This window comes from Rana temporaria, chromosome 1 (genome assembly GCF_905171775.1).
Source record: "Rana temporaria chromosome 1, aRanTem1.1, whole genome shotgun sequence".
In the NCBI taxonomy this organism is placed as follows: Eukaryota; Metazoa; Chordata; class Amphibia; order Anura; family Ranidae; genus Rana; species Rana temporaria.
In genome coordinates this window covers 349,297,118-349,585,475 of record NC_053489.1, presented here as the reverse complement: position 1 = coordinate 349,585,475, position 288,358 = coordinate 349,297,118, and the positions used below count along the sequence as shown (strand labels likewise).

General features: G+C 43.8%; 3 protein-coding genes across 7 annotated transcripts in view; all 3 read left to right on the top strand.

Moving 5' to 3' along the window:
* GATAD2A (GATA zinc finger domain containing 2A) overlaps positions 1-8,587 on the top strand; it is a 111,795-nt gene extending 103,208 nt beyond the window's left edge. For 4 of the 5 annotated variants that reach the window (XM_040320586.1, XM_040320614.1, XM_040320594.1 and 1 more), the window contains 4 exons: positions 2,150-2,439; positions 2,928-3,111; positions 3,683-3,751; positions 6,253-6,394. In XM_040320586.1, the coding sequence (XP_040176520.1) occupies positions 2,150-2,439; positions 2,928-3,111; positions 3,683-3,751; positions 6,253-6,380 (671 nt within the window). In that variant the 3' untranslated portion in view covers positions 6,381-6,394. Of the gene's footprint in view, positions 1-2,149; positions 2,440-2,927; positions 3,112-3,682; positions 3,752-6,252 lie in introns of all 5 variants that reach the window. The other variant, XM_040320581.1, reaches the window with a different exon arrangement.
* Positions 8,588-48,496: 39,909 nt separating this feature from the next.
* Positions 48,497-74,960, top strand: NDUFA13 (NADH:ubiquinone oxidoreductase subunit A13). Its single transcript, XM_040320573.1, has 5 exons — positions 48,497-48,655; positions 53,754-53,832; positions 68,203-68,274; positions 73,877-73,946; positions 74,786-74,960. Exons 1-5 carry the CDS (start codon positions 48,562-48,564, stop codon positions 74,903-74,905), a joined length of 435 nt encoding a protein of 144 aa, XP_040176507.1. The 5' UTR covers positions 48,497-48,561; the 3' UTR covers positions 74,906-74,960.
* Positions 74,961-103,224: 28,264 nt separating this feature from the next.
* On the top strand, positions 103,225-284,755 carry YJEFN3 (YjeF N-terminal domain containing 3). Its single transcript, XM_040320561.1, has 6 exons — positions 103,225-103,418; positions 231,312-231,420; positions 232,497-232,607; positions 239,067-239,180; positions 254,049-254,202; positions 284,506-284,755. Exons 1-6 carry the CDS (start codon positions 103,363-103,365, stop codon positions 284,703-284,705), a joined length of 744 nt encoding a protein of 247 aa, XP_040176495.1. The 5' UTR covers positions 103,225-103,362; the 3' UTR covers positions 284,706-284,755.
* Positions 284,756-288,358: the final 3,603 nt, after the last annotated feature.

Here is a 288,358-nt window from a genome sequence, read left to right as displayed (position 1 = left end):
TAATATTGAGCTTTGAGAACTTGTCACTCACTGCTTGTTGGAGAGGTACATTTTGCCTTAAAGCGGTTGTAAACCCGGATGAAATTTTTTTATTTATTTTTTCTCCTGTAAGGCAAAAGTCATAATGAGCTAATATGCACCGCATATTGGCTCATTATGAAATACCTACATCGGAACGAGGTGTGTAGCACTTACCTGGTCCATGCCCAGCGAGATTTCATCTTGCCTCGGCGTGTCTTCCGGGTATCGCCGCTCCAGTGATGTGATTGGCTGGAGCGGCGATGAAGTCACTCCCGTGCGCGGGAGATTTAAAACTCGGCAAGGTCCGGCGGCTGCCGGTCCTTTCGCCATAGATCCCCCCTGCGCATGCGCCGCGGCGCATTGCGAGGGGAATATCTCCTAAACCGTGCAGGTTTAGGAGATATTCTCCTTACCTACAGGTAAGCCTTGTTATAGGAACTTTAGTCAGAAAATGAAGTCCTGCTAGAGTACTTCAAGCTGGCCCCTTTTACAGGTAAAGCTATATAAAACATTAAAGTACCTATACTATTTAAAATCCGGTAATACACTGTCTTGCTCTGCACATGCTCAGTTGCTCTCCATTTTTAGGCACTGCCAAGTTTGTATAGGCCGATCTGCCGACAACTTTAAAGCAAAATTAAACTCTCCTATCCTTAAAGCCTCTTTCACACTTTGGCGGGAGCAGTGTCAGCGGTAAAGCGCCGCTATTTTTAGCAGCGCTTTACTGCCAATTTCGCGGTGCTATTCGGCCGCTACCATGTATACTGAAGCTCAAATGGCTGTTTTGGGAGTATTTGTGTTTTATTTTTTTACAGCCCATAAACTCCCCTCTGTTATCCTATGTGTCCATGCACACATGGCGGTTTATCAAGAGTTTCGTTTATGGGCTGGTTAAACGCCCTAAGTTTGCATTCAGGAGCAGTTTTTATGACCATAAAAAAACGATAAATGTCGCTAAACGCTCAAAAACATTGCTCACCAGCATGTTTTTAATGTTTTTGATCCATAGGAAAAAAATAAAAATCTGACGCGGAAAATGCTTTTGCTAAACGACACTGCAAAGCTACTAGCGTGATTATAATGTTATTTTAACGTCCAGTGTGGAGTATAAGAATTTGACAATGTTTGTTTTTTCTCTGCGCCTTTCTGTCCTGATAATTCCATTACCCCTCTATTTCTTGTGGAGGCACAGAGGGGATCAAAGACGGTTAAAACAACTTTGCACGAACTTTAACACGCTTGCGTCAATCCAAAACTTCAATTTGGCCTTAAAGGGGGAAGTTAAGCTAAAGTTTGTTCTGCACTCCTGTGACCCATTTTTAGCAGATAGCGGGCTGAAGCCTGCTGTCGGCCTATGTCACAGAGCCCGGTCCAGGCTCAGGCAAGATTGCGATAATGAAGTCTGGATCCGACCACATGCCTCGACCGTCACCCAGGTTGGCCCCTCAGTGAGCTGCTAAAAGCCTGAGCCCCACCCCCTTCACAGCTCCAGTGAGCGAGGAGGTGACAGAGCTGACAATGGTGACTCTACTCTGAGCCATGAGAAAAGAGCAATCCGTCAGTGTGTTTGGTTCTCAGTCTTGGAGCTGGCAAGGGGAGATGCTGCATCCACCTAAATAAGTATGATTCTGAGAGAAAACAACCCACACTACTTTTTAAAATAACCTAACATTCCTTCACTTTGGAGAGATTTCCTCTCGCTTCATTTTGGGGCTATGGGACAGGAAGTGACAGGAAATTTTCCCCAATGGGACACAAATAATAGAGCGAAAACCGACAGGAGTTCTAGCCCTTGCTTACTCTATATCCTTTAGTTACACTGTAAGAAAATCAGATTTCCGACCTCCTCTCTTCTCCCCTCTTTTTTTCCTTTTTATACAGGATAACTGTTTCTTCCCTCTATTCTTATACTGTTTGCTAACAGAGGCATGCTAAGAGTGGGAGTTGTTATACTCTGTCCTCCCCCCTATATTGCTAGTGTCCAATCAACTCAATGTACCTGAATACTCATCCTGTGTTCTGTAATGTTCTCCAAGGAAAGGGATTTTACAGCAAGTCAAATATTCTATTTTTTTTTTTAAAACTGCCTGTGCAACTCATAAAGTTTTTCTACTCTTACCCTATCCAGGTAAGACTGTTCCACAGCCCCCCTCTCATGAGCCTTATAGTTGTGCCCAATGCAAGACTGACTTCACCAGCCGCTGGAGGCAGGAGAAGAATGGGACCATCATGTGTGACGTGTGCATGACCTCTAACCAAAAGAAGTCACTGAAAGCTGAGCATACCAACCGACTGAAAGCTGCCTTTGTTAAAGCTCTGCAACAGGAGCAAGAGATTGAACAAAGGATACTGCAGCAGAGCTCTTCCCCTGCACAGATCAAGACGGAGCATTCTATGCAGCATCACACTCTGAAACAAGTAAGAGTATGCATTTGTAACGATGTTGTGAAATGTATTCAGTATTTATAAATACATCTTTTTAATGGCCCATACACATGATCTGAAAATTATCGTACGATCGCATTGAAAGCGGTATTTTTCGTACAATCATCGGATTATTAATACAAAGCCATCGAGAGGTGATCACGACAGTTCATCCGATCGGACATGCATGAAAATTATTCTCGTACGATTTTCGTTTTAATCTGTACAAGTTGTCGTCCAAAAAAACAAATAAACTACAACACATCACATCCCATTTTTGTTATTCTGTCGTACGAGAATTTTCGTAACTTTGGTAAGCTCTTCATGTTCGATATGCGACTAGCATGCAAAAAAAACGATCTGTTGTCCAATTTTTCGGATCGTGTGTGTACATGGCATAAGTAAGTAGATAATTGAAAATATTTGGTTTGCATAACATTGAGTGATGTATATTTTTTTTCTAACTCCTTCTTTTTTTAAAGAGCCCTACACCAATATCCCGTGGATTGTCGGGGACCACACGAGGTGTCCTGCATACGTTCCCATCTTCGACCAAGCTGCCCAATGCAGCCACCATTGCCAACAGACTGATTAAACCCGGAGAGCGTCCTCTGAACAAAACCAATCTGGCACCTGGAAACTGGAAAAAGACCTCAATGAATGCAGGTGAGAATCCTGTATGACAAGTTTATGCTTAGTACTGACCGTTCTGTAGAAGTGTAGTGAACATATTTGGTAATTCACATGACAGGTTCATGCTTTTTTAAATTAGGATTGTAGCATTTTCTTTTTCTACTAGCCACCTTTAAACTTTTCTCTCTTCATATTGCTTGTCTCCTATTCCTTGGTGAAACACATTTAAAACCTAAACTTTCTCTCTCCCAATACATCTAACCGTTTGGGAGAAATTCTAGAACTCTTGGTCTCCTGTATAATTGTCTGACCAAAGAACATTTTTGTGCATAGTCTGGTCATTATTGACCAGAACAGTTCTAGATTCGGACATCGCTATTCATGAGGTCTGAAATGCATATAAATGTTTTTATAAAGTTTCTCGCATTGTCCTGTGGACAGATTTATTTTCCTGGAAAGGAACAGCAGTGGGAGACACAAGCGAGTCAACTTGTTCTGTCATATTTCAGCAAAATAAGTGATTTTTTTTATTTGTATATCTTTATTCCTCATTTTTTAGTTTTTTTTAATAACTGCATCAAATGGGTATAATTGTCTTCTATAGGGCAAACTACTGGTCAGCGAGTCATAGCGACACAACAATCAAAGAAACAATCAGTGGAGATGCACAGGGGTAAGCAAACAAGCAGCTTTGTTGCTGCAACAAAGTTGCCTAAACATGTCATGCAGCGTTTTGTGTTTTTTTCATAGTTTTTTTTTTCCTTCAAATTTTATTGCTAAAAACAGACCTTCCCAGGGATCTGTTTGCAATATGGGACAGGTAGGTGATATTTATGAGGTTTTCTGGACACGCATAAGGACTTCTGATTATGGTAATGAGACGGTGGGCGTTTAAGTTAAAGGGGTTGTAAAGGTTTGTTTTATTTTCTAAATAGGTTCCTTTTAAGCTAGTGCATTGTTGGTTCACTTACCTTTTCCTTCAATTTCCCTTCTAAATGTTATTTTTTTTTATCTGAATTTCTCCCTTCCTGTTCCTCCTCAGTAAGCTGTTCTGGCTGAGAAACCCCCAGCCAGATGATGGGGGCAAGCTTACTGAGGAGGAACAGGAAGTGAGAAATTCAGACAAAGGGAAAAAAAAAAAAAATAAGTGCACCAACAATGCACTAGCTTAAAGGAACCCATTTAGGAAATAAAAAAAAACTAACCTTTACAACCCATTTAAGATTTGATAAACTTGAATAAAGATGTGAATGTTATGACCTTTCCAGTGACCTCTGTATAAATATAAAGCGCTTTTTCAATTCCTGTTTTAAACAAAACCCCGAAATTACTCTTTAGATAGGCAATACATTTGTAGATCCCTCATGTAACTAAGGTTACCCTTCTTTCTTCTTCTCCCTTACACTGGAACACCCCCCCCCCCCGTCCCGCTGTAAGAGATAGAGTTGCTGCTTTACCAGTCTGATTTGTAGGCGACGACCAATTGGAATACCTCCTATACGTAACTTTTACGGGGTACGTTTAGGAGATTAAGCCGTGGAGATTTCATATCCCTGGACCGGTGAAGCGGCGACCTAATGTCATAGCGGGGTATCGTGGGGACTCGGGTACAGCAAGATGGGGGGGGGGGGGGGTTGAAGGGGGTCTAGTAAACCTTATAGATTTTCTGTAAAGCTGAGCTTGCCCTATAAGGGGGATATAAATAGTTTTGCCGGTGACAAGTTTGGGGTCGCACAAACTTGCCCTCTAACATAAAATGTAAACGCAGATTAATTTCATACAAGGAACATGGCAGTTTGGAATAAGCTGAATTTCACGATTTTGATTTTAACTTGTGGGTACCCAAGGTACTTAAAGTAGAACTTTACCCATAGGAACTTAATAATGTTCTTTAGCAAGGAACATACATTCCACAATTTTCAGTGTGTGTGTGTGTGTTTTCAATTTTATTTCTGGTCACTAGAGGCTGCCATTTTGCTGAAGCCCATAGCTTCTGAACAGCAGTAAATCTTAAGGCTGTCAGCAGATTAGCCTGCACATATTCAGCACAGTGCCTGAAAATGGGGAGCAACTGAGCATGTGCAGAACAGGGTGTGAGTGTATTCCTGGATTTATATGTTTTATATAGGTATGCCTGCAAAAAGGGCCATCCTGAAGTCATCTGGCATGACTTAATTTTTCTGACTAAAGTTCCACTTTAAGTTTTAAGAACCATTTCAGGTTGATGCATATACTAGGAGCTTGTTTCTATAATATGTATTTATCATGAGTTTTATCTATAATGAAACTAGACCTCACTTGTGTCTTATTCTAAAACATTGTGATAAACCTACGCAAACAGAAGGCTGTAGCAGTATTCAGCCAGTCAATAAAATGGCCCACTAGACTCTTGAGATTCAGTATTTCCAGTATTTGGAACCTGAGTGTTTTTTACATGCTTGCATATACAATATAAATGTTTTCAAAAGACATTTGGCAAGTATGTTTCTGTATTGTTGGAAGAAAATGTAGCAACTGAAATGAAAATGGAGAGTGCGTAGCCTTGCAGCGGGATTTGTGCCAAATGACAAGGGCTAAATCTGACAATACTGTAGGTTTGCGTTCCAATATGTGTTACATTATCACAATATAAAGTGGCTTTCTACGATGAACTACAGACAAGGCAATTTTTTTTATCAGACCGACCATAATATACGCGCACACACTCACACACACTCTATATATCTCTCTTGCAGACATCTGAAAATGTTTAGCCATGTGTGGTTAGATTGTATGTAGCTCATCGCTGATGGGGATATTTCTTTGCCCAAACTTCTTTAGGGAAAAAGTCGATTTGACCAGGATGGATTATTCTCAGCCATTTTCCCCCTTGTGGGTGTTTGTAAAACACTCTTCCTCCCCTCTCTATGTAAGCAATCTGTGCGGGCTTGTGGAATGACCTTTGATGGAAGACCTAGTGTATGGATGGCAAGCCACTATTGAATATCATTATGAATCTAGACTCCTCTTCAATTCATCTTACACAAATCTATTCCTTAATGTTGCAGTGCAGGTTGTTTTTGAAAAAATGTTTACCATAGCTAAGAAGTGTTAACCAGCTCACGTGGGGCGTAACTGTAAATATGGAGTTTTTGTTTTGTTTTTTTACTAAGTTTCTGCTCTGTTACATTTTAGGAGGAACGTTGGCCTTTGTTAACCCTGGCCTTGCTGTGCATAAGTCTGCAGCTGTGGATCGCCAACGGGAATACCTCCTAGATATGATTCCTTCCCGCTCTATCACCCAGTCCTCTACGTGGAAATAATAAATCCATCCTCCAGGAGTGGGAAAAATAAAGACGAACATAAATTTAGTGAACATGAGACAAGAAAGGACTGTTTACCTATACTGTCCTTTCCCTCCATCCCACGCACAGAAGGATGAACTTGTTTCAACGCCTTTCCTTTACATTTTTACTACAGACATTGATAGCAACCTGCAAGTAAGGTGTTGGGTGTGCTTTGGTCTAGAATGGGGAGTTCACAGGAAAAAGAAAAGCCACTTTTGTTTTTGTTAATTTTTAGGCTGGCTGGCAAGTGTCGTGGATTTTCATAACCTCCAACATGCTCCCAATGTTTTTTTTGTTTTTTTTTTCATAAAAAAAGAAAACTACTCTGTCTGACATAAAAGAAGGCATCCGAGTTCTCCACAATGCAGTTGGAAGATAACTGGATTTTTTTTCCCCCCCTATAAATTTAAGGAGGCATTTTTTTTTCTTCGCATGGCTGAATTGATCAGGTTCACTTCTGATTCTGGAGCAGAACAGGTCCAGTCAGACCAAAAGCATTTGTTAAATGCATTAAATAAAGTTCTATTTAAATAGCTCTATGGAAAAAAAATGTATGCCTCAGAGTGTGTTGCTGTGGATAGCCCATTTGTATGACATTCATTATCTGAAGAAGGATATTTGAATACAACTCTTTCTGCTCTAATCCAGTTTGCTTCGTTTTCACTGGACTTAAGCTTGTGAAGGGTTAGAGGACATTTTGTGGGGTTTATTCAGGCCTCTGTTTTAGGTAAACTGCTGCATTATTCTAGAATTGATTTTCAGGCTGTTTCGATGGCTGTCCTTTATTCCTGTCTACTGACTTTGCAAAAAAAAATAAAAAAAATAGAAAAAAAAAAAGTTGCAACAATAAAATGGAAAGCTGAATGGGACAGTCTTACGTTTTCCCTGTGTTCAGTTTCAATGTAATCAGGAAATTACCCCAGTTTTTTGCTGGTAAACCAGGTTTAATTTAAGGCCATTGGAAGTGTCGGATTGGCAAAAAAGTAGTTTGTCAAATGCTAAATCCTCTTCCCTTTATAATGTTTATTTTAATCCTCTTTCTGTTGTGTGGATATCTGTTTAGATACTTTTTTGATATATGCAGTTTAAGGACTTTAGTAAAAAATTTTGTTTTTTGTTTTTTTGGGAGGGAATGGAAACTTATGTTTTTCCTTTTTATTTGTATAAATGATAAACCATAGAATTTAAACTTGACTTTTTGTGTGTATGATGGATTAGTATGAGAGACTGCTATATATATATATTTTTTTCATTCCACAATGTAGGACTGTTTTCAGGGCAACTTCTCATTTTATCATGCTTCCCCCTCCCCTCCATGTTTTGCCCCCACATAAAATCTAAGTAAAGAATAAGACACTCTGGTGTATTTGGGCAAACAAACCAACTCCTGGTTTTTTTTTATAAAAAAAAATGGTGGAGGGGAGGAGGGCACTTATTTAAATGCAAATGCACAAACCTTGGAAATATTGCTTTTGTAAACCCGTTCACTTGTCCTTTAAAATGTTTCATGTTTAACTGTTGGATAAATGGCCTAAAAAGGGTAGAATCTTTTACACCACTTAGAGATCATCTGTTGTCCAAGCTTTGACTCCTAAATTTGAGGAGTACAAATGGTTTAGCAAACAATTTCTTGAATCCGTCAAATTAACTACCCCTCTTCTTTTGCAATTTATTTTTATTATATATATATATATATATTAATTCTAACCAAAACTATTTAAATTTGGGTGTTGTGTAATGAAGACTGTTAATGTATGAACGTATACTTGCAATTGCAGGCCCATTATGAATTTTCAAGTCAGCAAGGTTTTCAGGTGATTAATTTTGCTGCCTGCCAACTGTCCCCGTTGGCAGTCATGTGCCACCAGAAGAGGCAGCAGCTTTTGTGTACTTGATGTTCACATAGGGCTACAAAGTATAACTTTACATACAGGAAGCCTGCATCACCCCCCACCCAAGAAAGGGATAGTTTTGGATGGAGGTTTTTTGGTTAAAATAACACTGTTCTCCTAATATTAGGAGTGCAGGTTTTTTGACTTGTCGGAGAAGCATAGTGTGTGTGTGCCTGCTAGAGTGTGGGATTTGAGGATGCCCCATCACTGATAGAACTAGCCGTTTCTATTTAATCACACTGGCCAGAGCCGAATTTCTGAATAATATTAATAAATAACTAAGCCAACTCATTTTCTTTCTGTGTGTTTTTTTTTTTTGTTTTTTTTGTTTTTTTACATCATTATAAGGTCTCCATAGTTGGTCCCACAAAAGTTACTTTATTTTTAGGAAATTATGGTGATTTTATAGCCACAAGAGAAAATCAGGATTTTCTTAATTGTACCTCTCCGGACTCTGCGTTCATTTGTAGATCATTGTGTTATGCTCCACCTCCAGATGAAGCACACTGGTAAATGGCAAAACTTAACCTACCCCTGCATGTGTGCACCCATGGCTGTATGTGTGACTTAGTGATATATACTGCGTTTAAGCTTAATGTGGGACTCGCATGCGCCTGAAATTTTCCCCACTGTGCCTGTGAGCCATGGTGTCCAGGTCTGTTGGCGCAACTGGTTTTCATTGCAGGCCAAGTGAGATAGCGCTAGATGCTCCGATTCAGTGTGCAGACACAATTTGTTGCTCCTGTACACATGTGCTTTAGCCACAATGCTGTGAGCGATCTTGGGTTCTGCCCTTTTTGCAACTGATCAAGGAGGAGCGTATATTCCACAAATTCACTGTTCTTGGCACAAGCCGCAGAGTCCAGGGACATCAGGCCACCAAGTGATGCAACACTAGAAGGCCTCCCCTTTTGATCTGGAACCATCAGTAGTTCACCCTTTTCGGCATGGTAGTTTTGTCAACTCAAAACTGCATTCTAGTTGGAGACGGTCTTCCCACAAACTAATTTTTGAAGCAATGGACCAGCTGTGGCTCTGAATGAGCACCCTGTTTTTCATTCACCCCTTCAACGGTACCTTTGCATCCTAAAAGGAATTTTAATCTTTTCCACTGTACTTGAAGAATTGAATATCCTATCTATCTATCTATCTATCTATCTATCTATCTATCTATCTATCTATCTATCTATCTATCTATCTATCTATCTATGTGTGTGTGTATATGTATGTATATATGTATGTGTGTATATGTGTATATATGTATGTGTATATATGTATATGTATATGTATATATATATATATGTATGTATATATGTATATGTGTGTGTGTGTGTGTGTGTGTGTGTGTGTGTGTCCAAGGAAACAGACTAACCCTCCATAGCATATGAATCCTCTAAGGAAATATTTGAGGCTGAAGATTTCTCCATAAAGGACCATGGTGAGTTTACTTAGAGGTGGTCTGTAAGAATCCTGAAGCAGAAATTAACAGCCCAAGGTGACAGATTTGAGGTCTTGGAAAGCGCTTAACCCAGCATGCTCTTGCTGCCGAGGATCTGAACAAGGATTGGTTCCATCTAGACGAGATGACTTCTCTCAATAACATCCTTATAGTTCCGGTGGCCTGTTTAACGTGACATTAAGCCTTTGGGTTTTTTTTTTAAACTAAAATAACATGCATGGTTATGCTTGCCTGCTCTTTGCAATGGTTTTGCACAGAGCGGCTCCGGTCCTCTTCCTTTTTTGGGGTCCTCCGGTTGCACTCCAGGCCCCTCTTTAGAGAGTGCCCACATGGGGGGAAGCCATGCATGCTCGCTCCTGAGCCGCCCAGTTTGCGTCTGTTGACACAGGCCAAGTAACTCGGGCCCGCTCCCTCGTCACAGATTTGATTGGCAGGAGCCAATGGCGGCTACTGCTCCTATCAAACTGCCCAATGAGGGAAACGTTGTTGAGAACCGCTGCTCTCATGGACATCACTGGATCGGAGCGAGCTTGGGTAAGAACAGGGGGGGGTTACCATTTTTAATGCATAGAATGCGTTCAAGTGATACTAAAGTGTTTTTATTTTTTTAGTTACAAATAAACATGTTATACTTTACCACCTCCTGTGCAGTGGTTTTGCAGAGAGCAGCCCTGATCCCCTTCTCGGGTGCCATGCTGGCTATCTTGAACCCTTCCTGTCGAGTGCCCCCCCCACAGCAAGGAGATTGCTATGGGGGCAGCCGAGCCACAACTCAGGAGGGACCCCAGGTAAGTATGAGGGGGAATCCGTATGGTCGGAAATCTTCTTGCTCTATCAGGGAGACTTGCTGGTCTCTGGACATCAAGGATCTCCACATCCCTGTTTTCCTGCCTCATCACAATTATCTGCGTTTTGTAGTTGGGGAACATTTTCAGTTTTGGTGCTTTACTCTTTGCTCTATCAATGGCGCCATGAGTATTTATGAAGATGCTGGCCCAGGGCATCTCCATTTTGGGGTACCTGGTTCTGAGGCAGTATAATCGGAGGACACCAAGTCCAATGTGCAAAACGGTGCAAGTCCTTTGGGACCAAGCTGGGTCTTCAATCATCAAAATTCAACACATGCGTGCATTGTGTTGCCCTTTTCTTCCTGAAAGGTTGGTTTTGCTTCTCAGTTCTCATACAGCCTCATGTTGGTATTCATTCTTTGCAGGCCTGGTCTAACAGTAAGCTGTCAAAGATGGACACTGACATTCTGGTAAAGTTTTTATATTCATTGAGCGGTTGTGATTTCCTTATACATCAGGACAACGTATCCTCTTGTTAGATGCTAGGATGTTCCCAACTTCACTTCATTTTGCTTGGGGTCAGTTCATATCAGAACATTCCATGTGCTCTTTCCACACTGCTCATGTGTATGCTAATTGTTAAAGGCTCTAGAAATGCAGATCGCAACACAGTGAATTTGCGAGCGCCAAATAACTTGGTACAACAGTACCATGAAGTTTGGTGTGTGTATGTCTGTATGTCTCAAAATTTCAAGTCCTGAGTTACTAGCCAAGCCTCAAGGGTTACTTGCCAACAGTTGCCCCACCCAACCCCTACCATGCCCCACTCTAAACACGCCCTCATAAGATTACACTTAAATGTTTTTATGCAGAATTAAGTTCTAAAAATAAATATTATCTGTGCCCAACAATGCAAGCCTGCCCGTATCTGCCGATTCAGCCTGTGCCCATCATGCTGCCAGATGTGTCCTCCATGCAGGGAACAGAGAAGAGGAAGTTGATTACCGGGTGGATAATGAGCGCACAGAGGAACACCACAGCTTTAATTTCAAATGCTGTGTGTTCTTGCCGTCACATACAGCCCCGCCCCCTGGCCTGAGGGAACTTTGATACACGTCACTCTTGATTGGATCACACGGCAATTGAAATGAAAGCGGCGAGTGATGTTCCCTGCGCTCTGATGATCCGGCCGAGTGATCTCCTCTCTTCCCCTCCACCACGCACACTGGGAGAAGGACTCCCATACAACCCTGCATGCCGGCGATGCTCGCCCCCCAGCTTCCCAGGCAGCCCTTCCTCGCCAGCCCTCAAAATCCAAAATGCGAGCAGGCAAGTGGAATTTGAGGGCTGCTGTAAAGAGCTTGCAATCCAAGGACAGGACACTGTAAAATTTGCACTATTCCCCCATCATCATTCAGTGCGGACTGGGGAATCAGCAATCGTCTTCTCTTGGCGGGGGATTGATTAACTTGGTACATTCCGCCTGCCCATAAATGGTAAAATCGCGAGACCGGTCACTGCTGCATCCCCTCTGATTGTGCAGGATGACTGGTCTGGTCACCATTTGTGACCTTTCCATGAGGCCAAGTTCACACTATTGTATGTTCGGGGACGCTGGGACAATCACGTGCCATGTGCAACAAGCAAGAGAAACGTGTCGCTGCTTAACAGATGCATGGGGGCGCCATCAATTTTTAACAGGGCCCGACGCATCAGCAAAAAGCCTGCATTTGTGCGCATACACGCGATTCCCTGCAGCATTATTTTTTAAAAAGGGTCCCTCTTTTTTTGGGTGACCCCATTAAAATACATGGACTGTCCTACCCGCAGAACACAGCCGCACAAGTGTGAGCTCAAACCTAATATTCTGTGAGCGTCATGGGTTCAGCACGGCTGTTCTTTATAGCAACACGCTAAGCTGTAGCGCATACAGGTGACACTGTCATGTCGGAATAGATGGAAATTCTACCAGAAGTCATCTCTTCATACAGGACAGCCTCCTAAATATACAGCAGCCATTGCCATCCAATATGTGTGGCCCCAGTCTTCTCTCTTCTCATCTGATCAATCACACTCTCCAATCCACTCATCCTTCCTGCTTCCTCCATGCTCTGCCCACAGCCTGCCAGCAAAGGGGTGGGGTCTGCCCAAACCTAACACATGCTTGAGCAAAGATAGGCTGGCTGTCGGCTAATGAGCGTCTGTTGTGCTAACATTCTGCGGGCAGATCGGGCGCTCATTGTTGCTGCACCTAGACGTGAGGATACGGGGCGGGAGCACAGCTACAGACTCCTCCCCAGGGTCAGCGTGTGTATTGCTCGTTCTCACACACAGCCCCGCCTCCTCCTAACCCCCGCGCCTGTATGCTGGTCCAATGCTGGGATGCATTCTGTCTATTACAGGTGCAGGGTTAGGAGGAGGCAAAACTGTGTGTGAGAACGAGCAAAGTTAAATGTTATGCTATACCGCTCGGTGATACCGCGGTCCTCCTCTGCCATAGGCGATCACTGGGAGAACAGCTCCCGATCAATAACGGTCGCCGGCGGTGCTGGCCCCCCTTCTGCCAGGCAGCCCAGCTCCTCGCCAGACCTCATTTTCCACTTGCAAAATGTGAGTAGGCAAGTGGAAAATTTGAGGTATGTATGTGTGTGTGTGTGTGTGTGTGTGTGTGTATATATATATATATATATATGTATATATATATGTATGTATATATATATATATATGTATGTATATATATGTATATATATATGTATATGTATATATATATATATATATAATGTGTGTGTGTGTATATATATGTGTGTGTATATATATATATATATTTTATTATTATATGAAAAGTAGTGCTGTGTATATGAACCACCTCTCAAGCAGGCACACAGTAATGAGCACCAGCTTTGCTCTGCATTGCATTTTGGCACAGCTCTTGCATACCTTGCTCAGAAAACTACCCACAAAGTGGAAGAGTAGGTGCCTGCGGTATTGGGGAAAACTCACCTGAAAATACTGAGGCATCTAAACACAGCTAAACTCGTTTACAAAACGCAACTATCTGTAGGAAATATTTCAGATTTATGTGGCATAAAATCCTCAGAGGAGTTTAGGTTGAGACACTACACTAATTGGCATATTATAGCCCAATTTGAGTTGGTGATTAAATTAAACGAGGGAGGATGCAGCTTTTCTTTTTGGACAATGGTGATTCGGATATTTTAGGGCAGGGTTGACAACCTTTTGACAAGTGGAGATCCACCTAAGTAACATGCAAGAGATCAAAGATCCCCGGGGTGCAACGTCCTTTTAATTAATTTTTGTTTTAAAGATAACCATCAACGACCCAATAAAAAGAATGGCATAAAGAAACATTATAAAAATTTAGGGCTGTGCAAATTAACTTTTAATTAATCGATTAATCTTTTTGATCGATTAAAATTATTTTGATTGGTACTCACCTCTCCGCCGGCTTCTGGGCCTTCAGTCGGAAATCCAGTAACGTCACGGACACCGGCGGGGCTTGCCGCGTCTATCTGAAGGGCTCCTTTGCTGTGCCTTCATATCTGCATGCCGGTGGGACCTTACTATCTGCCACACGCAAGTGCTGTTACACTTCCCTCTATCAACCTGGGATTCTACAACCATCCACTGGGAGTTGTGATAGTTCCCTTCATGGGACATCTACATGCCGACGGACTGATGTTAACCTCTCCTCATCTGGATTCAGCAGTGGTATCTTTGTACACATTTTTATACCAGTATCATACTTGGCTACATGTTTTTATGACTGCTTTTGGTACCGTTTGGCATTACTCGCACCATTTTTACAGTTTATGTAGCTACATCGATTTTATCTCCAGTGCAATATTTATTTGGTTACCTACTTGAAGACTATAAAGGTTTTAATGCTATTCCCATCGAGCGCTGCCTTTGTGTGTTTTTTGTATCCTGCTATTCATTTTTCCAGTGGTTGGTAGCTGCACTGGGAATCGGCCTGCAAGGAGATCAGCTAAAAGTAGTTGGATCTGTATGTGCATTATAATTAATCGAAATTAGTCGATTAATCGATAAAAAAAAAAAAAAATGATTTTTATATATATATAATCTAGTTTCAGCCCAGTCCGGTCAAGAGATCTTTCCTACGTCAGCCAGCAGTGGCTGCAGAGGAGATGGCGCCTGACAACGGCTGGTAACCTGGAGCAGTGATGTCACCCATAGGTTCCTATGTCCCAGCTGTTATTGGTGTGGCCTCCTCTCCCCTGCATACACCACTGACTCAAACAGGTGAGATAACTTGACCAGATTGGAGTGGCCTAAAAATAGGTTAAAAAGCTGGGTGCCGAGTGCACGTTGGCACTAGTGTGGACAGGAATACATTCTGTCAGGCGGAGTGTTAGGAGGGCAAGGGGCATTTTTAAGGCTAGTTTAAGCTGGAATTCTGCTTTTAAAAAAGCACTTTAAGGCTGGCCATCATACATTTAGTTTGCAGGTTTAAAGTGGTATACCCTATCTACAGGCTGCCCTTTCAGGCAGGCAACTGCTGTTTTTTGTAAAGGCAATCCTAGTGGCTTGCTGGCCGCTGGATTGCTTTTACAGGTTTCGGTAGGGGGTCCCTCTCGCTGCAGTGCCTCCCTGCTGGTCAGTAGTGTTATTTTAAACTATTCTCCCTATTATTGGGCGGTGGCAGTAATTAACCCCTTTGTGATGCATTGGTGGAACTAGTGTTGGTGTTTAATAACCCCTTCATGCTGCACCATAAAGGGGTTAAGTAACACACTGGTGCCACTAATGCAGCATGAAGAGGTTAATATGCTGTTACCAGTCAGTTAATTCATCAGCTGCATTAGTGGCACCTGTGTCGGTGTTAATTAACCCCTTTGTGCTGCAGCATGAAGGTGTTTATTAAAGAAACTCTGCCACTGACCACTAATCCAGAATAAAGGGGGGAAATTAACACTGACACATGCTGCCATTAACCCCTTCACTGCCCCCCCCTCATTGTAACCAGTCAGAGGCCGGGACTAGAAATCATCTGTCGGGTGGAGATCACTCCACCTGACAGAATGTATTCTTGTCCACGCTAGTGTCAACGTGCACTCGGCACCCAGCTGCAGCTCTGCATGTGTGCTGTGGGATGTGATCTGGGCAGCTGCTAGGCTGTTCTATCTGCATTCGGCCATAGAAGCCTTCTGCTAATTTTGTGTTTTTTAGTGAGCATTTGATTCCGAGCATGCGTGTTTGTACTTTCGACTTTTGTGCGACGGATTTGTGTACTGACCATACGAAAATCAGACGTGCAGCCGTTGTCCACCGAAAATGTTACTAGCCTGTTGCCCAACATTTCTTGGCTGAAAGTTGGACAACAATTTTAAAAAGGAGCCTACCAACGGTAAGATTTTGGGACAACAGTCTGTCAATGCACAATCCCCTGCCAATAATTGTACTGTGTGTACGAGGCTTCAGAGTAAGAGGGAGGTGAAGCTGCCGCCTCCAATCAAAATGTAATATCCCACGTCTATTATGTTGTCATCGATAAATATACTCCTCCATGGAGAGGTGGAGCCATGACTAGGGGGGTCTCCCGCCTAGAGACATTCTGGATATACGAACTTCAGACATATACCCCGTTCGGAATGAACGTCGAATGGGATATAAATTATTTTATTAATATGTCATGAGCTATTCATATTATTTGTTCTATTTTCTGGGTCTTTGGAAATTCAATATATACGCGCAATAATCATATACGCGCTTAATGTTTTATTCTGGATTCTGTTATATTTACAATCATTTATGCTATGAGAGTCAATGTATATGGTGATCTGACTCACACTAAACATGAGGCATTTTTTTGATCACATGAGGTAGTAGGGATATATTTTGTGTTTTTTTTATATATGCGATTCTAACACATTTGTTTTTAGCGATAATCTATATATACATTTATTTATTCAAGATCGCAATTTTAACATATTAAATACATGTTCTAAATAAACTCTTTTTTTTAACACTAATTGTTTCTGATCTGGAGTGGATGTCAATTTCCATCTCCAGCGCAGAATCGATATTTTTATAAGTTTTTATTTTTATTTAATTTTTATGACTGGCCCTTATAGTTGATGTGCCGCTGATGGGAGTATTAACACTACCCATTTATACTGCGCTTTGCAATAGACATTATTTTTGTGATTCTCCGTTTATTTTTGTGCCCCATTTTTTCATTTGTTTGATTGGACATGCGACTCCTCTCTACGGGCGCCGCTCTGACCAATCACGGATGACCTCTCTCATAATGAGGCTTTTCGCGCACGCATGCGCACTTTAGCTACCAGACATCCGGGTTCCTCAGAGCGAGGCCTGGTCTGCAGGTGCGCTCTCACTGGACACTACACGGCAGCCTCTATCCAGAGTGAGGCTTGGCTATCGCGCACGCGCGGTAGCATAGTGTAATCCACGACACACAAACAATACATGGTTACTATGCTCTGCCGTGCTTGTTAGCACATGCAAACGAGGCTTGGCTCTGGCGCACGCGCGGTCGCATCTGTCGTCCGTGGCATGGTAAATTTTCACAGTTTGCCTCAACTATTATTTATTTTATACATTTCAAGTATTTTAATGGCCAGTGCATTTCATTTTGTTTCATTTTACTCAGTATGTCCATGTCACACTCCTAATGACTACATTCCAAATGTAACAGCCACGTTAAAGACACTATACCCATATTCTCTGTGAGGTTCCTGTTTCATATAGAGGCTTGGAGTGCAAACTGCAGGTTCCTGTTTCATATAGAGGCTTGGAGTGCAAACTACAGGTTCCTGTTTCATATAGAGGCTTGGAGTGCAAACTGCAGCGCCATCTTGGATAGGTGATGTGCTGTCTGTGATTGCTGATTGTTTGGGGTGAGTCAGATCTTCATTTGATTGGATGTGATTACATGGACTACACATATATTGGAGTGGGCTGCAGTGGAGAGACACCCCAGACGATGTGCTTTTGTCCACGAAACGCGTCGGGAGGACTCCACTGTCGCCCCATTTACATGCAAGAGCTCTTTTACTTCCAGCCAAATGTAAGTTTGTTAGCTGTGAATAAACACGTATTTTTTCTTTTATACGGAGTTACGCTATGTGGCCACTTCTCTTTATTTTTCTCTATGCACCACTAACACACTGAGCCAATTGGTTTTGGGATACCAACATCAGTATAGCTTCCGGCTGACTCCTGGGGACATATTCCATATAAAGACCTACCCACCAGTTGGACCTACGCTTCCTGCCAAGGATTGCTGTTTGACAACCGTCATATAAAGCCTTGACTGACCTCTTTTGGCATATGCCACCAGTGGTCAACAAGTTCCGGTAAGCCTGCATTTTTTCCGGTGATGGGATTGTCACGTTAAAGGAGTCACGCTTTTTCTATTTATTCACCTTTTCACTTGAATGACTTGTGGATGTTGATGAACTTTGCTACATACCTCGGATCATCACACTTAGGAGTTTTTGTTGGACTTTGTTTTTATGTTTGATACCACCTTAGGTGCATCAGTTCACGTGCCAGTTGGCACTGTTGTCACCCCTCGCTACAGAGGAATCTCACATGTTTCACAATTTGTGTCTAACATTTATTAATGTTATATGTGTTTTATTTTTTACTATACACATTTTTTGGTATTTTGATATTCATTTATTAATTTTAGCGCTACACATACGTATTTTTTTGGTTGTTTTGCTTTTTTGAATAAGCAGTGTCAGCAGCTACCATTTACGCACACCTGGCAGCGCAGGGTATCCACTCTCTTAGCTGGTTAGTGGGCATGGAGGAGGGGGCAGGCTGTCATTTACCACTGTGTATATACCCACGTGTGACTTGATAGTCACATGGACTGCTCAGATGTAATGCAGAGGAAATGCTCAGCCAACACTGCTCTGCAAAATCACTAGCTGAATTGGGGACTTGGACAGAAGAGGGGAAAGGAGAACAGCAGGCTCAACCAGGGTTTTTGCAGAATATAGAAAACGAATCTCCGTGACTGCATGAGTATGAATAGCATGTAATACAGCATTTGATGTGGGTCTAGTGACACTTGAAAGTCCAGCGTATGCAAGTCGTGGTGGCAGAACTCGGAGGAAGTAAACCCTGATGGGTTTTACTTCCTTTGTTTCCCTGCAAAGGTAAAGCATAATGGGCTACTATGTAGCATAGTAGCCCATTATGTGTCACTTACCTGAAACTGAAGCCTGCAATGTCCCTGATTTCCTCGTTGACTGGAAGCGTCCATTCTTCACCCCTCTTCCTTCCAGGGCCGTGGACTCTGTGACTGGCTGGAGTCAGGTGACGTTACTCCCACGCATGCGAGTGGAACCGCTCGGCATGACCCCATCTAAAAACGGTACAGCGTGCCCTTTCTAAAATGCGTATGTGCTGAATACATCGGCGCATGCACAGTAGAAATTATCGTACGGGGAATTGGAAATATCTCCTAAACGGTGTAGGTTTGGGTGATATTTCCAGCACCTACAGGTAAGCCTTAATTTACCTGTAGGTGAAAGTGGTTGCACAGGGTGTACAACCACCTTCAACATCTCGGATGCTTGGGCGTAGGAGGTGGTTTCCAGGGTTTCAAAGCTAGACTTTTATACAATGCCCCCCCCCCCCCCAATTGGTTTACTTCCAACCTTCCTGTGTCATCTCTTCTGAAGCCGGGTGTTGTCCTCTGTGGAGGAACAGTTCCGGGGATTCTACTCCAACCAGTTCACAATTCCCAAACCCATAGGGGGCATCCACCTTACCTTGAATCGCCAGGCCTTAAAGGAGAAGAACAGCCAAAGCCAGTTCGACTGTACTTCTGTGGATCACAGTAGTGCAGTGACCTGTTTACAGAAAACAGCAGACTGAAGCGCACTGTCAGCTGACATCACAGAAAACCGATCCAGGCTCAGGATAAATCATGACTTTAAAGTCTGAATACACCCACATGCCTGGACTGGCACCTGGCTCAGGCTCTCTGCAAGCTGCTGAGAGCTTGAGCCCGGCTGCTCCTGCCCCCTTCACAGCCCAGTGCTCCAGTGAGCGTGGGGGGTGCAGAGAGCCAGTGACTGACAGTCACCAGCTCTCTGCTCAGGGAGCACTGAGAACCAAGAGATCGTCAGTGTAGCTGCTGACTTTTTTAATACTTGCCTGTCTACGAATCTAGCAGCGTCTTCACCCGAGCTAATTTTTCTGCAGCAAAGTCGGCCCCAGAAGTGGGAGCTGGTATTTGTCAAAACCAGGTATAAATCCGCTCCTCCCTCCCAACATCTAGCAGGGGAGGCAAACTACCAGAGCTTCCCATTTTGGGTGGATCTCTGCTTTAATGGTTGTAGTAAAAAATTTGCCAACGGTGGATATGTTTTTCCACAATTCAGTCCTCGCACATGGATGCAACCACCACACTTGACAGTCTTCATCAAATGCCATATATATTCTTGAGGAATTAAACTGTGCCAAGTAGAGGCGCCATTTATAGGTTGTATGCTGTGCTGTATTTCAGTTGTCATGAAGTTCATGTATAGCAAACCGAGTCATTTAGGGGACTTTATCGGTGCTTTAAGACAGATGTATGAAGACATTTTTCGCCTATTGTTGGATTACATAATAAAATATTTAATAAAAACAATGTAATGATATAACATAGTCTGCTTGTCCTCATTTTTAAGACAGCAAGATTGTGGGTGCTCTCAGGGAAGAGGATGGCAAGCTGTATTGTGCAGTATAGTATAGACTGATTGTTCCCAATGCTGGTAATCAGATGGTTCTCACTCGTGGAATATATGCAGGACCAATACGCCCAATAGGTCTGACCTATGGTTGCTTACATTGCTGCCGGCTCAGTTGGAAACCGGCAGTATGTATTGGTTAAATAGTTGGGAACAGCACTTGCATGCTTGCAAGGGCTTATGGCTGTCTGACTGTTCCCGACATGTGGCTTTTAGTGGTGAAGCTGAGCACCTGTGTAAAGGCGCATGCAGCGACTTGCCAGTTTCTGCCGCTGCACTCACTATTCATGTCACTGATGCCATTATGTATGCTTTAAAATGGCATGCATCTGTAAAATGGCAATAAACTTCAATACCCTGTATTTAAGTGCTTGAGTGGAACATACATTTATTTTTTTAATTATGGAATAAAGTCCGCTATGTGATTTATTTTTTTTTATTTTTTTTGGGGACACGTTCTCTTTAATGAGACACCTGAGGTCTAAAAGACCCCTAATGTGTCGCCTGTCTTCAAATGAAGCTGATGGAATGCAGAGCACATTTCAGCAGTTTCTTTTTCCAACCAAGTGAAACGGGAACCTGGAGGTGTCTTGTACACAGGGCTGGTGCAAGGATCTTTGACACCCTAGGCAAATCCTAATTTTGACGCCCCCTCCCACTGCGCCCCTGACTTCACTTTATTCTGCCCTGGCAACACATGTGACCTATCTGACCCCTACACTGACCCCATGACACATATACTGACCTACCTGTCCCCTACACATACACTGACCCCCCCCCCCCCCCCTACCTGACATACTGACCCCCCCCCCCCATCTGACACATACACTGACCCCCCCCTCACCTGACACACTGACCCCCCCATTGACACATACACTGACCCCCCCCACTGACACACTGACCCCCCCCACTGACACTTAAACTGACCCACCTGACTCTCACACACACCACCCCCACCCCACATACAGCTTAATGTAGTTCGGGGAAGATCGGTCCTCCTCCTTTACCACTGCTGTTTGTGGCTTCATCTACCATCATCAGGGTTCTGCTCAGGGGCTAGGCTAGTGTCCTATGATGGCCTCTGGGAGCCATGGGGTCAAAAAGACCTCAGATCTCATATTTACACAAAAATGCAATAAAAAAAATTAAATGTAATTTTTGAAAAAAATATAGTCTCTTTAAAAGCTATGGGCAGAAGTGATGTTTTTTTTTTTTTACACATTGCTTCGCCCTGCAATGGTCTAGAGATGGGTGGAGACCATCTTCCCCTTCGTCTCCATATCACAGACTGAAGAGGATCCGTTTGCCTCCGCCGCCGATAAAAGTCAGTCCCCGTGAGACCACGTTTATCTGAAAGCGGACCGCCTGCTACATAGTAACTATGTAGCTACATAGTTAGTCAGGTTGAAAAAAGACACAAGTCCAACCACAAAAAAATAAACAAACAAAATAAAAAACACAATACAGTCACATACACCCAACTCCATACCCACAGTTGATCCAGAGGAAGGCAAAAAAAAAAAGCCAGCAGAGCATGATCCAATTTGCTACAGCAGGGGAAAAAAATTCCCTCCTGATCCCCCGAGAGGCAATCGGATTTACCCCGGATCAACTTTACCTACAAATCTTAGTACTCAGTTATTTTATGTACATTTAGGAAAGAATCCAGGCCTTTCTTAAAGCAATCTACTGAGCTGGCCAGAACCACCTCTGGAGGGAGTCTGTTCCACATTTTCACAGCTCTTACTGTGAAAAAACCTTTCCGTATTTGGAGGTGAAATCTCTTTTCCTCTAGACGTAAAGAGTGCCCCCTTGTCCTCAGTGTTGACCGTAACACCGTGCTGAAGAAGAGAACACCGGGGTTATGGTAGCTAGCTGCTGCCGTAACAACAGTACTCCTCTTCAAAGTACCAACATATAAGGATGGCGGGTGGTTAAAAAGTTGCAGTACAGTACCTTCACTCATACAGCCGGGTACTGCACTGTAGGTGGAGACAGGACACAGCACACACTCCCTTTGCTGAGTGTATGCGACCGAGCTCCCTCGCAGCCAAAGTACAGTTCTGCTGGGGATCAGGATTTTCGATCTCATCTGACCGCTTTTCTCTACCAGGATCCTGCGGCACCTCAGTCCCTGCTCTAAGGCTGCATTCACACCTAGGCGATTTGCGGCGTTTTTTGCCGCGACAAATAGCATCGTTTTTACCGCGATTTTCGCTGGAGGGGTGATTACACATTGTGTAATATGGCCGAACGTGGAAGACGCCTGAAAAAAAGGGTCAGGGACTTGTTTTGAGCTTCAGGCGTTCGGCGTGGAGATGTGAACCATCTCCATAGACGACAATGTTAAATCACCCCTCCAGCGTATTGCAGGCTGCAATAGCGTCGGGTGTGAAAACGCCTAGGTGTGAATGGAGCCTGAATCGCCACTACGCACACCATATATAGATGAATTATAGCTCCATAGCTAGTAGATATTTTGTATACAGTACTGTGCAAACCTTTTAGGCAAGTGTGAATAAATTGGTAAGAATGATTTCTAATTGTTTGCATTTTGGAAATTTGATAAATATAAAGTTAGTGAAGACAAGTCATCAATTCATGCACAAACTCAGGGTTTTTGGAGAATTAGCCAAGCCATACTAGGTCCAAATGTCTTTCCTGCAACCATGAGAAGGAGGCGTCTGAAATTTTAAAGAAATAAGATCAAAAAGAGAAGAATAATAGTTATAGAAAGCCTCATGCCGCGTACACATGATCATTTTGCGCTATGAAAAAAAAAACGTTTTGCGGCATGTAGGAGAAAAAATAGGATTTTTTTGTACTCACCGTAAAATCCTTTTTGTTGTCGTCCATGGACGGACACAGCCTCTTCATTCATGACAAGTGGGTTATGTTCCCTGTTTACAGGACAGGACTAGGCAGAACATGTTAGATACATATACATGTCCTTTTAAAACAGAGCTGAACAGCACCGCCCAGGGGGCGGTCCCTCCGGAAATAACCCTCCTCCCAGCAGCATGCAGCCTCAGTTCGTAACAAGCAGTACAAACCTAAAAAAGAGGGGTGGGTGCTGTGTCCGTCCATGGACGACAAAGAAAAGGATTTTACGGTGAGTACAAAAAAAAATCCTATTCTGTTTTCGTCCATTCACGGACACAGCCTCTTCATTCATGACAAGTGGGACGTCCCCAAGCAGTGTCAAAAAAATGAGGGGTGGGAACAGTATCGGTCAAAAAAAACACACACAAGTTCACTCCAAACAGGCAGAGCTCCTCAACGGAGGAGATGCAACTTTAGACAGCCGCCTGCAAAACCTTGCGGCCGAGAAAGTGTTAACAGACGACTAAGTCGCCGCTGAGACAGACGCTAGATGTCGGAAAGCCCAGGAAGCACCAATTGCCCTGGTCGAATGTGCCGTGACCGGAAATGGGGGCGCCCACCCCCTAAGAGCATTAGCCTGTATGACAATCTGTCTTATCCACCGAGAAATGGTGGCTGACGAGACCGCCGGGCTCCTTTTGTGGACCAGATACCGACACAAAAAGTGAGTCAGACCTCCGAAACGGAGCCGTAGCTGACAGGTACACCCACAGAGCGCGTACCACGTCCAAGGAATGAAGTGCAACCTCCTTAGCATGCACTGGCTTAGGACACAAGGACAGAAGTACAATGTCCTTGTTAAAGCGGGGGTTCACCCTTAGAGGGCACTTTTCCCCCTTAGATTCCTGCTCGTTTTTACTAGGGGAATCGGCTATTTATTTTAAAATATGTGCAGTACTTACCCGTTTACGAGATGCATCCTCTCCGTCGCTTCCGGGTATGGGCTTCGGGAATGGGCGTTCCTTCTTGATTGACAGGCTTCCGAGAGGCTTCCGACGGTCGCATCCATCGCGTCACGATTTTCCGAAAGAAGCCGAACGTCGGTGCGCAGGCGCAGTATAGAGCCGCACCGACGTTCGGCTTCTTTCGGCTACGAGTGACGCGATGGATGTGACCGTCGGAAGCCTCTCGGAAGGCTGTCAATCAAGAAGGAACGCCCGCTCCCGAAGACCCATACCCGGAAGCGACGGAAGAAGATGCAGCTCGAAAACGGGTAAGTACTGCTCATATTTTAATACAAATAGCCGATTCCCCTAGACCGAACGAGCAGGAAGCTAAGGGGAGAAATTTTTTTTTTTTACAAATGGGTGAACTCCCGCTTTAAGGGCAAAAGATGAAACCACCTTCGGAAGAAAGGAAGGTCACGGACGTAACACCGCCTTGTCCCTATGGAGGACTAAGTATGGTGACTTGCAGGACAAGGCCGCCAGCTCAGAAACCCTTCTGACAGACGTGATGGCCACCAAGAAGGCCACCTTCTGAGAAAGCGTCAAGAGCGGAATCTCTCCGATGTCCTCGAAGGGAGATTTCTGAAGAACCGAGAGCACCAGATTCAAATCCCATGGGGAAAGAGGTGGTCTCAAAGGGGGAAGTATATGACGTACCCCCTGCACAAAGGTACCCACCAGCGAATGGGCCGCCAAAGGCCGCTGAAAGAACACAGTCTAAACTGAAATCTGACCCTCAATGGTGCTTAAGGCAAGCTTTTGATCCACTCCACGCTGTAAAAACAGCAGGATTCTGGATACTAAATACGCCTGTGGACGCCAACCCATCTCTTCGCACATAGAGATGTAGGCCTTCCAAGTGCGATGGTAAATCTTCCTAGAGGAAGACTTCCTAGCCCGCAGCATAGTTGGAATGACAGAGTCGGAAAGACCTCGGCCCCTTAGAACCTGGCTTTTAATAGCCATGCCGTTAAAGCCAGCTACTGTAAAGCAGGATGGAGTATAGGACCTTGGGACAGAAGGTCCTCCAGGCACTGGCAGCCCCCAGGGCGTATCCGCCACTAGGCGCACAAGATTGGCGTACCAAGGACGCCGGGGCCAATCCGGGGCGATTAGGATCATCGGAATCCCCTCGGCCTCCACTCTGCGGAGCAGTCGAGGCAGCAACGTCAGTGGGGGAAAGGCATAGATCAATCGATACTGACCCCATGGGGCTACCAACGCGTCTGCCCAGGGATCCCTGGACCTGGCCACGAACCTCGACACCTTGCGGTTGAGACGAGAGATCAGGAGATCCACATCCGGTGTTCACAGCGCAGCTACCACCGAGCAAATCGATTCCATGCGGAACTTTCTTACTTTCACAAAGACGTTCAAAGCCTTGAGGTCCAGGATCGGACAGACCCCGTCCTCCTTCGGGACCACAAACGGATTAGAGTAAAAACCCTGAAACCTCTCGTCCTGCGGAACAGGTAAAATTACTCCTCAACCTAGCAGGTCCCTTACTGCCCCCAACAGGGCAGCCCGACGAGCTGGTAGGAGAGGGAGACTTGAGGGAAAGAATCTGTTCGGGGGAATAGGAAAGAAACTCGCAGACCCATCGGTCGGAGAGCAGAGAGGTCCACCGAGCTGTGAACCTGCGAAGCCGTCCCCCCACCCATGAGTCGGGCGGGGGCAGGCCTTCATGCAGTTGCGTGCTTGGGTGCCGGCTTGTTTGGCTTACACACCCAGGGACGTTTCTGTCCCCCAGCCGAGCTCCTGTTGGGCTAAGGAGGGTTTACCTGTGGGCCCTGACTGACGAAAAAAATGCTTCTGTGTGGGAAAAGAAGGACCCGGCTTGCGGCGGGGTTCCTTCCCCTTGGAGGACTGAGGGAGGAGAGTGCTCTTCCCTCCTGTGACATCTTTGATAACGTCGTCCAGTGAAGACCCAAAAAGCCTCTCACCTTTGAAGGGTAAATCCGCCAGGGCCTTCTTAGAGGCCTGGTCCGCAGACCAGCATTTTAGCCAAAGGAGACGGCGTAAAACCACCGCCGAAACAGAAGCCCTGGATATCAAGGGTGCTGCATCTAGTGAAGCATCACAAACATAGACAAGGCCCTGGACCAGTTGGTCAGCCAGTCTAATTACCTCGGATGGGAGCTGGTGCTCCTCCGCAGCCTGGCGTAAAATCTTTGCCCACTCAGTAAGTGTCTGAGACACAGGGGTAGTGGCCACAATAGGCCGCAAGGCAGACCCCAGCATAGTAAACATGGAGCTGGTCAGTGCTTCGGATCTTCTATCAGTCTGATCCTTAAAAGCAGGAACTCCCTCTACAGGGAGAGTGGTCACCTTTTTTAGCCGGGCAACCGGAGGGTCCACCACCGGAGGAGAAGTCCACTTCTTTAAGAGGTTCTCCTCAAAGGGGTACCGAACCGCCAGGCGGTGAGGGACTACAAAAGCCTTCTGGGGCTTTTCCCATTTCGCATCAATGAATTTATCAAAGAAGGGCACATAAGGAAAAACCTTAACAGAGCGGTCTGATTTGTGTGAACCAAAAGAGACCGAGCCCTCAGCGGATACCTCAGCTGTACTATCTAGCTTAAGGGAGTCCCTTACAGCATTGATAAGCTCCCTGACAAGTGCCTTATCATGCCCAGACCGAGTTAGTGTCTTCCTCAGGAAGGTCCTGGTCCACGTCTTCAGATAAAACGGAACCAGGCACCTGAATCTGAACATTCCCCTGGGGATAGCGGAGGGAGGGTGCGCTTTTTACCCCCCCTTACTGCCACACGCCGCTTCCACCCTGGCCACAAATGTCTCCAGGACTGCCGACAAAAAGTCTATAGTGAGTGCAGAAGCAGAAGTACCAGCTGCCTCTGCCATGCTGGGGGAAGGAGGACTAGATACTGACTCCATATCCTGAGGAAAAAACTCCCAGGGCCCAGTTCAGAATGAACAGAAGAAATACCCACCACTCCTGCTGCGCTGACCGGGGGGGGGGGGTTGTACAGGGGAAGTGCTCAGCGCCGCTGCCAGTGTCCCGCACACCACTGTGTGTGTGTGTGGAGAAGTCGTGAGGTAAGGTGTGGAATGCTGTGAGGAGAACGGCGCTGGTGCGGCTACAGCAAAATGGCCGCCAATGGGATTTTCAATGCAAACTGAAAATCCACTAAAAAATAGCGCCACTTGTCATGAATGAAGAGGCTGTGTCCGTCCATGGACGACAAGAGAAACAAAGTTTTTCCAACTTCATCAATAAAACGACGTTGCCCACACACCATCGTTTAAAAAAAATGCTCTAGCAAAGCGCGGTGACTTACAACACGTACGATGGCACTATAAAGGGGAAGTTCCATGTGGATGACACCACCCTTTGAGCTGCTTTAGCTGATTCTGTGTGTTAGTAAAAGACGATTCGCGATTTTCTGTATGTTACAGCGTGATGAATGTGCTTACTCCATTATGACCGGTAGTTTTACCAGAACGAGCGCTCCCGTCTCATAACTTACTTCTGAGCATGCGCAGATGTTTAACGTTGTTTTAGCCCACACACCATTTTTTACAACCCGAAAAACGACATCGTTTAAAACGTTGTTAAAAAATGCAGCATGTTCAAAAAAAAAATGTTGTCGTTTTTCAGAAACTTTTTAAATGACATTTTTTTAAAACAACATTTTTTTCATGCCGAAAAATTATCATGTGTACGCGGCATCAGATATATGCCCCCCTCTTATGTATAGAACAGACTAACATTTTACTAGATTGTTTTCAAATTAATGCATACAATGTTAGGCTAGCTCATGATGGCGCATATAAGACAGTTGAAAGAGTTTACCCACGCCACACATTTTAGGACTTCCCACTTTATTGGGAGGAATAGCGGGTTTGGTAAGATGATCCATGTCAAAGTCTCTAATAGTCAAGCAAGGTGATTCTAATGTACACACTGACTTTGTACTGCCGGGAAAGCAGAGAACCGATTCTGCAGCTTTTTCCCCACCTTCACACGGCAGTTTTTCTTGGCAGGAAAACTGCCATGAGAGCTTTGTCTGGGAAACGCAGCTGTGTGTATGCTCCACCGCAGTGTTTCCCATAGGAAAACTGCCAAGAAAAAGACCGCCGGGAATCGCGTCAGGAAAAAAGAGAACATGTTCTCATTTTTCCTGACTGTTTTCCTGTCGGGGAAACCGCCATGGAGCATACACACGGACAGTTTTCCCAGCCAAAAGCTGTCATGGCAGTTTTCCAGACAAGATAACTGGTCGTTTGTACGAGGCATAATACCGTTTTATCACCAAATAGAGATTCATTTCATCTCTAAACCCACGATCGGATTTTCCGCACATAAAGTGTCAGACTTTTGGCCGAAGGGCGTTGGCTGAACTTGTCTTGCATACAAACGGCACACAATTGTCAGACAACAAACACGAATGTAGTGATGTACTACAAAAAATTTCAGCTCTTGAGTGCCACCCTTTGGGCACCTTCTGCTAATTTCATGCTTGAGCATTGATTCCGAGCATGCGTGTTTTGTACTTTGGGCTTTTGTCTGACGGACTTGTGTACAGACGATTGGAAAATCTGACAACAGACAGTTGTCTGTGGAAAATTTATAAGACTGCCATCCAACATCTGTCATCACACAATTCCCGTCAGAGGAAAATCAGACTGTGTGTACCAGGCTTAAGACTAATTTGATTTCAAAGTATTCAGTATTTGTAACGTTAAAAAACAGAGGATTGTGATCTGGTTTAAACGGATGTGCAGATTAAAAAGGTATAGCCCTTTTCAGTGGGATGCAGGACCTGACAAATATTGACTAATTATTGCATGAAAACATTTCCACACTAGATTAATCGAAGGTAACAAAACACATGTCTTGTCTGAGGAGAAGTCCAATTTGGATCCATGACCAAGTTTTTGTCACAATTCTTTGAAACTCCAGTTACTGGCCTTGGTTAGGTAAATATAAATGAGTAGGTAAAAAAACTGTATTATGATATAATATGTATTATGAATGTAACAAAACATATACTGACTATCGGAGTTGCAAAATTCCTGAATAATAAAAATGGTAAAAGGGTGTATGGAAACCAATCGCTACTCCTTTTGGACTTTTTCTGAATGTCGTCACTTGAATAATATTCATTATACTATCTAGTTTTGGAGCAGTTTTTGGACCAGTTTCAGCAGACATATTCGGTCGTTTGTAGGCCCGAGCGGACAATTGTTCCGGCGGATCGGACAGTTTCCAGCGGACAAAAATTTCTTAGCATGCTAAGAAATGTGTCCGCTGGAAACCTGTCCGTCGGACGTGTTCGGTCGTCTGTACAGACTCACCGGACACGTCCGATCGGCCGCCATCCCTCGCATGCGTCGTACTGATTCGATGCATGCGTGGAAGCCTTGAACTTCCAGGGCCGGCCGCATCATCGTCGCGGCGACGGCGCGGCCACGTCCCCGCGTATTGTTTACACGCGGATTTCTGTCTGATGGTGTGTACAACCATCAGACAGAAATCTTCGGGCGGACATGTCCGCTGAAAACGGTTCGGCGGACCGTTTTCAGCGGACTGTCCGTCCGTGTGTACGAGGCCTAAGAAGAAGGAAAATACGGGGGGGGGGGGGGGGGGGGGGGGGAAGACAATCTTGTGCAGCAAAATAGGAAAAATTACAACTACAATCCTTAAAGAGACAGGGGACCAAGCTCATTTGGCAGTCCCCTTGTTCCCCAGCTGGAATTATAGCAGTCCTCTTGTGCCCAGCTGGCATCATGGGAAGCGAAGACAGTAATGTCTCAGTATGGACCAAGATAGTTTAGGTATATATAAGGACGACAACATTAAAGGGGTTGTAAAGCTTTATAAAAATAAAAAAAACTTGTCGTACCTCCTCTGTGCAGTTGGTTTTGCACAGAGTGGTGCCGACCCTCCTCTTCTGGGGTCCCTCAGCAGCGCTAGTAGATCCTCCTCGACTGACTCGTCTGAGAAGCGCTCTCATTTGGGACATCGGAAAGCAGGACACGGGCCCGCCCCCCGTGTCAATGTATTTGATCGACAGCAGCGGGAGCCAATGGCTGCGCTGCTATCATTCCATCCATTTAGGACCCGAGACACCGGATTATGCTGGTGTGCTCATCCCCGGTGCGAGAATAAGAGGGTAAAGTAAGTAAATCGGGGGGGGGGGGGGGAGAGGGCTTCAGCATTACAGGAGGTGATTGAGGTGAAAAACTTTGAGGGTTTACAACCCCTTTAAACAGGAAAATTCAGTTAGATTTAAATGTACAGAGGTAGGCACATATTGCCTAAAATAAGAAAAAAAAAAAAAAAACACTATAGCCTTGTTCTTTTTGTATTTCACAGGGCTCTCTTATGCTTCACTGTTGGTGGCGGTGTTGCTACAAGACAAGTGCAATAATTACATTGATGAGAAATTCTTATAGAAACTTAACTGATACAAGTAAACCTTGATACTGAAAACAAGAATAATAACAATGCTAAAGTAAAATTGCATGTCTTCTGTGCTTCTCTGTTTTCTAATACTCCTCTCCACCTGTCTATCCAACTATATTTCCTGCATAAATCCTAAATTATTTACCTTTTTATTTAATTTAGGAGCAGACACTGAAAGATGCCTTCTGTTACCTTTATGGGCAACTATCTTATGTGTGTCTTGGTTATACTTGCCTTACTTTGTTACTAATGGCTCAACTAAGGACTAATTTTGTTTGGGTGCAATGTCGCACGACCGCGTAATTGTCAGTTAAAGTGACCCAGTGCCGTATCGCAAAAAAGTGCTCTGGGCAGGAAGGGGGTAAATTCTTCTGGGGCTGAAGTGGTTAAAGAACCTTAATACGCAAACAGCATCATGAAGGCCAAGGAACACACCAGACAGGTCAGGGATAAAGTTGAGAAGTTTAAAGCAGGGTTATGTTATAAATAATGTCCCACGCTTTGAACATTACATGGAGCACTGTTCAATCCATAATCCGAACATTAAATGAGTAAGGCACAACTGCAAACCTACCAAGCCATGGCCATCCACCTAAACCAGGGGTAGGCAAACTTAAAGAGGTGGAGATCTACCTGAACAACATGGGAGAAGTCAGATCCCCAGGCACAGTGCCTCCTCCACACATCTGATTTTAAACCTCTAATTGCCATACTACCATTTCGCAATCACATGCATTGCACGCAATTGGGTTTAAATCGGGTGGTGATGGGGCAATATGTCACCTCCCCACTACCTATCAAACCCACTCTGATGACTTTTTAGGGGAGCAGCATTACCTGCTGCACTTGTGAATGAGCCCCTAGTTGCATTTGGCAGCGGCACCCTTGGGCTCATTCACACTAAGTTGGGGGGTGGTAAAACCCTGTGGTGAATTGCGGTTTACCACCTTTAATCCCTACCCCCTTTAGCTGCTGAAGTAAAGGTGCACACATGTCGCAGCAGGAAATCCTCCGTTGCTTCTGCTGCGTGCTGCCGCCTGCCAATCATGACCCATTCAAGTAAATGGGGCCACTCTGCAAGTGCCCTGAAACTGCTTGATTATGCAGGGTCCAAGGGGTAAAAAAGCAGGTGTGGAGAAAGCAAAATAATGCCTGCTTTAACCCCTTGTTTGCTGTACTGTACAAGGTTGCAGGGCATTTGCAGAGATACCTCATTCACTTGAATAGATCATGCTTGGCAGGTGTATGTCAGCCGCAGCACATCAGTGTGAAAGCAGCCCTATACTATTATGGCTAATGGATTGCTTCACACTGACCTGAGGATCTCTTCTTTCCTGCTACTGGCACCACTCTGGAGAACGCTAGCCAGGATAAGAGGTGGAATGCAGTTGTTATCACTCCAGGTGGGACAGGAGCCAGCGCTAGAGAGGAGGCATCAACTTATGCAGCTCTTTCGCCCTACTATGGATCCAACTTTACAAGTAGTCCCTCTGCAGCCATTGCATTCTGTGTGATGCTCTGAGATGGCGGGTCCGCAAGCCCCAACTGCGATCTACTGGTTGCTGATCCCCGACCTAAACTGCCAGGCCAGGATGAGCATTAATCAGAGAAGCAGCCAAGAGGCCCATGGTAACTGGAGGAGCTGCAGAGATCCACAGCTCAGGTGGGAGAATCTATCCACAGGACAACTTAGTCATTCACTCCACAAATCTGGCCTTTATAGAAGAGTGTTAAGAAAAAAGCCATTGTTGAAAGAGCCATAAGAAGTTTTGTTTGCAGGTTGTGAGAAGTCATGTGGGGGACACAGCAAACATGTGGAAGAAGGTGCTCTGATCAGATGAGACCAAAATTTAACTTTTTGGCCAAAAAGCTAAACGCTATGAGTGGCAGAAAACTAAGACTTCACATCACCCTGAACACCCTATCCCCACCAAGAAACATGGTGGTGGCAGTATCATATTATGGGGATGCTTTTCTTAAGCAGGGACAGGGAAGCTGGACAGAGTTGATGGTAAGATAGATGGAGCCAAAAAAAAGGGCAATCTTAGAAGAAAACCTATTAGCGTCTGCAAAAGACTTGAAACTTGGGCGAAGGTTCACTTTCTAGCAGGACAATGACCCTAAGGCTCTTTCACAAGCCCTCGAGTGCTTTCAAACTGGGGCAGTGTGCTTGCAGGATGGGAAAAAAAGTCCTGCAAGAAGCATCTTTGGGGAAGTGCTGTATCGATGTACACACTGCTCCCAAAACACGATGCCCATTGAAATGAATGGGTATTGCTGCTGAAGAGGGCACTTTTAACCCTTTCTTCGGCCACTAGCAGGGTTAAAAAAGCGGCTATAACATCGGTAAAGCGCTTCTAAAACTAGCAACGCTTTACCGCTACCGCCCCCCTGCCCCAGCAAGAAAGGGGTCTAAACATACAGCCAGAGCTACAATGGAATGGTTTAGATCAAAGCATATTGATGTGTTAGAATGGCCCAGTCAAAGTCCTGAACCAAATCCAATTGAGAATCTGTGGCAAGACTTGAAAATTGCTGTTCACAGACGCTCTCCATCCAATCTGACAGAGCTTGAGCTATTTTGCAAAGAAGAATGAACAAAAATGTAGATGTGCAAAGCTGGTAGAGACATACCCAAAAAGACTTGCAGCTGTAATTGCAGGGAAAGGTGGTTCTACAAAGTAGGGGCTGAATACAAATGCATGCCACAATTTTCACATATTTATTTGTAAAAAATTTGGAAAATCATTTATCATTTTCCTTCATCTTCACAATTATGTGCCACTTTGTGTTGGTCTATCACATAAAATCCCAATAAACTGCATTTACGGTTTTGGTTGTAACATGAAAAAATATGGAAAATTTCAAGGGGTAGGGATTCTTTTCCAAGGCTGTGTATGTGTGTGTAATATATATAATTTGTGTAGGGTAATTATTCAGGTCCATAAATATTGGAACATCGACACAATTCTAATCTTTTTGGCTCTATACACCACCACAATGGATATGAAATGAAACAAACAAGATGAGCTTTAACTACAGACTTCCAGCTTTAATTTGGGGGTATTTACATCCAAATCAGGTGAACGGTGTTGGAATTACAACTGTTTGTATATGTGCCTCCCACTTTTTAAAGGATCAAAAGTAATGGGACAAATTAACAATCATAAATCAAACTTTCACTTTTTAATACTTGGTTGCAAATCCTTTGCAGTCAATTACAGCCTGAAGTGTGGAACGCATAGACATCACCAGACGTTGGGTTTCATCCCTGGTGATGCTCTGCCAGGCCTCTACTGCAACTGTCTTCAGTTCCTGCTTGTTCTTGGGGCATTTTCCCTTCAGTTTTGTCTTCAGCAAGTGGCACACAGAGGAGAGATCTCCTCTGAGAACTCAGCAGCAGATATTTTCACCAAAGAAATGCATCATTGATCTGTGTATTCTAGCATGGAGGAAGTCTCCCCACTGTCAGAAAACGATTGCACAGCAAGGGAGGATTCCCCCCCATCCACCTTGATTGTGTGGATGGGGCAGTCGGTTCATTTTCTTTTTTTTTTTTTTTCAGCCAGATATATGGCCAGCTTAACACATTCACACTGGCAGAAGTGTTTACTGCCCCATGAAAAGCTGTTTGTGTTTGATCCCTTTTCCGAGGACAGTGAAAAGAAGTGGAACCATGTCTGTTTGTAGGTGGGCTGTAAAAACATTGATCCACCCACTGTTTCTACCACCCTCCTGGTCTCCCATGTGAAGGGAGCCAAACTGATGCCACTGGTACACGTCTGTAATCCAATAATAATTAAAATTATGCAATACAGCAACTTATGCAGCACCTTTAAGTGACCATTAGCACCTGAGAATTTGTAGCTCAAAGCTCCAAAAATGCTCAATATACAAAATCCTATGTCATTGAGTTGTGCATGTTCACTCCTGAGCATAGTCTTGCTTGAAACAAAACGGTACGTGAGCTTCTTTTGAGCGACAAGCAGTTTTTGACCCCTATAGACTTTAACAGGAGTGCCTAGAAAATGTATGAATGTGTGGAAAAATACACAAGAATGCATGTTTTTTTCCCAAGTAACGACTTTCCATTTGCTAAAAATAATAAGACGGCCGCATTCACATCTGGGTGTTCTTAAAAAAATTAAAGGGACAGTGTAAAAAAAAAAGAAGTTCCCCCATCCCTCTCTGCTTGCGTACAGAGGCGAATGCATACCCTAAGAGCCCATTCACACCTCCGCGACAAAACGCCCGACGCCGGACGCTCGTGCCGCTGGAGGGGAGAATTCCCATTGCTGTCTATGGAGATGGTTCACATCTCATAGATGCCGTACGCCTGTCGCCTGAAAAAAAGTCCCGGACCCTTTTTTTCAGGCGGCATTGGCGTTCGGCCATACAAAGCAATGGGAAGGCTTTGTTAAAAAAAAAAAAAAAAAGTTACACACTCGCGGCAAAATACGCCGCGTACGCGGCGTATCTTGTCGCGGAGGTGTGAATGCAGCCATAATCACGCATGCATATATAAACGGTGTTCACACCACACATGTGAGATATGGCTGCAAGCTTTAGAGGTTGAGCAATAATCCTAGTACTAGACCTCTGTAACTCCAAACCTGTCACCTGTAAAGGCATTTAAAGCATCATCTATGGAGATTTTTAATTGCTATAGTTTGTCGCCATTACACACTTATCGTAACATCATCTTTCACATTTTACAAAAAATTGGGGTAAATATTGTTTTTTTTATTATTCATTAAAGTTTGCAAAGCCACTGCGCAAATACTGTCAAACATAAAAAAAATTACAATAATTAGAAATACCCACGCTATGGAAACAAAATCTGTAATACAAACAAGTATAACTCTAAGGTTTGCTGCTGTAGTGTAAGGTAAAAAAAAAAAAAAAAACCCAAGTGAATAAAGTGCAAAATGTTATACTCAGCGCTGCTCCAACAAAATCAAACAATGAAAAGTACCTGTTCCAATATATAGTGTAACCAATAATAAAGGCTATGCAACAATATAAAGTGCTTAGTGCAAATACACTTGTAGCGCCTGGTTACTTCAAAGTACCGGTGCTATTTAAATTTAGAGTGAGATCAGAGTGTAGTTAACCACTTAAGACCCGGACCATTACGCAGGTAAAGGACCTGGCCAGTTTTTGCGATTCGGCACTGCGTCACTTTAACTGACAGTTGCGCGGTCATGCTAAGTGGCTCCCAAACAAAATTGGCGTCCTTTTTTTCCCCACAAATAGAGCTTTCTTTTGGTGGTATTTGATTACCTCTGCGGTTTTTATTTTTTGCGCTATAAACAAAAATAGAGCAACAATTTTGAAAAAAATCAATATTTTTTACTTTTTTTCTATAATAAATACCCCCAAAAAAAGATATAAACATTTTTTTTTCTCAGTTTAGGCCAATACGTATTCTTGTACATATTTTTGGTACAAAAAAATCGCAATAAGCGTTTAACGATTGGTTTGCGCAAAATTTATAGCATTTACAAAATAGGGGATAGTTTTATGGCATTTTTATTATTTATTTTTTTACTACTAATGGCGGCAATCAGTGATTTTTTTCATGACTGCGGCATTATGGCGGACACATCGGACAATTTTGACACATTTTTGGGACCATTGTCATTTTCACAGCAAAAACTGCTATAAAAATGCATTGTTTACTGTGAAAATGACAGTTGCAGTTTAGGAGTTAACCACTAGGGGGCGCTGTAGGGGTTATGTGTGACCTCATATGTGTTTCTAACTGTAGGGGGGCGGGGCTGTTTGCCTTTCCCTATATCAGGGAACAGACGATCAGTGACATTGCCACTGTGAAGAACAGGGAAGGTGTGTTAACACACACCTCTCCCCGTTCTTCAGCTCCTGTGACCGATCGCGGGACACCGGCGACGATCGGGTCCTGCGGTCACAGAGCTTCGGACCGGGTCGCGGGCACGCGCCCGCGACCCACGGCTAGGCACTTAAAGGGGACGTACAGGTACGTGCCTGTGCCCAGCTGTGCCATTCTGCCGACGTAAATATGCAGGATGCGGTCCTTAAGTGGTTAAACTCTGATCTGGTTAAAATGTTCAAATTGGGTCTCTGTCTCAGCTTTCCTGTGCTGTGGGCTCATTCTGTTGTGCTGGTGTGTTTCTCCCACCCCAGTGCAGTAGATGGCAGCAGTGGATTCAAGGTTTGGGTGCTCTTCCCCAGCAGCCAATCAGGAGGGTTGAGCCTCGCTGTGCATGCTGGGGGAGGGTATTTATGGGGCAGACGCCATTAGTTCTGGGTCTTCTTCAAGTGCGGCATCCACCTTTAGGGTGTCTGCACCACTGCGCCCCCGGCGTTATGGCCTACCTGGCCGGGGTGTGCGTGCCACGTTGAGTTCCTGGACCATATGGGTCCGGAACATTTGATTCGTGGCAGGGAGCCCAGTGGTCGACTGGGTTCCCAATCCTGAAGATCCCAAGCGGTATAGCTGTTCGGTGGGGAGTCTATCTGAGGAGAGCCAATGAGAGGCTGGCGATCCAATAGGGTCTCGACAATCCACCGCGGATCGAGGTATCCGGACACTGGGAGACTGGTCACCTGTCAGTCGGTACCTGAAAGAAATTAGAAGGAGATCCAAGCGTAATTCCACTAAGGAGGTACATTTCCGTAACTACAATCAGGAGGGCCTGTGGCAGAGGTTTTTCACTGAGTCCATCCTAGGAGGGTCTGTGGCAGAGACTTCTTCTCAAAGGTTCGAGCGATACTCTGGCTGCCAGGTCAGTGAGAGAGGCCTGTCCAGGTACGCTATTCCACTCAGGCAGGAGTGGCGCGAAGAAGTGTTACACGTGGGAGCAGGACTGTTTCCATATTACTACGCCTGAATTTGCTATTCTTCTTCTTCTTCCTTCAACTTTACCTTCTTCACCACAAGTTTATTGTTTTTACCCGGCTGGGTAATAAAGAGCACAGCAAAAGACACCTGTTGCAGGCATTCCTTTACTCCTGCTACAAAATCCATACACCCCTATAAATTTTGAGAGCCACGAGGTAAATGTGCCACCCAAAACAAACCAGCAGCTCCTCCGGGGTAGTGCTACACACTGAAAAATTAAAGGAACACTTTTGAATCAGAACCCCTGGGATATTGATCTGGTCAGTTAAGTAGCAGAGGGGGAGGGGTGTATACAGAGGGGGTTGTTAATCAGTTTCAGCTGTTTTGCTGTTAATTGAAATTAACAACAGGTGCACTAGATGGGCAACAATGAGACGACCTCCAAAACAGGAATGGTTTTTCAGGTGGAGGTGTCTGACATTTTTTTCCCTACTCGTCTTTTCTGACTGTTTTTCACTAGTTTTGCATTTGGCTAGGGTCAGTGCCACTACTGGTAGCACAAGGCGATACCCTATAAAGGTTGCACAGGCAGTCCAACTCCTCCAGGATGGCACATCAATACGTGTCATTGCCAGAAGGTTTGCAGTGTCTCCCAGCACAGTATCAAGAGCATGGAGGAGATTCCAGGAGACAGGCAGTTACTCTAGGAGAGCTGGACAGAGCCGTAGAAGGTCCTTTACCCATCAGCAGGACCGGTATCTGCTCCTTTGTGCAAGGAGGAACAGGAAGAACACTGCCAGAGCATTGCAAAATGACCTCCAGCAGGCCACTGGTGTGAATGTCTCTGACCAAACAATTAGAAACCCCATGGGGGTGGCCTGAGGGCCCGACGTCCCCTAGTGTGCTCTGTGCTCACTGCCGGACACTGTGGAGCTCGATTGACATTTTCCATTGAACACCAGAATTGGCAGATTCGCCACTGGTGCCCCATGCTTTTCACAGATGAGAGCAGGTTCACCCTGAGCATATGTGACAGACGTGAAAGGGTCTGAAGAAGCTAAGGAGAACTTTATGATGCCTGTAATATCGTTCAGCATGACCGGTTTGGTGGTGGGTCAGTAATGGTCTGGAGAGGCATATCCATGGAGGGACGCACAGACCTCTACAGGCTACACAATGGCACCCTGACTGCCATTAGGTATCGGGATGAAATCCTTGGACCCATTGTCAGACCCTACGCTGGTGCAGTGGGTCCTGGGTTCCTCCTGGTGCATGCCAATGCTCGGCCTTATGTGGCGAGAGCATGCAGCCAGTTCCTGGAGGATGAAGAAATTGATACCATTAAATGGCCCCCACGCTCACCTGACCTAAATCCAAAAAGAACACCTCTGGGACATTATGCTTCGGTCCATCCGGTGCCGCCAGGTTGCACCTCAGTCTGTTCGGGAGCTCAGTGATGCTCTGGTCCAGATCTGGGAGGAAATACCCCAGGACACCATTCGTCGTCTCATTAGGAGCATGCCCTGATGTTGTCATGCATGCATACAAGCACTTGGGGGCCATACAAACTACTGAGGACCATTTTGAGTTGTTGCAATGAAATTTCAGCAAAATGGACTAGCTTGCTGCATAACGTTTTCACTTTGATTTTCAGGGTGTCTTTGAATTCAGCCCTCTGTAGGTGGATAATTGTAATTGCCATCAAATGATGTGCCATCCTTTCATTCCTAACACATTACCCAGTCCATATCAGTATAGATATCAAGCGTGAGATTTTTGCCCGTTGAGATCTGATATGTTTTCAAAGTGTTCCTTTAATTTTTTTTGAGCAGTGTACAGGGAGTGCAGAATTATTAGGCAAATGAGTATTTTGACCACATCATCCTCTTTATGCATGTTGTCTTACTCCAAGCTGTATAGGCTCGAAAGCCTACTACCAATTAAGCATATTAGGTGATGTGCATCTCTGTAATGAGAAGGTGTGTGGTCTAATGACATCAACACCCTATATCAGGTGTGCATAATTATTAGTCAACTTCCTTTCCTTTGGCAAAATGGGTCAAAAGAAGGACTTGACAGGCTCGGAAAAGTCAAAAATAGTGAGATATCTTGCAGAGGGATGCAGCACTCTTAAAATTGCAAAGCTTCTGAAGCGTGATCATCGAACAATCAAGCGTTTCATTCAAAATAGTCAACAGGATCGCAAGAAGCGTGTGGAAAAACCAAGGCACAAAATAACTGCCCATGAACTGAGAAAAGTCAAGCGTGCAGCTGCCAAGATGCCACTTGCCACCAGTTTGGCCATATTTCAGAGCTGCAACATCACTGGAGTGCCCAAAAGCACAAGGTGTGCAATACTCAGAGACTTGGCCAAGGTAAGAAAGGCTGAAAAACGACGACCACTGAACAAGACACACAAGCTGAAACGTCAAGACTGTGCCAAGAAATATCTCAAGAATGATTTTTCTAAGGTTTTATGGACTGATGAAATGAGAGTGAGTTGTGATGGGCAAGATGGATGGGTCCGTGGCTGGATTGGTAAAGGGCAGAGAGCTCCAGTCCGACTCAGACGCCAGCAAGGTGGAGGTGGAGTACTGGTTTGGGCTGGTATCATCAAAGATGAGCTTGTGGGGCCTTTTCGGGTTGAGGATGGAGTCAAGCTCAACTCCCAGTCCTACTGCCAGTTTCTGGAAGACACCTTCTTCAAGCAGTGGTACAGGAAGAAGTCTGCATCCTTCAAGAAAAACATGATTTTCATGCAGGACAATGCTCCATCACACGCGTCCAAGTACTCCACAGCGTGGCTGGCAAGAAAGGGTATAAAAGAAGAAAAACTAATGACATGGCCTCCTTGTTCACCTGATCTGAACCCCATTGAGAACCTGTGGTCCATCATCAAATGTGAGATTTACAAGGAGGGAAAACAGTACACCTCTCTGAACAGTGTCTGGGAGGCTGTGGTTGCTGCTGCACGCAATGTTGATGGTGAACAGATCAAAACACTGACAGAATCCATGGATGGCAGGCTTTTGAGTGTCCCTGCAAGAAAGGTGGCTATATTGGTCACTGATTTGTTTTTGTTTTGTTTTTGAATGTCATAAATGTATATTTGTGAATGTTGAGATGTTATATTTATTTATTTATTTTTTTTCACTGGTAAAAATAAATAATTGAAATGGGTATATATTTTTTTTTGTTAAGTTGCCTAATAATTATGCACAGTAATAGTAGTCACCTGCACACACAGATATCCCCCTAAAATAGCTAAAACTAAAAACAAACTAAAAACTACTTCCAAAAATATTCAGCTTTGATATTAATGAGTTTTTTGGGTTCATTGAGAACATGGTTGTTGTTCAATAATAAAATGAATCCTCAAAAATACAACTTGCCTAATAATTCTGCACTCCCTGTATATAGTACAATCATATAAAGTCCATCCATATATATGGTGTGCTGAACATGTGCAACTTCTACTGTGCAGATCTTGGTGACGATCTGTGCTCCCCTCCTGCGTCCCCACTGACCAACAATAATCTTTCAAATCGCCAGGTATGTGGGTTGAAGTATCGCCTTCTACCAGTAAACTTTAGATTGCCAGGTGTATCCAGTATGTAGGTTTCACCTTCCTTCCACCAATGATCTATGAAACGCAGTGGCGGCTGGTGCTCAAAATTTTTGGGGGGGCGCAAACGGAAAAAAAAATTGTAGCCTCACTGTGCCCATCAAATGCAGCCACTGTGCCATCAATTGTCACCACTGTGCCATGCCATCAAACGCAGCCACTGTGCCATCAATTGTCACCACTGTTCCATGCCATCAAACGCAGCCACTGTGCCATCAATTCGCACCACTGTGCCAGTCCATCAATATGCCATGCCATCAAACGCAGCCACTGTGCCATGAATTGTCACCACTGCTCCATGCCATCAAATGCAGTCACTATGCCATGCCATCAAACGCAGCCACTGTGCCATCAATTCGCACAACTGTTCCATGCCATCAAATGCAGTCACTATACCAAGCCATCAAACGCAGCCACAGTGCCATCAATTCGCACCACTGTGCCATTCCATCAATATGCCATGCCATCAAACGCAGCCACTGTGCCATGAATTGTCACCACTGTTCCATGCCATCAAATGCAGTCACTATGCCATGCCATCAATCGCAGCCACTGTGCAATCAATTCGCACCACTGTTCCATGCCATCAAATGCAGTCACTATACCATGCCATCAAACGCAGCCACTGTGCCATCAATTCGCACCACTGTGCCATGCCATTAAATGCAGCCACTGTGCCATGCCATCAAACGCAGCCACTGTGCCATCAATTGTCACCACTGTGCCATGCCATCAAATGCAGCCACTGTGTCATGCCATCAAACGCAGCCACTGTGCCATCAATTGTCACCACTGTGCCCTTTAATTGTCGCCACTGTGCCTATTGTCATCACTGTGCCCATTGATGTCACTGTGCCCTTTAATTGTCGCCACTGTTCCCATTCATGCCGCTGTGCCAATTGTCCCCACTGTGCCCATTGTCCCCACTGTGCCCATTGATGTCACTGTGCCCTTTAATTGTCGCCACTGTGCCCATTCATGCCGCTGTGCCAATTGTCCCCACTGTGCCTATTGTCGCCACTGTGCCCATTGATGTCACTGTGCCCTTTGTCGCCGCTGTGCCCTGTAAAATGCCCCTTTACCCCCCCCCCCCGCTCGGCACTTACCTTTACTGGAGTCAGCCATCCACGTCCTCGGCCCTCGATGTCTTCTCCCGCCCTCGATGACGCTTCAGCCAATCAGGTTACCGGTAGCCAGAACCGGCCAACCTGATTGGCTGAGACGTCTGTCAGTCTTATCCAAGGAACGCACCCCCCGTGCGTTCCGAGGATAAGCTTCCGCGGACCCGAGGGCTGTACTCGGAAAGCCTATCAGAGCCGCTGGCTCTGATAGGCACTTCCGTACAGCCAACCAGCTGTCGTTATTCAGATGGTCCGCGCCTCATGTCCGGCCATCTGAATAGAACAGCGGCATCGGCGACAATAACATAGATTCGTGCAATGCATGAATCTATGTTATCAGACTCAGTGGCGGTGAGAGCCAGAGGGGGCGGTGCTCCAGCGCCCTCAATGGACGAACCGCCACTGATGAAACGCCAGGTATATCCTATGTATACATGTAGATGTCACCTTTCAGCTCTTCCAGTGATCAGATATCCATGGTGTGGACGTATAGCAATGAAGAGAAAAAGGTGTATAGTGTATTACTGCTAGGTTTATTGTTAAAATCAACTATCAATACACTTACATCAAATATTTAAAAACTTTCAAAAATTGATGCCTTGGCGTACAAACAACTGTCAATAGGTCTCCTCTGTGTATCACCGCTTGATGCGTTTTGCCCCTCCCACTGGGCGTCTTCAGAAGCTGGGGGCACCTGTGTAAGGTTCTTTTATGTGTTAAGTCCTGCCCACTACACCCAACGACTCCCACTACTTCCACTATGTGTGCAGTGTAAATTCAATTGTCGCCATCTTAGTACTCCTTGAGGTTCTCATTAAGTGCGTGTGGTGTACTTTTGGACTTCCTGCCTCCTCCCACTACACCCACTACAGGGAGTACTAAGATGGCAACAACAACGCTTCCGGTGGAAGCATTTGGGGTCTTTTTGTCCCCAGATCTTTCCATAAAGAGGTCCTGTCATCCTTATTTTTATTACAAGGAATGTTTACATTCCTTGTAATATGAATAAACAAATGAATACAAATTAAAGGGACGGTGTAAAAATAAAAAGAGAAATAAATAATAATAATAATGATAAAAAAATAGTAAGCACCCCCATCCCTCTGTGCTTGCGTACAGAGGTGAATGCATACATAAATCACGCATGCACATGTAAATGGTGTTCGCACCACACATGTGAGGTATGGCTGCGAACGTTAGAGTTTGAGCAATAATTATAGTACTAGACCTCTGTAACTCCAAACCTGTCACCTGTAAAGGCGTTTAAAGCATCGCCTATGGATATATTTAATTGCCGTAGTTTGTCGCAATTACATAAGCGTGCGCAATTTTAAAGTGTGACATGTTAGCTATCTGTTTTCTCAGCGTAACATCATCTTTCACATTTTACAAAAAATTGGGGTAAATATTGTGTGTTTTTTTTTATTGTTAATTAAAGTTTGCAAAAAAATGTGTTCATAAACCACTGTGTAAATACTGTGTAGCATTTTTTTCCTAGGGCAGGGGTGCCCAACCCTCTGATGGGGCTCGCCACCTCCTGCTCTGGGATGGCGGGTCAGCAAACCCAGATCGCTGGTTCCTGACCCGCCATCCCCAAGCATCAGTGCGAATAATGGAGCTGGCACTAGAGGAAGCAGCTCTGATGTTTCCTGTATAGTTCCGGCTCCTGACAGGAGCGATACAGAAAGCATTGGCTCTGCTGTCTACTGCAGCCACATTCTTTTCTCCAGCGCCGGCTCCGGGGACACTGATGATTGGGGAGGACCAATAGTACCCAGCAGCAGTACCAGACAGCAGTCCTCTGCCAGCAGTACCAGCTCTGGAGGACAGCCAGTAGCAGCCACCAGCCTGGGGGGGCAGCCAGCGATACCTGCAGGAATCCTGGGGAAGAAGAAGTGAAGATTGAGGTGCAGGTAAACCGCAGTACATGACTGTGAAAGCAGCCTTAGACCCCTTTCACATGATCGGGTCCCCCTTTCTGCTTTTCAGGTGGACCCAATTAGATCCTCCATTCACCTCTACAGAGCAGCAGATGTAAATGAGTTTGTGTCCTTTTTCACCTGCCTATCTCCAATCCGATCCACTTAAAAAAAAACAGAAGGGGATCTGTACCCTTATGTCTGGGTGGATTGGATTGCCAAGTCGCTAAAGTGGCCCTCGCGCCTCAAAAGGTTGGTCACCCCTGCCCTAGGGTCTCTGCTTTAAAAAAAAAAAAAAGTATAATTTTTGGGGGTTCCAAATAATATTCTAGCAAAAAAAAAATGTAACCTGTTGCGGACTGTCCACTGTAGATTTAATACGGCAGGGCAGCTATTCGGGAGATCGTTCAGGATAAAGGCAGAACATGGATCTTCACATCCCCCATAGTTAGCAATCACTCCTGGGGAACACAGTTAAAGTGGTTGTAAAAATTAAAAAAAAAAAAAAAAACACCTGAAAGACAAAGGCATAATGAGCTAGTATGCATAGAATACTAGCTCATTATGTATCACTTACCTCAGATCGAAGGCCCTGCAGTGGTCCTCGTCTCCCCCTCCGGCTGCCGACATCTCTCCCAGAGTGACTTCCGGGTACCGCGGTTCCATAGGTGCCATTGCTTCAGTTTGCCCCAGTGCGTATGTGCCAATGACATTGGCACATACAGGGGATATCTCCTAAACCATGCAGGTTTAGGAGATATCCTTGGTAGCTACAGGTAAGCCTTAATATATAGGCTTACCTCTAGCATAAAGTGGTTGTAAAGGGTTTACAACCACTTTACCCCCTTTGATCTCCCCCTGATGTTAGCCCCTTCCTGTGTCATTAGTACAGTGGCAGTGTATATTTTTTAGCACTGATCACTGTATTCGTGTCACTGGTCCCCAAAAAGTGTCAATAAAGCCTTGTACACATGATCGACGGGAATTGTGTGTTGACAGACTGTTGACCGAAAATCCGACCGTTTGTAGGGCACCATCGGACAATTGTCGGATTTTCTGCGGACAAATGTTGGAGAGCAGGCTTTAAAATTTTCCGCAGACATCAGTCTGTTGTCAGATTTTCTGATCGTTGTGTACAAAAGTACAAACACGCATACTCGGAATCAATGCTCACCAAACACGACATTAGCAGAAGGTGCACAAATGGTGGCGCTCAAGAGCTGAAAAACCACGTAGTACGTCACTTTGTTTGTGTTTGTTGGCCGACGATTGTGTGTCGTTTGTATGCAAGACAAAATCCAGGCACATGTCCTTCGGACAAAAGTTAGATTAAAATCCGATCGTGTGTACGAGGCTTTAGTGTCCGGATTGTCCGTTGCAGTATCGCAGTCCCGCTATAAGGCCCCTTTCACATTGGGACGTTTTTCATGCGGTACAGCGCTAAAAATAGCGCTGCTATACCGCATGAAAAATCATGCCCTGTACTCTTCAATGTGAAAGCCCGAACGCTAGCAGGAGCGCTCCAAAAGTCCTGCTAGCCGCATCTTTACCGCGGTATAGGAGCGGTGTGTTCACCGCTCCTATACCGCGCCTTCCCATTGAAATCAATGGGAAAGCGCGGTAATACCGCTGCAACGCGGGCGGTATTAACCCTTTTTCGGCCGCTAGCGGGGGTTAAAACCTCACCGCTAGCGCCCGAATATCACGGTAAACACGATGGTATAGCCGCGCTACAAGTAGCACGGCTATACCTTCACCGCGGGTCCGCGCCTCAGTGTGAAACCGGCCTTAGTCACCAATGACCGCCATTACTAATAAAAAATAAATACAAATATACCATAGTTTATAGCCACTATAACTTTTGTGCAAACCAATCAATATACACCTTTTTTTTTTTACCAAAAATATGTAGCAGAATACATATTGACCTAAATTTATGAACATGTTTGATTCTTTTCATTTTTTATTAGGAATGTTTTATAGCAGAAAATAAAAAAATATTGTTTTTTTTTTCTTAAATTGACGGTCTTTTTTTGTATATAGCACACACAAAAAAAAAACATTATGGTGACCAAATACCACCAAAAGAAAACTATCTGTGGGAAAAAAGGTACACATTTTTATTTGTGTACAGCGTCGCACTTGCACGACCGCGCAATTGTCAGTTAGGCCCCGTACACACGACCGAACATGTCTGCTGAAACTGGTCTGCGGACCAGTTTCAGCAGACATGTTCGGTCGTGTGTACAGCCGACCGGACAGGTTTCCAGCGCACATTTGTCCAGCCGACCGTTTTGCAGCGGACAAATGTTTCTTAGCATGCTAAGAAACATGTCCTCTGGAAGCCTGTCCGTCGGACATGTTCGGTCGTCTGTACAGACTCACCGGACATGTCCGATCGGCCGCCATCCCTCGCATGCGTCGAAGTGATTCGACGCATGCGTGGAAGCATTGAACTTCCAGGGCCGCGCACGTCGCCTCGTCATCGCGGCCACGTCAGTGCGTATCGTGTACGCGCGGATTTCTGTCTGATGGTGTGTACAACCATCAGACAGAAAGCTCCGAGGGGACATGCCCGCTTAAAACGGTTCAGCGGACTGTCCCCTCGTCTGTACGAGGCCTTAACCACTTCAGACCCGCGCTATAGACAAAAGACGTCAACAGCGCGGCTCTCAGGTGCCAACTGGACGTCTTTGGACGTCATTTGAAAGCATTACCCGCGCGCCTCTGGGGGGCACGCAGCGGGTAAACACTGTCCCGGCGCATCGCTGGGGACCCGATGCGTGTACCTGGTGGCCGCGATGTCCGCCGGGTACACGCGATCGTCGGTAACAAAGCAGGGACGTGGAGCTCTGTGTGTAAACACAGAGCTCCACGTGCTGTCAGAGGAGAGGAGACCGATCTGTGTCTCTTGTACATAGAGACACAGCATCGGTCACCTCCCCCAGTCAGACCCCTCCCCCCACACAGTTAGAACACACCCAGGCTACACATTTAACCCCTTCCTCACCCCCTAGTGTTAACCCCTTCACTGCCAGTCACATTTATACAGTAATTAGTGCATTTTTATAGCACTGATCGCTGTATTAATGTGAATGGTGCCAAATTTGTGTCAAAAGTGTCCGATACGTTCGTCGCAATATCGCAGTCCCAATAAAAATCGCAGATCGCCGCCATTACTAGTAAAAAAAAAAAATAATACAAAAAAATCATAATTCTGTCCCCTATTTTGTAGGCGCTATAACTTTTGCGCAAACCAGTCGCTTATTGCGATTTCTTTTTTTTTTTTTACAAAAATACGTCGAAAAATGTGTATCGACCTTTAGGCCCCTTTCAGACTGGGGCGGGAGCTGCGGTGGCGGTATAACGCCGCTAAAAATAGTGGCGCTATACCGCCGGAATTGCCGCGGGTATCAGCCGCTAGCGGTGCGGTATTAACCCCCGCTAGCGGCCGATAAAGAGTTAATATCGCCCGCAATGCGCCTCTATAGAGGCGCATTGCGGGCGGTATTGCCGCGGTTCCCATTGTTTTCAATGGGAAGGAGCGGTGAAGGAGCGGTATACATGCCGCTCCTCTCACCGCTCCAAAGATGCTGCTGACAGGAGATTTTTTTGTCTCCCGCCAGCGCATCGCCTCAGTGTGAAAGCCCTCGGGCTTTCACATTGAGTCTGCAGTGCAGGAGTTTTTCAGGCGGGATAGCAGCGCTATTTTTAGCGCTTTACCGCCTGAAAAACTCCTCAATGTGAAAGGGGCCTAACTGAGAAAAAAAATATTTTTTTTTAAAAAAAAATTGGGATATTTATTATAGCAACAAGTAAAAAAAAAATATATATTTTTTAAATTGTCGCTCTTTTTTTGTTTATAGCGCAAAAAATAAAAACCGCAGAGGTGATCAAATATAACCAAAATAAAGCTCTATTTGTGGGGAAAAAAGGACGTCAATTTTGTTAGGGAGCCACTTCGCACGACCGCGCAAATGTCAGTTAAAGCGACGCAGTGCCGTAAGCTAAAATTTCGCTTGGGAACGAAGGGGGTTTATGTGCCCAGTAAGCAAGTGGTTAAAGTAACACAGAGCTGTATCGCAAAAAATGGCCTGGTCGTGTAAATCTTCTGGAGCTGAAGTGGTTAACAAAAAGTACCAGAAAAGCCTGGTCTTCAAGTGGTTAAATGGAAAAGCCAAGAAACTTTTTGGTCTTTGTACATCTTCAAGATAATGTTATAAATGTATACTTTCACATAAAATGATGCTCTAACTAACACTATAGGGAAAATGGTCGTCGGATAAAGCGAGCACTATGCAATTACGTGCTTCCACGCATAGCTTGGCGGTGTTTCATCACTGTCAGATATGAGTGTGGGGTGTAGCAAGATGGCGGCGACGAAATGTCACTTCCGTTACCAATTCGGACGGAACATCGGAAGTCTGACACAACAAATATGACGTCGGACGCCGACGTGACGTGACAGCGTCAGGTTCCCGATAGGTCAGCCCTCGGTGCTGTGCGGCGAGGAAGATGGCTGCGTCCAAGGTGAAGCAGGACATGCCCCCTTCAGGGGGATACGGCTCGGTGGATTATAAAAGGAACCTGCCTCGCCGGGGCTTTAGCGGTGGGTGTTCTTGCATGGCCCAGGCCCTCTCAGCTATTAGACTCGGGCTAGTTATTAAGTACAGGGGACATGTTTCTGTTATTAGCTGTGGTTTTCTGTGCTGTATTTTGGTAAATGGTGACTGGAATGTGCCATGGTCAGCACAGACATTTGTATGTTTTTTTATTATGCTGCTTCCACACCTGAGTGTAACTGAAATGCCTGTTTGCAAATATCTGACACAAAATTCCAGTTCCATTATTACTTAATGGCACCCCCCAAACGCAGCAGTTCTGTGAAAAATGCTTTTGGCTCAGTGCAAAAAATGTGGTACGTGGGCATGTTTGCTGCGCAACAGGCAGACCATCGAAAGTCATTCGCCTGGCTGGCAAACGCTTTACGCAAAATGGGGCGCTTTGCTGTAATCAGATGTGAACGTAGCCTTACAGCTGTCACATTCACACTGGAGTGGTGTGCTGACAGGATGGTAAAAAAAAATGCTGCTACCCGCATCTTTGGAGCGCTGTTTACTGCTCCTTCACCGCTGCTGCCCATTGAAATCAATGGGACAGCGTGGCTTTACCACTGGCAATACGCTGCTGCAGCAGCGTATTGGTGGGTGGTTTTACCCCCTGCTAGCAGTCGAGAAAGGGTTAAAACCACCCACCAATACGCTGCTGCTGCACCGCATATCCGCCCATAGCGTCGGCAAGAAAAATAGCGTAGTTTTACCACCGACGTTATGAGCGGCTCAGTGTGAAAGGGGTCTTAAAAGTAAAATAGTAACACCTTAGCTTACTAAAGTGTAATTTATGCGCCCCCCCCCCCCCCCCCCTGTACAGTCAAGCCGAATGTTGGTCGTTTCAATAGAACCCTGCCGACATTCGGTCCATGTGTATGGCAGCCAGTCCAACCGACTCCTGTCATAGGCTCCTGACTGAAAAAGGTCTGCTGCCTGGCTCCCAATCGGCGCTCTTAGCCAATGGCAGAGAGCACTGACCGGAGTGTTCTGCCAGGATCGGATAAAAAACGAACAGTCGGTCCGTCTTCATCCGATTTCCCCCATAGAGGAGAGCTGAGCTCTGACTGGTCTGTTCCTGCACAGTGAGCAGAGACCGACCTGTCATCCACCGACTCAGCGGGGATCAACAGAGCGATCCCTTCTAAGCAAGCGGAGTGGACATATGTGTGAAAGGGGCCTTGGAGACTTTTTCTTCTTGCAGATTGCGTTGCGTGTAATAGACTTCAATTGACCTACACTATATATATATATATATATATATATATATATATATATATATATATATATATATATATATATATATATATATATATATATATATATATATATATATATATATATATATATATATATATATATATATATATATATATATATATATATATATATATATATATATATATATATATATATATATATATATATATATAATTTTTTTTTTTTTTTTTTTTTTTTTTTTTTTTTTTTTTTTTTTGCTAATAAGAAATTATGACCGTTCTGTTCATGGAGTACAACTTTGATGCGACTTGGCACTCAAGTAGCATCAAAGTACTGCAGGAACCTTTGTATCCAAAGTCACATGTTAGGTTAAAGAACTGCATCTTTGCCATTCTGAAGCTTCCCTCCAACCACTTTGCATATTTTATATATAAAGTTGCATCAAAGTAGTGCAGGAACGTTTCAAAGTCACCGCAACTTTAAGTCGCATAAGTGAAAATCGATGGGCTGTGACTTGTCATGCAACCTTATATCCAAAGTCGCATGACAAGTTACACTAGTGGAAACAGAGTCTTAAAGGAGTTGTGCGAGAGCTGATTGGGGAGAGAACCCCCCCCAGCAGAGAAAATGTTGTGAATAGACAAGCTGCGTGCTAAGCTCCCTCCCCTAAACAAATGTATCTCATATGTTTGGAAAATTTCTCAGAAGTGACTCATGCTGATAAGAGGAACAAAGCACCAGAGAAACACCTAGAGCTTTGGAGAGAGATAAGTAAACACTACGGATATACAGTATGTGCTTTGCTTAGATTCCATTACTGAGGTTTACAACCGCTTTAACTTATTCACAAGTCAAAACTATGTCACATCCTCTGTCAGGTCTAATTTCTTGTAGCATTTACTGATTCTAGCAACTTGAAGGCGTTTAGATCCAGTGTACAAACTGGGCGTAGGATTGAAGAAACTCAATGTAGGTTAATTTTAAGATCAACATACTGTACTTTTTTTATTTAGCGATTATTGTTTGCTCTTAAAGTGGAAGTTCAGCCATAACCTAACTAACTCGAAAGCTACTCGCAGCCACATCATCTAACCCTGTGAAGTAGAGCTGCACGATTCTGGGGAAAAATGAGAATCGCGATTCTTTTGCATAAAATGAAGATTACGATTCTCTCACGATTCTTGAGATTGCGATCTTTTCGCGATTAATCGTGCAGCTCTAATGTGAAGAAGAAATCGCTATACATGCCTGTCTGAATCCGGTCCGGTCTCCAGCAGTGGATAGGGTGTGCAAGAGAGAATGGACAATGACTGGGATATTACGTCACAGGGTTACTATGGGGCTTCTGTTGTCAGCTGCCTCTCCTGCACACACCTACACACTGAAGCCACCGCTGACAGCTTAGCGTGGGACCAAACCGTAGCAGCTGCAGAACAGGTAGGTATAGGGATTTCCTTTTTACAGGGTTAGATAGATTAGGTTTAGAATGTGACTGAGTAGTTTTATAGCTAGATTCAGGTAGAGTTAGGTCGGCGTATCAGTAGATACGCCGACCTAACTCTGAATTTGCGCCGACCTAGGTTTAAGTGTATTCTCAAAGAGATACACTTAAACCTATCTAAGGTACGACGGCTTGCGCCGTCCTATCATGGGGTGCAATATTTTGGGTGGCCGCTAGGTGGCGCTTCCATTGCGGTCGGCGTAGAATAAGTAAATCACTAGTTACGCCTATTCACAAACGTACACCCGGCCGACGCAGTACAGATACACGCCGTTTCCGTAACGCATTATCAGGCCTATAGTTATTCCATCTATTAGATGGAATAGTAATGTTAAAGTATGGCCGCCGTTCCCGCTTTGAAATTCGAAAATTTTACGTTGTTTGCATAAGTCGTCCGTGAATAGGGATTTACGTCCACGTCGAAATCAATAGGCCCGTGCGGCGGACTTAGCCGCAATGCACACTGGGAAATGTAGGCGCCCGGCGCATGCGCAGTTAAAAAAAAAAAAAGTCAATCACGTCAGGTCAAGCCTCAATATCATAAAACACGCCCCCTCAGACAAATTTGAATTGGGCGCCCTTAACGCCCGCCCGCTTTAGGCTACGCCACCGTAACTTAGCAGGCAAGTACTTTGAGAATCAAGTACTTGCCTCGCTAACTTACGGCGGCGTAGCCTAAACACGCTAAGCTACGCCGCCGCAAAGTTGCGGCCATCTCTCTGAATCTAGCTATTGGAGTTAGTTTTTGGCGGAACTTCTACTTTAAGCCTAAATGACCATCATGGAATATATCCAGCAGATGGTTAGAGGTTTTTCCACTTCAAGGGGTTGTAAAGGTAAAAAAAAATGTTTTCCTAAATGGCTTCCTTTACCTTAGTGCAGTCCTCCTTCACTTACCTCATCCTTCCATTTTGCTTTTAAATGTCCTTATTTCTTCTGAGAAATCCTCACTTCCTGTTCTTCTGTCTGTAACTCCACACAGTAATGCAAGGATTTCTCTGGTGTGCAGTGTCATGCTCGCCCCCTCCCTTGGTCTACAGGAGAGTCCAGACGCCCACGAACGCAGCTCCTTTCTCTATCTGCAATGTAGAGTGTCCTGACTCTCCCGTAGTCCAAGGGAGGGGGCGAGCACGACACTCCACACCAGGGAGAAAGCCTTGCATTACTGTGGGGAGTTACAGACAGAAGAACAAGAAGTGAGGATTTCTCAGAAGAAATTAGGACATTTAACCACTTGACGACCGCCGCATGTACATATACCTCCACAGAATGGCACGTACAGGCAGATGGGCGTACCCGTACGTCCCTGCCTAGACGTGGGTCCTATCAGGACCCCCCCCCCCCGGTACATGCGGCGGTCATCATCGTCTGGGAGCGATCCGGGATGAGGGGGCGGCTATTCGTTTCTAAAAACCCCCCCGCCACCCCCCCCCACCCCCGTGATCGCTCGCCGGAGCTGAAGAACGGGGAGAGCCGTATGTAAACACGGCTTCCCCGTGCTTCACTATGGCGGCGCATCGATCGTGTCATCCCCTTTATAGGGAGACGCAATCGATGACGTCATTCCTACAGCCACACCCCCCTACAGTTGTAAACACACACTAGGTGCACCCTAACTCCTACAGCGCCACCTGTGGTTAACTCCCAAACTGCAACTGTCATTTTCACAATAAACAATGCAATTTAAATGCATTTTTTGCTGTGAAAATGACAATGGTCCCAAAAATGTGTCAAAATTGTCCGAAGTGTCCGCCATAATGTCGCAGTCACGAAAAAAAACGCTCATCGCTGCCATTAGTAGTAAAAAATTTTTTTTTATAAAAATGCAATAAAACTATCCCCTATTTTGTAAACGCTATACATTTTGCGCAAACCAACCGATAAACGCTTATTGCGATTTTTTTTTTTTTTTTTTTGCATTTTTGCATTTTTGCATTTTTTTTTCAAAATTGTCGCTCTATTTTTGTTTATTGCGCAAAAAATAAAAACCGCAGAGGTGATCAAATACCACCAAAAGAAAGCTCTATTTGTGGGAAAAAAAATACGTCAATTTTGTTTGGGAGCCATGTCGCACGACCGCGCAATTGTCTGTTAAAGCGATGCAGTGCCGAATTGCAAAACCTGGCCTGGGCCTTTTAGCTGCCTAAAGGTCCGGGGCTTAAGTGGTTAAAATCATTCGAAGGATGAGGTAAAGGAAGCTATTTAGGAAAATAAAATGACCTTTACAACTCCTTTAAGGATCTCAATAAGGTGTCCATTTTGGGCATTGTTTATAGAATGCAAGTATATGCTTTCATCAGAAAAAATTCTTGCCCATCTGTGTATTTTTTGTCTAAAAGAGTTTTATAATATTGTAAATAATGTCTCTATTTTTGCAGGTTATACTATGTTTGCTATGGGTATAGGAGTCATGGTGTATGGACTTTGGCAAGTTGGCAAGTGCAATAGAGAAAGGAGGTATCTGAAATTCTGTGTACTGCTGAATCGTTAATCTAATATGTATGCTTTATTATATGCATGCTCGGTTTCCTATTTACAGTCCGAAAACTAAAACAATTAAACCAGCAGACATGACACATAAAGGGGGTAAAAAACACAATACAATTATTTAATAAATGCGATATGGGAAGAAAACACAAACCAAGAGGGTGTCCATAGAGCTAAAATGTGGATATGGGATAGCTGAATGCAGGGCTCAACAAATCCCGGTCGCCATGGCGACTAGAAATAGCCTCCAGGCGACTTGGCTTGGAAGGTGACTTTTTTTTTTTTTATGAAGTCCCCAGCTCTTCCTTGTGTGAGCTGGCGCCATCTGGTGGTGGCCGTTGGTATTACAAGTTAAGCATTACAAGTTAAACAGCAATTCTAATGTCGTTTTTCACTATTTTCACTGCCATCTTCTTCCCTCTAATTGGAACCCCCAAACATTATATATATTTTTTATCCTAACACCCTAGAGAATAAAATGGCGATTGTTGCAATACTTTCTGTCACGCCGTATTTGCACAGCAGTCTTACAAGCACACTTTTTTGGGAAAAAATTCCTTTTTTTTTTTTTCTAATTAAAAAAAAATAAGACAACAGTAAAGTTATCCCCATTTTTTTTAATATAATGAAAGATAATGTTACGCCAAGTAAATTCATATCCAACATGTCACGCTTCAAAATTGCGTCCGCTCGTGGAATGCGGACAAACTTTTACCCTTTAAAATCTTCATAGGCGACGTTTAAAAAAAAATCTACTGGTTGCATGTTTTGAGTTAGAGGAGGTCTGGGGCTAGAATTATTGCTCTCGCTCTACCAATCGCGGTGATACCTCACATGTGTGGTTTGAACATCGTTTACATATGCGGGCGCTGCTCGCGTATGTGTTCGCTTCTGCGCACAAGCTCGTCGGGACGGGGTGCGTTTTCTGGCTCCTAACTTTTTTAGCTGGCTCTGGCTCCTAACTTTTTTAGCTGGCTCCTAGATTATAAAGCAAATTTGTCAAACCCTGGCTGAATTAATTTGGAAGAGTCTAAACACCATGCAGTAATGTCATGCTTTTTTACGGCTGACTCAGTCACTGGATGTCATCTTATTTTCCGTTTCCCTAATTCTCTTTCAGGACAGCAAACGTAGAGATGATTGGTTCCTCCCTCTACAGGAAATGAGCAGAAAGTGTAAAAAAAATAAACTAAAAGACCATAATACTGCTGCGGCATATCTCAAAAGTTAGATTTCTTTTTTTAGTCCTATTTGCAGTTGTGATGCAAATGGGTGCATATGCCCCATTCTGAATCTTAACGCACGCTGTCTGCATCTGTGTACAGTAGGTTTGCATGGAATCTACAAGGTCATTCATTGTGTCTTCCTTTTTTGTTTTTTAATTGTCCATCTGGGAGACACTTGGGTCTCTGGACATGAGCATGTCCCCTTCTTTTCATTGGATCTGCACTAGTGACACTACTAGGTGCTTCCTTTTGATATGTTCACTGCACTTTCGATATTGGCTCCTGTGCCCACGGTGCATCCACATAATGGCATATCTGGATGATCTTCTAGGGCAGTGGTTCTCAACTCCTGTCCTCAGGGCCCACTAACAGGCCAGGTTTTATGTATTACCTTGGGGAGACGCAGACTAGAATACTGAATTCACTGAGCAGCAAGTGATATCACCTGTGATGTATTTCAGTTATCTTGGAAACCTGACCTGTTAGTTGGTCCTGAGGACAGGAGCTGAGAACCACTGTTCTAGGGGAACAATCAGAAAAGTTTGTCACTTTATATCCAACAGACTGTTCAGACTCAACAAAGCATTGTTGGATCCTGACCCTTCAGAGGTTGCGTTGGAAGGAAGTTACTCACTGCTTTGAGTTTCTGGATCTCAATTTACATACTGCTCAGTCTGGAGATTTTCTTCCACGGGATAAGCTCCTGACTCTTCTTCCATATTCGAACTGTGCAGTCCAAGAGCTGTTCACTCGCCACTGCATAAGGGTTCGGGGGACTTATTTGAGGCAGTTGTGCATCCCTAATTCCACTTCAGACTGTCACAATTCAACATTCTTGCTGCATGGGACAAGAAGCCACAATCTGGACCTACAGATGCACCTGACACCCAGGACCAGGTTGTCTTTGTCCCGATGGCTGGGGAATCTTCCTTTAGGTCTGCAAGATTCAAACAAATTATGTCAGTCTGACTGGCTGGGGAAAAGTCATTGCATACCCCTTTGGTGCCTGGGTCTTTGTCTCAAGAAGAAGCTTGTCTCCAGATCAACATACTGGAGCTTGGGGTCATTTGGTTATCTTACACTTAACCTCTCAACTGCAAACTCATCCAATCACGATTTAGTGCCACAGCTCCTCATCTGCTTTACTAGGTTGAAGATCAAGGGCATTCTGGACTGACCCAGGAGGGCATGGTACTTGAACATACTCGGCCTCCTGGCGAACACTCTGTGGGCCCTTCTGGATCCTAAAGAATTCCTGGCATTAAACCCAAAGACAAATGTTGTATATTGCGGCTTGGCAATCATTTAGATGTGGTGGCTGCATTTGTTTTGTGTGTGTGTGTGTGTGTGTGTTTGTAACCTGGTGATCTGGCCAGCAACACGCCTCCTGTATTGGAGTGTCCTCACTCTGGATGAATTGACACAAAAGACAGCAGCATTTCCAGTCATGGGGGGGAGGTAGTGTTTCACGCCGAGCGTATGCATATATGCGTCCTCGGCTTTCGGGGGTTATACCGGGATGATGCCTGCAGAGTACCTGTCACCACCTATTACTGTCACAAGGGATGTTTACATTCCTTGTGACAGCAATAAAAGTGATCAAAATGTAAAAAGAGAAAAACACACAATTTAATATTATAAAAGAGAAAAAAATTTAAGCGCCCCCCCTCCCTGCGAGCTTGCGCAACAAAGAAAACGCATACGGAAGTTGCGCCCACATATGAAAGTGGTGTTCAAATCACACCTGTGAGGTATTGCCGCGATCGTCAGAGCGAGAGCAATAATTCTAGCACTAGACCTCCTCTGTAACTCTAACCTGGTAACCATAAAAAAAAAGTTTAAAGCGTCGCCTATGGAGATTTTTAGGTACCATAGTTTGTCGCCATTCCACGAGTGCTTACAATTATAAAGCGTGACATGCTTGGTATCTATTTACTTGGCGCAACATCATCTTTCACATTATGCAAAAAAATTGGGCAAACTTTTTCATTTTTTTTTTTTTTAATTCATGAAAGTACATTTTTCCCAAAAAGATGCGTTTAAAACACCGCCGCACAAATACCGTGTGACATAAAATATTGCAACAACTGCCATTTTATTCTCTGCTAAAAAAAATATATATAATGTTTAGGGGTTCCAAGTAATTTTCTAGCATAAAATACGGATTTTAACTTGTCTACACCAAATTAAATGTCATAAATGGGCTTAGGCATGAAAGGGTTAAATATACTAGCAGATTTGTATACATTTTGTAGAACCTTTTGTATAAATAAAGCTATAATATTAGGGCTCTTTCATATGGGCAGTCCAGACTCCGCTTTGCTCAGTGGGGGATCGATCCGCTCTGAGCAGGCGGATGACAGGCCCGTCTCTGCTTACTGTGCAGAAACTGATCTGTCAGTCTCTCTCTATATCTCTATCTCTCTATATCGATCTCTATCTCTCTATCTCGAATGGCCGCCTGAAAAACTGACAAATTGGCCTAAAGAACTCCTGCCAGTGTTATGGTTTGTCTCATCCCTGTAACTGATGCATCTTGGAGAGCTTGTGCTTTTGAAAAATAGATTTTCTGGCTTGATCACCAGCTGAAAATGAAGGGGGTGGGGGAGATGAATGAATCCAGCCATAACATCTAAGACAGGGCTCGACAAATCCCGGGCGCCAGGTCGCCATGGCGACTAGAAATAGGGTCCTGGCGACTTGGCTTGGAAGGGGCTGGCGCCATCTGGTGGTGAGCCGTTGGTATTACAAGTTAAGCATTACAAGTTAAACAGCAATTCTAATGTTATTTTTCACTGCCATCTTCTTCCCTCTAATTAGAACCCCCCAAACATTATATATATTTTTTATCCTAACACCCTAGAGAATAAAATGGCGATCGTTGCAATACTTTCTGTCACGCCGTATTTGCGCAGCGGTCTTACAAGCGCACTTTTTTTGTGAAAAAATTACACCTTTTTTTAATTAAAATAAGACAACAGTAAAGTTATCCCCATTTTTTTTTATTTTTTTTTATTTTTTTATATTATGAAAGATATTACACCGAGTAAATTCATACCCAACATGTAACGCTTCAAAATTGCATCCGCTCGTGGAATGCCGACAAACTTTTACCCTTTAAAATCTTCATAGGCGACGTTTAAAAAAATCTACAGGTTGCATGAGGGCTAGAATTATTGCTCTCGCTCTACCAATCGCGGCGATACCTCACATGTGTGGTTTGAACACCGTTTACATATGCGGGCGCTGCTCACGTATGTGTTCGCTTCTGCGCGCAAGCTCGTCGGGACGGGGCGCGTTTTCTGGCTCCTAACTTTTTTTACCTGGCTCCTAGATTCCAAGCAAATTTGTCAACCCCTGATCTAAGAATTGGTAAGCTGCAATAAAATGTTTGCTTTTAAGGTTATTACTGCTTAACTACATAACGCAGTTCTATGGCAGCAGGTTGGCTCTCCTGCGCGAGAGCACGTAGGCTCTTGAAGCGGCCACTAGGGGGCCCGGCGGTCGCGTTCACCGCCGGGCACCCGCGATTGCTCGTTACAGAGCGGGGACTGGGAGCTGTGTGTGTGAACACACAGCTCCCGGTCCTGTCAGGGGAGAAATGCTTGATCGTCTGTTCATACAATGTATGAACAGTGATCGGTCATTTCCCCTAGTGAGTCCACACCCCCCCCCTACAGTTAGAACACACCCAGGGAACATACTTAACCCCTTCCCCGCCCCCTAGTGTTAACCCCTTCCCTGCCAGTGGCATTTTTATAGTAAGCAATGCATTTTTATAGCACTGATCGCTAAAAAAATGCCAATGGTCCCAAAAATGTTTCAAAAGTGTCAAGTGTCCGCCATAATGTCGCAGTACCGGGAAAAAAAACGCTGATCGCCGCCATTACTAGTAAAAAAAAAAAAAAAATGTATAAAAATGCTATAAAACGACCCCCTATTTTGTAAACGCTATAACTTTTGCGCAAATCAATCTTTTTTTTTTTTTTTTTTTTTTAGGAAAAATATGTAGAATACGTATCGGCCTAACCTGAGGGGGAAAAAACTTTTTTATATATTTTTGGGGGATATTTATTATGGTAAAAAGTGAAAAAATATTCTTTTTTTTTTTTTTTTCAAAATTGATGCTCTATTTTTGTTCATAGCGCAAAAACTAAAAACCGCAGAGGTGATCAAATGCCACCAAAATAAAGCTCTATTTGTGGGGGAAAAAAGGGCGCTAATTTTGTTTGGGAGCCACGTCGCACGACCGCGCAATTGTCAGTTAAAGCGACGCAGTGCCGAATCGCAAAAAGTGCTCTGGTCTTTGACCAGCAATATGGTCGGGGCTTAAGTGGTTAAACAGCATGGCTGTTGAAACCTGAGTCCCTTGAGTTAGCAGACTGTCCAGTTCTGTCATTCCTAAGCTAAGCTATCCTAGCACAAGGTGTGGGGCAATGAAATTGTACCCAAGATACCTAGGATCTCAGCCTGTTTCTATAGGCTCTTCTAAAACTGACCTTTGATTCTTTTGAGAGATACTCCTCTGTCAACACTCATCCACAAGGTTGCTTCTGCATTGCCATTACTTCTGCAGGGCGAGTTGGGGTCCCCTTTCTTGTTCTACATGGAAACAAGTTTGTATTGAGCCCTAGGTCTCCTTTTTGGCTACGGTGGTTTCCTCCTTTCACATTAAACAGGATGTTGTTGTACTTTCTTCCCTCTGTCCTGCTCCATTGGATTTTCTCCATTGTACTGGATGTTGTATGAGCCGTTCTAGTCTTTCTCGGGAATGACTTCACTTTCTTTTCATCATATCTGAAGGTCCCTGTGAGTGACTGCCTAACTCTTGTTACATCATTTCTAGATGGCCTAGGCAGTTATTTATTCAAACCTATAAGGTGAGGATAAGATTTTTTCCATTTGCTATCAAGGCACACATCATTAGATCAGTTGGCGCCTCCTTTTTTTTTTTTTTGGCATTGGGCATCTATTTCCTAGAGATACTGAAGCCAGGCCCTATATCTTCAAAAGGTGACTACTTTAGTTCTTGGGACCCAGGGAGTTATTATACCTGCCTTATGCAATAGCCCTGTAGACCCAAAGAAAAAGTTTCAATTCTTCAGATCACATGTGTCATACATGTCAAGGGACTCCATTTCATGTGGCACTCGCATTCAAGGCCTTTCTTTTTTTTTTAATAGCCAGAAAGTGGCTCTCGCTCCCTGCTCACCACTGCCACTTGTAAACACAGAAGCCTTCTGTGTTTGAAAAGACAGCTTTCCTCTTGGCTCTCACAGATCCCTGCCTGCCCAAGGACAATGGAGGTGCAGGGTGGGATGGGGTATCGCAAAGTAAACTGCACTGATATACCCCCCCCCCCATCTGTACCCAAATGCAGATGCCAACCAATAATCTCCCGGCAAGTGAGAGAGAGGCTGTGGTAGAGTCAGGCTGGGTTCGTTGAGATGCGAGGAAGCTTCTTTTTTGGGGTCAGGGAGAGATGAGGGCTGTGAAGGGAGATGTGTACAGAGGTAGAGTAAGAGGGAGAGTGGTGTAGAGGCCATGGGCACACCCCCAAACCCTGCACTCAGTGTAAAGCGTACCCCAGAAAACGTCACTTTGTACACAGCGCATTCCTGAATGCACTCCTAGTATTTCAATAACATCCTACTGTACAATTTTGCCACACCCATTGTTCAATGGGGGGGGGGGGGGGGGTAGTTACCTTCCTGCAGCTATTCTCTGAGGGGAAAAAAGCCCTTGATAAATTGATATAGTTTTACAGATGCAACCGGGCCTTTGGGGGCAACCACAATGGTGATATGGCCAGCAATACAATTGAGTTTGACACCCCTGCTTTAGATATTCAAAGATGTCTAGTCTGCTATCTAGAAGCAACTCAATCTTAAGTATCTAGTAATCTTCTTATTGGTTTCAGTGGTACAAGTAAGAGCTTACAAACCTCCCAAGGCCATTGCTGCCAGACAGATTAAACAAGCTATAGCCTTTGTTTTCCAACAAGTATTTCAAGTGCCTCCTTAAAGTGAATTCTGGGGGCGTGGCCTGGCCGTGATCGGAGATGGCAGCTTGAACGGAGAGCTCCCACCACCGCAGAATTAAAGCGGAATATATTTGCTCCGGTAAGAGGATTGACCGTGCCGACTCATATAGCTAAAATCCCTGATCCCCGGGGATCAGAATAATACCAATCCCGACTTTCAATTCAGGATTTTTGGCGGTGATTTTGGAATCTGAACTTTGGTACCCAGACCCGCAATGGCTAACCCTCAAAGCATCCCTATGGGGATCATTGGAACACAATCTACCGGTATTATCCCGGTCCCCGTACATGATGGAAATGGGGCAAATACAGCCATTCTTCTATCACAATCCCCCAGCCTTAATGATCTTCTCTCAGTGTCTGCAGATATTAAATCTACCCTCACAGCTGCCATTGCGGACTTAACCCTGGAAATACGCGCAGTTACAGCGCGAGTACAGGAGGTGGAGAAAGTTACTGCGCAACAGGGAAAGGCACTGCGTCATGTTAATAACAAAACAGATGCCAATACAATGCGCCTAAGAGATATGAATCGCCATTTAGAGGATTTGGAAAACAGAAGCAGGAGGCATAATGTGAGAATAAGGGGTCTGCCCGAGACAGTGGATATAGACCAGCTTTCCCCTGTGGTTACGGAAATGTTTAACAATTTACTGGGTCGCCCTCCACTCACTTCTGTTCACATGGAACGTATACATAGAGCGCTTCGTCCAAGGGGCAGAACAACAGATCCGCCTAGAGATGTAATTTGCCATGTAGACGACTTCCAGCTTAAGGAAGGCATTCTTAGAAATGCGAAGCTCAGGTCAAACTTTGCTTTTGAGGGTCACCCTATCTCCTTTTATCAAGACTTATCCCCCATAACACTGCAAAACAGGAGAGATGTGCGACCCCTGTTAGAGAAGCTGCGTGACAAGGGGATTACATACAAATGGAAATTTCCATTCGGTTTGCAGGCTAGTAATCAGGGGCACACGGCAATACTAAGAGTTCCTGAAGAACTCCAAGCTTTCTGCAAATCGATGGGCATAAAACTATTGGATCTGCCAGATTGGTACGCCGATTTCCGTATAGGGAGCCCCACCAAGGAAGTTGCTAAGGAGGAATCCATGGAGACGACTCATTCAAGATTCCGGAGACGTCGATCCCAGTCAAACGATGGCAGAGCTTCATCATCAGCTGATGCGAACACTACTCCACGATCTGCGACGTCACCGAAAGCAAGAAGATCAAGAAAGGAATATTGATTTAATGTCATGATTTTCTTGGTCTCCCCCTGTCATATTTAATGCTCTCACCCCCTCTCTCTTTGTTCATCTTTTTTCTGAAATATCTTCAAATATGGAGTGGTGTGTAGGGACCTTCTTTCTGACTATATTTCTATTCTGTTTATCTGGGATTCTTAGATCTTATAGTCATAATTTATATGATACATTTTTGATCATTTCTGAATTTTGAGTTTAACTGATGTACCTATTTATTATTTACTAGAACACGGTTAAGGTATTGGATTTTGCATTCCTTGCTGGGATCTCATAAATTATTTCCAGATCGACATAAAAATTGGATTGTCGGTGTGTGAAAGGATTTCCTAAGCAATGATTTAATATACTAGTTATGAATTCTTACTGTTGATTTAAGTTCAAGGTTAGTATTTACTCCGCCTTATGCGCACACATTTTACATTAAACACTTCTGTGGCGGTGGATGGCTGTGGAGTTTTGGTTGCTAGTTTTGTGATTGGCCTTATTCCACCCCCGGATAGCAATTGTCTGTCTACTTCTCCCTGTGAGAAAAGGGCAAGAGATTATTGCTACACTTCATTTTCTATCAATTCCTCCTGTAGGAAGGTTTTTGATAGTACTGTTCTTCTTTTTTTTATTAGATACCCCCTCTATAGATCCCTCTTCTTTTTTTTTTTTTTTTTTTTTTTTTTTTTCAGGGGAGTGAGATCTGTTTGCTCACTTCCCATTCCATCCTTCCCCTTGGTCCTTTGACTGACCCCCTTACGTTTGGTCTTTCCTGCCGCATATCCCTTTGACGAGAGATATGTCTTCTACTACTGGCAATAAGGTTGTTCCGGCACGAAAAATCAGAATATATTCTATTAACATAAAAGGCCTTAATGTACCGGAAAAGAGGTCGAAACTATTATTACTACTCAAAAAAACTAGATCCGATATAATATTTGTACAAGAAACACATTTTAAGACTGACAACTTCCCAGCATTTACAGACAAAAGATTCCCCCATATGTTTCATGCAACTAACCCGAATTCCAAGAGCAGAGGTGTTTCCATTTTAATATCAAAATACTGTCCATTCCAAGTTTTGGATACTAAATTGGATACAGAAGGCAGATACATATTTATAAAGGGCACACTATATAACAAACAAATAACTTTAGGTAATATTTACGCCCCTAATAGACTTCACGCCCCATTTTTTTAAAGATGTATTAGAATCCCTTGAATCTTTTGCTGATGGCATGGTTATACTGGGTGGGGATTTCAATATAGCTCTCAATCCCCTTCTAGACACGTCATCAGGCTCTTCCAAAACACCATATAAAACACTGAATCTAGTCAAAAAATTGATGCACCGTCTATCATTGCATGACTCATGGCGCACTTTAAATCCTTCTACAAAAGACTATACTTACTATTCCCCGCCGCACAACTGCTATTCAAGGTTGGACTACTTTTTTATTTCCCAGGGAGACCTGGAATCCCTAATCGACACATCTATAGAGCCCATGGTTTTATCGGATCACAATCCCATCTCTATAAGTTTGACGATGGAGGACAAACCTGCTCCACGAAAAACTTGGAGACTGGATACTTCATTACTCACTGACAAAGGAGTGGTTCAAAAAATAAATTCTTTGCTTTCATTGTACTTTAAGGAAAATTCTACACCTGATGTGCATCACTCGACTACTTGGCTGGCCCATAAATGTGTAATTAGAGGGGAGTTTATTTCATTAATGGCAAAACGTAATAAAGACAGGAGGGTACATATTAAAAACCTCACCGATAGAATTGAGACTTTGGAAAGAAGTCATAAACAGTCCCTTAATTCGGATATACTCGAGGAACTGACTAACACCAGGAAGGAATTGCTTGAGATATTGGAAAAAAAAATAAAAAGAAATAATATATATTCACAGAAATTCTTCTATGAATATGGCAATAAGACCGGTAGGCTCTTAGCCAACTCACTGAATACATCAAAAAGGAAATTTGATAATATTCACTCTATAATGGATAAAAAGGGTAAGAAACTCACGAGTACCTCTGATATCACCAAGCAATTCCAGATTTACTACTCGGATCTGTATAATCTAAATTCTATGGATCCAGCTAACAAATTAAAATCGAGAACTGAAATGATTGCGGAATTTCTTGCATCCTATTGCCCTAATCCTATTTGTCCGGAAGTAGCCAAGGATTTGGATAAACCATTGGAAGTATCCGAAGCCCTTGTTGCTCTTGATCAACTTAACGTAGGTAAAAGTCCGGGTCCTGACGGGTTTCCTGTCAACTATTACAAAACCTTTAGTGACGTCATAATTCCTAATTTTGTATTGGCGTTCAATTCTCCCCCTGCTCAATGGTCGACCTTTCAAGACCTACTAGAAGCTCATATAGTGCTCATTCCCAAACCTAATAAAGATAGTAACCTAGTATCCAATTACAGGCCAATTTCACTCCTAAATGTGGATATCAAGTTATACGCAAAAATTTTAGCGAACCGCATCTTACCCCTTTTAAAAGATTTGATTTCATTGGATCAAGTGGGCTTTACTCCGGGGAGGGAGGCTAGGGACAATACTACCAAAGCCCTATGTATTCAAAACTGGCTTTTAGAAACGCAGCTTCCTGGGTTCATGCTCTCCCTTGACGCAGAGAAAGCCTTCGACAGGATTGCTTGGGATTACATGCACGCAACTTTGGGGTTTTTAGGCTTTGGAGATCGCATGTTGCAGTTCATAAAACTTCTTTATTCATCCCCAAGGGCAAGGATCAAGGTTAATGGATGTCTGTCGGAGGCTTTCTCTGTTTCAAATGGGACACGTCAGGGATGCCCATTATCGCCAATTATTTTTATTTTAATACTAGAACCTTTTCTTTGTAGAATTCGATCCAACAAGGATATAGTGGGTATAAGTATTAAAGATAAACAATACAAACTAGCTGCATTTGCCGACGATGTGCTGCTTTTTCTGTCAAAACCCATAATTGCTCTCCCCAACCTACTAAAAGATTTTTCAATGTTTACTTTTATATCTAACTTTAAAATCAATTTGGCTAAATCAAGAGCACTTAATATCTCACTGCCCAATGACGAGATGGCACTGTGTAAACAGAACTTCCCTTTTATTTGGGTGGACGAGGAACTATCTTACTTGGGCATTAATATTTCTCCGGATATTAATAACTTATACAAGGCTAACTTCTTACCATTATTGAATACAGTCAGATCAGATTTATTGAAATGGGACAAAGGTATGTTTTCATGGTTCGGTCGTGCGAACATACTGAAAATGAATATTTTACCTAGGTTTCTATATCTATTCCAGACTCTCCCCATAACCGTTCCAGGTTCTTTTTTCAAGTCATTTAGACGGATTTGCCTAAACTTTATTTGGGGGGGGAAACAGCCACGAATTAAATGGGATAAATTAACCACGCCAAAACTAATGGGAGGCATTGGAGTCCCGGACTTACGCAAATATTATTGGGCCAGTCACTTGTCCAGGATAGTAGATTGGCATGTGCATGTTAATTTGAAGGATTGGATTTACTTAGAAGAAATTTCTTGCCTTTCAAATGTACCTATAAGCCACTTACCATGGACCATTCCTAAAAAAATCCCTAGGTGCATCAAGTCACATCCTGTAACGGGAACTTCCCTGAAAATCTTTAGACATCTGTGCAAAGCTATGGATTTGTCCTCAATATATGGACCAATCACTCCTATAACCCATAGCCTCGAAATTCCTTTTCCTAACACTGGCTCGACTCCTTCTGACACCTCTTCCACAATGAAATACAGGGCGGCGGACTTCTTCAAAGACCGTGCTCCCATTTGTTATGAATCCTTTAAATCCACCAATCCTGGATGCAATATATCCGATTTATACTTTAACAGAATTTCTGATTTTCTCAAGAAATTAGATCCTGTGACTGGATGGTTTAGACCCAAAACGCTGTTTGAATCCGTCTGTTTGAGTGGTTTCCCTCAGAAACACCTAATATCTCTTTTACACACCCTTCTTAATTCATCCATTGACCTCCAAGCAGATTTCACAAACCTCAAATGGGAAGAGGATCTTCAGATATCAATAACATCTGAAGACTGGTCAACTATTTTCAGACGTATACACAAGGGCACGTTAAACGTTTTGACTCAGGAAAATGGGTATAAAATTTACTCGAGATGGTATAGAACCCCGTCAATTATTCATAAATTCAGTCCAGAAACATCCCCGCTGTGTTGGAGATGCAATAGTGCACCTGGTACTTTGTTACACATTTGGTGGAAATGCTCCGCTTTAACCCATTTCTGGAAAGAAATCCATAGATTAATAACACAAATTACTACTTATGAACCGGATTTTACTCCAGAACAATTTTTGTTACACCTTTCTAGCCTCTCACATTCCACCTATAAGAATACCATAGTTTTGCACCTAATTAACGCGGCGAGATTATGTATCCCAATTAAATGGAAACAAACTACACCACCTACAATTCCCGACTGGATCCACAGGGTTAATCACATTGCCAGCATGGAAGAACTGATACACCAGTCAAGAGATTCTTCTAGTGTTTACATAGATAAATGGTCATGTTGGATACATTTTGCGGAATCTACCGAATATGGTATTTTGTTGAAGTCATGAACATTAAAAACAAAATATTCTGTCTTTTCAATGTTGAGGAGAAAGAGTTTTCTCTCACCTTTTATAGGAAAATAGACCAGTTATAGATATTCTGTATTTAAAAGTCTAGACCGAATATACACCCTTCTCTAACTTACTCTCTCACTTTTCCCTATGTAGTCCTTGTTATTATTTTTTTGTTTTGAATGACAATTCATTTGATGTACTGTTTAATGCATTTTTTTTTTCAACATTTAGGTATGCTACTGCTGAAAAGTCTTATCTGGCATTTGCATAATATATGTTGTTTCAATAAGAAATGTTTGTAAACTTATATTCTGAAAATCTAATAAACAGAATTCAAAAAAATAAATAAAGTGAATTCTACCACATCTTTCAAACTTCATAGGCAAGAAAGGTAGGAGCAAGTCTGCAGGGGGCAGTGTGGTCTAGCTAAGATACCTTTAGTCAAACTCTTTAGAGGTTCTTTTGCAATGGGACAGGCAAAATTCTAAGGCAGTTTTGGCAGAATTCTACAGGTAGTGGTCCCACCTTGAGGTAGGATTTATTACTTTCTTCTCCTCTCGTTGCTTTCCTGGAAGATGATTGGGGAAATTCCCAGTTGGCCTTACCAGTAATGGCATTTCTAGTGGTTTTTCAGGACAAGTCTATTTCCCACTTTTTTCTTATGGTTATTTTATACTTTTTTTTTTTTTTCCCCTTTTACACTGATGGAGGCTACTTTTATCTCATCTGAGGAATGAGGGGGTGGGAGGATTTGGTGGTTTCTGCTTGCATTTCCTGTAGAGGGAGGATCCAATCATCTCTTGGGTTGTTGTCCTGGTCCACTCTGACTCAAAATGCAACAAATTACATGCTGTCAACTACATTATAGTCCCCCCTACTGAGTGATGGCATCTGTTAGCTGAAAGTCCTGGTTTCTCAAACTATATTAATCTATTTCCCACAGAGAACGATTTCATTGATATTCGATTAAATGTGCATCCGATACTCTATACTTCTAGAACCCCTTGCTAAACTATATACCCAAAAACTCTTTTTTAATAAACTAGTAGTGTTCACTTTAATTTGTAATATTCATGGTAAGGCTGTTCACTGTTATATTTCCCTTTTCTGTAATGACGATCATCTTACCTCTCTTTTTTTTTTTTTTTTCCATCCAGGCGACTATACATTGAAGAGCTAGAGAGTCGAATAGCACTGATGCCTTTAATCCAGGCAGAAAATGATAGGAGGTAATTCCTTTTTATCTGTACTCTTTCCCAGTTAAGACATTCTGTCCTTATTGGTGTACTACTTTAAATAAAATGTTATATCATTTTCACCTATGTCGACAACCATTTTAGCCTCTAAACTATTATAAGTGGATCAAAGGGTAGGTGTGCATAGGTTTTTGTACTGTCTGAGCCCTTCCTGCCTCCGGCTGCAATTGTTGCAGCTCAAATTAAAGTTGGAATCGCCTTTTTATAAGCTTGTGATATGTTACAAATAAGACTGCAACTAACGATTATTTTCATAATCGATTAGTTGGCCGATTATTGTTTCGATTAATCGGATAATAGCCTTAAAAAAAAAAATTGCATTTTTTTTTTTTTTTTGGGCCAATTTGTTGTTGGGCAGAATAAAAAACACAAATTGCCGCAAAAACACATTACATGCTTTTCTGCAGCTTCTCAATTGAAGTGTATTAAACAAAATGGCACCGTTTTGCGTTAAAGTCCTTGCCCTTTCCAAATACCGTACGCAGCAGCTAAAAAAAAAAAAATCATGGATGTGAACGTGTCCCATAGGAAAACATGTAAAAGAACTGTATTGTGTTTCTGCAAAAAGCACCAAAAAACAGAGGTGTGAACCCAGCCTGAGATGTTTAGTAACATAATGGGGTTAAAAAACAAAAATAAGTACAAAGAGCAAATCGCTATTGTAAGGGGTTAATTTTTTTTTACTGTGAGACAGTGACTGTAATATTTACAGTAGCCATTTGCTTTTTTTGTACTATAAAGGGCTAATTTTAGTTTTTTAACCCCATTATGTTACTGGCCGATTAATAGATTATGAAAATTGTAATCGATTCATTTCATAATCCATTAGTTGTTTCGGCCCTAGTTGCAAAACACCTTTGTGACACTGTGGTCATGTGCCTTATACTAGACCTAGGAAATGATTTGGTGAATAGCTTTGGAGGCACTGCCCCCGAACTAGGATACAGTGCATAGGCAGGGAATGGTGGCTTCCATCAGTGCTTTTATCATTTGGAAGTTTTGCTTTGCAACAGTCTTATAGTAAAACATATCACTTAAAATCTGTGGCTACATACTGCTAAATAGATGTTCAAAAGTGAGTGTCGCGTACATGGGATTCAGGTTGTGTAAGAGCAGTTTGTAAAGCAAGCTAGTAAAAGGCATTTGAAAAGCTTACAATGAGCTACTTGTGGCTTTCAGTTTGGGAATGTTAAAGGGGTTGTAAAGGAGATTATATATATATATATATTTTTTCCCCCTAAATAGCTTCCTTTACCTTAGTGCAGTCCTCCTTCACTTACCTCATCCTTCGATTTTGCTTTTTAAATGTCCTTATTTCTTCTGAGAAATCCTCACTTCCTGTTCTTCTGTCTGTGACTCCACCCAGTAATGCAAGGCTTTCTCCCTGGTGTTGAGAAAGCCTCTTGAGGGGGTGAGCAGGAGTGTCAGGACGCTCTCTACTTTGCAGATAGAGAAAGGAGCTGTGTGTTAGTGGGTGTTCTGACACTCCTGCTTGCCCCCCTCAAGAGACTTTCTCCACACCAGGGAGAAAGCCTCACATTACTGTGTGTAGTTGCAGACAGAAGAACAGGAAGTGAGGATTGCTCAGAAGAAATAAGGACATTTAAAAGAAAAATGGAAGGATGAGGTAAGTGAAGGAGGACTGCACTAAGGTAAAGGAAGCTATTTAGGTGGATTTTTTTCTTTTACCTTTTTTACAACCCCTCAGATAATTGGAGTGCTGTCACTTTAGGCCGCTAACAAGAAGTGCTGAAATGCACTAAAAGCCTGTTGAAAACCATCTAATGGCACTACCATTGAAATCTGTGCTTACTTTATCCAAACTGGAGCTAAAGATTTCTTTAAAGGTTTCAGGAAGGCTGGTTGATGCATACAAGCTTTGTAAATGACTGCTGTACAAGCTGAAGCTAATCTGTATGAGTTCATTGGTGTGTGAATCTTTTGCACAGTATACATAAAAGCCAGCCTGGACAAATCCTGGTCACCATAAATGGGGGGGGGGGGGGGGGGGGGGGGGAACATTTTCAGGCAACCAGAGGTTTGAAGGGATTTAAATTTTGTTGACTGCAGTTACATAAGCAGCCACTAGATGGCACCTAATAGAAATGGTGTTTCATCAATCGCTGAACATTCCCTATATGGAAATGCCTGTCTTGCAGACTACCATAGACAAAAGTCCAATCTACACACGTCAAACAGTGCAGAAAATTATAAATGCTGGAAAATAGAGCCGCATCCTCAAAGTTTGTGTACCCAATCCTTTATAATACTGCGGTAATCTAAAATAAAACATTTTTAATATTAGACAAAGATAACTGTGTCCCATACACCACAAGACTTCTCCTGTAGTTTAAAAATAAAATAACTTACAGAATGTTAAATTATGTTTTAGTTTCAAGTTGAAATTCAGATTTAATGGCCAGAACATTTACCTATGACATGCATTAGGTTAGTTATTTAGAGGTAAATGTATGTTTTAATAGTTAAATAATGGGGCATATTTTTGAAGAATAATGCTGGACTTCAAGGCTGACATCTGGGTTTCATCTGGTTTAGTTATCAGTATGGTGGATGGGTTGGTGTTCAGGCATCATAAAGTGTGAATTCTCCCACACACACGCGCACACACATATGCACACACGCCATTATTTTACCTCCGATCTATAGATGCACTGATGCATCCATCGTATTTGTGGCAGCAAGATCCTGCGCACTTGTGGTAGTGACTGGTCTGTAGTCTCGCTCCCGGGCATTTGTGGGATTTTGCCGCCATATTGGTTGCATCCCAGCACATGCGTGGTAGTTTAAGGCTCCAACCTCTGCGGCCAATGTCCCATCATCTTAAATCCTCACCCTCATCACCAACCTTGCCTTTCTGTAAAGGGCACACTTTAGCTTGTATGTACAGTGCCTTGCGAAAGTATTCGGCCCCCTTGAACTTTGCGACCTTTTGCCACATTTCAGGCTTCAAACATAAAGATATAAAACTGTAATTTTTTTTTGAAGAATCAACAAGTGGGACACAATCATGAAGTGGAACGAAATTTATTGGATATTTCAAACTTTTTTTACCAAATAAAAATCTGAAAAATTGGGCGTGCAAAATTATTCAGCCCCTTTACTTTCAGTGCAGCAAACTCTCTCCAGAAGTTCAGTGAGGATCTCTGAATGATCCAATGTTGACCTAAATGACTAATGATGATAAATAGAATCCACCTGTGTGTAATCAAGTCTCCATATAAATATTAAGGGGATTAGTCCAGTACGGGGAGGGTTTTTTTTTTTTTTTCTTCTTTCCCTCCCTCTCTTTCTCTCTCATCTCTACTTGTCTCTTTCTCTCTTTCTCCGTCCTCTCCTCGCTCCTCTGTCTCTCTCTTTCCCTGTTCATCCTATGGGCATTTACATTAGGGAGTAAGCCGTGTTAAACTGTGTACGCTCCAGGGAGGGTATCCCTATGTTACTAGGTTAAGTGGGAGACGGAGATAGGGAAGGGTTTAAGGGAGCGAAAGAAGGGGTACTATATATATTGACCAAAATAGGGGACTATAAGGAGACCATGTATGTGTTGTTATTTGTATGTTAAGTTATAATGTGTAAGAATGTTATGTCGATGCTTGATGTATGTCAAAAATATATTTAATAAAAATTTTAAAAGGAAAAGTCTCCATATAAATGCACCTGCACTGTGATAGTCTCAGAGGTCCGTTTAAAGCGCAGAGAGCATCATGAAGAACAAGGAACACACCAGGCAGGTCCGAGATACTGTTGTGGAGAAGTTTAAAGTCGGATTTGGATACAAAAAGATTTCCCAAGCTTTAAACATCCCAAGGAGCACTGTGCAAGCAATAATATTGAAATATAAGGTGTATCAGACTACTGCAAATCTACGAAGACCTGGCCGTCCCTCTAAACTTTCAGCTCATACAAGGAGAAGACTGATCAGAGATGCAGCCAAGAGGCCCATGATCACTCTGGATGAACTGCAGAGATTTACAGCTGAGGTGGGAGACTCTGTCCATAGGACAACAATCAGTCCCTGTATACTGCACAAATCTGGCCTTTATGGAAGAGTGGCAAGAAGAAAGACATTTCTTAAAGATATCCATAAAAAATGTCGTTTAAAGTTTGCCACAAGCCACCTGGGAGACACACCAAACATGTGGAAGAAGGTGCTCTGGTCAGATAAAACCAAAATCGAACATTTTGGCAACAATGCAAAACATTATGTTTGGTGTAAAAGCAACACAGCTCATCACCCTGAACACACCATCCCCACTGTCAAACATGGAGGTGGCAGCATCATGGTTTGGGCCTGCTTTTCTTCAGCAGGGATAGGGAAGATGGTTAAAATTGATGGGAAGATGGATGGAGCCAAAAACAGGACCATTCTGGAAGAAAACCTGATGGAGTCTGCAAAAGACCTGAGACTGGGACGGAGATTTGTCTTCCAACAAGACAATGATCCAAAACATAAAGCAAAATCTACAATGGAATGGTTCACAAATAAACATATCCAGGTGTTAGAATGGCCAAGTCAAAGTCCAGACCTGAATCCAATCGAGAATCTGTGGAAAGAACTGAAAACTGCTGTTCACAAACGCTCTCCATCCAACCTCACTGAGCTTGAGCTGTTTTGCAAGGAGAAATGGGCAAAAATGTCAGTCTCTCGACGTGCAAAACTGAGAGACATACCCCAAGCGACTTACAGCTGTAATCGCAGCAAAAGGTGGCGCTACAAAGTATTAACTTAAGGGGGCTGAATAATTTTGCACGCCCAATTTTTCAGTTTATTTGGTAAAGTTTGAAATATCCAATAAATTTCGTTCCACTTCATGATTGTGTGCCACTTGTTGATTCTTAAAGATATAAAACTGTATTTTTTTTATTTTTATGTTTGAAGCCTGAAATGTGGCAAAAGGTCGCAAAGTTCAAGGGGGCCAAATACTTTCACAAGGCACTGTATGTATTCATTCACTGCTTGTCTGGTGGCAACTCCCTTTGGTATTGAGCAAGGATCTCTATATTGTGAATTTCCATTTTATGGTATCCTAGTTCTTACAACATCAAGGTATTTTAAACACTTGTGTACAAATGAACAATTTTCCCGTGTGTGTGTGTGTTTTCTTTGTGAGAGCATATGGGTCAGTACTGTGAGTGAGCACGTGGCTCAGTAATATGAGGCTGAGAGAATATATCGGTCAGTACTGTGTGTGTGTGTGAGAACATGGGTATATGAATCGGTACAGTCTTTGTGGGATTGTTTAAAAAAAATGATGGTTGGGATAAGACTATGAGGTAAAGGGGAAATGCTGTGAGATTGAAATGGTAAACACATTTAATGTACAGGTGTTTCTGAAGATATCTCCCCTAGATTTGTGACCTTCATTGTCCTAATTCTAACAGCCCATACTAGCCAGTGTAGGCAAATTATAATATCAGAAGTAAACTTTATTTTTTCTTGTCTAGATTGCTGGGTTTAGTTTATGGATAGTATTTGTGAAAAATTATTATGGTGAATATGATTGTTTTTGTCTGCGCAAAGTTTCGACCTCAGTAACTGCTTTTCTTTTAAAAGGGTGATACGGACTTTACGAAAAAATTTGGAAGAGGAGGCCATTATTATGAAAGATGTCCCAGGCTGGAAGGTAGGAAATTCAGTTTGAGTTTCTTTTTTTTTTTTATTAAAGGGGTTGTAAAGGCAGAATCAATCAAACTTGGTTAACAAATCAGGATGAGAGAGTAGTGGGGGCCAAACCACAGCTTGGTGTCTGAATGGACACACCAAGCTGCAGCTCGACTCAGGTGCTCCCTTAGCAAGCTGCTTGTTGTGGGGGCACTCAACAGGAGGGAGGGGCAAGGAGCTCCAGCCAGGGACCTGAGAAGAGGATCCAGTCTGCCCTATGCAAAATCACTGCACAGAGGAGGCAAGTATAACATGTTGTATTTAAAAAAAAAAAAACGAGACTTTACAATCCACTTTAAGGACGGGGCCAGGCCAATGGGTAAGCAGAAGTGGAGGCCGCCTTGGGTGCTTCAGCAGAAGATGGGCATGAAATGTCAGATCATGCAACTTATGTTGCTAATGTAGCTCACAGTTCATGATGTGGGGGGAACACACGCTGGCTTTTTTGCCTTGGGTGCTAAAGGATCCAGTCCCAGCATTGAGAATATGGGTTTGACTTGAGTGAAATGTGAATGGGTAGTGTTTTCTTTAATGGCAATGTGTTTCTCACTCATAAGTTGCTACAAGGCACAGTGATATGGGGGGGGGGGGGGGGGGAAAAAAGGCTTCTATTTGGAGTACAAGGTCACATTAGGCAGTGTAATACTTTGTATTTTATAGTGTTGCTGTTAATGATAGAAAAACTTGGTACAATACATTTTAGTTGACTTAAACCATTTTCAGTACAGTGCTAAATGGTTATTTTTGTTTTATTTTTGTTGTCACAAGGTCTGTTTTTTACATGTGATGTTTCTCTGACAGGTTGGAGAATCTGTTTTTCATACAACCCGCTGGGTGCCCCCTATTTTAGATGAGCTGTACAACCTACGTTCCAAGGAAGATTTTGATAATGAACAACATGGTTTCAGGTGGTATGTTTGAACCCCCTCCATCTTGACTGCAGTTATAACATAAAAAAATAAAACTTTAATTCAAATACTTGGCTCTCAGATCTCTCATTTGCATATTTAAACATACGTTTTGGTTATTTCTGGGGGCTAATCATTTTTTGGTTCTCCAGAGTACAGCGCTATTATATGCCAATATACTTAGACTTACAGAAGACATTCGTGAAACACCAACAAGCACCCCCTTCCACGTGTTACTTTTTCTACATGAAATTAAACCATTTAAAATTCACTTTATGCATCGTAGTATCCCCACAATCTGCCCTATCAACCATTTCATTTCAAATGCATTCTTTCCTCAAAACACGGAGGTTAATCTGTAAATTTTCTGATGACCAAACTTTAACATTTTGCTAAAAGCCAGCAGCTAAGCTCTAATTTTATTCTCTAACCACCCCCCCATTCATACTCTGACATATGCAAGGAACTTTGACATGACTTTCACAGGTAAAGCTGTGTGGGGTGTTTTCATTGATCTGACAATTCTTTGCCGTTTCTATACAATACAATTTCCTGGCCAACGCCCTTCGGACAGAAGTCCTATGCTTTGTGCTCAGAAAATCTGATCGTGTGTACCAGGCTTTAGACTGGGATGCCATTAACCACTTCAGCCCTGGAAGAATTGGCTGCTTAATCACCAGAGCATTTTTTTCGGCATTGCGTCACTTTAACTGACATGGTGCAACGTTGTACCCCCAAAAATTGACTTCCCCTTTTTTCTTTTTGTTTTTTTTTTTTCACAAATGGAGCTTTCTTTTGGTGGTATTTGATCACCTCGGCGGTTTTTATTTTTAGAGATATAAACAAGAAAAGAGCGACCAATTTTTGAAAAACTCTATTTTGTACTTTTTGCTGTAAATGGCCCAATTTGTCCCCCAGTTTAGGCCGCTATGTATTCTACATATTTTTGGTAAGAAAAATTGCAAAAGTGTATATTGACACACATCCTTGTTCTGTAATGAGCAATCGCGGGTGCCCAGCGGTCATCAGCTCCGGGGACACGCTTCAGGCGTGCGCCCTTAGAGGCGTCTTAAAGAGCAGCTACGACGGCGTGCACAGGGGGGGCGGGGCAGCCTTCTGCAGTATAACTGCGACGGCTGGTCTGGAAGCGGTTTTAAGTTCACGTGCGTGTAAAGGCAGGTGTCCCAATACTTTTGAAAAATAAAGTGTATTCGGGAGCCAGATGCCTCTAGACCGGTGGTGAGGAGCAAGTTCCAGGCACAAGAGAAAATGATCCAGCTGAACCTGTGTGGGTGGATGAGGTCTGACAAAAGCTATGCATCCTTGGGTGTGCTTGAGGTTGTAAGTCTCTAAATAACCAGCGCTATTTGATACATGGATGGTCAGTATATTTTGGTAAGAGACTTTGCCCACTAGTTGTGGCTGGTGGGAGGATAACACTGAAGTCGGTTTTCTCTGGACACATCAGAAGTGACCATGATATCTGGACTGGAAATGCGAAAAACAGTGCGCTTACCTAAAAAAAACAAATAAAAGCAGCAAACTCAAAAATGTTATACCAACATAAATAGCAATAATAAAAAGGTGGAGTTGCGCTAAACCATGATAGATATGCCTTGGTAGGTCATATAGACACAAGAAAAAATGTACAAAATAAATTGAATAAAAAGTCCAAAAATTCTGACAAAATTAAGTAAAAAGAAATTGGAAGTCCAACAATCAGAAAAGTAGTGTAGTAGCGCGAATTGGAGCAAATTCTGGAGACGTAACTATCTGATAATGCTGACCTTTACCGAGATGTAGGATCCTAATGGATCAAAACGAGCAAGAGGCCAAACACCTGGGCCACACAGGGGATCGGAATCTTGATATAATCCTCCCGGGAGCTCATCGGCAAAACGACCAGAAAAAACAAAAGAACTGAAATAGTGTGATACTGTGGGATGATGAGTAGGACACAGGACATCCCCCAGTGATGGGCAACAGACAGTGTGACATAAACCTCCACCAATGGACACACTGACCCTTACCAGAGCCCTGGATCCCTGCAGGGATCGGAAATAGCAGAGGAGATATGAATAACACAAAGCAGTAGATCCTCTCACGGACGTGATCCTCTTAAGCACCAAACGGCCAGACAATCCTCATATGCACCAAGCAGTCAGATGTGGCGACTTCATTTGTTTCCTTTTGTCGGGTTAAGAACATTTTTAGCAATTACAGAAAATACCTGTTGATGGCAGGATTGCACGTTCGGTGTCACTTCCCTCAGTTCCTATGAAACCTAATCCCACTTCATAGCTGCTTTCTCTTTGAAGACTTTACCGTTTGTTTCTCCTTTCTTCTCACACTGATTTCTCAATGGGAAGGTACTTGCCGAGTACAAACCTTCCCATTGAGAAATCAGTGTGAGATACTAGTAGTAGTAGTGAGTAGCTCAGTAGTCAGCCGATCTCACCATCTGCTGCGCCTGCTAGGTAGACTCACCCCCTTCATCCCAAAAGAAGACATAGCAGTCGTAGTAGGAACAATAATCAACTCCAGACTCAACTATGCCAATGCCCTTTACCTCGGACTCCCAAAATACCAAATTGCTCGGCTATAAGTCATCCAGACTACGGCGGCACGACTAGTAACGGGGAAAAAACCCTTGTAATCAATCTCCCCCTCCCTGAGATCCCTTCACTGGTTGCCCGTAAAAGACCGAATTACGTTTTAAGGCACTATGCCCGACGCACAAATGTGTTCAAAGAGATGCCCTCCAATATCTATGTGAAAAAATAAAGTCACAACCCCAATCGCGTTCTCCGTTCTACTAACCAAAACCGACTCCAGATACCGAAGGCCAGATATAAGTACAAAGGAGAACAAAGATTTGCAGTTCAAGGACCTAGACTGTGGAACGCTCTACCGACCAGCATCCGAACGGAAGTGAATCACCAGGCCTTCAGGAAAAAACTCAAAACCCATCTATTCTGAAGGCATAATATAGTAGGAAATGAATACCAAGCGCCCTGGGGCTGTTCAGGTCGCATGTCTCGCGCTATACAAGTTTTTCACTCACTAACAAAAGTTTGCATTAAACTGCCTAGGAAGGAAATATAGGATCACAGACTCCATGATAGCCACTAGTATACCTCCATCCCTAATCATATGAAACAAAAAAACATGACATAGCAATATGAGTACATGCATAACAATCACATATTATTGACCAGATATTCAAAAAAACAATCATAGCAACTTGGAGATGGCGTATTGAGGTATCGGACATTGGTGCACTCGCCCCTGATGATGTGGTAGGAAACCACGAAACAGGCCAATTTTGATACACCATTTTTTTTAGATGGTTTTATTTCATCTACTCTCAAGCTACCCCACCATGTTGCTTTTCAAGCAATTCTTTATTATGGACAATTGTCCGATACCTCAATATGCCATTTCCAAGTTGCTATGATTGTTTTTATGAATATCTGGTCAATAATATGTGGTTGTTATGTTTATTTACTATGCATGTACTCGTATTGCTATGTCATGTTTTTTTTTATATGAATAAAACATGTCTTCTTACATTGACTCTTTTTCTTGCATATAGATAGGTGTGTGGGATCACATAGCTCCATCCCTAATTTAAAGCCCCAAATCCTCCCTTTGTTTTTGTTAAATGATATGTCCATAAAATTGCCCTGGCCCCGGAATCTCACATAGCGGGGCAAGGAATTTCACAGCCCTCAGTGGCAAGTTTGATAGGGATGTGCGCGGTCCTGCGACACTGTACACAAATTGAATTTATAAAAAAAATTCACACAAATAGAGCTTTCTTTTGGTGGTATTGGATCATCACTGTATTTTCTTATAATATAAATGAAATAAAACTGGAAATTTGGAAAGAAATGTACTTTTCACTTTCTGCTACGGTATCAAACATATCCAATAAAAAGATTTAAAATCTAATTTCTTCATAAATTTTAGCCAAAATGTATTCTGCTGCATGTCTTTGGTAGAAAAAAAATCCCAATAAGTGTATATTGATTGCGTTGCGTAAAAGTTATAGCGTCTACAAACTATGTTATATATACTGGAATAAATTATTATTTTTTTAATACTACTTATGGCGATAATTAGTGACTTATATTGGGCAATCTGACACTAACGCTGGCTGGAAGGTACACTAATTGACACTGACATCACCATTGATACTAATACAGTGATCAGTCCTAATACTATACACTCCCTGTACTAATGACACTGGCTGGGAAGTGGTTAACATCTAGGGCTGACAAGGAGTTAAATGTGTGACTAAAAATGTGTAATGTGTGCAATATGTGCTGCTTTTTACTAAAGATCGCTTTATTTCTGGTCACACCTTTCCTCCCCCTTCATTTCCCCTACGTTCCTGGGTCTTGGGGCTGGTTGCACTGGGAGCCACGTTGGGTCACATGGGGGCGGTGGCAGGAGCCACGAAGATCCTTGGATCCGGCAATGGAGGCCTCTCTCCCCCCCCCACCTCCACCCCACCCCATCCTTCTTTCCCCCTGAATACATACCTCATGGTACAGTGGTGGAGGTCTTCCTCCTTTTGCCCTGTTAGGGAAACTTATATCCGTATCAAGTGTAGAATGAGTGCTATTGCTATGGCCCCCAACATGTGTGTTTCGGTATGGGGGGGGGTCCTGGGGGTTACTTGGGGTATACAAATGTTGTCGTATTTATTGAAATCTGAGATCTGCACTCCGTCTCCCTCCTTCTAAAAAACTTTTTCTTTATCTCCAGCTATGTACCATTTTCTTTCCTTGTCAATCTGGACACAGGGAGTACGCGCTCACGCATGGACGTTCACCTTATGTGTTGTTTTAACTTGCTTTCAGGTTTATAAATTGCATTTACTGCTGATCTATGTATAACCAATGTCTGGCAACTGCATACATACTCTGTTTATACATCAATAAAAATCTTTTTGTTAAAAAAAGATCGCTTTATTTCTTATCCCTGCTTTGTAGGGATAAGAAACAGAGAGATTGTTCCCTTTGTACAGAGCCCTGTGTTGATTGTCAAAATAGGGCTCTGGCCTGTGATTGGACACAGCCGATCAGCAGGTCCCAGCCATGAATCATTGGTCACAATCACAGTGCGCCCTAAACCAAGAAACAGGTAGCAATGTAACAGTATGTCACTTTTCCTGTACGGGCTGCCCGTCCGCAGTACATTGCAGGCAGTCCGCAAGTGGTTAACGTCAATGATGGGACTGATGTTATTCTCATTGACACCAATGATTGGGCTTATTTTATAAGCATTTGAGAATTCGACACGATAGACCATCAAATCTTTCTTTTGAGACTACAGGAGGTGGCGAGGGTAAGCGATCCAGCCTTGGCTTGGTTTGCTTCGTTTTTGGAGGATAGGGAGTTTAGGGTGAAAATGGGGGATCACTACTCCGACCCTAAAAAGGTGACATATGGTGTCCCCCAAGGTTCTCCCCTCTCCCCCCTCCTTTTTTAACATCTACCTTCGCCCTCGCCTTGATAGCGGTGATGGTACTCCCTTTTCAGACGTATGCTGACGACACCCAACTCTTTTCCAGAATTTCGTCCGACTCTCCTGCGGCTGAGGCTAGGTTGATTGAGGGATTGGACGCCATCAAAAGATGGATGGGGCTCAATTTCCTTCAGCTCAACCAGGCCAAAACGGAGGTGCTACGGTCCGGAAACATTATGCGAGAGGTTTGGGTGTTATCATGGCCTGACGAAGGTGGGGAGTTTCCTAAATCTGTATCTATGGTGAGGACACTGAGTGTCCACATTGATGAGGGCCTAACCCTGGGACCACGCGTGGACCAGGTGGTCAAAACTTGCCACTTTAAAATGCGGCTGCTTCACCACTTTATGCCCTATCTGACTGATCAGGCCAGGATCGCTGTGGTGCGTGCTCTCATCCTTCCGCATTTGGACTACTGTAATGGGCTGCTGGCTGGTTTACCTCTCTCCCAGATCAAACACCTACAGAAAGTCCAGAATCAAGCGGTAAGGTTAGCCCTCAATCTGAGAGGCCACTGCCCGACCTCTGGGCACCAGGCAGCCCTTCATTGGATGCCTGTGGGGCAGCAGATCAGGTTCAAGGTTTTAACCTTAGTTTTTAAGGCGTTCAATAAATTAGGTCCTACTTACCTCCAGGCGAAATTGACAAGACATCTCACTGGCCGTTCATTGAGAGCGGCCACTCAATTCCGCCTGGAGAGCATTCTCGGGGTTGGGACCTAGAGAGTGGAACCTCCTGCCGTTGGCTCTTAGGCAGACCTCAAACCTGCTCCAGTTCAGGAGGGGACTGTAAACCCTTCTGTGGACTGAGGCTGGGTAGATGGCTGTGCAACAGGGGGTGGAAAGTGATGGGCTGATAGTTTTTTTTTTTTTTTTCTTCTCTGGGCTTTTTTATTCTTTTACTGTTTTTTTTTTTCTAAATGTATTTGATTTATGTTATTGTTTTTTAATGTTTTAACGGTTTTGATGTTTGTTATTTTATTGTTTTTATTGTATGTACGGCGAATGGCACCTGGTCCCGTCGCCGGGTAACGTTTTGATACCCGGGTGATTTAACGCTTAACAAAAATATTCAATAAACAATATTCAATAAATAATCTCATTGACACCAGTGATTTCATTTATTTCAGTCGCAATGACAGTAATAATGGGACTTTTTTTTTATTCTCATTGACACCAGTGATGGGACTGATTTTATTCTCATTGACACCAACGATAGGACATTTTTCATTTCCATTGACACCAAAGATGGTACTTATTTTATTCCTACTTTCTCTTCAGTGTACGCCCAGGCCTTTTGACATCATGCTTTGCACACGTAATTGTTCTTCTCAAACCCTTTAAGGTATCCCTCATAATTATTTTTAAATGTTTGAATCTATGTTAAAGGATATATTTTTAAGGAGAACCTGTCAATAACTCTGAATAAAATGGCATTGCTCCAATGAAACAATGTGGCCAAAATAAATAACGATCACTTCTTCATCTCTTCTGCCACACGCTTGATCCATCTTGTTCCACAATTGTTTCCAACAGAACGTACACTGTACCACAACAAGTGGCTTTGCTTTGAGGTGCGCTGTGTTGAAAACATTTATATAAACCTTCTGCACATTGTTTTATATACAAAAAAACAGGGATTTTGGTTCACATTGCAATCTGAATATCAAATATCTGAATGACAGCTACAGTGCAGCCATCCAGTTCTGGGTGGGCATCTATTGACATTCTCCCAGAACTGTGCCCGCTACGACACGAATCTGGCATGCTCACTGATCACAATGTAAACACACTTGCTGGTTATCTGCATTCCTTTCCTCACACACTGTCACAGCATTAGGAGAGGAGAGTCGGTAACTGGCAATCCTGACAGTGGACATCTACACTGATAATTAGGGCACTAATCATCAGTGTCCTGATGATCAGTGCAGCTCCAACAGTGCCAATCAGTGCTGCCTATCAGTGTAGCCTCAGAAGTGCCCATCAGTGCAGCCTCATCAGCGCACACAAGTGAAGATGAATTGCTTATTTTTGCAAAATGTTGAACTGAAACTAAGAAAATCTTTATTTTTTTTCTAAATTTGATGCCTTTTTTTGTTTGTTTAGCAAAAAATAAAAAACCCAGAGGTGATTAAATACAGTGCCTTGAAAAAGTATTCATACCCCTTGAAATTTTCCATATTTTGTCATGTTACAACCAAAAACGTAAATGTATTTCTTTATCGTACATCACGGGACACAGAGCCGCATAGCCATTACATGTGGGTTATAGAGTCTACCTTCAGGTGATGGACACTGGTGTAATCAATTAAACAGGAAGTTCCCTCCCTATATAACCCCTCCCCTACTGGGAGTTCCTCAGTTTTTTCATCAGTGTCTAAGGTGTTGGTCACGAGTTAACATGTGCTCTTAGGAGCTCCACTGGAGGGATCCATGCTGGATGTAAAAAGCCTCCATAAATCCGGATCCGTCCAAGGTGCTTCATAGCCAAAGTGGACGGTACCCGGGCCTCGGTACGAAGAACGAGGTTTAGCCTATAATGCCTCTCTGCGGAGGGCTGGATCCTGGGTTCCAGAACTTTGTGCCTTCTAAGGACCAAATGTTTTTTCTGCTGCCAGGGTGCTATATAGGTCCAGGGGTGTGGTGTTCCTGCTATGGACCCCGGTCCCTGAAGGTCTAGGACTATACCCACGGTGAAGGGGGAAGATTGGGCCTCTTGCTTGGCAATACCCTGCAGCATGGAAAGGTAAGAGAGGGACCTACGGGACTTAGTTCGACAGTAGGTCTTCTGTAGGGGACTATGGGTCTCGCCTATATTATGTTTCTATGCATGGGCAATGTAAACCACAATGTCTTCTGAGACGGGATGGCTCAGGGCACCCATATACCTCCCCTAGCCGGCATGTAGCCTGGGCCACTATGTCTGTTCAGACAGGATGGCTGTAGTACCCATATATCTCCCCTTGAAGGGGCTGGTACATAAAAAAAAAAAAAAAAAATGCCCTTAATCCTATGCAAAGGATTGTCTTCCATGAGTAGCTGCAAGTCTTATCTGTTTTTCCACTACTATGGGCAGTAAGACATGCCTGATGTTTTCGCTTACCATGCTTTCCAAAAACGGAAGCTTAAGTGTTAGCTGGTCTATTGTGCGTCCCACTTCCTCAGCTTCAGGCTCTACCATGTCGCACGTGCTCACCGGCTCAGTGCAGTCGCAGAGAGGGCTCTTCAAAAAGGCCCAGACGTCAGAGCTCTGTAAAGCTAGGGGGACACAAATGTAAGCACCTTGTGTGAGTTGGATACAGATTCATCTAAGACGTCTACTCCGCATCTAGCTGTGCAGATTAGCAGGCATTGTTGCTGCCAGACTAAGTTCAGCTGTTGATGCATCTGGGTTAAGCTCCTCTGCTTTTAGCTTAGGATTTTTGTCTCCCCATTGAATAAGGTCAGGGGTAGGAATATAAAAAGGAATCGCCACCTGAACCTGGTGGCCCCTTATTCTCCCCTGTAGAGACTTAAACAGCTCACAGATTGAGCCATCAGACCTGTCAGGCAATCAATGCAGCCTCCCCCAACATTGCAGCCACTCTGCATGTGTTTTGTTTTTTGCATCACATTTGTTGTTCTACAAGAGGTTAACTGCTATGTTCGCAGCATCCTCACAAGAAGCAAAAAAAAAAAAAAAAAAGCAGGGTGTGTCCCTTTTCCTGCTTTAATCCTTAAACAAAGGGATTAGAAGAGCTGGGGATGAAGGTTCACTGTCAGAGGACAGGAGACAGGAGGTGCAGCCTAACGAGGAGAAGCTATCAATAGCTCTACAGGTTCTGATTGCACCTGCAGTCTTTTCAGAGATTCATGCTGCATATAATTTCCCTCTGCCTACTCGGCCAAAGCCTCTATCTTCTCCTTGGAGTGTAAAGAGAGGTTTTTCCTATAGGTGGCTAGTAAGACCTCCATATGGTCTTCAGCCTGGTGTCGGCTTCAGGCTAACCAAATGCACATCTGAGGGATGCACAGTTGCTGGTACACATTACTAACGTCTCTTAATTGAGGAAACGCACATCTACAGAGGATAACTTCCTCTTTACCAGTCCGCATGTTGCATAAGATACATGAGTTTGGAATGCATGTGGGATAAAAACAAGTAACAGAGCATGTTTTATTGTGGATCGCATAAGGATACATGTTTCTGTCTGTATGGTGTTGCATGTTTGTTAGAGTTGCATAGAAATGCTTGAGTGCATAAAGATGCTAGTTACCTGATCACTCAAGTCCTGGATTACCCAAGGATATTTGGTCACACAGAGAGACTTGTTTCCACAGAAGGGCTTAAAATCGCATAAAGACGTTTGTATGCATAAAAATGCTGGATCACACATGGTTACCTGATCACCCAAATCCTTGATTACCCAAGGATGTTTGGTCACACAGAGGAGGTTTGTTTCCACAGAAATGCCTAAAATCGCATAAAGTTGCTTGGATGCAAAAAAAGATGCTGGATCACACATGGTTACCTGATCATCCGCGTCCTGGATTACCCAAGGATATTTGGTCACACAGAGAGGCTTGTTTCCACAGAAGTGCCTAAGTTTGCATAAAGATGCTTGTATGCATAAAAATGCTGGAATCACACATGATTACCTGATTACCCAAGTCCTTGATTCCCCAAGGATATTTGGTCACACAAACAGGCTTGTTTCCACAGAAATGCCTAGAATCGCATAAAGAGGCTTGAAGGCATAAAAATGCTGGAATCATACATGATTACCTGATCACCCAAGTCGTTGATTCCCCAAGGATATTTGGTCACATAAAGAGGCTTGTTTCCACAGAAATGCCTAGAATCGCATAAAGAGGCTCGAAGGCATAAAAATGCTGAATCACACATGATTACCTGATTACCCAAGTCCTTGATTCCCCAAGGATATTTGGTCACACAAACAGGCTTGTTTCCACAGAAATGCCTAGAATCGCATAAAGAGGCTTGAAGGCATAAAAATGCTGGAATCATACATGATTACCCGATCACCCAAGTCCTTAATTACTCAAGGATATTTTGGTCGCACAGAGAGGCTTGTTTCTACAAGAATGCCTAAAGATCGCTTAAAGATGCTTGAATGCAAAAAGAAGCTGGATCACACATGGTTGTCGGATCAACAGCGTCCTGGATTACCCAAGGATACTTGATCACATAGAGAGGCTTGTTTCACAGAAATGCCTAAAGTCGCATTAAGATGCTTGAGTGCATAAGGATGCTGGATCACACAGGGGTGCCTGGTCACACAAGAGTCCTTGGTCACACAAGGGTTCTTGTCCGCACAATAGTGCTTGAAATGCATAAGATGATGATCGCATGGAAGATGCTGAATCGCATAAGGATGCATGATTACTTTAAAGTTGCACATGGCGGCCTAATTAAGCAATACAGGATTCCTTGTGTTTGCATAGAAATACGTGTCTGCATGGGTTCATGTTGCACATTGTTGCATAACACGTTTATAGCGCATGCTTGCTTGCAAGATGCTTGTTCCAGAGCACACATGCTATATGCATGTTTTGCTTAAAACATATTTATATGAATTCATGCTTCCAGGAACACACGCTGCCATGTACACACACTTCCATTGAGGCATATGGCTTTAACACTTGCCACATACACATATGGGGAGCCAGTTGCATATGTGTTTATTTACTTGGGTCTGCAGAGGTTGTCTGCGTTTCGCAGGGGAACAGCACTATCTCCAGTTGGTGGTCTTGCCCTTTTGGGTTAGCCTCCGTGCCTGGGTTGTCAGGGTGCAAGGCCCCGCCTCTAGCAGGTCTGTAGGCCCAGGGTATAGCAGTAATGGCATACCGAAGCAAACTCCTGCTGATGGGTCAGTCAGTAGCATGGCTGGACCTAAGGGTGTCCAGCATGGTCAAGTATCTGGAACTCCTGGGTTGGGATTTCAGTCTAAAGATACATTCTTTCATTTGACAAGAAGCTGGGTATGTTTGGCACAGTCCAAAAAGGAGAGTTTTTTTTTTGGCCTCAGACAAGACCATCGCTATAAGAAAACTGGTCTATGTGGTCACAGCAAGGAACAGTTCCTTACTTTTGGCCTTTTGATTAAGGCACTAGGGAAGATGCTGGCTTCATTCAAGACAATTCCCTATACTAACTTTTATTCAGGGCTGTTATAAACAGTATTTTGTCGGCCTAGAAAGAGTGGATCTTGACCTAGCATTATCTAAAGAACCCGGTCTCAGAGATATGCTGGAATTCCTCTTGGTGATTCTTAACTAAAAGGGTTTGCCAGGTCAGTAAGAGACCATGGCCCAGGGGAAGTAGTCAAGCTCCAAGGGAGCCTTATCTGTCAGCTAGAGCTACCGATGGAGCATCTGGCTTAGGGGCCTGAACGTTCAGGTGGCAGGTTGGTTCTGTCAGAGTACAATCAGACTATGCCATACTAGTGATTTACTTAATTTACCAAGGAGGAGCTTGTGCCTTGCCTATTGACATTCGTCATTTCATGAAATGCAGAGTTGGCAGGCGATTCGTGGAGCCGTCAACAAGTGTCTCCGGGAGAATGACCTCTACACCCCGACGGTTTTCCTGACCAAATGTCACAGAAATAGTACCCTGTACATAAGATGTATTGGCGTCCAGGGTCATCAAGGAATTGAACAGCTTGGGGTCAAGGATAAAGGATCCACCCGCATGCGGGGCAGATGTGTTTGTAATCCGGGGGGACCAGTTGTCACTGGTTGTGTCTCTCCCCCCAGTGCCGCGACTTTTGTGGCTTCTATGCAACATTAGAGGAGAACGGAAGCTGGCCTGATTACTCCGGCATAACCCTGACGACCTCTCGGTGCAGGAACAGTAAGGGTGGTAGTAGAGGACCCACGGTCCCTTACATCTTGTCCAGGCCTACTTTGCAGGGGGTATTACATCCTGCCTTGCAACAGGTGAATTAATGGTCTGGCTATTATAGCCCACATTCTCGAGGATCGGGGCTTTCAAAATTAGCGGCAATTCCCTTGTTTCATACAAGAGAGCTGGCCTCCAGGACCAGATATCCTACGGTCTGGAAGGCCCATGTTCCTGGTGTGAAACCAGATGGTGGCATCCGTGGAAGTTTGTCATTCCTGCCTTCCTACATTTGGAAAGGAGACGGAGCTAGCCTTAAGTTATATCAAGGATCCGATCTCGGCCTTGCTTCCAAAGGTCGCTTGCTTCACACTCTTTGGTCCGGGCTGTTATACAAGGGGTGACGTGCATAAGTCCACCAGTTGGGTCGCCCTTGTGCTCGGAGGATTGGCTCTAGTTTTGTCGGCTTACAGGGTCAGCTCCTTGGGCCGATGCACCATATTTCCCTTCATCCTTTAACAAGGGAATTGGTGTTCTTGGTTGTGGTAGCCTCCAAGAGAGTTTCAGTATTGGCAACTTTCTTGGTATAGACTAGAGCCATACTCAATTATTCTTACAAGTAGAGTGATGTTCATCCTCACCCAACCTTATTTACTAGAAGGATCTAATATTCATTTGAATCTAGATATTCTTACCTTCCCTTTTTTCAAAACCTTGTTTCACGGAAGGAAAAGTTATTGCTTTTCTCTCAATTGAGATGAGAGCAGTTAAATACCTATCTGAAGGTTTTCAGATATAGAAAGCTGATGTTTTTATTGGGCTGCCAGAAGACCCTAGATGGGCAGGCAGTGTTCAGGTCAGCTATTAAAATGGTTACACTCTCTCTCTCGTTGGAGTAAGAAGGGTCTAGGCCTATCTGAAGTGGCTGCTCGGATACGGAAAACTGATGTTGTGGCGCTACCAGGTGGCCCCAGGAAAGGGCAGGCAGCGTCTAAAATCAACTGTTTTTAAGGTTGATTCATCAGGTTATTATTCAGGCTTGTGGTTTAGAGTAGGATTCCCCCTGTTTTTTTGTGGGGGTGCTCCCTACCAGGATGGTAAGCGCTTTATGCGCAATGCATTTCCAAGCCTTTATGACGCAGATTTTCAAGGCCACAACTTGGTCATCTGTGCTTACGTTCACTAATTCCTATCAGGTGAACATAAGACGGCTAGAGGATGCAGCTTTTTGGCGCAGTATGCTGCAGGCAGCATTATAGGTCCTCACGTCTGATGGCGGTCTGCGTTGTTGGTGTCTCCCTCCCCTCAGTAAGCATTGCTTTGGGACATCCCACATGTAATGGCTATGCGGCTCTGTGTCCCGTGATGTACGATAAAGAAAATAGGATTTTTATAACAGCTTACCTGTAAAATCCTTTTCTTGGAGTACATCACGGGACACAGAGCTCCCACCCCTCTTGTTTGGGGATATTGGGACACTTATTGCTTTTCTACAAAAACTGAGGAACTCCCAGTAGGGGAGGGGTTATATAGGGAGGGAACTTCCTGTTTAATTGATTACACCAGTGTCCATCACCTGAAGGTAGACTCTATAACCCACATGTAATAGCTATGCGGCTCTGTGTCCCGTGATGTACTCCAAGAAAAGGATTTTACAGGTAAGCTGTTATAAAAATCCTATTTTTATTGTGATTGTATGTGATAGACCGACACAAAGTGACACATGATTGTGAAGTGAAAAGAAAATGATAAATGATTTTCAATTTTTTTTACAAAGAAATATGTGAGAAGTGTGGGGTGCATTTGTATTCAGCCCCCCTGAGTACTTTGTAATACCACCTTTCGCTGCAATTACAGCTGGAAGTCTTTTTGGGTATGACTCTACCAGCTTTGCACATCTAGAGAGTGACATTTTTGCCCATTCTTCTTTGCAAAATAGCTCAAGCTCTGTCAGATTGAATCACAATTTTCAAGTCCTGCCACAGATTCTGAATTGGATTTAGATCTGGACTTTGACTGGGCCATTCTAACACATGAATATGCTTTTATCCAGACCATTCCATTGTAGCACTGGCTGTATGTTTGGGGTCGTTGTCCTGCTGGAAAGTGAACCTCTGCCCCGGTCTCAAGTCTTTTGCAGACTCTAACAAGTTTTCTTCTAAAAGATTGCCCTGTATTTGGTTCCATCCATCTTCCCATCAACTCTGACCAGCTTCCCTGTCCCTGCTGAAGAAAAACATCCCCACAACATGATGCTGCCACCACCATGTTTCAAGGTGGGGATGGTGTGTTCAGGGTGATGTGCAGTGTTAGTTTTCTGCCACACAGAGTTTTTTTTCTTTTAGGCCAAAAAGTTAATTCATTTGTCTCATGTGACCAGAGAACTTTCTCCAACATGTTTGCTGTGTCCCCCACATGACTTCTCGTAAACTACAAACAGGACTTCTTATAGCTTTCTTCTTGCCACTTCTTCCATAAAGGCCAGATTTGTGGAGTGCACGTCATAGTATAACCCTTGAGGTAAAGACTATCTGGGACTTTTTATGGCTTTCTTTCAACAATGGCTTTCTTCTTGCCACTCTTCCATAAAGGCCAGATTTGTGGAGTGCACTACTAATAGTTGTCCTGTGGACACATGCTTCCACCTGAGCTGTGGATCTCCGCAGCCCCTCCAGAGTTACCATGGGCCTCTTGGCTACTTCTTATTTAAAGCTCTCCTTGCCCAGCCTGTGAGTTTAGGTGGACAGTCATGTCTTAGTAGGTTTACAGTTGTGCCATACTCTTTCCATTTTCAGGTGATGGATTGAACAGTGCTCCATGAGATGTTCAAAGCTTAGGATATTTTCTTATAACCTAACCCTGCTTTAAACTTCTCCAAAAGTTATCTCTGACCTGTCTGGTGTGTTCCTTGGCCTTCATGATGCTGTTGGTTCACTAAGGTTCTCTAACAAACCTCTGAGGGCTTCATAGAACAGCTGTATTTATACTGAGATTAAATCACACACACAGGTGACATCTGAAGCCAATTTCATTAGATTTTAGTTCGGGGTATGAGAGTAAAGGGGGCTGAATACAAATGCACGCCACACTTTTCACATATTTATTTGTAAAAAAAATTAAATACCAATTATTTATCAAGTTCAAGGGGTATGAACACTTTTTCAAGGCACTGTACTTATTTGCTTATAGCATTCTTCAGTGGATATAGTGCCAATATATGACCCAGATCAGAGTCTAGTGGTCTGGCTTGGGATGAGTTCAAAAACTCTGTATCAACCCTTTGCACAATTCTATACACCCTTACACATTTCTAACAAACTTTGCATAAAAAAATTCTGTCGGAAAAACCATCCAAGGTTTTCCCGACGGAAAATCCAATCGTGTGTACGGGGCATTATGCACATTTCTAATGCTTATACTGATATTTTACAGGCAAGAAAGGACATTCTGGGGGTTATTTACGAAAGGCAAATCCACTTTGCACTACAAGTGCGAACTATAAGTGCAAAGAGCCCTTGAAATTGCATTGAAAGTACACTTGAAAGTGCAGTCTCTGTAGATCCGAGAGGGACATGCAAGGAAAATAAAAAACAGCATTTTAGCTTGCACATGATTGGATAATAAAATCAGCAGAGCTTCCCCTAATTTCAGATCTACCCCTCAAACTGACGCCACCCCACCCCCCATCGGGAGACGGTCAGGACGGCAGCGATCCACCCCCTCACGGCAGAAGAATTGAAAGGCGGCGGTTACCCTCCTACTATCCATGTGTAAAATGCCAGCAGTGTACAGCAGTATACATGAATTTGAGTATGCATCGGCCTATTTCAGTCCCTGTACAGCAGAACTAAAAGAGGTGGAGGGAGAAGCATTGCAAGGAGCACACTGGTAGGAGGAAAGGGCTGAGAGCCAAAGATAGGATCTCATCAGCATGCTTCTTCTCTTTTCACTCTCCAGTCATAGGGCGGGAGTGGGGACGAGACCTGTAAGTTAAAGAGGAAGTAAAACCGGCATATTTTTTTTTTTTAAAACACCTGCAAGAGAAAGACATAATGAGCTAGTATGCACAGCATACTAGCTCATTATGTGGCACTTACCTGAGATCGAAGCCCGCCTCGGTCCCGTCCACTGCTGCCACCATGTCCCCTGGAGCTTCTTCCTGTTGTAATTGGCCGGAGCGGGGATGACGTCACTCCCGCGCGTGTGCGGGACTGGCAGATCCCCGTGCATGTGCGAAAACGCGGCATTAACCTCGATAATGCCATTCACAAAAACGGCACGCTCAGTGCACCTGCGCCGTTGTCTACGGGGGGGCATGCGCCGTAGACAGCTGGTCCTGTTTCAGTGAAAACATCTCCTTAACCGTGTAGGTTAAGGAGATATTTCTTGCACCTACAGGTAAGCCTTAATCTAGGCTTACCTGTAGGTGGAAGTTCTGTGGTTGAGTTATCCTGGATTCCAGTTTCAGCCTCTCGTTCACATCAGCGCGATTTGCCACGGCATGAACCCTCAAAGATGTTTTCCAAATCGCCGTCCAACTTGCACTGAAACGCGGGTCTGGAATTATGCGAGTTCAGCTGAACTTGCACGATTTCAAACCCGCATTCAGTGTGAACGAGGACTGAAAGCTTTGTGAATTGGGCTTACAATTGACATCACCTGAACAGTGCTGAAAGTACCATCTACCTAATCATCCATATCATTTTTCTATTGGGTCAGCGAGACCCATTAGGCTTCTATGAACATTGACTGTCATGGACTTCTGAAAGAATGCAAAGCATTGACTACAGACAGGTCATGGGTAAGGTAGATAAACACACCCTTAACAAAAAAATGACTTGTTATTGGGAGAAGACGTACCGTATATATATGGAAGGAGCGCAAGACCAAAAGATAAGAGTCCAAATTAATTTATTGATGTTGCATTAAAAGATATCCAACACGTTTCAGGGGTCAAAGAAGTTCCCCCTTCATCAGGGCTGTGCAGGGAAGTGTGGGCACTCCATCAGTGCAGATTGCAGACATGGACAGATCCATGTACTTGTGTAAACTAGGGTTGCACCGATACTGGTATTGGTGCTGATAAAGAGTATTTGCATGCATACTCGTACGCGTGAAAATGCTCCAATAGCCAAAACTGATACCTTGCTGTGTAATCTGAGCCCATACAAAATGAATCGGCTCAAATCGCACTGCAAAGAATTGCATGTGATTTAAAGAAGAATGCGGTGTGAGTCCTGTCCGAATTGCATGTGGTTTCCCGCACCACTCCTGTGTGAATCCAGGCTTGTCATATTGATTTCAGCTCGGGTTCACACATAAGCAGTGGGGAAAACGCATGTGATTCAGACAGAATCGCACCACATTTCTGTTCAAATTGCATGCGATTCTTTGTGGTGCGATTTGTGCCTATTCCTTTTGTATGGGCTCAAATCGCACAGCAAAGGTATCGGTACTCGGTATCAGCGAGTACTTCACCAAAAGTATCAGAACTCGCTCTCGCAGATAAAAATCTTGTTTTGGTGCAACCCTAGTGTAAACATCCAAAAGCCTTGAGACTGCTCATGGGAAGCACCATCTTGGATGTGATGTCAGCAGCCCCATCAGAATCAGAGCTGCCTCTCAACTGACACTATATAGCATTCCCCTTCCGAACCGATCGTGTATACGCGGCATTACTCTCCTGGCTGTGCTGTCTGGCAGAGGTGTATAAATTACCAGCTGGACAGTTAACACATATGTAGTTCTACTGTGAGTTTAGTTTTCTACTAAGCATCCCAGATAGCAAGCAATTGTGCTGCAAGTTTGAAAATGACTTCCTAAGCTATTGCTAGACTTGCCAGGCTTCACCAGTTTGTTGCACAATTGCAGCAAGTCCGCATTGCATGACTCCAGATCAACTTTCTTTGCAAACATTCTGCAAGTCTGCTGCAAGTTTTGGTTCAGTTATGTTGTGCAATAATCATCCCACCACAGGGGCCGCTGTGGCCGAATTTTCATGCTGTAGACTTGCAGAGCTCTTGTTGTAGACTCACCACTGCAACTTTGCTCTAGATAGAGCCTTGCCACGCAAATTTGCTACAAAAGTGTCAACTAGAACTTGTGTTTCAAATGCTCTGCAAGCAGTGGCAGCTGCTCCATTAGGGGCGCAGGGGCGCCACCCTCAAAATCTATGCGCCCGGTCCCTAATCTACATGCAGCATTCCAGACGCATGGATTTCAATTTTTTTTTTTTGTTTTTTTTTAAGCCTGAGGCTCTACTTGGCTTCAAAAAGGGTGGGCACCGTGCTCCAAGCCCACCCACTTGTGTGACAAATAGCCAATTAATTTTCGCTATTGTCTTTCTGCTTCTCCTCCCGGCCAATCGGGAAGCGGGTCTTTAGACCCGATTGGCTGAGAGGAGAAGCGATCGTAGTGGCTGGCCGGGAGCAGAAGCAGGGGGGAATCTGCTGGCGACCTGAATGGGGTAAGTGCAGGGCTGGTTGGCGGACGGGCAAGAGGCGAGGGGGTTGTTCGCTGAACAACGTGGGGGGGTTGGGTGAGGGGTTTGATCGATAGACTGTCCGAACGGGGGGTTGGGTGGTTTGTTTGCCTCCCCCCCTCAAAAAATGGCGCACCGTTCACCTCTGTTTGCACTTGCCAGTAAAAATGTGCAGCAAGTTAAAGGGGTTTTCCAGCCTTTTTTTAAGTTTATTAAAAGTTAGCAGCTACAAAAAGTGTAGCTGCTGGCTTTTAATAAACAGACACTTACCTGCTCCACGGTTCCAGCGACGTGCCGGCTCGGGGCTCGGCTCCTCGCCCCCCCTCGCCGGCCGGCGTCTTCATTCCTTGTGTGGGCACCCGGCAGTGACAGCTTTTGGCTTCACGGCCGGGCACCCACTGCGCATGCGCGAGATTGGACAGGCGCTTGCCTACAGGGAGGGGCTGCGATAAGGCGATAAAGCTATTCGCCTTACCAGCCCCTCGGTGGAAGGAGGAAGTGGGACAGAAGTCCCACTCCTCCTGACCCCCCCACTCCCCCCCAAAAAAAAATGACATGCCAAATGTGGCATGTAAGGGGGGAAGGAGTGGATGAAGCGGAAGTTCCATTTTTAGGTGGAACTCCGCTTTAACAGATTTACAGTTCAACACGGTCACAAATTTGTGGCAAGCTATCCTTGTGATAGATTTAGAAAGCATGAAACTGATTACCCCCTCCATCTATACTTAAAGGGGTTGTAAAGGTTATTTTTTAATTTTTTAAATAGGTTCCTTTAACCACTTAACCCCCGGACCATATTGCTGGTCAAAGACCAGAGCACTTTTTGAGATTCGGGACTGCGTCACTTTAACTGACAATTGCGCGGTCGTGCGATGTGGCTCCCAAACAAAATTGGCGTCCTTTTTTTCCCACAAATAGAGCTTTCTTTTGGTGGTATTTGATCACCTCTGCGGTTTTTATTTTTTGCGCTATAAACAAAAATAGAGCGACAATTTTGAAAAAAAATAATATTTTTAACTTTTTGCTATAATAAATATCCCCCAAAAATATCTAAAAAAACATTTTTTTTCCTCAGTTTAGGCCGATACGTATTCTTCTACATATTTTTCTAAAAAAAAATCGCAATAAGCGTTTATTGATTGGTTTGCGCAAAAGTTATAGCGTTTACAATATAGGGGGTATTTACTAGTAATGACGGCAAACAGCGATTTTTTTCCGGTACTGCGACATTATGGCGGACACTTCGGACACTTTTGACACATTTTTGGGACCATTGGCATTTTTATAGCGATCAGTGCTATAAAAATGCATTGGATTACTATAAAAATGCCACTGGCAGTAAAGGGGTTAACACTAGGGGGAGGGGAAGGGGTTAAGTATGTCCCTGTGTGTTATCTTACTGTGGGGGGGGGGGGTGGCCTCACTAGGGGAAACACTGATCCTCTGTTCATACATTGTATGAACAGAAGATCAGCATTTCCCCAGTTGACAGGACCGGGAGCTGTGTGTTTACACACACAGCTCCTGGTCCCCGCTCTGTAACGAGCAATCGCGGGTGCCCGGCGGCGATCGTGCCCGCCGGGCACCCACACGGGAGTCATGGACGAGCGGGGGGCGCGCGCCTCTGGCAGCGTGCACGCGCCCCTAGTGGCCGCAAAGAGAGCTGACGTAATATGACGGGCTCTCGCCCATGAGAGCCGACCTGCCATCGTAGAATGACGGCGGCTGGTCGGCTAGTAGTTAAGCTAGTGCATTGTTGGTTCACTTACCCTTTTCCTTCGATTTCCCTTCTAAATGTTTTTTTTCTTTGTTTTCTTTCTCTGAATTTCTCACTTCCTGTTCCTCCTCAGTAAGCTGTTCTGACTGACTTTCTGAGGAGAAACAGGAAGTGAGAAATTCAGATAAAGAAAAAAAACATTTAGAAGGGAAATTGAAAGAAAAGGTAAGTGAACCAACAATGCAATGCTTAACCACTTGACAACTGGGCACTTAAACACCCTTAATAACCAGACCAATTTTCAGCTTTTGGTGCTCTCACGTTTTGAATGACAATAACTCAGTCATACAACACTGTAACCAAATGAAATTTTTGTCCTTTTTTTCCCACAAATAGAGCTTTCTTTTGGTGGTATTTGATCACCTCTGCGTTTTTTTTTTTCCCGCTATTAATGAAAAAAGAACGAAAATTTTGTAAAAAAATGAATTTTTCTTCATTTCTATCATATCATTTTGTAAAAAAGTAATTTTCCTCATACATTTGGCCTAAAATGCATACTGCTACATATTTTTGGTAAAAAAAAAAAAAAATTTGGATATTATTTAGTCTGGGTGAAAGTTATAGGGTCTACAAGCTTTGGTACCAATTTCTGAAAATTGAACAATTTGATCACACCTGAAGTACTGACAGCTTCTCTCATTTCTTGAGACCCTAACAAGCCAATAAAGTACAAATACCCCCCAAATGACCCCTTTTTGGAAAGTAGACATTCCAAGGTAGTTAGTAAGAGTCATAGTTAGTTTTTTGAAGTTGCCATTTTTTCCCACAATTCTTTGCAAAATTAAGATTTTTTTTTTTTTTTTTTTCCATACCAATATTGTCATTATAACAGGTTATTTCTCTCACATGGCATGTATATTCCACAAATGACACCCCAAAATATATTCTGCTGCTCCTCCTGAGTATGGCGATACCACATGTGTGAGACTTTTACACAGCGTGGCCACATACAGAGGCCCAACACCGAAGTAGCAACTTCAAGCATTCTAGGAGCATAAATTACACATCTAATCTCTCAACCACCTATTACACTTTTGAAGGCCCTGGAGCACCAGGACAATGGAAACGCCCACAAAGTGACCCCATTTTGGAAAGCTAACACCCCAACGTATAATCTATGAGGCATAATGAGTCTTTTGAACAGTTCATTTTTTTGCAGATGTTTTTGGAAAATGTGGAAAAAAAATGAAAACGCATTTTTTTTACACAAAGTTGTCCATTTATAGGATATTTCCAACACATAGCATGTACATAGCAAAAATTACACCCCAAAATATATTCTGCTGCTCCTCCTGAGTATGGCGATACCACATGTGTGAGACTTTTACACAGCGTGGCCACATACAGAGGCCCAACACCGAAGTAGCAACTTCAAGCATTCTAGGAGCATAAATTACACATCTAATCTCTCAACCACCTATTACACTTTTGAAGGCCCTGGAGCACCAGGACAATGGAAACGCCCACAAAGTGACCCCATTTTGGAAAGCTAACACTCCAACGTATAATCTATGAGGCATAATGAGTCTTTTGAACAGTTCATTTTTTTGCAGATGTTTTTGGAAAATTTGGAAAAAAAATGAAAACGCATTTTTTTTACACAAAGTTGTCCATTTATAGGATATTTCCAACACATAGCATGTACATAGCAAAAATTACACCCCAAAATATATTCTGCTGCTCCTCCTGAGTATGGCGATACCACATGTGTGAGACTTTTACACAGCGTGGCCACATACAGAGGCCCAACACCGAAGTAGCAACTTCAAGCATTCTAGGAGCATAAATTACACATCTAATCTCTCAACCACCTATTACACTTTTGAAGGCCCTGGAGCACCAGGACAATGGAAACGCCCACAAAGTGACCCCATTTTGGAAAGCTAACACCCCAACGTATAATCTATGAGGCATAATGAGTCTTTTGAACAGTTCATTTTTTTGCAGATGTTTTTGGAAAATGTGGAAAAAAAATGAAAACGCATTTTTTTTACACAAAGTTGTCCATTTATAGGATATTTCCAACACATAGCATGTACATAGCAAAAATTACACCCCAAAATATATTCTGCTGCTCCTCCTGAGTATGGCGATACCACATGTGTGAGACTTTTACACAGCGTGGCCACATACAGAGGCCCAACACCGAAGTAGCAACTTCAAGCATTCTAGGAGCATAAATTACACATCTAATCTCTCAACCACCTATTACACTTTTGAAGGCCCTGGAGCACCAGGACAATGGAAACGCCCACAAAGTGACCCCATTTTGGAAAGCTAACACCCCAACGTATAATCTATGAGGCATAATGAGTCTTTTGAACAGTTTATTTTTTTGCAGATGTTTTTGGAAAATGTGGAAAAAAAATTAAAACGCATTTTTTTTACACAAAGTTGTCCATTTATAGGATATTTCCAACACATAGCATGTACATAGCAAAAATTACACCCCAAAATGTATTCTGCTGCTCCTCCTGAGTATGGCGATACCACATGTGTGAGACTTTTACACAGCGTGGCCACATACAGAGGCCCAACACCGAAGTAGCAACTTCAAGCATTCTAGGAGCATAAATTACACATCTAATCTCTCAACCACCTATTACACTTTTGAAGGCCCTGGAGCATCAGGACAATGGAAACGCCCACAAAGTGACCCCATTTTGGAAAGCTAACACCCCAACGTATAATCTATGAGGCATAATGAGTCTTTTGAACAGTTCATTTTTTTGCAGATGTTTTTGGAAAATGTGGAAAAAAAATGAAAACGCATTTTTTTTTACACAAAGTTGTCCATTTATAGGATATTTCCAACACATAGCATGTACATAGCAAAAATTACACCCCAAAATATATTCTGCTGCTCCTCCTGAGTATGGCGATACCACATGTGTGAGACTTTTACACAGCCTGGCCACATAGAGACCCAACATCCAAGAAGCACCATCAGGTGTTGTAGGGACACAAATTACACATCCAATTTCCTTACAATCTATCACATTTTTGAAGGCCCTTCATATTTCTAACACAGCATGTTCATACCAAGAATTACACCCTAAAATACATTCTGCTGAGTAATGGGTACAAAAAAAAAGGATTACCTGTGTTTTTAGTAGTGCAATTGTCCACAGGAGGAGAGCCCTGATCCAGGCAGCAGGCAGGGACGTGGTCAGCGACAATGAATGGAATTGTCCAGGCAGCAATATTGTTCATAGTCGGTACATAGCCAGCAGTGCCAAAATATTGGTCCTGGTAGTAAGGCCAGGAAAGAATGGGGACAGGGGTAGAGGCTTCTCCCACCCAAATCTCTTTGAAGCCTCCGGGCAACCAGACCCTAATCTGGGAATGAGAAAACTAAAAAATTAGTTTTTTCATCCAGAAAAACAATTCTGGAGCCCCTCACATGTGTGAGACTCCTGTGTTCCCACTAGCATAGCAGGGTAAAAGATCAATCCAAGGGGCAGGCAAAAAACGTGGTCAAACAGTCCAGGGTCAATTCCAGAGCAGGCAGATGTAGGTACAGTTTAGGGTTAGGCAAAAGAGTGGTCGTATAACAAGCCAGGGTCAGTTCCAGAGAAAGCAGAGGTATTTTTAGCATTAGGCAAAATCGTGGTCGTATAAAACAGTCCAGGGTCGGTAACGGAGAAGGCAGAGGTAGGTACAGTGCAGTGGCATAAGGGGTGTGGAGGAAAATGACAGGGAATTTGAATTTTGTTTACCTAATAATTTTCAATAGTGTGGTAACGGCGGAAACATGCACCTAAACAGAGGCCTGGTTGGGAGGGACAATCGGGACAATAAACTGTTGTGTCTCTTCTGACTCCTCCTCTGGCGCACACCCGACATTTCTTCTGACGGGCTGCACCTGTTCGACGGGGGGGGATTTTGTCAGGAAAGTGCCGTTCGTGAAGTCTGCTCACGCAATCAGTGCGAAGAATGTCTGGTGGCATTTCAGGGAACAAAAGGGCGGTGATAACGTCTTCTTGGTAGAGTAGATATGGAACGGGATTCTGTGTTGCTTTTTTGTAGATAACATAAGAGTTATAGAAGGCCAAACTGAAAAAGTAAATGGACACTTTTTTATACCAGTGACGGGATTTTCGGGAGGGAAGATAGGGTTCAATCATCTGGTCATTGAAGTCTACGCCACCCATAAATAAATTGTAGTCGTAGACACAAGATGGTTTCTGCACTGGGCCGCTTCTTTTGGGGACTTCCACGTAGGTGTCATTGTGGATGGTGGTGAGCATGTGGACATCTCGTCTGTCCCTCCACTTGACAGCCAATAGCTCCTGGTTCCGTAAAGACGTCGTCTCTCCTCGTCTCAGCTTCTGATTCACCAATTTTTGGGGGAAGCCCTTTCTGTTTATTCTCACTGTGCCACATGCTGGGGTGTCTCTCCGGTAAAGATTTCTAAACAGGGGCAAGCTAGTATAAAAATTGTCCACGTAAAGGTGGTATCCTTTTCCAAGTAGTGGATAGATGAGCTCCCAGACGACTTTTCCACTTGTTCCGATGTATTCGGGGCATTCGGGGGGATGTAGTTGGGAGTCCTTCCCTTCGTAAACAATGAAGGAGTAGATGTACCCCGTGTCTCGGTCACACAGTTTGTACATCTTCACCCCATATCGGGCCCTTTTGCTTGGGATGAATTGTTTAAAGCCCAGCCTGCCGTGGAATTTTACAAGGGACTCATCTACTGATATATTTTGTTGAGGGGTATATAACTGGGGGAATTTTTCAGAAAAAAAATTTAGAAGTGGCCGAATTTTAAATAATTTGTCAAAAGCAGGGTCATTTCGGGGAGGGCACTGGGTGTTGTCATTATAGTGGAGGAACCGTAGAATCATGAAGTATCGGGATCTGGGCATACGGGATGAGAAGACGGGCATGTGGTGGATGGCTTTGGTAGACCAATAGGCGTACCCTTTGTTTTTTTTTGAGAGACCCATATTGAAAGTCAGGCCTAAGAATATTTTAAACTCCTCTACGGTCAGGTCTCTCCAATGAAAGGGGCGGGCATAGCTGGAATCGGGGTTGCTTAGAATAAATTGCTGAGCGTAGAGATTGCACTGGGCCACAATAGATGACAATAATTCGTCTGTAAAAACTAAATGAAAAAAATCAATCGTGTCAAAATTATCGGTGTTCACCTGTACACCTGGTTGGGCGGTGAAAGGGGGGATACTTGATGCTCCAGAATTCGAAGGCAGCCACAGGGGGTTTTGAAGGCCATAGGGAAGGCTGGCATGGCCCCTATCCCTTTGGGGCAGAGAGGACACCCTACTGGTGCCTGACCTTTGTTGCACTGCTTGCGGGGTGGACGGCACTGCTTGCGGGGTGGACGGCACTGCTTGCGGGGTGGACGGCACTGCTTGCGGGGTGGACGGCACTGCTTGCGAGGTGGACGGCACTGCTCGCGAGGTGGACGGCACTGCTTGCGAGGTGGACGGCACTGCACTAGTAGTAGGCTGCTCCACGCCAGAACGCCTTCTTTTAACGGGCACAGGTTCCTCCTCTGAATCAGTATCAGACCCGCTTCCTGTTACGGGCTCATAGGCCGAATCGGAATCGGACAGAGACTCCTCACAGCTGTCATCAGACGCCCATAGTTTCTGGAAGGCCTGCTCGGTGGTAAAAAATTTTTTTGCCATACTGGTGGCTAGTGAGGCTGGACTGCAGAACACTGGTGGGCACTAGTGGCACTGCAGTGGCGCAGGTGTAACTGATGGGCAAATGTGGCACTGGTGTGGCTCTGGTTGCACTGCTGTGGCTCTGGGGTCACTGATTAGCAGGCGGCACTGGTGGGCACAGGCGTCACTGCAGTGGTGCAGGTGGAACTGGTGTGGCACTGGTGGGGCACAGATGGCACTGGTGGGGCACAGATGGCACTGGTGGGGCGCAGATGGCACTGGTGGGGCGCAGATGAGCACTGGTGGGGTGCAGATGAGCACTGGTGGGGCGCAGATGAGCACTGGTGGGGCGCAGATGAGCACTGGTGGGGTGCAGATGAGCACTGGTGGGCACAGGTGGCACTGATGGGCACAGGTGGCACTGATGGGCACAGGCGGCACTGATGTGGCTCAGATGACACTGGTGTGGCACTGGTGTGGCTCAGATGACACTGGTGCGGCACTGGTTTGGTACAGGCGGCACTGGTTTGGTACAGGCGGCACTGGTGTGGCACAGGTGGCACTGATGGGCACAGGCGGCACTGATGGGCACAGGTGGCACTGATGGGAACAGGCGGCACTGATGTGGCAAAGATGACACTGGTGTGGCACTGGTGTGGCTCAGATGACACTGGTGCGGCACTGGTTTGGTACAGGCGGCACTGGTTTGGTACAGGCGGCACTGGTGTGGCACAGGTGGCACTGATGGGCACAGGCGGCACTGATGGGCACAGGCGGCACTGATGTGGTTCAGATGACACTGGTGTGGCTCAGATGACACTGGTGCGGCACTGGTTTGGTACAGGCGGCACTGGTGTGGCACAGGCGGCACTGGTGTGGCACAGGCGGCACTGGTGTGGCACAGGCGGCACTGGTGTGGCACAGGCGGCACTCGTGGGCACAGGCGGCACTCGTGGGCACAGGCGGCACTTGTGGGCACAGGTGGCACTTGTGGGCACAGGTGGCACTTATGGGCACAGGTGGCAGTGTTGTGGCACTGATGTGGCAGTGTTTTTACTTTTACTTTTTACTTTTGTGGCACTGGTGTTCACTGGTGTAGGACAGGTGGCACTGTTGGGGCACTTGTGGGGCACAGGTGGCACAGATGGCACTAGTGGGGCACAGATGGCACTAGTGGGGCACAGATGGCACTGCCTGGGGCACAGATGGCACTTCCTGGGGGACAGATGGCACTTCCTAGGGGACAGATGGCACTGCTGGGGTAAAGATGGGGCACTGCTGGGCACTGCTGGGCACTGCTGGGGACTGCTGGGGATTGCTGGGCACTGCTGGCACTTACTACTGATTTGAAAAATCTCTCTCCTCTCCTCTCACGCTGCAACGGTGTGAGGAGAGGAGAGAGATGACCTGCATCTGACCCAGCCGCAGGGTTTGTTTACAAATGTGATCGCGCCGTCATTGGACGGCGCGATCACGTGGTAAGGAGCCGCGTCCATTGGCTCCTTACCGCGAGTGCTGTTGCTGCGGGTCCCGTAGACCCGGCGAGCACCGGCGATCGCGTGTGCGCGCCCGCTCGGGCGCGCACAACGCAGTCTCTGGGAGGACGTACATTGACGCCCTCCTAGAGTACAGTAACCGCTCTGTAGCCGTATTTTGGCTATAGGGCGGTTACCAACTGGTTAAAGGAACAAATTTAGAAAATAAAAAACAAACCTTTAATTGACAAAGAAAGCAAACATTCTTGAGGTTGTATGTAGTCTTCAGCAGGGTTCCCATTTACATTATCAGATGTCTGCATGTCCACTACAGTTCTGAATATTAAAGAGAACCCAGTATGTTGCCATTACTCTGTATAGTGCCAAACAACGTATTCCAGCTCCAAAAGTTAATGATCCATCTGTCAGCGTTTGTGGCATTCGTTATTCCATTGTGTCCATGACCGGTTGTAGCATATCTCATATTCGTATTAAACGGCTAAAGGCTTACTGCAGAAGGCACGGAAGAGTCGTTTTTTTTTCCCTGAAGGGTTAACAAATGATGAAGACTGGGTACCTGCAAAGAAGATCCAATCCGATGGAATTCATACACTGCCGCTGGCTGCTGACTGGCTGGTTTGTCTCCCCACTCACAGGCACACAGAGACACTCAGCTGTGTACAGCTAGAGCCAGAGAGACACTGAGGGCAGCCACAAAGCAGGAAAATGAGCAACTCAGGGTTTGAAAACAAGGATGGACAAGAGCCTTTAAGATATATCAGGTAAGGCAATCGTCAGCTGCAATCTTAATATTTTATCATGCTGAAATCTAGGGAAGGTTGGCTGCCGGAAGCTAAGAAATAGGGTGTGGGTATGGAATACATTCGAGACTTTCCATTATGTAATATATTTACCAATCAACGTACGATTCTTTTGCATCTGAAACCCACGTAGATCCCATCGATTTTATTCTGGCCAATCGATTGGTTGTATATAATAATGTTTATTTCCAAAAGCATTAAGTATCATCGTCACGCTGAGCTGTGGCGGCGGAGGGAACAATACCACAATTACTATACAAGTGCCATGGAAATAACGGATTGTGCCGTGCACTCGGGAAGTTCACACTGAGATGATCTGGGAAATGATTGCACAGCTTTTGTGCCAACTCAGCCCTGACTCTTTCGGGCTTTAGCATAATCATTAACTTTTCTTTAGCTGAAACGAATTCATTTTACGCCTACCGCTTGTCACAGCTCTCAACAAAACATGATAACGTTACCCAACTTGTGCCAGGTACTCTTGTGGGGGAATGTGGGAATCTTACAGGTGACGTCCTTAAATATATAGAAGAAACTAGATGAAGATACGTCCCATGAGGATCTGTTGATAACTCAAAAACATTTTCTTGGAACAACTTATCCTTTTGTACTAGAATGGAAGTTAAAGGGGTTGTAAAGGTACAATTTGTTTTTCCCCCTAAATAGCTTCCTTTACCTTAGTGCAGTCCTCCTTCACTTACCTCATCTTCCATTTTTGCTTTTAAATGTCCTCATTTGTTCTGAGAAATCCTCACTTCCTGTTCTTCTGTCTGTAACTACACACAGTAATGCAAGGCTTTCTCCCTGGTGTGGAGTGTCGTGCTCACCCCCTCCCTTGGACAACAGGAGAGTCAGGACTCCCTCCTACACACAGCTCCTTTCTCTATCTGCAACGTAGAGAGCGTCCTGACTCTCCCGTAGTCCAAGGGAAGGGGCGAGCACGACACTCCACACCAGGGAGAAAGCCTTGCATTACTGTGTGGAGTTACAGACAGAAGAACAGGAAGTGAGGATTTCTCAGAAGAAATAAGGACATTTAAAAGCAAAAGTGAAGGATGAGGTAAGTGAAGGAGGACTGCACTAAGGTAAAGGAAGCTATTTAGGAAAAAAAAAATTGTACCTTTTACAACCCCCTTTAATTGTTAAGTACAGTAAAACCTTGGTTTGAGAGTAACTTGGTTTGAGAGTGTTTTGCAAGATGAGCAAAATGTTTCAATACATTTTGCCTTGATATACAAGCGTCATGTCACAACTGAGTATAAAAAAGAAGAGAGGGGCCACTAAGTGTAGTAATATGGTTACATTTAACCACTTAAGCCCCGGACCTTTAGGCAGCTAAATGCCCAGGCCAGGTTTTGCGATTCGGCACTGCGTCGCTTTAACAGACAATTGCGCGGTCGTGCGACGTGGCTCCCAAACAAAATTGGCGTCCTTTTTTCCCCACAAATAGAGCTTTCTTTTGGTGGTATTTGATCACCTCTGCGGTTTTTATTTTTTGCGCTATAAACAAAAATAGAGCAACAATTTTGAAAAAAATGTAATATTTTTTACTTTTTGCTATAATAAATATCCCCCAAAAACATATATAACATTTTTTTTCCCTCAGTTTAGGCTGATACATATTCTTCTACCTATTTTTGGTAAAAAAATTGCAATAAGCGTTTATCGATTGGTTTGCGCAAAATTTATAGCGTTTACAAAATAGGGGATATTTTTATTGCATTTTTATAATTTTTTTTTTTTTTACTACTAATGGCGGCGATCAGCGATTTTTTTTGTGACTGCGACATTATGGAGGACCCTTCGGACAATTTTGACACATTTTTGGGACCATTGTCATTTTCACAGCAAAAAATGCATTTAAATTGCATTCTTTATTGTGAAAATGACAGTTGCAGTTTGGGAGTTAACCACAGGTGTGGTTACCTAGTGTTCACCTAGTGTTAGTGTTCACCTAGTGTGTGTTTACAACAGTAGGGGGGTGTGGCTGTAGGACTGACATCATCGATTGTGTCTCCCCTATAAAGGGGATCACTCGTTCGATACGCCGCCACAGTGAAGCACGGGGAAGCCGTGTTTACATACGGCTCTCCCCGTTCTTCAGCTCCGGGGAGCGATCGCGACGGAGCGGCTATAAACGAATAGCCGCACCGTCGTCCCGGATCGCTCCCCGAGGGAATCCGCCCGCCGCACGCAGCGGAGGGGGTCCCGATCGGACCCCCGACCCGCGCAAAGGCAAGGACGTATATATACACCCATCTGCCTGTACGTGCCATTTTGCGGACGTAAATAGTCGTGCGGCGGGCGTTAAGTGGTTAATGAAGGTACATTTGGCAACTTATTGCTACACTTAGAGGCTCCTCTCTTCTCTTTTACACCCTGTAAAAAAAATGCTTTGATATACAAGTGCTTTGGATTACAAGCATGTTTCTGGAATGAATTATGCTCGCAAACCAAGGTTTTACTGTATCTGATATGGTTGGTTTTTCCTTGTCAATTTTGTTTATTGAATATTAAATAATAAAGACAGTTCCAATTAGTAATAAATAGTTATAACAAATGGTAATATTAATTGAGTATATAATAATAAATTGGATGGAGATGTGGTTGGTTTTTATGTGCTGAGATGATAATTGGACAACACAGCATAACCCCTAATTAGCACCAAAGAATGATAAAAAAAGCCTACCAGTAGTTCATTTTACAAGGTAGCGTCTTTGATTGGCTGTCACCTGTCACAGCCGAGAAGAGGAGGATGCCATCGATAGAGATCTGGGAGAGGCGCTAGTTTTGAGGAAATGTCCCTGTTGTGCGTAATTCTGTAGGGATCTGCTCCACCACAAGACTGTGACAGGTTTCCAATAATTGGGATTGGAAATATCTGTCAGCTCCTTGGTGAAAGATCTTTTGGAGGACTTCTGTAGAATGATCAATGTTCAGAATGTCATTTGTGGGACAATATAGTGTAATTAGAAGAGATTTTTTTACACTCTTTTAAACATGGTTTAAAAATGTCTCATCAAATGCAGCCTCACCAGCACCAGGCCCGTCGCAACAGGACAGGCAAGGCAAGCAATTGCTTGGGGCCCCGAGCTAGAGGGGGGCCCCCAAGCTGGCTCGCCTGTCTGCCTGCTGCTATGTTCACAGGCTCCCCGCGAGCCCCCCTCCTCCCGCACGGAGAGCCGCACAGCTGAATCCTGGAGTTCAGTGCTGAAGCGTGCAGTTGCACTGAACTCCAGGATTCAGCTGTGCGGCTCTCCGTGCGGGAGGAGGGGGGCTCGCGGGGGGGGGGCGTTTCTCCGCCCCCCGCAAAGTGGCGCGGTCACCGGGGACAGTGCAGCCGTCCCTCTCTCTCCACTGACTGCAATACATTACACAGTCACACTTCGGCTCCTCCCCCCCCTCATGGCTCAATGTGTACACAGCCAGGAGGAGGAGCCGAGGAGAGACACGAGTGCTGCACAGTGCACAGTAAGCAGGAGGTAAGGGGCCCCCCTTAAGCAGATTCGAGGTGAACTATTGAAGTGATGGGAGAGGAGAGGGTGGTATGGTGATATGTGCTGGGGAGTGATTTGAGAGGGAAGATGATATGTGCTAGTGTGTGTGTGGGGGGGTCCGATTTCCCCCCCCCCCACTAGCACATATCATCTTCCCTCTCAAATCACTCCCCAGCACATATCCCCATACCACCCTCTACCCCCCCCCCAAATTAAGATGCTCTGTTCCCCTGTGCCCATCCCACCCTGTGCTCACCCCACCCTGTCCCCGTCCCACCCTGTCCCCATCCCACCCTGTCCCCATCCCACCCTGTCCTCATCCCAACCTGTCCTCATCCCACCCTGTCCCCATCCCACCCTGTGCTCATCCCACCCTGTCCCCATCCCACCCTGTGCTCATCCCACCCTGTCCCCATCCCACCCTGTGCTCATCCCACCCTGTCCCCATCCCACCCTGTGCCCATCCCACCCTGTGCTCATCCCACCCTGTCCCCATCCCACCCTGTCCCCATCCCACCCTGTCCTCATCCCAACCTGTGCCCATCCCACCCTGTGCTCATCCCACCCTGTCCCCATCCCACCCTGTCCCCATCCCACCCTGTCCTCATCCCAACCTGTCCTCATCCCACCCTGTCCCCATCCCACCCTGTGCTCATCCCACCCTGTCCCCATCCCACCCTGTGCTCATCCCACCCTGTGCTCATCCCACCCTGTCCCCATCCCACCCTGTGCTCATCCCACCCTGTCCCCATCCCACCCTGTGCTCATCCCACCCTGTCCCCATCCCACCCTGTCCCCATCCCACCCTGTGCTCATCCCACCCTGTCCCCGTCCCACCCTGTCCCCATCCCACCCTGTCCCCATCCCACCCTGTCCTCATCCCAACCTGTCCTCATCCCACCCTGTCCCCATCCCACCCTGTGCACATCCCACCCTGTCCCCATCCCACCCTGTGCTCATCCCACCCTGTCCCCATCCCACCCTGTGCTCACCCCACCCTGTCCCCCTGTGCTCATCCCACCCTGTGCCCATCCCACCCTGTGCCCATCCCACCCTGTGCTCATCCCACCCTGTCCCCATCCCACCCTGTGCTCACCCCACCCTGTCCCCCTGTGCTCATCCCACCCTGTGCCCATCCCACCCTGTGCCCATCCCACCCTGTGCTCACCCCACCCTGTCCCCCTGTGCTCACCCCACCCTGTCCCCATCCCACCCTGTCCCCATCCCACCCTGTGCTCATCCCACCCTGTGCTCATCCCAACCTGTCCCCATCCCACCCTGTGCTCATCCCACCCTGTTCTCATCCCACCCTGTGCTCATCCCACCCTGTCCCCATCCCACCCTGTGCTCATCCCACCCTGTCCCCATCCCACCCTGTGCTCACCCCACCCCGTCCCCCTATGCTCACCCCACCCTGTCCCACCTTGTCCCCCTCCCACCCTGTCCCTCTGTCCTCATCCCATGAAAATGACAGGACGAGTCTTAAAAAGGAAGGGGTGCGCGAGTTTCACCAGGCCTAGGGCAGCACAAAACCTAAATACACGAGTGTGTCCTGCCTGGCTCCCTCTCCCCTCCTCCTCCCTCTCCCCTCCTCCTCCCTCCCTCACAGTCCAGAGCCGCCAGTAGGAGGCCACCCACCGGTTCCTGTAGGCTTTGTGTGCGTGCAGGGGGGGTTGGGGGGCCTCTATGTCCATTTTGCTTGGGGCCCCCAAATTCCTTCAAACGGCCCTGACCAGCACCCATCAAATGCAGCCTCACCAGCGCCCATCAATGATTGTTTGCTTGCTTCCATTCATTCGGGAGTCGGGACACAAATACAGTTCTCCGCCACCACCACCACCGCCTCTGACACTATGTGCGAATGGAGCAGTGGTTGTCTGCTGATGCTGAGACCTAGTAGCTTGCTGCAGAGAGAAGAGAGTAGGAACACCAGTGGTCGGGCGCCCCCGGGGCGGCTGCCTAGTTTGCCTAGTGGTAGCACCGGCCCTGGTCCATACAGCAGAGTCTGATTAGCTCATAGGATTGCCCCTCCCTTTTCCAATCTTGGCGTTGCTGTTTAAAAAGTTAAGCTACATTTACACTGGCAATTATGCCGCGTACACACGATTATTGTTCAGCATGTAAAAAACGACGTTTAAAAAAATGTCATTTAAAATGATCGTGTGTGGGCTTCACATCATTTTTCGGGTTCTGAAAAACGACAAAAAAAAAAATTCGAACATGCTGCATTTTTTAACGACGTTTTAACCAATTAAAGCGGAGGTTCACCCGCACATGACCCTTTTTCCCCTTAGATGGATGCTCGTTTTGTCTAGGGGAATAGGCTAGTTGTTTTAAAATATGAGCCGTACTTACCGTTTACGAGATGCATCTTCTCCGCCGCTTCCGGGTATGGGCTACGCGACTGGGCGTTCCTATTTTGATTGACAGTCTTCCGAGAGGCTTCCGACGGTCGCATCCATCGCGTCACGATTTTCCGAAAGAAGACGAACGTCGGTGCGCAGGCGCAGTATAGAGCCGCACCGACGTTCGGCTTCTTTCGGCTACTAGTGACGCGATGGATGCGACCGTCGGAAGCCTCTCGGAAGACTGTCAATCAAGAAGGAACGCCCGCTCCCGAAGACCCATACCCGGAAGCGACGGAGAAGATGCATCTCGAAAACGGTAAGTACGGCTCATATTTTAAAACAACTAGCCGATTCCCCTAGACAAAACGAGCATCCATCTAAGGGGAAAAGAGAAAAAAATATATAATTGGGTGAACTCCCGATTTAAGATCCAGGCCTTTAGGCAGCTAAAGGACCCGGACAGTTTTTGCGATTCGGCACTGCGTCGCTTTAACTGACAATTGCGCGTTCGTGCGACATGGCTCCCAAACAAAATTGGCGTCCTTTTTTCCCACAAATAGAGCTTTCTTTTGGTGGTATTTGATCACCTCTGCGGTTTTTATTTTTTTGCGCTATAAACAAAAATAGAGCGACAATTTTGAAAAAAAATCAATATTTTTTACTTTTTGCTATAATAAATATCCCCCAAAAATATATAAAAACAGTTTTCCTTAGTTTAGGCCCATACGTATTCTTCTACTTATTTTTGGTAAAAAAATCGCAATATGCGTTTATCGATTGGTTTGCGCGACATTTATAGCGTTTACAAAATAGGGGATAGTTTTATTGCATTCTTATAAAAAAAATTTTTTTACTACTAATGTTTCGTGACTGCGACATTATGGCGGACACATCGGACAATTTTGACACATTTTTGGGACCATTGTCATTTTCACAGCAAAAAGAGCTATAAAAATGCATTGATTACTGTGAAAATGACAGTTGCAGTTTGGGAGTTAACCACTAGGGGGCGCTGAAGGGGTTAAGTGTGACCTCATTTGTGTTTCTAACTGTAGGGGGCTGTGGCTGTTGGTGTGACGTCATTGATTGTGTTCCCCTATAAAAGGTAAAAGGGAACACACGATCAATGACGGCGCCACAGTGAAGAACGGGAAAGGGGGAAAGGGGGGATGATAGGGGGGTTGATAGAAATGATGTGTGAAATATTTGGTAGCCGGTAGCCGGAAATAATGCCCAGATATTAAAATGGTCTCTGCCTGTCTGTTTTTATATGGGAAGAGAAAGGGGAGAGAGGAAGGAGGAAGGAAGGGGAACGGAGGGGAAGGATAAGGAAATCCTTTCCCTCTATATGATCTCCTTGTGTCTCTTTTTTTTTGTTTTCTTTCCTTTTTCTCTTTATTTTTTGTGATGTTTTTTATGGGGGGGAAAAGGAATAAGATTACAAGGGTCAATTAACGGGGTGCACCCGGACCGATAGGAAGGCGTGACTCTCCTCGGTGTTCATACATCTATCCCCATTAGAGCGCTTCTCCTCCGTGTGGAGGGAAGTCGGAGACGCTAATAAATTTTTTTTTTTGGTCTTGTCTGGGATCCTAGGGGATTAACCAGATTTGAAGACAAGTAGAGAAGAGGGGGCAAAAGCTTCCGCCCACTTCTTGCTCTTCCTTTTTTTTTTCCTTTCTCTCCTCCACACTCCACACTCGGCCCCTCCCGCACCCCCAGAGGGGCTGCTGGGGAAAATCTTAGTAAAACACTAAAATGGCAAAGATATCGGTAATGTCCTACAACGTAAAAGGGTTAAATAACCGGAGAAAAGATCTAAATTGATGGCAGAATTATGGAGATCAAAAGCGCATGTAGTATTCCTCCAGGAGACACACTTTAAAAAAAATAAAACTCCAAAGTTAGGAAATCACAGATTCCCAACTGTGTACCATAGTTCCTCATTGACAACAAAGACAAAGGGGGTATCAATTATGTTTTCAAAAACGATCTCATGGAAAGAGTCAAGTGTAATTCAGGATGAGGAAGGACGCCTTCTCATTGTGAAAGGACACATAAATGATCAGAAGGTCACTCTGGTAAACGTATACTTGCCTAACGAGGGACAGATTGCAGCGTTGGAGAAGTATACAGACAGGGTGCATCAGAATATGGAAGGTATCGTAATAATGGCAGGAGATTTAAACATTGCTTTAGACCCTATATTAAATACATCTAAGGGAACCTCGCACATAGCATACAGCAAACTAAGCAAAGCAAACAGATTTTTACAAGAGATACAGGTGGTAGATTGCTGGAGGACTACCCATCCACACGAGCGAGATTACACTTTCTTTTCAGCTAAATATAAAACCTATTCCAGAATAGATTATATATTTATATCTCGAAATTTCGTACAAGGTATAGTAGAGGCTTCTATTGGGTCTCTCTCAATATCGGATCACTCACCGATAAATTGCATATTGGAATTGGGGGAACCTGTAGCACGTGAGTGGCACTGGAAAATCAACGAGTCCCTTTTAAGAGACCCAGAGTATGAGGGAAAGATAACACAGTTGGAGTTGGAGATGTTTTTTTCTAATAATGAGGTGGGGGAGGTGACCCCAACCTGCATTTGGGAAACACATAAGTGTTATATCAGAGGAATACTAATATCACTGGGAGCACATAGGAAACGCCAGATAGGAGCACAGATTGAAGGGTTGATGGGAGAAATCCGTAGACTGGAAAAAATACACAAAAAGTCATTGGCAATACAGGCAGAGGAGAAGCTGAAGAAGGTCCGAGATGATTTGAACTTGTTATTAACAGACAAAGCAAAAGCTGCATTAAGAAGAAATAAACAAGCTTTTTACGAATATGGCAATAAGCCAAGCAGGATGCTAGCGAGAGCATTAGGAGAAGCAAGGGCCCAAAATCACATAGAGGGAATTAAAACAACAGGAGACAGGATAGCTAAGTCCTCACAAGAAATTGCGAAAATATTTAGAAACTATTATGTGAGTTTGTACCAATTAAAAGAGGAGCAGAATATAGCAAAGATTCAGGGGAAGGAGGAAAGGTTGAAAAAGTACATAGAGGAGTCAGGAATGCCGAAACTATCTGAGGAAATAGGGAGAAGTTTAGAAGGCCCGATTACAGCAGAAGAATTTACAAATACTCTCAAATTGTTAAAACCAGGTAAAGCCCCTGGTCCTGATGGATTTACCCTCCTTTATTATAAGACCTATGCAGAAAAGTTGATGCCAAGATTTTTGGATGCATACAATTCGATACGAGAAGGGCGGGAGATGCCAGAAGAAGCTCTTATGGCACACATAGTGGTTATACAAAAGGAGGGGAAAGATCCAGCGCAGTGCGCAAATTATCGCCCAATATCTTTATTGAATACAGATCTAAAAATGTTCGCAAAAATCTTGGCAAATAGACTACTACCATATATTCCCGGTCTGATACATCAGGATCAGGTAGGATTCATTCCAGGAAGAGAAGGTAGAGAAAATACGCAGCGGGTGATAAATGCAATCCACCTCTCGCAGTCAAACAAAAAGCCCTTAGTACTGATATCTACCGACGCCGAAAAAGCGTTCGATAGGGTGGATTGGAAGTTCTTAAAAACAATTATACAACATATTGGACTGCGAGAGGGGATGCAAAGATAGATTACGAGCTTGTATTCCCGACCGAAAGCGAAAATTAAGATAAACGGTATTATGTCAGATCCCCTTGATATATGCAATGTGACGCGTCAAGGCTGCCCATTATCGCCACTTATCTTCGTCTTAACGATAGAACCTTTTTTAAGGACAATAAGGCTAAGAACAGATATTAGAGGTATCGGCGTAAAAGGGGGGGAACACAAGCTCGCAGCATTCGCGGACGATTTGATGTTCTTTGTAACCCAGCCGGCATTATCTCTGCCCCCACTGCTATTGGAGATAGATAAATATGGTGCACTTTCAAACTTTAAAGTGAATTATGATAAATCTGAGGCAATGGGGGTGGAGATGAGCATGGCACAACAACAACAACTAACCAATTTTTTCTCATTTAAGTGGACAAACTCACATATAGGATATCTGGGGACTAAAATTCCGAAGAAATTAAACAGAATTTTAGAGTTAAACTTGGCCCCACTGGCAAGACAAATTAAAAGAGACCTACTGAAGTGGGACAAGGAGGTGTTCACCTGGTTCGGTAGGATCAATATCATAAAAATGAATGCAATGCCAAGGTTATTATATCTATTGCAGACACTCCCAACCAGAATACCTCAGGGATTCCTGAAAGAAATTAGAGCGAAGTTCGCGGGATTCATTTGGGCAGGGAAACCTGCCAGAGTGAGAAGAGATATACTAACACTACCAAAAGAAAAGGGGGGGTGGGATTCCCAGACCCACTGGCCTACTACGAGGCAGTGCATCTGTCAAGAGCACTAGATTGGTGCATAGCACCAAAGGATAAACCTTGTATTCTTTTAGAACAGGCAATGTCGGAGATCCCATTGGAGGGCCTAATTTGGTTCTCTAAATCTGTGTTACCACAGACAGTTAAAAGACATCCAACGATAGGGACGACAATTAGCGTAGTTAAAAAAATATTCAGGAATTCAGAAGGGGAAACAGAAGTGAATCCGATGAGACCAATTTTAGGGAACCCAGCGTTTGTCCCGGGCTTGAGGGACTCGGCTTTTTGGAATTTAAAAAGCCAGGGCAAAACCAGAGTGATACATTTTCTGAGAGAGAACCGAGTAATGTCAAATGAAGAAATAGAAAGGGAACTGTCCGAGGATCTAGACCCATATAGGAGAAGACAGTTAAGGGGGTTTCTCCGATCAATCCAAGGACAAACAAGGGTGAGAGTAACATTGTCGGAATTTGAGAAACTGTGTCTTAAGGGAGAACCGGTTGGACACTCGCTTTCATTGTTCTATTCCTTAATAAATGAATTAAAAGCCCCACAAGAGATACGTTTCATTCAGGCTTGGGAGAGAGATTTAGGGGTAACTTTTACGGAAAACCAGAAGAAAAAATTATTTCAATTTAACCATAAGGCATCATTGGCATCTAAATTCCAGGAGGGAGGGTACAAGATTTTGAGCAGGTGGTATAGGACACCGGAAGTCTTAAACCAGATTTTCCCAGAAGTGACAAATCTCTGTTGGCGTTGTCAAAAAGAAGAGGGAACCCTGTTACACATTTTTTGGAACTGTGAGGGAGTTAAAGATTTTTGGAAAATGGTATCTGAAGTTATAGAAGAAATAACTGAGATGTCTATAGGTGAGGACCCGGCGACTTATCAGTTGCTGGATATTCCGATATCAATAGAGAAATATAAAAAATCCCTAGTGAGGCATTTATTTGTTACAGCTAGAGCATGTATTCCAGCTCTCTGGAAGAGCACTTGCCTTCCAAGCAGACCACAATGGTTGGCAAAAATTACAGAAATGCAACACATGGAGAATCTTACAGCGGCTCTGAGGGAACGGGAAGAGGGGGTCAGGGAGATATGGGCACCCTATGTTAGATATAGGGAAAGAGAGGAATAGGTTGGGGGCGGTGGAGTGTGGGGGGGAGGAGGGAATCTTTTTTTTTTTTTTTTTGGGGCTGATGCTGTTTTGAATAGCAGGATTGAATGTGGGGAGGGAGGGAGGGAAAGAGAGGGATGTATTTGGGGAATATCTGGGGTATTAATGTCTCTAACGAAGAGAGTGCACGTCCAATGTGCGGGATTTGCAAAGGAAGAAAGTTAAGGTCCATTAGCATTGGTTTTGAGGACTGTAAATAAAGGTAAAGGCGTATAGGATTAAGAGTGGGATTTGACAAGAGAATGGAAAAATGTCCTATGTAAAGTCTGAAGTTGATTGCTGTGTAGGATGTGATACTAACTTTTGTTTGAGGCAATGTGAAGTGTTGAAAAAAATGGGAAAAAATAAAGAATTTATAAAGAACGGCAAAGCTGTGTTTACACACAGCTCTCCCCGTTCTTCAGCTCCGGAGACCGATCGCGGGACTCCAGCAGTGATCGGGTCCGCTGGTCCTGCGGTCATGGAGCTTCGGACCGGGTCGCGAGCACGCGCCCGCGACCCACAGCTGGGCACTTAAAGAGGACGTACCTGTACGTGCTTGTGCCCAGCCGTGCCATTCTGCCGATGTATATGAGGAAGTGATTACATCCTGCAGATTTGCTCTTGGAATCTCCCTGTGTTCGGTGCCCTAGTCCGTGGATGGGATTTCTATAGGCCTATTAACCTTTTGGTTGTGGTAAGCGGCTTTCCATTAGGTGGTGGTTCCTCACAAAAAGTCATTTGCACGGTGGTGTTTGTTCATCCTGTTTGTAGGGTCTGCCGTGACCCCTCATCTAATCAATTTGGGACTTCATTACTCTATTGTATCTATCCCCATTTACACAATTTTTGGGGGCTTAGAGACTTATTTTATTGAGTACCGGCACCATATTGCTGGTCTATTCCATTGGCGCAGTTTATTTTTTGTAGTATATGTGCAGGAGGCGGTCCTTAAGTGGTTAAACTATGTCATTTTTCGGGTTGTAAAAAATGATCGTGTGTGGGCTAAAACGACATTAAAAACCCACGCATGCTCAGAAGCAAGTTATGAGACGGGAGCGCTCGTTCTGGTAAAACTACCATTCGTAATAGAGTAAGCACATTCATCACGCTGTAACAGACAGAAAAGCGTGAATCGTCTTTTACTAACACGAAATCAGCTAAAGCAGCCCCAAGGATGGCGTCATCCGCATGGAACTGCCCCTTTATAGTGCCGTTGTACGCGTTGTACGTCACCGCGCTTTGCTAGAGCATTTTTGTTTAACGATCGTGTGTGGGCAACGTCGTTTTAATGATGAAGTTGGAAAAAAAATAGTTTTTTTTCTAGAGGCTGAAAAACGTAGTTCTTTGCACGCCGAAAAATGATCGTGTGTACGCATTAGGGCCAGTATGATTTGTAGCAGCAGGAATCAGAGATCCCTGCTGCATCTCTCAGTGACTAGATGCTGCCACCAGCCCCGTTCACTATAATGATGGGTCGCCAGAGGCTGCAGTTATTTGCGGCTGTCCGCACATCCAGCAATCATTGCAGGTAATCAATCGCTGGTTGTGCAGAGAGACGCAAATACACCCCAATCTTTGATGTGAATGTGGCCTAAAGCCTCGTACACACGATCAGTCCATCCGATGAGAACGGTCTGATGGACTGTTGTCATCGGTTAACCGATGAAGATGACTGATAGTCCGTCGCGCCTACACACCATTGGTTAAAAAAACGATCGTGTCAGAACGCGGTGACGTAAAACACAACGACTTGCTGAAAAAAACGAAGTTCAATGCTTCCAAATATGCGTTGACTTGATTCTGAGCATGAGTGGATTTTTAACCGATGGTTGTGCCTACTAACGATTGTTTTTTTCCCATCGGTTAGGAATCTATCGGTTAAATTTAAAGCAAGTTGGCTTTTTTTTAACCTATGGTTAAATAACCTATGGGGCCCACACACGATCGATTTGGACCGATGAAAACGGTCCATCAGACCATTGTCCTCTGGTTAACCTATCGTGTGTACGAGGCCTTAGGGTATGTTAACACCAGATGTGGTAGGACTGCGTTGGGCGGATATTCCAGCGCAGTCCCACTGCACAAAAGGGCAAAAGCCCCTGTCTTTTTATCTGCCCAGTTCACACCAGTGTGTTGCAGTGGTGTGCAGGCAGTATGCACTGAATAAAAGAACTACATGCAGCACTTTTTTTTAGTGCAGTGTGAGGCAATCCACTGCCTCACACCACATAACTGCCAATTAAACATTATGAGATGTCTGTGTATATTTCAATACATTATCTTAAAAAAAGAGAATGCGCCATGCCCTGAGATCGGCACATCAGCGCTAAATTGAGGCAGCCAGGCTACATTGCGCACCAAGCATTGTGTTACAACGTACACTTATAAAAAGACTGATATGCACCAGGTCTTAGAATACTTTAAACTTTTAAGTGATATATTAAGTGGGGAAAAACTGACTTACAAAAAGGAGGACAGTTAAAAATTCAAATGCTTCTGATCAACAGTTAGATCCTACAGAGGTGCAATATTTAACTGATATTTACCGTACACTGGACAGTAAATGTTGAGTGAATTCCCAATAAATGTGCAGTGTCTGCTAACCCAAGCATCATCAGCGGAAAAAAAAATCTTGAATCAGGCAAATTTTTCCAGTCCATCTATTTGATGGAACATTATTTAGGGGTAACTATTTTGTGATTATTTTTACTTATTGGTTGTCACAGGAATTGTTCCCATCAATATTACACAATGTTTGGTGATTACCTGTAATGCTCATATAATACAATGTCATGGTGGATGTTATTTCTTTGTCCTATAGCTGGACCCTGAAATTCTGTTTTGAATTCAAAGAAGTTGGACCAAACAGCAAATTGTTCACTGTACATTGCTTAATGGAATAGGACACCCTACTACCATATATACACAGACAACCAATGTTGCCTCTGGCTTCTCATTACAGTTACTCTTGCTTGCTCTAAATAAATATACACAAATGTTATGTTAAAGGAAAAAATTGGCATTCAACTGCGGCTCATGTTAAACAGTACATGATTGCAATCATTGTTAGTTATGCATACAGTATAACCCCCTTTACCCATATGCATCAAACATTAAAATAAGACAAATCATATAAAAGTACTTAAAGTGGAGGTTCACCCAAAAAATACATTTGTAACATTACATTCAGCCGAGTTGTCCTAATGACAATCGGCTGTTTTTTTTTTGTACATACTGTATTTTCACCGCCGCTTCTGGGTATGTCTTCTGCGGGACTGGGCGTTCCTGTCTGATTGACAGGCTTCCGACCGTCACATACTACGCGTCACGAGTTGCCGAAAGAAGCCGAACGTCGGTGCGCAGGCGCCGTATAGAGCCGCACCGACGTTCGGCTTCTTTCGGCAACTCGTGATGTGCTGTATGCGACAGTCGGAAGCCTGTCAATCATATAGGAACGCCCAGTCCTGCAGAAGACCTACCCGGAAGCGGCGGTCAAATACGGTATGTACGAAAAAAAAAAACAGCCGATTGCCGTTAGGACAACTCGGCTGAATGTAATGTTAAAAATTTATTTTTGGGTGAACCCCCGCTTTTAGTGTGTTGATTAAAAACCTAAATGTAGAGAATGGCCAGCACACTGTGAAGTCTAAAAAAGACCAACTCATCTACTTATAGATTCATGTCATGCAGGCAAACATAATCACTTGTCATTTCAGGGGCATACGGGTCCTCTTTATTAAGGTGACGTCAAAGTGCATATTTGGAACCTTTATAAAGGGGACCGCATGTCTCTGAAACATGACAATGGTTCTTTTTGCTTGTATGACAAACATCTCCAAGTTAAAGAGATGGCTTTATTGGACCTTATGGTGTACTGGCTATTGTCCACATTTCATTTTTACTTCATTACCATGGCCCAGGCTCCAGAATACATCTTGATATATAGGTTAAAGTGATTCTAAGGCCTTGTACACACGATAGGATAGCCAGAGGACAACGGTCTGAAGGACCGTTTTCATCAGACCAAACCGATCGTGTGTAGGCCCCATAGGTTATTTAACCTTAGGTTAAAAAAATGAGAACTTGCTTTAAAATGTTACCTATGGACTGGTAAAAGCAGCGGTTAAAAACCTGTGCATGCTCAGAATCAAGTCGACGCATGCTTGGAAGCATTGAACTTCGTTTTTCTCAGCACGTCGTTGTGTTTTACGTCACCACGTTCTGACACAATCGTTTTTTTAACTGATGGTGTGTACGCACGACTGACCATCAGTCAGCTTCATTGGTTAACCTAAGACAACGGTCCTTCAGACCGTTGTCCTCTGGCTATCCTATCGTGTGTACGAGGCCTAAAGGTTAACTATTTCTAATGCATTCCCTGCAATAAGGTGAAAAAAACACCCCAATATTTCCCCCTCCAAACTCTTATCGCTATAAATCCAATGCTGTCCTGGCTTGCAGCTCCTCTCTTTTCACAGGTTACACTGAAAGCAGTGGGAGCCATTGGCTCCTGCTGCTGTCAGTTCAATCCTGGGGGGAGAAGGCAGGGGCATGGCTGAGCCACACTGTGTGTGTCCATGAACGCACACTCCCTGGCTCAGGAGCATGCCCACACCGGTCGCCCATATCACATGGCTTCATATGAGGGCACTTGTAAGAAGAAGGGGACAGTGCACGTGGGGTAATGGCTCTGTGCAATGTTGTTGCACAAAACAGGTAAGTACACATTCTTTATCATTTCAATTAAAAAAAACATTGCCTTTAGAACCACTTTAAGGCCCCTTTTATAGGGGCGTCTCCATCTTGCGGAAATCCAGCTGGTCCCCGCTGAGCAGACGGGTGATAGGTCCTGTCCACTCTACTGTGCAGAACAGACACGGACACAGTCCTGCTCTCCTCTATGGGAAAATTTAGTGGAAACGGACCGCCTGTCTGTTTTCAACCGATTCGCCAGACGGATGGAAAATAGGACCACCATCCGTCTGGATTTTGCGGGCAGGTTTGATTCGAATGGTGGCAGGTGTCAGCAGACATGTGTCCACTGACATCTGCCGCTCCATATAGGAGACTGCAAGGTTCGATCATGTCCACCTATAAAACTGACAGACGGTTCTGATTGGAAAGCCCATGTGGAAGGACTCTAACGTTTTGGGATGCACTTGTGTTTAAGCTTATTTAAATACTTGACATAGAAGCAATGTATGACCTAAGCAATGTATATGATGAAAAAAGCATAAACAGAAGATAGGTTCAGGCTCAGTTCACACTGGATGCCGATGCGGCTCCAAGCAGGGGTCCTGTGCATCCTGGTTCACCGTTTCAGGTCCGATTTCACCCCAAATTTCAGGGTGAATTCAGACCTGAATACGGACCAAAAGATGCACAAGGCACCTGTGCAAATTCGCACCGGAGCCGCATCGGAGATATGTGAATGGGCTCTATAGAGAGCCGGTCACATTCTCCTGCTATTGCGAATTGGATGCAGCGATTCCACATCCAATTCGCACTCAACTACAAGAAGACCACAGAGAAGTTGACTTTTAAAGGGAAAGTTGAGATGCAAATATTTCTGAATCTACTGTTTTTTTAAAACCTCTGCATATGCATTGTCTTATTTGATACTCAGAATTCCCCAGGTTTGTAACAAGTTTGCCTACAAGTTGCTGTAGTCCTGTGAACCATAAGCACTGGCGGTCATTACATACAGTAGTTATTCAGGGCCAGATTCACAAAAGGGATACGACGGCGTATCTGCTGATACGCCGTCGTATCCCTGTTTCTATCTATGCGACTGATTCATAGAATCGGTTACGCATAGATATTCCTAAGATCCGGCAGGTGTAATAGTTTTACACTGTCGGATCTTAGGATGCAATACCGCGGCCGCCGCTGGGGGGAGTTCGCTTTGCAAAGATAGGGCACCTTTTACAAAGTGGAAAATTACTCCACCATGTAAAAGTATACCCGTCTTTCCCGCGTCGCTTTTGAATTTTTTAAAAAAAAAATTTTTTCCCGGCGCAAGTCTTTTTTTCACGTCGCAATTCACAAAACGTCGGCACGTCGTAATTTCGCGCAAAGCACGTCGGGAAATTTGCGTCGGGAGCATGCGCAGTATGTCCGGAGCAGGAGCGCGCCTAATTCAAATGGTACCCGCCCCATTTGAATTGGCCCACCTTGTGCCGGACGGATTTACGATACACCGCCGCAAATTTCCAGGTAAGTGCTTTGTGGATCGGGCACTTAGACAGAAAATTTGCGGCGGTGTAACATAAATCGGTTACGTTACACTGCGCCGCCGGACTGTGAATCTGGCCCTCAGCTCCTGAATATGAACAGGGTTCTTTTTGGTACAGGAGCATTTAGAGTTTTCATTGCACCGGTTTCTAAAAAAATGTCATATGGTACCGATACTTATTGTAATCATTCAATGTTTCGCCGTGGCAGTAGCTATACCTGAAATCGAAATGCTTAATTTACCATAGCCATAATTCTCAACCAAATATTGCTTTGTAACAAAAATGTCATGCATCAAAACAAATCTATATCATATATAATGCCAAAAAAATGCGTGGCATGTAATCCCTGCACAAAACTTTGCTTTGAACGGTTTAACCATACATTTGTTTTTTGTTTTTTTCTTTTCAAAACTGGCACGTTGATTTTTAGCACAAATAACATTTACCTTGTGTACTAAACATTCTACACATCCAACAATAATGCATACCTCCCAACTGTCCCTGATTTCGAGGGACTGTCCCTGATTTGGAGCAATGTCCCTCCGTCCCTCATTCTCCTCATTTGTCCCTCATTTTGGTCTGATCTATAAAGATGTATATAAAATACACTTTTTATCTATCAAAAAGTGTTTCCCAGTGCTAAACCTTTCATCTGATTTCTAAATTGCTGCATTTGTAAATTCCAAAAGCCAATATAAAGGAATAGTAGTGGTAAAAAAAGCACTTGTGGATTTAACCAATCTTATTTTTTTGTACAATTCTCCTTTAAGGGGCGTGGCAAGGGGTGTGTCCTATGCCTACATACTTTTGCTGATAGGTGTCCTTCATTCCCATCTCAGAAAGTTGGGAGGTATGCATAATGTACTACACCTGAAAAATGTATTGATCATAAAATAAGTCTCTAACCTAACCCTAAACTTAGGGGAGGGTTGGGGTGGGTGGGGGAGGGGGTTATTTTCTCCTTAAGCCAGTACAAATAATTGGTTTTGGGCTGGTGACCATAGGAGGAGGTACTGTACCATTCAAATCTTAACAATAGCTGACAGGCATTATATATCTACAAAGGGAGTCGTGCTGAATGAATGCCAAACTGTGATATATGTTGTTTTCATCTGTTAAAGAGCTCTAAATGATAAGAATTATTTGTGCTGATTACATGTTATTATTTCCAATGTTTTATTTAGGTGAGTTCCTATAATTTTCTCAGTCATCTTGTTCAGCACAGAGTACTTATTCATTACATCCATTGCATTGTGTTACAGTAACACATATTCTTTAGGACAATACCTACCTTTCACCATGGCCACCAATCACTTCTGTAGTCTGACACTCTATGTGTGGTGCACTTTCTTTAGCCTACAGGAAACTGTTCCTACCATAAATGGACAGTTGGTTGTGTTTGTCTCCAAAGTGAAAAGTTTCCAGTTATCTGCCTAACAGACAGTTCTAATCCTCCCCCATTCTTTATAAATTGCAATAAATATTGTGGACATTGAAAAGTTAAATAAGCTGCATATCGTCCTACCTACCTGTCCTACAAGGTACACTATATTACCAAAGGTATTGAGACACCTGCCTTTACACGCACATGAACTTTAAAGGCATCCCAGTCTTAGTCTGTCAAAATTGAGTTGGCCCACCCTTTGCAGCTATAACAGCTCAAACTCTTCTGGGAAGGCTTTCCACAAAGTTTAGAAGTGTGTCTATGGGAATGTTTGATCATTCTTCCAGAAGCGCATTTATGAGGCCAGGCATTAATGTTGGACGAGAATGCCTGGCTCACAGTCTCCGCTCTAATTCATCCCAAAGGTGTTCTATCGGGTTGAGGTCAGGACTTTGTGCAGGTCAGTCAAGTTTTTCCAACCCAAACTTGCTAATCCATGTTTTTATGGATCTTGCTTTGTGCACTGGTGCACAGTCATGCTGGAACTGGAAGGGGCCATCCCAAACTGTTCCCACAAGGTTGGGAGCATGAAATTGTCCAAAATGTCTTGGTATATTGACGCCTTAAGAGTTCCCTTCACCGGAACTAAGGGCCAAGCCCAACCCCTGAAAAACAAACCCACACCAAAATCCCCCCTCTACCAAATGATTTGGATCAGTGCACAAAGAAAGGTCCATAAAGACATGGATGAGCAAGTTTGGGTCCTGATCTCAACCCGATAGAACACTTTTGGGGTGAATTAGAGTGGAGACTGTGAGCCAGGCCTTCTCGACCAACATCAATGCCTAGCCTCACAAATGCACTTCTGGAAGAATGGTCAGACATTTCCATAGACACACTAAGCCAGGAGAGTTGAAGCTGCAAAGGGTAGGCAAACTCAATATTAAACCCTACGGACTAAGACTGGGATGCCATTAAAGTTTATATATGTGTAAAGGCAGGCGTCCCAAACAATAAACAAAAAAAGACCGACAATTTTGAAAAAAAAAACTATATTTTTTACTTTCTGCTATAAAACACATATCCAATAAAAAATGTAAAAAAACAAATTTCTTAAAAAATTTAGGTCAATATGTATTCTGCTACATGTTTTTGGTAAAAAACAAAAAACAATAAGTGTATTTTGATTGGTTTGTGCAAAAGTTATAGTGTCTATAAACTATGGGATATATACTGGAATTTTTATTTGTTTAACCACTTCCATACCAAACCTATTCTGGCACTTCTCTCCTACATGTAAGAAATCATAATTCTTTTGCCAGAAAATTACTCAGAACCCACAAACATTTTATATGTTTTTTAGCAGACGCCCTAGGGAATAAAAGGGCGGTCATTGCAACTTTTTATCTCTAACGGTATTTGCACAACAATTTTTCAAACTTGTTTTTTTTGAAAAAAAAATGTTTCATGAATAAAATAACAAAACAGTAAAGTTAGCCCAATTTTTTTGTATAATGTGAAAGATGATGTTACACTGAGTAAATAGATACCCAACATGCCACTCTTTAAAATTGCACACACTCATGGAATGGCGCCAAACTTTGGTACTTAAAAATCTTCATAGGTGACGCTTTAATTTTTTTTACAGGTTACCAGTTTAGAGTTACAGAGGAGGTCTAGTGCTTGAAGGTCATAGAGATGACTGGTGACAATGCATTAAGATAAAAAAAACCTTCTGCCTTTACAATCACTTTATTTATTTTTTTACTAGTAATGGCTGTGAACAGCGACTTATAGCAAGACTGCAATATGGTGCCCTAGAGGTAGGCCCTCTACAGTACTGTTGCCAGGGGTAACAGCAGAGCTAAACACATGGTCAGACCCGTAGCAAGATGCTGGACACTGTGCCCTCCTCTCTGGGCTGACCTTTTTACATGTACAGGCATAAGATAAAACCACTGGTTTCTTGTGCTTTCTGCCATTCCTTGTAGGCTGAACAAAATTTCCTCCACAGTGGCTAGGAGCGATGACAGATACTTTTGCACAAACATCTTCACTTAAAATCTGAGCCACATCTCGGCTTTAGCTCTCCCTTTCTGCCAACATACTTTCACTGGTTGCTGTGGGAGACCACATTCTCCCTGCAAAACATTTGGTACGTCTCAGATGCAGGACCCCACTTTGGCCCGTGCATGGGAACAAGTTGTAGTAGTAAATGGGGTTCCCCAAGAGCCAGGTGCGAATGAGAGGTGGCCACACTTTGCAATATATAACGAATTGCTGTATCGGGTTACCAAGGAGAGAGAAAATGTGGTAGAACAATTGTTGACGAAAGGTTCTGGACCTGGCCCATGACGATGTGTTAGGGGGACACCTGGGAGTTGAGAAGACGGAGGCACGGATCACCGACCGGTTTTACTGGACAGATCTGAAAGCAGAGGTAAAGAGATACTGTACCTCTTGTTCCACCTGTCAGTTGACCGCTCCGGTGACTCACTTTTGGAGCCCTTTGGTCCCTCTGCCCATAATTGAGGTCCCGTTCGAGAGGATAGCCATGGATATAGTGGGTCCCTTGGTAAAGTCAGCTCGAGGTCACTCATACATATTGGTGACTCTTGACTATGCCACCCGATATCCTGAGGCGCTACCCCTGCGGAATACCTCCTCAAAGGCCATTGCCCGAGAATTATTCCAGTTGTTTACACGGACTGGTTTCCCCAAGGAAATACTCACAGACCAGGGCACCCCGTTTATGTCGAGGGTTATGGCCGATGTGTGCAAGCTGTTCCGGATTAAACAGCTGCGCACATCTGTCTACCATCCCCAAACGGACGGGTTGGTGGAACGCTTTAATAAGACCCTTAAGTCTATGCTCAAGAAAGTGGTACAAAGGGATGGGAAAGATTGGGACTGCCTGTTACCAGCTCTCCTGTTTGCTATCCGGGAAGTGCCCCAGGCCTCCATTGGGTTTTCGCCCTTTGAGTTGGTATATGGGCGGAGACCTCGCGGACTACTTGACTTTGTTAACCTCTTCCATACCGGGCAGTTATACACCCATCCATACCGGGCCTATTCTGGCACTTCTCTCCTACATGTACAAATCATAATTTTTTTGCTAGAAAATTACGCAGAACCCCCAAACATTATATATGTTTTTTTTAGCAGACACCCTAGGGAATAAAACGACGGTCATTGAAACCTTTTATCTTGCACGGTATTTGCGCAATAATTTTTCAAACGCCTTTTTTTGGGAAAAAAATTGTTTCATGAATTAAAAAAATTTAAAAACAGTAAAGTTAGCCCAATTTTTTTGTAAAATATGAAATATGATGTTACACCGAGTAAATAGATACCTAACATGTCACGCTTTAAAATTGCGCACACTCATGGAATGGCGCCAAACTTCGGTACTTAAAAATCTCCATAGGCAACGATTTGAAATTTTTTACAGGTTACCAGTTTAGATTTACAGAGGAGATCTAGTGCTAGAATTGTTGCTGGCACTCTAACGCACGCGGCGATACCTCACATATGTGGTTTAAACGGCGTTTACATATGTCGGCGGGACTTGCGTGTGCGTTCGCTTCTGCGCGCAAGCTACCGGGGACAGGGGCGTTAAAAAAATAAATTTTTATTTCTTTTTTTTTTTATATATATTTATTTCTTTTTTACACTTTTTTTTTTTATTTTTTTTTTTTTTTTATCACTTTTATTCCTATTACAAGGAATGTAAACATCCCTTGTAATAGGAATGTGTGTGACAGGTACTCTTTATGGAGAGATGCGGGGTCAATAAGACCGCACATCTCTCCTCCAGGCTGGAAAGCATGAAATCGGTGAAAAAAAATTCACCGATCTCATGCTTGTGGTTGCTTAGCAGCCGCAATCGCGGCTTTGTTTACTTACGGGACCCGGGCGTGACGTCATCACATCGCGCCCGGGTCCTCCGACGGTCATAGAGATGACTGGTGACCATCTGGTCACCAGTCATCTCTATGCTTCCTGCGAGCGCCGGACGATTCGTTCTCCGGGCCCCCGATGGCACGGGAGAGCCCGGAGAAGCACCGGATGGCGGCGGGAGGGGGGGGATGTCCCCTCCCGCCGCCTGTAAGAACGATCTAGCGGCGGAACCGCCGCTATGATCGTTCTTACGTTGTGCAGAATCGCCGGCAGTTTAGAAGGATATCTGAATGATGCCTCTTAGCTGCAGGCATCATTCAGATATCCACCCGGAAAGCCCAGGACGTCATATGACGTCCACTCTGAACGGCAGAAGTTCTTTGTGGACGTCATTTTACTATGGGCCGGTAGGGAAGTGGTTAAAGAGGAATGGGAAAGTGAACTTGTTCAGCATAAGAGTGTCCTGGAATATGTCTCCCAAATGCAGAGAAATAAAGAAAAGTTTTCAGACTTGCCAGGGCTAACTAGTGTCATAGAGCATGATATTATCACAGAACCTGGAGTCATAGTTTTTGTCCGGCCCTACTGCATCCCAGAGGCTCAAAGAAAGGCCGTTTCAGAGGAAGTGAAGAAGATGCTAGACCTGGAGATCATTGAAGAATCGCAGAGTGAGTGGTCGAGCCCGATTGTGTTGGTACCAAAGCCCAACGGGACTCTGCGATTTTGCAATGATTTCCAGAAACTTAATGAGGTTTCACGGTTTGATGCCTACCCCATGCCCCGGGTAGATGAACTTATTGAGAGGCTAAGTCCAGCCAGGTATATCACAACATTAGACCTTACCAAGGGGTATTGGCAAATCCTGTTAAGTAAGGCTGCTAGAGAGAAAACTGCTTTTTCTACCCCAGAGGGGAGTTTTCAGTGCAAACGAATGCCTTTTGGACTGCAAACTGCTCCTGCCACATTCCAGCGAGCAATGGATAGGATTTTACGACCTCATCGGGAGTATGCCTCAGTGTACTTGGACGACATAGTCGTTTTTAGCAGAGACTGGGAATCACACTTGCCCAAAGTCCAGGCAGTACTGGACTCTCTTTCGAAAAAGGGGTTTACAATAAAACCTGAAAAATGTGCTTTGGGAATGAAGGAGGTGAAATACCTGGGCTATATCGTGGGTAGAGGGGTGGTGAAACCTCAGGTCAGCAAGGTAGGTGCTATAAAGAATTGGCCCCGCCCCCTCACAAAAAAGCAGGTACGTGCATTCCTGGGCATGGTGGGATATTACAGGAGATTCGTACCCAACTTTGCCACATTGGCGGCTCCATTGACCGATCTGACTAAGGGTCGGAAATCGGTCATGGTGGAGTGGAATGCAGATGCTGAAAAGGCTTTTTTGGAGCTCAAGTCAGCACTGTGCCAACACCCTGTCCTGATAGCACCCAATTTTTCGAAAGAGTTTATTGTCCAAACTGATGCTTCCGATGTAGGATTGGGAGCTGTGTTGTCACAGGTTGTTCATGGTGAGGAGCACCCAGTAGTCTTTCTCAGTAGGAAGTTGACACCAGCGGAGAAAAACTACGCTATAATTGAAAGAGAGTGTCTGGCCATTAAGTGGGCTCTGGAGTCCCTCAGATATTACCTCTTGGGGAGGAAGTTTAGGTTGATTTCTGATCATGCCCCTTTAACGTGGATGAGGCAAGGTAAAGGGACTAATGCCAGGATTACCCGTTGGTTCCTGGCGCTCCAGGAATTTAAGTTTGTAGTGGAGCATAGGCCCGGGAGACTGCATCAAAATGCAGATGCCCTCGCCCGAGTCAATTGTTTGAGCTCCACTGTTGCCTCCACCTCCTTGGCGTTGGGGCACAGGGGGGGGGGGGATATGTACAGGACACCGTGGCTGGGTCCTGGAAGGACGCTATATTTCCCCTCTGTTTGGAGTGTGGTCCTTTTAAGGGAACAGAAAGGGTTAACACACCTGTCCAAGGAAGTGGTTTAAAGCAAGACAGGAAGTTGTAGGTGAGAGTGAAGGAGTATAGTGGAGACTGTGCATGGTAAATGCATGGTACATGGTGGAAGGAAAAGCTGTGGAAAGCTGTGAAAGCACTTGGCAGTGTCCTGCCTGTTAGGCCTCGTACACACGACCGGATCTATCCGCTGGGATTGATCCGCGGATCAGTTCCAGCGGACAAATCCGGTCGTCTGTACGGCCTAGCGGATATTTATCCGCGGAGATTAGTCCGGCCGATCGATTTCAAGCGGATAGAAATTTCTTAGCATGCTAAGAAATCAATCTTGAATCGTGTCCAGCGGATTGATCCGGTCGTCTGTACAGACTCACCGGATCAATCCGTCCGCTCCCCTCCCTCGCATGCGTCGTAATGATTCGACGCATGCATGGAAGTACTTACCTTCCAGCGTCGCGCACGTCGCCGCGTCATCGTCGCCGCGACGGCGCGACACGTCACCGCGGATGTATTTCGCGCGGATTTTGATCCGATGGTGTGTACAAGCCATCGGATCAAAATCCGGAGGAGGAATCTCCGCTGGAAACGGTCCGGCGGACAGTTTCCAGCGGAGATCCCCTCGTCTGTACGAGGCCTAAGCCAGCTATCTGGGGAACTTACCTGCAAGGACTGTTTAACTGCGATAGCAGTTCTGAGCTCTACAAGTCGGTGAGACTGTTATTTCTTTTGTTTTGCTGCTGTGAAGCTATTTCAGTTTAATAAACCTCAGTTTTGATTTAAAAGCCTGTGTCCTGCGATGTAGCTGGTTCCCCGAACTTTACAATATATATACCGGTAATTGCATTTTATAGTTGGCCCCCCTACTTTTGTCCCTGCCCCCCCAAATATGAAAGCTGGAGACGCCACTGCTGCCACCTGCCAACCTGGGGTGACATCAGCACCCCAGAAACGACATCATGGACCCACAGCACAGCCAAAGCTGAGACAGAGACCCAAATTTGAACAAATCAAACTGGTCAGCGTTAACTAACTCTCTCACCCCCTCTAAATTTCACATAGCACCGGTTCTGAAAAGTAACCAGGCGCTTGATATGATTCTTAGCTTCCACAGCAGTCCCATAGTTATGAAATATTTATACTGTGGCAGAGCAAGGCTCTGTTCCAATGAAGATGGGATTAAAGTGGACACAGAGGCCCGGATTCACGTAGAGCGGCGCATCTTTAAACCGGCGTAGCGCATCTCATATGCGCTACGCCAACGTAAATCAGTGAGGCAAGAACTGTATTCACAAAGCACTCGCTCCCAAACTTGCGCCGGCATAACGTAAATTGGCCGGCGTAAGCCCGTCTAATTCAAAGTAGGAAGGTAGTGGGCATGATCTATTATAATGAAGCGTGACCCCATGTAAATGAAGGGCCAAATGAACGGCGCATGCGTGAGCATGCTCGGAATCACGTCGCATATACTCCCTAAGATACGACGGCTCAATGCCTACGACGTGAACGTAACCTACGCCCAGCCCCATTCACGTACGACTTACGTAAACGACGTAAAATACGACGGCTTACCCCTGCTTTAGGTGGAATAACTTTACGCCGGACGTACGCCTTACGTAAACGGCATAGATTACAGCGACGGGCGCAAGTACGTTTGTGAATCGGCGTATCTCTTTCATTTGCATATTCTACGCGTAAGTCAATGGAAGTGCCCCTTGCGGCCAGCGTAAATATGCGCCCAAGATACGACGGCGTAGGAGACTTACGTTGGTCGTAAGAAGCCAAAATTCAGGCGTATCTTGTTTGCTGAATAAGGCGCATAGATACGACGGCGCATCCGTGGACTTACGCGGCGTATCAGAAGATACGTCGGTGTAAGTCCTTTCTGAATCCTGGCCAGAGTCTGCATATCGGCTGAGTGCAGAGCTTAAATTTTAAAACAGAGAAAACTGCTCTGGCAGTTTTCTCAGATTTATTTATCTCTACAAGGGGCTCTGTGGCTTGGAGATTCCTCAGAGATATGTGTCCAGATCTTATAGATAGCCTGCAGGGTGTGTGCCCAGGTGCACACAGCTCATATAATGAAGGGCTGGTGAGAGTTAGGGCCCTTTCACACGGAGCGGATCAGTAATGATCCGTTCCGTGTGTCCGCAAAGCTCAGCGGGGATCCTCCGTAAAATCCCCGCTGAGCTGGCAGCTGACAGGGCGGTCCCCGCACACTGTGCAGGGACCGCCCTGTGTTTCCTCCTCTCTCCCCTATGGGGGATCGGACGAACACGGACCGTATGTCCGTGTTCATCCGATCCGATCCGGCAGACGGAAGAAAAATAGGATTTCTTCCGTCTGCAAATGCGGATCTTTGCGGAGGCGGACAAATTACGGGTGTCAGCGGATGTTCATCCGTTGACACCCGTAATCACATAGGGACCCATGTATGTCCCGTTTTCATCCGCAAACGGACGGATGAAAATGCGGACATACGGTCTGTACGTGTGAAAGGGCCCTTAGAAGGGAGAGGAAGGTGGAGTTGGAGCAGTGGCTGCTTGTGAGCGTCTCTGTGTGAAGATAGATGCTGTGTGCATCCAAGAAGCTCAAAGCTGTGTGCGTTGAAGGGCTTGAAGCTGTATGCGTCCAAGAAGCCAGAAGCTGTGTGCATTGAGGGGCTTGAAGCTGTGTGTGTTTAAGGAGCCCAAAGACTGTACGCATCCAAGACTGTTGGACTGGAAGATTTGGTGGTTTAAGGTACCAGTGCTGTTGAAGAGTAGCCAGGTGGGCTAGTATTTTCAGTTACTTTCTGAACAACGTTTAAACCCCTGCATGGGACTCCTGAGTGGACTTTTGTTTTGTTTTTTTCCTTATTTAACCACTTGCCGCCCGCCAATGACAGATTGACGGCGGCAAAGTGGTTGTAGAATCCTGACTGGACGTCATATGACGTCCTCAGGATTCTGAGCCGCTGCGTGCCCCCGGGGGCGCGCATCGCGGCGATCGTTGTTGCAGGGTGTCAGTCTGAGAGAGACACTTTACCACGTGATCAGCCTTGTCCGATCACGATGTAAACAGCAAAAGCCGGTAATCGGCTTTTCCTCACTCGCGTCTGTCAGGAGGGTTTGTCTGTCGCGTCGATGGGCTGCTCCTCTGACAGGGGGGGTTTGTGCTAATCGATTATCAGCACAGCCCCCCCTGAGGATGCCCACTGGACCACCAGGGATGCCCACTGGACCACCAGGGATTCCACTAGATCACCAGGGATTTAAATCAAAGGTATGCCACCCGAGACCACCAGGGATGACACATAATGGATGCCAATCAGTGCCACAATGGATGCCAATCAGGGCCCACAATGGGCATCACTGATTGGCAGGCATTGTTTGGCACTGATTGTCATCCATTAGTACAACACATTAGTTAGTGCCCATCTATGTCCATCCATGCCGCCTATCCCTGCCCATCCGTGCCGCCTATCTGTGTTCATCTGTGCCACCTATCCGTGCCGCCCATCAGTGCCCATCCATGCCGCCCATCATTGCCGCATATTGGTGCCCATCATCAATGCCACCACATCAGTGCCACCTCATCGGTGCCCATCAGTGCCACCTTATCAGAGCCAGTCAGTGCAGTACTATCAGTGCCCATTAGTGAAGGAGAAAACGTACTTATTTACAATGATTTATAACGGAAACAACATTTTTTTTTTTTTTCAAAATTTTCGGTAAGTTTTTTATTTTTTTTTGCAGAAAATAAAAATCCCAAAAGTGATCAAATACCACCAAAAGAAAGCTCTATTTGTGGGTACAAAATGATAAAAATGTAGTTTGGGTACAGTGTAGCATGACCGCGCAATTGTCATTTAAAGTGCAACAGCACTGAAAGCTAAAAATTGGTCTGGGCGGGAAGGTGTATAAGTGCTCTGTATGGAAGTGGTTAATAAATGTGGGCTACCAGGCCCTTAACAATATATGCCTGTTTGGTGTGGACTCACTACACAAAAATGCATCTACCACGAGAGCTAACAACCCCCAATGTCACAATACCCACATTGGTAAAAATCGGACCAATGTAATTATGCAGTAAAACATTACCAGAAGTTTAGCTTTAGGAAATACAAAAAATGTTTGCTCGTCTGTATGGCCAAAGGATTGCTGTGAATAAAAAGCAGATAGCCTGATTTCTCCAACAGTACATTTTAGCATTTTTTTTTAAATAAAATAATAACACACTACAAGGGTATGAGCTTATTATAAATGGCTCCATAATGTCTAAATATAGCCCTGACTATATATCACAACTGTCAAATCACAATGTCCATTTCATAACCAGCAATTTGGGAATATGCCTCTTGCTCATCAGTATAGTACTAGTAGGCATGTAATTTCCTAGATAATTTCTTCTACTAGGTTTGATTGCAGATATACATTATACCCCAGACTAGTGCACAGGGTAGATGCAAATGAGCAGAGCAGGAGGCATGCATGAGAGAAAAAGGAAATAGGGGAAGTAGGTCTTTCGAAAAGGGAGACCTAGATTTCATTATATGCATTATCTAATAACAGGGGCTCTGTGGTTATAGATCTTGTTTTATTCATATTGATCAGTCTCTGTTCAAAGTTCACATCATCTAAATGTGGATATAGCACATTGTCATTTAAAGTGCAACAGCACTGAAAGCTAAAAATTGGTCTGGGCGGGAAGGTGTATAAGTGCTCTGTATGGAAGTGGTTAATAAACGTGGGCTACCAGGCCCTTAACAATATATGCCTGTTTGGTGTGGACTCACTACACAAAAATGCATCTACCACGAGAGCTAACAACCCCCAATGTCACAATACACACATTGGTAAAAATCGGACCAATGTAATTATGCAGTAAAACATTACCAGAAGTTTAGCTTTAGGAAATACAAAAAATGTTTGCTCGTCTGTATGGCCAAAGGATTGCTGTGAATAAAAAGCAGATAGCCTGATTTCTCCAACAGTACATTTTAGCATTTTTTTTTAAATAAAATAATAACACACTACAAGGGTATGAGCTTATTATAAATGGCTCCATAATGTCTAAATATAGCCCTGACTATATATCACAACTGTCAAATCACAATGTCCATTTCATAACCAGCAATTTGGGAATATGCCTCTTGCTCATCAGTATAGTACTAGTAGGCATGTAATTTCCTAGATAATTTCTTCTACTAGGTTTGATTGCAGATATACATTATACCCCAGACTAGTGCACAGGGTAGATGCAAATGAGCAGAGCAGGAGGCATGCATGAGAGAAAAAGGAAATAGGGGAAGTAGGTCTTTCGAAAAGGGAGACCTAGATTTCATTATATGCATTATCTAATAACAGGGGCTCTGTGGTTATAGATCTTGTTTTATTCATATTGATCAGTCTCTGTTCAAAGTTCACATCATCTAAATGTGGATATAGCACATTGTCATTTAAAGTGCAACAGCACTGAAAGCTAAAAATTGGTCTGGGCGGGAAGGTGTATAAGTGCTCTGTATGGAAGTGGTTAATAAACGTGGGCTACCAGGCCCTTAACAATATATGCCTGTTTGGTGTGGACTCACTACACAAAAATGCATCTACCACGAGAGCTAACAACCCCCAATGTCACAATACACACATTGGTAAAAATCGGACCAATGTAATTATGCAGTAAAACATTACCAGAAGTTTAGCTTTAGGAAATACAAAAAATGTTTGCTCGTCTGTATGGCCAAAGGATTGCTGTGAATAAAAAGCAGATAGCCTGATTTCTCCAACAGTACATTTTAGCATTTTTTTTTTTATAAAATAATAACACACTACAAGGGTATGAGCTTATTATAAATGGCTCCATAATGTCTAAATGTCCCCCAAAAACATATATATATATATAAAAAAAAAATTCCTTAGTTTAGGCCGATACGTATTCTTCGACCTATTTTTGGTAAAAAAAACCGCAATAAGCGTTTATCGATTGGTTTGCGCAAAATTTATAGCGTTTACAAAATAGGGGATAGTTTAACTGCATTTTTATGAATTCTTTTTTTTTACTACTAATGGCGGCGATCAGCGATTTTTTTTGTGACAGCGACATTATGGCGGACACTTCGGACAATTTTGACACATTTTTGGGACCATTGGCATTTTCACAGCAAAAAATGCATTTAAATTGCATTGTTTATTGTGAAAATGACAGTTGCAGTTTGGGAGTTAACCACAGGGGGCGCTGTAGGAGTTAGGGTTCACCTAGTGTGTGTTTACAACTGATGGGGGGTGTGGCTGTAGGACGGACGTCATCGATCGAGTCTCCCTATAAAAGGGATCACTCGACCGATGCAGCCGCCACAGTGAAGCACAGGGAAGCCGTGTTTACATACGGCTCTCCCCGTTCTTCAGCTCCAGGGAGCGATCGCGATGGGGCGGATATAAACGAATAGCTGCTCCGTCGTCCCGGATCGCTCCCCGCGGGTTACCGACCGCCGCATGTACCGGGGGGGGCCCGATCGAACCCCCGACCCGCGGAAAGGCGGGGACGTACATGTACGCCCATATGCCTATACGTGCCATTCTGTGGACGTACATGTACATGCGGCGGGCGTTAACCGGTTAAGTAAAATATGTTAATGACAAGCACAATTATAGTTATTTTTCTAGAGATTTGAAGGGTATATTAATAAAGGTCTGTGTTAAAATCACACACTGCAATATGTCATGTCTAGGGTTGCCACTTTTTCTTCAAGCCAAACCCGAACACTTCAGCAAAATATTAGTTTTTTAGCATAAACTATATGATTGTAGCAGACCTGGGACACCTTTGGGTGCTCCAAAGAGAATAGAAATGTGGTGTGAATAGTGCCCCCTGACCCTCCTATCAGGGCCCTGTTCAGAGCTACATGCCTGTCTGAATATTGTGTCTGGGTTTCAGTTGGACTAAAACCCGGACACATGATTCAAAACCCGAAGTGTCCGAGTGAATCCCGACCAGGTGGCAACCCTAAATATGTCTACTAATTTCACACTTTCTAGTGGTAACCTTCTAGCTTGTCTTCCAGCAGCTTTTCACCGCCAGGCATACCACACATTCCCTGGATTCATAAAGACTGGCACAGAAAGATTTTGTTAGTGTCCCTCATGCTTTCTAAAAGTGGAGCAGCATGTGCCAAATGTATGTACATCCACACCATGGATTCCCAGAATGGGTCCAATACAGTGACGGTGCGTCCATAGTGGGCGCAGGAGCGTCACTCACTGCACGCACCCATCACTCAACAATAGATATATTCATGCATTGCATTAATATATCTATTGTCGCCGCTGTCGCCCACTATTCAGGTGTCTGGCCCCTGTTGAGTGCCGGCCATCTGAATAACATCAGTGGGTGAGTTTTGAAAGTACCTGATTAGAGCCAGAGGCTTTAATAGGCTTCCAAATGGTTAAACAGCGGGCATGCGGCTGTGTGTTCCCTCTTTAAACCATGCTGTGTTAGTAAATCGCTTCCCTAACACTGGCCCGCCTCTCAGCCAATCGGGTGCACCGGGTCTGGTTACCGGTCACCTGATTGGCTGAAGCGACATCGAGGATGGGAGAAGACATCGAGGGAGCGGAGGGAGCGTGGAAGAGGATGGCGCTGACCCAAGGAAGGTAAGTGGCGGGCTGGGGCCAACCTGGCGGCATTTGGGGGACAACCTGGTGGCATTTGGGGACAAACTGGCGGCATTTGAGAGGAAACTGGCTGCATTTGGGGACAAACTGGCGTCATTTGGGGACAAACTGGCGTCATTTGAGAATAAACTGGCTGCATTTGGGGACAAACTGGCTGCATTTGGGGACAAACTGGCATCATTTGGGGACAAACTGGCGTCATTTGAGAATAAACTGGCTGCATTTGGGGACAAACTGGCATCATTTGGGGGGAAACTGGCTGCATTTGAGGGGGCAAACTGGTGGCATTTAATGGGCACAATTTATGTTTTTTTTTTCAGTTTGTTTGCGCCCCCCCTTTCAGGACCCTTTCCTCAGGCATGTGAGGAAGGGGTCCTGCGAGGCTCCCAGAACATTGCTTCTGCTGTAATAACGCAATAGCTAAATAAATGCTTTGGACCCAGTCTGGAGATCCATGATGTGTGCTGGTGACATTTGGTCGCTGCGGCATCCGCCTACGTCACAGACAGACATTTTTTCAGGAATGTATGCGTTGGAAATTTTGAATTGGAAATTCATGTACCTGTCTAGAACTTTTACTTGAATTTGGCCGATGATGCACCACTTTAAGAATACACGCCAGACACTTTTGCAAGATCTGTCTACGGCAGTTTCTCTCTCTTTACACCATACGAGAGTTGGTCTTAATTAGCTCCATTTTCATAAGATACTAACTGTTGTTTTATTTTGATGCATTCATTGCGCCACAATGTAAAAATTGTGCATGAATTTAGCACAAAAAATTAACAAGAGGGATTAACGCCAGAAAAGTGGTGCAGCAGCATTACTGAATTCCCCCTATTGAATTTCTTCTACTCAATTCTGTCATCACCCTGCTACACCAATATCCACCAAACATAATCAGATATAAACCAGTTTACAGCATTTTATTACTGAAAGGATCGTAAATTGCTGTTGTTCTGGACCTAGACCTTAGGATGCAAAATGAAGGAACTAATTCTGTAACTTCTTCACTTTGGTGTATGTAAAATAATGGTTTAAGTGGATGTAAACCCGATTCATGAAATTTGACCTAGGCACATATATCTGTTGTGTTTTCTTATCTCTCTCCAAAGCACTAAGTCCCGTGTGTTTGTGCTGTTTCGTTGCTCTGTTATCAACATGATAACTTCTGCCAAGTTCTACAAGACTGGAGATAAAAGCAGCCTGAGATTTGTGTTGTGGAAGGTTGCTATAAATAGATTAGCAGAGAGCTTGACTTGTCACAAGACAGCTCTGAAAGCATTTTCGTTCTTCTACCAGTGTGGAGGAGGGTGTGTGCCTTTCCTCCAATCAGTTTCTGAGTGTAATCCAAGCCTTCTCTCAGAGTGCAGAATGAGCAAGTGAGAACTCTAAGGCCACGTACACACGATCGGTTAAACCGATGAAAACGGTCTGGTGGACCATTTTCATCGGTCCAAACCGATCGTGTGTGGGTGCCATAGGTTATTTAACCTTCGGTTAAAAAAAAGCAAACTTGCTTTAAAATTTAACCGATGGATTGCTAACCGATAGGTCAAACCCGATCGTTAGTATGCAAAACCATCAGTTAAAAACCCACGCATGCTCAGAATCAAGTCAACGCATGCTTGAAAGCATTGAACTTCATTTTTTTTCAGCACGTCGTTGTGTTTAACGTCACCGCGTTCTGACACGATTGTTTTTTTAACTGATGGTGTGTAGGCGTGACGGACCATCAGTCAGCTTCATCGGTTAACCTAAGACAACTGTCCTTCAGACTGTTTTCATCGGATGGACTGATTGTGTGTACGAGGCTTAACAAGATGTAAGAATTCTAAATAATATAGCAAGATGAAGACAGCAGATATACAAGTAACATTTATGTAGGGAGATTTGATTCATCCTTGTGTATCATCTGAGGCTGTTCACTTCACTGGGTATATATATTTGCAAAACTAGCTTCTCGCATCTATTTTGCACAATTAATTATTTAAAAAGACAAAAGGAGTTGTTTGCATTACCATCCCCTATAAAATCTTGTCCCTGCTCTATGTCACTTTTGTTTATACCGAGGTCTTTCCATAGAGACTTCTGTGTGTAAGCCTTAATCTGCAATTACTGCCAGCCCTGGTCCTTTAGCTGGCTCAGAGAAAAATCTTTTAATTCTGAAAAATATATGAAGAACTTGAATATAAAGTGAAAGTTAATCTAATTTGTAGCATATAACTGAACAAATTTTCTAAGCAGGCAAGGCTAGATAAAGTATCTGTAAATGTGAACAGTACAGTAACAAATAGCAACTAACCTTACATTAGTCCAACTGCCAGAAATTGCTGTAGGTTTATTTTGTTTGGCTGTTGTGTGTTTGCTGCTTTTACCTGCTTTTTGAACCATGTTGTTAAATATGTACCCATGAGTAAAGATTAAAGAAAAACAAGAATCCACATTTTCTATGGTCCTTGTGCTCTACAAACCATCTTCAATAACTTCATTTAGCAATCAAGTATGGGTGATTATAGACAATCTGTCATACGTCAAATGGCAGACATAGATTGATGAAGACTTATGTTCAGTAATGAGGTATTCATCCCTTAACATTGATCAGTGTTGCTCTACTGGCATATTGCTACTTTTTTAGTATCCTCATTTGCCCCATGCTCACTAAGGACTTGCATGGCACCTGCAAGCTATTCGTAGGCGCTCCCAAATTGTTTCTAGTGGTACATTAGATTACAATGTTATAAGCCATGCACAGTAGGTTTTTGATGATGGGACTTTCCGTGCTAAAAAATAAATGTCCCTCACACTCCATTAATGATTTCTGCTTTTTTCTTCTTAAATCAGGAAAAAGTTTATTGAAAACAACATAATGTCATCCAGAGCATACATTTACATTGGAAACATGACTAGAGACAGCTTGTATACATCTCGGTGAGCAAAAACAGTACAATGATGTCAGGATACGACATAAAATCAATCGGTCATATCCATAACAATAGTGTTGTACCACACCAATTAATTTCAACTCAATAAATCTCTTAGAAATTCAAATCCAGAAAGTTAGACAAATAAAGGAGTTTGTCCATTACAAGATCAATAGGGGATAAGCCCGGTGTGGCTAGCCAGTTGTCCCACACTTTATAAAACTTTGTGGTGCACCCTCGATGTTGAAAGATGAGCTTTTCTAAATGTGTGACCCATAAGGTCAATTTACTCCTGATGAGTTTGCAAATGTTCCAACTTCCAGTGGTGCAATATAGGATTTCTGGCTTGGAATAATGTCCTGTCTGTGGATGCCTTAGAGTGATCTGTTAATTGGGGACTATTAAGTATGCCTAGTAAGCATATTTTGTGGTCTAAGGATAGGTCTACTTGGAATATCATATTTACAGTAACCAGAAGAGTGGTCCAATACCTAGAGCATATGTATAAGGCTACCCCAATCTCTCTTGCATTCACAGCAAATAGGAGAATCAAGTAGTCCGTAAAATAATATATAATTGTGAAAGCTTCTGGGGAGACCAGTCCCAGTAGGGGCCCTGCATAGCCACTGTATGTTTAAGTTATAAGTAATATAAATATATAGAGTTTGGTAACTGAAACCTAGCCTGCAGCTCTTGGAAGGGGGGTAGAGTGCCTGCCTTTAAAATGTGGTGTAAATGAATAAGGTCTCTTACTTGCCATCTAGTGGCATTTTGGAGCTTAGCCACTTCAGGGATGGCTTCATTGTGCAAGATAGGGACATAACCAGTATAACCCTGCTTATAACATTTTTCTAATTGGCCCTAACACTTATGCAGCGTACACACGATCAGTCCATCCAATAGGTCAAAACTGATCGTTAGTATGCAAAAGCATCAGTTAAAAACCCGTGCATGCTCAGAATCAAGTCGACGCATGCTTGGAAGCATTGAACTTCGTTTTTTTTAAGCACATCGTTGTGTTTTACGTCACCGCGTTCTGACACAATCGTTTTTTTAACCAATGGTGTGTAGGCGCGACGGACCATCAGTTAGGTTCATCGGTTAACCGATGATAACGGTCCTCCGGACCGTTGTCATCGGATGGACCGATCGTGTGTACGCGGCCTTACTGATAAGAGTGCAGCACAGGCTGAGTGAAAATAAGTTGATCGGCTTACAGGTTTTCTAATAGGATCAACACATGTACTTACTGAACAGATATAATAAAAAGCTTTCAAGTGGTATTTCAAAATACTATAAAGTGGAGTGCAGTGTCGGCTTCCTTGCTGGAACACGCCCGAGCCCATCTCTAGTGTTGCAGCAAAATATTTCCCTCCGTTGGCAGTATTGCCTGCCAAACACAACTCATTTAGGTGATTGGGGCTATGCCGTATGCACGTAGTTGCTGTGTGGTGGTGTGGCTTCTTATGTGTTAAAACAGGCAGTGGGGAGGCGACACACTGCTTGTCAAATGCCCTTTAAAAAGTGATCAACAGCGGATTGCCATTCAGATGGCTAATGTAAATGAGCTCTAAAAGGGAGCAAATAAATGAAGTTCATTGTTAGGGTTTGTTTACCCTTTAAAATAAAGGATATTGTCTTCTTTTTTCTATTTTGCAAAATGATTAATGAAAACTAATATCTGCCATCTGTGAACCATACCTAAATTACCTTTTAAATTAGAATGAATAAGATAAGTGGTAGGGAAGAATAGAAAAGCAGTTTCTATACTCCAGGTTGAAGTATCTGGGTGGGAATGTATTTTATACTTTTATAAGATCGGTCCACAAATATAACTGATGTAAGAAGTAATTTAATACACTACCTTTATGGGGATATTCGTTTCTAAAAAGATCCTGAAGCTCTTAGCAAACAACATTTATTTCATAGTAAAATTGTATAGATGGACTTCATTCACCAAGCTCCTCCGCAGAAATGAAGCATCTCTATTCTTTATTGCAAATAGGCGATCACTCTTTCCTTGTTGCTACTAACGCTGCAATACTCTCACGACGATAAACATATATTTTAAAGGGTTGTACAGGCATAACACCAAATCGCTATAAAGTGATTGCAAAGGGTTAACATTATGGCAGGAGATGTGTGTTTCGCTCATTAATGGTTGTTCTTATAATGTTGCTCTTTAGACCTGTCATTAACTGGGTTTGCATCCGGCCATTCTTGCTGCAAGCAGTGATTCACTTGAGCAGTCGTGAAGAGGCTCCATTCTGTGGAGAATACTGAGTCACTGAGGCTGCATCAGTTAACCAATCAGGGACCAGGTTACATGAAATCTTTTCACTGTGTGTAGTACGGCCCACTAAAGGTAGAAGTGCTCGTTTTAAAAGCCTCTTGACTTAAAATCCTGGCATTGTACTGAAACTTGCTGTAGGATAAAATCATTTGTTAGAATTGGGTATTTAGCCTGCAAAAGCCTCTTTAATTTAGAAAAATAAAAAAATAAAATGCCTGCTTAGTCCTGGAAAATAGTTCCTTTGCTTGAATATTGCTTCCACTCTATCAAGCTATACTACAGGAAATAAAACACAGCCATTTTTTTTTTCTTCTAGCATTTCCTGCATTAATTACAGGATCAAGAAAAAAATATATGGCCCCCTTGGAATTTACTGGTTTTCTGCAGTAATGTGCCATAAAATGCGATCCTCACCTAGGTCACAACATTGGACAAACACACTGTGCTTAAGCTGATAACACACAAACAATATTAAAGGAGTTGTAAATAAAACATATTTTTTTGCTAAAATTACTGTTTACAGGGTATAGAGACATAATAGTTAACTGATTCCTTTTAAAAACGATTAAAATTAGATAAAAATCAATCATATAATGTACCTGTAGTTTCTAGTTTAGTTTTTGCATGTTTCCTGCTTCTCTGCTGTACAGAGCCACAGAGCCAATACAGGACAGTGATGGTTTGGAAAACGAAACTGATTGGTGCTGATTTGCACGAGTACTTGTACTCGCGCAAATGCTCCCGATGCTTCACCGATACTTTTTTTCCCGGAGAGCGAGTGGAGAGAGGGCGGAGAGCGGGCGGAGAGGGCTGCTGCCGCTGTCTAGTCCCCAAAGAGAGAGCCAAGCCCCCCCCCTGCTGCCGCTGACGCCTCCACCTAGTTGATCAGCGCGGGGAACATTACAGCTTTCATTTGAATAGCTGTGTGTTCTCCGCCGTGCCTCTTCATATATAGCCCCTCCCCCTTGTCCGGGCACTTTGATAGACAGATCACCCATTCCAGGATTGGTGCATTTGGGGACAAGGCTGCATTTGGGCACACATGGTTGCATTTGGGGACACGTGGACACATTTAAAAAAAAGTGTCTGTAATCGGTATCGGCGAGTGCATGAAAAACAGTATCGGTACTTGTACTCGGTCCTAAAAAAGTGGTATCGGGACAACCCTACTCCTAACCCTTGTGGACAGCCTTCTCAGAAAAGTTGAAGCTGCTATAGCCTGCAAAGGGTGGGCCAACTCAGTATTGATATTGATATTGGACTAAGACTGGGATGCCATTAAAGTTTATGTGCGTGTAAAGGCAAGCACCCCAATACTTTTGACAATATATTGTAGGTTCTGTAAGTTTGTTCTTAAAGCGGAGGTTCACCCAAATAACATCTATATAAGACCAAATTCGTTATACTTCTAACATGTACAGTAGGCACTTTTTTTTTTTTTTTAGGCTATACATACCTTATTATCTCTATTTTCAATCCGGCTTCCGGGTACTCACTTCCGCGGGAGTAGGCCACAATGTAATCTGGGACTTCGCACAGATGATTGATGTCCTTCAGAAAAAGTTCCCCCTGGCGGATAAGGCCCCCCCATATTGCGTAGGCACGTCACGAGAGTCACGGAGTTTCCGAAAGTAGCCGAACATGTAGAGCTACGCTACATCACTCCGGCGCATGTGCGCGGGAGACTTCTTTTCCGACAGGGTCCGGCAGTCAGCAGGTAATAGTGGGCGCCTGCTGCACTGCGGGGGTGCCGATGCGCGTGGCCGGTAGTGGCGATGACTGCTGCCCACACTCAATCGTGGACATGAGAGCCAGAACAGGGATGCCTGTTCTGTGAGGAGAGGAGAGACAGATTGTGTGTTCCTACTAGCTAGGAACAACGATCTGTCATCTCTTCTAGTCAGCCCCATCCCCCCTACAGTTAGAACACACACGAGGGAACACAGTTAACCCCTTGATCGCCCCCTAGTGTCAAGCCCTTTCCTGCCAGTGACATTTACACAGTAATCCGTGTATTTTTATAGCACTGATTGCTGTATAATTGTCAGTGGTTCCAAAAATGTGTCAAAAGTGTCCGATCTGTCCGCCATAATGTTGCAGTCCCGATAAAAATCGCTGATCACCGCCATTACTAGTAAAAAAATATAATAATAAAAATGACATAAATCTTTCCCCTATTTTGGAAACGCTATACATTTTGCGCAAACCAATCAATATACGCTTATTGCGATTTTTTTTTTTCACCAAAAATATGTAGAAGAATACAGATCGGCCTAAACTGATGAAAAAAATGGGGATATTTATTATAGCAAATATTTTTCAAAATTGTTGCTCTTTTTTTGTTTATATTGTAAAAATGAAAACAGCAGAGATGATCAAATACCACCAAAAGAAAGCTCTATTTGTGGGGAAAAAAAGGACTCCAATTTTGTTTGGGTACAGCGTCGCAAGACCGCGCAATTGTCAGTTAAAGCGACGCATTGCCGTATCGCAAAAAATGGCCTGGTCATTGAGCAGCCAAATCTTCCGGGGCTGAAGTGGTTAAACAAGGATTGGTGATAAGTTTCAGTGGAGACACACCTTTTCCCCCAAACTCTTAGCCCTTGTACACAAGACCATTTTCCTCGACAGAATCTATCAAGAAGCTTTTTTGCCGAGGAAAACGGTCGTGTGTATGTTTTTCATCGAGAAAACTGTCGAGGAACTCGATGAGAAAAAAAGAGAACAAGTTCTCTTTTTCCTCGTCGGGAGTCTCAATTTCCTCGTTTACCTTCGGTAAAAGTAGCGTTTGTAATGAAGATAGCACATTTGTCACGCTGTAACAGACTGAAAAGTGCAAATCGTCTCTCACCAAACTTTTACTTAACACGCAGTAACATGAGATTAGCAAAAGCAGCCCCAAGGGTTGTGCCAGTGGAATCGAACTTCCCCTGCCGTCGTACGTGTTGTACGTCACCGCGTTTGAGAACAACAAGATTTTGTCTTGACAGTGTGTACGCAAAGAAAGCTTGACAAGTTTCTCCACAAGCCTGACAAGGAACTCGTTGACGAAAACGATGTTTCATTTACGACGGGTTCATCGCTCGTGTGTACGAGGCCTCACAGGAGAGAGTTTCTCTTCCTAGGGGTAGATTTCCTCTCACTTCCTGTTTTCTCTCTCCATTGAGTCGTATGTAAGTCGGATGGATGTTGCTCGGGGACTGCCTGTAGTTCCTCTTTTAAATGGATACCGCATGGGTAAATGTGCATGTATTTCAGAGATTTAGGCCCCGTACACACGAGAGGATCGATCCGCTGAAATTGATCCGCGGATCGGTTTCAGCGGATAGATCCGCTGGTGTGTACGATCCAGCGGATATTTATCCGCGGATATATTTCGGGCCGACCGATTTCCAGTGGATAAAAATTTCTTAGCATGCTAAGAAATCTGTCCGCTGGAATCGGCTCCAGCGTATCGATCTGGTGGTCTGTACAGACTCACCGGATCGATCCGTCCGAACCCATCCCTCGCATGCGTCGTAATGATTCAACGCATGCGTGGATATCCTTATATGACAGCGTTGCGCATGTCGCCGCGTCATCATCGCGGCGACGGCGCGACACGTCACCGCGGACGGAATTCCGCGGGATTTTGATCTCCTGGTTAGTACAACCAGGAGATCAAAATCCGCCAGAGGATTTATCCGCGGATACGGTCTGGAGGACCGTTTCCGCGGATAAATCCTCTCGTGTGTACCCGGCACTAGGCTGGATTCACACTTGTGCGGTGCGAATTCCAGCTCTGTTATCTCTGCAAAGAGATAAGAGAGCTATTCAGCAGATCATCTACATTTTCGCTGCAAATTTGGAGATCTGGGAGAGGGGAGTGGAGGGGGGAAATTTATTGAGGAGAATGAAAGAAATCCTGATGAGAAATGAACACATCTGCGAATCAGATGCGTGCCCATAGAAGATAATGGGCCTGAATTCGCACCTGAGCCACACCGCAATGCCTAGAAAACGCACATGTTTTTTGGGCAATGCGCAGTGCGAATGCATCGCACATATGTGAACCAGCCTCATTAAAATCAATGTATTTTATAATGTTATGCGAATTGGATACGTTTTAAGCCGCACTCAACTCGCATAGGTGTGAACCCGGCCTATCTGAATTTTTTTTGGCCTATACATACGCTTTCAAATAAACCTGTCATGAAAGAAACATGGGGACCCTATTGCAGTAATAATTTATGATGCTGTATCTTGCTGTAGGACTTTCTGACTTACAAACTCAAACAGACATAAAATACTAGAAAGTATTGAAGTCAATGCATCAGCATGACAACCAAGCAACAAGCTTTCTCACAAAGAAAATCAGCAATGACAGCTTCTCTGTTTCTCATGACAGCTTTCTTCTACAGCTTCATACCTACAATTCATCCGTTTATATATAATGACCCAAATTGCACCTCATAAAGGGTGCGTTTATCAATGCTATTACATTTTTTTTATAATAGCATACATAATAAATTCAGATTTGCTTTTATACTTGTAATTGTTAAAATAACTGTTACATTGTCAATTGTCATTATTTGTGACAAAGGTGGCAGTGATGCACAGGTATGTTCAAGTCATTTATTTTCATAAAGAATTAAGCAGGCATATACTTTGCCTCTTAGATGTGATACACTACATAGTTGTCATGCATGTTTATTGCTAGGATACCTCAGCAAGCCTGAAGGACAGTTCCGAATGGAGCATGTCACACAAAAGGGTGCCATGGCTAACAGGAGATGGCAAAATTCATAGTCCCTGCAAAGAAACAGCAAAGCCCTTTAAAGGAGTTGTAAAGGAAAATGTTTGTTCACCTTAACCACTTAAGCCCCGGACCTTTAGGCAGCTAAATGCCCAGGCCAGGTTTTGAGATTCGGCACTGCGTCGCTTTAACAGACAATTGCGCGGTCGTGCGACGTAGCTCCCAAACAAAATTGGCGTCCTTTTTTCCCCACAAATAGAGCTTTCTTTTGGTGGTATTTGATCACCTCTGCGGTTTTTATTTTTTGCGCTATAAACAAAAATAGAGCAACAATTTCAAAAATTCAATATTTTTTACTTTTTTCTATAATAAATATCCCCCAAAAACATATATAACATTTAATTTTTTCATCAGTTTAGTCCGATACGTATTCTTCTACCTATTTTTGTTAAAAAAAATCGCAATAAGTGTTTATCGATTGGTTTGCGCAAAATTTATAGCGTTTACAAAATAGGGGATAGTTTTATTGCATTTTTATAAAATTTTTTTTTTACTACTATTGGCGGCGATCAGTGATTTTTTTCGTGACTGCGACATTATGGCGGACACTTCGGACAATTTTGACACATTTTTGGGACCATTGTCATTTTCACAGCAAAAAATGCATTTAAATTGCATTGTTCATTGTGAAAATGACAGTTGCAGTTTGGGAGTTAACCACAGGGGGCGCTGTAGGATTTAGGGTTCACCTAGTGTGTTATTACAACTGTAGGGGGGGTGTGGCTGTAGGACTGACGTCATCGATCGAGTCTCCCTATAAAAGGGATCACTCGATCGATACGCCGCCACAGTGAAGCACGGGGAAGCCGTGTTTACATACGGCTCTCCCCGTTCTTCAGCTCTGGGGAGCGATTGCGACGGAGCGGCTATAAACGAATAGCCGCGCCGTTGTCCCGGATCGCTCCCCGAGAGAACCCGCCCGCCGCACGCCGATCGGACCCCCCACCCGCTAGAAGGCAAGGACATATATATACGCCCATCTGCCTGTACGTGCCATTCTGTGGACGTAAATAGGCGTGCGGCGGGCATTAAGTGGTTAATGCAATCTATGCATTAAGGTGAAAAAACATCTGATACTGCCGGCCCCCCCCGAGCCCCCCTTATACTTACCTGACCCCTCGAAAGTCCCGCGCACGGTCCCACGATCCTCTTCGCCGCTCAGCCTGGCCGCTGATCGGCTAGAGCGGATGGATTGAGAGCAGCGCAGCCATTGGCTGGCGCTGCTGTCAATCACATCCAGTGACGCTGCGCACCGAGGGGCGGGGCCGAGTGATACAGTGAGCGGCTATGGCCGCTCGCTGTATCACGGGAGCGCGCCCGCAATTAGTGACCACAATGCAAGCTCTTGCATGTCTGTGGTGAGTAATTGAGGGAAGGACCAGAGACAGCCGCCGAGGGACCACAGAAGACGTGGATAGGGGCCACTCTGTGCAAAACGAACTGCACAGTGGAGGTAAGTGTAACATGTTTGTTATTTAAAAATAAATATATTTTTTCATTTAGTAACGCTTTAATGGCACCCAAAGGTATTAGCATATGAGATTAAACAGCTCCACTACTGGAACACTTATGCCTCGTACACACGATCGGAATTTCCAATGAAAAAAGTCAGACGGAATTTTTTCATCGGATATTACGTTGTCTTTTTTTCTGACGAAAAAAAAAATTCTATTGGAAATTCCGATCGTCTGTATGGAACTCCGACGGAGAAAAAAACACGCATGCTCGGAAAACAAGTCGACGCATGCTCGGAAGCATTGAACTTCATTTTTCTAGGCTCGTCGTGGTGTTGTACATCACCGCGTTTTGGACGGTCGGAATTTAGTGTGTCCGTGTGTATGCAAGACAGCTTGAGCGGAATTCTGTTGGAAAAACCAGTCGGAGTTTATCCCGACAGAAAAAAATGATCGCTTGTATGGGGCATAAGATTTTGTATTGAACATCTAAAGTCATTCATGAATCATGAAGCAGCTTAGTGATTACACCATGCAGACATATTTGCTAAGAAGCAGCTGAAAGATAAGTTTGTCACCAGCCATGCTTAGAAAAGACCCTTTTACAAAAATTTAAAAAATTGCAGGGGAAAATCAAATATTTTACATGCATACTTGCATCAATTTTCCTTTCCATAAATCATTTTTATATACTTGCAATGTGCCTTTGAACTTGGTAGAAAATTCCCTAGCACCGCCCCAGCAGAGCGGCCTGAAAATAGGTAAGTACACACATCTTTTTTACACAGGTTAGTCAGGATAGGTGATAGGAGGGGGAAGAGAGTATTTTGTAAGACTAGATAGATTTATGCTAGAATTCCACTTTAATTTAACCTCAGAACATCACCCCTATTAAATCCTCTGCCAATATTTACATATGCAAGGAATCTGTGAGATGGGTTATTATTTCTACAGTACAGGCATACCCTGCTTTAACCACTTCCATACCGGGCACTTACGCACCTTCCTGCCCAAGCCAATTTTCAGCTTTCAGCGCTGTCGCACTTTGAATGACAATTGCGCGGTCATGCTACACTGTACCCAAACAATTTTTTTATCATTTTGTTTCCACAAATAGAGCTTTCTTTTGGTGGTATTTGATCACCTCTGCGATTTTTATTTTTTTGCGCAAAACAACTAAAGAAAGACCAACATTTTTTTTTAAAATAAAGTTTTATTTTTTTCCGTTAATTTTTTTTGTAAATAAGTAAGTTTTCTTCTTCAATTAGGCGGCACTGATAGGCGGCACTGATAGGCGGCGCTAGTATGCGGCACTAATGGGCACTCATGGGCGGCACTGATGGGCACTCATGGGCGGCACTCATGGGTACTTATGGGTGGCACAGATGGGCACTGATAGGTGGGCACTGGGTATGGATGGGCACTGAAAGGTGGCACTGAGTGGTGGCACTGATGGACACTGAGGGGTGGCACTGATGACATTGCTGGGCATCACTTTTCCCATATATGTTGCCAGTCAGTGCCCCACTTGTGGGCACTGATTGAAATCTATTGCTCTCATTTTTTTTTATTGGTTGCCCCCTTCCCTGGTGGTCCAGTGTGGGCATCCGAGTGGGGGCTGCACTGCTAAACAATCAGCGCGAACCCCCCCTGTCAGGAGAGCCACCCATCGGCTCTCCACTACTCGCGTCTGTCAGACGCGAGTGAGGAAGAGCCGATCAACGGCTCTTCCTGTTTACATCGTGATCAACCGTGATTGGACACGGCTGATCACGTGGTAACGAGCCTCCGCCGGAGGCTCTTTACCAAGATCGGAGATGCAGGGTGTCAGACTAACACCCCGCATCACCGATCGCCGTGCTGAGCGCCCCTACGGGCGCGCGCCGGCATGTTATCCTGCTGGACATCAATAGACGTCCAGTCAGGATTTCACAACCACTTCCCGGACGTCAATATACTATTGACCGGGCGGGAAGTGGTTAAGAACACTCACTTTACGTACACTCGCTAAGAACGGACATACCCACAAGTGTATGTAACGTGGCTCTTAAATTAAAGCTGCAGCTGAAAAAATTTGTGCACGGATAATTCAGATTCCCCGCTACTTGGACACACACTCCATGACCCCCCACTAGAGTCCCTAACCCCCTCTACAGACCCTGACACGTATTCCCATGTTCCCCATGATTAAGCTCCATGGGGTGGAGTGAAATGTATCAGGGGCAATTGCCTGGCTGGAGTCTGGGCTGAGGCTGCAATTTTTCCCACTTCATGTATCTGGCCCTGCTTTATGATGTGTGGCCTATGGATCTTTTCCTTGGACTTTTAACCACTTCACATCCATGCTATAGCCGAATGACGGCTACAGCGCGGACCCTTTAGGGCGCGCGGCTTGCTCTGTAATCAGTGAGTCTATGAGACTCGATGGATCACAGATCGGAGTCGATCCCAACCCCTTACCACGTGGTCAGCTGTCAGCCAATGACAGCTGATCATGTGATGTAAACAGAGCCGGTAATTGGCTATTTTTTCTCCTCACGCTGAAAAGCCGATCACTGGCACCAGCTCATCCGTGCCCATGCATGCCACCTACCAGTGCACAACAGTGCCGCCTATCAGCGCCACCTACCAATGCCCACAGTGCCACCTATCAATGCCCACAGTGCCACCTATCAATGTCACCAATCAGTGCCTCATGCCCATTATTGTCACCTACCAGTGCCCATCATTGTCACTACCAGTGCCTATCAATGCCACCTATCAGTGCCACCTATCAGTGCCCATCAGTAACACCTATCAGTGCCCTTCAGTGCCACCTATCAGTGCCATTTTATCTGTGCCTATCAGCGCCCACCTGTGCAGTCTATCAGTGCCTATCAGTGCAGCCTCACCAGCGCATATCAATAGGATATAGCATATCAAAGGAGAAAAATCACCTGATACTCACACATTACCCCGTATAAGATCATTATAAATATATATATATATATATATATATATATATATATATATATATATATATATATATATATATATATATATATATATATATATATATAATTATATGTATATATATATATACACTGTGTATATATATATATATATATATATATAATTATATGTATATATATATACACTGTATATATATATATATATATATATATTTTTTTTTTACTAATATACAGTATTAATCGCTTGCCAACCAGCCACCGTAGTTATACTGCGGCAAGTTGGCTCGGCTTCACGAATCGCCGTAGGTGTATGTTGTGCTGGAACACTGCAATCTGTTGGCGCGCGCGCACCAATTGGCCAGTGTTCCCTGCAGAGACGGAATGGGGATCTGCCAAAGTAAACAAGGCAGATATCGCTTTTGTCAGGGGATGACACAGAGATCCTGTATTTCTGTGTGTTGTCCCAGGCAGCCCATCCCCCATACAGTTAGTAAACACACCCAGGGAACACATTTAACTCCTTGATCGCCTCTGATGTTAACCCCTTCCCTGCCAGTGCCATTAGTACAACGTCAGTGCATATTCTTAGCACTGATCACTGTAATAATGTCACTAGTTCCCCAAAAAAGTGTCAAAAATGTCAGTTAGGTGTTTAATCTGTCTGCAATGTCGCAGTCCTACTAAAAATCGCAGATCACCACCATTACTAGTAAAAAAAAAAAAAAAATAATATTAAAAATGCCATAAATCTATCCCCTATTTTGTAGACGCCATAACTTTTGCGCAAACCAATCAATATACTCTTATTGTTTTTTTTTTACCAAAAATATGTAGCAGAATACAAATTGGCCTAAACTGATGAAGAAATGTGTTTTTTTTTTTTACGTAAAATTTGTCAGTGTGTTTTATAGCAGAAAATATATATATATATTTTAAAATTTCCGCTCTTTTTTTGTTTATAGTGCAAAAAATTTAAACCGCAAGGGTGATCAAATACCACCAAATGAAAGCTCCATTTGTGGGAAATAAAGGACATCAATTTTATTTGGGTACGCGACCGCCCAATGGTCAGCTAAAGCAATGCAGTGCCATATCGCAAAAAATGGCCTGGTCATTGAGGGGGTAAATCCTTCTGGGGCTAAAGTGGTTAAAACCTTTTTTTAAAAGATTTTTTTTATACAATTTTTGTTATGATACATATCGCCTTTCAACACCAATTAGCCCTCATAGTATTCATGATTCAACACATAAGGTCATTGGACCCATTACATAACTATGTCAAAAGAATCTGATAAAGCAACAGTAAAGTGGAGATTATTTTTTTAACGCGTTTCTTGGAAATTGTTTGACTTTCCAGAAGCACAGTGCAGGTAAACGCTATAATAGATGTGAAAACCTATAATTACTGTACAGTATGTGTACATAATTAACACCTATATTTAATGCATAATCTTGTTACACCTTTCCATACTTGTAATTTGTGAAGACATGTTATGGTTATTAGTGTTGAGCGGAATACGCCATATTCGATTTCGCGATATATCACGAATATATAGCCGAATATTCGTGAAATATTCGCTAAAATCGAATATTCGTGATATTTTATCAAAATAATTTTTTGCTAAATTTCGCTAATGCGAATGCGAAACTGATTGCGAAATTTCGCTAATGCAAATGCGAAATTGATTGCGAAATTTTGAAACATTCAATTTCACCTGCCCTTTGGAAAAAGTGTGGTTTTACGTAATGGACCCTGCAACTAACAAGGTATTAATAAAATAAATACATTATTATATAGATTTGAGGGTTTACTTTGACCAATTTGTATATTGATTAGTTTAATAAATATTGAATAACCATAGATTTGGAAAATACAAGTAAACCGTTTACGTTGACATGTCTTAAATGTCTTTATGTTAAACAGTTATTATTCTCATTAAAGAGGTGAAATGCAAATGATGATGACACGGGACAAAAGATGGAAAATTCTTTGAAGATGTGATACACTGGAAAAACGCACAGAAACACTCCACTCTCTCCTATGACAACTGTGGTAGGAGAACTCTGATTGGCTCTGATGCAAAAGAAGGGCGGAGAAAGTATTCGCGAATATTCGGAAATCGAATATTCGCGATTGCGAATATTCGGCAACATATAAGGATCGCCTCAGCTTAGCTACTCGGCCCAGGGTCTCTAATCATACCAGCAATGCTTTTAGACGTCGATGGAGATCACTAGGATGTGATCTGTTTTAAAAATAAAATTGAAAAAATACGAATATTCGGAATAGCGAATATTGGCCTCGAAATTCGAGTTATTCGCGAATATTCGAATATGCCATATTCGTAACGAATATTCGCAATGCGAATATTCGTGAGCAACACTAATGGTTATAAGAAAACACCAAGGGTACATGGCTACAAAAGAGGAGAGAGGAGATCTGGCATAAAGAGTTGTCTTTTTATAGTGACCAGACTTCTGCACAATTACAGTTTGTCGTCTTCTAATTGCCGCCTTAGGCAAAGAAAATCTCTGGGGAGACTCTAATGTACACACGACCGTTTTTCATGTCATGGAAAAAAACAATGTTTTTCTCGACGTGATTCCTCTCAAGCCTGCCTTGCAAACACACGATCGTGATAGAAAATGCTTGAGCAAAGCGTGGTGACGTACAACGGCACTATAAAGGGAAAGAATGGCGCCACACTTTGGGCTGATTATGCAAATTTCCCTTCTCATAACTTGCTTCTGAGCATGCGCATTTTTTCCCCCTCGTTAAAGCCTACACACGACCGTTTTTCACAAAAGAGAAAAACGACGACGTGAAAAAGGACGAGAAAAAATAGAGCAGGTTCTAAATTTTTAATTTTTATATTCTCGTCGAGAAAAATGCTCTGGAGCCTACACACGATCGTTTCTAACGTCCAATAAAAAAAATTGCATTTTTTTCATCATGAAAAACGGTCGTGTGTACGCGGCATAATGCTTTACAACAGTACATGTCTAAGGTCAGCAGATCCCCATAATAGGTCAAAAAATGTATATTCCCCAAAGATAAGAGTAAAACGAGGAGTACCGGTATATTTTGTACCAACAGACAGGCACGCTTGTGTTCATGCTGGGGCCGGTAGTCCTTCACTTTTGGGGGGGGGGGGGGGGGGGGGTGACATCCCAGTCAAGTTCCAGTGTCACTATTCTGCCTGAAATGGAGGTTTTGAAATTTTCAATAATTCTCTGTTCCTGACTAAATTCTGTTGCCATCTGGAGTGACGTCTGGCTGTCTAGCCACACCCTTTTATTTCCAGTAGCAAATCGGGGGCCACTCTGCCCATTTCACGGAGCCCAGTGGAAACAGAGGGCTCAGCTGTGCTGCACCAACACACACACACACACACACGCATCGGGGTGGAGGGCATTAGAGCCTGGCGGGCCGTAAATGAGAGCGGTGGGCTGTGAGGTGTCATAAAGCAGGGCGGTGACTCTGCTGCGGTCGGAGTGGGGGGGTGAGTGGAGAGCGTGTCCTGGGGCTGTGCGGCTGCTCTGTGTCAATTACATTTATTGTGTAGGGAAATAATAGTTTCACCGCAGGTTGACACACAGCGGGTGGCCCTTTAGCCTCATCTCCAGTTACAGCTCAGATCCCCACTGTATTCCAGGACACTGTATTGTCCTGGAATGAATTTACCCGGGACAGACTTGAAAAATGTGGGACTGTCCCGGGCAATCCGGGACACGTGGTCACTCTACTCTACAATGGGACAGGGATGGTAAAAAAATAAACTGACAGGGGCTATAACCTTCCCCTACTCTATTCAAAATTAAACAAAAAAGTGTTGCCTATAGTTCTACTTTAAGCACAAATTTCAGATAATTTTATGGAGAGGACTAAGAAGATATAACCATGCCAATGGTGCAGCAGAAAACATAGAGCACAGTGAGGAAGGTTTGTGGTCCAGGATGATAGGACAGTCAAAATTAGAAGCAGCTTGCGTTACACTAACAGTGTAGCACAAGCCGGTGGGCACTCTTTCCATGCTGCCCCCCTGCAAAGTGCTGCCCTCGACCTGGGTCTTGTTGGCCTAGGCCAGGATACAGCGTTGGCTGTAGTAATGCAATGGTATGGCACATGCTCCTCATTCTAAAAAGGCACCAGAATTACTATTATTACTTTAAAGAATACAGGTCCTCTTTTAGCTAGGATGGTTGATGAAGGAGATGAAATTTAGGGAAATATAAGCCTTTTGAACACCTGCTAGATAAAGACTGATGGAACTGTGAAAGCTGCACTTAGCAGTTCCTCTCTTAAGTCTCCCGTGATTGAATCTTAATTCTTTAATTAGCGTTAAATGAATAAGTCGTAATTATCATTTCCAGATGCTAATGGAGTGATTTTATGCCTGTCAAATGGAAACATCCGTGACGCATCTGGAAACCGAGAGAGATACAGTATGGCAGGAATTAGAAGCTAACATGATGGAGAGCAGGGTAAATTCTTTTATTACAAAATCAGTGTCGCAGCGGCCTTACTATAATATATCTCTTTCTGTTATATATATATATATATATTGTAAGGGGTTAGCTCGGTAGCGGGGTGTGTGACCCCTTGGATGGGTTCATTACACACTGAATTTATACAGACTGGCAGTCGAAGACGGTTGAAAACAAAGATTTTGGTTTATTCTTCCATCTTGCTGTAAACAAGTGCAAGCATCCAAACAGCATAAACAAAATCAAACATAAAATAAACCCTGGCCACTTGGGGCGTCTATCTTCACCACACAGGAATCTATGGAGTCTGGCACAGCCTAGTGCTGGGCAGACACTGCTGGTCATACAGCAGAAAAACAATAGTTTTTTGATTTTTATCACACAGAAAAAACAATCACCTCCTCAGAAGACTTTCAGTACGCTGCTCTCCTTACTCACCAAGCCTCAGGATGCAGCAATTCAGTGGTAATCCTCTGGATTACTTATAGAGGCCTTAATTGCCTCATTCTGAACAGCTGACGTTTTCCAACGCCCTTAGACCTTTTCTGACTACTTTTGCAGCCGACGCCTAATAACAATTGGTGTATTGTCTAAACAAGGCAGAAATGTATGTCCCATCTGTGACAACACCCACAGATTTACCTGACTTCCTGTCACAATATATATACTGTGATTATACAGTATAGCATTTATTGGAATTCTAACATGATATATTGGGCTTCATTTTAAGAGGCGATAAAAAAGGATGCTTGCATGACTGTAAAAGGGGCATGCATGGATGCCACAATCTTTGACCCGATACAGTAAATCTTTCGTTGCATGCGATGTGGTCCCAGAACATCCAAACAATGCAGCTTTGTGCCTTCTGTTCTGGTAGGGTCCACTGGCTGGAAAAAGAAAAAAAAGTTGCTCTCTAAGGAACGAAATGCACATGTGCTAAGAAAACCAAGCGATCAAAACGACACAAAAAAAACCCACAGGTAATTATAATTTTAAACTCTATTGCAAGGGGCAGTGTTTTAAACAGTTTACTCATGCTTGCCATGGCCGCCGCATGCAAATCTTCGTGATCCCTCCAGTACAGCCATTTCTATACATTTCTGAAACCTCAGCATCTCCATTAAAAAAGCTGTTGGTGATACAAGTCATATACTTTCCATACGCACAGCCCCATTTATTGGTCTAAGAGCTAGTCCACTTATGTTGCAGGGTGGCATGGGATGCCAGGTTTCCTATATTTCAATACAGGGCATTTTTTCTTAGAGAATATGTGCAGGTATTCCTCCCTTCCCTGAATCACCCTTCTATCTCTCCCTACCCACCTCCGAGCACTGTCTTTGTCTCTGCCCCCTACCCACCTCCGAGCACTGTCCTTGTCTCTGCCACCTACCCACCTCCGAGCACTGTCCTTGTCTCCGCCACCTATCCATCTCTGAGCACTTTTTTCGTCTCTGCCACCTACTACTCTCCGAGCACTGTCCTTGTCTCTGCCACCTACCCACAGCTATGAATAAGCACAAAAGTTTGGTGTGAAACGCGTCAGCTTTTACCCCGTCTGCTGTGGCATGCTTTTTGTGTGTTTTTTGATTTTACAATAAAAGCAATTAATTTTTGGAGTGCGGCTGTCCAGAAAGTTTTTCCTTAATTTTGCACCCTACACAATGGTAGATCCTCCCCAGAAGCAATAGACCCCCCTCAGCAACAATAGACGCTCCAGCACACCCAAGCACCTCTTGCCAATACAAACATTGACAAACATATATTTCTATACAGTGAACTCGCTGTCAGCAATCTGACGTGGTTTTTCTATTATCGCCCATTTTTGAGGAACCAAATTGCGGCATAAATTTATAAAAAAAATACCTTTTGATTGCCATTGCAGTGGCTCTGATTGATGTCTATCACAATTACAATCTTATAATTGTATACAATTATCTTATGTAATTGTATACAATTACAATACTTAGTTGCTCAAAACTGTCAAAATCACTGTGGACCGTTCAATGCCACATTGTCATTATAGCCATGTGATAACTGATGGAAAGCTTTAAAATGAGCCAAGCGTATGGCCAGTATATCTAAGTCTTTTCACACAGGGTGGGTTATTGTTTCTCACACATTGCAATGGGATTTTGTTAAGGGGTGGGGATGAGCTTCGAGTTCGAACTCATGTTCGACTCGAACATTGCCTGTTCGGCGAACAACAAACAATTAGGGGTGTTCGCGGCAAATTCGAAAAGCCGCGGAACACCCTGTTAAAGTCTATAGGAGAAATCTAAAGTGCTAATTTTAAAGGCTAATATGCAAGTTATTGTCCTGAAAAGTGTTTGGGGACCTGGGTCCTGTCCCAGGGGACATGTATCAATGCAAAAAAAAGTTTTAAAAACGTCCATTTTTTCGGGAGCAGTGAATTTATTAATGCTTAGAGTGAAACAATAAAAGTGAAATATTACTTTAAATTTCGTACCTAGGGGGGGGTGTAAAGTAAGCATGTGAAAAAGCACATGTTTCCCGTACTTAGAACTGTCCTTGCACAAAGTGTCATTTCTGAAAGAAAAAAAGTCATTTAAAACCGGACTCGCGGCTATAATGAATTGTCGGCTCCCGGCAATTCAGAGAGAATTCATTCATAAAAAATAAAAAAAATGACGTGGGGTTCCCCCCAAATTTCCATTCTAGACCCTTCAGGTCTGGTGTGGATTTTAAGGGGAACTCCACCCCAAATTTAAAAAAAAAATGGTGTGGAGTTCCCCCAAAAATCCACACCAGACCCCTTATCCGAGCACGTTAACTTGGCCGGCCGCAGAAAAGAGAGGGGGACAGAGTGCGGCCCCCCTCTCCTGAACCGTACCAGGCCACATACCCTCAACATGGGGAGGATGTCCCCATGTTGATGGGGACAAGGGCCTCATCCCCACAACCCTGGCCGGTGGTTGTGGGGGTCTGCGGGCGGGGGGCTTATCAGAATCTGGAAGACCCCTTTAACAAAGGGGACCCCCAGATCCTGCCTCCCCCTATGTGAATTGATAATGGGGTACATTGTACCCCTAAAATTTCACGAAGGAAGTGTAAATAGTTGTAAAAAACACACACACACACCGTAGAAAAAAGTCCTTTATTAATAAAAAGATAAAAAATAAATCCAGCCGTGGTAGTCCCGGCTCCCTGCTCCAACGTTGTCGGTATCCAGCGATGGGGGATCTCCTCTCCGGTCCAGCGATGAGAAGATCATCCGGGATCATCCGGGATCCAGAGCGCAGCATCGCCCGCCTCCTCTCTCCGCCGGACACAGCCCGGCGAATGACGCGGCTGAAGCTATGACATTTCTTTTATTGGTGAGGCGGGGCCACCCGTCACATGACCCGTCCCCCTCAGGGAACCCCCTCAGGGAACCCCCACGTTTTGTTTTTTGTTTCTTTTATGAATGAATTCTCTCTGAATTGCCGGGAGCCAACAATTTATTATAGCCGCGAGTCCGGTTTTAAATTACTTTTTTTCTTTCAGAAATGACACTTTGTGCAGAGACAGTTCTAAGTACAGGAAACATGCGCTTTTTCACATGCTTACTTTACACACTCCCTGGTACGAAATTTAAAGGAATATTTCACTTTTATTGTTTCACTCTAAGCATTATTAAATTCACTGCTCCCGAAAAAACTTTTTTTTGCATTGATACATGTCCCCTGGGGCAGGACCCAGGTCCCCAAACACTTTTTAGGACAATAACTTGCATATTAGCCTTTAAAATTAGCACTTTAGATTTCAAATGTTCGAGTCCCATAGACTTTAACGGGGTTCTAAAGTTCACACGAACATTTGGTGTGTTCGCAGATTCTGGTGCGAACCGAACAGGGGGGTGTTCGGCTCATCCCTATTAAGGGGGCAGTTTAAAGTTGAATTCCAGGAATTCAGCTTCTTTGTAAAAAGTGAAGGTACACTATCAGTTAAGTCAAAGGAGGTGCATGGAATCTTTTGGACTTATCTTTGTTATTTATATCTTGAGGCAATTGCTGTGAGAGCCTCATGTTAATCCTTCTGATCTCTGCATCCTCAACAGTAAAGTCGCTGCAGCTGCTCAGCCCGCCACTTCACTCCTCCACATTCACAAAATACAGAGGCTTCTGTGAATGGGCAGCAGAGGGTAGGGGCGGGCATAGCTGCTCTGCGTGCTTCTCTCCTCTCATCCTGAAATATCTCTCAGGCAGAGCAATAGACTTGTCAAATGTAAATAACAGAGATAAGTCCATGATATGTCTCCTTGGACTTAAAGGGGTTGTAAAGGTTTGTTTTTTATTTTCTAAATAGGTTCCTTTAAGCTAGTGCATTGTTGGTTCACTTACCTTTTCCTTCGATTTCCCTCCTAAATGTTTTTTTTCTTTGTCTGTGTAGCACTACCCCCGGAGGAGCTGCTGGTTGTTTTGGGTCTACGCTCAGTGACTAACCCCTTAACCACTAGCCGACCGCGCACCGCCGTTCTACGTCGGCTGGTCGGCTCGGCTGGGCGAGAGCACGTAGTATACCGTCCTCTCTCTCAGCCGCCACTAGGGGCGCGCGCGCCCCCCGCTCGCCCCCGACTCCCGATCGCTCGGTACAGAGCGGGGACCGGGAGCTGTGTGTGTAAACACACAGCTCCCGGTCCTGTCAGCGGGGGAAATGCTGATCCTCTGTTCATACAATGTATGAACAGAAGATCAGTGTTTCCCCTAGTGAGGCCACCCCCCCCCACAGTAAGAACACACAAGGGACATACTTAACCCCTTCCCCGCCCCCTAGTGTTAACCCCTTTACTGCCAGTGGCATTTTTATAGTAATCCAATGCATTTTTATAGCACTGATCGCTATAAAAATGCCAATGGTCCCAAAAATGTGTCAAAAGTGTCTGAAGTGTCTGCCATAATGTCGCAATACCGAAAAAAAATCGCTTATCGCCGCCATTACTAGTAAAAAAAATATATTAATAAAAATGACATAAAAATACCCCCTATTTTGTAAACGCTGTAACTTTTGCGCAAACCAATTAATAAACGCTTATTTTTTTTTTTTTTTACGAAAAATATGTAGAAGAATACGTATCGGCCTAAACTGAGGAAAAAAAATGTTTTTTTTATATATTTTTGGGGGATATTTATTACAGCAAAAAGTAAAAAATATTCATTTTTTTCAAAATTGTCGCTCTATTTTTGTTTATAGCGCAAAAAATAAAAAACGCAGAGGTGATCAAATACCACCAAAAGAAAGCTCTATTTGTGGGAAAAAAAGGACGCCAATTTTGTTTGGGAGCCACGTCGCACGACCGTGCAATTGTCTGTTAAAGCGACGCAGTCCCGAATCGCAAAAAGTACTCTGGTCTTTGGGCAGCAATATGGTCCAGGGGTTAAGTGGTTAAAGTGGCTCAAAACTCTCCCGTGACACACCTGGTAATATGAGAGTTGTGGACCCCAGTAGCTTGTGAGGAAACACAATATCTCATTACATAACAACAGATTATGCAAATAAAAGGGGTTACCTTAAATGGAAGGATCTTGCTGTATGAAAAATAGGCTGCACACAGACTTCAAGATAACCAAATTAATGCTTTACTTAAAGAAGAACAAAGAACATAAGCAAACAGTGACACTCTATTTGCAGATCCCTGCAGTATCAGAAACAATATAAAGGCTTTAGAGAAAGTTAGGCTACAACGTCAAATAGACCTGTGTGAGCACACAGCAAGGGGGACTCCTTCAACAAAACATATACATTGAAACGCCCTCTTGCCAAACCCCACCCAGCTCTTGGCCTCCATACAATACAATATAAAGTAGTAGAACTGATCAAAGTAGTGGAACTGATCAAAGTAGTAGAACTGATTAAAGTAGTAGAACTGATTACTCGGTCAACGAGCAATGCAACGAATATAGTGAATATACAACTCTAAATAGATAACCCTAGGGTATAATAGCTATAGCTAATTACGATGTCTTAGCGTCCCAGGCCAAACTTCAATACAGTCTCCTGCTAACAGTTCGTGCACTTGTTTATTGGCATGCGGTGGTGCGCAAAAAATAACTTATGATCCAAAAGGGTAATAGTAAACTGTTAAAAGTTTCCTGGATAGTCAAACTATAAAGATGGATGTCAACGATCCGCCCTTCTGCAAGACAAACTGTACTTTCAGGCAAGTGCCTGTCTCACCCAACCGGTTCAGACCTTGTCCTTTCACGGCACACCGTTCGGTCGGTCAGCAGTCTCCGGTCCTCAGACAAGTCACAGGGTTACTGGGATCTCGCCCGATGATTTCGGCAGAAACTCCGTCCTACCTTCTCAAAGCCGTTCCGCCCGGGCGTATGTAGGCCTCAACTGCGGCCTACTCCCCGTGGAGACACTCCTCGCAGTTGAAGAGGTGGTCCAGAGAGAGCGCGCCAAACACGTCCTCTCCCTTAACCACTTGACAACCGGGCCTATTTTGGCACTTCTCTCCTTCATGTAAAAATCACAATTTATTTGCTAGAAAATTATACAGAACCCCCAAACATTATATATATTTTTTAGCAGACACCCTAGGGAATAAAATGGCGGTCATTGCAACTTTTTTTTCTCGCACAGTATTTGCACAATAATTTTTCAAACACCTTTTTTTGGGAAGAAAAAAACAGTTTTATGAATTAAAAAAACAACAAAACAGTAAAGTTAGCCCAATTTTTTTGTATAATGTGAAAGATGTTACGCCAAGTAAATATATACCTAACATGTCACGCTTTAAAATTGCGCACACTCATGGAATGGCGCCAAACTTCGGTACTTAAAAATCTCCATAGGCGACGCTTTAATTTTTTTTACAGGTTACTATTTTCGAGTTACAGAGGAGGTCTAGTGCTAGAATTGTTGCACACGCTCTAACGCACACGATGACACCTCACATGTGGGGTTTGAACGGCGTTTACATATGTGGGTGAGACTTGCATGCGTGTTCGCTTCTGCGCGCAAGCTACCGGGGATAGGAGCGTTTTAAAAAAAACATTTTTTTCATTTTATTTTTATTTTACTTATTTTTTTTATTTTTACACTTTATTTTTTATTTTTATTTTTTTTGATCACTTTTATTCCTATTACAAGGAATGTAAACATCCCTTGTAATAGGAATCCTCTTTATGGAGAGATGTGGGGTCAATAAGACCCCACATCTCTCCTCCAGGCTTACAAGCATGAAATCTGTGAAAAAACATTCACCGATCTCACACCGACAGCCGCGATTGCGGCTTTGTTTACTTCCGGGTACAGACGGTCATAGAGATGACTGGTGACCATCTCGTCACCAGTCATCTCTATGCTTTCCCAGCCAGTGCCGGCCGATTCGCTCTCCGGGCCCCCGATGGCGTGGGAGAGCCCGGAGAAGCACCAGATGGCGGCGGGAGGGGGGGACATCCCCTCCCGCTGCCTATAAGAACGATTAAGCGGCGGAACTGCCGATTTGATCGTTCTTATTGTGCACAGAATCGTAGCTGCAGGCATCTTTCAGATATCACCGCACAAAGTCAAGGACGTAATTTGACGTTCAGCGGTTGTAAAGTGGTTAAATTACCTCCCCTTAGCAGGCGGTGCGGAAGGCAAAGCATCTTGGGGTGGACCAGCTGCTCTCTGGGTAATGTAGTTCATTACAGGCCAGGGCAAATGGAGTCTCTTCTCCTTCTGAACTCAATTCCCCAAAATTCACTGTGGTACCAGGATGAATTGTAAACAACAGGTGGCTCTAACCCAACTCGGCCACAGGAGGGAGCTGAGATCCTTCACGATCAGCAAAGGTAGTCTTTTGTATCACATCAGAAAGGGCCATACCCCGCTACATCTGAATTTCTCACTTCCTGTTCCTCCTCAGTAAGCTTGCCCCCATCATCCTCCATCATCCCCCTCCATCATCCCCCATCATCTGAGCTGTTCTGGCTGGGGGTTAGTCAGCGTGCCCCCCCCCCCCCTCCCTTGGGACTACATCCCTGCGGGGAGACGCTGAGGAGAAACAGGAAGTGAGATATTCAGACAAAGAAAAAAAAACATTTAAAAGGGAAATCAAAGGAAAAGGTAGGTGAACCAACAATGCAACAGCTTTAAATATATATAGTGCTTTCTGTAGTTTTACTTTAAGATTCAAATACTTATTGAAAGACATCTGAATAGAGAGCATGAAGAAAAAGTTGTTTTGTTTTCACGGGTACAAATTGCAGCTTCTAAAGTTATTCGAATATTGGCAGGAAATTTCACACATCTATTTTAAGATAGCATTTAACGTGTCTATTTTAAACCATTCAATTTAGAATAAAAACATAATAATCCTGATTGCTTATTTCAATTTTACAGAAAGTGCAACGCCAGCTTATTATTTTACCTCCCCCTTTCTCTTTTAAAGTGTTACTAAACCCAGTACCCTGCATTCACTATATCTGATCTCCCACAGTACACAGAACATTATTGCAATTATTTTAGTAAATATAAACTGCTAAATACCAACATTTTCTTATCAGCAGTATATAGCAGTCTAATTACTTCTATGAGTGTCTGGTTAAAGCTTGTAGAAGGAGTTTTTATTCTACTCCGATGCCGCGTACACACCATTACTTTATGTGATGGAAAAAAACGACGTTTTTAAAAACGTCACTTTAAATGACCGTGTGTGGGGGAAAACGTCGTTTTATGTCTTGTGAAAAACGACAAAAAAAAATTTAAGCATGCTTCAATTTTATGTGTCGTTTTTCAAAACGTCGTTTTTTACTTCACAGAAATTGACCCTGTGTAGCAAAACAACGTTTTTACACCTGCGCATGCCCAGAAGCTAGTTATGAAGCAAGCTTCAATGGAAAAACGTGGTGAACGTAACCTCGCTTTGCTAGAGCATTGTGAAAAAACGATGGTGTGTAGGCAACTTCGTCTTTGAAAATTGAAGTTTCAAAAACGTCGTTTTTTACTTCACAGAAAATGTCGTTTTTTTTTCATCACATAAAGTGATGGTGTGTACGCGGCATCACTGTCCTATGAGGCTACAGAATCCCTGATCCTCTATTTGGACAGTGCTGATTGGCCTTGTGCTGATCACATGCACCCTTCCAAGAAAATAAAATAAAAAAATCTCTAGCAATACACACCAAACTGAGCATGTGCAGCTTGCCAGTAAGGTTCTGTTTTATCAGGAGATGGATTGGAAATTGTGGAAGAAGGGGAGGATCAGAGAAGACAGGATCAAACAGCCTTTTTACACAATGCAGAGGATTAACCCCTTAGGTTCCACGGTATGTAAAATAAGCATGCTTTACTGCATATACAGTTGTGGGTTTAGTAACACTTTAAGCCCCCTGGCATTTTTGTTAACCCAGGAATTATATATAGGCCATTTTCCTTGCAGTCTTCTGGCCAGTTTGCTGACATCATGGGTCATTTCTCTTTTCTTCTACAGTGGGCAGTCCTGCCTTTTGCACAGTGTGTAAAAGGTGTACATGAAGAGATTTTAGTTGCAAAACATTTACAAATATATGTGGAAGCTGCACAGCCTTGTCACAGGTCCTCTGAACAGTGTGCCCCTAACTCTAATCTTTGAAAGTCTCCATATTGGAGCATATATAGCAATGGATAAATTAAGGGAATGTATTCCTGGAGGTAGGTCATTCCTCCCTAAATGGACAGGGACACACCAGAAGCCCAGAAATGCTTAATGGTATCCAATGTGTCCTCAGATCAATTCCAGAAAGCTAAATAAAAATGGGAATCAATCCTATTTATAATCAGTTGTTAAAGTAAGGTGCACTTACAGGGCCAGTGCCAGCTAAAGGCAGCTTAGGCAGCCGCCTAGGGTACCAGGATAGGGGGGGGGCAGTAAAATCCAAATCCCCAGCCAGTGGCTGGGGATTTGGATCAGGGGTGGACTGACCCATCGGGCACTTGGGCACCACCCGAGGGCCTGAAGCCATTAGGGGCCCGGGCCTGGCCCCATGAGAGGCCACTTGAATCAGCTGTAATAATACCAATAATAATACTGCTAGCGGCGCGCTGCTCCTTGCTGGCCCCTCCTTCCCTCCCGTCCACCGCAGGTGCTTGTACTGTACGTGACATCACCTGGGATGGACGAGAAGAGAGGAGGGCCCCGCGGGGAGCAGTGTGCCGTTGGCGGTATTATTTCAGGCATTGGGTGAGTGAAGCTTTTTTTACTGGAGTATAGAGACAACAGGGCAACCATCGGAAGGGAGGGGGCAGTACAGATGTATGGGGCCCGGGCCCCAACAGGACCGCAGGAAGGCCCATGATACCCTCCTGGTTCCCCCACAGTGTCTCCCTTCCCCCCCCAGTGTCCCCATGCGTGCCCCCCACAGTGTCCCCCTGTGTGCTCCCCCCACAGTTTCTCCCTGTGTGCTCCCCCCACCCCCCAGTGTCCCTCTGTGTGCTCCCCCCACAGTGTCCCCCCTCTGTGCTCCTCCCCACAGTGTCTCCCTGTGTGCTATTCTCCCCCTAGGAAATAATTTTGGAAATTGAGTGGGTATAAGGTGGGTAGGCGACAGAAAAAAGAAGAACAATTTTTTAGCAGATGCATTTTGAATTTAAAACAGAACTCCGGGATTTTCAAAAATCCTCTATTAGTACACCCCCCTATACAAAAAAACTCTAAACGGTTATTATATTTGTGAAATTCCTTACCGTTAAAGACAGTGGTTCTCAACCTGGGGGTCGGGACCCCCTCGGGGGTCGAATGATGATTTGCCAAGGGTCACCAAATCCTGGGCTGTTCCTGAAGCCTGCACCGCTCTCCCAAACTTTTCACGGGTGCCCAGCTGGGCTGTCCCTGCAACTTGTGGCCGCCCAGCTGGGCTGTTCCTGGAGCCCGCGGCCGCCAACTCAGCCTCTTCGCTGCCACCCATTCAGTACACGGCATTGCTGGCAGAGATTAGAGATCAGCTGACTGGTGAGTATTGTGAAGTGGGAGGAGCTGGAGGAGACCCCCCCAACCAAGGTGTAAGAGAAGGAAAAAAAATAGAGAAAACATGGAAGGGAGAGGAAAAGAGGGGGAGGAACAAAGTAAAAGGGAGAGAAAGAATAAGAGACAGAACAAGAAAGACGGCTAAAGAGAAAGATGGGGGGAAAAAACAGGAAATTAGGATTGAGAGAGATAAAAAGAGAAAGAAAGGAGAACACAGAGAAAGCGTGGTAAATCCTAAAATGTACCATAAGGGATTTTAATACTGTACGAGTGGAAGGCACTCAGGGAGTGCCAAATGTTCGTGGGTTAGGGGCGCAAATTACTTGTCTTGCCTTGGGTGCTGACAAACCACTATACGAAAATTTTACAGTTAGGGGTCCCCACAACATAGGAAATTTTATCAAGGGGTCACGGAACTAGTAAGGTTGAGATCCACTGGTTTAAGAGATATGACTGATTGAATTTTCAGGAAGTCAGTTTTCTGATTCAAAAAAATGCATCATCTTTTCTGTCAGGGAGGATCTCTTAGAGTGATTGCATCTCATCCTCTTCTCCCTCTCTAACTGTAATCAGACTACACTTCCCATGAATCCTTGGGATGGGAGTGAATGTGGGAGGTACACTAGGCTTTTATATGTAAATGTGAACATAAATCACACCCCTCATTCTGCGACCAGCAAGCCATACATCACACACGGAATTATAGGCTACAGCCTTATAAAAGCAAAGCATTTTCATTATAAATGCATATTAATATAATATTTATTTAATGCATTTAATAAATGTTAATGAAGTGAATACATTTAATATAAATGCAAACCTGCAGCTTATAAGTGTCCACCAGTGACGAATGTCAGGGACCACCAGTGCTGAATGTCAGGGACCACCAGTTCAGCATGTCAGGGACCACCAGTGCCACTTGTCAGGGACCATCATGTCAGGGACCACCAGTTCAGCATGTCAGGGACCACCAGTGCCACTTGTCAGGGACCATCATGTCAAGAACCACCAGTTCAGCATGTCAGGGACCACCAGTGCCGCTTGTCAGGGACCATCATGTCAGGGACCACCATGTCAGGGACCACCAGTGCCATTTTTCAGGGACCACCAGTCAGGGACCACCATTTTTGAGACCACCATGTCAGGGACCACCAGTGCCACTTGTCAGGGACCACCAGTCAGGAACCACCAGTTGCGAATGTCAGAGACACAAAAGTATACAGAAAGGTAAAAAAAAGTAAACTCAAGACCATTTAGAAGGCACTAGATGACAATGAAAAAGGCACAAAGTCAGGCCGCGTACACACGGCCGAAAAACTCGACGGGCAAAACACATCGTTTTGCTCGTCGAGTTCCTTGTTCGGCTGTCAGAAAACTCGTCGAGCCAAATGTTCCCATTGCCCAACGTGGAAATAGAGAACATGCTCTCTTTTTGGCTCGACGAGTTTCCCGACAGGTTTCTTGGCGAAAAGTGTACACACGGGAGAATACGTCTCCCATCGAGTTTCTTGTTGAATTCTGCCGAGAAAACCGGTCGTGTGTACGGGGCCTCACACTAGCTGCACCTCTAATAATCAAACTTTTTTTGTTTGCTAAAGATGGGTGTAGTGATGGGGGAAAAAGTTGTCCCCAGCATTGCAAACCTTCATATGAATCATTGGGAAAAAATAATACATTTTTGGTAAACATTGGCCTACTTTATTAATTTGAAGAATTTTATAGATGTGCTTATGATCTGGAAAGATGATAAATCGCCTTTACAGGTGTAGCGCCCCCTTGCTTTTAGCATGGGTGCTACGCCTAAATTTAGTGAAGAAGGGAGAGTTACTTTGCTCCCTTCTATGTGTTTGTCTAAATTTGGGACCTCTGTCATTTCAGAAGTCCACTGGGTCAGACTGTGGTCAGGGAGTGCAATGCCACCTTTGGTCAGCAGTTGGCACCAGAGGGGTTCTGACGGAGCAGATCTTCTCCTAGCGCCAATCAGAGGACGTTTAGTCTCGCGGGGCATGCTGGGAGAGGGTATATCCGTAAGGGGGTCAGGTGTCCGTGGGCTCTTTTTCCCGCGGGGTCCCCGTTACAGGTGTGGTACCCACCTTCAGGGTACGCGCATCCATGGACCCCGAAGGCGTGGCCCTCCTGGCCAGGACCGAACCTTGCAGTGGATCGCATTCTAGAGAGGGAGAAAGTCTCCACGCTCCGCTGGGTTCCAGGACTTATTGAGTCCGGTAGCTGACAGGTATGCTTACTGTCATCCAGGGACTTCCTTTAAATCAGCCTACTGGGAATGTTTTCACTTACTAAAGTCTATTAGGTGGATTCAGATAGAGTTAGGCCAGCGTATCAGTAGATACGCCGACCTAACTCGGAATCTGCGCCGACCTAAGTTTAAGTGTATTCTCAAACTGAGATACACTTAAACCTATCTAAGATACGACGGCTTGCGCCGTCGTATCTTAGGGTGCAATATTTAGGCTGGCCGCTAGGTGGCGCTTCTATTGCGCTCGGCGTAGAATATGTAAATCACTAGATACGCCTATTCAGGAACGTACGCGCGCCCGTCGCAGTATAGATACGCCGTTTATGTAAGGCATTTTCAGGCGTAAAGTTATTCCATCAAATAGCTGGACTAGTAATGTTAAGTATGGCCGTCGTTCCCGCGTCGAAATTTGAAAATTTTACGTTGTTTGCGGAAGTTGTCCATGAATAGGGCTGGACGTAATTTACGTCCACATCGAAACCAATACGTCCTTGCGGCGTACTTTGCCGCAATGCACACTGGGATATGTACACGGACGGCAATCACGTCAGGTCACCCCCCATTATCATAAAACACGCCCCCTCAGTTTGATTTGAATTAGGCACGCTTATGCCGACCGCATTTACGCTACGCCGCCGTAACTTAGCAGGGAAGTACTTTGTGAATACAGTACTTGCCTAGCTAACTTACGGCGGCGTAGTGTAAATGCGATACGCTACGCCGCCGCAAAGATGCGGCGGTCTATTTGAATCCAGCTATATATATTGAAGATGGCCTATGATGGGGCCTAGAGAGAGGTCTGTGTTTTAGACCTGCTTATCCCAGTATTATCTAGAGTGACGCTCCGGCTGCCAGGCCTATAATGGGGGTCTGTCCGGGGGGCACTTTACCCACTCCGAGTAGAGTGGCGATGTGTTCTCTAATTGATTTAACGCAGAGCAAAGAATTGCTCAGTTCTACATCCAGGCCTGATACCGTATGGTTCTTTCTTTCCTTCATCAGCTTTGACCTCCCTGCATTGTGTTGATGTTGGCTGTGTTTGGCCTAAGCAATAAAGCATAGAAAATCCTTTATTGAATGTCTGGACCTCAATTCACTCCTGTGGTTCTTACAAATTACACCCCTAGACTTGCCAAGGTGACCTAGCAGGCCGATCCCAAAATCAACCAGCGGCTCCTTCGGGGGTAGCGATACACAGGTTTTAAACTTCATTAATGAATATGATAAATATCATTAATAATAACATTTACATATGAATATGATAGAACTAGCATTCATTTTTTTAATTCAACCATCTATGTAGAAATAATCAGGATTGAAAATAGAGAAGGTATTTTAAAAAACAATTAGGAATTCATACATTTCACTAAAAATAGTTGTCGCCCTTCATTTTAGCTGTAGAGTTTTGCTAAGTTAAAAAGGCTTAGAAAAAATTGTAACAGATATTTTTGACCAAAAAACTATTAAAGAAAGGTTTCAATACAAAAGATATGATAATAAGATGAGGTAAGTAATGAGGCACAAATGGAGAGTCATAAATAAATAAAACAAACAAAAAAAGAACATAGTTTAACTGATACTGATTGGGCATTTATTACTTACTTTGTTGTCTAGTATAAGCAAGTAGAGGAAATCCCAAAGAGTGATTGGGCTATATTGAAATAAATTGGATTTTAGACTCATTATTACCTAAAAAGCTCAAAATAATATACAGACATGCTTCCACCTTAAGAGCTAGGCTGGCTCCAAATTTATTAGATCCCCCTAGTAGGGAAAGAACTTCTGTTTATTTTTCTCCATAATTCACATAAAATGCACAATACATCTACGTTCTATTAGCTGGATTCACGTAGAGGTGCCTCATATACGCTACTCCGCCATAAGTTAGAGAGACAAGTGCTGTATTCACAAAGCACTTGCGTCCTAAGTTACGGCGGCGTAGCGTAAATGTGCCGGCCTAAGCGCGCCAATTCAAATTGTGAAGAGGTGGGCGTGTTTTATGCTAATGAATCGTGACCCGACGTGATTGATGTTTTGAACGAACGGCGCATGCGCCGTCCGTGGACATATCCCAGTGCGCATGCTCCAAATTACGCCGCAAAGACTTATTGGTTTAGACGTGAACGTAAATTACGCCCAGCCCCATTCACCGACGACTTACGCAAACGACGTAAAAATAAAAAAAATTGACGCGGTTCCGACGTCCATACTTAACATTGGCTGCGCCATCTTTTTGGTGGAATATCTTTAGGCCTGAAAACGCCTTGCGTAAAACGGCGTATCTTTACTGCGACGGGCAAGCGTACGTTCGTGAATAGGCGTATCTCGCTGATTTACGCATTCTAGGCGTAAATCAGCGTACACGCCCCTAGCGGCCGGCCTAAATAGACAGCTAAGATACGACGGCGCCGGTGGTCGTATCTTAGCTAGATTTAAGTGTATCTCAATTTGAGAATACACTTAAATATACGACGGCGCAGATTCAGTTACGACGGCGTATCTACTGATACTGATACTCCTAATTTATGTGTCACTGTTCATTTTTATAAAATACATATTTTCTTGTAAATGTTTTTACAACACTGCTAACAAGATTTTAGTAAACAGTGCTGCACAAAGGTCAAAATTAGAATCGTTCCATTAAAAAAATTGCACTTACTGTAATTCATCATGCAATTTACCTGTGTTTTAAATGTACAATAAAAAGCATGAAAACAAATGTTACATTTGCAAAAATAAACATTACTGAAAAGCATTATTTTATTATTATTATTTTTTTTTTTGCATGAAATGATCATTTAACTGTGGAACACAAATTCATAACATCATAGAAATGGTCATTTAATTGTGGAACACATAATCATAACATCATTAGATGTTCTTAGTTTTTACAGCTGTATTCCATAGAGTTGCCATCTCATTGTAAATATTACAAATTGTTAATGAAAATGTAAGCCTTTCATTAAAAGTGACCTATGCCTTTAGCCAGAGCCGATCCTAGACAGGGTGCACAGGGTGCATTGCACCCAGGCGCCTGCAGAGGTGGGGGCGCCGAACATCTAACAGACTCTCTAACAGAAGCCCTCTCTGTGTCCATCACAGAGGCCCCCCTTCAGGTCCCAATAAAGTACTCTGCTTCTCTTCCTGTATTTTGTTTATTGTTAAGAGATCATGTAAGGATCCCAGGTTAATAAAGACTTTGTGGGGGAGCATCTCTGTGGTTGAGTCATTGCCATAGAAATATTTGTAAAGGGGAGGAGTTAGTAAAATGATGACGCCCATGTGGGGGCGCCAGAAATATTTCTGCACCCAGGCGCTTGTGACCCTAGGATCGGCCCTGCCTTTAGCTATGCAGGGTAAGGCAATAGGGTCACTTGGCTACCCTGTTCTCCAGCCACAAGTATTCATCCTTCCTTGTTTCCCCACCGCTTTGGTTAGCCAATAGAAGTGAAGAAAAATAACGGGCACTTCCAGGAAAGGGTGATTATGTCACTCAACCTCCTTTACCATGTGCTGATGTGATGGGTCCAGTGCTGTCACGTGGAACCTTAGACAAGGTATTCTTTGCAGGTCGTGGCAGCTGAACAAAGTGGCATGGGAGTAAGGAAAGGTGAGTTTTTCCTGCTTCAGAGTGTGGAAGCTAAGTGAACCTTTTACTATTCCCTGCAGGGACAATTAAAGGATTCATTTTAATAACCTGTTATATAAATGGAGCACTCTTATACCACGTACACACAACCGTTTTTCATGACGAGAAAAATGCAATTTTTTTAATTGGTCGTGAAAAGCGATCGTGTGTAGGCTCCAGAGCATTTTTCTCAACGAGAAAAATGGCCGTTTAACATTTAGAACCTGCTCTATTTTTTCTCGCCGTTTGTCACGTCGTCGCTTTGCTCGTCGTGAAAAACGGTCGTGTTTGTACGCTTTAACGAGGGGGAAAAAAACGAGCATGCTCAGAAGCAAGTTAGGCAACGGGGAAATTAGCATAAGCAGCCCAAAGGGTGGCGCCATTCGAATGGAACTTACCCTTTATAGTGCCGTCACACGTGTTGTACGTCACCGCGCTTTGCTCGAGCATTTTTTATCATGATCGTGTGTATGCAAGGCAGGCTTGAGAGGAATCACGTCGAGAAAAACATAATTTTTTTCCATGACATTAATAAAGCTTGTGTGTATGCGTCATTCGTATAATCATTTGAAATCTTGTGAACTTTTTGAATACTGCAACTCCAGTCGTCACACATGACATCTACTAGAACTATTCGTCACCACAAATAAAGTCAAATCCTTAGTGCTGTGTCTTCTTGCATTATGGTAATTATCCTTTATAGTTTCTGGTTTGCATTTGCTTATGTTGCCAGATGTCTCCCTTCAATGAGGTACTAATGACATTTTTAGTTAACCTTCATATAGTCTACACAAGTTCAAATATTATGTAGGACTCTTTCTCTTTGGTAGTTTAGGATGACCCCTTGGATGATGTGGCAGTCTACATTTTAAAGTGTAAACAAACCTTCCTCGTTCTTCTCTGTGGCTCGTCACTGATCATCTGTTCCCTGTCATAGGGAACGACGATCAGTGATGTCATGCATCCAGACACACCCCCCTACAGTTAGAAAAAACACATTAGGCCACACTTAACCCTTTAGCACCCCCTAGTGGTTAACCCCTACACTGCCATTGTCATTTTCACAGTAATCAGTGCATTTTTATAGAACTTTTCGCTGTGAAAATTACAATGGTCCCAAAAATGTGTCAAAAGTGTCCGCCAAAATGTCGTAGTCACGAAAAAAATCGCTGATCGCCGCTATAAGTAGTAAAAAAAAAACACCACACTTACACGCACTCGAAATTGGGTTAACATGCACGCACGTTGACCACGTGGTCTCTAAAAAAGAGAGGCGAAGGACTAATGGGGCTGGTTGAGCGGGCAAATCCTCTCACTCCCTTATAGGGAGTCCCTCTGCCCCGTTGGGCTTCAAAGCGGAGCAGGTAGGGTGGGCTGTGTGGGAGGACCCCCTCACGCACCCGCCATTGCCACCTGGGGCATGGAGAAAGGTGGCAGATTGCCTCTGGGGGAGGCCTGCCTACTCCCAACTCCTGCAGTCCGGCTCCTCTCTCGAGTACATGCACAAAATATATATTTATTTGAGTGTATTTATTAAACTGGTCTTACGTTTTTACACTATTGTGCACCTTTCCTTTTTTTGCATTGCTACTTGGAACATCCGTTTAAATTTGGAATTCATTTATTGGTGACACCGTGGAGATATTCTTATTTCAAGCGCGTTAGCCAAACACGAGAGTGGGAGGCATAGCATTGTGGTGAGTGTCCACTGTGAGGGGGGATTGGAGCACTGAACACTGAGGTGTGGTGGAAGTTCTGGAGAAGTGGATTAATCACACTGAAGTTACATGAACTGTTTTCCTTATACTTCACATCTTTTATGTTACAACACGGACTTTTTTTCACTATTATTTTTCACCTAATATTATTATTATTGTATAATAATTTTGTTGCATGGTTTCAATGTATGAGTTCAATCACTTTAATTGTGTTATCACATTGTACACTTGCATATTTTTAGTTTTTGAATATTTATTTATTCTCACAGCGCTGTGATTTTATATTGGCACTTGATGTATACAATATATTCTCTTAGTTTTTCACATATTATTTATTTAAACAGCAGCTAGGCACTTTGAATTCTTTTCCATATTGGCGCAGTAGTGGGTTATCAGTCGGGCGCTTTTGTGATATCCCAATTACTACAAAATACACACTTATATATAAAAAAAAAACTAAAAAACTAAAAAAAAAAAAAATAAGTAGTAAAAAAAAAAATATTAATAAAAATGCAATAAAACTATCCCCTATTTTGTAAGGCATCGTACACACGACGAAACTGCTTCTTGCCGAGATTCCCGTTCGTGTGCACGAGGCATTCATGTTTCTCGTCTGGAAATCTGGCCAGAATCTCGACGAGAAAAAAGAGAACCTGCTCTCCCCACTGAAGAGCTGATTTATAATTGTTCTTTTTGCAAGTTTTGTGCACGAAACAAACTTCACAGGAGCTCCCCACTCTCCCCACCCCTAACCCCTTTGTACTTTTTTCTTAACCTGAGAGGTTCAAATCTTATCTCGTCGAGATTCTTGTCGGCCTGTTTCCCGACGAGAAACCTGAGAGTGTGTATACTTACCTGTCGCAGTGGAAACCCGTGCATGCTGGAAATAACTTTGACGCATGCGCGGTAGTTTCCACGGCATAGGTAGGGTTAAGCAAGATGGCGGCGACGGCATCGAATGTGACGAGCGCATGCTCGTCATACGCGATGACGTCACTGCATTCTTTCCTTTCAAGAGAACGGCGGTTCTTTTGAAATGAAAGTCAGTACACTCCAGGGCAAGAGTTGCTTGCCAAGAATCTTGTCAGGGAAAAAGGACGGGTTTTTTCTGACGAGATTCTCGGACGTGTGTACGAGGCCTCAACGCTATAAATTTTGCGCAAACCAATCAATAAGCGCTTATTGCGATTTTTTTACCAAAAATATGTAGAAGAATACATCGGCCTAAACTGAGGGGAAAAAAAATTATATCTTTTTTGGGGATATTTATTATAGCAAAAAGTAAAAAACATTGAATTTTTTTCAAAATTGTCACGCAAAAAATAAAAACCGCAGAGGTAATCAAATACCACCAAAAGAAAGCTCTATTTGTGGGAAAAAAAGGACCCCAATTTTGTTTGGGAGCCACATCGCACGATGGGTCCTTAACCTGCATATTGGTCCGGGTCTTAACCAGTTAATAGCAGCCAACCAGATTGCAATGACTATATGAGAGTAGTCAGTTGGCAATGATCAATCTCCCTCTTTTTCAAAGCAGATATTAAGCACTTGACCCTATACGAGTAGTCTGAGCTACCTAAGGTAAAGTGATTTTAAAGGTTTTTTTTTTGTTTTGTTTTTTAATAACAAACATATCATACTTACCTGCTCTGTGCAGTGGTCTTGCACAGAGCAGCCCAGATTCTCTTCTTCTCAGGTCCACTGTTGGTGCTCCTGGCTCCTCCCCCTTGTCTAGTGCCCCCAACAGCAAGCCGCTTGCTATTGGGCACTGGTGCTTGCTCGCTCCCTAGCCACACTCTCTTTACTGGCTCACTGGTTGTGATTGACAGAAGTTGGAGCCAATGACTCCTGCAGCTGTGTCTCAGCCAATGAGGAGAGAGAGACCCGGGACAGTTGAGGTTCCCGTCCACATCACTGGCTCATGAGGGGTGAGTATTAAGAGGGCTGTGGGGGGGAGCAGCACAAAGAAGTTTTGAATGCATAAAGGTAAAACACCTTCAGCCTTTACAATCACTTTAATGAGCATTGAGAACTTCTTGCAATGCCCCACAGCAGCAGATTCACCCAAACTCTGCAGGACTTTCTTCAGCACAGAAGACTCCTCCAAAGGTGCTCCACACAAGCAGCCATCTCCCTGCCCTGCCTCTCCTAGATGCACTTTCCAGCAAGCAGATAAAATGTCCTAGGCCTTAAACACAGGCCCCTATGCATAAAACCCTAATCGGAGAAGTCCATGCTACATGCCTTCTCCAGTCTGGTACTTGTCCTTGCAACCTTCATCAATCAATAAACTCTTATGCCGCGTACACACGACCATTTTTCGGGCTCTAAAAAATGAATTTTTTTTTAATGTCATTAAAAACGACCGTGTGTGGGCTTCAGAGCATTTTTCGGGTTCTAAAAAAACGGGCACATTTTTTTTCAAACATGCTCTAATTTTTCACTACGTTTTTAACGTTGTCGTTTTTCAGATTGTAAAAAATGGTCATGTGTGGGCTTTAACGACGTGAAAAATCTGCGCATGCTCAGAAGCAAGTTATGAGACGGGAGCGCTCGTTCTGGTAAAACTACCGTTCGTAATGGAGTAAGCATATTCATCACGCTGTAACAGACAGAAAAGCGCGAATCCTCTTTTACTAACACAAAATCAGCTAAAGCAGCCCAAAGGGTGGCGCCATCCGAATGGAACTTCCCCTTTATAGTGCCGTTGTACGTGTTGTACGTCACCGTGCTTTGCTCGAGCATTTTTTTTCATGATCGTTTGTAGGCAAGGCTGTTTTAATGATCGGGTTGAAAAAAACTTTTTACTAGATCCTTAAAAACGTAATTTTTTAGAACCTGAAAAACGGTTGCGTATACGCGGCATAATACATTAGACCTCTATATTGTTTGACTAAAACTTTAAAGTGATAATGTATTCATTTCACTTTTTAGCCAATGAAAATATGATGTATGTAGCTCCTGTGAAGTTTGTTTTGTGCACAAAACTTGCAAAAAGAACAATTATAAATCAGCTCTTCAGTCAAAGAAAAATCTGTTGAATTAACTGCTGATATCTTTCAGCAGACTTAACAGCATTTGTCATGGAAGAAATTGAGGTCAATCAGCTGTCACTGAAATAATGTTTCTCAAACAATCCTTTAACATTTATCTGAAACAATGTTAATAACTTTTGACTTTTCTGAGTATTCAGTTTTTTTTTTTTTTGATATGCTGATAGGATAAATAATGGATGCCCACATTGTTCTGTCATAGGGGCAGTTGTGTATTTAGGTTTTGTGATGCCCTAGGCCTGATTAAACTTGTGCGCCCCCTAATTTAAATATGATCCACCGATTCCTGTCAAGGCCACACCCCTTTCTGTTTAAAGCGGAGGTTCACCCATAGAGAACACATTTTCCCCTTAGCTTCATGCTCGTTTTGTCTAGGGGAATCGGCTAGTTGTTTTAAAATATGACCTGTACTTACCGTTTACGAGATGCATCTTCTCCGCCGCTTCCGGGTATGGGCTGCGGGACTGGGCGTTCCTTCTTGATTGACAGTCTTCCGAGAGGCTTCCGACGGTCGCATCCATCGCGTCACGATTTTCCGAAAGAAGCCGAACGTCGGTGCGCAGGCGCAGTATAGAGCTGCACCAACGTTCGGCTTCTTTCGGCTACGAGTGACGCGATGGATGCGACCGTCGGAAGCCTCTCGGAAGACTGTCAATCAAGAAGGAACGCCCGCTCCCGAAGACCCATACCCGGAAGCCGACGGAGAAGATGCATCTCGAAAACGGTAAGTACGGCTCATATTTTAAAACAAATAGCCGATTCCCCTAGACAAAACGAGCATGAAGCTAAGGGGAAAAGAGAAAAAAAAACACAAATGGGTGAACTCCTGCTTTAAGACCCGCTCTGAACTAGTGGGGACCTGGGGGGGGGGGGGCAATGGATTCCCTTAATGTGCATAGATTTCCTCTCACTTCCTGCTTGGCTATGGGGCAGGAAGTGAAGGGAAATCTCTGCAATGGGACAGGGATGGTAGAAAATAAACTGACAGGGGCTATAACCCTCCCTCACTCTATCCAAAATGAAAAAAAAAAAGTGTTGCCTATAGTTGTACTTTAATCACAAATTTCTGATAATTTTATGGTGAGGACTAAGAAGATATAACCATGCCAATGGTGCAGCAGAAAACATATAGCACAGTGAGGAAGGTTTGTGGTCCAGGATGATAGGACAGTCAAAATTAGAAGCAGCCCGCCACAGTTAAGGAATGCCGGCTGCCCGCATACTGGAAGCAGTGCAGCCGGTTTATGGGGGCGCTAGACTAATTTGCCTGTCAGCCCAGTTAGCCCCATAAGACTGAAGTTACACTAACAGTGTAGCGCAAGCTGGCGGCGACTCTTTCCGTGCTGCCGCCCTGCAAAGTGCTGCCTTGTTGGCCTAGGCCAGGATACAGCATTGCATAGGGGGTTTACTATCATGACAAATTCCTTTAAAAAAGGATAGCAGCTGTCTCAATTACAGTCCACTAAGCACTGTATGCTCATGAAGATGGCAGCTGCTACATTAGGCTTGTGTGACAGGTTCAGTTCATGGCTCTCAGTCCCCGTACACACGACGGAGTTTCTCGGCAGAATTCAGCCAGAAACTCGATCGGAGCTGAATTCTGCAGAGAAACCCGGCCGTGTGTACACTTTCGGCCGAGGAAGCCGACGAGTTCCTCGTCGAGCCAAATAGAGAACTTGTTCTCTATTTCCTCGTTGTTCAATGAGGAAAGTTGGCTCGCCGAGATCCTCGGCGGCTCCACACAGAACTCGACGAGCAAAACGATGAGTTTTGCCCGTCGAGTTTCTCGGACGTGTGTACGGGCCTAACAGTCAAATATGTGGAAGAATAAAAAAATCGAGGAGATCACGCCTTCTGCAAATATCATAGCTGTGAGCATTGGGGGGTGTGCATAGACACAGCATGGTTTCCAGTGACTCCCGATGACTGGTTGGCTTTAATCACTTCAGCTTCTGGACCAGAGCAATTTGTACATTACTAATATGGTCCTGTTTGTTTGGCCTTAAGTATGTCGTTACTTATGATAACAAAGTAATAAATACATTGACTTGTTGGGGGAAAAATGTTTTTCAAAAATGATTTAATTTCTATGGACTGATTTATAAACAAAGACATAAACAAGAATAAAAACATGTTTATTTATTTTTTCATTTTTCCCCAGTGTTACATTGTAGTGTGGTTTGGTGACTTTGTTTACAGGCATCACATCGCTGAATAGATATTTAACGGGATATTTTGAGGGATTTTAGCCGTGCCAAAAAAATAAAACAAGAAAATATATTATATTTCATTTTTTTTTTACATTTTATTGGTACATCAATTAAAAGTTTAGACACATTAAAATCCAGCAACTTGTCTTTTACATGGTCATAAAGGGTCTATTCACAGACATTTGGTGATGTGGTATCTGTTTCACTACTTGGGGCTTCTTCAGGGGGTTCGAAAACCACTCTTAAAGGAACACTAAAGGTTCGTTTTTTATTAGATCAATTGATTGCTGTAAGCTAGAGCATTTACATATCACTTACCTCGTTTTTCCTTTTGACCTCCAAAATACAGTAATCCAGGTTTGATAATGCCATTTCCTGTCTCTCCTCTTATTGCTTTCCACCAGCATCTGAGCTGTTTTGCATGGTGGAAAGCAGAATGTGCTCACCCCCTCCCTATGACTACAGCCCTGTGTGAAGATGCTCTCTTATCCCTCACAGGCATGGAGGCTAAGCCTAATGGGAACTGTAGTTCCCATTAGGCCATGATGTAGCAAGAATGAATGCGCACCGCAAACCAGGAAGTCAGTGAGAATAACGATTCAGGAGTGACAGAGGTGAATAAAACAGCTCGATTTCAACAGTATCAAACTAGTTATAATGCAAAACATTACTTTTTACTTTATCAGCTACTGTCAGACTTTAATTTAAGAGGAAAATATTTTTGTCTTTACAACCCCTTTAATGTAATTGCTTTATCAAAAAACAAAACAATCCATGATAGATTACAAATATTACATACATAGAAAAAAATCCTATTTAACCACTTTACGCAAAACGACGTACCAGTACGTCGGTAATTTGAAGATTATGCAACTGTATACCACAGTTACAGGGGGGTTAGTTCCCAATACGCCTCAAATTACCCTGCTCTCCATTTTACCAGGATCATAAAAAACGTTAGACATTGGTTGACAGTGGCAAGATTGGTCATTCTGCGGCATCAGCGGTCAATACAATCCCCATCGGCGAATGAATGGGCTATAGAAATGGACTACATTGAGAGGATAGAGAACCTCTTAACACATGATTTTGATACATACATATGAAAAATGCCGCCAGTTATGGGCCCCCTGGAGGGTGTAAAGGGAATCAACAAGAAACAAGAAGGCTTTAAAGCGGAAGTAAACCCATCTATTTGATAGTTTAAAAAAACTGTTAACATTCCCGGCATGCCGGAAATGCTAGATGTCAAATTTGCTTGTGCTCTCAACCAAACTGTCAAACCATCCAATGGCTGGTTTCATAACTGATCACATGTGCAGCATCGTGGCAGTTGCAGATTAAACAGAGGCCAAGATGGCAGCTTCCTTGGCTGAAAACAATAGGAGGGTTTACTTCCACTTTAAGGGAAATAGAGTAAGAACTTTGAATGTGATAAGTAAGGTTTTAATACAGGGCGTCCATCTGTTGCCTTTCTTCATATATATATATATATATATATATATATATATATATATATATATATATATATATGATTTTTTTTTTGATGTGTGTATTGTTTTGTAATATGTTTGATGGTATGATTATTACAATTTTCAATAAACTTAGATTAAAATAAAGAAAAGTGTATTTTTCCAAAAAAGACCACTGCGCAAATACAGTGTGACAGAAAGTAATGCAACGACTGCCATTTTATTCTCTAGGGTGTTAGAAAAATATATATGATGTTTAAGGGTTCCATGTAATTTTCTAGCAAAAAAAAAAATATTTTAACTTGTAAACAACAAGTGTATAAAAGAGTTTTAGTCCTTAAAGCAGAGTTCCACCCATTTAAAAGTCAGCAACTACAAAAAGCATAGCTTCTGACACTTACCTGTCCCACGGTCCAACGATGTGGGCTCACAAAGTCTCGCTCCTCTCCCCCTCCTCTCTACGGCACCGACATTCTAACTGTGGGCACCTGGCTGTGGCTTTACAGTCGGGCGTGTACACCGCATGTGCGAGCCACTCTGTACACTGTGAAATGGCTGGGCAATCTTCTGGGACCTGTGGCATGTCCCAGAAGATTGCAGGGAGGGGGGGAGAGGTGAACTTCCTTCCGGCGCCGAGCTCGGGGAGGAAATGGGAGCTGGGTACCCATAAAAACTGTGTATCCGCTCCTCCCCCAAAAAAATGACATGCCAAATGTGGCATGTCAGGGGGTCACCATCATTTAAAGCAGAGGTTCTATTTTTTGGTGTAAACATTTTGACCAGCCGATTTTTTGAGTTTTGTGTGACATTTTGCTTTTTTGTCCTCCTTTTTTTGTTTTGTTCCAATACACACAAAAGGAACAAACGTGTTTATAGCAAAACATGTGTTACTGCAATACTTTTCTGTGAGAAATACTTGATTTTCTGGAAAAATTTCTGGTTTGCCAACAATTTCGGCCGTGACTGTATATAAAATAATATGCAAAGTGGTTGGAGGGAAGCTTCAAAGTGGCAAAGATTTTTTTACAAATTATGTGAGCAGACTTCAGTTCCTACTAGCTTATGAGCATACTCACACAATACGCTATGTGAGTTTAATCTCTTCGTGCTCTGCTGATTTTATCATCCAATCATGTGCAAGCTAAAATGCTATTTTTTATTTTCCTTGCATGTCCCCCTCGGATCTACAGCGACTGCACTTCCAAGTGCACTTTCAGTGCATTTTCAAGTGCACTTTCCACTTGTAGTTTGCACTTGTAGTGCGAAGTGGATTTACCTTTTGTAAATAACCCCCCAAAGTGTGCAATGTGCACTATCAAATATTCAGCTCTTTAGCATGTCCCATCATTCAATATTAATCTAATTTTAAATGGGCTTTAACCACTTGCTGACCGCGCTATAGCAAAAATACTGCTACAGCGCGGTCGAGTTGTTGTGACACGACGTCCCTGGGACGTCCTCGTGCACTTCCTCGTTTGCGCGCCCCCTGAGACGCGCTCGCGGAAGTGTCCGTGCTCGCCGGGTCCAGGGGACCCGACGCAACACGGATCACGGTGAAGAGCCAATGATAGCGGCTCTTCACCACCTGAGAGAAAGGTAAAGGTAAAGGGAAAGGTAAACAAAAAAAAAAAAGGTCATCCTGAGGTCTTCTCTTCTCTCCTCACACCGATACAGCGTGTGAGGAGAGAAGTGATTTTTAAAGTGAGTGCCATCTACATTGTGCCCAGCAGTGCCACACAGTGCCACTACACTATCCATCAGTGCCCCTACAGTCCCAATCTGTGCCACCAGTGCCACTACAATCCCCACCAGTGCCCCTAAAGTCCCCATCTGTGCCACCAGTGCCACTACAGTCCCCACCAGTGCCACTACAGTCCCCACCAGTGCCACCTCTGCCACTTCAGTGCCCATTGGTGCTGCTAGTGTCTGTCAGTGCCGCACCAGTGCCACTACAGTACTTATCAGTGCCGCCAGTGCTCCATCAGTGCCACTACCGTGCCCAGTGCCACTACAGTGCCAATGTCCCATTTTTTTTTATTTGTTTTTACCAAAAATATGTAGCAGTATACATTTTAGGCCAAATTTATGAGGAAAAATTACTTTTTTTGCAAAATGTTATGATAGAAATGAAGAAAAATTCATTTTTTTACTAAATTTTCGTTCTTTTTTCATTTATAGCAAAAAAAATAAAAACCGCAGAGGTGATCAAATACCACCAAAAGAAAGCTCTATTTGTGGGGAAAAAAAGGCCAAAAATTTCATTTGGTTACAGTGTTGTATGACTGAGTTATTGTCATTCAAAATGTGAGAGCACCGAAAGCTGAAAATTGGTCTGGTCAGGAAGGGTGTTTAAGTGCCCAGTGGTCAAGTGGTTAATCTCTAATGATCACCTACAATAATTATTATAAGTAAATAAAGTTTGATTGGAGAACAATCTCATATAGGAGCAAGGAGAGTATTATTGCTGCATAATATACAGTGATGAAAATAAGTATTTGAACACCCTGCTATTTTGCAAGTTCTCCCACTTGGAAATCATGGAGGGGTCTGAAATTGTTATCGTAGGTGCATGTCCACTGTGAGAGACATAATCAAAACAAAAAATCCAGAAATCACAATGTATGATTTTTTTAACTATTTATTTGTATGATACAGCTGCAAATAAGTATTTGAACACCTGAGAAAATCAATGTTAATATTTGGTACAGTAGCCTTTGTTTGCAATTACAGAGGTCAAACGTTTCTTGTAGTTTTTCACCAGGTTTGCACACACTGGAGGAGGGATTTTGGCCCACTCCTCCACACAGATCTTCTCTAGATCAGTCAGGTTTCTGGGCTGTCGCTGAGAAACACGGAGTTTGAGCTCCCTCCAAAGATTCTCTATTGGGTTTAGGTCTGGAGACTGGCTAGGCCACGCCAGAACCTTGATATGCTTCTTACAGAGCCACTCCTTGGTTATCCTGGCTGTGTGCTTCGGGTCATTGTCATGTTGGAAGACCCAGCCTCGACCCATCTTCAAAGCTCTAACTGAGGGAAGGAGGTTGTTGCCCAAAATCTCGCAATACATGGCCCCGGTCATCCTCTCCTTAATACAGTGCAGTCGCCCTGTACCATGTGCAGAAAAACACCCCCAAAGCATGATGCTACCACCCCCATGCTTCACAGTAGGGATGGTGTTCTTGGGATGGTACTCATCATTCTTCTTCCTCCAAACACGGTTAGTGGAATTATGACCAAAAAGTTATATTTTGGTCTCATCTGACCACATGACTTTCTCCCATGACTCCTCTGGATCATCCAAATGGTCATTGGCAAACTTAAGACGGGCCTTGACATGTGCTGGTTTAAGCAGGGGAACCTTCCGTGCCATGCATGATTTCAAACCATGACGTCTTAGTGTATTACCAACAGTAACCTTGGAAACGGTGGTCCCAGCTCTTTTCAGGTCATTGACCAGCTCCTCCCGTGTAGTCCTGGGCTGATTTCTCACCTTTCTTAGGATCATTGAGACCCCACAAGGTGAGATTTTGCATGGAGCCCCAGTCCGAGGGAGATTGACAGTCATGTTTAGCTTCTTCCATTTTCTAATGATTGCTCCAACAGTGGACCTTTTTTCACCAAGCTGCTTGGCAATTTCCCCGTAGCCCTTTCCAGCCTTGTGGAGGTGTACAATTTTGTCTCTAGTGTCTTTGGACAGCTCTTTGGTCTTGGCCATGTTAGTAGTTGGATTCTTACTGATTGTATGGGGTGGACAGGTGTCTTTATGCAGCTAATGACCTCAAACAGGTGCATCTAATTTAGGATAATAAATGGAGTGGAGGTGGACATTTTAAAGGCAGACTAACATGTCTTTGAGGGTCAGAATTCTAGCTGATAGACAGGTGTTCAAATACTTATTTGCAGCTGTATCATACAAATAAATAGTTAAAAAATCATAAATTGTGATTTCTGGAATTTTTTTTTTTTGATTATGTCTCTCACAGTGGACATGCACCTACGATGACAATTTCAGACCCCTCCATGATTTCCAAGTGGGAGAACTTGCAAAATAGCAGGGTGTTCAAATACTTATTTTCCTCACTGTAGATAGTAAATAAAGTCATAGTTAGAAGCAGTTGCCAACCTACCAGATTGAAATTTACTGACATGACACCCAAAATTTACTTGCACAGCCACGTTTATATTGGCATTTCCAAAAGTTGCAAAATTACAGGTTTAAGTTCAAATCTCAGAATTTAGACTATAAATAAGTACAATTAGCAATATGATTTGAGGGAAATATTAAAGCGAAGGTCCACCCACCCGTGCATAAATTAAAAGCCAGCAGCTACACATACTGTAGCTGCTGACTTTTAATATTAGGACACTTGCCTGTCCTGGAGTCCAGTGATGTCGGCACCGCAGCCAATGTTTCTATCTGCTATCGGGTGCTGCCGGCGGCATTGCCGGTAAAGGAACCCAGCAGTGTAGCATTACGGCTGCACCTTGGTTCCCTACAGCGCATACGCAAGGCACCACTGCACACTCATACTGGCCCGGCAGCGGGGGAAGGAGGAGGGATGCGAGCTGCTGATGTAAATCAGCGCAGGCCGGGACTCCCGGAAGTGGGGACAGGATACCTGTCAAAGACAAGGAGACAAATGAGCAGAAGTTCCACCAAATAGCACTGACAGTCCAGCTTGCCTTGCTCCTTTCCCGCAAACCCGAACACGAGTCTCCAGCTGCTCCAATCGGCTCCCTTCCACCATGGTACCGCCTCTGCCAGACTTGCCTCCCAAACACACTGTAGCAGTCACAGCCTTATTTTTCTTACCGCCAACCTTTTCTTGTTATTGGCATTTTCTGGCAGGAGAAAAAGTGCTTGTTTTTTACTGACTGCCAGTAAAAATGTTGACGGTTGGCAACACTGGTTAGAAGGATCATTAGGCTATTACCATCGCCAGACGTCCACCGGTTTGGCGGACCGCAAACGAGCAAAGTTCGCCACGAAACGACCGCCGGGCGAACCGCCAGGCCATCTCTATTTATGAGGACAAACACATTTATGTTGAATCTAGTTTATTAAAGTTTTTAACGTTAATAGGAGTCAATTGAGTACATATCGAAAATTACAATTGCAAGGGCAATCACACTTAGCTGTGTTCAACTGTTTTACCAAAGTAGTGATTCTATACTTGTCTCTCTGTTGTTATAGAGTGTTAAGCTAGATACACACTCGGCAATTTTCTTTAGACTTTTTCCTTTAGATTTACCAAAAACATATAATATGAGGTCAAACCTCAACAGTTTCAATTTTTATGCAATCAGGCAGACCCTTGTACTACATGGTTTTGGTAAATCTTAAGGAAATCAAACAACAAAAGTTGTATAGTTTGTTTCCAGCTTTATAGAGACTATGGTGTGATGTAGCCATGTTACCTTGATTGAGTCACTTAGACCCCATATACACTATTATATTTTCTGCAGATTTTTGTCTTCAGATTTACCAAAACCATGTAGAGCAAGGGCCTGCCTGATTGCATACAGATTTAAACTCTTAAGCCCTGTACACACGATCGGTTCGTCTGATGGAATCTAATCCGATGGATTTTTTCATCGGATATCCGATGAAGCTGACTTTCATCAGTCTTGCCTACACACCATCGGTTAAAAATCCGATCGTGTTCAAAGCGGTGACGTAAAACACTACGACGTGCTGAGAAAAATGAAGTTCAATTCTTCCGAGTATGCGTCGACTTGATTCTGAGCATGCGTGGATTTTTGACCGATAGATTTCCACACAGACGATCGTTTTTTTATATCGTTTTTTTAACCATAAGAAAAATATAAAACAGGTTCTATTTTTTTCACCGATGGATGAAAACGGTCCATCGGTTTATGTAGTTAAAACCGATCGTGTGTGGGCTCCAGAGCATTTTTCACGATCTAAAACATGGGCATTAAAAATTTCGAATATATTCTATTTTTTTCACAACGTTTTTAAGGTTGTAAAAAATGGCCGCGTGTGGGCTTTTTAACGACGTGAAAAAAACACGCATGCTCAGAAGCAAGTTATGAGACAGGAGCGCTCATTCTGGTAAAACTACCGTTCGTAATGGAGTAAGTACATTTATCACGCAGTAACAGACTGAAAAGCGCGAATCGTCTTTTACTAACACAAAATCAGCTAAAGCAGCCCAAAGGGTGGCACCATCCGCATGGAACTTTCCCTTCATAGTGCCGTTGTACGTTATGTACGTCACCGCGCTTTGTTAGAGCATTTTTTTCCACGATCGTGTGTAGGCAAGGTCGTTTTAATGATCGGGTTGAAAAAAACTTCGTTTTTTCTAGACCCTTAAAAACTTAATTTTTTAGAACCCGAAAAACAGTCAGGTGTACGCGGCATAATAGTGTGTATGGGGTCTTAGACATTGCTGTGAAGAGTCCATGTTTGTGCAGCTTTCATAATCAGATTCTTCAGTGTAATACACATTTTTTTCCCATGCTGAACCTGTTTTGCATTGCTGCTTCTACAGTTTCTCTCTGTCTGATCATTTGGCTGATTACCTATTATGCTAAGTACCGGGTAATTTGTTCTCGGCAGGTCAAAGAAGCATTAGGGGAGAGAAGGTAAGATGATTATATGCTGCTTGGAGCTCGAATCGAAGTAACCTTTTACCATGTATGGAAAAAATCACAGATTTGCTTTAAAAACCAGGACAGACATAGAGAACAAATTATTCTGAGTATCTAAATGAGACGATCTGATTTTCTCGGCAGTAGCACCCTCCACTTTAAAATCTGTAAACAATTTACATTTACAAATCCAATGCGCTCAATAGACGCCAATAGCCTGCTTAATAACTAAAGATAATTATCTTGTTTAGACCGGAGAGGGCTGGTTGCTATGGGGCATTATCCGTTGCATCATCCCTCATTTGGACTGTCTGCCTTAAGCCTCGTACACACCGTTCGATTGTTGTACGACCAAGCGTCTGATTTTTGTCAAAAGCATGTGTGCAGGATTTTGTCTAGCATACCAACTATCCGCAAAGTGGCATTCGACAAACACGAACATAGTGACGTACTATAAGAGTATAAAGAAGAAGTTCATTTCTCAAGCGCCACCCTTTGGGCCCCTTCTGCTAATTTCATGTTAGTAGAAGTTTGGTGAAAGTTGATTCACAATTTTTTGTTAAGTTATTCTTATTTGGATGGCAAATAGCATCTCTAATTTAATTTCTGTTTTTTTTTTTCTGCACAATAAAAAAATTGTGTAGAATAATACTATGTGTTTTTCTTCAAATGACAATTTGGGAGTAGGCAGTTACATTAAAAACAACACAATGGAACATTTACAAGGGACATCAACATAATTGTATCTTTGTTCTTAAAAACTCAGGGATAATAGTGTTGTGGTAACTTCCCCAAAAAATCAAACAACAACCGTAATATTAATATTATTTATATCACTACAAAACAAATGCCTTTTAAAATACATTTGGCATAACTACGTCAGTATCACAAGCAAAGCAGCTTCATTATTATCCCATTAAAGAAGATGAGAATGTGCGCTGCATTTTGACATTTCATCAATTGCCTCGTCGTGAATGTTAATTCTAGATTACGAACGGTAGTTTACAAGACCAAACCCTTCTGGGTCATTCCTTGACTCCGATAATGCGTGTTTTGTACTTTTGACTTTTGTGTGACGATTTCTATACCGACCATCCGAAAATCAGACGTTAAGTTCACATCCAACAAAAATTTTATAGCCTGCACATCCAGCTTTTGTCTGACAAAAAAGTGAAATCAGCTGGCGAATGCACCTTACTAACGATCCGAAAAATTCGCAGACAGCTCGTCTAACAAATTTTTCTATCTAATTTTTATATCGTGTGTACGAGGCTTTAGGGCCTATGTTTAGGGGATTTTGTCTATATGGATGCAAGACCTGCAAGTCAAGTGCACCTCTCAAAGAGCCCACCGCGCGACCCGGTCCGAAGCTCCGTGACCGCGCCCGCAGGACCCGTGGACCCCTTTGCCGCCGGTGTCCTGCGATCGGTCACAGGAGCTGAAGAACGGAGAGAGGTGTGTGTAAACACACCTTCCCCGTCCTTCTCTGTGGCAGTGACACTGATCGCCTGTTCCCTGATATAGGGAACGACGATCAGTGACGTCACGCCTACAGCCACACTCCCTACAGTAAGAATCACTCCTTTAGGGCACACTTAACCCGTTAGCGCCACCTAGTGGTTAACCCCTTCACTGCCATTGTCATTTTCACAGTAATCAGTGCATCTTTATAGCACTTTTCGCTGTGAAAATGACAATGGTCCCAAAAATGTGTCAAAAGTGTCCGATGTGTCCGCCATAATGTCGCAGTCACAAAAAAAATCGATGATCGCCATTACTAGAAAAAAAATATATAAAAAAAAATGCCATAAAACTATCCCCTATTTTGTAAACACTATAACGTTTGCGCAAACCAATCAATAAACACTTATTGCGATTTTTTTTACCAAAAATAAGTAGAAGAATACGTATCGGCCTAAACTGAGGAAAATTTTTTTTTTTTATGTAGCGCCCCCTTACTTTCAGTACGGGCACTACCCTAAAGTTAGTGGGGAATGGGAGAGTTATTTTGCTCCCATTCACAATTGATTAAATTGTGGGCTGCTGTGATTCCAGAACTGTCCTGTAGGTTAGTCTGCGCTCCAGGGATGCAATCCCATCCCTGAGCGACAGTTGGCGCTAGAGGGGTTCTGGCAGAGTTGCTTTTCCCCAGCAGCCAATTAGAGGAGTTTTCCCTCGCGGGGCATGCTGGGGGAGAGTTTATCTGTGGCGGACGCCATTTTGTGTGGTTCTTCCCGCGGGTTCCAGGTTCCAGGTGCGGCATCCACCTTTAGGGTGCGCGCATCCAACGGACCCCGGCGATGGCCTTCCAGGCCGGGTCGCATGCTATGCGGAGCTCCATATTGCAGAGAGGGGCCCCAGTGACTTTCTGGGTCCCCCACTTTACTGAGAAGATCCCAGGCTGGGTGCCGCTCGATTGGGGGGTCGGCTTAAGGAGAACCCGGAGGCAGGTTGTCCAACAGAGCTTGAACGAACCATCGGGGATCTGGTGACTGGAATGCTGACAGGTACTCTTTGCTGTCACCCGGTGACCTATGTTCAATCTACTGGGAGGATTCGCTCAATTCGTCCATTTAGCTCATTCAAGTAGTAGGCCTGTGGCAGAGGCCCTAGAGCCAGGTCTGTGGCAGAGGCCTGTTCCTCCCAGCAACCTAAAGTGACACTTCGGCTGCCAGGCTTGTGGCAGAAGTCTGTCCGGGGGCACTTCACCCACTCTGTCTAGAGTGGCGACGAATGGTGACTACTATTATTGTGCTGCTGAGAGCAGGATTGTTCTCTCTAAATCCAGGCCTGATACCGCAAGTTCTTTATCGCTTCATCAACCTTTTTCCTTCCTGCTGCATGTTGATGTTGGCTATGTTGGGCCTGAAATAAAGCATTTGAAAACTTTCCTTCATGTACTGGACATTCGCTCACTACTTTATTCATCAGCTACACCCCTAGACAACATTGAGGTAACTTAATATGCCGATCCCAACAACAAACCAGCGGCTCCTGCAGGGGTATCGCTACATTTATATATTTTTTGGGGATATTTATTATAGCAAAAAGTGAAAAATATTTAATTTTTTTTCAAAATTGTCGCTCTATTTTTGTTTATAGCGCAAACAACTGCAGAGGTGATCAAATATCACCAAAAGAAAGCTCTATTTGTGGGGAAAAAAGGACGTCAATTTTGTTTGGGTGCCACGTCGCACGATCGCACAATTGTCAGTTAAAGCGAAGCAGTGCGGAATCGCAAAAAAGGGGCAAGGTCCTTAACCTGCATAATGGTCCAGGTCTTAAGTGGTTAAACCAATGCCATTGACACTTGCCTATCTTAAGTTGCCGAAAGAATGGTCAATATTGTTTTTTTTTTTAATCTTTAAGACTTCCTTCACACTTAGACCTCTTTTACATGGCTGTCCTCTGCTCTTTGTCAGCAGGGGATCTGTAAACAGATCTCTTGCTGAGTTGAACCACAATGGAACGAATGGAGGTCTTGTGACACCAGTGTCCATTCTGATTTTTCCTCTATCTCTCATGATGGAAAATATACAGACCCATGCAATCTCAAGCTGCGGGCCCTGAAGAAATGGCATGGGCAGCCGTTTCTTCAGAGCGCATGCGCCGACGACGTAATAGCCAGCGTATACAATAAATACCTCCTAAACAGTGCACGTTTACAGTACCTATTATTACCTAATATTTACAGTACCTATAGGCAGTGTTGTAAGTAACGGCGTTTAAATAAACGCAGTTACGTAACGATCGGCCTCCTGAGGGTAACTAGTAATCTACCAGATTACTTTTACCCTCTCGGCAATGCCGTTCCCATTACATGGGCGGCGTTACCCAGATTACATTGAGCGCACGGGTGGGGGCAGTCCGGGCAGACTCTGGGGTCATGTCTGAGTGATCTCATCATCACGTCTGTGGGATGGAGCTGGCCAGTGGCCTGCCTGTGATGTGATTGGGTCACACAGGCACATGACACACTGCACATCATCTTCTTTTTCTGATTCGTCGCCGGCGGTCATGTTTCGGGACTCGTGACTCGTCGTGGTGGGTGGCGCTGCCGGCGCATGCACACGCTTGGAGTCTCCCGCCCGCGGCTGCCTGCAGTGTCGTGTGTCAGGGAGTCTGGCGCTCAACTCCTCACTCTGAGTCCTCACCGACCTGAGTCACTCACTCTCACTCAGCCGCCGACATCTCCCCCGTCCCCTGCGGAGGCTCCGCTCCACCACCGCCACCGGTCCGGACTCCGGGATACCGAGTCCTGACTCCTGAGTCCTACTCTTGAGAGGCTACTGCTAAAGCGCAAGCAGACAGCAGCACCGACCGACTGTGGCCCCGCAGCCAGGTGAGGAGCCGAGGATCGGATTGGGAGGGGGGGCCGGGGGGGGGGGGGCTTATTGTATCTGAACAGTCCATAAAGGAACCCTAAAGGAACCCTAATTCATGAAAGATACAGGCTAATATTGGTGAATTATCCCCTCAAAAATATTACTTTGCCTAAGGCCTTAGGCCTGGTGTGGCGAAATATGAACTTTGTGCTGCTACTGGCTGAGCTGACTGACTGCTGATATTGCTTGTAAAGCTTAAAAGACTCCAATTATCTGTCTATATAACAGCCTGTTATATATTTATAGACAGATAATTGGAGTCTTTTAAGCTTTACAAGCAATATCAGCAGTCAGTCAGCTCAGCCAGTAGCAGCATAAAGTTCATATTTCGCCACACCAGGCCTAAGGCCTTAGGCAAAGTAATATTTTTGAGGGGATAATTCACCAATATTAGCCTGTATCTTTCATGAATTAGGGTTCCTTTATGGACTGTTCAGATACAATAAGCTCAAGGTTTTAGTCCATACCAAAAAAAAAATCTCAGTTACTTTGCCGAGTAACTAATTACTTTGCCAATGTAGTAACTGAGTCGCTAACTCAATTACTTTTTCGGACAAGTAATTTGTAACTGTAACTAATTACTTATTTAAAGGAAGATGAGCAACACCGCCTATAGGTAAGCCTTATTATAGGCTTACCTATAGGTAAAAACAAAACAGGGGAGTTTTTTTCCCCTTTAATATGTAAGAAATTTACAGATAGAAATATAAATCACTAGTTTAGTATTTTAATAAGTGAGCTAAGAAGCTGCTTTTGCATATTTCTGTGATGGAGAGGATTGGATCTCTCATGGCTGTTCACACTCACTTTGGACATTACTGTCATTCATATTCAGATCACCAACATCAGAAGAAACAGGAGAAATATCTTTTCTTGTCTGATTCATCTTGGACTGTTATACAGGTGTATTATCTTTCCTTTCGGAAGTCTAAATAAAGCCCAAAAACATTTTTCTAGCTTCAAAAAGCTTTTGATCAGACAGCAGGTGCCAAGAAGTATCCTTCTAATAAGATATATGCATGTAGAGAGATTGAGAGAGATTGAGAGAGGGGAAGATGTGTGTTAATTATATATTCCATTTCCAGGCATCACATAGCGATAGACAGAGAAAGGACGCAGTTTCCATTTAGCTATGTCTGGCTGAGAGACAGGGCTCTGCATGTGAGCGGTGAAGGAGGGGGGTCCAGCTACCCATGTATATTTAGAGGGAGAAAAAACAATTTAATATGCATACTATGTGACATCTGGTGCATCACAGTAGGGTTATTGGGAAGCCTTGTAAAATACAGTATTGTCTTCTTAAACAGCAGGTATATACATATCATCACTTCCTCACAAATCAAAAAGAAGGGATAAGGGATTCATTCCTCAGTGAAAGCAAAAGCACACATTATACTGAACAGCCATCCTAAAAAGTAATGCGTGAATCATGATTTGATGATTTGTGCTTAATCCAGTCTTAAATTATTTTCCAAAATCAATTTGAATTGCTCTGTTGTATGCTTGTCAAGGTCACTGCCATGCTTATTCACATTGTCAAGATCGCTGTCTAACCAACAAAGTGGATTTCCTGTCCACAGCTGCAGGCAGTCAGCATAGGTCAGGGGTGTCCAAACTTTTTTTAAAGAGGGACACATTTGATGAAGTGAACATGCTCGAGGGCCGACCATTTTGCCTGACATTCTTTGAACCATTAAAATTTGATCTACGTGTGTTTGCCCAAGCAAGAATTATCTTGAATTATCTTGCCTTCGTAGCTGTGTGTGGTGAAAAGATGAGCTCAGGCGTGTTATTTGGATATACTGTATATATCTCTTTTGTGGCCCCAACAAATCCCAGAGCGCTGCTCAGGACTAAGTTTGAGCTTGGGCGTGTTATTTGGATATACCGTATTTATTAGCGTATAACACACACCATTACCATTGCCATTAAATGCAGCCTCACCATTGCCATGAATGCAGCCTCACCATTGCCATGAATGCAGCCTTACCATTGCAATCAATGCAGCCTTACCATTGCAATCAATGCAGCCTCACATGTGCCATGAATGTATATATATTTTGTGCCCCCCAGGGCACATGTGAGGCTACAATAGCTATATATATCCAAATCCCCAGGGGGGGCATATTAAATCACCAGGGGGGCCGCAATTGGTCCCTGGGCCGGACTTTGGACATGCTTGGCATAGATGATGTGATATTTATGAGCACTCCAATGTATAAAGGTTTGGGCACAAAAACTAGTTAGCAATATAGGAGGATGTAGAAAGATACCAAGGGTAGAGGCCTTGTTGAGGCAAACCAACATTTATATTTTAATGTAGGCAGAGGTGGACAAAATTACAATTTGTGTCTGTTCACACATGAGCATAGCTTGAGTCTTTTGAGTTACAAGCTTAAACAGTAGCTGTGCTACTAAACAGTAAAATCAGTCTGTATATGCAGTAAAGCAGGCTTGTTATACTCACTGTGGAACCTAAGGCGTTAATCCTCTGCATTGTGTAAAAAGGTTGTTTGAGCCGGTCTTCTCTGATCCTCACCTTCTTCCACATGCCCCAATCCATCTCCTGATAGAACATATCCTTGGGGGGCACTCTGCACATGCTCAGTTTGGTGTGTATTGCTAGAGAGTTTATTTTTTGGAGGGTGCATGTGATCTGCACAGGACCAATTAGCACTGTCCAGACCGAGGGTCAGGGGTCATGCAGCCTCATAGGACAGTCATAGGAGAATGAAAACTCCTCCTACAAGCTTTAACCAGTGCACGGCCGGCCATTGATAGGATTAACAAGAGTGCTATATACTGTATTGCCGATGGGAAGAGATATTGAACAGTTTATTCTTACCAAATTAATTGCATTTCCATGTTTTGTGTACTGTGGGAGATCAGATATAGTGAATGCAATGTTCTGGGTTTAGTAACACTTTAGAGAAATAAGTTCACCTTTATTAACATGTTATATGTTACACCCTTTATTAGGATTTAGCATGATATTTCTTGCCAAACATTTTTTATATCTTTATTTGTAAACCCTCACGGTTTTTCACCTTAATGCATTAAAGGGGTTGTAAAGGTTTGTTTTTTATTTTTTAAATAGGTTCGTTTAAGCTAGTGCATTGTTGGTTCACTTACCTTTTCCTTCGATTTCCCTTCTAAATGTTTTTTTTCTTTGTCTGAATTTCTCACTTCTTGTTTCTCCTCAGTAAGCTTGCCCCCATCATTCGAGCTGTGTTTAGTCAGCCAGAACAGCTTACTGAGGAGGAACAGGAAGTGAGAAATTCAGACAAGCTTACTGAGGAGGAACAGGAAGTGAGAAATCCAGACAAAGAAAACAACGGAAAAAAAAACATTTAGAAGGGAAATCGAAGGAAAAGGTAAGTGAACCAACAATGCACTAGCTTAAAGGAACCTGTTTAGAAAATAAAAAACAAACCTTTACAACCCCTTTAATATGAAAAACCTTCCGTACTGCAGCTACCCCCAGAGCCTCCCGATGTGCCAGCGACCAGGACGAGCACAGCAGCACCAGCTGCTGTCTCGGGTTCTCATTGGATAGATTGATAGCAGCGGGAGCCATTGGCACATAATCTGGAGCAGCTGTGCATGGCAACCAATCAGCTTCTAGCTTTAATTTTCAAAGCCTAACTGTACAAGCTAAAGTTGGACGTTGTACTAGGTAAACTCCTGCGCTGTATGGGATATAGGTGAGGGGGAGTGGGCCAGAGAAGGGGCAGTGGGGTGGGTGGGCGTGAATACTGCAGCAAACAACAGGAATGTTGTCCTCTTAAGACAAAAAATGGTAATGTGTAAAATGTGAAAGTGTCTGCGCTGTAAAAAACCTGGAAAGGGGGAGGGAAAAGGGAAGGGGTGAGTGGACAAAAATCCGTGGACCATTGGGATAGTAGGTGTATTGACACAGTGGAAGTGACCCACAATGGAAAATAAAATAGGTGTGGTCTAGCCTAAACTGTGTAACAGAAAACACATAAAAAAAGTCTTCAAAATATCAATGGTATGTGAACAGTTCAAACAGGAAACCTCCTCTCTACTCACATAAAGTTGGACGTTGATTGGTTACTATGCTGCTCCAGATTCTGTCGTTTCCCATTTTTGTAAATCCCCCCCCCCCTCCCCCAACTAATTAAAAATGTCTGTCTAACCCAAAAAGTTTTTTCTTAGCTTTGGATAGAGTGGTGATGGGCTAGAATTACCCTAAAAACGAATAAACCCATCTCATAGAATATGTGGAAAAAACCTGACCTGCAGTTTTGTGGTTTGGAAAATGTGAGACTGAGGCCCCGTACACACGGCTGAGGAACTCGACGTGCCAAGCACGTCGAGTTCCTCGTCGAGTTCTGGGATGAAGCCGCCGAGGAGCTCGGCGGGCCGCCTTCTCCCATAGAACAACGAGAAAATAGAGAACATGTTCTCTATTTTCTCGTCGAGCTCCTCGGCGGCTCCATCGAGCCAAAACTGTACAGACGACAGAGTTTCTCGGCAGAATCCGGGTTTTGACCGAGTTTCTCGGTGAATTCTGCCGAGAAACTCTGTCGTGTGTACGGGGCCTGAGACCTTAAAAAGGTGATTTAAAGAACAGACTGTTAAAAAAGGAAGCAGGGTGAATTAAGGCTTTACATTCTCTCCCTTTGTTTACGAAAGGAAGAAGATAGAGAGGTAGTGATTTGGTTTGTAAGCTCCCCCATAGAGTCATAAATAAGTGTAAAAATGTGTACATTGTGGAGTAGTGGAGGAGAGGTAAAGTGGTTGTAGTTGTGGTAATATTCTCTAGAGGGCACTAGAGCAGTACTGTAAAATGGGTTTCCTAGGAGACTTATGGAAGTTAATCATGCAAAAATGTCATGCCGTTGCATCGTAGAGTGTGATGATGTCACCTAGGTGACGTCATGACTTCAGATGCAAATATATGTCCTGATATGATGACGCAATGACGTAATGATGCAATGACGCAAACATATGTTCTGGCCAATGAATGCGAAGGGGAACCTATTAATGGTTGTTTGGTACATGGTGAAGGCACTTTTGTGATTTTTCCTCAATTTACTGTAGAGCAAATACACTGAGCTCTTTTATTTTGGTGTTCTCCGATAACGTTGCAAAATAGGTGGTGAAACATGTAGTGTTTGGGGAAATATCTTTTGCACCAAACACTTTTGAATATTTATTTTTTATTGGGGATTTGTCAAAGCCCACAGTGAACTCATCGCCATCCATCTCGCTCTGCGAGGAATCATGGGAGGCATCATAAGGCTGGGAGTGGCCGAGATGCTCCTGGGCCTCGTCAGCCAGGGAGCCAGACAGAGTGTTGGACTGGCTCTGCGTGTGGGAGGTGTCTAACTCCTTTAAAGGCTGTTGCACCACAGGCTTGACAAGAGACTCTGGGCCAGATTCACATAGAATTACGTTGCTCCTGGGCAGCGTAACGTATGTGATTTACGTTACACCGCCGCAGGTTTACAGCGTAAGTGCCTGATTCTCAGAACTCTTACCTGTAAACTTGCGGCGGTGTATCGTAAATGCGCTCGGCGCAAGCCGACCCAATTCAAATGGGGCGGGCACCATTTAAATTAGGCGCGTTCCCGCGCCGAACGTACTGCGCATGCTCCGTCGGGTAAATTACCCGACGTGCATTGCGCTAAATGACGTCGCACAAACGTCATTTGTTTTGACGTTAACGTAAATGGCGTCCAGCGCCATTCACGGACGACTTACGCTTACGTGTTGTTTTTTAAATTTCGACGCGGGAACGACGGCCATACTTAACATGGCTTAGGACAACTAGGGCTCGGCCCTAATTTTACGCGGCGTAACTCGACGGAAACGACGTAAAGTTAGATCGACGGCAGCGCGGACGTTCGGGGATCGCCGTAACTAGTCATTTGCATATTCTACGCCGACCGCAATGGCCTCGCCACCTAGCGGCCGGCCTAGAATTACATCCTTAAGATCCGACAGTGTAATTCAATTACACCTGTCGGATCTTAGGGCTAGCTATGCGTAACTGATTCTATGAATCAGCCGCATAGTTAGGACGGCCCTAACACAGAGATACAACGGCGTATCAGGAGATACGCCGTCGTATCTCTTTTGTGAATCTGGCCCTCTATGTGTTGTTTTTCCATCTCTTTTTCACCAACCGCCTGGGTATAACATGGATCCCATAGTTACTGTTATTCATAAAAAAAATCAATAAAAACCTTTTGAACATAAAAAGTAATTTTTGTGACATATGCGATCGCCAGCAATTGGAATTTTGCAGTGGATTAGTGAGAAATATGGACCAGTTTAATCATTACTAGTTGTAAGCATGACAGACATCTGTATGACATTAAAATAACAGAATAGAGCTTGTTTTTGCATCTCTGGAATAACTTGAATTTTAAAATACTTATTTGGTCATTAGCCAATGGTTTAAGAACCCATTACTTACAGCATTAGTGGTCAATTTTGTGATATAGAGAACCTTAAAGTGGTACTCAACTCCACCCCCCCCCCCCACCATCTAATTTTTTCCCCCTTAACTGTAGTGCTGCATTCTCTTTAAAACACAAACTTTCAGTGAGTTCAGTGTTTTCCCACTGCGATTTGCTATTTGGGTCTTGCTAACTTGGTCCTCTGCAGCTGGCCACCTCCTCCATGTAAAGACCGTCAGTTACCATTGATATGCTGTTTAAGACCCGCTCTGAAATTTTTGAGTGGGGACACTAGGGGTGTGGCCTTGACAGGAAGGGGTGGGTCATATTTAAATTAGGGCAGCACAAAACCTAAATACACCACTAGTCCAAGCCCCTGCTGTATTCCTCTGGTCAGCTTCACCTTGGATGGCTGACTTTAAGAGCTCATCTTGCTCATCATAAATGGCAAAAACAAAGAACAAAGCCACACTTTCATAAAGTCTCAGTATGAAACTTAATCAAATATGTTTTGGCTTCTAAAATAGTCCCTGTTTGAAGCCACAGTGCTTTGGCCTTATTCATCCCAAATGTCCCTTTCTGTAGAGGAACCTGTACGAATGAGCCCAATTGGGGTGAAAGACTTCAGAGGGCGTGGCTTAGGTCAGAGACTATTTTGGAAGCCAACTGTATTGATTACATTTCATGGTGAGACTTTGTGGAAGAGCCGCTTTTTTCTTTGTTTTTGCCACTCCTGGGAGATGTGATGTGATTCTAGGCTAGAATGGCAGAATAGAGTGGGGCCAAAAAATTATATAAAAGATAGTTAACCACTTAAGGACCGCCTCCTGCACATTTACGTCGGCAGAATGGCACGGCTGGGCACATGCACGTACAGGTACGTCCTGTGCTAGTACCCAGCCGTGGGTTGCGGGCGCGTGCTCCGTGACTGGGACCGCGGGACCCACGGACCCGATCGCTGCTGGAGTCCTGCGTTCGGTCCCCGGAGCTGAAGAACGGGGAGAGGTGTGTGTAAACACAGCTTCCCCGTTCTTCACTGTGGCGGCGGCATCGATCGTGTGATCCCTTTTACAGGGATACACAATCAATGACATCACACCTACAGCCACACCCCCCTACAGTTGTAAACACACATGAGGTCACACATAACCCCATCAGCGCCCCCCGTGGTTAACTCCCAAACTGCAACTGTCATTTTCACAGTAAACAATGCATTTTAAATGCATTTTTTGCTGTGAAAATGACAATGGTCCCAAAAATGTGTCAAAATTGTCCAAAGTGTCCGCCATAATGTCGCAGTCCTGAAAAAAAACGCTGATCGCCGCCATTAGTAGTAAAAAAAATATTTTTTTATAAAAATTTAATAAAACTATCCCCTATTTTGTAAACGCTATAAATTGTGTGCAAACAACCAATAAACGCTTATTGCGATTTTTTTTTACCAAAAATAGGTAGAAGAATACGTATCGGCCTAAACTGAGGAAAAAATATGTTTTTTTTTTATATATTTTTGGGGGATATTTATTATAGCAAAAAGTAAAAAATATTGAATTTTTTTCAAAATTGTCACTCTATTTTTGTTTATAGCGCAAAAAAAAAAACCGCAGAGGTGATCAAATACCACCAAAAGAAAGCTCTATTTGTGGGGAAAAAAGGACGCCAATTTTGTTTGGGAGCCACGTCGCACAACCGCGCAATTGTTTGTTAAAGCGACACAGTGCCGAATCGCAAAACCTGGCCGGGTCCTTTAGCTGCATTTTGGTCCGGGTCTTAAGTGGTTAAATTAGTCATAGACTGGGGACACATCACATAAGACTGCTAGAAATCACTGGTATTACAACTCTTTTACAAATCACTGCTACCTCTTTTGTGCTTTCTATAGTCCTAGTTTTTTTTTTTTTATTTCTATACGTGAGATACCTTTTCAAGGATCAGAGGGCAAAACATAAACGGAGGATAGAGAACTGACAGCATGGGGAAAAAAAACGAATATCATGTGAAAGGAATAAGCCATTTACCTACTAGAACTCAGTCTAGAGCCCTTTTAACAGGGACTTTTTGATCAAGTCTGCCTGTCCAGTTTTCCAGGTGAACCTGACTGGAAGCTCCATGCAGCCCCATGGACAGTCGGATGTAAACAGACTTGTGTCTGTTTACACCTGACTACTTCTGAGTCCATCCAAAAAAAAAAAACAGCACAGAAAAGGACTACCTCCTTTTTCATTTTTGTTGGTGATTAGAGCAGACTCAGCCCCATGTGAAAGGAGCCTAAAAAATCTGTTTCCTTTATGAGCACCTAACATAAGTAAGAAATACACATACAACTGTTTACAAGCGCACCTAAGGCCACACAATAAGTGCCTCAAGTACCAGGACAATTAAAGTACATTTGAAATTGTCTTTTAATAGGTCATCAGCCTGGCGTCAGTATATTAACTTGTAATATACTGTCACATTTGAAGATTCAGTTTGGTTTCAAACTAGTTTAGATTCTAAACTAGCATTAACCCTATGGCTGCAGTTATGACAGATCTGTTGTGCTGTACTGTAAGCACATTACTGTGTATGTTTTTTGTTTTGCAGCTGTTCACTGAAAATGTACATAATCTTGTCTATCTATTCTGGTAACACTCAACTCTGTTTATTTGGACCTAGCCTTAGATACCCCTGCAGCTCACATAATATGTCAGTAAATCTAAGACACAACAGATACACATTGTTCCTCTTCATCTAACCTTTACACTATAAGAGATGCTCCAAATAACTCTGGGTATCGGTGAGGCAGTTTCCCTGGTAACTCTGTAATTACCACATACAATCACGCAGATGACAATTGCAGTGGCAAGGGAGAGCTCCCTGAGGTGTATTGCTACATCTGTATATTTTTCTGTCATGTTATACTGTACAGACATGCATATGGTGCACATGGTCATATAGATAGGTAGCAGATGTGACAAACAGCCTAATTTGAGAGGATGCTGTGTGTCCCTGAAGTTACAGTTGATTATACAATGTTACAGTGAAAAGACCTCAGCAGGAGAGAAGTATAGAGAAATTAGGTCAGGCCATTAACACGGACATACTGACTTCACAGGGTTTTTTTAAAAAAAAGAAGAAATCTACAATGGAGGTTAATAAGTGTAGCCATAATCACTTGAGTTTAAAGTTAGAAATAATTAGGACGCAAAAAAAGTGTCATCTAAAAACTACAAGTGGTTGGTCATTATGTATGTTTACTAGGGTTTTACTCCTAAGCTACATACTGAATTATGGTCACCTTAGATACATTTGTCCTCTTTTTGCAGAACAGTTCCTTTATTTTGCAAATTGTCTGTCATATACAGTACCTGTACAAGGAGCCTGAGTTTATGAGGGTGGCCTCTTAGACTATGCTTTGACAGGAGCTGCAAGGTAAATGGAAGGGTGCTGGTGCCAGAAAGCTGGAAATGAAGATCTTACCTTGGAAGTGCTAATATCAAAAAAGCCGAAAGACCGCAGAGAGAGCATCCAGAAAATACCAATAGCTAGATTCATGTAGGGTGTCTAACTTGCAGCGGCGTAGCTTAGCATGTTTAGGCTACGCCGCCGTAAGTTAGCGAGGCAAGTACTTGATTCTCAAAGTACTTGCCTGCTAAGTTACGGCGACGTAGCCTAAAGCGGGCGGGCGTAAGGGCGCCGAATTCAAATTTGTCTGAGGGGGCGTGTTTTATGATAATGAGGCTTGACCCTACGTGATTGACATTTTTTTTTAACTGCGCATGCCCCGGGTGCCTACATTTCCCAGTGTGCATTGCGGCTAAGTCCGCCGCATGGGCCTATTGATTTTGACGTGGACGGAAACGACGTAAATCCCTATTCACGGACGACTTACGCAAACAACGTAAAATTTTCGAATTTCGACGCGGGAACGGCGGCCATACTTAACATTACTATTCCATCTATTTGATGGAATAACTTTAGGCGGCCTATCTCTTACGGAAACGGCGTATCTGTACTGCGTCGGCCGGGCGTACGTTCGTGAATAGGCGTATCTAGTGATTTACATATTCTACGCTGACCGCAATGGAAGCGCCACCTAGCGGCCAGCCTAAATATTGCACCCTAAGATAGGACGGGCGCAAGCCGTCGTATCTTAGATAGGTTTAAGTGTATCTCTGTTTGAGAATACACTTAAACCTAGGTCGGCGCAGATTCTGAGTTAGGTCGGCGTATCTACCTAACTCTTACTGAATCTAGCTACAAGTTTAGTAGTGAGCAGAGCCAGGTCACAAGCCGAGTTCAATAACAATCGAGCAAGAAGGCACCAAATTGTGAACAGGATCAAGGTCAGGGACGAGCAGAGGTTGGTAACGTGCTGGCTGAGGTACAGAATTGGTAGGCAATAAATTCGTATTCGTTATGTTCACTAACAGCCAAATTTGAAAGGAAATTCCAATACCTATAATTTAATAGTTTAGTAATAGTTAAGTTATTATTAGTTAGTTATTATTTCAGATTTTTTCATTTCGAGTTTTCGAATTTTCATTCTTTTGAATTTTCGTATTTTAATTCTTATTTTCAAATTTCCAAACTTTCGGATTTCCGAAATTTGTAATTTTTGAATTTGCGAATTTTCGCATATTCCAATATTCGGAAAAATGTGTTAATTCGATATTTACGAATTAAAATATTCGTTGAAATTCATTAAAAAACTAATTCAAAGCGAATTGCACATTTCTATACATAATCCTTATGGCTAGCACAGCCTTTCTGTGGGCTGCCATGATGTTCCTGACATTATCCCATGGGATGTCATACTAGGGGGGGGGGGGCAACATACAAATTACCATGGCTGATGGCACGAAGGAATGCATCACCATTTCTTCCTATTAATAGAATATGTCCTTTAAATTTGGTCAGAATATTGGCAAAGTGCATCACTAATATAAGGAACAATAATATAATGACCCCACCCCATGACGAAGTCAGGAAGAGATGAAACGTACTTTGGGGTGTGACTGTATGGCAACCAGAATCATCACATTAACAGCCCTGTCTTCGACACATGTCAGCTCCCATCAGGCAGGGTGCACAGGCCACCACTGGGTCGCAACCTGCTTTTAGCTCCACCACCTTGTGCAAAATGTGGAGGTAGGGAGCAGATTGTGGGAACTGATGCCTGCCTTTAGAGTGCAGCTTTACCTCATGCCTGCTATTTTTGTTAAAGGATATGTAAATATGAATTTATTGTACATTGTTTATTATTGATTTTGGTTTTTGCTTACTAAGCAGTGAATCCATCACGCTTTCCTTTGAAGAAGCCTATAATGGCGAAACATGTCGGAAGTAGAAGCCTGGTTTTAGATAAATGCTATACACACTTGAGCAATGACACCAAATGGTTGTACTAATGTTTTTAGCTTAATTATGTCTGAATAAGTAAACATTATTGTTTTTAAGATATTTCTTGTACTATTTGATTAACCACTTGCCGACCGCCACACGACTATGTACGTCGACAACATGGCACGGGCAAGCAGATTGGCGTACAGGTACGTCCCTTTAAATCTGCCGCCCAGCGGGTGCGGGCCCACCCGCCGTGTGCCTCGCGAGTGTGGCCGTGGGTCCCGGGAACTCAATGTTTCCGGGAGGCCCGTGATTGCAGTCGGCAAGGGCAGAACAGGGGAATGCCTTTGTAAACAAGGCATTCCCATATTCTGCCTAGTGACACTGTCACTGATGACCGTTCCCCGTGATCGGGAACGGTCATCAGTGACGTGTCATGTGTAGCCACGCCCCCTAACAGTAAGAATCACTCCCTGTCCCTAGGGAACACTTAAGCACATAAAAAAGTCCCATGTTCTTTATTTTTGTTCTGAATTTTAAAATTTTGGGATGTTGGTGCTATGAGTACTGCTAACCTGGTCATGTCCACATAACCTATCGAAATGTAACAGTAGTGTGTTTTTCATGTGACATTAGGTTGTTTTATATACAGTAGTTTCTACTTATTGCACAAATCAGTGCTTGTGTTCTTGTTTGTCATAAATGAGTTAAATCTAATAAAAATGCCCAGCAATAAAACAAAAGCTGTGAAAGGATTATACAGATAAGTGCTTATTTACAGAAGCAGTACAAATATGTGTGAGGTGATTTCACACGCAAGGAGCTTATTCCAGGGGGAGTTTAGTTAGTAGGCACTAAAAAGAAAAAAAAAAAAACACGCTCTGATGTTATACATGTAATTTAAACTCATGACAACTAACGCTGCGAGTCCCAGTAGGTCAGGTCCTCATTGTAATTCCACAATCTAGAATGAATTTGCATAGTATTAAAGCATAAATTATTTCTATTACCTGCAAAAAAATACTGTGATTCTGGAATAATGGAGTATCGAATAAATCGGTCGTGTTCATCTGAGAGGCATAAAAACTATTTTTTTCCTAAATCTGATTTGTTGAATTATGGTATTTGGTTTCAGATAAATAACCTGGGGAAACAATCAGATTATGAGATGCTCGTTAAGTGCAAACCCTGGTGTGTTATTTGACATGTTGAGGCCCACTGACCTGTGTTTGTTCACCTAAGGGCTTTCGATTTCCATATTGCTATTCTGGGTCACAGGGAACTGAGCTCATTTTGAAACCAAAAGGCAAAGCCTAATAAAAGATATATAAAACAAAATGTTTTACCTAGTAACTGATGTCAAATATCTTTTCTGCTTTGCTGCTTCTGTTTCCCAGAGCCGTTCTGTATCCAAGTGCTTTTGTTGAAATGATGGTAGCTTCTAAACTAAGGTGACCAGATTTTTAAAATGAAATCTGGGGACATGTTTTTTTTTTTTACTAGTAATGGCGGCAATCAGTGACTCTCTGTCCGTCACCGCCGCCGACCGCCTCACAGCCTGTCAAGTCTTGCTCTCTGGGCTCCGGCTACTACTGGTGGGGAGCGGAGGAAGATCACTCCACCAGGGAAGGCAGGCGGGTGGTCGGGACTTGAGCCAAGGCAGAAAAACATGCGAGCGGAGCTGAATTGGCATGCGCCCGAAACTGAAGAAATATTCCCTCCGCTCCGACCAGCACGTGATCATCAGAAAGGGGCACAGATAATGGAAAAAAAATACACCCCCACTCCACCGCTCCTACTAGCTTAGGGGGGTGTATTTTTTTTCCATTATCTGTGCCCCTTTCTGATGATCATGTGCTGGTCGGAGCGGAGGGAATATTTCTTCAGTTTCGGGCGCATGCCAATTCAGCTCCGCTCGCATTCAGAATTTTTTTTTTTTATTCTGCACTGACTGTCCTTGAAATTTCCCCAGCCCCTGTTCAAATCCAATCTGGGGACAAAACCGGGGACAGACTTGGTCCGGGGACAGTGTCCTCAATCCGGGGACTGTCCCTGGAAACCGGGCATGTCTGGCCTATTCTAAACTGAAATTTATTTTATACTGCATGTAGTCTGTGAAGCCACGCTTTGCTGCTACTGGCGTTCTTTTTCCAACGGGTGGACATACCGATTGTGCAAACAAAAAAAGGCTCATCAAAGTAGTGGTGTATCTCTGTGAAGGTTCTAGCAGCCAAATGTTAGACCTTATTGTACATAGAGCAGTCCCTGTTTAATGTAGGCAAAAAATGGCTAAAAGAGGCTGAAGGACAGCAGCAAGCAGTATTAGGTTGAATAAAGGTGAAATCAGCAATAACTATGCGTATGATTCTAAAAACCAAAATAAATTGCTGTACCCAATGATAGTCATACTCTGGATGAAAGTCCCCTGAACATTCTATTGTGCTAAGCTTTGAACTGTCATTCTAATGATAAAAAACATGTAGTAATGTAAAAAATGTAATTAAAAGCTTCATACCCTCGAATAACCGAATCCAGAATTTGATTATTCAGCCATGGTCCCTGCTGTGCGTGTGCGTGTTTAGAATGAAACATGAATGTTTGCCCATAGCTGTGCTTAACTTGTAATCTGATTTTTTATTTATACTTACTGTATTTAATATGAATTAAGTGGCACAATGCAATATCATTATACTTTTTAATTACTGACTTCTACAATGTAGGATTCAGGGTGAAGCTCCTATTCACTACCTACCAATGCTTTCCTTTTTCCTTTTCAATATTTTCAATGCTTTTGTCACATAATTATAAAAACGAGTGTAGCTCCCTCTAGTGCAGGGCGTAGGCAACCTCGGCCCTCCAGCTGTTTTGAAACTACAAGTCCCATGAGACATTGGAAGACCCCCAACAATCACAGGCATAACTCTTAAGGCCGCATACACACGGTCGATCCATCCGATGAGAATGGTCTGACGGACCGTTTTCATCGGTTCACCGCTGAAGCGGCCTGATGGTCTGATGTGCGTACACACCATCAGTTCAAAATCCAATCGGGTCAGAACGCGGTGACGTAAAACACACAACGTGCTGAAAAACCAAGTTCAATGCTTCCAAGCATGCGTCGACTTGATTCTGAGCATGCGTGGGTTTTGAACCGATGCTTTTGTATACTAACCATTGGTTTGGACCTATCGGTCAGCGGTCCATCGGTTCGATTTTAAAGCAAGTTCTCTAATTTTTGTCTGAAGGACAAAAGACCCATGGGGCATACACACGGACGGTTTGGACCGATGAAACTGAACTTCGGTCCGTTTTCATCAGTTTGGACCGATGGTGTGTACGCGGCCTTAGAGGCAGGTAGTTTTACCACAGCTGGAGTGCCGAGGTTGCCTACCCCTGCTCTAATGCAGTGTTTCTCAACTCCAGTCCTCGGGGCGCACCAACAGGTCTTGTTTTCAGGCTTTCCATTATTGTGCACAGGTGATTTGATCAGTTTCACTGCCTTAGTAATTACCACAGCAGTTTGATCTGAGGGAAATCCTGAAAACATGACCTGTTGGTGCGCCCCGAGGACTGGAGTTGAGAAACACTGCTCTAATGTATGCTACTAGAGTTGAGAGGAGGTAAAAGCATTTCTGGAGGGAATAAACCTGAGTCACTGAATTGGTTTAGGGTTACAAGAGGCCAGGGCTGGATGGCTCATCCTGGAAGCCCTCTGGTGCCTCCCCTTGGTATCTGGAAGGATGGAGACCCTTCAATAACTAGAGGGCAGGCTGCCTTGAATATTTATGGGCTCTCAGCCAATCTCCAGTGGGCTGGCAGGGAACTGTTTTAGCCCATAAACAGACATGGGCCATGCCAGCACGGGAGTCATGTGGAAGATGGAGATGGAGTGCTGAGGAGAAGTTGTCGGCGGCCCTTGAGGCAAACCCCCTAGTCTGTAGGGAGGGGTGCTCTGCCTTGGGCTGGAGCTCAGGAAAGCTGTCCTGGAAGGATCCCACCATAGGAGGCAATTGGAAGGATTCATGTTGGAAGAGCTCAGGCTGGTGCAGGACCAATACAAGGGGAGAGACTTTCAGCTGTAGCTGTGCTCTCTGAAGACAGCATTGTGCTTAAAGTGGAGTTCCACCCATTTTTTTTATGTTTGTCTGTGCTGCATGCTCTAATCTCATAGTGTTCAGAATGGACAATTTTTATTTAATTTGTTGCTTGTAAATACCTTTATTTTGTAGTCCTTCATTACTTCCTCCTCCTTATTTGCCTAGGCTATTTGCAAGGGTTTCTGGGATAGGCATCATGTTTCCCAGTAGTCCTTGCAAACCTGACTGAAACCTATTACATTGCTTGTGCACTGAGCATGTGCGAGATATGCAAAGCTGAAATCCAGGAAGTCATACAGTCTGGCTTCATGATGTCCACACTTAAGATGGCCACGGTCTATTTCTAGATTATAAACTATCTAAATGCTGTAACAACCTAACAAAACGGACCTTAGTTTACAGACTAACTTTACTAGAATACATTAAGCTTGTGTATTACAGGGGTATTTATATTTAAAAAGTGAAATTGTGGGTGGAACTCCCCTTTAAGTCTTCATCCTTATCCAGGGAAATATCCATGGAAGTGTGACTGTCATGAAGGACTGGGGAAGCACATCAGACTGGAAGGACTGGGGAAGTGTGCCAGTCAGGAGAACTGGAGAAGCAAGCAGGCAGGTGGGCTGGTATTTTCTGCAGCAGTCGAACTGGGCTCAGGATCTACAGGAAGGCAGAAGAAGATGATGCTTACTCCACATTGTGCTATTTAATCCACAATTGGACAGCTCCCAGCCTGTAATGAACAGTCACTTAATTAACACTAAAAGACTGTTAGTTCCCCTGGAGTGATCAGCAGGAGCTGTGTATGTGGACCAAGTTTCTGCAGGAGGAAGGAAAAAGAGGATTTTCAGTGTACATAGTGAGGAAGTTGTTCCCTCTGTTAATAGTGCTGGACATTTCTCAAGTTGGGCATTCCATAATTCCCTACCCCAAGTCATTAACCCCTATTAAAACAACAAAAGCAAGCCAAGGATTGTTTTTTGTTTTGGAATGCATGAAGGAAAATGCTGTTTGCCTGGCCGGGTAGCAGTGGGGAATCCTAACTCAGCAGCTCCTACATGGGGCGTGCTATACTAGTTTTGGTAGCGCCATTTGGATAAAAAGACTAATGTTAAAAAGACGTTGTTAAAAAAATTGCCATTAAACAGTGATCTATCAGTGAAACCTTCTCTGTAAAAAATAGCCAGTGCTGGGTACTAATTTGTACCATTCAGTGCAGGTGAATGGTTTTTACAATTCATCACCATTAGTAATCCATAAGCAAGCAATTATACAAAGGTCGCAGAGCCCCTGCTGTAGAAAAAATAGACATTATAAAAGAAAGAAACAAAAGTAGGTTAAACTAGATAACTGTAGGCAAAAATGCTGAAGGCATATACCAAATGCCCAAACTAGTATAAAAGGCTACCTTTTTCATATCTACTACCCGAACTTGAAGCCCAAGCTTGTTTTTTTAATATGTTTTTAATCCACTTCATCCTACCTTCGGCCTGAAGGTTGTACTTGTTCAGGGTGTTATAAAAGAATATGATGGTAACATACATTTTAACCTGCAAACTGAGGGAATGCTCAGGTTTTATCCCATGTTTTCGCCACATGAACACATTATCAGTCAGCCTCCCATATTGGAGGATGAAAACACCTTCTGAAACATGGGAACAAACTCGCTGCCAGACCTAGTCTGTAACAAGGAACATATGGAAAAACATAAGTAACAGGCTAGGAGGCAAGGGGTGCTATAAAGAGAAAGAAAGGAGGGGGTGGGACCTCACGCTCCAGTTTTCACAATCTAGAATGCAATCTAATCGGGTATAGTCTGGAGGTCATTGGTTGGATATTTGACCCAAGGATCCATTTGACCCAAGTACCATAGAATACATTAAGGTAAAAAAACTTCTACCTTTATAACCACTTTAAACCCTCTGTGTACTGTAGTTAACTTAAAAAAGTGGTTATAGTAATGTAAAATATTACACCAAACACAATGATATTGCAAGGTCCATGAGGCAGATAAGACACAGTAGACCTTCTAAGATAAATGTTCATCAAATATATATCACGTTTTGTCTCTAATAACCCATCATTTAATGACAAGCTGGTTTTCAAGAATGCATTTAAGGTGTGTCTGCTAGGCATTATAAATTCGCTCAGCACATCTACTACACAGTCCTCAGACCTTTACATTGGGTAAGTGTTGTTCTGCAAAACACTGTCTATGGAAGAAAGAGTGCACTTGTTTTACTATCAGAATTATTAAGGAATATTAAGGCCTCTTTCACACTGGGGCAGGACGTGCAGTGGCGGTATAGTGCCGCTAAAAATAGCAGCGATATACCTCTATATACCTCTGCGGTCTCCAATTACTTTCAATGGGAAGGAGCGGTAAACACACCGCTCCTTTCACTGCTCCAAAAATGCTGCTTGCAGGAATTTTCTTTCTCCCGCCAGAGCATCGCCTCAGTGTGAAAGCCCTCTGGCTTTCACATTGAGAATGCAGTTCAGGAGTTTTTCAGGCGGTATTTAGGCGCTATTTTTATCGCTAAACCGCCTTAAAAACTCCTCAGTGTGAAAGGGGCCTAAGAGTCATTTATGAGAACCAGGGACTCTTGCAGCATCAGATTGGACTTAATCTGTAAGTGATACAAACTCTGCACTGTACCAAAGAGAAGGTGGATACTAAGAATGTTTCATTTTTATTTTGCTGTTGCTTACGTCTGTTTTTGTTATGTATTGTAAATATATATTTTCTTTTTATAAAAATAATATTTTAAAACTCTCTAATTATATTTAAAATAAATGATTTTTTCTGAAGAAGCTATCATAGTGTAAACTCTGTTACATTCCTGTCTGGGCATGGCAGCAAGAAATACAGACATTTTTTATAGGTCAGAATTGCAACAGCATATGAAGTGAACTGTGTTTTTTTCTATTAAAAGACACAGTGACAAGTATTGTGTATGCATCTGTGTAAGGTATTAAATGCCCGGTTGAGCTGCCCAAGTGATGGTCATTTTGTCTGCTGGTGCATAGATTTCCATTGAGCTGGAAATTTTTAATGCAGGGTGAGGTTGAGAGTTTCCGTCACAAGGGTGACAAAGTGAAAATTACAACCTGATTCACACCCACATCTGTGTGCAGCATATAATTGTATTATAGATATAGTATGATTATTTTAAAATTAATTGTGGATTTGTATATACGTTTTTATCTATATTATAGTCAGTACTAATTAGTTACACATTTAAAACATTTTGGTGAGGAAAGTATGACATATGGGATATTAATCTTTTGTAATCTTTTATTCAGCCAGCAGATGGAGCTTTAGACTCCTTTTTATATAGTTTCCTCTGTTTCCCTTGTTGTAAAAAGTCTATGCCTAAAGTGGCAGTAAACACTGCTTGCTCACATGTACTTACAGGTAAGCGTATAATAAAGCTTACCTGTAGGTACGAGAAATATCTCCTAAACGTGCTAGAGCCCATGAACCTGAAAGGAAAATCGAGTGAAGATGGAAGCCCTGTAAACAGTGACAGTGCGCTGCTGCAGAGATTGGGGTTATTTATGAAAGGCAAATCCACTTTGCACTACGAGTGCAAACTACGGCCCAGATTCACAAAGGATTTACGACGGCGTATCTCCAGATACGCCGTCGTAAGTCCGAATGTGAGGCGTCGTATGATGGCGCCTGATTCAAAGAATCAGATACGCCAGAATTTGTCCAAGATACGACTGACGCAAGTCTCTTACGCCGTCGTATCTTAGGTGCATATTTACGCTGGCCGCTAGGGGTGCTTCCGTTGTTTTACGTGTCAAATATGCAAATGAGCAAGATACGCTGATTCAGAAACGTACTTGCGCCCGTCGGATTTAGCTACGCAGTTTACGTAAGGCGTATGTTCGGCGTAACTTTACCCCTCATAAAGTAGGGGTAAGTCATGTTAAGGTATGGACGTCGGAAACGTCGGAACAGCGTCGTATTTTACGTCGCTTACCTAAGTCGTACGTGAATGGGGCTGGGCGTATGTTACGTTCACGTCGACAAAGCATTGAGCCGACGTATCTTGGGGAGTATTTGCGACGTGACTCTGAGCATGCGCGCGCATGCACCGTTCGAGCGGACACTCATTTACATGGGGTCACGGCTCATTGTAATACAACACGCCCACTGCCTTGATCATTTGAATTAGGCGGGCTTACGCCGGCCCATTTACACTACGCCGACGTAACTTACAGCGCAAGTTCTTTCTGAATACGGTACTCGCCTCTCTAAGTTACGGCGGCGTAGCGTATATGAGATGCGATACGCCAGCAGAAAGTTAGGCCGATCTTTCTGAATCTGCCCCTACAAGTGCAAAGTGCACTTAAAATTGCACTGAAAGTTCACTTGGACGTTCAGTCGCTGTAGATCCGAGGGGGACATGCAAGGAAAATAAAAAACAGAATTTTAGCTTGCACATGATTGGATGATAAAATCAGCAGAACTTCCCCTCATTTCAGATCTTTCCCTCAGATTTACAGCGACTGCACTTCCAAGTGCACTTTCAGTGCAATTTCAAGTGCACTTTGCACTTTGCAAAGTGGATTTGCCTTTCGTAAATAACCCCCAATGTGTTATGGTAGTCTTTCATAATGTGCTAAAGCATGTGTGATGCATATTATGACATTTAATTGCAGGGGGAAAGTTTTTTTATTTTTTTTTTACTTTACTACTTTAATGACCTCAATTGCTCAAGCTGATGTTTAAAGGCACAACTGAATAAAGCAAAGGTATGATTCATTCTTTATGGGACAGCTCCACCTGAGGTTTCAGTTAGACAAAGTAAGTTTAAAGGCAGACAGTGTCTGCCCTGCTGTCTTTTTAGCTAACTTAGACCCCTTTCACATGGGCAGACCCGATTGGATCTATGAGGGGAAGGGGGGGTACGGGCCGCACCCGGATGACACCTGCCAGAGGAGTGGCACCAGGGCTTTTTTCAGCTGGAACATGGCGGACGTAAGTTCTACCATTTCCAGCACTGCCCTGTGCTTTCCAGTCAGTACTGCCACTTCTAAACACAGAAGCCAGGCTTCTGTATGTAGAGGTGACACAGCTCTGTGCTCCTGTTCTGCCGGATTCTCAGCACCCACCCGCACTCATGCAGCATCGCTTGCTGCCGCCTGTCACACTAGAGTAGCGGATGGAAAGCTTTTGCTAGGCCTGGGAGGAGGGGCATCTCTCTCACTGGATTGAGCCGTGCTGTATCTGAGGTCTGTGTTTGGTGGGGATATTTGTGTGCTAATTGTACAGGTACCAGGATGTGTGTATGTGCTGGAAGAGGGAAGACAGTCCTGTCAAGGATGGCGATTTGGTGGTGGAACTCTGCACCCTGCACCCACCTGAGCTCTGCACCCTGTACTTACCTGAACTCGGCACTCAGCACCCACCTAAACTCTGCACCCTGTACCCACCTGCATGCTGCACCCTGCACCCACCTAAACTCTGCACCCTGCACCCACCTGTACTCTTGTACTCTGCAGCCTGCATCCACCTGAACTCTGCACTCTGTATGTAGGAACATTATGGTATTTAATGACCCTTTAGGACCCTCCCACACCCAGTTGCTGTGGCACGCTTAACCCCCTTACTTTGAGGAAAGGTGTGGAGCGTGGTTGAGTTCCTGCACCTTTTCCCTGAGAAGAATGCCCAGGGTGACACTATCAATTAGCACTGTGGCAGGCTGGAGGGGGGGTGACACCATGTTTCACCGCACCGGGTGACAGCAACAATAGTGACGCCATTGATCCATTGCCCTCTATGGAGCAATGGATGTAATAGACATGTGTCCGTTTGCATCCGCTGACATCTGATCTGATCTTATCTGCCAAAAACAGACAGATGGGGAATCCGTTCCCCAGCCCTCTGGCAGATCTCAGTCAAATGAAAATGGACAGGCATCCATAGAGGAGAGTAGGCTGTGACCATGTCATCCACCTGCTCAGTGGGGATCAGCGGACAGATCCCCCATTGAGCAAGTGAATCTGTTGGCGGAGTTCGCCCATGTAAAAGAGCCCTTATAGTGCTGGAAAGCCTTTGTCTTGTGTTAAATGTATTCTTAAAACTGTGCACTTTTTTACAAAAACTCCAGATACAAAACCTTTCCTAGTTCAAGACCCTTACACTGTAATATTGCTTGGGGACATGAACACAGACATAAATACAAATAAAATTGTTTTTCACTCAGGAGGGAGTTATGTGTGTAATCTGCTAAAATCTTGTTAAGGCGCGTGGGCAGTAATATCATTAAAAGCTCATTTTGCAGACACTGTGACACTTTCCTAGATACATGGCTAACCACTGTCTCGTTTTAACCCTTAGGAACCCTTATTAATTCTATTTGTCTCTTGTTCTTATGTAAATTATCTTTCTATTGAATCTTCAAAGGAGAAAGAGTAAACATAAAAGTTTTTAAGAAAAAATAGGCAACATAATCTTATATATAGTGCATCCGGAAAGTATTCACATCGCTTCACTTTTTCCACATTTTGTTATAATACAGCCTTATTCCAAAATGGATTAAGTTCATTATTTTCCTCAAAACTCTACAAACAATACCCCATAATAACAACGTGAAAGACGTTTATTTTAAATCTTTGTAATTTTTTTTTAAAAATAAAAAAACGTTGGTCTTGTCTTTTTGAGTATGATATTGCAAGCTTGGCACATCTATTTTTGGGCAGTTTCTTCATTTCTCCATTTCTGTAGGATTCTCAAGCTCCATCAGGTTGGTTGGGGAGCGTCAGTGCACAGCCACTTTCAGATCTATCTGGAGATGTTCAATTCGGTTCATGTCTGGGCTCTGGCTGGGCCACTCAATGACATTGACAGAGTTGTCCCGTAGCCACTTCTTTGTTATCTTGGCTGTGTGCTTAGGATTGTTGTCCTGTTGGAAGATGAACCATTGCCCCAGTCCGAGGTCTAGAGAACTCTGCAGCAGGTTTTCATCAAGGATGTAAATTGGTACAGAGGTACATTGCTGCATTCATCTTTCCCTGAATCCTGACTAGTCTCCCAGTTCCTGCTGCTGAAACACATCTTCACTGCATGATTCTACCACCACCATGTTTCACTGTAGGGATGGATTGGGCCAGGTGATAAATGGTGCCTGGTTTCCTCCAGACATGACCCTTGCCATTCAGGCCAAAGAGTTCAATCTTTTTTTTATCAGACCAGAGAAAGTCCTTCAGATGTCTTTTGGCAAACGCTGGGTGGGCTATCATGTGCCTTTTACTTCCGCCTGGCCACTCTACCAAACAGGTCTGATTGGTGGAGTGCTGCAGAGATGGTTCTTCTGGAAGGTTCTCCTCTCTCCACAGAGAAATGCTGGAGCTTTGTCAGAGTGACTGTAACGGAATGACCCGGGACAAACAGAGACTTTGTAAGGATGAGAGGTACTCCTGTACCGGCGTCACCAAGGAGTCTTATGTCTAGGGTCACCTTATGTCCGATAGGGCCATAGGGTGACTGAGAAATTATATCCTAAATAACAGAACAGGGGACATCACTGATAGTTCATATTGCAGGATCTTGAGATATTGCAGGTTGTTGGTTAATTGTGACCCAACCAGTCAATAGTGACTCATTTCTATGATTAGCCCTGGCTAGTGACATGCTAATTGAGTCTGCTTCTGAAAGACCTCTCATTGTGTGATGCTGCTTTGTGTGAATTCTATTGATATAAGATGTGGAATGGAACTTGCCAAGCTGTATGTCGGAGACAGAACGTCTGTCTAGGGATGTGGATTGAGAAGGGATCATTGTGTGATGGTGTTTTGTTTGAGTTCTGTTAATGAAGGAATGTGCAGTGATTAGATCATGATAATTATAGGCCGGCGCCGACATGTCTAGAATGTTTAGCAATTAGCCATCTGAAGGTGTATTGAAGCCCCCCAGGGTGTGGGTGGAGAGTTTGATTGTTCCTGTGCCTTGAAAACTGTATAAAATCTGAGAGTGAACCATTAAAGTTGTCTTACATTTGAAACCAGACAACACGGAGCAAGTCTTGTTATTCTGGGAAATGGGATGCCTGCTGGTTTGTCTGTGTGTCAGATAAGCTGTCGTAGTTGATGGAAGGTCGTAAACGGTGGTGACCGTTACAGAGACAATTGGGTTCTTGGTCACCTTCCTGACTAAGGCCCTTTCCTCCCGATCGCTCAGTTTGGCCGGGACGCCGCTCTAGTAAGAGTCCTGGGGGTTCCAAACTTCTTCCATTTACGGATGATGGAGGCCACTGTGCTCATTGGGACTTTCAATGCTGCAGAAAATTTTCTTTACCCTTCCCCAGATCTGTGCCTCAATACAATCCTGTCTCTGAGGTATACAGACAATCCCTTGGACTTCATGGCTTGGTTTGTGCTATGACATGCACTGTTAACTGTGTGTGCCTTTCCAAATCATGTCCAATCAGCTGAATTTACCACAGGTGGACAATCAAGTTGTAGAAATATCTCAAGGATGATCAGTGGAAACAGGATGCACCTGCGCTAAATTTTGAGTGTCATGGCAAAGGCTGTGAATACTTATGTACATTTGCAAAGATTTCATGGAAAATAAGGAATTGAATCCATTTTAGAATAAGGCTGTAACATAACAAAATGTGGAAAAAGTTAAGCGCTGTGAATACTTTCAACATGCACTGTATTATTTCATAAAAAGGCAACAAAAAACAACCAAATGGCCATGCTGTTGCGATGACTAATTATTAGAAATATGTTAAGGCACGATTATGTATTTCAGCATGCATCTCAGATGTAAAATTAAAAAGATGGGGGAGGGAAGGAAATTTATAAAAACTGGAACAGACAAAATATGGAGATGCTGTGCATGGCAAGCATCTTTAAATTGTTCAGGTAAAGTACTTGTAAACCCTTACATATATCCAGTGAAGTGACTAGATCAAACAAATCCTCCAACATAAGTTGTAGCTGTGTATCTGCCCACATTTCTTTTGTAGATCGTTCTGAAAACACACAGAAGAAAGTTTTTTTTCTCAGGCCGCGTACACACGATCGGTCCATCCGATGAGAACGGTTTGATGGACCGTTTTCATCGGTTAAACGATGAAGCTGACTGATGGTCAGTCGCGCTTACACACCATCAGCTAAAAAAACGATCGTGTCAGAACGCGGTGACGTAAAACACAACGACGTGCTGAAAAAAACGAAGTTCAATGCTTCCAAGCATGCGTCGACTTGATTCTGAGAATGCGTGGATTTTTAACCGATGGCCGTGCCTACTAACAATCGGTTAGGAATCCATCGGTTAAATTTAAAGCAAGTTGGATTTTTTTTCAACCGATAACTAACCAATGGGGCCTACACACGATCGGTTTGGACCGATGAAAACGGTCCATCAGACCGTTCTCATCGGTTTAACCGATCGTGTGTATGCGGCATCAGTTCTAGGAACAAGGAGAAGGGATCTGAAGTCTTCAGAGAGCCTACAGCTCTGAGCCCTAATTGGAGGGAAGGGACACACTCCCCTTCACACAGCACAGAAGACAAGCACAGCTGTGGATAACAGTCACAGGCTGAGTGATGCAGCTCCCTCCCCTGTCATCGTTTTAAACCCGAATACACACTATTCCTTTTTTTTTTAATTCAAACCCGCGGGTTGAACGAAAAAAACTATCAGCTCCGGTCAGAGCCACTGTACTAATGGCGAGGTTAGTTCAGTGATCTCCCCCGCTGAGATGTTGAGTTCTGATAGGGGGACAGACTCCCTGCTAGAACACCCTGACCAGCACTTTGTGCCATTGGCTATGATCTTGGATCGCGAGTCGGTCGGATGCTGGTATGCTCGCCCGACGGAAGCTGGCCAAATGAGATTGATAATGCGTACTACAAACATATATTTTAAATCTTTAACCACCTTCCGCCTAGCCTATAGTGAAAAAACATGGGAGCACTGTTATTCCGGGAGGACGTCATAAGTCCTTTCTTCCATTTGCGTGCCTTGTGCGCGCCTTAGGGGGTGCACAACCGCACGATCTGTGGGCAGCTGCAGTTAAACTATTAGAAAATAAAAATTAGGGCTGTTACTGATTACAATTTTCGTGTTCGATTTATCGATTTTTTTTTTAATCGATGAATCGACTAATTTCGATTAATTATAACGCACATACAGCTACTTTTAGCTGATCTCCTTGCATTGCAACTCTGCATTAGTCAGTGGTAAATGTGGTATACACTATATACAATCACCCGACACTAGTTAGTTTCCACAATACATGACTTAACTTCACAGTTCACACAAATCCATTTTAAATTCAAACTGTAGCACTGACGTACGTAATTTTTTCTTATTAAACTTTAAGAAAAACGTAGAAAGTTAGTTTAACTTTAATTATAAAACGTATCTAGTATATTGACTGTCAGTCACTTTATAGTAGGCAAGTAGGCATCACTTTAGGCATTCACGCAGACATACCAGAGTATTTACATTTTCTGGAAGCAGATATGATCGCATTTTATTGACAATATACCCCGAAGAACTGAAAAGTCAGATGTTGCCGATACACATAGAATTGTCTGCAAAAAACTGCTTAGAACAGGAAAACAATGTTTTTTTTTTGCCCCTTTCCCCTGATGGAGCCTGATGCATCCTCCTGCTCCACAGATGCAAAGGTACCTCAATCCAATGGATGCAGTTTGCTTACATCCAGTAAGGTAAGTCTCACTGTCCAGGCTTTCCAGTGACGTCAAGAATTTTGATTGATCCAAAGAATTTGGATCGATCAAAAAAATTAAAGATTAATCGAGAAATGAATCTTTAATTTGCCCAGCCCTAATAAAAATACAAAATCGTGTCTTCTGATGTGGTATAAGTACGAGGGGAGGCCAATAAGTTCTTGACCTCACCATGATCTAGATGTGCTTGGGATCTGAAATTTTACAGGTTTATAGGTGGATATTGTTTTAGGTTGTGGTGAATTATAGTTAGAGCCAACAGAAATGGAGTAGGTGTCATGCCAGACAAAGTTGAACACCGAGCCGTGATTAATGGATGAATGTTGCACCTTAGCCTTTTTGGGGGTGGGTGATAAAGCATATTTCCATGTTTTACTAATTTCTTTAGTTTCAGGATCATATAAATATACCCAGCTTTCATCCATGGTCACTAATCTGTTTAAAAAGTCCTCATCATTTTGTGGTACAGGTCCAAAATGTTTTGTGCACATTCCACTTGTTGCTGTTTTTGGAATCAGGGCTCATTATTTAACTTTGTCTGGCATGACACCTACGCCATTTCTCTTGGCTCTAACTATAATTCACCAGGACCTACAAAAACAAAAGAGACCTCTCTCTCCACTTGCCCATCCAGGATCTTTTCCCAACATACCCCAAGACAGGAAGTGACATGCATAATTATACATTACAGTGTAATACTAGCAGCTGACTATAGAGGCCAGCGGATTTCTATACTGCCATCAAACCTTTTAGTATATTTTTTACATTTTATTAAACGATGACAGGATTGCATTAAATTTTTTTCTCACCTCAGAAAGTTGAAATGATTAATGTTCAGCTATTCTACCACTGACACAATTACTGTAGCCATGATGCTTTTGATAACTGGAGTCTTGTGTTTTGCTATGTGTTTATTTTATGTGGTTGTTGTAACTGGAAATAACTCCATTTGTTTGCTTAGAGGCCAACCACATACAAAAGTACTTTTTTAGTTGTGGTTGTTGGCAATTGGGACGGCTGGCTTCTTATAATTCTCATGATCTCCAGGGGCAAGACATCCACTCCAAAATTCCCTGGTCCGTCCAGTTACTACAGTCATTACAAAGCTAAATCATGGTGTCACGCGCCTTGATTGATTCTCTATTATACAGATTAAACAAGCTGGGGACTCCAGCTGCATGACCCCTGTCACTGCCTTTTCAGAAGGGCCAGAGATGTGAACTAATGCAGGGACATGTCACCCCTGAAGCCTGAGATAGTTAAGGTAGATTTTTTATAGCATATGCTTCTTGTATTTCATTTCCATGATAATATTTTATACATTCAGCACTGGTGAATAAATGTAAGAATGTAGAGTATTAAAGGGGTGTTCCAGGCATTTTTAATGTTTATTAAAAGTCAGCAGCTACAAAATGTTTAGCTGCTGGCTTTTAATAAACATACACTCACCTGCTCCACGTTCCAGCGACGCGCCGGCCGGAGCTCCGCTCCTCTCCCACCCTCTCCGGCTGGTGTCCTCATTGTTACTGTGGGCACCCGGCCATGACAGCTTTCGGCTTCACGGCCGGGCACTCACTGCGCATGCGCGAGTGGTGCTGCGCTATCTGATTGGACAGGCGATCGCCTGGGACCTGTCACGTGTCTCAGGCGATCGCCTACAGGGAGGGGCTGCCAAAAGGCGATATGACGTATCGCCTTAGCAGCCCCTCGGCGGAAGGAGGAAGTGGGACAGGATGTCCCACTCCTCCTGAAGCCCCCACTCCCCCCCAAAAAAATTACATGCCAAATGTGGCATGTAAGGTGGCGAGGAGTGGATTAAGCGGAAGTTCCACTTTTTGGGTGGAACTCCGCTTTAACTACTTTAACCCGAGGTCAATTCTGACATTAGTTACATGTAAAAATCAGCATTTTTTTGCTAGAAAAATTACTTAGAACTCCCAAACATTATATATATATAATTTTAGCAAAGGTGATGGAGGGTAAAATGCATTTTGTTGCAATTTCTCTGTAGTGCAATATTTGCGCAGCGGTTTATTAAATGCACATTTTTTGCGACTTGCGGCGGTCGGGTCCCCTCGGGGAGTGATCCGGGACGACAGCGCGGCTATTTGTTTATAGCCGCTCCGTCGCGATCGCTCCCCGGAGCTGAAGAACGGGGAGAGCCGTGTGTAAACACGGCTTCCCCGTGCTTCACTATGGCACTGCATCGATCAAGTGATCCCCTTTATAGGGAGACTCGATCGATGACGTCATTCCTACAGTCACACCCCCCTACAGTTGTAAACACACACACAGTGTACACCAAATCCTACAGCGCCACCTGTGGTTAACTCCCAAACTGCAACTGTCATTTTCACAATAAAGAATGCATTTTTTGCTGTGAAAATGACAATTGTCCCAAAAATGTGTCAAAATTGTCCGAAGTGTCCGCCATAATGTCGCAGTCACGAAAAAAATCGCTGATCGCCGCCATTAGTAGTAAAAAAAAAAAAAATTAATAAAAATGCAATAAAACTATCCCCTATTTTGTAAACGCTATAAATTTTGCGCAAACCAATCGATAAACGCTTATTGCGATTTTTTTTTTACCAAAAATAGGTACAAGAATACGAATCGCCCTAAACTGAGGAAAAAAAAAAGTTTTTATATATGTTTTTGGGGGATATTTATTATAGCAAAAAGTAAAAAATATTGAATTTTTTTCAAAATTGTCGCTCTATTTTTGTTTATAGCGCAAAAAATAAAAACCGCCGAGGTGATCAAATACCACCAAAAGAAAGCTCTGTTTGTGGGGAAAAAAGGACGCCAATTTTGTTTGGGAGCCACGTCGCACGACCGCGCAATTGTCTGTTAAAGCGACACAGTCCCGAACTGTAAAAACACCTTGGGTCTTTAGGCAGCAATATGGTCCGGGGCTTAAGTGGATAAAGTTACACAAGAATTATTATTTAAATGTTTACGTTCTCGGCGATACCTATGTGGTGCGATCACCATTTATATCAGTGGCGGCTGGTGTGCTTTTTCTTTGCGGGGGGCGGCAAAAAAAACCCCGGTGGGCGGCTGGTGGCGTGGCACTAACACCCCCTATGGCGGGCGGCCGGCGGCACGGCACTAGCGAAACCCCCCTGCTGTCTAATGGCTGGTCCTTACCCCATCTAGGTGGTGAGGTGCGGGCAGTGGCTCTGGTGTCCCCTCCAGCATGTCGGGTGGTGAGGTGCGAGCAGTGGCTCTGGTGTCTCCTCCAGCACCGCGGGTGGCGAGGTGCGAGCAGCAGCTTTGGTGTCCCCTCCAGCATGGCGGGTGGCGAGTGTCTTTACTCTCTTTCTCCTAAGCGCTAGGTGTCCAATAGGATCACCTGAACTTTTGGCCAATCGGAAAACAGGTCTCACGACCTGCTTCCTGATTAACTTGGAGGAGATTGTGAAAATAGTGAATATTACATAGTAGTAGTATTCATTCGCTATCTCACACAACTGGGTGGGCTTCAGGTGAAGTGCTCTGCCCCAGGTGCCCACCCTTTTTCGAAGCCTATTAGAGGCTTCGGACGCCTTCGGATCGTAGGTGTAATACTTTGGCGCCCGCTGGGTGGAGTTTGTGTCGTTTTCCGCGTTGGGTATGCTAATTAGCTGTTTACGGCGATCCACGAAGCTACGCACGCTCGTCGCATTCTCTTACGTCGTCGCTAGTCGGCTTTTCCCGTCATAAAGTTACGGCTGCTATTTCATGGCTTATATTTAGACCAGCCATGTTAAAGTATGGCCGTCGCTCCCGCGTCGAATTTTGAATTTTTTTTTTTTGCGTAAGTCGTCTGGGAATAGGAAAGGACGTAACGCACGTCGCCGTTCAAAAAATTACGTCGGTGCGACGTCATTTCGCGCAAAGCACGGCGGGAAATTACAAAACAGAGCATGCGCAGTACGTTCGGCGCGGGAGCGCGCCTAATTTAAATGATACACGTCCCATTTGAATTAGGCGGGCTTGCGCCGGACGGATTTACGCTACGCCGCCGCAAGTTTACAGGCAAGTGCTTTGTGAATCAAGCACTTGCGCTGAAAACTTGCGGCGGTGTAATGTAAATGGGATACGTTACGCCGCCGGAATTGTACATGAATCTGGCCCTTTGTGTCTCCACTTTGCAAAAACTTGTTATTGGTCTATTGACTTTTAAATAGTAATTTAAAGCGGAACGTAAAGGGTTAATACTCACCTTTCCAACGGTCCTTTGCCAGAACCAACATCTTTTTCTGTGTGCCTCTTCATTGGGTGACATATTTAACATATTTGATACAGTTAAGCAAGTAAACAATTCATGTTAGGCCCCTTTCAGACGGACGGATAGAATGGTGCTTTTAGCTGCGGATTTTCTATTTTTCTACCGCAGCTAAAAGCACACAATGTTTTCCTATGGCCCCATTCACACACAGCGTTTGCGTGCGATTACGTTACATGCGGTTTGGTGCGAATAGAAAAAATAGAATTGAATGCGTCCAGGTGCGATGTAGCGCAGCTATATGCACATAACCGCAGGTAATCGCAGTCTTTTTTGTCAACTGCGGATAGCAGCGTTTTAGAATTCAAGGGACCCAAACAAAAAAAAAGAAACAAATGGTTGCTATGGAAATGAATACCGCAGCTAAACGCAGCCGCAGTTAAACGCACGTAAACGCATGTAATCGCAATGTGCAAATGCAGCTAATCGCAGTGCCTGGAGCCTTGAATTTCACAAAACATTTGTAGTGCTTTTAACTGCGGCAAAACAGCTGTCCGTCTGAAAGGGGCCTAAAGCTGGTAGAAATTAGAATCTTTTATAGTAGAACAATTGATTCTTTTCAGTTTTGTGGCTCATTTGACAGTCTGCAATGAATTTAACATTGCAGCTTGTCATTTTGATGTTATGTTTCCATGTAAAATTCCCTCCCTCCCCAAATCAGAGCTTTTTTACCACTGTAATGTGGCATACCTAAGTATAAGCTCAGTGGTAAAAAGCTCTGATATGGAAAACCTTAAACAATTGCACATATTTAGTGAAGTGTTTTTTTTTGGGGGTTTTCTTTTTAAATGCTAATATTTATACAATTTTTTTCGGTATTTTGGTGCTGCTCCTGTCCTGCCCACTGGAGGGGGATATTGCTTTTGAAATGTCTAGTGATAGCCTTTAAACTGAAAAAAATAAATAAAAATTACAGTCATTGTTCAATCACAACTGTACCAAGTTTTATTAATTCAAAGTTGTTTTAGAATAATGTTTTTGTACTTACATATTTGATACTGTCAAATATATTTATTCTTGTATGTATAACACTGTAAATTCACTGTGTAGTTTAGGATCAGTTCCATGTAAACTATTTAAAATTAAATGTTTGGAAAAAGTAGGGTTACTTATTTTTCATGTACTCTCCGATACCGACTACCGATATATGTTTTCTTTTTTTTGGGGAGTTGGCGAGGAAAGTGTCAGTGTGTTTTTGTTTTAATTAATTTTTTATTATTTTTACAATTTAACCTTTTAAATATTTATTTATAAAAAAATAAAATATCAGCCCTGTTGGCTTCGGTGAGATATCAGGGGTCTTAACAGACCCCTGACATCTCCCTTTTGAGACAGGGAAATGAACTGAGGATAGAGATTCCCCAGTCCCTTCCTCTGCAGCCTCAGCTGCACTGGGGATGAATGGAGAGGAGACAGTTAACAATGCTCAGTTACAAATGGACAAATTTAGTGATCACTAACTCTGTTAATTCAGAAAAGGAAGGATGGAGGAGCTCAGAGGGGGGACCGGAGCACAGATGGGGACCAGAGCAGAGCACATGGTTCAAAGCTGCCTATAGAGCATTTGATGATCATTTTTAACTCCTTATTAATGCTTGTAAAACGCCTGTCTAATTCCTATTCTAAAGCTCATTGACGCCTGTCTGATGCCCATACTAATGCCATGCAAGCGCTACAGGAGCTTTGTTGAGCGTTAGAAATTTAGGCAAGTGTGAACAAGCCCATATAGTGATCGGATTCTTACCAGATACATTTGGCTAACAGCCAAACAGTGCAGTATATAAATTCTAGGTAAGGAATATATACAAATATCCAACAGTCCTATGTTGCAGCAGCCTTAGTATACCTCTCCAGAGACTTTTATATGCATAATAAAAAAACAGACAGCCTCCTCATAATGTAGTATTTTGTAAAATCAACGAGTTTAATAAAGTATTGCCTTACATTTAACAAGCTGAATAAAAGCATGTAATATCACTAGAGGAACCAACCAACTAGATGGTTGGTGTCTGTGCCGGTCCGTGATGACATCAAATGCCGTAGCTCCAGGGCCCTGACGATGTCCTTCTAGTGATGAAACATGTACAGTGGAGCTATGGCGTGTAACATCATTGTGCATCAGTACAGACAGCGACCATTTTGTTGGTTGGTTCCTCTAGTGATATTACAAAGGTATGGTTTAACAAAATTGGAAATAAGGATTGGTTAATTCACCATTTTCTAGATATTATTCATAGTCCTTAGAATGAAGTATATATATTAGATCTGCTTTCTGCAAACATCAAAAGTTAAATATCAATAATATGGCAACACCCAGTGCTGTTTGTCAGGCATTGTGATCCTTGACAATTTGCAAAATTATAACTGCAGCTTTCTTATGAAGGTTAGAGTTAGTCAATTTAGTTGGTTAGTTTGTTTTTGTCTCCTGAAATATTAGCTTGTTTGTTTTTGTACTTTCTTTTCAATGCTGGACATTTTTGCACACAAATTTCTGCCACTGCCAGCTTTGTGACTTGTATATAAAATTAATTGGTCACAGTGGTTTACTGACTATTAACACCAACCTCACCCTAATCCAACAATAAATCTAACCATTAACTGTGACCATTATCCTGAACTTAGACTCTAAAAAAACCCTCTAAATACTGATAAGCAAACCAGGCACACTTGCTGCCCCCTCTTTCCTGACCACCCAGGCTGCATGCCCAAATAAGGGGTATTTTATGCATTTTTAGAAGAACCCCAGGCTTTTTTTTTTTCTGACACCGGACAACAGGTGGAATCTTCTCCGTATGGGGGTGTCTAGCATGTGCCCAGGCACGCCTGGCACACTCCCTGCGCATGCCTATGATCTGTAGCGTGTTTATCATATAACTGACTGGTGGATTTTATGTGATATGGTTTTTACTTATTTTATTGTGTAAATAAAAATGTTATTTTATCTATATGTATATTGAATTTATTGGCACATATAAAATTCGAATTTTCCCATCCTTCTCATTGGATCGACTGGAAATTATTTGTTTTATTATTGTTCAATTGGGAATGATACCGGGATTGTCCCATCAAGATTCTCCACCTCTTATATCAGACCAAGAGCGGAGAACGCTGGCAACGGGAGGTGGCAGTATAAGAGCACGTTACACCCTAAATATGGGCATATCACGTAACAAACTCCTAAAGGTGAACTTATCTTTCAAAAAGCTTGCAAATTTACCTTTAAAGGCCAGAAATTGGCAAAATTAGGCTCCCATAAATTTCAGTGGGATTTAGCTCTATGTTTGAATTTAGCACATTTTTTCCTGGGTTCCCTTGATGAATCAAACTTTGCCCTTTTCACGCTTCCCTTTTGGAGATAACTCCTTATTCTTTTTTCAACATCCAGGATTTTTCTGCCCTTACACACTTATCTAGTTGAGAAACGTGTTATTATAAATCTAGTCGGTGAAGGCTGATTTTTTTATTTTGTTACATACCCTGGATGTCTACTACGTATACACACACACACACACTTATGTTTATACAGCATGTTTCTAACAATCCAATGCAGGGCTGGTGCAAGGATTTCTGACACCCTAGGGGAAACTTAATTTTGCCGCCCCTATTGACTCCACCCCCTTTACCCTACCCATGTGACAGGAGGCAGCGCTATACAGGAAGCATCGGCTTCCTCTAGTGCTTGTTTCAGTTCTGCGATGCACCTCTAATTACACCACCGGTCGGACAGAGCAGCTGCCTGAGACTGAGTTAGTTACATGCTGCAGCCTGCAGAGCATGGCTGCAGCCCCTAGGCAGCAGTGCACCCTAGGCGGTTGCCTAGTGGTTGCACCGTCCCTGATCCAATATGTAGCTTTACTGCATTATTGATGGTTTTACCTATGATGTAATCTGATTGGGACTGGAAAGAAAAATCCTTTGATACCATATTATTGTGTAATACACAATATGCTATATGTTAGAGATGTTAGCTCTCCGTATATGAAAATTGTACTTGATTCTGTACTTCAACATTATGTCATATAATGCATTGTAATGACCTAAAACTTAATAAACATGATATGCTCAATACATATGGGTGTTAATTTGAGTGTGTTGTGTAATACATGCATTGTAATGACCTAAAACTTAATAAACATGATATGCTCAATACATATGGGTGTTAATTGGAGTGTTTTGTGTAATACTTAATAAAAAATGATATGCTCAATACACATGGGTGTTAAGTGTTTGCTTTGTTTTCTGTATTATTGCAATGAAAAGAATGTGAGTATCAGTATTTATCAGTATTCACAGGCAGCACTGGTTCTTACTAATGTCTGCCTTAAGAACACCCCCCTTTAAATCCAGCTGGCATAGGAAATATAAACACGAGCATCATGCACCTGCTGCTTATGTGTATAAGCTCTACATTGAGCATCCCTGATATATATATAAATGCATTCCCATATCTCCCTCTTCCAGTACAGGCATACAAGGTTAACAGCTTGTGTTGTATTTGCTATAAAGCCCAAGGCATTTCTTCAGTCCAGTAAGAAACACAGCAGTTGTATTAGATGAATAAAGCGTGGGTGTGTTTATCACATATGCAAATGATCTGTTTACATAAAGGTATATTTAATTAAACAGTTACTATAACTCAGATTTCTTGGTGAATGTGATATTATACCTCCAGTAGTGATTTTAGTAGTATTACTCATAATTGTTTACTTAGCAATTAAACATTATTTATGTGCAAATAGGTTGGAGACATTGAACATGAAATTTTTTTTTTTGTTGAGGAGTTTTTTTTGCCTTTGATTGTCTGGTTTTACAATTTGTGTTCTGTTTAGGTTCTAAAGAAAAGTTTCACTTATTTTTTTAGCAATAAAGACCAAATGGTAAATATAACTATTTCTAAAAAAAATTATGGGCCAGATTCACGTAGAAGTGCGGCGGCGTAACGTATCGTAGATGCGTTACACCGCCGCAAGTTTTCATCGCAAGTGCCTGATTCACAAAGCACTTGCAATGAAAACCTACGCTGGCGGCCTCCGGCGTAAGCCCGCGTAATTTAAAGGGGCGTGTGCCATTTAAATTAGGCGTGCTCCCGCGCCGGACCTACTGCGCATGCTCCGTTTCGAAATTCCCGCCGTGCTTTGCGCGAAGTAACGTCATTTTTTCAAACGGCGACGTGCGTAGCGTACTTCCGTATTCCCGGAGTCTTACGCAAACTACGTGAATTTTTAAATTTCGACGCGGGAACGACGGCCATACTTTAGACAGCAATACGTGTGCTGTGTAAAGTTAGGGCACCCAAAACGATGACAAAATTTGCGACGGGAAACTAGACTAGCAGCGACGTAGCGAACGCGAAAAACCGTCGTGGATCGCCGTAACGCCTAATTTTCATACCCGACGCTGGTTTACGACGCAAACTCCCCCCAGCGGCGGCCGTGGTACTGCATCCTAAGATCCGACAGTGTAAAACAATTACACCTGTCGGATCTAAGGGCTATCTATGCGTAACTGATTCTATGAATCAGTCGCATAGATACTCTGAGAGATACGACGGAGTATCTGAGATACGACGGAGTATCTGAGATACTCCGTCGTATCTCCTTTGTGAATCTGGCCCTAAATGTTTTCTTTTCCAAGTACCCACTAGTGGATCAAGACAGTTCCCCCCCAAGGAATGTCAGACTTTATTTTTACCATAACATGTGGCAGATTCTTGGTGCTGTGTTTGATGTAATTTGGACCCCTAATAGTGCACATAGACCTAGCTGTGGCTTAAATATTTTACCTGAGTCACCAGAGATTTATGGACAATTAAAGTAAGAGTACTTACCCAAATTATGTAATAATACAAGTGCACAACCTTTTGGAGACAGCAGCAGCTTTTATAGGGATCTATGATTTTTGCTATATCCTACCCTTGTGGCCTCCTGATGAAGCAGACCTTACATTACCTGACAAAGGCGTACCTGTTATGAAAAGACCATTATTAATTTGTGTAAAAAAGTTAAACAGATGTATGGCATAGGATAACACAAAGATAGATGTGGTACAATGGCCCATACATTTGAGTAGTGAACAATAAGTGGAAACTTGCTACTAGAATATATCTAGTAGGGGTACCCATACAACCCCTATTCTTCAGGATGGTGGTACCACCTACAACAGCTTTAACACCAAACACATTTAGCATTGTGCTGTTCTTTATCAGTTTTAAAGATGGCATAAAACAGGTTTTGTTCTAGCTGGTTAAAACACACTCGAGTAGTCCTACATTTCATTTTTACTTTAATTAAATGGGGTCCTTTTGGATGAGTTGATTTTCTTCCTCAATCTAAAAAATGCTAGCAGCTAAAAGTGAAAAAAGGGAGCTTGACGAGTAGTGTTGCTCAAGAATATTCGTATTGCGAATATTCGTTACGAATATTGCATATTCGAGTATTCGCGAATAACTCGAATATCGCGGTCAAAATTTGCTATTACGAATATTCGTATTTTTTCAAATTTATTTTTAAAACAGATCACATCCTAGTGATCTCCATCGACGTCTAAAAGCATTGCTGGTATGATTAGAGACCCTGGGCCGAGTAGCTGAGGCGATCCTTTTATGTTGACGAATATTCGCGAATACTTTCTCCGCCCTTCTTTTGCATCAGAGCCAATCAGAGTTCTCCTACCACAGTTGTCAGAGGTTAGCAACCTCCATAGCAACCAATAGGAACCTGCCTGCACGACCAGTATATAAGATCACTCCCAGCAGTATTTCAGTGCAGATTCACAAGGTGGCTAGAAAGAGTGGAGTGTTTCTGTGCGTTTTTCCAGTGTATTGTGATCTTAGAGCTTAGAGCATTGTGCTTCCTATAGTGCTTTCAGTTCTGAGTTTCCTGCTTCTATAATCAACTGCTTTTTTCAAAGCAAAAGACCCAACAGCTTTTCTAAAAGCTCAGATTTGTGTTGTTTTGTCCAGGTTAGTGTAGCTTAGTGTTAGATAGATTTCTGTGTAGTTAGGCCCCTTTCACATTGAGGAGTTTTTCAGGCGGTACAGCGCTAAAAATAGCGCTGCTATCCCGCCTGAAAAACTCCTTCACTGCCTACTCAATGTGAAAGCCCGAGGGCTTTCACACTGAGGCGATGCGCTGGCGGGAGACAAAAAAATCTCCTGTCAGCAGCATCTTTGGAGCGGTGAGAGGAGCGGCATGTATACCGCTCCTTCACCGCTCCTTCCCATTGAAAACAATGGGAAACCGCGGCAATACCGCCCGCAATGCGCCTCTATATAGGCGCATTGCGGGCGGTATTAACCCTTTATCGGCCGCTAGCGGGGGTTAATACCGCACCGCTAGCGGCCGAATCCCACGGCAATCCCGGCGGTATAGCGCCGCTATTTTTAGCGGCGTTATACCGCCACCGCAGCTCCTGCCTCAGTCTGAAAGGGGCCTTAGTGTAAGTGTACATTTCTTTAAGGTAGCTTAGTTTAGTGTGTGTTTAGTCTCTGTGTTTTGTGTATAAAAAAAAAAAAATTATCTTTAGTTTAGTCATATAAGTTTGTGTAAGTAGAGTTAGTGTTTAGTGCACATTAGTTTAGTATTTGTAGTCCTCGTCCTTGTCTGCGTCCTTCAGTCTAAAAAAAAAAAAAAAAAAAAAAAAAAGTTTTAGCTGTAGTATTTTAGTTCCTGTTTAGTAACTGTCCGTGTCGTAGTCTACGTCTTTGTCCGTGTAAAAAAAACAAAAAAAACTAAAAGTTTTAGGTGTAGTAGTTTTATTCTAGTTTAGTAGCTGTCTACGTCTTTGTCTGCGTCTTTGTCTGCGTTTTTGTCTGCGTGCCTGTCTTGCTAAAAAAACAAAAAACACTCCTTTCTCACATTTCCCCCCCCCAATAAAGTTTACACCCCCCCCCCCACATCAGCAAGCTGTCCAGGCATGCTGGGAGTTGTAGTTTTGCAACAGCTGGAGACACACTGTTTGGGAAATACTAATATCTGATCTTATATCCTAACTTTTAAACTAGTCTAAAATGCAGTTAAAGATAATGAAATAACAGTGGTGAAATTACTTACATTAATCAGCAGTTTTTCCTCACTGGATGAAAAGTTACTCCCCACCATCTTCGCTTCGCTGGGCAGCACAAAATAGCGATCCGAAAATCGACTGGCAAAGATCCAGGAAATGATCTCCGTTCTCGCGTGTTCTTAGCGCGCATGCGCGGACGAGAATTTCGCAATCAATTTCGCATTCGCATTAGCGAAATTTCGCAAAATTTTTTTTTGGGATAAAATATCACGAATATTCGATTTTAACGAATATTTCACAAATATTTGTCTATATATTCGTGATATATCGCGAAATCGAATATGGCGTATTCCGCTCAACACTATTGACGAGTGACAGTAAGCACTGGCACAAAGATCTAAACATCCCAGCCTGGTGATGATGCTGGATTCTGAAGGCTTCAGGAAAACTGCTTGAAGGTTGCTGGAAGCTTTGAAAAGGCTCTGTTAATGCTTTCTGTTTATGCTCCACTTATACTTCCACAAATTTGCCATAAGGTAAAATAAGTCTGAGGCCCCATACACACGACCAAACATGTATGCTGAAACTGGTCCGCGGACCAGTTTCAGCATACATGTTCGGTCATGTGTAGGCGCGAGCGGGCAGAATTCCAGCAAACATTTGCCCACCGGGCCTTTTCCCACCGAGCAAATATTCCTGGACTTGTTTTAAAACCGTCCGCTGGAATCCTGCCCGCTCGGACATGTATGGTCGTCTGTACAGACCTACCGTACATGTCCGAGCGCCCGCCGTCCCTCGCATGCGTCGAATGACTTTGACGCATGCGTGGAAGCATTTAAAAGGCAGGCCCACCCACGTCGCCGCGTCATCGTCACGGCGACGGCGCGGACACGCCCCGCGTATTGTTTACGCGCGGACTTCTGTACGATGGTTAGTACAGCCATCGTACAGAAGTCCCCGGGCAGACATGTAAGGTGAAAACGGTCCGACGGACCGGTTTCATCGTACATGTTTGCCCGTGTGTACCCGGCCTAAGATGGAAGGTGATAGTTTTTGACTTATAGTATGTATACTACTTCTAGGCCAGTATGTGTCTTCACTGCAAGTGGCATCAATGCCCTTGAGCAAGTATGCAGTCTAGAGGTCAGGGAATTACAGCTTCTACCAAAGTCGCCTCATGAAGGAATTTTGTTTGGGACAGATAAAACTAATAATATTATAACTGCCTAATTTAGATGTAAAAAGGAAGCACAAACAATAAATTGTTTTTTTTTTCTAGTAAACAGGAAGCAGAAGCCTTAGAAACAGAATTACTGGAAGACTACCGTTTTGGGAAACAGCAGTTTATCGAAATACTGGGGCACAGCTGTGCAATGGCTGTAACAAAGGTATGTTGTGTCGACAAAGCAAATGTGTTTCCGTACTATTTTTAAATAAAGTTTCATAAAAAAATGTATCCGTATAAAAACAAGACATAGTTAAAAAAATTGTGCATATATTAAAACATTGTAAACGTATATTCGATACACTACGCCAGCAAATCTATGCGCCGAGCTACCTGAATCTAGCCCATTGTTTTCAATACATTAACATAAGTTCTAAGGCTTGACATGTTCGCTTACTTACACAAATGGGAACTGGTGTGTTACATAAGCCAGGGTGGCATTTATCTATGGAATAAATGTAAAAGGCAGTTAGATATTGTAGTTTTTTTTTTACAAGCATGGACATTTTCATATTGTCTGTGTGTGTATTGTACATAATGGTTTATATTGAAATCCTAGTCCTCTACTGACCTCTTGATAGCATGCTAAATCATCTTTATGTAATACCAGTGATCCTGGTGCTGCAACATCAGGATCACTGGTAGCTATTGGAGAGAGAGCAATCACCTGCTCCTATGGCATCTCTCCCCTGCTCCTGTGCTGCCTCATCTCTGCTTCCTTGTTGGTGAGTAAACATTTTGGCCAGTGAGGCTGCTGAACGGCTCGTTTTAATGATCCAATTGCTAACATTTTGCCAACAGTGACAGAATCACCAATGTGACATGGTCTTTAGTGAGCCTATTCACATGCCCAGAGCTTTTTTTCTCAGAAAATAGGTGCAGGAACTCAACCACGACCCCGTTCAGATTTCACAAACAGTAGAAGGGTCTTAAAGGGGCATTAAATACCAGGATTGCATTACATACAGAGTGCAGAGTTCAGGGGGGTTACACACAGAGTGCACAGCTGTCACTTGTAAACACAGAAACCAGACTTCTGTGTTTTGTGTTTACAAGTGATTGTGATGAGCAGTCACCAAAGGGTCTGAGCCAGAGGTGGGGGAACTGAGTTCCCCCTGAAAAAGAGCCCTGCACATGCTGATCATTGAAAGGTATCAAAAAGATTTTGAGTTCCCTGAAAGACACATCTTTGTTGTATTGCACACAGATAACAATTTTTCCCGTTTTTTTTTTTGCCAGGTGTACCCACTGAAAACCCTTCCTAAGAAGCAACCAACGGTTTTGATTATCTGTGGTTCAGAGGAGAATGGTGCTATTGGCCTTGTCTGTGCCCGGAATCTTCGTACTTATGTAAGTGGTTTGAGTGGATTTGTAAAATCTGTATAATAATGTGAAAAAATTAAGGTTCTCTATTTTCTTTCCTTTTTCATTTTGACATTCTAAGTTTAACTTAGAACTCATGCAGACAAATGGATATAGAGTTTAAAAAAAAAATGGTTTGCTGTCTCAACAGCTTTTCGTCTGTCTACTTTGGTTTACTCAGGAAATCTCTCCACGTTCTTTTGTTGTTGCTAAAGGGGTTGCTGTTAAACCATGTTTGCTCGGGCATAATGGACCTTGTTAGTTGCATATAACACAGGCAATAGAATGTAGAATACACGAAAAAAGGCAGGAGCGTCTTCAAAATGTTGGATACACTAAATCAAACTTCAAACAAAGGCGTTTAATTTGATACATATTCTGCCAGGAAGAGAATGTTCTCTCTAATACATTTCTATTTTCTTTCCCCTCTGCTCTTCTTTTCACGTCCATCTTACCTAAACTGCAATGCATTCATTTTTTTTGTCTTGTCATTTAAATTATTCAACTTTTTTTTAAATAGTTAATGTCTGTGACACATGCTGCTTATCTGGACACATGGGGCAACTATGCTTGGCACAGCATAACCAACAAAACACCTGGGGTTTTAGGGAGCAGGTGCAGTCGCTCTCTAGTCCCAGCTGAGAGATGATGTATTGTGCATGGAAGGCACTACACCAATTAATCACATTATCTTTACTAAATTATTTACCACTTTGTTACTGCAGTCTAGTCAGATCTGTCACTGTTTAATCTGGTGTTGTGGTTGTTTGGGAGCTAATAACTCCTGCATTTCTACCATCTACAGGTTGACAATTTATAATGAAATTTGTAGTTCTCCATCAAGTAATTGGCTGATCTTTTGCTATGCCTAATGATACTTTCAAAAGCATTTGTTTTTTTCACATATGTTTATTTGCAGCAGCTGACAGAATTGGGTACCTGTGACAGAAATTTAAGCTGCGGACAAGTAGAAGCCTTTATTTTGCTGAAGTGTGCAATACTGTACAGTGATGGAATGTATTATTCAAGCAGTCAACATCTTGATGGGGTCACAGATAATAAAGCACTGTCATCAAAACTGGAAAACAAAGTGTCCCTGTATATAACCCTGTGCCATGCACAGTTCTAAAAAACTATTCACAGTAAATATCTTTTAAAACAAATAAGCAACCAAAACATTATAGTGACAAATTGTTAAAAAGGGTTGTTGTTGTCAGGTCCCTGTTGGAGAAATTGTTCCCCCGGTGTTGAATTTTGTTAGCACTTATAGGAAGCAGTGATGGCACCCCTTATGACATATGACACCCAGGAGTAGTGATTGATCATATGCACCCCCATACCCAAATGTATTTTGTGCTGGAGGTATAATGCCCTGTACACACGATCGGTTCGTCTGATGAAAACGGACCGTTTTCATCGGACGAACCGATCCTGTGTGGGCCCCATCGGTTTTTTTTTTCCATCGGTGAAAAAACTTAGAACCTGTTTTAAAATGATCTGATGGTTAAAAAACCAATAGAAAAAAAACAATCGTCTGTGGGCAAGTCCATCGGTTAAAAATCCATGCATGCTCAGAATCAAGTCGACGCCTGCTCGGAAGCAATGAACTTCATTTTTCTCAGCACGTCGTAGTGTTTTACGTCACCGTGTTCTGACACGAACGGATTTTTAACTTATGGTGTGTAGGCAAGACTGATAAAAGTCAGCTTCATCGGATATCTGATGAAAAAATCCATCGGTCCGTTTTCATCGAATGAACCGATCGTGTGTACGTGGCATAAGAGTTTTCACAGTCAATGTCACTTGGCCCTATTTAGGACAAACTGACAGTGCCCCTTTATGTTACCTGCATATTCTTCTACAGAACATTTTCCATTCTTACATATTGAGAGGGCATTGCATTTTGAAGGTTTTTATTTTATTATTCTATTACATTTTTTGTGAATAATGTTTTCCAACTGTGGCTGAAGCAGATCTATATACAGGGACACTTTGTTTTCGCTTTTGAGTGTATCATAATTTCTATGCAGCATGACTAGGGACCAGTGTTAATCTTGGCAGCAAATTTCAATTATGTTTTAGTCTTATGCCGCGTACACACGACTGTTTTTCATGACAAGAAAAATGCAATTTTTTAACTTGGTCATTAAAAACGATCGTGTGTAGGCTCCAGAGCAATTTTCTTGACGTGAAAAATGGGCATTAAAAATTTTCACATCGTCGTTTTTCACGTTGTGAAAAACGGTCGTGTGTAGGCTATACCGACGGGGAAAATAACGCGCATGCTCAGAAGCAAGTTATGAGACGGGAGCACTCATTCTGGTAAAACTAGCGTTTGTAATGGAGATAGCACATTCGTCATGCTGTAACAGACTGAAAAGCACGAAGACTGAAAAGCGCAAATCGTCTCTCACCAAACGTTTACTAACACGAAATTAGCAAAAGCAGCCAAAAGTGCGGCGCCATCCGAATGGAACTTCTCCTTTATGGTGCCATCGTACGTGTTGTACATCACCACGCTTTGCTCGAACATTTTTTCACGATCGTGTGTATGCAAGACAGGCTTGACAAGAATCACGTAGAGAAAAACGTTGTTTTTCTAGGACATTAAAAACGGTCGTGTGTATGCGGCATTAGGACTAAAATGGCATTTTAGTTTTAGTCCCATTTTAGTCTTCTGCAATTTTTTTAGTCATATTTAGTTGACTAAAAGTAAATAGAGTCCACCTGTGTGTAATTTAATATCAGTATAAATACAGCTGTTCTGTGAAGCCCTCAGAGGTTTGTTAGAGAACCTTCGTGAACAAAAAGCATCATGAAGTCCAAGAAACACCAGACAGATCAGGGATAAAGTTGTGGAGAAGTTTAAAGCAGGGTTAGGTTATAAAAAAATATCCCAAGCTTTGAACATATCACGGAGCACTGTTCATCTGAAAATGGGAAGAGCATGGCACAACTGCAAACCTACCAAGACATGGCTGTCCACCTAAACTGACAGGCTGGGCAAGAAGTGCATTAATCAGAGAAGCGGCCAAGAGGCCCATGGTAACTCTAGAGAGGCTGCAGAGATCCACAACTCAGGTGGGAGAATCTGTTCACAGGACAACTATTAGAAGTGCACTCCACAAATCTTGCCTTTATGGAAGAGTGGCAAGAAGAAACCCATTGTTAAAAGAAAGCCACCAAAAGTCCTGTTTGCAGTATGCGAGAAGCCATGTTGACGACACAGGTGCTCTGGTCAGATGAGACCAAAATTGAACTTTTTGGCCTAAAAGCAAAACGCTATGTGTGTTAGAAAAATAACACTGCACATCACGCTGAACACATTATCGCCACCATGAAACATGGTGGTGGCAGCATGATGTTGTGGGGATGCTTTTCTTCAGCAGGGACAGGGAAGTTAGTAAGAGTTGATGGAAAGATGGATGCAGCCAAATACAGGGCAATTTTAGAAGAAAACCTGTTAGGCCCCATACACACGAGAGAATTTATCCGCGGATACGGTCCAGCGGACCGTTTCCACGGATAAATCCTCTCAAAGATTTCCGCAGATTTCGATGCGATGGAGTGTACACACCATCGCATTGAAATCCGCGCGGAAATCCTCTGGCGATGACGTGTCGCGCCGTCGCCGCGATTATGACGCGGCGACGGGCGCGACGCTGTCATATAAGGAATTCCACGCATGCGTCAAATCATTACGACGCGTGCGGGGAATCCCTTTGGACGGATGGATCCGGTGAGTCTGTACAGACGAACGGATCCATCCGTTGGAATGGATTCCAGCAGATGGATTTGTTGTGCATGTCAGCAAATATCCGATCTGCTGGAATCCATCCCAGAGGAGATTTCTCCGCGGAAACAGATCCGCTGGCGTGTACACACCATAGGATCTATCCGCAGAAACCCATTTGCTGGGATTTATCTGCGGATGGATTCTATCGTGTGTACGGGGCCTTAGAGTCTGCAAAAGACTTGAGATTGGGGTGGAGGGCTACCTTCTGGCAGAACAACGACCCTAAACATACAGCCAGAGCTACAATGAAATTGTTTAGATCAAAGCATATTCATGTGTTAAAATAGCCCAGTCAAAGTCCAGACCAAAATCCATCATTCTTTATGATACCAATATGATCTGACCTCCCTTTCGTACTATTTATGTACTTAAAGAATTTCTTGGGATTTTTCTTACTCTCCTCCGCTATGTGTCTTTCATGTTCTATATCTTAGCCGTCCTAATTCCACCCTTGCATTTCTTGTTGCATTCTTTGTAAAGTTGGAATGCTGATGATGATCCCTCCGCCTTGCATTTTTTAAAGACCATCTCCTTTGCTTTTATATGCATTTTTTCTGTTAAGTTAAGCCACCCAGGACTTTTATTAGCTCTTTTACATGTATTTCCCGTTGGGATGCACTGGCTAATTCCTTTTTTTAATATGCTCTTAGAGAATACTCATTTCTCCTCCGTGTTCTTTGTTCCTAAGATTTTATCCCAATTTACATCTTCTTAGGCAAGTTGGCTCTTTTAAAATTCAGTGTCTTTGTATTTTGTTCTTGCGCTGACTGAGCTAGCCACCCATTGAACTGTGAAACTCTCAACTGTTGATTCTAAAGTATTTGTGTTATTACATATAATGCTGTGCACATATACAGATAAGTATGTATATATATATATATATATATATATATATACAGTGATGAAAATAAGTATTTGAACACCCTGCTATTTTGCAAGTTCTCCCACTTGGAAATCATGGAGGGGTCTGAAATTGTTATCGTAGGTGCATGTCCACTGTGAGAGACATAATCAAAAAAAAAATCCAGAAATCACAATGTATGATTTTTTTTAAACTATTTATTTGTATGATACAGCTGCAAATAAGTATTTGAACACCTGAGAAAATCAATGTTAATATTTGGTACAGTAGCCTTTGTTTGCAATTACAGAGGTCAAACGTTTCTTGTAGTTTTTCACCAGGTTTGCACACACTGGAGGAGGGATTTTGGCCCACTCCTCCACACAGATCTTCTCTAGATCAGTCAGGTTTCTGGGCTGTCGCTGAGAAACACGGAGTTTGAGCTCCCTCCAAAGATTCTCTATTGGGTTTAGGTCTGGAGACTGGCTAGGCCACGCCAGAACCTTGATATGCTTCTTACAGAGCCACTCCTTGGTTATCCTGGCTGTGTGCTTCGGGTCATTGTCATGTTGGAAGACCCAGCCTCGACCCATCTTCAAAGCTCTAACTGAGGGAAGGAGGTTGTTGCCCAAAATCTTGCAATACATGGCCCCGGTCATCCTCTCCTTAATACAGTGCAGTCGCCCTGTCCCATGTGCAGAAAAACACCCCCAAAGCATGATGCTACCACCCCCATGCTTCACAGTAGGGATGGTGTTCTTGGGATGGTACTCATCATTCTTCTTCCTCCAAACACGGTTAGTGGAATTATGACCAAAAAGTTCTATTTTGGTCTCATCTGACCACATGACTTTCTCCCATGACTCCTCTGGATCATCCAAATGGTCATTGGCAAACTTAAGACGGGCCTTGACATGTGCTGGTTTAAGCAGGGGCACCTTCCGTGCCATGCATGATTTCAAACCATGACGTCTTAGTGTATTACCAACAGTAAGCTTGGAAACGGTGGTCCCAGCTCTTTTCAGGTCATTGACCAGCTCCTCCCGTGTAGTCCTGGGCTGATTTCTCACCTTTCTTAGGATCATTGAGACCCCACGAGGTGAGATTTAGCATGGAGCCCCAGTCCGATGGAGATTGACAGTCATGTTTAGCTTCTTCCATTTTCTAATGATTGCTCCAACAGTGGACCTTTTTTCACCAAGCTGCTTGGCAATTTCCCCGTAGCCCTTTCCAGCCTTGTGGAGGTGTACAATTTTGTCTCTAGTGTCTTTGGACAGATCTTTGGTCTTGGCCATGTTAGTACTTCGATTCTTGCTGATTGTATGGGGTGGACAGGTGCAGCTAATGACCTCAAACAGGTGCATCTAATTTAGGATAATAAATGGAGTGGAGGTGGACATTTTAAAGGCAGACTAACCGGTCTTTGAGGGTCAGAATTCTAGCTGATAGACAGGTGTTCAAATACTTATTTGCAGCTGTATCATACAAATAAATAGTTAAAAAATCATAAATTGTGATTTCTGAAAAAAAAAAATTGATTATGTCTCTCACAGTGGACATGCACCTACGATGACAATTTCAGACCCCTCCATGATTTCCAAGTGGGAGAACTTGCAAAATAGCAGGGTGTTCAAATACTTATTTTCCTCACTGTATATATATATATATATATATATATATAATATATATACAGTATATATATAATTTATATATATATATATATATATATATATATATATATATATATATATATATATATATATATATATATATTTTTTTTTTATTATTAAATCCCAATTGTTTTTTCTAGGACTATGAACCTACAATCTTCTACCCCAAGAAATCACTTGATAATATGTACAAAGACTTTACAATTCAGTGTGAGAAGATGGATATCCCCTTTTTATCCTACCTTCCGACAGAAGTAAGTGCTTATAATTCTAATTTCAGATGTGTAATCAAATAATTTTACACTAAATGGGTGGTTGTTTGTGGACCATCAGCAGCTACCAAAGTTTGTGCTCTTTCATATAACTACTTTAGGTAATAATTATAACAGTGAAAAAATAGATTAGAACAGGTCTCTAGGCCTGACTAAAGGATGGTTGTGCATTAACACTTTTTTTTTTGAATAAGGGCATATGTCAACGGGCTTTGGGCTTGTGTCAATGCCGTCAGTTTAAGACAATTTTTTACCTCTTTTTGACTTCTATTTGACCATACATACTGTAACTATGTTCATTATACTTCAATACTAGAATCTACCTTCGGTAGCTTCTAACCAGTACTGTGATACAGCACACTCCGTCAATGCTGTGAACAGGGCCAGATTAAGAACATCATGGGCCTGGTTCTGAGGATTTTGGTGGGGCCTTTTAGGCTGCATTCACACCTCCGCGACAAGTAACGCCGCGTACACGGCGTATTTTGCCGCGAATAGTGTAACTTTTTTTTTACAAATCCTTCCTATTGCTTTGTATGGCCGAACGCCAATGCTGCCTGAAAAAAAGGGTTCGGGACTTTTTTTCATGCCGCAGGTGTACGGCATCTATGAGATGTGAACCATCTCATAGACAGCAATGGGAATTCTCCCCTCCAGCGGCACGAGCGGCCGGCGTCGGGCGTTTTGTCGCGGAGGTGTGAATGGGGTGTAATAAATAATAAATAAATGCGTGGGAATGACATGAACGCAGCCCAGCCAAGGCAAGTGACCAAAGGCACAGAACCCAGAAGGAAGACCAGGTGAAGATGGAAGCGCCCGGGCCCCGCCTGATTCATCGCAGCACTGGAGGGCTGTCTGAAAATGTAAGTGAACACTAATGTGCTAATATGCTGTGCATACTTGTACATTGTGGCATAACCTACCCCAGGGCCTCTAAAAAGTAGTAATGTCAGGAAAGTTTACTACCGCTTTATTATCACAGGATCCCAGGAGCCTCTCATGGGGCCCCCTACTGACCCGGTGGACGGTGGCCCTTGGGCAGTGCCTAAGTGCACAGTTGCCAACATTTAAAAAATATTTTCAGGGCCACTTTTTTATATAAGTGCTATATTTAGAGTAGCTGAGATCCCCAATGTTCCTCTATACATCATAGTAGTAATCACAAAATTAAATGAGTACTAATAATGGGGCAGAACAAATATGAGAACTGATATTTCCTTTAGTTGAACTAACAAAAGTGTGTCCATTCTAGAGCTGGTAATATTGAGGATATTCAGTATAATTTTAAAGAACTGTTTTTGTGGGTAAGCGACATAGGGGAGGAGTATGGACGGTATATAAGTGGGAAGTATGTGCAGGTGAGGGAGAGGAATGTGGAGGGTCTAACAGTGGGCACTATGTACAGGAGAGGAGTACAAAGGGTACGGAAAAAAGCACTATGTACAGGAGAGGAGTGTGAAGGGTATGACAATAGGAAGAGTACAGGAAGAGTACAGGAAGAGTGAGGGGGTATGACAGAGGGTAGTACGTACCAGAGAGAAGTGTGGAGGGTATGATGGGGCAGTATGTACAGGAGAGGAGTGTGGAGGGTATGACAGTGGGCAGTATGTACAGGAGAGGAATGTAGACGGTATGATAGTGGGCTCTATGTATAGGAGAGGAGTGTGGAGGGTATGACAGTGAACACTATGTATAGGAGAGGAGTGTGGAGGGTATGACAGTGGGCACTATGTATAGGAGAAGAGTGTGGAGGGTATGAAAGTGAGCAGTATGTACAGGAGAGGAGTGTGGAGGGTGCGACAGTGGGCACTAAGTACAGGAGAGAAGTGTATGACAGCAGGCACTATGTACAGGAGAGGAGTGTGAAGGGTATGACAGAGGGCGCTATGTATAGGAGAGGAGTGTGGAGGGTATGACAGTGGGCACTATGTACAGGAGAGGAGTGTGTAGGGTATGACAGTGGGTACTATGTATAGGAGAGAAGTGTGGAGAGTATGACAGTGGGCACTATGTACAGGAGAGGAGTGTGGAGAGTATGACAGTGTGCACTATGTACAGGAGTGGAAGGATATTTAGGGACTGAGTAGTGGTTAAGCGGGTCATACATGGATTGAAATTACGCCAATTATGCAGAGACCAGCCATAGTCAATCTATGTACGGGCTAGCTGGTTTTACACAAGTCAATCTATTAATCAACTTGAGTACAACCAGCCTGTTTTTTTTTTCTTAAAACAATCAGTGCTGCCAGCTAAAGTTAGCAACACTGATTATTGTACGCACTGGCAGAACACAATAACACTGCAGGAGTGATTCCCCCATCCACAGGTCAGTAGGTAAGAGGGTGTGTGGGGACAGGCTGGGGAGAGATACTAGTCAGTGGCTGGGTAGGCACTGGTAGTATCAGAGCCAGATACACACAGGTTACATACGCCACGATCGTTAGAGCGAGAACAATAATTCTAGTACTAGACCTCCTCTGTAACTCTAAACATGTAACCTAAAAAACTGTAAAGCATCGCTTAGGATACCAAAAAAAATTGTGCTAACTTAACTAACTAACTGTTTTTTTAATGAATGAAACATTTTTTTCCAAAAAAACATTTTTTTAAAATTGCTGCGCAAATACCGTGCTAGAGCTGCACAATTAATCGTTAAAAAAATCGTGATCTCGATTCAACCCCCCTGACGATCTTCAATGCAGAGTTTGCTGATTCTTTCATATAACAAGTGGAGAGACTTTCAGCTGTCAAAAGAAAATATCTGGGCAGTCTGCCAAGTTTTTAACAGGAAACATTGTAACTGACACTTCCTTCTTAGATTAAAGGGATACACTTCTGTGTGTAAAGAACAAATCTGGGCAGTCTGCGAAGTTTGTAAACAAAATGAAACATTGTAACTAACTAACATTGTAACTAAATTTAACCACTTAAAGTCCAACACTTGTTTCTTAAGTTAAAAAGCAATATTATTTGCTAGAAAATTACTTGGAACTGCCAAACATTATATATATTTTAGCAGAGACTCCAGGGAATACAATGGCAATTGCTGCAATATGTTATGTCACACTGCCTTTGCCTACTTCAATGAATAATAAAAACCATAAAAACAAAACAGTGAATTTAGCCCATTTTTTTTGTTTGTTGTTGTTAATGTGAAAGATGATGTTACGCCGCAACAATCGTGAGAGAATCGTGATCTATCTTCTTTTTTATATAAATACTTTTATTCATTTTTTCACAAAACAATACAATTAATACAACATAAAATCAGTATACAGACTGACATATATGGTCTCGATATGTACCCCTTTCATTAAAAATAATGAAAAAAAAACTAATACAAAAAGAAAACTGTATCTTCTTCTACCAATACTATATACTACTCCTGGATTTCTCCACCACGTTCCCCCTCCACTCTCCCGGGGAGACAGGGTCACACCACCTATACCCTATACCCACAGTGAGTGGAGGGGGGGGAGGAACATAAGGAAAGAGAGAGAGAGGAAAGAGAAGGAGAGGGAGGGAGACAGAGAGAGGGGAAGAGAAAAGAAGGGAGAAAAAAAAAAAAAAAGGGGGGGGGAGGCTTTCCCCTGTGAAAACCAGATGAAAAATACTGAGTCCTACAAAAATATAGTGAAAAATGTAGGGGTTAATTCCCCTTATTGTGTATTTACTTAAATATACAAAAACACCAGTGAATATGTGAAAGAAAAAGGAAGAAAGTGAGGAATATAGGGGTTAATTCCCCTTATTGTGTATTTACTTAAGTGTACATAAACAAGAAAAAATTACGAAAAGGAAGAGAAAAAAAAAAAAAAACAGATGAAAAATACTGAGTCCTACAAAAATATAGTGAAAAATGTAGGGGTTAATTCCCCTTATTGTGTATTTACTTAAATATACAAAAACACCAGTGAATATGTGAAAGAAAAAGGAAGAAAGTGAGGAATATAGGGGTTAATTCCCCTTATTGTGTATTTACTTAAGTGTACATAAACAAGAAAAAATTACGAAAAGGAAGAGAAAAAATAAATAAAAAAATAAATAAAAAAAAATAAAAAAAAGGGAAACACTAAGTCCATCTAAATTATAGTGAGAAGTGTAGGGGTTACTTCCCCTTATTGTGTAATTACTTAAGTGTACAAAAAATAAGAGGGGAGAAGAAAAAAACTACCCCATAAGAAAGAAAATAAAACTAAGAACAATTTCTTCTATATTGTAAAGGGGAGAAAAAAAAAAAAACCTACTAAGATATAGTGAGAAATATAGGGGTTAATTCCCCTTATTGTGTATTTACATAAGTGTACTAAAACAGGATGGAATTGTGAGGAAAAAAACACTGAGTCCATCTAGAATAATAGTGAAAAAAGTGATCTATCTTCTAAGCAAAAAAATTGCAATTCTCATTTTAGCCAGAGTCGTGCAGCTCTGTACCCTGCAACATAAAAAGTGCAAAGACCACCATAGAGTAATTTTCTAGCAAAAAACAAATGATGATTTTTACATGTAGTAGAGAAGTGTCAGAATTGGCCTGGGTGGCAAGGGGTTAATTACCATGAGTAATATACAAATAATTATTATAAGCCCTGTGATCCTATCAGTCTGCTGTAGTGTGTCAGCTTGTATTTATATTGGCCGCTCTGAATGTAGCTTCTGACAGGCTGTGCAAGCATGCCCGTATCTCCGGAACCATAAATGATAGCCGTCCCAAATTTTAACCAGTTGTGGGGTAGGTCTTCACCTGCCTACCCCCCCCCCAAATGTGGGGTTTCTGTGACCTCTGGTCATCGAGCTACAACCCCCCAAATTCAATCTATAAAAAAAAAAAGATTATTAAAAAAAAAAAAAAAATTTTTTTTTTTTTTTTGGGCAAATGGGCCTATCTTGAGAAAGGGGCCTGGAGCTGCAGCTCCATCAGCCCCATTGTTAATCCGGCCCTGGCTGTGAAGTATGTCTAGGTTGACATTTTTGCAGGTGTGTAAATTCCACGCATTCCCATGTCCGCCGCCAAAATGTAGGGGTGCCATTATTTCACACCGCGTTTTCCCATGTGGCTGCAGTCTCAGAAATGGTTGGTAAACTTTTACCTGCCTTTCCTGCAGGTACAGCAGCCCTTTCAAATAAATGGGCCGCTGTGCCTGCACAAACACCTCCCAAGATGTGAACGTAGAGGTGTTTCTATTATTCCTCTTTCTGTGCCTCAGTACTGTGCTTACCAGCTCCAGTGCTACCTGCTTCCAATGCAATCCAGAGCATTGGAATATGGTGAGCTACAGACAGGGTATAGCTACAAAGTTTAATGACCAGTCTGTCCACCCCCCCAACTTCAGCAGTGGTGTATGAAGCTGATTCTAATAGGTGTTTTAATGCTATGTCTGTTTTCAGCTTAGCATATGCACCAGAAGCAGTAAACAACGTACAGACAGCCCGGAGCTAGGACCAAGGGGACTTGGTGGAGGGCACACATGACACAGTTAACAGGGCAAATTAACCATTGGCTCTCGGGGGGCGGGGGGGGCGGAGAAAGGAGGTGATAAAAGGGTAAGTCCCCGCCCCCCGAGCAAGCAGAACGCGCAGGAAAGTTTCAGATAGAGACACCATGGCTGATCTGGCTACTATTTGGGCCCAGCTGCAGGCAGAAGCGGCGATCCACGGCCCGGATTGGCTCCAGGACCAGCTGCGGCCCATTCTGGGGGGGACAGCCACGGCAAGTACCGAGTGGGGGCGGGATCTGGGACGAGCTCGGCGGTCGCGGCCCCCGGAGCGCTTCTCCCCGGATTCATCTCCCAGAGCCCAGCTTTCCACGGGGAGTCCCCATGTGCGGGCCCCTCCGGGCCCCCCGCGAAGCGTGCGGCAGTGACAGGCGGGGGGGGGGGGACCGGGAGGAATCCCATTCAAGGACGGCGCATGGAGTCGGAATCGGCGGGCTCCTCCCCCCGGGGTGCAGCGCGGGGTGCGGGGCCTCAGCGGGGGAGGCAGCGGAGCACTGCTGCTGGGCATTCATCCTCCGCTGCCGGCAGCACGGCTCATGTGGAGACGGATGGAGCGATTGCGGGTGACAGCGGTGTTCGAGGCGTCGGGGCTGGGGGCGCCCCCCCCGGCCCGCGGAAAGCGTCGGAGAAATCCGTGAACGGGTCTGACAGCCAGGGATCCTTCCCCTGGCGGGCTGTCCGAGGAGGGCGAAGGGCCTGCTACGGTCCGATCGGAGGGTGAGCTGAGTGACTCGGAGGAGGATCTCCCCCCCAGGAGGGGGGTGGCGGCGGTGGAGACTGTGAGATCGGCTAGTGGTCCGACCCCTAGGCAGCATGGTAAGTCAGCTTCTTCTGCTATCTTGAATGCGGGGTTGGGTATGTTGGGACAAGGGGTGCCTGTGGTAGCGGGGGCGGCGGGGGGTTCCCCTCCTGGCACGGGTTTAGGGGGGGGGTGGACTCGGGGTTGGGGGGGTTTGCGGGGTTCTTGGCGGGCATAAAGGCACTGGTGGGTCAGTTTGAAGGCACAGGGGGGGGTTCCGGGGCCGGCGGCCGCTTGGGTGGTTCCCGCCGGGGCGGGGCCTAGCGCGGTGGTGGCTTCTGCGGCTCCTGCGGCTCCGCCGGTGGTGGCAAGCCTGCCCCCGCCGGTGGTGGCCCCCGCTGTGGCCCCGGCAAGTGCGGCGTCAGCAGGAGTGTCCGGGGAGGGAAAGGGGGCGGGTGATGTAGCAGCAAAACAAGAGATTATACGTCTAGCGGACGCAGCTAAGTGCGAGGTTTACATATGTTACGAGGCTTCGTTAGGGACCCACCTCAAGGCGGAGGTCAGGGAAAAAATATGGAAAGGTGAGTATGTGGAAATTTTTTCTCTCCTCCCGCTAGAAAAATTTAATCTGGATAGGGGGAAGCCTGATGAGTCTAAAAAGGAGGAGGAGGAGAGGCGTCGGTATCGGTTGATACCCCGCACTTTCGCAAATTGGTTGCAGGCCTTTAGTATCTTGGCATGTGTGGTGGGTGAGAAAAAGCCGGAGTGCTGTTCGGGTTTATTCATCTACCAAAATGCAATCGGGGAAGCTCAGAGGGTCTATGGGGGATCGGCGTGGCTACGCTATGACGAACAGTTTCGTCAGAGGATGGCCGTGCGCCCGGACCTGCGCTGGAATCAAAAGGACATGAACCTGTGGTTGTGCTTGATGACGGCGGCCAGGGCCCCGGGACAGTTTTTTCAGGGAGGGGCGGGTGGTCCCTCTACCCAGGGGCAACCGGCCAGTCGGGCAAAAGGGGTGTGCTGGCAGTTCAACTCTGGCACCTGTAAGTTTGGGGGCAACTGTCGGTTCAAGCATGAATGCTCAGGTTGCAGAGGCTTCCACCCACTTTCCAAGTGCTTCAAGCAAGCCAAGGGCCGTGGAGGGGAGCCTGCAAACAAGGGGGGAGACGCCGGTGAGGGTGTAAAGGATGCGGCCGTTTCTCGGTAGGTATCCGGACAGGGGGGCAGCGACCGTTCTGGAGAGGGGTTTTACCGTGGGGTTCCTTATTCCGTGTAAGATGGAGACGGTCCCTCCAGTGCCGCGCAATTTGAGATCGGCGTTGCTTCATCCCGAAGTGGTTTCGGAGAAACTGCGAAAGGAGGTGGCGCTGGGGCGCATGGCCGGTCCCTTTCCGGTAGCTCCATGGGGGGGGGGGGGATTTGGTAGTCTCTCCATTGGGGGTGGTGCCCAAAAAGGAGCCCAACAAGTTTAGGTTGATACACCACCTCTCGTTTCCGAAGGGGGGGTCGGTCAATGACGCCATTGATCCGGAGGCTTGCGCGGTCAGTTACACGTCATTTGATGCAGCGGTTCACTGGGTTCGCCGGTATGGGCAGGGGGCGTTGATGGCGAAATCGGATATCGAGGCGGCGTTTCGTTTGCTGCCGGTACACCCGGACAGCTTCCGTTTGTTGGGGTGTCACTGGGAGGGGCAGTTTTATGTAGACCGGTGCCTTCCCATGGGGTGTTCCATCTCCTGTGCGTTTTTCGAGACGTTTAGCTCCTTTTTTGGAGTGGGTGGTGAGGGATGTTTCGGGCCTCAATTCAGTTATCCATTATTTGGATGACTTTCTGTGTATAGGGCCGGCTTCCTCCAGAGTGGCCGCGACACTTTTGGCCACGCTGGAGCATATGGCTGACTATTTTGGGGTTCCCTTAGCCCCTGAAAAAACGGAAGGTCCGCGCACGGTGATGACGTTTTTGGGGATCACGTTGGATTCCGAGGCCATGGAATGTCGGCTGCCGGAGGACAAAGTGTTGGCGCTCAAGACGGAAGTTAGAGGCATGTTGGGGGTACGCAAGGTTCGGCTAAGGGAGCTTCAGTCCTTACTGGGCAAGCTGAACATTGCGTGCCGCATCTTGCCGATGGGACGGGTTTTTTGCCGACGGCTGTCGGCTAGCACGTCGGGGGTGGAGTCCCCGAACCACTTCATTACCTTACAAACAGTACACAGGGAAGACTTGCGGGTTTGGCACTCCTTCTTGGAATCCTTTAATGGTAGGGCGTTGTGGATGTCGGGCCCGGTTAGCAATTTTGACTTGGAACTCTACACCGACGCGGCAGGTTCCTCGGGCTTTGGGGCCTCCTTTAGGGGCAGGTGGTGTGCGGGCCCGTGGCCGGCGAGCTGGGTGGCGGCGGGATTGACAAGGAACTTGGTGCTGCTGGAATTGTTTCCAGTAGTGCTGGCAGTGGAACTGTGGGGGGGGATTTCAGGGACAAGAAGGTGAGGTTTCATTGCGACAATCTGGGGGTGGTGCAGGCGATTAATTGGGTATCGGCATCGTCGCCGCCGGTGGTGCGATTTCTGCAACATTTGGTACTTAGATGCTTGCAATTGAATGTTTTTATTCATGCAGTGCATATCCCTGGGATGGAAAATTTTATTGCTGACGCATTGTCTCGCTTTCAGTGGGACAGGTTCCGAGAGTTGGTGCCGGAATCGGAACAACACGGAGTACCTTGTCCGGAAGGGCTATGGAGGATTGCGTTGGCGTGATCTCTGGTTGGCTTAGAAAGTCGGCGAGCGAGACCACATGGGTGGCGTACAGTAAGGTATGGCGGGACTGGGAGACCTTGGCGGACTGGGCAGCAGCGGAACCCTTTGGGTCGGAGGCGCGGGGTTTGTTGTTTTATTTTGTTTCTAGGAACATGGAAGATGGGGTGTCAGTGGCGGCGTTAAATAAAAAGCTGGCGGGGCTGGCGTTTCTTTTTAAGCTACGGGGATGTCAGGACTTTACCAAGGATTTTTGGGTGAGACAAGCGGTAAAGGGGTATAGGAAGGCGAATGTCTCTAGAGACTCGAGACGCCCGGTGTCGTTTTCAGTACTACAGGGGCTGTTGGAGAAATTGCCTTCAATATGTTCTTCGGAGTACGAAGTGGGGCTATTTACGGTGGCTTTCTCGTTAGCTTTCTTCGGGGCCTTTAGGATAGGGGAGCTGGTTAGTCCGTCCAAGAAGAAACACGATGGCTTGGGAGCCCATGAGGTGAGTTGTGGTGGGGACAGGGTATCCATATGGCTGCGCAGGTCCAAGACGGACCAGGCAGGTAAGGGTAGGGAGGTGCTGGTCTTTGCGTTACCAGGTTCTCCGTTGTGCCCAGTGGGGGCGGTGCGGGCTTTCCTAAATATGCGCCCACAAGTGGGAGGTTCGTTTCTGATACATGGGGACGGGTCTCCACTGTCTAAGTACCAATTCATAGCCATCTTAAAAAAAGGTCTACGTGCATTGGGAGTGACAGAGAAAGGTTTTTCTTCTCACTCTTTTCGCATTGGTGCGGCAACTGAAGCAGCTAGGAGTGGTTTGGGAGTTGAGGTAGTGAAACAGATTGGCAGGTGGGAATCCAGGCGATTCCAGAGCTACGTGCGCCCCCACCTCCTGGACGGTTAATTCCGGTAAGGGGGGGGGCAGAGGAAGAGGGTAGAGCATTCGGGGGTTTTTGAAGGTGGTGATGTGTGTGTATGTCGGTGTGAGGATGCGCAGTGTATTACCCCGTTTGTACAAATCTCTTTACAGGTGGGATTCCGGCCCTGGTGTGGATCTTGGGCCACTCCTATGTGGCGTGGGGAGCTAGGCGGGCGGATGCTAGGCCGGAAGGTCGGCAGTAGATATGTGCATTCCCGTTCTTACGAATGTTATTTTCGTACGAAAATGTTCATTTTCGTACCCGCAGAATAATGTGTACATACGAAAAAAATAAAGCACCAAAATACGAAAACGACAGGATTACGAATGAGCCGCATAACGAACAACCGCAAATACGAACGAACGATCTGACGAAAATACGACAAAACGAAAACGGCAAAAGAACAAAAATTACATCTATAACAAAAGATTTGCATTCTGTATCCTGTTTGAATCCCCTCTCTGTTCGCATCCTCAGCCGTATGTTCACACGACATCCACAACAAAAGACCCGCACCCTGTATTTTGAATTCCTTTTTTCTGTTTGTATTTTGGATTCAACAGAAGGCAAATCTTTTGCCACAGATGTCACACGAACACACGACCGAAAACACCAAAAGAAAAAGGACCCAAAATACAGAATAGAAATCTTTTATTATAGATGTCATTTTCGTTTTTTTGAATGGGCAGTGAGTGTAGTTAGTGAAGCAGCTTCTCTTTTGTGCCGAGTAGTACAGTAAAGCCAAATAAACTTTTCTGTGGATTTTCATCTGAAGGGAGATCAGTTGGCCAGACTTTTGAACCCAAAAATGGTTTTCTGATGGAGTTTAAAATCGAACAAATTTTCTGAGAACGAACGGAAAACGATCGTTTTTATGTTTGTTGTTAAAAAAGTCTGACCAAGTGTATGGGGCTTAACAATCGTTAATATGGATGAGCCGCGTGTTGAAAGTGCTGCGAATCCCCGCAATATATTTACGAAAGTACAAAATGACGAAAATCCTTTTTCTGTTCGTAGCTTCAGTCGCATGCCCACATGACATCCACAACAAATTGTCATAGATGTCACACGAACACACGACCGAAAACACGAACAGAAAAAGGAATCCAAAACACAGAATGCAAATCATTGACGAAAATTCACGAAAATTATTGTCTAACAAGTAACGAACATGAATTAAACAGAATAACGAACCATCCCGCATGTACGAAAATAAAACGGTAACGAAAATACGAAACGATCGGAATACGAAAAAATCTCGTCGTACGAAAAACGAACGGGAACGAACAGGAAAACGGGCGTCTTACGAAAAACGAACGGAAACGAACCTACGGAACGATACGAAACAGAACGAAAAAAAACGAAAAAAAATTCTGTGCACATGTCTAGTCGGCAGATGGGCTTCCCAAGGGAGGAAGCCTGTGTTCGCTGGCTGGGGGTCCCGGGAATGCTGTGGGGAAGGTTGGTGGGAGAGGTGCACCGCTATGCACGCCTGGACCGTGCACCCGACGTGCTGTTACTACACGTGGGGGGCAACGATCTGGGGGTCAGGTCCATGCTGGAGATCACGAGGGACATCAAATTTCCCGGATATGGTAATTATTTGGTCCGACATTATTGCTCGGACCGCATGGAGACTAGCGAGGTCAGTCAGTAGAATCAATCGGGCCCGAAGGAAGATCAACCGAGACGTGGGCAGGTTTATGGTTCGAAATGGGGGACTGGTAGTCCGGCATCTGGAATTGGAGGAAGAGACCTGGAGATACCTGCGGGGCGATGGGGTGCACCTTACAGATGTGGGCATCGACATGTGGGTTATGGGATTGCAGGACGGGATTCAGAGGGCCATTAGGGTGTGGAGGGGCATCCAAGGATAAGGTTTTACCCTTGGGTGCTGTGGCTTGGTTTTGGTCTCTGCGGGTGAAGGAGGAGCCGGGTTACAATAAAGGATTGAAGACCTGTCGGTGACAGGGGATATATGATGCCCAGAGAACGGAGGTTACCTGGGGAATGAGCATGGTGCACTGCGGTCGTAAGGTCTTTGAGCCAGCATCGGCTTGAGGCCTGTCAGAAGGACACGAGGGACCGCAGTGCAATTAGAGAGTTGGGATACATATGTTTATATGTATATATGTTTATGTATATATGTTTATATATACAATTTAGGTTTTACAGTTATAGGCTTTCGTCTGCGGAGACCAAATAGGCAGTTAGTCAGTATGACAGGTGTTTACGTTAAAATTGTTAAATTTTTTTTTTATTATCTTTAATAAATTAAGGCTGCTACGGCCTATTATTTACCCAACAAAATGGTGTGGTCTCCATGTTAATGGGGGGGAATTAAGTTTGGGTTGGTTTAAGGTGTTATTTATGTTGGGTAATGGTACATCTGTTATACTTGGGTCATGACCTCTGACAAGCTGGCTGTGAAAACACTAATTTCTCTACAATAGGAGCTACTGACTGCATTTACGTTTTTACTATTAAACCAGGGGGAACATGGCTATTTTTTTTAAACACACAAACTTTTAAACAGGTCTGTCATGCATTAGAGGGGACATTTTTTTTTACTGAATGAATAGTGCTTGTCATTGCTGATCTTCCCGTCTGAAAATGTTAGTTGCCTGGGTGAAATGAATATCCAATGTTTTTATTATATTCTAAGACAAGTACCTGAAGCAAGTAAACTGATGAGGAGTTCATCAGTTTAGGATGAGGAGTTTCTGAGGCCACGTACACACGGCCGAGAAACTCGACGGGCAAAACACATCGTTGTTTCGGCTGTCAAAAAACTAGTCGAGCCAAATGTTCCCATTGCCCAACGAGGAAATAGAGAACATGCTCTCTTTTTGGCTCGACGAGTTTCCTGACGGGTTTCTCGGCGAAAAGTGTACACACGACCGGTTTTCTCGGCAGAATACGTCTCCCATCGAGTTTCTTGCTGAATTCTGCTGAGAAAACCGGTTGTGTGTACGGGGCCTGACTTTCTAATCTGCATATGTCAGGTCAGTGATTGAGAAAGTATTGAGTGAAGTACCATCTAGGCAACTAGTAACTTTAGAAGGAGGTCAGTACAAGGTTTCTTTGCAGTGAACCTGTCATTTTACCCTGCAGGTTAAAGCAACAGATTCACCTAAAATGGAACTAAACCCATTAATGTAACTGTTTACCAAAACAGAAACATTTAACGATCTGATTTTTTCAACAGGAATTGTGTGATGACAGGCTGTTGGCGGAAAATCCGACCGTTTGTATGCTCAAACGGACAATTGTTGTCAGATTTTCTCTGGACAAATGTTGGATAGCATACTTCAAAATTTTCCGCCAACAATTGCGTGTTGTCGGATTTTCCGAGCGTGTGTACACAAGTCCGTCGGACAATACTCCAAAGTACAAACACGCATGCTTGGAAGCAATGCTCACCATAACAACATTAGCAGAAGTTGCCCACAGGGTGGTGCTAAAGAGCTGAAAAAACATGTAGTTTCGTTGTTTGTTAACTGACAATTCTTTGCTGTTTGTATGCAAGACAAATTCTTGGCCAATGCCCTTCACAAAAAAGTCCTACGCTTTGTCTGCGGAAAAAATCTGATCGTGTGTACCAGGCTTTACTTGTGCTCTCAGTAGAACTGTCATGCCATTAAATAACTGGTGTCATTACTGATCATATGTGCAGCACCATAGCAATTGCAGATCAACAGAGACTAAGGGTCCTTTCACACGGAGCGGACCGTTTCTGTGTCCGCTCCGTGTGTCCGCCAAAGCTCAGCGGGGATCATCCGTCATCCCCGCTGAGCTGTCGGCGGATAGGGCGGTCCCCGCACACAGTGCAGAGACCGCCCTTTCTCTGCTCCGCTCTCCCCTATGGGGGATCGGATGCAGACGGACTGTCTGTCCGTCTTCATCTGATCCGTTCCGCCGGACGGAAGAAAAATAGGGTTTCTTCCGCTCGCAAAAGCGGATCCCGACGGACGCGGATGGTCGTGGACGTTAGCGGATGCTCCACCCGCTAACGGACGCGATCCCATAGGGATTCATTACAAGTCCGTAAACGGACTTGTAATGAACGGACGAGCGGAGCGGACATCTGAAAGGGGCCTAAGATGGCAGCTTCCTTGACCCTAAACCGTGGGGGTTTTACTTTAACTATCACCATCCCCAGCTAAACATAATCGACTTTCCTTCACTACCTTGCTCTTGCATTCTTCTGTCAAGAGCTGGTACTTTCAGCTATTGGGACTTTCTTTCCTTCTTCTCATCTGACATCATTGGTGCTTGCAGATAGGCTGCCCAGGCGCTGGGAGGTCTCAGCCCATGGAAGCTTCTTTACTTTCTCTCTTTTGTTCCCCAGTGTCTTAATGGAGTGGTAGGGGAGCAAGGGGGAGAGATAGCTGAGAAGGGCAGCACTTAGTGGAGCCTGTGGTTGTACCCTTCATGAGCCCAAAGTAAAAATGTGAAAAGCAATGTGTAATTTCAATTGCACATTAACTTCTTCTCTGTGTGATAAATGTCCGAAGCAGTGTTTAAAAAAATAAAAAAATAAATAGCTGCTAATAGAGAACAAAGCACAAGATATGCCGAATATAATTATTCAGCAACAATTAGAGGACCTCAGTGCATGGGGCTGTGTAGCTGCAGAAGGCTTCTCAAGTTTCCAGTGCGCAAATTCAGAAGGTGAGCCGTTAACTGCATCATGCAAAGAGATTAAAGGTAATTGTAGAAAAAAAAATGAAGGAACTCCAAAACTGGAGCTTACAGTGATTGTAGATTATGTTTAGCTAATTTCGGTGTCACTTTGCCCTAATAAGGTGTTTTACTATTTGAAGGGGACATATAAGAAATCAATAATGCATTCATAAAAAAGTTTTATTCCTAACTGACAAAAATTGTTCCTTCTGTTATTTATGTTATCAATTTGAATATGAAACTTGTGCTTTGTTTTCTGTTCTATAGGTGCAGTTAATTAATGATGCCTATAATCTAGTGGTGGACGCAGTGCTGGGCATTGAGGCAAATAGCGAAGAAGGTAATAAAGAGCCATGGGTCACTATTTTGGGAATAATGAAGCAGATAAAGATACCCATTATCAGTCTGGATATTCCATCAGGTGGGTAACTAACACCTTTTTTTTTCAATATTAGAGTGTAAGTTTTTATATTCACAATTTTATAACAATGTTTCAGCTAGGTATTGTGGTTGCATCACAAATCACATGTAAAACAGTGAAAGCATACATGCAAAATAACTTAGACCCCTTTCACATTGGGTCAGTTTGCAGGAGCTATAACGCTAAAAATAGCGCCTGCAAACCGACCTGAAACAGCCGCTGCTGTCTCCCCCGAGGCCCCCGAGGGCTTTCACACTGGAGTGGTGCGCTAGCAGGACGGTAAAAAAAGTCCTGCTAGCAGCATATTTGGAGCGGTGAAGGAGCGGTGTGTATACTGCTCCTCCAACGCTCCTGCCCATTGAAATCAATAGGGCACCGCGGCTATACTGCCGGCAAAGCTCCTCTGCTGACCCTTTCTTGCCCGCTAGCAGGGGGTAAAACCGCCCCGATATTGGCTGAATAGCGCCACAAAATTAACGGTAAAACCGCTTTACCGCCGACGCCGCCCCAGTGTAAAAGGGTCCATACAATAATAAACAAAGATTTGATTAAGCTGAAGACTTTCAATGAAATAGAACCCCTCACTTCCACAATTCCAAATGTGGATTTATATTTACCATTATTAACCCTGTCTGCATTATGCTGGCTGATCTTATTATGATTTCTTACCTAGATGTGCACACTGTCTATCCTAACAAAGGATCTCAAGCTGGGTTCACACTGGTGCGATGCGGGAACCACAGCAATTCCTGTGTAGGTTCCTGCAATGCAATCTGAATTGCAGGCAGTTCACACTGCTTGCTACGAGCCACTGCGAGTGTCTACATAAAGTTAATGACACCCCCAAATTGGTTTGCAGAACGCAGTGCGAACTATGCAATTGGATGGAATCTAATCACATAGGTCTGAACACACATGTGATCCGATTCCAGTGCAGGCAAAAAAAAAAGGGTCCTGCACCATTTTGGTCCTTCTCAATTATTGTGACAAAAAAAGGGTCCTGCACCATTTTGGTCCTTCTCAATTATTGTGACTTCTCAATTCATATACCTGTATCATCCAGCACTATGCAAATCGTGTCTTCAGCAGATAATGTGCACACTCCACGTCCACAAAAAAACAAACTTTATTAATTTTTTTTAGTGAATTAGGACTTATTAAAAAAAAAGTTTATGTATAACATGCCAAAACAAGAAGTTCAAATTTATTTCAGACTTTAGTAAATCCTTTAGTGAATCAGGCTGAAGTTGAGTTAAAGTGTTACTAAACCCACAACAGTAAAATCAGTCTGTATATGCAGCATAGCATGCTTGTTATACTCACTGCATTAGAAAAAGGCTATTTTATCCTGTATGCACAGATCCTTCCCTCCCTGCACTGTCTATCTGGGGAAAGCCAGATAACATTGGCAGGGTAGCTGACCTGCACATGCTCAGTTGTCTCTATTATGCTGGAGAGAACAGTTTCTTGTTCTCAGAGCTAGCCATGTCACATGATATTGACATCACACATGTGGGCGTGTATACAGGTTGTAGTGGAAATCTCCTCCTACAGTGAACTCTCAGCATGCGGAGAAACTGGGCAGTTTATCATGTAAACGTGGTATACAGATCAGCCAAAAAGGTATATAGTGGCAGCATTTTAATGTAAAAAAAAAGATTTATAAGCTGTGGGCACTGTGGGGAGCAGATGAACTATTTTCATATTACTGGGTTTAGTAACAGCATTTCCCTTGTTCTGAGCTGGTGGTGGTGATTTGCTAAAAGGGAACATTTTTCATTTAGCTAAGTCAACTTAAGAAGCATCAATCTTATGCAAAGGATCTTCTATTTCCTTTTCATATGATAGGATGTTTTAAAGTGAATACTGCTAAACTGTGCTAAGCAAAATATCATTATTTAAACAATTATCCCCAAGGAGTACTAAAAGTATTAAGCAGACATGGTATTTGTATGTGTTCATCATATTTTATATAATTTTATAATGCATTTTGTATTTGTTTCTGTAGCCTTAGCGAACAAAATAAAAATTAGATTTTTCAGCTCCCCATCAAATTATTCGACAAACCATTTTGGTTACAGTTTTTAGATATGAATGGAAAATCAAGATTAAGATCACTTGATATAACTTTTTAGATATAACCATTTTGTTTTACATTAACCACATGCAGTACAGACAGAGGCATAACTAGAACCTTCAGGGCCCCGGTGTAAGAAAGCATGATGGGGCCCCCCCATCCATTTGAGCTCCCAGAACCATGCCTCCCGTGTGCCCCCTGGGACGTTTATCCACCGCAATCACAGCGGCCCTTTACCATGTGATCAGCTGATCACATGTAAACAGACTTGCCAGTTATCTGCAGCCCTTTTACTCCGACGCTGTGCCTATGTGAGGAAAAGACTGCCGTTGACCGTCAAGAATGTCAGTAAATTGTTTACAATGATAATCAGTGCCCCAATCATCTGTGCCACCTATCAGTGCCCATCAATGCCACCTATCAGTGCCCATCAATGCCACCTATCAGTGCCCATCAATGCTGCCTATCAGTGCTCATCAATGCCTCCTATCAGTGCTGCCTATCAGTGCCCCTCAATTCCACCTACAAGTGTTATCTATCAGTGCTCATCAATGCCGCCTATTATTGCCCATCAATTCTGCCTATCAGCACCACCTAACAGCGTCCATCAGTGCCACCTGTCAGTGCTCTTCAATGCTGCCCATCAGTGCCATCTGTCAGTGCTCATCAATGCTGCCTATCAGCATCTATTAGTGCTCATCAATGTAGCCTATCAGTGCTCATCAATGCTGCCTATCAGTGCCACCTATCAGTGCTTACCAATGCTGCCTATGAGTTTTGCCTATCAGTGTTCATCAGTGTCCATCAGTGCAGCCTATGAGTTCTGCCTATCAGTGTTCATCAGTGCCCATCAGTGCAGCCCTTGAGTTCTGCCTATCAGTGCTCATCAATGCCCATCGATGCTCATCAGTACCACCTATCAGTACTTATCAATACCACCTATTAGTGCACATTAGTGCCTTCTATCAGTGCAGCCTATCAGTGCTCATCAATGCAGCCTATCAGTGGCCCTTAATGCCAATTATTAGTGCAACCTATCAATGCTCATCAATGCAGCCTATCAGTGCCCATTAGTGCCTTCTACCAGTGCTCATCAGTGCCCATCAATGCCTCCTATCAGTGCCCGTTAGTGCCTCCTATCAGTGCCCATTAGTACCTCCCATTAGACGAAGCAGATTGACTTGTGTCCTCTATCTCATCCCATGCGAGAGAGGATGGACTGAGGGGGAGATAGAACTGTCAATGCTGGCTCTATGCTGTTCCATGAGAGAGATGCTCTCAGCTCAGAGCTGTGCGACTAGCAACCCTGATGGGGCCCCCCCAACAGTGGTGGAATGCCTGGGCCTCGTCGCAAGTGTGATTGTTGAGACCCTGGTAGTTCCACCACTGAGTACAGAGCAATGTTTATAGTTTGTAGCTGTTCTCTATTGCAAAATTAAAGTATTTATTCTCAGTAATTTAAAATAGATGTAAAGTCCCACTGCAATGATGAAAGCTCTCGAAATGGTTGGAAAAGAAGGGGACACCTGTGAAATGATATACAGGAATTTTTGCCATTGTATTTTAAGGCAAGTAACTGAACTTAGAAGAAACTAATCCAAAGCCAAGTTAGGACTTTTACAGACTGACCCATAAATGTTGCTTCTCAAAGAAACCTTTGGTCAACCAATAATGTAACCAGTTAAAAAAAATATGGTAAGTACAGAAATACATTTGTATTTTAAAATGTCCAGCAGTGGCGCTGCGTCCATAAAGGGTGCAGGAGCGCCGCCCCCTCTCTCCTGCACCGCTCCAATCCCCATAGATAGATTCATGCATTGCATGAATCTATCTATGGTCGCTGCTGACACCCCCTATTCAGGTGTCAGGCCCCTTTTCGGGCCCTTTGCTAACACTGAATCCGCCTTTCAGCCATTTGGGTTGCCGCGTCTGTTACCGGTCACCTGTTTGGCTGAAATATCAGGCGCTGTGATTGGACACCTGAGAGAGGATGGAAGAAGACATGGAGGACGTGCAGGAGAACGCCGCTGAACCACTCCGAGACAGGTAAGTGCAGGCAGCATCTGATGGGGCACACTGGCGGCATCTGATGGGGCACACTGATGGCATCTGATGGGGCACACTGGTGGCATCTGATGGGGCACAATGGCAGCATCTGATGGGGCACAGTAGCGGCAATTGATGGGCACACTGGCAGCATCTGATGGGGCACAGTAGCGGCAATTGATGGGCACACTGGCAGCATCTGATGGGGCACAGTAGTGGCAACTGATGGGCAAAGTGTCAGCAATTGATGGGCACAGTGTCAGCAATTGATGTGTTTGCTGGGCACAGTGGCTGCGTTTGATGGGCACAGTGGTGGAAATTTATGGGTACAGTGGCTGCGTTTGCGCCCACCCAAAAATTTTGAGCACCAGCCACCACTGATGTCCAGTATATGAAGTACTAAACTAAAATGTATGTCGCCGGTTACCAACTCCTAAATGTGGTGGCTGCATTAGTTTTCATTTTTAGGCTTTCTTCCCTTTATTTTCACCTGGTGATTTTGTCTGTAATACAATTCCTGCCTAAGGCTGACCATACACTTTCAATTTTCTGGTACATTTTTCCTTTAATTTACCAAAAAACATATATGAGGTCAAAACTAAATAACTCTTAATTGTATCCAATTAGGCAGGCCCCTTGCACTACATAGTTTAAATCTAAAGGAAAATGATACAAGAGGATTGAACATGTACAGTATGGCCGGCCTAAAGCCGGATACACACCAGTCGGAGACACTGCACTAACCGTGCAAGGTTAGAAGTCCGAAGTCCGATGGACTTTTTTCATCGAAAATTCCGGTCGTGTGTGGACCCCATCAGACTTTTTTCCGTCAGTGTTTAGAAACAGTACATGTTTTATTTTTTTCAGATGGAAATTAAACCGATAGGAAATTCCTATCATCTGTTTGCAACTCTGACGGCTCAGAATCAAGTCGACGCATGCTCGGAAGCATTGACATTCATTTTTCTCAGCTCGTCGTAGTGTTTTACGTCCCGCGTTTTGGACGGTCGGAATTTAGTCTGACAGTGCGTATGCAAGACTGATGGAAGTCAGCTTCATCGGAATTACGACGGAAAATTCCATCGGAAATTCTGATCGTGTGTTCGTGGCTTTAGGTGTGAACCCAGCTTTAAAGCAGTTACAGCAACAATGTTGGGGGGGTGAAAGTTTTACATAAAAAGTGATTTTTGTAAACCCCTGTCAGTGTTAAATGGTTTGTCTCAACCCTCTACTTGCTACTTTGCCTGGACAGCGTGATCTGTAAAAGGAAGTTGGTAAAAAAAACAGGCTTACTGCGAGGATCACCAGATGAACGTAAAGGAAAAATAAACGTAAAAAAAGAAAAATAATGCAGCTACTACATGTAACAATTAGTAAGCTGCAATATATTAGACTTTAGCTTTTTTGGGTTTAATATCACTTTAAAGTTTGAAAGTAGGTAAATGAGCAAACTGTTTTGCTCCTAAGTTTTAGGGCAATAGAGTTATGGAAGTATTTAGTAAATGAGCATAACTCATAGGCAGACACTAGACATTTCACACATTTAGGCATTTCAAGGTTAACAGTACAGGTCACTGTTGGGAGATTGTATTTCTGTACCTCATTTTTATGGCTTTGATGGGACTCTCTAGAGTAAGGAGCTATGAGATGAGAGGCAGTAGACGTGATGTCATGTGAAAACACTTCACTGCCCATCTGCATCTGGAAATCCATTCAACAACAGGAAGAAAGAATGAACTGAGGGGATGAATGAAAAAAATGTCGGCAAGAAACAGTTGATTGTCAATTCCATCTCTTTCTGTCTACCTTGTACTAACCACAATCATAGTAATACTCTGGTCTGCTACTGTGCCTTAAACATACAGTAAGCTTATGTGTCTAGCCTTTATAATGATGGCTAATCCCTAATCACACAGGGCCAGATTCACAGACATTTACGCTACGCTGCGGCGGCGTAACGTATCCCATTTACGTTACACCGCCGCAAGTTTACAGCGTAAGTGCCTGATTCACAAAGCTCTTACCTGTAAACTTGCGGCGGTGTAACGTAAATGCGCTCGGCGCAAGCCCGCGCCGAACATACTGCGCATGCTCCATCGGGAAAATTACCCGACGTGCATTGCGCTAAATGACGTCGCAAGGACGTCATTGGTTTCGGCGTTAACGTAAATGGCGTCCAGCGCCATTCATGGACGACTTGCGCAAACGACGTGATTTTACAAATTTCGACGCGGGAACGACGGCCATACTTAACATTGGCTAGTCCACCTAGAGGGCAGCCTTAGTTTTACGTGGCGTATCTCGACGGAAACGACGTAAAGTTAGAGCGACGGGTAACGCGGACGTTCGTGAATCGCCGTAACTAGTCATTTGCATATTCTACGCCGACCGCAATGGAATCGCCACCTAGAAGCCGGCCTAGAATTGCATCCTAAGATCCGACGGTGTAAGTCAATTACACCTGTCGGATCTTAGGGCTTTCTATGCGGAACTGATTCTATGAATCAGCCGCATAGATACGACAAGCGTATCTCAGAGATACGACGGCGTATCAGGAGATACGCCGTCGTATCTCTACTGGCCCATAGTTATTACTCCTACTGGATAGTTACCACTTATATTCTATGGCCCGGATTCACGTACAGCGGCGTATCTTTGAGCGGACGTAGCGCATCTCATATGCGCTACACCGATGTAACATAGTGAGTGAGAAACTTATATAGCGCTGCACATGTGCATTAAATCGCCTCTGGGCGCTTGTAGAGAGGCAAGACCAGTATTCACAAAGCACTTGCTCCCTAAGTTACGGCGGCGTAGCGTAAATGGGCCGGCGTAAGCCCGCCTAATTCAAAGTAGGAAGGTAGTGGGCGTGTTGTATTAAAATGAAGCGTGACCCAATGTAAATGAAGGGCCGAACGAATGGCGCATGCGCGCACATGCTCAAAATCACGGCGCATATATACTCCCTAAGATACGTTGGCTCAATGCTTTCGACGTGAACGTAACCTACGCCCAGCCCCATTCACGTACGACTTACGCAAACAACATAAAATCCGACGGCTGTTCCGATGTCCATACCCTAACATGACTTACCCCTGCTTTACGAGGGATAACGTTACGCCGGACTCGGCGTATCTAGGTCATTTACATATTCAACGCGTAAATCAATGGAAGCGCCCCTATCGGCCAGCGTAAATATGCACCCAAGATACGACGGCGTAGGAGACTTACGTCGGTCGGATGGAGCCAGAATTGAGGCGTATCTGGTTTCAAGAATATGGCGCATAGATCCGACGGCGCATCCTAGAACTTACGCGGCGTATCAACAGATACGCCGGCGTAAGTTCTCTCTGAATCTGGCCCAATGTGCATAAAAATTCACAAAATTCATTGGTCAACAAATGTCTCTGTTCATGCTGCTGAAATTGAGTATCTACCAAACTTTTTCGCTCTGATATTACAGTGTTAGTTATCAGTCAATAGCAATCCCCAACTTCTTTGTGATGTCTTTTTGAGAATTATGTCTCATCCTGGTACACATAAGTTATTTAAAGATTGGTCGTAGGAAGTGCTACAGCCAATCATCTTGTAAAACCACTTGGCTATTTCTTACCTCTATCCACAGGCGCACAAGCCTGAGCTTCTTAGGAGCAACTGTCTGATGTGACACTCTAATGAGGATTGACACATATAAGAATAAGGACATACAGTATCTCACAAAAGTGAGTACACCCCTCATATTTTTGTAAATATTTTATTCTTTCTTTTCACGTGACATCACTGAAGAAATGACACTTTGCTACAATGTAAAGTAGTGAGAGTACAGCTTGTATAACAGTGTAAATTTGCCGTCCCCTCAAAATAACTTAACACACAGCCAGTAGTGTCTAAACCTCTGGCAACAAAAGTGAGTGCATCCAAAAGTGAAAATGTCCAAATTGGCCCCAGTTAGCCATTTTTCCTCCCCGGTGTCATGTAACTTGTTATGCCGCATACACACGACCGTTTTTCATGTCATGGAAAAAAACAAAGTTTTCTCGACGTGATTCTTGTCAAGCCTGCCTTGCATACACACGATCGTGCTAAAAAATGCTCTAGCAAAGCGCGGTGACGTACAACACTTACGACCAGGGCCGGATTCCAGACAAGGCCAACAAGGCCAGGCCTCGGGGCGGCAGTGGGTGCAGAGGCAGCACTGCAGCTGAGAGGAGAGGACACTTTCATTCCCCCCCCTGTCATGTCACGGATGGTGAGAGGAGAGAAAACAGAGGGAAGAGGAGGTGAGATGGTTTGGTTTAGATGTAATTTTCGGCAGCAGCACCCCCCCCCCAATGATCAATGTCATTTTTGGCAGCAACATCCCCCCCCCCCCAGTTGTCAATGTCATTTTCAGCAGCAGCAGCAGCATCCCCCCTGCTTCCCAGTGTCCTGCCGAAAAAGTCCCCCGGCGGATAATGTCCCCCCCTGTACTGTGCAGGCAGGGCGGAATTGAAGGACCCGGCCTTGGGGCGGCAAAGGGAGTAAATCCGGGCCTGCGTACGACGGCACTATAAAGGGGAAGTTCCATTCGTATGGCGCCATCCTTTAGGCCGATTATGCAAATTTCCCTTCTCATAACTTGCTTCTGAGCATGCGCGTTTTTTTCCCTGTCGTTAAAGCCTACACACGACCGTTTTTCAAGACGAGAAAAACGACGATGTGAAAAACTAGGAGAAAAAATAGAGCAGGTTCTAAATTTTTAATGCCCATTTTTCGCGTTGAGAAAAATGCTCTGGAGCCTACACACGATCATGCAAAACGGTCGTGTGTACGCGGGATAAGTGTTACAAGGTCTCAGGTGTGAATGGGGAGCAGGTGTGTTACATTTGGTGTTATCCCTCTCACTCTCTCATACTGGTCACTGGAAGTGAGTGTACAAGCTGTACACTCACTACTTTACATTGTAGCAAAGTGTAATTTCTTTAAAAGAAAAGATAGAATAAAATATTTACAAAAATGTGATGGTTTTACTCTTAAAGGAACACTAAAGGTTCGTTTTTTATTAGATCAATTGATTGCTGTAAGCTAGAGCATTTACATATCACTTACCTCGTTTTTCCTTTTGACCTCCAAAATACAGTAATCCAGGTTTGATAATGCCATTTCCTGTCTCTCCTCTTATTGCTTTCCACCAGCATCTGAGCTGTTTTGCATGGTGGAAAGCAGAATGTGCTCACCCCCTCCCTATGACTACAGCCCTGTGTGAAGATGCTCTCTTATCCCTCACAGGCATGGAGGCTAAGCCTAATGGGAACTGTAGTTCCCATTAGGCCGTGATGTAGCAAGAATGAATGCGCACCGCAAACCAGGAAGTCAGTGAGAATAATGATTCAGGAGTGACGGAGGTGAATAAAACAGCTCGATTTCAACAGGTATCAAACTAGTTATAATGCAAAACATTACTTTTTACTTTATAAGCTACTGTCAGACTTTAATTTAAGAGGAAAATATTTTTGTCTTTACAACCCCTTTAAGAGATACTGTATAAGGATTCTTCCTTCTCATTGAGAAAAGCAAGGATGGTAGCAATTGTGTGTGCTTCTTCCCATTAGAAAAGTAACTTAGTAATCAGTGCTGGTGTAATGTAGGTCAGGCAGATGTCTCCCCACCTGCTGCACTTGGGTAGACATCTGTCTGTCTCCGCTAGTGTTGAGCAGAATATGCCATATTCGATTTCGCGATATATCTCGAATATATATTCGAATATTCGAGATATATTCGCTAAATTCGAATATTCGTGATATTTTATCGAAATTAATTGATTGCGATTTTTCGCTATTGCGAATGCGAAAATAATTGCGATTTTTTTAATAACTGCGGTAGGAGCGCTCTGATTGGCTTAGAATATTCGTGATATTTTATCGAAATATCGCAACATGCGAATGCGATATTAATTGCGGAATTTCGAGATATGCTGGAGGAGCGCTCTGATTGGCTCAGAATATTCGTGATATTTTATCGAAATATCGCAACATGCGAATGCGATATTAATTGCGGAATTTCGAGATATGCTGGAGGAGCGCTCTGATTGGCTCAGAATATTCGTGATATTTTATCGAAATATCGCAACATGCGAATGCGATATTTATTGCGGAATTTCGAGATATGCTGGAGGAGCGCTCTGATTGGCTCAGAATATTCGTGATATTTTATCGAAATATCGCAACATGCGAATGCGATATTTATTGCGCAATTTCGAGATATGCTGGAGGAGCGCTCTGATTGGCTCAGAATATTCCTGATATTTTATCGAAATATCGCAACATGCGAATGCGAAATTGATTGCAGATATTTCGAAAACTGCTGTAGCAGCACTCTGAAATCGAATATGTATGATATTTTAACCAAAATACATATTGCGATTGCGATTTTTCGATCGCGCATGCGCAATTGCGCGAACAACACGCGACCATTTCCTGGAGCCTTGCCAGTTTCCAACTTATGATCGCAGCGCAATCACACAGCAACATGGTTGGAAGCAATTTCACTAAGTCTGAGGAAAAGTTGCTGATTTGTGTAAGTATTTTGACCACTGTTATTTCATCATCTTCAACTGCATTTAAGTCTAGTTTAAAAGTTAGTATATATGATCAGATATTAGTATTTCACAAAAAATGTGTCTCCTGCTTTTACAAAACTACAAGTCCCAGCATGCCTGGACAGCTGCAGACACCCTGGTTGGCAAATGTGTATTTAGGCACGTTTCCTTGTTATTTAGCATAATGAATTTAACATTTTATTGGACATAGGACGTATGCGAACGTCCTGACTTCAGTGTCCTCAAGGCCCAAGGACGTTCGAATACATATTGCCCTTTAGATGTTGCAGAACTACAACTTCCAGCATGCCTGGGAATGCTGGCACTTCTAGTATTGTAAGTTCTGCAGGCCCCCATTTTTCAGGCCTTTATGCACGGGTCTCTAAACTGTGGCACCCTAGATGCAGCAAAAGTAAAATTCTTAGCATGCACTGACAGACCGTGGCTGATGGGAGTAGTAGTTTTGCAACAGCTGGAGTTGGACTGGTCTTGAAACCCAGAGTTAGGTAACAAACCCGTAGTGTTTTGCAACCATTCTGCCTCCAGCTGGTTATTTTCTGTTGAAAAGCCTGTGGCGTGCAAAACACAACCCAAAAACTCCACCCGGTGCAAGGAAAAATTTGCACACACCTAAAGAGTGACATCACAAAAAACTGCGACGGTTGCATACGTCAGTGGTCCTCCGAAAAGGTCCCGTCTCTGACCCCCCGGGCGTTAGGCTCCTGACAGGGAAAAGAGTTACTGTGGTCCATACAGCCGAAGCCATATGGACCCATCTCGGTCCAAGCAGCGCAATCAACACGCGAACAACACGCGACCATTTCCTGGAGCCTTGCCAGTTTCCAACTTATGATCGCAGCGCAATCACACAGCAACATGGTTGGAAGCAATTTCACTAAGTCTGAGGAAAAGTTGCTGATTTGTGTAAGTATTTTGACCACTGTTATTTCATCATCTTCAACTGCATTTTAGTCTAGTTTAAAAGTTAGTATATATGATCAGATATTAGTATTTAACCAAAAATGTGTCTCCTGCTTTTACAAAACTACAAGTCCCAGCCCAGCCCAGCATTTTAGTCTAGTTTAAAAGTTAGTATATATGATCATATATTAGTATTTCACAAAAAATGTGTCTCCTGCTTTTACAAAACTACAAGTCCCAGCATGCCTGGACAGCTGCAGACACCCTGGTTGGCAAATGTGTATTTAGGCACTTTTCCTTGTTATTTAGCATAATGAATTTAAAAAATTTTTGGACATAGGACGTATGCGAACGTCCTGACTTCAGTGTCCTCAAGGCCCAAGGACGTTCGAATACATATTGCCCTTTAGATGTTGCAGAACTACAACTTCCAGCATGCCTGGGAATGCTGGCACTTCTAGTATTGTAAGTTCTGCAGGCCCCCATTTTTCAGGCCTTTATGCACGGGTCTCTAAACTGTGGCACCCTAGATGCAGCAAAAGTAAAATTCTTAACATGCACTGACAGACCGTGGCTGATGGGAGTAGTAGTTTTGCAACAGCTGGAGGTGGACTGGTCTTGAAACCCAGAGTTAGGTAACAAACCCGTAGTGTTTTGCAACCATTCTGCCTCCAGCTGTTTTTTTCCTGTTGAAAAGCCTGTGGCGTGCAAAACACAACCCAAAAACTCCACCCGGATGCAGTGAAAAATGTGCACACACCTAAAGAGTGACATCACAAAAAACTGCGACGGGTACATACGTTAGTGGTCCTCCGAAAAGGTCCCGTCTCTGACCCCCCGGGGCGTTAGGCTCCTGACAGGGAAAAGAGTTAGCAACGCATATCTCCCCTATACGTGTATCCTGTGTTGTTAATAATATATTCATAATTATGCAAATGATAATGGCTGCTATATTTATGCAAAAAAGGTGGCGACCGAAATGGCAGGATATAAAATCTTTCATGTTACCCCTGTCATTGATTAATAAGGCGAGAATGCTTCCAATTGTTGAATAGCATACATTTATATCCATAAGGCTGTCAACAGAAGTATTACAATATACTTTGTTCTTCATCTTGCAGAAGTTCCTGGAAACAGGATACGATAAGCTGCGGAGGCAGCCAGAGAAAAGGGCTGTGGTCAGCGCCCTAATCGCTGACTTTGGCGGCCAACACGACCACAATGCAATTGTGAAGAAGTGGTCTGACCTGAAGAGGCGCCAAATGGATCAGGTCAGACGTCTTCGGGCTAAATATCATCCAGGTAAGTTATTGTTGACAGTTATGTTTTTTTTTTAAAAAGTGTATTTTGTGCGTGAACTCGAAAGAGAGAGGAGCCGGCCTGCAGGAGTTGGGAGGCCTCCCCCAGAGGCAATCTGCCACCTTTCTCCATGCCCCGGTTGGCAATGGCGGGTGTGAGGGGGTCCTCCCAACCCAACCTCGCATAGCACACCCACCAGGGGCGGGGCTGAGACCACCAAACTCAATTCACAGGTAGCCGAGAGCGGGATCCGAACCCCTAGCTGCAGAGGTGAATCACTTGTCAGTGCAGTGGCAATCGCGTGGAGCCACCGCAGCTCCTTTGGTGACAGTTATGTAAGGTCATATGTAATTCATGTAAGGTCAGATGTTGTTAACCAAGATGCCATGTTGTGCTAACATATATCACCACCAGCCAAGGTATTCATAGTACTGTTGAAAAAAGACATGGGACAGCAGACAGGAACACAGAAGTTATGTGGGAACATAATTTTCCCATTGCTTTGCATGGGACTTTAAAGAAAAACCCCGACCATGGCAAGTGGGGGTGGGTAAGGTTTAAACCACCTATCCTATGTTTGTGGCTGACATATAAGTAACCTGTGTGCCAAGTTTCATATAAATATCTTTAGCCGTTTGTACGTGATGCTGGAACATACATACATACATACATACATACATACATACATTTATGCACACACACACGTTGAGTTTTATATATATAGATTACCACTAAATTCCTGTGTTAGGAGTGGGGTTGTTATAGTAATCCCGTGTGCTCCATCAGGCCCTTTTTTTAACATGAGATGGTCTGAACAAAACAAAGTAGACAAAAACAGCTCATTTTAACATGGTTGCATCCCAGCTCACGCTCAGTCCCCTGTAGTGCCCACAAGACCCTTTAATATAACATTGTCCCATTGGTTAACTGTCTATATAAATCAATTTGTATTCATATACAATACAGCAGAGTACACAGAATTTGCATACGTCATTAGAAAACATTTTTATAATATATGAACATTGTGTTATTATAGGAGCTCCAATGCCAGTTATCCGCGCCAAGCGCAGAAGGCGCCAGGCCGATGAGGAGGAGGAGGAGGATGCGGCAGAGGAGGATGCGGCAGAGGAGGAGATGGATGAAGAGGAGCAGCCAGGGCCCTCCCACTCCCCAACCCCAGCTCCTGCTGAGGAGCAAGCTGAGGAGCTTCCCCCCCCCACCACCCCAACTTCTCAAGCAGAAGAGCAGGAGGAAGAGAGCGGTCCTGTGAGCCTCGTTCAGGAAGGTAAATATGTGCACAATGATTAATAACATTTCAACAATAAAATGTAGATATAAAAATGGACAACATATAAAGCGCACCTGTCAGATTGTAGAACCATAATATGGTATTGATGCTAGAAGTATACAGGTAGTGCATAATTATTAAGCAAGTAGTATTTTTGAGGATTCATTTTATTATTGAACAACAACCATGTTCTCAATGAACCCCAAAAACTCATTAATATCAAAGCTGAATTTTTTTGGAAGTAGTTTTTAGTTTGTTTTTAGTGTTAGTTATTTTCGGGGGATATCTGTGTGTGCAGGTGACTACTATTACTGTGCAGAATTTTTAGGCAACTTAACCAAAAAATAAATATATACCCATTTCAATGATTTATTTTTAAAAGTGAAACCAATATAACATCTCAACATTCACAAATACACATTTCTGACATTTAAAAACAAAACAAAAACAAATCAGTGACCAATATAGCCACCTTTCTTTGCAAGGACACTCGAAAGCCTGACATCCATGGATTCTGTCAGTGTTTTGATCTGTTCACCATCAACATTGCGTGCAGCAGCAACCACAGCCTCCCAGACACTGTTCAGAGAGGTGTACTGTTTTCCCTCCTTGTAAATCCCACATTTGATGATGGACCACAGGTTCTCAATGGGGTTCAGATCAGGTGAACAAGGAGGCCATGTCATTACTTTTTTTTATTTAATACCCTTTCTTGCCAGCCACGCTGTGGAGTACTTTGACACGTGTGATGGAGCATTGTCCTGCATGAAAATCATGTTTTTCTTGAAGGATGGTGACTTTTTCCTGTACCACTGCTTGAAGAAGGTCTCTTCCATAATCTGGCAGTAGGACTGGGAGTTGAGCTTGACTCCATCCTCAATCCGAAAAGGCCCCACAAGCTCATCTTTGATGATACCAGCCCAAACCAGTACTCCACCACCACCTTGCTGGCGTCTGAGTCGGACTGGAGCTCCCTGCACTTTACCAATCCAGCCACGGGCTCTTCCATCTGGCCCATCAAGACTCACTCTCATTTCAGCAGTCCATAAAACCTTAGAAAAATCTTTCTTGAGATATTTATTGGCACATTCTTGACGTTGCAGCTTGTGTGTCTTGTTCAGTGGTCATCGTCTTTTAGCCTTTCTTACCTTGGCCATGTCTCTGGGTATTGCACACCTTGTGCTTTTGGGCACCCCAGTGATGTTGCAGCTCTGAAATATGGCCAATCTTGTGGCAAGTGGCATCTTGGCAGCTGCACGCTTAACTTTTCTCAGTTCATGGGCAGTTATTTTGCACCTTTGTTTTTCCACACGCTTCTTTTGTTTGATGATCACGCTTCAGAAGCTTTGCAACTTTAAGAGTGCTGCATCCCTCTGCTAGATATCTCTCTATTTTGGACTTTTCAGAGTCTGTCAAATCCTTCTTTTGGCCCATTTTGACAAAGAAAAGGAAATTGACTAATAATTATGCACACCTGATATAGAGTGTTGATGTCATTAGACCACACACCTTCTCATTACAGAGTTGTACATTACCTAATATGCCTAATCTGTAGTAGGCTTTCGAGCCTATACAACTTGGAGTAAGACAACATGCATAAAGAGGATGATGTGGTCCAAATACTCATTTGCCTAATAATTCTGCACTCCCGGGATGTGTTAGACACATAACAAGTGTATACACATGATAATGATTGATTAATAAGCAAAAAAAAAATGTTATTTATTTGGTAACGTTATTTTAAATCCAAATTTTTTTTTATTATATCCTAACAGTATCAGGAAAGATGAGGAGGCAGACCGCGCTCATAAAGACAACCCACCAGAGGATCCAGGCAAATCAGCGCCAGATCCGCTACCTTATTCAGCAAAATGTGCTGCTGGAGCAGCAGCAATTAAAAAATATAGAGAAGCTGGAGCGCCTTCAGAAGCTCAATCAGAGTTATATCTGAAATTATGTTTTTATTAATAAATATTATTTTTTGGAAATGTTTCATTTCTTTTTGAGATAGATTTGTAGGTTTTTCAACACATCTAACTTAACATCAAACAAATCAACATCAACACATTTAACTTCATAATAAGCAAAAACATTTTATACTATTATTTTATTTAACAGTAACCTAGGACAAACTAAAGCACACGACACAGACACGACGAACACAAAATAAACAGTTGAAAAATGAACATAACAAAAGCAACAATATATATATATATACAAAGAGAGAGAGAGGGAGAGCAAGAAAGAGAGAGAATGCAGATGAGCTCTTGCAGACAGCCCAATGGTTGCAGTATAAATGCCGCAAAACAGTGTTTAACATAAGGTTCATTGTTATAGTTACACTTGCTGTTTAGATCCGGTCTGGTAGCTTGTAGCGGAGGCTGTTGGTGGATCCGCTGTGCCAGAGAGGTCATGAAGCTTTACTCAGCATGGAGGCAGCAGCAGGAGTATTAAAATATAATATAACTAGACAATGCATTTCCTGAGGAAAATGCGAGTGGGAATGCTGAATAGCTTAATTGGTGAGCCCCTTGCCAAAGACATTCACCATAACCACTACACTATCTTTAGGACACACAGCTTCTTTCTCTATCTGCAAAGTATAGCGTATGCTGACTTCCTGGTCGCCCCTCCCCCCTCAATAGGTTTCCCCTCCCCCCCAGGTCAGTGAGGAGGAATATTGCACTGAGGTCAGGAAAGTGATTTATAGAAAGAAATAACATTACAAACGCTTTTAATTCACAGATCTAATACATGATTTAAGCCTCCAAACAAAGCTTAATAAATCCTCAAACGTACATGCAATTGATACAACGACTACACCGTTTGAAATACACGGCCCTTGTAAACGCATCGATATGAAATTTATGTAGATAAACTTAAAAATGTGGCCATGTCTGCGATTTAGAAAAGAGCGTCTTTGTGAGTTCTGCAGCAACATTTTTTAGATAATTTAACATGAGAGTCTATGAGACATAATTTCTGGCTGTTGCTCCAATAACTAAAACTAAAATACGTATCGCAGACTTGATCACATTGCCATAAACCAGACAAGCATAGCTACGTTTTGATATAAAAATTGTGTATGAAAAGTAGATCTTGTGGGCGTGAGACCAATTTGTTTCCCCTTTTTGTAAAGATATTTTTAATTACAAAGATCTAGAATGTTAAGGTCACATGACAGACTCTAAATCCCCTCCATAGGATTACATTATAACCTATCGCATTTTTGTGAAAAATTCGCAAAACGTAAATTGCGTTTTCACCAAAAAATTGTAAACGCTAACGATCTGAAAAGTCATAGCCGGATAGCTAAATATTTTGTGACCGCTTTACAGTTTTTTCAGTGTCTGTAAGTGAAAGTATGAAGTAGCTGAAACTTTTGGCAGGGCATGTGAATTCAAAGGGGAAAAGGATGTTCTCATTGACTTCAATGTTAAAAAAAGGGTCTTAAAAGCTAAAAATTTATAAAAGTGTAAAAAGTAGGAAAAAACTTGAACAAGTCCCATCATTTGCTGAAAGAGACGAACATTTTTACAGTTGAATGGTCTCAATAGCTGAAAGTATGCCGAAGTTACGCAGAACCAAAAAACGTAAGGAATAATAAGATTACTAAATTTACGGATATCAATACTGGAAATGTTTATTAAAGCATTCACACTAATTAAGATTAATACATTTACGGGTATCCATACTAGGAATGCTTATTAAAGCATTCCCACTAAGTATCACACAGGCACGATTTACAAGCAGTAGTGGTAATAGTAATACATAGCATAAAAACACTTGGGGAATACTTTACAGCATCAGTAGTGGTCATAATAGTCAATAGTGTACCAAAAAATTGGGACACAGGTGTCTTGACTGAGCTGTAATAGTAGTAGTAGACATTGACAATACAGTGTCAAATCACTCGGGCAAGAGGTGCCATGATGAACAGCAGTCTTAATAAGAGTATATAGGGTGTGAAATAACTGCTGACATAGGTGTCTTGACTGGGCAGCAGAAGCAGCAGTAGTAGTATTAACAGTAGTAGTTGATACAGAGTCATATCACATGGGCAGGAGGTGCCATGATGTACAGCAGTCTTAATAAGAGTATATAGGGTGTGAAATAACTGCTGACATAGGTGTCTTGACTGGGCAGCAGAAGCAGCAGTAGCAGTATTAACAGTAGTAGTTGATACAGAGTCATATCACATGGGCAGGAGGTGCCATGATGTACAGCAGTCTTAATAAGAGTATATAGGGTGTGAAATAACTGCTGACATAGGTGTCTTGACTGGGCAGCAGAAGCAGTAGTAGTAGTATTAACAGTAGTACTTGATACAGAGTCATATCACATGGGCAGGAGGTGCCATGATGTACAGCAGTCTTAATAAGAGTATATAGGGTGTGAAATAACTGCTGACATAGGTGTCTTGACTGGGCAGCAGAAGCAGCAGCAGTAGTATTAACAGTAGTACTTGATACAGAGTCATATCACATGGGCAGGAGGTGCCATGATGTACAGCAGTCTTAATAAGAGTATATAGGGTGTGAAATAACTGCTGACATAGGTGTCTTGACTGGGCAGCAGAAGCAGTAGTAGTAGTATTAACAGTAGTACTTGATACAGAGTCATATCACATGGGCAGGAGGTGCCATGATGTACAGCAGTCTTAATAAGAGTATATAGGGTGTGAAATAACTGCTGACATAGGTGTCTTGACTGGGCAGCAGAAGCAGCAGTAGTAGTATTAACAGTAGTAGTTGATACAGAGTCATATCACATGGGCAGGAGGTGCCATGATGTACAGCAGTCTTAATAAGAGTATATAGGGTGTGAAATAACTGCTGACATAGGTGTCTTGACTGGGCAGCAGCAGCAGCAGAAGCAGCAGTAGTAGTATTAACAGTAGTAGTTGATACAGAGTCATATCACATGAGCAGGAGGTGCCATGATGAACAGCAGTAGGAATAGGAGTATATAGAGTGTCAAATAACTGCTGACATAGGTGTCTTGACTGGGCAGCAGCAGCAGCAGAAGCAGCAGTAGTAGTATTAACAGTAGTAGTTGATACAGAGTCATATCACATGAGCAGGAGGTGCCATGATGAACAGCAGTAGGAATAGGAGTATATAGAGTGTCAAATAACTGCTGACATAGGTGTATTGACTGGGCGGCAGCAGCAACAGCAGAAGCAGCAGTAGTAGTATTAACAGTAGTAGTTGATACAGAGTCATATCACATGGGCAGGAGTTGCCATGATGTACAGCAGTCTTAATAAGAGTATATAGAGTGTGAAACAACTGCTGACATAGGTGTATTGACTGGGCGGCAGCAGCAGCAGAAGCAGCAGTAGTAGTATTAACAGTAGTACTTGATACAGAGTCATATCACATGGGCAGGAGGTGCCATGATGAACAGCAGTAGGAATAAGAGTATATAGAGTGTTAAACAACTGCTGACATAGGTGTATTGACTGGGCGGCAGCAGCAGCTGAAGCAGCAGTAGTAGTATTAACAGTAGTAGTTGATACAGAGTCATATCACATGGGCAGGAGTTGCCATGATGTACAGCAGTCTTAATAAGAGTATATAGGGTGTGAAATAACTGCTGACATAATTGTCTTGACTGATCCAAAGGAGTCATGGGAGAAAATCATGTGGTCAGATTAGACTATAATATAATTTTTTGATCATAATTTCACTAACCGTGTTCGGAGGAAGAATAATGATGAGTACCATGCCAAGAACGCCATCCCTAATGTGAAGCATGGGGGTGGTAGCATCATGCTTTGGTGGTGTTTTTCTGCACATGGGACAGGGTGACTGCACTGTATTAAGGAGAGGATGACCGGGGCCATGTATTGCAAGATTTTGGGCAACAACCTCCTTCCCTGAGTTAGAGCTTTGAAGATGGGTCGAGGCTGGGTCTTCCAACATGAGAATGACCCAAAGCACACAGCCAGGATAACCAAGGATTGGCTCTGTAAGGAGCATATCAAGGTTCTGGCGTGGCCTAGCCAGTCTCCAGACCTAAACCCAATAGAGAATCTTTGGAGGGAGCTCAAACTCCGTGTTTCTCAGCGATAGCCCAGAAACATGACTGATGTAGAGAAGATCTGTGTGGAGGAGTGGGCCAAAATCCCTCCTCCAGTGTGTGCAAAGCTGGTGTAAAACTACAAGAAATGTTTGACCGCTGTAATTGCAAAGAAAGCCTACTGTACCAAATATTAACATTGATTTTCTCTGATGTTGAAATAGTTATATTCAGCACTGTAAATACATCAGGTCCGGGGCTTCATCAGGGAATGCATGGCAAGGGACCCTTCAGCGCCCTGAACCGACGACGGGTGCCAGAAAGTCACCGCCGATCCAGGACTCATTCATCTTTATGAATGTGAGTCTGTCCACGGAGTCTGTGGACAGACGGGTCCTCTTGTCCGTGACCACCCCACCTGCCGCGCTGAATGTCCGCTCAGATAGTACGCTGGAGGGGGGGCAAGACAATAACTCCAGCGCATACTGAGCGAGCTCGCGGCAGGTGTCCAATCTGGCAACCCAGTACTCCATGGGGTCGTCGGTGCTCATACTGTCAGAAGCACCGACGGACGCCATGTAGTCTGCCACCATGTGGGCCAGCCGCTGGTGGTGACTGCTGCTGCTGGTGGTGGTACTGGGTCGCTCGGTTTGGAAGAACATCCTCATCTCTTCCAGCCACCTGCTGGGTGAGATGAGGGGGGACAACTGGAGGCCGGGGAGTTGCCTGCTCCAACCGTCTGACAATGGCTGCCTGCAGTTCCTCCATCCGGTGCTGCCTCCGGCTGGCTGGGATGAACTGCTCCAGTTTCCCCTTGCACCTGGGATCCAAAAGGGTGGCCATCCAGAAATCATCCCTCGTCTTGATGGTCTTAACCCGGGGGTCCCTCCTGAGGCATCTCAGCATGTGGGCAGCCATGGGGAAGAGCACAGCCCGCTGTGACTCCTCAATGCTGGCCAGGTGAATGAGGTGCGACTCTTCATCCCTGAGGCGCTGCTGGTCAAACTCAGACATGCCCAACCCCCGGACTATCGGTGCCCCCAACACCGGCTCTCCCTCCTGACCAGGCCCTGACTCCGGGACGACACCAGCAACCACCTCCTCCTCCTCTTCATCATCATCCTCCTCCTCCTCGTCCTGGCCCTGGTCTCGGTGGAGCATTGCTGACTCCTCCTGCTCCACCAAGGCACTCTCCCCAGCCTCGAGCAGGCGATCTAGTGTCCTCTCCAGCATGAACAGTATTGGCAGCACGCTATTGAGGCCAATTTGCTCACTGCTGACCATCTTGGTCGCCTGCTCGAAGGAGGACAACACTTGGCAGACCTGGTTTATCTGCCCCCACTCCGCACAGGCGATGAAAGGGAGTTGTGGTGAAGCCCTCTCAGTGCCTAGTTCCATCAGGTACTCCCTCACCGCCCTTTGCTGCTCCCACAACCTCTTCAGCATGTGGAGGGTGGAGTTCCACCGCGTCACACTGTCCACAATCAGCCTGTGAAGGGGCAGATTGTACTTCCGCTGCAATTTGGACAGGGACGCGGTAGCGGTTGGGGAGCGCCTGAAGTGGCTGGCAATCCTACGCGCCTTTGCCACAATGTCACTCAACCCTGGATAAGTGCGCAGGAACTTCTGCACCACCAGGTTGAGGACATGTGCCAGACAGGGCACGTGGGTCAGACTGCCAGCATGGAGGGCGGCGAGTAGGTTGCTGCCGTTATCGCAGACAACCATACCTGGCTGGAGCCTTCGGGGTGTCAGCCACTTCTGGACCTGAGCCTGAAGTGCTTTCAGCACTTCTTCTCCAGTGTGTCTCCGGTCCCCTAAACTAACAAGCTGGAGCACGGCCTGACAGCGCACGTGCCCCACACTTGAGTAGCTACGGGGGCGCTTGCTGGGAGGCTCAGCAGCTGCGGAGACAGTGGCTTGAGGGAGACCAGCAGTTCTCCCCTGGACACCCCGGGGCGGCACCACAAGATCGGTTGCCGCCGATCCCTCACCGACGCCTCGGAGGGAAACCCAATGGGCCGTGAAGCTGATGTAGCGTCCCTGCCCATGCCTGCTGGTCCAGCCATCCATTGTCAGATGAACCCTGTCGCTGACAGCGTGATCCAGCGACAGGGTTACATTCTGCACAATGTGCTGGTGTAGGGCAGGGACACCAGTCCTGGCAAAGAAATGACGGCTGGGGACACGCCATTGGGGTTGGGCCTGCTCCAACATCTGCCTGAAGGGGTTGCTGTCAACTATGTTGAAGGGCAGCAGATGTTGGGCAATAACCCTTGCCAGGAGCCCATTGAGGGAACGCACACGTCGGTCTCCAGGGGGGAAGGGAGTGGTGCGGTCAAAGGCGTCTGAAATCGACGCCTGGCGCCGGACGGCAGTGCGGGACACAGACGTGGAGGGTGCTGTGGAAGTAGAGGTCTGGCTGCCGGTACCAGTACCTCTACTAGAGGGAGCGGGGGGGCATGACCTGCTGGAAAGAGATGAAGATGTGGCAGGGGCTGCTGTACCCTGCTCACTTGTGGTGGTGGCGCTGCTACCACCACCACGCTTCATCTCGTCATACAACGCCCAGTGGTTTATCCTCAGGTGCTGGTTCAGGGCTGTGGTACCCACCCGAGCCAAACACTTCCCTCTCTTCACCCTCACTTTACAAATCCGGCAGATGGCCACGGTAGGGTTGTCTGCCACCAGGGTAAAGTAATTCCAGACAGGTGACTTCAGCACCGCCCTCCTGTCAGATGGGGTGACGCTTACTTGCACCTGTTGGGACTCGGTGCGCACAGGTGGAGCTGCCTGCTGCTGCTGCTGCTGCTGCTGCTGCTGCTCCTCCTCCTGACACCTCCTGCTGCCATCACCAGTGGAGACCCTGACGATGGTCTCCCTGGTGGTGACCTGGCGCACCGTTTCACCAGGGTGCCTACCTTCACCGTCGTCACTGACGTAGTGAGCCGACGCGTCAGATGGCAACCATGATGGGTCACCCTCTTCGCCCCCAGAGATGTCAGACCAAGGGCTGAGATGTGTTGGTCTGAGGGAACCACCTGACATGGAGCCTCTAGCCTGGCTCCGCTGTCCCCTCACCCACGCCTGGGTCTGACTAGGTGCTGCTGTTTCCTGCACCAAAACAGCAGCACCAGTTTGAAGGGATGTCTCTGGGATACTGCCAGCAGGTATCCCATCCTCCTCATCCATCCCTTCAAAAAGGTCCTGACCATCAGGACAGAGCTGGAGGTCTGCCTGATGCATGGCCTCCCCCAAGAGATCCCTCTCACTGTCGCTGTCGAACAGTAAGATGCTGGACTCTTGGGGGCTGGGGGGGGGGTAGTACAGGCACCGGTGTAATGGTGGTACTACTGTGAGTCGGGACCGACGACTCAGTGGCACTGCTGTGCCCCATGTAGTCCACCACTACTTGAGCCTGAGATGGCAATATCGGGCGGCTGCCCGATGGGAAGAACTCCCGGATCAGGCGTACTCCCCTTGCACCCGATCCTCTACCACTAGTAGGGGCACGAGAGGTACCCCGTGCTGGCAGCGATCCAGCACTGGGAGTAACTCCCCTACCCCTGCTGCCACGGCCACGGATGCCGCTCATTATTGCTGATATGTGTGTGGGGGGGTAAACTTTATTGGGGGGGGAAAATGTGAACAAAATGTGTTTTTGTGTATTTTTTACAAGACAGGCACGCAGACAAAGACGTACACAGACAGCTACTAAACTATAAGAAAAGTAGTACACCAGACAAGGACTACAAAATTAAAGAAAAAAAAAAAAGCACTAAACAAACACTAACTTATTTTTTTTTTTTTTTTTTTTTAAACACAAAACACAGACACTAAACACACACTAAGCTAAGCTAGATGAAATAAATGTACACTAACAGTGTGTACACTTACTACACAAAATTTAACTAAACTGAACACAAAACTTAGCTTTTATAAAAGCTCTTTAGGGAAAACTAAACAAAATGTGAACTGAGATGCCTATCAAATATCACTGAACAGCGAACCTGCAAGATCTAACAGTAACACAAGATGAACAAAACTTAGCTTTTAGAAAAGCTCTTTTATAAAGCTCAGCAAAATGTGTTCTGAAATCTCTTGCAAATATCACTGAACAGCGAGGATTGCAGGATCAAACAGTAACACAAATGAAAAAAACAGCACAAAACAGCACAAAACGTAGCTTTGAAAAAAGCTCTTGGGTCTATTGCTTTGAAAAAAGCAGTTGATATACTGGAAAAGATCCACTGGAATCACTAAATAGCAATGCTGGTGATGATCTAAATCAATCAAGAACAAAGACACAGGAAACCAGGAACACAGAAACAGCCTCCACACTCTATAGCCAACTTCTGAATCTGCAATGAAATGGTGCTGGGAGTGAGCTTATATAATGTCCATGCAGGCAGGTTCCTATTGGTTGCTAACCTCTGACGAGTGTGGAAGGAGAACTCTGATTGGCTCTGATGCAAAAGGGCGGAGCAAATAATCGCGCAATATTCCTATTGCCGAATATTCGCATTGCGAATATTCGGCAATATAAAATGATCGCTTCAGCTACTCGGCCCAATGGCTCTAATCATACCAGCAATGCTTTCAGACGTCTATGGAGATCACTAGGATGTGATCTGTTTTAAAAATGAAACTGTAAAAATCGCTCTGATGCGGAAGATCGGGGCGAGGAAAATAATCGCGCGATATTGCGTTTGCCGAATAATCGCATTGCGATCTTTCTGGAAAATTCAATGAACGCTTCAGCTACTCGGCCCAGGGTCTCTAATGATACCAGCAATGCTTTTAGACGTCGATGGAGATATCTAGGATGTGATCTGATTCAAAAAAAAAATTGTAAAAAATCGAATATTCGGAATTGCGAATATTCACCGCGAATTTCGAAATATAGCGCGATTTCTCGAATATGCTATATTCGAGTCGAATATTCGCAATGCAAATATTCGTGAGCAACACTAGTCTCCGCCTAGCCCAATTCACTTCCCACTGTCTGTAAGGGAGATCCTATTCGTGTTAGCCTGGCCCTCAAGAACTGGACTTACACCTTATCGTAAATATATATGATGAGGATTCAACCTCAAGTGTAGAGCTTTAAGAACAGTTTCACTCTCCACATTTAAGAGCTTTCCCTGCCCACTTTTATTTAAAGAAATTCCTTTTGAGGCCCCATACACACGAGAGGATTTATCCGCAGATACGGTCCAGCGGACCGTATCCGCGGATAAATCCTCTCGAGGATTTCAGAGGATTTCTATGCGATGGCGTGTACACACCATCGCATTGAAATCCGCGCTGAAATCCTCTGCCGATGACGTGTCGCGCCGTCGCCGCTATTATGACGCGGCGACGGGCGCGACGCTGTCATATAAGGAATTCCACGCATGCGTCAAATCATTACGACGCGTGCGGGGAATCCCTTTAGACGGATGGATCCGGTAAGTCTGTACAGACGAGCGGATCCATCCGTTGGAATGGATTCCAGCAGATGGATTTGTTGTGCATGTCAGCAAATATCCATCTGCTGGAAATCCATCCCAGGGGAGATTTCTCTGCGGATAAATATCCGTTGGCGTGTACACACCATAGGATCTATCCGCAGAAACCCATTTGATGGGATTTATCTGCGGATAGATTCTATGGTGTGTATGGGGCCTTACAGAAAAAGTTTGTACATGAAGGGGTTTTTAGCGTCGTAATGATACAACAGAAATTGTTCAGCCCCCTGGCTATCTGGATGGCATAGTCCCTGAGCCCATCTCTGCACAGACTCACTACTTAATCTCACTTGATCTCATGTCTAACAAAATGGCCAGCTTGGGCTGTACAGGCTCCTGTCTATTCTTTATTTATTTTTTTCCACCTCAGAGAACTCTATCAGGAAACGTAATCAATTTTGCGTTCATTCGCTGTCTCCATCTTAGTTCACATCATAGTAGAAAATTGCTTCATAGCTTTGTTTATTACATGCATATGTATAAAAATAAAAGATCCTATTCCAGCCCCGGAATAGGAATACAAAAATGCAAAGGGTGCTTAAATTGCTAGGTTATTAAGCGTTCACCCACCCTAAACCAGCCCCCAAAACCACTCCCCCCCCAACCCGCCCTCCTCTCTCCTAACATCCTGGCTCCTGTCTATTCGAACACTGTCTCTCTCAGGTGACATCCTGGTAGATTGCCTCTCCTAGAGGCCAGAACAGACACTCCCCCATTGGCTGTTCACTGATTCACTGCTCATGTAGCAGCTTGTCCCACTGAACCCCTAAACTATAGTTAGCACCCATATTAAAACATTGGTTTCTGCCAATCCACTGATTAAGGGCCAAAGAGTTCATGCTGCCTAATACTCTAATAAGTCTCCAGACTCCAGAACCCATTGCAGGATTTACCAATCCTGGAGAAAACCACAAAGCCATTTTTTTTTGGGGTAGTACAGTGGCTTCGTGCTTAGCAATTCAGGCTGGCAGCACTAGGGTTATCAGTTTGAATCCCAACCACGACACTACCTGCATGGTATTGATTGCATGTTCCCCCTGTGCATGCATAAATTTCCTCAGGGTACTTTGGTTTCCTCCCACACTACAAAGACAAGCTTTTAAGCCTAGTACACACGACCGGTTTTCCTGCCAGGAAAACTGCGGGGAGAGCTTTTGGCCGGGAAAACCGTCCGTGTGTATGCTTCCTAGCAGTTTTCCCAAAAGGAAAACTGCCGGGAATCCTGGCGGGAAAATAGAGAACCTGCTCTTTATTTTCCAGCCGGGATTGCCGGTGGTTTGAAACCCGGCAGTTTTCCTATGGGAAAACACTGTAAGGGAGCATACACACGGCCGGGATTCCCGGCCAAAGCTCTGCCCACAGTTTTCCCGAAGGGAAAACCTATTGTGTATACACAGGGAAAGTTAACGTGCAGGTTCTCGGTTTTCCCGTCGGAATTCCTATCGGACTTTATACCGCCGGGAATCCCGGTCGTGTGTACAGGGCTTTAGATTAATTGGCTCCTGTCTAAATTGGTCTTAGTATGTGTATGTATGAATGTGAGTTAGGGATCTTAGACTGTAAGCTCATTGAGGGCAGGGACTGATGTGAAAATACAATATATATGTAAAGTACTATATACAGCAAATACCTCTACCTATTGTATATAAAAAAAATTGCACTATATAAATACCAGTAACAAAAAAAAAATCATTCTCCTCTCAAAACACACATGCAGGGGCTTTTCAACCTGAATAGCTGACAACCCTTGGTAACATCTAACCCTTCTCACACTGTTACATAATCCTGTGTTGTCAGATGAACACATATGACACTTCTTATTACTGTGTCCTGCCTAAGTCTGGGTCATTTTATTGTTTTGTAGATTTATCAGTGTCCCACGGGACGAGAATAATGGTTGTTAACGGCGTCTCTCATTCTATACTCAGCTTACAAAAGACACTTGAGTAGATTAATATCTCTGGGCATTGGACATGCAGTGACAATGCCATAACCCTGTGAAGGGAACACACATATAAATAGTTGCAGGGGCTAGCATTTGTCACGGCTTCCTGCTTAGGTTCAGATAGAGTGCAATTTCAGGGGATAAGTGACAAATTCTTAAGCTGCTAATACTGTGTAGGAAGCAGTGACAAATGTACATGAAAATGTAACCACAGTCAAAGTATTTTTTTCTTTTTTCATTTTGGATACAATGGGGGCAGATTAGAAGCCCTGTCAGGTTTTTACTGCTGTGTAGAACTTTGTTAGAGTGATTTCCTCTTACTTACACCCAGAGCCTTTTACCAAACAGCAAGTGAAGGAAACTCTCCAATGGCGATTTACAGTAGACAGAAGTAAAATGTTTTTTTTTTGTTAAAGTGATACTAAAGTCTCATTTTATTTTAGATAAAAATAATAAACATGTTATACTTACTGTATATGCTCTGTGAAGTGGGTCCCTCTTCCATGCTCCTGGCCCCTCCCTGTTGAGTTCTCCCACAGAAAGCAGCTTGCTATGGGGGCCCCAAGCTGAGCCACAGCTCCCTGTGTCCATGCAGACATGGAGCTGCGGCCCGGCCTCGTTCTTTTTCTCTCCTTATTGGCTGACTGACTTTGACAGCAGCAAGAGCCAATGGCGCTGTGCTGGTGTCTCTGCCAATGAGCAGGGGAGTCCTGAGCAGCTGAGACACTCCTGCAACATTTCTGGATAGAGATGGGCTCAGGTAAGTATAGTTGGGCTGCTGTACACAGAAGTTATTTTAATCTTAATGCATAGAATGCATTAAGATAAAAAACCTTCTGCCATTACAACCACTTTAAGTAGAGGAATTGTGCCCATTATATGCAGCCACTTGTGCCAATCATACGCAGCCACTTGTGCCCATTAAATGCCGCTACTTGTGCCCATCATATGCAGCCACTCATGCACATAAGTTGCTGCCACTTGTGCCCATCATATGCAGCCACTTATGCCCATCATATGCAGCCACTTGTGCCCATCAAATGCCGCAACTGGTGCCCAAAAAATGCTGCCACCTGTGCCCATCAAATGCCGCCACCTGTGCTCATCAAATTATGCCACCTGTGCCCATCAAATACCACCACTTGTGCCTATCAAATGCCGCCACTGTGACACCCAGCCCGCCCCCTGTGTGCCCGGCATAGAATGCATTAAGATAAAAAACCTACCTTTACAACCATTTTAAGTAGAGGAACTGTGCCCATCATATGCAGCCACTTATGCCCGTCATATGCAGCCACTTGTGCCCATCATATGAAGCCAATTGTGCCCATAAAATGCCGCCACTTGTGCCCATAAAATGCTGCCACTTGTGGCTATAATATGCAGCCACTTGTGCCCATTAAATGCAGCCACTTGTCCCCATCAAATGCCGCCACTGTGACCCCCAGCCCGCCCCCTGTCTGCCCGGCACTTACTCCATCTTAGTGGCGGGTCAGGCAGTGGGTGACGGCAGCGAGTTGTGGGATGGCTCCTGTGTCGTCCATGCTACCCCCTCCTCTCTTCTTTGGTCTGCTAGGTGTCCAATCGGGGCACCTGTGCCTTCAGCCAATCAGGTGACGGGTATCAGACCCACGCTATCTGACTGGCAGAGAGATGGTTCAGTGTTAGAAAAGCAAATATTCATTTGCTTTTTTAACACATCTGGGTAGACTGCGAGCACAATGCTCTGCACTCCAAGTCCACCTTTTTTGAAGCCTATGGCTCTAATCAGGTACTTCAGAAAAACACCCCCGCCGCTGGAATTCAGGTGCCCGGCATCCAAAAAAGGGGCTGGACGCCTGAATAGTGGGTGGCAGCGGCAGCCATGAATAGATTCATGCTATGCATGAATCTATCCATTAGTCATAGAGGGGGGTGGTTGGAGAGAGGGGGCCCCTGTTAGATCCCCTGACAGAATTTTTATTGTCTGTTTCCCTGATGCAGCTTTACCCTTATTTCCGCTCTTGAAAACGTTTGTACTCAAAACAGAAAATGAGGGGAAATTGCTCTGACAAAGCTCTGGATAGCAGTAAAACCTGACAAGGTTACTAACCGCTCCCCACTTTATCCAAATAAAAATGGTGATGGACATAAAGGCCAGTGCTAGGAATAATTGCCATTGCTAACCTCCTCCTGAAAATGCTAATTGCCTGGCTACCCCTGACAGTAATATTTCGAGAGATTGACCTGGAACAAACATGCAGACTGAGGTCAAAACCCATAATATGCATACGTATTGCAATACTGAAGGCACTGCATGAGCATGACAGTTAAACAACTAGCATATTTATCAGCAGAGGTTAGCAAGAGATCTTTCCACATTTTCTTATTAAATATAAGCAGTCAGTGACTTGTGTTTCAAGCGATACCTACTTAAAGCGGAGTTCCACCCAAAAGTGGAACTTCCATTCATCTGTCTCCACATTTGCCATCTTTCGAGGGGAGGGGAAAAAAAACAGAGTTGGTAGTCTGAGCCCTCTGTATGCAAGCCAAGGATTCAAGTTCAAATAAGTCTTGAATACAAATGTACAATATGGTATATGGACATATTTATTGATGAGTGTCTCTGTTTTCCAGGCTGGGAAGTGGACGCTGGAAATACTGAAGGCATCGATCCTGAGGTTCTCATTTCCCTTTCTGCACCCAAGAGATGTGCCATCCAATTTTCTGGGAAACATCACTTTGTGGCAGGGAGGTTCCTGCCCTATGATATACAGAAGAAATTTGAATTGAACATACCAAAGTATTCTGAGACAGACTGTGTGGTGGAGATTTAGAATGAAAAATCCGTTTTTAAATCTGTCAATAAATGTGTACATTTTCTGTATTGTACTGAGTACAGTGTTTTTAGTGATGTGGGAAACTGAATTGTCTTTGAAAAGCTTGCATCTCTCTGTCAAGGGAAAATGTTAATGGTTATAGGTAGGGTTGTCCCGATACCACTTTTTTAAGACCGAGTACAAGTACCGATACTTTTTTTTAAGTACTCGCCAATACCGATTACCGATACTTTTTTTAATGTCATGTGACAGCTTCTGGACTAAACTGTTGATTGTTTAAAAAGTTAATAGCTTCCATGGCAGCACACTGGTTGGAATATAATCAATGCTAAAAAATCAAACAAAAGGACTGAAACAATCACCTGTTCACTGTTACACTAAAAAAATGAAAAACTGACTTCTAGACTGGTGCACCAAAAGAGACAGAAAACCATGGATTGACTTCTTCCCAATCAAGGGTCTGCCGTGGGAAGACACTCCTATCAAAACACCAGATCTCAAACCATCCACCACAATTACCATTGCCAAAACCCACTTCAAAAGAACCATTTTTACCTCCAACTCCTATTTCAATTATACTGATGGTGAGATTTCCACTCCTACCTTACAGCCTGACTGATCCCCAATTATGTAAGCTAATCAAGAAAGGTCAATTCCATCTAATTTAATTCAGCCATCAGAATAGAGATAAATATAAAATGTTACGTCCCCAGCGACCTTTTGGGTGTAAAGCAACTAGACAGTATAATATGGTTCAGAACAATCTGTCTGCGTCTAAGTCCTACGATGGGAAGTGTAGGTTCAGGACAGCACTATACAAGGAAGTTCACCTTCAGGTAACATCAAATGCATGCTACGTCCAGGATAGTGAGATCACTGTCAGTAAAATTCCTGCCAACGGCATTGCCCGATCCGATACCTGGGAGAGAGAGGCAGCGTGTAATGCCTGTGTCCCTGTATAATGCTCAGACAGCAGCCATCCAGTGTACAAAAGCCGCGCCTCCTCCTTGTCCGTGATAGGGGAACTCAGTTTCCCAGCAGTGAGTTAGTGTTCCGCCTATCACGGACATCCTCTTATCCTCGTCCATGGGATGAGGATGAGAGGGTGTCCGTGATAGGCAGAACACTGACTCACTTGCTAGGAGTGTTCCCCTATCACAGACGAGGAGGAGGCGCGGCTTTTATACACTGGATGGCTGCCGTCTGAGCATTTTTTACGGGCACAGGCATTACACGCTGCCTCTCTCTCTCCCAGGTATCGGATCAGGCATCGGGAGGATTTGCACGAGTACAAGTACTCAGCAACAGGGCCAAGGTTAAACATTTGAAATGGGGCCCAGAGTTCCACCTGTTAGCTGGAAAATTAAAAAGATGAGCTATTTATATGCAATAGTGTATATATAAACAGGAAAAATAGTTGCGCTTAAACAATGCAGTATACAGCAAAAACTGTAAATGATAACAATGATTAATGTATAAAACGTGGATATTAAAAAATATTACACAGTGACATGTGATAAATCAATAGTCTATAAAAGCGCCCAGAGGCGATTCAGTTCGCATGAGTTGCGCTATACAAGTCATTCATTCATTCATAAAGCAAAAAAACTTTTGTGAAGTATTTTAATGCTTAATCTTCTTAAATCTTCCACCACAACAAACCGCACTCACCAACTTGCAATGCCTCCCACTTTCGTGTTTGGCTCAGATGCCTTTTAAACCTCACAATGGGTTAAAAAACGATCATCCAATATTCAACCGTGCTTTACACAGGATCTCTTAACATTTGAATTGAAAATAGTGCACCAATAGCGTGATATTGTTTCAACCAGTTTATTAAAATCACACACAAGCTTCAATCTTTGTAGTCACATTTCATATAATTCAAAGCAACAAAACTTGCAAATATTGGTACAGCGGTGCACTGCAGTCACGGTGGACCTGAAGTGTGTGCTCAATATTAGTTCTCCCCCACTCCAAATTGTGATGTCAGTGTCCTGCAACCAGCTCAGGCGTCACATGGCTGTACAGCAATCATCCATACTGACGTGTGATGCCTGAGCTGATAGCAGGACACTGACATCATGATTTGGAGCTTTGGAGTGGGTGAGAACTAATTCCGAGCGCACACTTCAGATCCGCCGTGACTGCAGTGCACCGCTGTACTAATATTTGCAAGTTTGCTGTGGTTTTCATGGATTGCTGGTTTGAATTATTTGAAATGTGAGTGCAGAGATTGAAGCTTGTGTGTGATTTTAATAAATTGGTTGAAACAATATCACGCTATTGGAGCACTCTTTTCATTTCACATGTAGATCCTGTGTAAAACACGATTGAATATTGGATGATCGGTTTTAACCCATTGTGAGGTTTAGAAGGCATTTGAGCCAAACACCAAAGTGGGAGGCATTGCAAGTTGGCGAGTGCGATTTCAAAGGGAGAGGAGTCACTTGCACATTGGTGTGGTGGAAGATTTAAGAAGACTAAGCATTGAAATATTTCACAAAAGTTTTTTTGCTTTATGGACTATTTATTTATCACATGTCACTGGGTGATATTTTAAATCATTCTTATCATTTACAGTTTTTGCTGTATACTCCATTGTTTAAGCGCCACTATTTTTGCTGTTTATACGTCTTTTGTTTAAAAAGGTTTAATTCCACATATATGCTTTATTTTCACTAAGTGGCGGCTTTTGTCACTGTTTTTATTTTTCATAGGTGCAGTGGTGGCATAGGGTATCAGGGGCGGTCACATATCTATTGCCAACAGTTAATAGTGTATATATACTTAAAGTCTAAGAGAAGCCTAACTAACTATTTTTGAAAAATGGTCCCTCGCCCCTCCTCCTACCCAGTGTTGCCGACAGTATATTTACTGGCAGCCAGTAAAAAATAGGCACTTTTTTTTCCTGCCAGTAAATGTCAGTGACAGGAAAAGTTTGCCAGTAAAAAATATGGCTGTAAAATACTATATGAAAAATAAAATAAGAAATATGTTTTTTGCCTTAATATCTACTTTAAATCGCATTGCTATTTGTGTAGTGCACTTGTTTTCATGAAATTTGCACTTAAAACTGTAATTTTAGAAATGGCAGTAAAAACTTGGCCGTGCCAGTAAATTTTGGGTGTCCTGTCAGTACATTTAAATCTGGTAGGTTGGCAACACAGCTCCTACCTATCCTGCCCAACCTATATTAAAAAAATGTGTGTACTTCCCTTTTTTAGTCTGCTCTGATCTTGTCATGTAATCCTGCTGCTCTGGCTTCCCTGTGTCAGTGAGAGGCTAAACTTTAGGTTTAGGTAGGTCTTTTGCTGGAGTTAAGCCTTATGCACATGACTATAAAGTACAGTGTATGAACGTACACTGTAAAACATGTCTGTTGTTGTGGTGCCTGGGAGCCACAGCTACAGAATATATTTGCCCCTATGAGAAGGTGACCAGATTTTTAAAATGAAATCCGGGGACATATTTTTTTTTTTTTACTAGTAATGGCAACAATCAGGCCTCGTACACACGACCGAGAAACTCGACGGGCGAAACACATCGTTTTGCTCGCCAAGTTCCTTGTGAAGCCGTCGAGAAACTCGACAAGCCAATTTTCTCCATTCCCGTCAAGGAAATAGAGAACATGCTCTCTTTTTGGCTCG

Bases quoted from the DNA above. Each gene is read 5' to 3' on its own strand.
- YJEFN3 (XM_040320561.1), top strand. From the start codon at position 103,363: ATGAGCAACTCAGGGTTTGAAAACAAGGATGGACAAGAGCCTTTAAGA. The intron at 239,181-254,048 runs GTAAGTGCTTAT...TCTGTTCTATAG, and splicing joins TATCCTACCTTCCGACAGAA to GTGCAGTTAATTAATGATGC. The intron at 254,203-284,505 runs GTGGGTAACTAA...TCTGTTTTCCAG, and splicing joins CAGTCTGGATATTCCATCAG to GCTGGGAAGTGGACGCTGGA.
- NDUFA13 (XM_040320573.1), top strand. From the start codon at position 48,562: ATGGCTGCGTCCAAGGTGAAGCAGGACATGCCCCCTTCAGGGGGATAC. The intron at 48,656-53,753 runs GTGGGTGTTCTT...CTATTTTTGCAG, and splicing joins GCCTCGCCGGGGCTTTAGCG to GTTATACTATGTTTGCTATG. The intron at 73,947-74,785 runs GTAGGAAATTCA...TTTCTCTGACAG, and splicing joins AAGATGTCCCAGGCTGGAAG to GTTGGAGAATCTGTTTTTCA.